The sequence below is a fragment of the Nilaparvata lugens genome, chromosome 7 (genome assembly GCF_014356525.2).
Source record: "Nilaparvata lugens isolate BPH chromosome 7, ASM1435652v1, whole genome shotgun sequence".
In the NCBI taxonomy this organism is placed as follows: Eukaryota; Metazoa; Arthropoda; class Insecta; order Hemiptera; family Delphacidae; genus Nilaparvata; species Nilaparvata lugens.
The window spans coordinates 26,462,430-26,750,787 of record NC_052510.1 but is presented as its reverse complement, the minus strand read 5'-3'; the positions used below and the strand labels follow the sequence as shown (position 1 = coordinate 26,750,787).

General features: G+C 34.3%; 7 protein-coding genes and 1 long non-coding RNA gene across 19 annotated transcripts in view; 5 read left to right on the top strand and 3 right to left on the bottom strand.

The window, feature by feature from the left end:
- Positions 1-53,920: 53,920 nt before the first annotated feature.
- LOC111054089 lies at positions 53,921-55,013 on the bottom strand. The gene is made up of 2 exons (XR_002606277.2): positions 54,803-55,013; positions 53,921-54,241 (listed from the first exon to the last, which is right to left on the bottom strand). It is a non-coding gene; the product is annotated as an uncharacterized LOC111054089 (long non-coding RNA).
- A 30,341-nt stretch (positions 55,014-85,354) lies between these two features.
- LOC111046652 (basic proline-rich protein) lies at positions 85,355-119,185 on the top strand. Of its 2 annotated transcripts, XM_039432408.1 has the most exons (8): positions 85,355-85,585; positions 110,665-110,894; positions 111,571-111,660; positions 111,697-112,186; positions 113,034-113,344; positions 115,975-116,227; positions 116,937-117,117; positions 118,456-119,185. In XM_039432408.1, exons 1-8 carry the CDS (start codon positions 85,414-85,416, stop codon positions 118,457-118,459), a joined length of 1,731 nt encoding a protein of 576 aa, XP_039288342.1. In that variant the 5' UTR covers positions 85,355-85,413; the 3' UTR covers positions 118,460-119,185. The 2 variants fall into 2 exon arrangements, with proteins under 2 accessions (XP_039288342.1, XP_039288341.1); XM_039432407.1 differs by having other exon boundaries at positions 85,357-85,585; positions 111,571-112,186.
- Positions 119,186-119,543: 358 nt separating this feature from the next.
- Positions 119,544-137,052, bottom strand: LOC111046651. 6 transcript variants are annotated; one of them, XR_005571778.1, is made up of 7 exons: positions 136,889-137,052; positions 130,596-130,679; positions 126,749-127,180; positions 124,870-125,055; positions 122,871-123,009; positions 121,236-121,398; positions 119,544-120,240 (listed from the first exon to the last, which is right to left on the bottom strand). XR_005571778.1 is itself a non-coding variant. In XM_039432410.1 (6 exons), exons 3-6 carry the CDS (start codon positions 127,145-127,147, stop codon positions 120,224-120,226), a joined length of 741 nt encoding a protein of 246 aa, XP_039288344.1. In that variant the 5' UTR covers positions 127,148-127,180; positions 130,596-130,679; positions 136,889-137,048; the 3' UTR covers positions 119,544-120,223. The 6 variants fall into 6 exon arrangements, 2 of the variants coding, with proteins under 2 accessions (XP_039288344.1, XP_039288345.1); XR_005571781.1 differs by lacking the exon at positions 121,236-121,398 and having other exon boundaries at positions 122,710-123,009; positions 136,889-137,048; XR_005571779.1 differs by lacking the exon at positions 136,889-137,052 and having other exon boundaries at positions 130,596-130,697.
- A 264-nt stretch (positions 137,053-137,316) lies between these two features.
- Positions 137,317-178,399, top strand: LOC111046650 (dual specificity mitogen-activated protein kinase kinase 7). Of its 2 annotated transcripts, XM_039432405.1 has the most exons (12): positions 137,317-137,559; positions 141,302-141,453; positions 143,040-143,153; positions 143,506-143,733; positions 145,187-145,366; positions 148,561-148,784; positions 149,719-149,877; positions 153,421-153,684; positions 159,364-159,708; positions 166,301-166,582; positions 172,591-172,854; positions 175,105-178,399. In XM_039432405.1, the coding sequence occupies exons 1-11, from the start codon at positions 137,406-137,408 to the stop codon at positions 172,781-172,783; spliced, it is 2,295 nt and encodes a 764-aa protein (XP_039288339.1). In that variant the 5' UTR covers positions 137,317-137,405; the 3' UTR covers positions 172,784-172,854; positions 175,105-178,399. The 2 variants fall into 2 exon arrangements, with proteins under 2 accessions (XP_039288339.1, XP_039288340.1); XM_039432406.1 differs by lacking the exon at positions 159,364-159,708.
- Positions 178,400-192,711: 14,312 nt separating this feature from the next.
- On the top strand, positions 192,712-197,641 carry LOC111046646 (V-type proton ATPase subunit E). Its single transcript, XM_022332235.2, has 4 exons — positions 192,712-193,106; positions 194,005-194,174; positions 194,558-194,735; positions 197,250-197,641. Exons 1-4 carry the CDS (start codon positions 193,068-193,070, stop codon positions 197,553-197,555), a joined length of 693 nt encoding a protein of 230 aa, XP_022187927.1. The 5' UTR covers positions 192,712-193,067; the 3' UTR covers positions 197,556-197,641.
- A 6,273-nt stretch (positions 197,642-203,914) lies between these two features.
- On the bottom strand, positions 203,915-240,418 carry LOC111046648. The gene is made up of 4 exons (XM_039432404.1): positions 240,229-240,418; positions 219,811-220,645; positions 205,575-205,823; positions 203,915-204,122 (listed from the first exon to the last, which is right to left on the bottom strand). The coding sequence occupies exons 2-3, from the start codon at positions 219,983-219,985 to the stop codon at positions 205,579-205,581; spliced, it is 420 nt and encodes a 139-aa protein (XP_039288338.1). The 5' UTR covers positions 219,986-220,645; positions 240,229-240,418; the 3' UTR covers positions 203,915-204,122; positions 205,575-205,578.
- Positions 240,419-242,306: 1,888 nt separating this feature from the next.
- LOC111052740 (coiled-coil domain-containing protein 28B) lies at positions 242,307-256,957 on the top strand. 4 transcript variants are annotated; one of them, XM_022339492.2, is made up of 7 exons: positions 242,307-242,545; positions 243,053-243,152; positions 244,968-245,150; positions 249,701-249,845; positions 251,181-251,270; positions 253,241-253,372; positions 255,014-256,957. In XM_022339492.2, the coding sequence occupies exons 2-7, from the start codon at positions 243,093-243,095 to the stop codon at positions 255,223-255,225; spliced, it is 822 nt and encodes a 273-aa protein (XP_022195184.1). In that variant the 5' UTR covers positions 242,307-242,545; positions 243,053-243,092; the 3' UTR covers positions 255,226-256,957. The 4 variants fall into 4 exon arrangements, with proteins under 4 accessions (XP_022195184.1, XP_022195186.1, XP_039288337.1 ...); XM_022339494.2 differs by having other exon boundaries at positions 242,319-242,545; positions 253,292-253,372; XM_039432403.1 differs by lacking the exon at positions 243,053-243,152 and having other exon boundaries at positions 242,319-242,545; positions 253,292-253,372.
- Positions 256,958-267,199: 10,242 nt separating this feature from the next.
- The window catches only part of LOC120352338, a 382,353-nt gene continuing 361,194 nt past the window's right edge, over positions 267,200-288,358 (top strand). For both annotated transcript variants that reach the window (XM_039432402.1, XM_039432401.1), the window contains exon 1: positions 267,200-268,008. The gene's annotated coding sequence lies outside the window, so the exon portion shown is untranslated. The remainder of the gene's footprint in view (positions 268,009-288,358) is intronic.

Below are 288,358 nucleotides of genomic sequence, written 5' to 3'. Positions count from 1 at the left end.
GTATATCAAAATAAATGTCTGTATGTCTGTTTAATATTGCATGAATTATACAGTTTTGATGTATTAATAGTATTTAAAAGTTTATAAAGTGATAGAATTGGAATTGATATTATTGAAAGTCGCCGTTACCAAAGGTTGGTTTTGAAACAGCTATATCTAATATTTAAATTAAATTCAATTGTATCAAAATAGGCTAGCGCGCTTTATTTTTTTCCTCCTCTTTCAAAAGAAAAGTAGGTCAATAAATTCAATAATTACCGGACTGATATAACAGGGGTAGCTCAATTACTAGAAGTTTGCCTTAATTTATGCCTTAAGATCACTTAATAAGTGATTTGTATGTGAATATATGAATAAGTGAATTTGAATGCACATATACAAGTACCGTATAAGAGCAAGAAATATAAATAAAAATAAAAAACTGTATTCATTCTGACAATTATGCCAGGTTCGTTAGACTCCGGTTAGTGTGACATGAGATACATTGACTTTTTGGCAATACAAAGTTCGCCGGGCAAGTTAGTAGTGCATAAAAATGACATTCAATGTGGAATGCAATTGCAATGCTATAGTCTGATTTCTACTCTAATATTGGTCTATGAAGGAGTCTCCTTTTTCCTTTTATATTATCCTTGAAATGCAAAATTTCCAAAAACCTTGTATATACATCGACGCGCAATTTAAAAAGGAACATACCTGTCAAATTTCATGGAAATCTATTACCGCGTTTCTTCGTAAATGCGCAACATACAAGGTGCGGCAGAAAGGATGAACGGTTTTCAAAGATGTAATATGTCGTTACCTATGCATAAAAAAAACATTTATTCGCATAACAATATTCACATTATCTTACAATTTTATAAAGTTAATGTTTGAAAACAATATCTGACAGGTGACAGCCGTTTTCAGCGATGCACTTTACAAGCCGCTCTCGGAAGTTGGTTTGTACTCTTCCTAATATTGCCCTGCCAATTTTGTTCGACTTCCTCACAAATTGCTCCCTTTAGTTCTTGAAGTGTACGTGGTTTATGTTGGTAAACACGTGACTTCAGGAAACCCCACAAGAAGTAGTCGCACATGGACAGGTCTGGAGAACGAGGAGGCCAATCAATGTCACCAAACCGAGAAATGATGCGACCACGGAAAACAGCCCGAATTGCTTTCATTGAATTTCTTGCTGAGTGAGCTGTCGCCCCGTCCTGCTGAAGTCATACTTGCCGGATAGGAATACGTTTCCTTCTTAATTCAGGTAAGGAGAATTCAGTGAACATCTGTCTATAACGTTCTGAGGTTACAGTTACAGTGGTCCCGTTGTCGTCTTCAAAAAAGTATGGACCAATAACAACTGTACTGCTCACAGCACACCAAACTGTCCAACTTGGGACTGTGTAATGGTCTCTCATGCATTAATTTTGGATTTTCATCTGAATAATAACGATAGTTCTGCTGATTAACGGTACCATTCAAATGAAAATGTGCTTCATCTGATGAAAAATGATGTTTCCATTTTGGTCAAGTAAGGCCCCCATTTCTCGAGCAAAATTCAGCCGCTTTACATAATCACCAGGATTCAATTGTTGTGCCATGGCCATCTTGTAGGGATAAAATCCTAGATATTTATGTAAAATACGCCTTACTGACCGATCACTGATGTTCAGTTCAGGAGCATGTCTCCTAGCAGATCGATTAGGACTACGGAGTATGGCTTGCCGAACTCTTACCACATTTTGTGGAGTGCATACAGTGCGATGAGCCCCTGGTGTTCGTTTATTCATTACTGTTCCTACTGAACGAAATGATTTTACCCAACGTAAAATGGTGTTACGAGTGGGTACATTGTCATTTCTCGCAAGATTGAAATGACGACGAAACTCACGCTGAACTGTAATGATACTCTCATTATTACGCACAAAACTGTCGTAAGTAAACACACGATGTTGCACATTCCACGAATCCATGATGCCGACTAAACAATGGCTGGAAAAAATGGTATGATCTACCGAACACATGTTCACTTCAGCTGGCCCAATCAAACTACCCAGATCAGAATACTATCTGTTCTAAAAACATCCATCCTTCCTGCCGCACCCAGTATAAACATTAAGAGAAATGCCAAACCGTCGACTTGAATCTTAGACCTCACTTCGCTCAACTTCAATAAATAATAATTATAAATTAATAATTATAAATCTTAGTAGCCTACCCTTTTAAAAGTAGCCCTAAAGAAGAAAGACAGTATTATTCTAGTAAGTTACAGCTAGAAATAATGGCTCTTCGACAGTTCATATTCAGTGTTGTCTTCTTCTTCTTTCTATCATGGTTTAAGGCATCATTGTCTGTTCTGAACCTCTTCGCCTCTATTATAATCGGACCTTGGACGTCCTCTATCTCTTATTCCAATTTCTTACAATAAGGCCATCTTAAGGATCAGGTCTTCACTTATTCTATTCACATGTTGAAGCCAATCATTCCTACTCTCATTTGTTGTGCTTTCAATGTTGTGCTTCAGAATATTTTCGTCAGACTTATTGGCTGTCAATTGATAAAAAAACTACTGTATTTGAATTTTATGTAATCCATTGAGAATTCATCATAATTCTACAATAGGATTAGTCCAGTCAAATGGTCGTTTTTCAGGAAACAGCACCGAAAGAATAAATTTTTCTCGACGGTTCTATATGTATTTTGGGGCACTGAATTCGATTCTGAAATTTGCTGACACGCCAGAGGGCAGCTTCACCCTCTAAACCCCCAAAAACCATCAAAATTTCGGACTTTTTTCGATTTTCCCATTTTATCTCGTGAACCTTGAGTTTCTCAAGAAAAATCATTCCTGACAAAATTGAAGAGGATAAAATTTCCAATAAATTGAGTGGTCGCACAGGATTCGAATTTTCAAAAAAGGGGTATTTTTTAAAGGGTTTCCAAAATGATTCAAACCTACCCTATACAACATGGATATTTTTCTAGTATAGATAAAAAACCACACATCACGTGAAATAACAATTCATTATGAACAGGATTTCTTAGGAATTTTTGAATTTAGTGGTGGGGGGAGGGGGAATATACCCAAAAAATAGAAAATCATGTCCTACAGCCAAAATACAAATTTTTCATTATAATACCTTTTCAAGGCCTTTCTAACAAAAATATACATATTTCGGCTGAAATCATCTCACGCGGGTTATTTTCTATGAGAATCACCTGTTAGAAACATTCAATTTCAGTATTTCCTAGAGGGGGTACGTCATAAGGATACGTCAAGGATCAAAACTTCAAACACTTATAACTTTTGACAGATTGATCAGATCTCCTCGTACTACAGCTCATTCTTCTCAGCTCGTCGAGGCGGTTCAAAATCATGTATCATAATTGAAAATTGATGAGGAAATATAAAAATTCACTTTAGTGTATTTTAGACACTTTTTAAATACACAGAAAAATGACTAATTTCTATATTCAAAACTGTGTATCTCGGTAACCTGGGATGATAAAAAATGATACCTGGTCTTGATTTGAAGAACAGAATCTCCTCTTCTATGTGAGGTGAATTAATTTTGTAAAAATATGATCGTGAGGTAAGATACGTTCAGGAAAAAGATCAGGAAAACAATCCATAGGAGCGGAAAGAGGAGAAAATTATCTACTACCTTGACTACTTTTGATTTTTTATCTGAAGAGTTTCTCAAGAAAAATCATTCCTGACAAAATTGAAGAGGATAAAATTTCCAATAAATTGAGTGGTCGCACAGGATTCGAATTTTCAAAAAAGGGGTATTTTTTAAAGGGTTTTCAAAATGATTCAAACCTACCCTATACAACATGGATATTTTTCTAGTATAGATAAAAAACCACACATCACGTGAAAGAACAATTCATTATGAACAGGATTTCTTAGGAATTTTTGAATTTAGTGGTGGGGGGAGGGGGAATATACCCAAAAAATAGAAAATCATGTCCTACAGCCAAAATACAAATTTTTCATTATAATACCTTTTCAAGGCCTTTCTAACAAAAATATACATATTTCGGCTGAAATCATCTCACGCGGGTTATTTTCTATGAGAATCACCTGTTAGAAACATTCAATTTCAGTATTTCCTAGAGGGGGTACGTCATAAGGATACGTCAAGGATCAAAACTTCAAACACTTATAACTTTTGACAGATTGATCAGATCTCCTCGTACTACAGCTCATTCTTCTCAGCTCGTCGAGGCGGTTCAAAATCATGTATCATAATTGAAAATTGATGAGGAAATATAAAAATTCACTTTAGTGTATTTTAGACACTTTTTAAATACACAGAAAAATGACTAATTTCTATATTCAAAACTGTGTATCTCGGTAACCTGGGATGATAAAAAATGATACCTGGTCTTGATTTGAAGAACAGAATCTCCTCTTCTATGTGAGGTGAATTAATTTTGTAAAAATATGATCGTGAGGTAAGATACGTTCAGGAAAAAGATCAGGAAAACAATCCATAGGAGCGGAAAGAGGAGAAAATTATCTACTACCTTGACTACTTTTTGATTTTTTATCTGAAGTGTTTCACAAGATACGCAACTTTGAATATGCGAAAAAGTTTTGATACGTTAATCATTTCCACAGACTTGTATATTCAAAGTTTCGTATCTTGTAAACTCGTAAATTCGTAGCTCCGAAACCAAAAATGGTAGAATCCTGCGCGATCACTCAATTTATTGGAAATTTCCAATAAATTGAGTGTTCGCGACAAAATTATTTTGAATTGAGAATGATTTTTCTTGAGAAACTCTAGGTTCACGAGATAAAATGGGAAAATTGAAAAAAGTCCGAAATGTTGGGGGTTTTTGGGGGTTTTGGGGGTGAAGCCGCCCTCTGGCGTGTCAGCAAATTTCAGATTCGAATTCAGCGCCCCAAAATACATATAGAACCACCGAGAAAAATTCTTTCGGGGCTGTTTCCTGAAAAACGACCATTTGACTGGACTATATTATGGGAAAAAGATCATTCTTTGTCATTGAAACAGAATATATTAGAATATCATGACAAAATTCAAAAAGTTACTGGTTATTTTTTGGATATTCAGCTCTCAGGTTGAATTAATCACCTTTCACTCGCAATTATCTATATTCTAATAATATACTGTTTCGAGTTCAAAAACTATATTGGAATATATAAAATACTCAAAAGAGATTATATCGAAGTTAGTAATCACGGAAATATGCCTTAATAAGTACGGGCGAGTGATTTTACTTATAATCATTTTTTAGCTCCATTATAGAATTCAAATAATTGAAATCTGTACAATTATAATTCAACAGGATCCATTTTTCTCGACAATGTGGCGCAGCTGCTGTAATTTTTGCAGAAATGACACTTAGGACCGTTTGCACAGTATAGATTGCTAAACTCGATTGAGTTAATCGAGTTTAAGTTAATCTGAAAGTTTAAACTTGAATCGGTTTTCTCAGTGCATTTACTAATCCATTTTAAGTTAAACTAGTTTAGCGTTAAGTTGGTAATAGAATGTCATCGTTTATCATATCTGGAAGGCTAATTTTCATAGGAAATTTATTATTTGTTTACAAACCATCATTAAATTGAGGTTATGTAGCTACTTTTTTAGTATTTTCTTGTTCTTGTTCAAAATCCACAGAGCTGTTAGTAAGCTGTACGGTTATAAAAGTGAAAAGCGATCAAGTAATTTTTTAAAAACTTATGTTTAGTTGGCACCAGAAAATATATTTTAGAATGTAGGATAAAAAAGTTATTTTGTTACGCTTGAATCTACTACGGTCTTTCTCGTTTATTAGAAATCTCTCGAAAGCAATATACGAGCCGTATCTCAGTTATGTGTTATTAAAAATATGTTTTCTAATGGAAGACCACTGTTGAAAATTCTCTCAATTTCTATCAAGTGGTTTATTCAATCGAAATACTAAATTGGCAGTTGCTGTACTCAAGCAAAACCGTTGAAAAAATTCTCTATTCAAGAAATTTAAATTATTTGTTTTCAAGTTGATCCAAATTATTTGGTTTAAACCTCCTGCTTTGGAGGATTTAACTTTCCCAGAGTTTAAACTCAATACAGAGTTTAAACTGATACTGTGCAAACGAAATTTTAGTTTAAACCAAAAAATCCAGATTTGGTTTAAGCTTCAGCTTAAACTTACACTGTGCAAACGGCCCTTAGGCCTATGTCAGTTAAAAGGGCTTATAAATGGCAATCCAGGATATGAAAATCGTTTGAGGTGTTTTTGAGAAAACCGTGAATAACATGGTTTTTTCATTGATTTTCAGTCATTTCTTCCGCCATTTTGTATTGAATTTATTATTTCCGGACCACCTTAACTTCAAAATTTCAAGTCAATCTGTTGAATAGAAATGAAGTTATCGTGCTCACAGACATACATACACACTCACACACAGGCCAACACCCAAAACTCATGTTTTTGGACTCAGAGGACTTGAAACGTACAAAGAAAATAAAATTGGGGTACCTTAGTTTTTTTAAGCAGTACTGTCCTCAATTCTGGATAATCTCATTTTATTCAGAATTGTTTGATCTAAAAAAGGCTGAAGCTTATTTTGCTGTCTGATTACTGGATTTGGCGGAAATAGCTGAAAACTGGAAAATGAATAGAAAATACGAGGTATTTGGGCCACTCTGTATCTAGCACAAGGAAATTTTGCATGAAGAAATTGGCTCTGGACCTCTCTAATGAATCCAAATAGTATATAAAGGAATCATAACTACAATATACAGTAAATTGCAAGCACTAATGTATATAGTGACTGGAGTAAAAACGTCATTCACTTATTTTGGAGGATCTCGTCTTTGCAGATATTTGTTCAGTGTCAGATAATTGGGCATTGTCAACTGGGTAATAGGGCATTGTTATTCCTTCTTCTTCTTCTTCTTCTTCAGCTGTAGGTTGATGACAATTGAGTTCATTGTATTTTCGACAAAATCAGATACAGGTGTACGACAGTAGTTTCTCATTGACTTTGGTTTCATTTTAAAGATGAGTCATGAGTAGAGTCACTAAAAATTAGAAAAGTAGTAAGTTACTTTCAGCGAAGGAAACTCAAGTCCCTCCAGGGTATTTTTGTTCATCACTCTGCATTGAATAAATTTTCTTTGAATACTTTGCATATTCTTCTTGAAACTCAACGCTATCGCTGGAATCCAAAGTCAGTGCAAAGTAATACACATGTGTATCCAATCAAGAATGTTCACACAAAGTAGGCCTACAATGCAGTACTGATTTTTGATTAGCAACAGTTGGTAGACTAGCGACCCCCTGGGTTGAAGAACTCGCTCATGAACTGTTGTATTGATCAAAATCCGCAACTTTTAATTATATAGAGTTGGTGAGAATCATTATGGAAACAGCTGAATATCTCTTTTTCAAGTATGATGACAGTACTTTCCATGGGGATCCTAATCCAATTGAAAAAACTTTCTGTCACTTCAAAATTTTTGTCCGCCATCCTGAATCCGTCATATGGATCAAACTTCAATTTCGAATCCAGCTTGATTTTTAATTCAACTTCATTTTTTCAAATGGGAAAGTGGTCATGCAATACATGATTTCGATACAGAATTAAAAAAAAAATAATGGTGAAACCCGTACATTGATATCTCAAACCGTTCCAATGATTTAAATATACAAAATGAAATGAATGAGTACCTATATAATCAAGTCTTATTGAACACTAAGGCCCGGTTGCAAAGAAGCCGGTTAAGTCTTAGCCGTGATTAATTTCACGAAAACCAACGGCTTTTGTCAACCGGCACTAATAGTAGATTCTACTCACAATTTAACATTTTGAACAAAAAATTTTTCATAGCAAACCTGTTTCGGCTATGTGATGCCATTATCAAGTCTAGTCTTCATAATGGGGGGAAAGATTACTTATATTCAAGATTATCCTAAAGAAAAAAGACGATAAATATGTAGTGTAATATTCAGCTCAATTCATGTGTCGGCGCATAAAGTCTGTCAGTCTGTGTGATAACTCCCAAGTAGCATCAGCATTTATTAAATGCACGGAAAATCATAGAAATAGCTTGTAACTAATTCCAGCTGACTGAATGTTAAATCAAAACAATTTTTCTTCTTATTCACTTTCAATGTTACTTTTAAATCCTGAAAAAGGACGAAGTAGAGGAAGAATTTTGTTGTTCAACGAACTTGACCTGTAAAAAGGTTCGAAGAATACGTGTTAAAAATTTGAAGCTAATTGATCAATTCTTTCTGAAGTATTTGTAGAACAGACAGAATACGATTTTGGGCTCCAGAAAGTCAAAAGTGAGAACTCGCTTACGCTCGTTCAACAATCAACAGGGTTTATCTTTCAAATTGGATCACATCTTCCTTCATCTGTGATCTAAGAGGCCCGCAAGGGGCCATTGGGGCAGTTACCCCCTTAAGAATGATCAAAAGTATTTCCAAGGGTATGTACCCATTCTCATCAAGCATCATTGAATGAATACTATTTATGAAATTATGGAGCATTAATTTATGTGCAATGTGATGCATCTTCCTTTCAATATTCTATGCATTTTCAATGAATTATCAATCAATCAATCAATTTTCTCATGACTGTCAAAGAAGTTTTGGTGTTGAGTCTGAAATCTTTACAATCAAATCAGTTTCATATACTTAATAGGATTCAAATGTTTTGGCTGCTTTGTGACAACAGATAAGATTGATCACAAATGATTTTTCTTATTCTTTTTCTCATCTTTTTCATCCAGTTTGAAAAATAAGGATGGTAAATGGTAGGCTACTATATTAATTCTTAACTCTTAATTCTTGGGTTGTTCATTCAAAGAGTTTCTGTGCAGTGTATAGAGCTGCATTTGGTTGAGAAAGGAGAAAAAATGTTTCAATACGGTATTTTAATTTTTTCCTTTTTGTGTCATTGAGTGATGTGAAATTTCATTTTGTTTTGTTATTCGATTCATTTTTCTCATTCATTTATTTTATTTCTTATTAATTGAATATTGTCATTAAAAGATTTAATTATAATGTATTAAAAGGGATAGTTCAGTTGTTTCTTGATAAGTTAGTTGATTGTTCGGTTTTTTTGAATCTATTACTTCTTATTTCAATTTAAATATAATCAGTGTAATATCATTAGTACTGTGCTCCCATATGCGGACAAGCTCCTTGAGCTTTGCATATGTGTATTATTTTTCAGTTGAAAACTTGTTTCTATTTGTATGAAGATGTTTTATGTTATGTATTTTCTTTGACTGAGAATAAACATTTTATTTATTTATTTATTTATTTATTTATTATTATTTATATTTGGAGAAGATGCTCGTGTTGTCAACATGGAACGTTGGAAAGAAGATGATTTGGAAATTGTAAATTATAACACTTTTGGAGCTTACAAAAAGGTCTATGATCAAGTTCAATTCATTTTTATATACTAAATGAGATTTTAATGTTTGGGTGGTGGGACTTTTGCTCCTTAATCTCCATATGAAATCACCGTGATAGAATAATATCAGTATTGGAAGATTTAGTATAATGTTCGATAATGAACATATTTTTTCCAATACAAAAGATGAAAATGTTCAAATATAATCAGTCTAGAGAAATTCATCCCCTTCAGAAACAGAATTTACAATTAAAGCCATGATATTATTGTTTATTGTTTTGAAGGTACGGATTCAAGGATCCAAAGGTTCGAAGAACCCCACACGTCAACCGAAGCTTATTGTGTTCCCAAGTATTATGTTAGTTCAGCAAACCAATACCCTGTGTTCCTTACAAGAACCAGGAGTTTTTCCCTATTCTTACATCCCATTCTCACCCGGTTTGCATGTTGAAATCCAGTATGATATGCTTGGCAGTCTCTTCAGACTGATTAGTCCTCGTGACCTACGTGAGTTCCACTCCTGGCCTCCTTTGAAGGTCCTTCCACTGAGGAAGGGGTAGCCAAGTTGCTTCTAGGGCGCCCGGCCACCCTCGACTCAGCCTCTTGACCCACATTTGTGCCTAGAGTTTCACCCATCTCTGCTCTCTTGAGTTTTTCTTTTTGCCCCTCCGAAACTGCCCTGATGAGGCAGATCTCGTGGGTTTGAAGGCAAGGCAACTCCTGGAGATTCCTTGAGGTCCATTTTAGTCGCCTCCTACGACAAGCATGGATACTGTGGGTGAATTTTGGTTTTCAACAGATTCTTGAGTGTGATGATCGACTCAAAGCTCCCCAACCCACAGGGGGCGAAACCATGATAAAGTAACAACTGATTGAAAAATAGGAATTCCAATTGAAAATTAAGAAAAACTTTTTTTTCCAAAAAAAAAAACAGTTTGCACTGTGGTGAGAAGATAATTTTATGGAAATATTCAAAATCTCCAAGAGACAAGTTGAAATATTTTGTTCACCATTATTTTATTATTCTTCTTGTAATTTCAGCAGAGAAGAAGACGCTTGGACTATCTTGATTTAGCGCCGACTGCTTAAGATCAATCTGAATTTGATTGCAATCAGGTGTTGGAAATCGGTAAGATTTGAACAAGGAATGAGTCACTCCAAACAATACGGTACTTGTTGATTGGTGATTGTTGAACAGCAGCTTCCACTAACAAGTACAGTACATGCAGTGCCTTATTTTTTCAACGCGTTTCTGTAGATTATGGTTGGTTAAAGATTTTTATTTTCTATACAGCATAATATTCCTTGAGATTATTGAGAAAGTAACGAATAGAGGAAGGGTGAGAAGGAAGAATGTAGTGGATTATGATGAGGAGATATTCAAATATACCGGTGTAATCTTTGATGTATATAGATATCTGCCTCTCTGTAAATTGTTTGACAGTTGCAAAATTCTATGAGACACACAGTTGTTTTTTCAACTGATATAGTCCAGTCAATATAAGCTAAATTATGCGTTCTTTTTAAAAAAGAAATCTTTATTTTACATACACAAAATTTGGAATTTAATAATTTAGACAAGTGAACTTTGAGTACCTCTCGCTTCGATGTTGTAAGCAGGACTGACGCTCGATGCGTGAGAAAGCTGCCTCCAACAGTTCCAGGAGAGTTCCAAGAAGTTGTATAGAAACTGCTGACTGCTGTAGGTTCTCACGATGTAACTCCTCCCTCCCTAAAGAGAACTTCGGGGGTTGGTAGCGAAGTTCTTGAAGAAGGTTGCTGTCCTCTTTTGGAGATTCTTTTGTACACGGTGAAAATCACGCAAAGAACAATCACAATGTACAAAATGGTTGTGAAAACATTGATGTCGGTGGTTAAATATGATTTTCGGATAACTGGAGACACTTGAATGTTTTTAAATTGGTTAAAGTTGTCTAAATTTTTCAAATGAATTTGGAAGTCTAGAATTTGATGATCTTGAAGTTCTAATTGGATGTTTTCTAGAAATTTTGGATGTCCTCTCGTTTGGGGAGAGTGGAACAGAGGTTTTCCTCGATAGTAAATTTTTCCTTCGGCTGTATTGATGAAATAAATTCCTTGAAGTGTTGTCACAGTAGTTTCGGTTTTCGTTTCTATGTGGAAGGTCTCCAATTTTGGTAAGACTGCCAAATATTGTTGTATTTCGGGAATCCATTTGATGAGGTTCTTTTCAATTTGGACGGAGGTGAATTTACAGTTGTCAGTGGAACCAGTAGATATGATAGCCGCTTCACATTGCAGTTGTTGATGGGAGATGGCTTCGGATGAGCACAGATAGCATTCGTTATCTCCTATCAATCTACATTCTTTATACAATCCTTCAATTTTTAAAGTATTAGAATTATCAGAAGATTTCAATAGGTATTTGTTTTGTGGAAGTATTGTTACAAAATTTGATTCTACTTTACTTGGAATTTGTAATAATTCAAAAAGATCAAAAGTTACTTCTTCTACAATCGGAAATTCGAGAAAATAAATGATTTCGTTCTTAATTAGCTTACAATCTACATTAATCAATTTTTCTATTTCTAGCATCTTATTATACTTAATTTCTAATGGGAATTTCTTGTCATAGAATTTTGAAATTTTCACAAGTTCATTGAACAATTCTTTAGTAGACATTATACTAGGGTGCAGAACGCCTACTTTACAAGATGCAATAGAATTTTCAATGTCATAAACTACGTCTAATAAAATATTATAAGCTATGAGTAATTGATTAAAAATATCTTTAATTTTTTCTAATTCTATGAAATCGTTTAAATCATCATTAATTATCAAAACTTTCTCTTTCAATTCATTGAAGTTTTGGTTCACAAGTTTAATTGTTTCATTGAATTCTACAATAATGTTTTGACTAATGAATAGTGATTTGAATAATGGTTTGAAATTTGATTGGCTAAATTATCTTGATTATTATACAGTTCGAGAATCAACTTATCGTATTTTTGTTCGTCATATGCGTCCAAATTACCAGTGATAAATTTTAAAACAGATCCCAGACTATTTATTAAACCTCTTTTATTGTGTTTGACGTTTTCATTGTAAAACAACATCATTTCCAATTTTTCTTCAATAACAGACTTTGTATGGTTGATGAATTTCAAATAGTTGATTGCATCTCTTAATTTACTACTGTTTTCTGTAACGAAATCGGTTTTTGAACTTATACTAATATTTTTCCAAAAATAGTGAGATACCTTATCATAGTAATTATTCAAATTTTCAATTTCTGAATACATTGATTTCAGATCATAATTATGTACAAAAACGTGCGAGTTAGGCCTATACAAGTTTGGCTTTGCCAAGGTTAATTGGTACAATTCCAGAATTAATAGTAACATTCTTAATGTCTATTGCTGTTCCTGATCTTGCTGCGTACAGGATGAAGAGGGACCTGGAAAAGGATTGTCATTGTCAATAGTCAGTTGAGTCACTGTCTTAGGTTTTTCAATGTCATTAGTTTTGATGATTTTTCTAGGTCTTTTAATTTTGGAAAGGTGTATTTTAGATTTTGTGTTATGGTGTCTCGGTACGATTTTAGCTGTTTTAAGGTATTTGTTCACATATTCGATTTTCTCTTTGTTATATTTGTTTTTTGTCTTTCTCTGTTTCTGGGTATTTTTAACGTAGATATCGGATGGAATTTCAGGCAATGGTTCTCTATTCTCGTTTACTTTCTCGATAACCTTTTCTTTAATTGCTTGATTTGTTTCTCTAATGTGTTCATAGAGCTTTTTGGTTTTTTCTCTGTGTTGATTGACATAGTCGTTCATCATCTGTTTGCCAATGTCATATGTCAATGTCAAATAAAGCATTTGCGTTCATGTGTCCGTTCAGAATTTCAAATGGAGTTAATTTTGTTACAGAGTGAATACTATTATTGTACGCTAAAATAGCATGTTTCACTTTTCTCTCGATAGAATCGTCTTTGAATTGAGCTTGATTATTAAGGAGTCTAATATGCTCGACAAGGGTTGAATGCAATCTTTCGCACATGCCGTTTGACTGGGGATGCTGTGTGCTGATAAAGTGAATCTTTATCTTATGAAGTGCCATCAATTCTTTCACCACATTATTAGTGAACTCTGTGCCATTATCTGAAACTATAATTTCTGGAACACCGTGATGACTGAAGAAATCCAGTAGTTTATCAACTATTTCAATTCCTTGTGCACTAGCAAGTGGATAGGCTTGTGCATAACGTAAAAAACTATCTATTATCGTCAAAAATTTTCTTTTGTCAAAAGTAATGCTATCGATATGAATAGTTTGAAGTGGTTTTGAAGCAGTGGGGGTAAGATTCATTTCCAAGTTCAAGGGTACTCTTTCGTATTTTGTTTTTAAGCAAATGTCGCATCTATTGATGAAATTTTGAATTCTGTTTCGAGTATTTGGCCAGTAGTACTTTCTTTTAATTTGCTCATAAGTTTCTTGAATGCCACGATGATTATTCTTTCCGACATGATAGTTATCGATCATCTCTTTTATCTCTTCCTCGTTTGTGACATCAATCAGTTTTTTCGTACAACGTACTAGTTTGAGTTGTGTATTTTTGAAATAAGTTGCAATTACTACAGTGAATCTTTCGTAGAAATCATTTTCAAAGTATAGACAATATTTTACATTCGGAACTGAATATTCTTTTACAAATTCTACTACATCTTTCTCAAAATTATTCTCGGAAATTTCTACAATAATTCGGCACTTGTTTTCAAATATTTTTTGTATTTTCACTTTTCGTGGATTGTATTTCACTAAATTTAGTAATATTTGATTTTTAGCAAAGTTTACTGGTTCGTCAAGAGTTTGAATTCCAATCATTTCATTACCGTGATAGTCTGAATGCACTGTTTGATCGTCAGAGTCATGTTGTTCTTCTCGAATGTCAAGGTTGTTGTCACGTACATCATTGTCGTCTACATTTCCTATCATAGATTGATCGTCAAGTTCAGAAAAATGCATTTCAATAGCTTCGTTTATTATCTTATCTACTTCTTCACCTGTGTTTTGTCTTGAAGGACGTGGAATAACATTATTATTATTCAATTGGATCCTAGATAGAGCATCAGCGTTCTGATTCAAAATTCCTATTTTATAACAAATCTCGTAATCGTATTCTTCTAGTTTCAATCTCCAGCGGAGAAGTTTGGAATTTGGTTCTTTTATTGAGAATAGCCACTGCAATGGTTTGTGATCAGTATAAATTTTGAATTTTTGGCCGTACAAGTAGGGACGAAAGTATTTAGTTGCCCAAACTATCGCTAATAATTCTTTTTCTATTGCCGAATATCTGGTTTCGCTTCCGTTCAGGGTTCTACTAGCATAAGCTATAGGTAAATCAGCACCATTTTTCTTCTGACTCAGGATAGTTCCTACTGATACGTTACTAGCGTCTGTTGTTAATAAAAATTCGGATGAAAAATCAGGATATTGTAAAATTGGGTCATTACACAAAAGGGTTTTGCAATATTCAAAGCATTTCACATAATCTTCATCTTCAACATTAATTTTAGTTCCTTTCTTTAGGCGTTTTGTTAGTGGTTGGTTACATCTTCGAAATTTTTATGAATCTTCTGTAATAGCCTAACAGTCCTAGAAATCCTTTGATTTCTTTAGTAGTTTTTGGGATAGGAAATTGTTGTATTGCTCTTATCTTTTCTGGGTTTGGTTTTACTCCTTCTGGTGTGACTATGTGTCCTAGATAAGCTACTTCTTTTCTTAAAAACTCTGTTTTGTCTGGCTGAATTTTAAAGTTAGCATTTCGTAATCTATCAAATACTTCTCTCAATCTTTGGATGTGTTCTTGGAGGCTGGTAGAATAGATTATTATATCATCTAAATAGACAAGACATTTTTCGTTCTGAATACCTCTCAATATATTGTTAAGTACTGTTTGAAATGTAGGTGGGCTGTTTTTTAATCCAAAAGGCATTCTTAGAAATTCATAGTGACCTGTACCTGTGGAAAAAGCTGTTTTCTCAATACTATCGGGATGCATTTGAATCTGGTGGAAACCACTTGCCAAATCAAGAGTTGTAAAATATTGACATCTTCCTAATTTATCCAGGATTTCAGCTATATTTGGCAATGGGAATCTATCATCAATAGTTTTTGCATTTACTCCTCTAAAATCTATCACAATTCTGTATTTTTGTTTTCCGGATTCATCACGTTTTTTGGGTATAATCCAAATTGGTGAGTTCCAAGCTGAATGACTGGGTCTGATAATTTTTTGATCTAGCATTTCTTGGATTTGTCTATCAACTTCTGCTTTGTAAACAACAGGATATCGATAATTTCTTGAACAAACTGGAATTTCATCGGTTGTTCTGATAACATGTTTGACCTGATTTGTGAATGTCAATTTATTTCCGTCTACATGAAAAATGTCTGCATACTCTTTTATCAGTTCTAATATTGCTTCTTTTTCTTCGGAATTCATGTGTTCGGTTCTAATTGTTGAAAGATCTAATCTAGTTTGGTTAACTTCAAAATTATTCAAGTTATTACTGTTTGGAGATGAGGTGGATTTTAAATGAGGGACTAGTTCATAGTTTTCCAAATTTTCAACTTCAAAAGGTCGTGTGATTGTCAATTTTTTATCTTCCGTAAATGAATTTGTAATTAGACAGATTGCTTTATTGTTTTCAACTTTTAGGATAGATTGTGGAATTTCTAGTCCAGAGAGATTTTGGTATTTGAGAAAGCATTCTCCGTTTGACACGTTTTTTATCGGAATTGATATTGTTTTCTGACTACGTGCTTCAATCAAGTAAGTCCACAGTTGTCGAGGTTTATTGACTTTAGAAGGTTCATTGTGTTGCAAAGTTGTATTGTAATACAGTATTGGTACTTGTTTGTTGTTTCCATAGTAAAGTTTGTTACTAATGTAATCTAATCTTACTCTCAATCTCTCAATTGCTTTATAGCATCCATTCCTAACAAGAGATCGAAATCTTTATAAAAATCAAATACGAAAAAATCGAATTTTCTTCCTAGGAATGGTATTTTAGCACTGAATTTTTCTTTTGATTTACCATGGGCTGTAGTAACTTCAAATGGTGTTGGTTTCAAGGAATCTTTAAAACCTTCATGTGCAATTACCTTTTTTATAAAGGATTGCATACTTCCGGGATCAATCAGTACTCGAAAGTTCGTTTGTGGGTCTAGAAAGTAAGAGAGTTCGTTATCTTTTGTTTGCAAGTTCATAATTGAAAATTTGTTCCGAGGCTTGTTTCTCCTAAAAAATGATTTTGTTCTGTTTGGTCGGAAGTCATTTGATTCTTGTAATCATCATTCAAATCCAAGTTTTCAAAATTGTTCATGAGATTTCCAGTCATTTCGGGGTAATTGAATGGTTCATTTGAGAAATTGTCAGTCAAGAGTTCGTTTTCGTTAGTATTGAGTAATTCGTCATTGTTTGTAGCGAATTCGGTTGTCAGTTGATTGAATCTGGGGTTCTTTTTCGGGGGTTCTGGTGGGGGTTCTGTGTTTCTGGTTGAAATACTCATTGGAGTTGGTTGCGATTGCATTTGTGGTCTGTGTTGTTGACCGAAAAATTGCCTTTGAAACATTGGTCTCTGTTGGTTCATTGAACTGATGTTGCGAAATTGTTGATTGCTATTTTGATGTGTAATCATTGGTCTTTGTTGTGATTGGTTTTGGAAGTTCGGATAAGTCTTGTTTTGGGGAAAGTTTTGCATTGGTCTAGTCTGAGGAAAGTGTTGGATTTGTTTAGTCAGAGGAAGTTGTTGGAATGGTTGTGAGATTGGTCTCTTTTTGAGATTGAAATTATAATTACTAGTTCTGTTTTTGTACTGCATTTCGTTTGTGATCATACTCAAAGCTTCACTTAGACTTGAAGGGTTTTTTGTTCTCATCAGTGATCCTATAGGTTCATTCAGACCTCTCAAAAATACCCTAAGGGCAAGCTGCTTTGCGTATTCGCATAGAATAGTTGAGTTTGCTGCCATTTTCGTAAGGAAATATGCAAGTTGCAAGTTGAGAATCTTTTGAATTCTCTCGTGAAAATGAAAAGGGCTTTCGCTACTTTCTTGTTTCAATTCTGTCATTTCAGTATTCAAGGTGAAACAATCACGTTTGTCAAGATAGCCGTCGAGAAGTACTCTTCTCACTTCAGGCCAAGCATAAGTGTTTCCACTGGTTACAAGTTCTAAAGCTCTACCTTTGAGTCTAGAAATAATAGTGGAAAATAGATATTCATTTTGAAAATCATCGGGATTCGATTGTACAAAAAACTTAGCAACTACTTTATCACAAATCAATACAAATCTGTTTAATAATAATGGCTCTCCAGAGAATTCTGGTATCATATCCAGGAATTCTTTTCTTAAAACAGGGGTAGCAGCAGAGGGTGCTGTATCTACTGATTGATTATGCATTCTGAAATATTTAAATGTTTCGAGAATAACCAAACTAAAATATTACAATATTAAAACTTAAAATTAAGACTTACACTAAAACGAATGCTATGCTCATCTCTTCTGATGTCCTTTCAGCATTGAAGATGCACGTTCGATGAAGAAGATTTGGTGATGATGATATCGAAGTTTGATATCCACTGCACTTCACAATGTTGGTGTTTCGCAGCTTGATAATTCACCACACTTTTCGGATGTCGCGAACGCGAGGTCCTTATATTACGAACGATCGGTAACAGTTTAAAAACTGAAGATTATGTTCATTATTAATCCCGATCGTCCTACCGACTGCGCCAGCTAAATAATGCGTTCAGTAAGATTTCTTTTTAAAAAAGAAATCTTTATTTTCAAAATTTGGAATTTAATAATTTAGACAAGAGAATTTTGAGTACCTCTCGCTTCGATGTTGTAAGCAGGACTGACGCTCGATGCGTGAGAAAGCTGGCTCCAACAGTTCCAGGAGAGTTCCAAGAAGTTGTATAGAAACTGCTGACTGCTGTAGGTTCTCACGATGTAACTTATATACATAAAAAAGGGGGTGTGCTTGCAATTTATATTGTAGTTCTAATTTTTTAATATATCATTTGGGTGCATAAGAGAAGTCCAGAACCAATTTCTTCATGCAAAATTTCCTTGTGCTAGATACAGAATGGCCCAAAAACCTCGTATTTTCGGCTCATTTTCCAGTTTTCAGCCATTTCTGCCAAATCTCGTAATCGGACAGAAAAATTTGCTTCTGCCTTTCTTCTAGAATATGAAATTCTGTATAAAATGAGATCATTTGGAACTCTCTATCTCCAATGAGTACTGAGTTATGATTTTTCAAAAATGAGTGAAATTTGAAGAGAGAATCAATTTTTGATGAATTTCAGATTTTGATCAACAATATCTTCCGACTGTTACCATTTAGATGTATAATTCAAAATCCCTCTGAACGTATTTTTGTGCTCTACAATCTGAGATCGGGTAGAGCGCTCTATCTCATATAGAATTACAGGTACACCTGACAACAATGCTCCTTGTATTGTGAAAAACACCTAATTTTCAGCTCAACCATCATAACCAACTACATAGTCTTCACATTGATAATTCGCACAATGCTCTATGAGAATCACCCGTTAGATGCACTTCATTTCAGTATTTCCTAGTGGAGAGGTGCGCTTAAGGACACCTCAAGGATCAAAATTTCAATCACTTACAGCTTCTGACACAATTCTCAGATTTCATCGTACGACACTTCATTCTTCTCAGCTCGTCAAGATGGTCCAAAATGATGCATCATAAGTCAAATTCGGGCGAAAAATGGAAAATTTATTGCTGAGTGTACTTGAGCCCATATTCCAACACACAAGAAATGGTCAATTTCTATATTCAAATCTGCATGTCTTTTGAAATACTCCTGATAAAATTTCCAAATCTGGTGAGGATGTGAAAATTGTCCCCCTCTACACATTCCAATAAATAATACTTTCAATTCCAATACCATTCGAAAGTTACAGAAGATTTCAAAAATGGTGATTTCAGTTTTTAAAATTTTTCCGTGATTTTACTGTTGATCAAGAGTTTCTAAAACGACTCCGATGACGCTCTAGCCGTGGAATATGGACTCTCAGCCTTCAACCAGACGTCATTTTGAAGCTTTGAGAATATTATACAAGACTGTGCCAATAATACTAGTGTATGTCTACTACAAATACATTCACAGTATACAGTGGATAGTGAAATATTGTCCCCGAGTATGCTCGGTTTTTAATGTAAATAATGTATGCTTCAAGTTTTTGAAGTGAAATTATCAATTAACAAAGGAGTCGGAATGAGACGATTCTCTCGAATATTATAGTTTGATTGATTCTTGACACTTAGGTGATATAATCAATTCGATATCCCTGACAATAACTGAATAGCAAGCGATATGAAAATTTCTGTCAATAATAACCGCAATCTTGAATTTCTTAATGATGTCGAATATTTTCGTTGTTGCCATCATCAATATTCTTATTCGGCTTATTGTAACGAATAGATAGAGACTTGCAGATAGTCTTGCAAGTACTCATGATGATGAAAAACTCTGCCAGTCAATTAATCATAAATTGAAATAGAACATTCTAAGGATGAACGCTTCACTTTGGAAATTTGGAAATATAAGTGCGTAGATGGATCACTTTTAAATTTGAGCTACCCTAAAATTATAAATAAAAGGTGTGCCAGTCAATCCTCATTTCACAGTACAATTTCCACTAGAATTCCAAGAGCTCATAAGCATTCTAGTTCCTAGAGCTTTTTTAAGATTGAAAAGGAGTCAGTGCCCCAGTAAATCGATTATAAGGCTACGTAATCGATTATGGTCAAGAAAATAATTTACATAATTGATTCAGCTCCGTCCGAGTTTTCAACCTCCAAGGCATTTATAAGATCATTACTTATTCGATTGTACCGTACTTCTTGGATTTCAAAATTTGCATGGAATGATTTAATAAACTACACTCTTTTTGATCATATTTGTGATTTTCCCTGGACCAGAATCTATTCTCAATTCTATTCTTTGAGTCCATATGAGTATCATGTCCTTATGATTAGTAGAGTAGCATGAATGTTATGATTCATATTATTACGCATCCACTAATAGGTCTATATTCTATTATTGTAGATATCAAAGAGCTAAACTTGTCTTTGGTTTGCTTGCGCAGCCAAAACTCAAAGTCTTTTGAAATATTTACATCCCACCGTTCTTGAGCAATACACTCCGTTTTCCTTTTCATCTATTTTTCTTGGGACATATTGATTTATTTTCTTTTCCATCTCATCGCCTTTCCTCCACACATTAAATAGCGACAGGATTTGAATACATTATCTTAGAGCGGCGAATTTTCCGGTACACCGACCAAACACCTCTCGATCGACTTTTTGCAAACCTGATAAGATGCTACTAATGGTCCTGAAGTTTGAATAATATGTGGAAACAAGAAAAAATTCCGATTGAAGCTATCAACATGATTATTTCAAACCCGTCTACTAGCCACTTACTTATCCTTACTGAATAAACAAACATTAATAACAAATTCTTCTTTCTTGATATTATTAATAACTAGCAGGTAACACGTGCTCCACATGGGTCTATTTTAAAACTTGACAAACTGAAAACTTGACGTAATGGAATCTTGAAGAACTGAGAAAGGGCCTATAACAATCCTTCGTTAATTAAGAATTTAAATGGAAATTTTCAAGTTAATCAGTTCAAGTCATTAGTTCAGACGTGAAGATGCGTCAAACATAATTTTCCCATCCCGTACGTGTATAAGCCAGTTCTTGACGCAATGGAATCTTGAAGAACTGAGAAAGGGCCTATAACAATCCTTCGTTAATTAAGAATTTAAATGGAAATTTTCAAGTTAATCAGTTCAAGTCATTAGTTCAGACGTGAAGATGCGTCAAACATAATTTTCCCATCCCGTACGTGTATAAGCCAGTTCTTTCCTTTATTATAGTAATATCGGGGCACCGAGCTATATCATTTTTATTTATTGATAAACAGAACACAATTTTTTTGAATGATCGTGTTTATATTTTACAGCTTGCTATACGTCAGCTTATGAATTTAGGGGATGAGATATTTTGATTTTTCACAGACGCTCTCACCCACTCACTTTTTTATCATCCACAGACGACGAAGTCTCAGCTGTTTTTCCAAGGATGAATTATCCTTTTAATGTCGTTCAACGAGTTTTCCCAGGGATGAGACCTAGTGCAATCGAATTTTTATATCATAAACCAACATTTTGTTTCAAATTTCGTGAAAATCGTTAGAGCGGTTTTCGAGATCCGTTGGACATAAATAACCATAAATAAATATAAATAACCAAATAAAAAAATATATACAGGAATTGCCAGCTTGATATAATAGGATTATACAATTTTCAAATGTTGGCTATATTTCTCTTTGTATCAGTTCTGAATTACTTTCACACATACAAGAGAATGTCCTTATATACTCAGAGACTTCTTCAAAACTAATAACACAGCTTCTTCTTCTTCTCTAAGCGCTACAGTCCTGGGTGGGCCTTGGCTTTCTCAACTATTTGCCTCCATTCACCTCGCACAACTGCTTTTCGTCTCCAGCCTCTCACTGACATTGACATCAGGTCGTTCTCAACATCTTCCAGCCATCGTTTCCTCGGTCTACCTCTCTTCCTTGTGCCCAGCATCCTGCCTTCAAGCATCTGTTTCTGTATTCTAATAAAACAGCATAAATATAATAACACATCTACTGAGATCAATATAAGGCTCTAAAACAAAGCTCGGCATCCATTCTATTTTATTTCAAAGGTAGAATACTTCTTTTGAATTTTGTAAAAACTCAGTAAGTAATGTTAATTGGGTAATAAATTCAGAAATTCTGAAATTCTAGTCTTAGAAGGAATGATAATGTTACCTTGCAACTTCAGTACAGAACTGCAAGGACGTCAGTGATTAATATAATAATATATGTATATCAATAATAATAATAAATTACAGAACTGAATAAAGCGTTTAAAAAGTTTATGAAGTAAGTGGTACTTTACGTTATGGTTTAACATATGAGTAGTTCCAATTTTAATTCATTTGAAATGTCTGAAATTTAGTACAAAGGGTATTTCTCAGAATTTAACAAAGTACATTTTTTTTGTAATTTGAGATGGGAATAATTGTTTATTGGAACGATGGAATTATTCAATCAACTTTGAATGTGGAGTTTGATGTTAGAAGAATATATAGGGTGAATCAATCATAGTTTTAAATTGAAATGTTCTCTATATTTTGATGAAAATTTGTTCACGCTAAGCTTAAGCTACGAATGTAGAAATTCTAATCATATCCCAGGAATTTTCGTATTTAAATGAATTTTCACTATATATGAATTATTTTAATAATCATAATACTTAGAAAAAACAACATGCTAAATCGATAATTCACACTGTTCCTCATATCACGTCTCCAGAGCATAGTCAAATTATTATTTATACCATCCAGCTATAGACTGCATAGTTCAATGTGGAATCTGATACCGTATCATCTTTCGGGCAAGATGTTCTAAAAATAACATTATTCCAATAATTCATTATCATCAATGATTAATGATCATTTACAAACCAGTGGTTTTTATGATTATGGTGTATAATCTTCCACTCAATACCTGTTACCATTGATTCTTCATGATGTGGAAATTAGGAACCAAAATTATAACATTTCATAACAAATAATTATACAGCTTGAACTATTCCACTATTATTGTATGAAATGGAATACCAAGGAATATTTCTTGAGGTTTTTTGCATTGCTGTACAAAAATGCCCTTGAGAAGTTGAGAAGGTCGTTAGCTGTCTTTCCAGTGGAGAATCTCATCGATCTCATTCTAATAGCAGGCGTAGAACAGTTTTTAACCCGCTTAAACGGATGATTTATCTCCTCTTCTCACATTTCCCATCCGCCAAAATAAGGTGCAGAAGCTATGTGTAATGTTTATATACTTACGTTGATATATACCTGATCTTCATATTATATATTTTTTGAAGGATATAATGTTTAACTCTAATGTTTCTGTGACCGATATCAACTTCATGAATTCTAAGGCTAAAAGCGAATTTATGCGTCTCATTTCCTCCCGAAATGAATATTCTCATGTGAGGATTGAGTGCGTGGATGTTAAATCATCATGGACTAACTTATTGGACAAATCTTGCTACTGCCTTACATGGCTGTTAACGCTAAATGCCTATTCGAATTCGAGTATGCAAGTCAGGTTGAGATATGTTTTCAAGTGAGCAATTACAGCACCTGATGAATTAGATGGAAATTAAAAACAAATGCATCTTTTGAATATGTCATCATTCAAAAAAGGTCTTGGAGCTCTGACAAGGCAGCTATGAGACTAGACATCGTTTTCTCTTCTATTTCATGTATTATTTCATTATTTAAATCATCTCTCTACGATTGTTATAGTGTTGAGTGTAAATAATCTTCAGTTCAGCAACAAAAGATCAATTGAAAGGGAAATTTGAAGGGAATGCTTGGAATACAATTTTTGACTTCGCAGTTTTGTTTGGACCAATATGATTATGATTATCATTTTTGAAGGGACGGATTCAAGGATGCAAAGGTTCAAAGAACCCCACACGTCAAACGAAGCTTATTGTGTTCCCAAGTAGTATGTTAGTTAGGCAAAACAATACCTGTGTCCCTTACAAGAACCAGGAGTTTTCTCTTTGCTAACATCCCATTCATCACCTGGTTGCTTGTTGCAATTCAGTGTGATATGCTTGGCAGTCTCTTCAGAGTGATTAGTCCTCGTGACCTACGTGAGTTCTACTCCTGGCTTTCTTTGAAGGTCCTTCCGCTGTGGAAGGGGTGGCCAAGTTACCTCTAGGGCACCTGGCCACCCTTGACTCAATCTCTTGACCCACATTTGCGCCTGGAGTTTCACCCATCTCTGTTCTCTTGGGTTTTTTCTTTTCGCCCCTCCGAAACTTCGCAGGGTCGAAAGCCTCACTTCTCCCAAGAAGTTTTGCCTGAATGGCCGCCCTTCTTTGAGCAGTGGTGAGTTTTGGCCTCTCCACCCACAAACAAACTCGTGACCTACGTGAGTGCCACTCCTGGCTTTTTTGTAGGTCCTTCCGCTGAAGGAGGGGTCGCCAAATTGCCTCTAGGGCACCTGGTCACCCTCGACTCAGCCGCTTGACCTATATTTGTGCCTGGAGTTTCATCCATCTCTGGTCTCTTGGGTTTTTCTTTTTGCCACTCCGAAACTGCCCTGATGGGGCAGATCCCGTGGGTTTGAGGGCAAGGCAGCTTCTGCAGTTGCCTTTGGGTCTCTTTTAGTCGCCTCCTACGACAAGCAGGGATACTGTGGGTGAATTCTGGTTTTCAACACATTCTTGAGTAAAATGATTGACTCAAAGCTCCCCCAACCCACAGGGTGCAAAAGGAGGACCAGTAAGAAGGTGAACATATCAAAAGTTCTCATTCCTAGCCCTTGTGCTTAAGGGACGAGGGTGGTTTCAAAAATTCTGAGACTTTACTAACTGAGCAAAAATAGAGCCAGATGAATTTCATGCTATTTTTGTTTACAAGAGTTTTGATATATTTCCATTGGATTTCAAGCTATTCATTTTCAAATTTATGAAATATTTGAAAATACAGTTTTTCTTCCAACTTCTTGCACTTTAAGGGCTCATTAATAAACAACAATCAATCGAAATGATAAGTACTGAAAAGTACTTGATAAGTAAATGATAAGTAAGAAAAAATTGATATTGATTTCTATTATGAATAGTATTATATTTGAATCACACTTTGATCACAACCAAATCTTTTTAGCTTATTGAATTCCTAATGTTTTTAATGGTATCCAATATTCTGACACTCAATTACGCAAAATCCTTTACATACAAGTACATGAATCGATCACATGTTTGACATATATATTTTATATAATCCTGATGCATTTTACAACATTTTACAACGTCATTTTCAATCATTAACGTTCAAACAGTGAAACATTGGAGTAACTTTTTGATACATAAAAACGCCTCATTCTATCTCATAAACTACAGTCCCCAATCTATCGAAAAAATGTACAATAATATCGTGTCTAAGACAGCCATAGTGTTGAACGAAATAAAGAGTTCAGGTGGAGAATGGCACTGTTTAAGCAAGAGGTTATTTATTTCTTGTACTGATAACTTTGAACTTTGAGATTTCATCCCTGGGGCGATTGGTGATACCTTCTATTCATTCTGAACTGTTAAAAACTTACAAATTACCGCCGGGTGAAATATGGAAAAACTCTTTCACCTTGAGGATTCACACATCTCATTGAGAATACTGTACCCTTTATTAATTCGGCTTTTACCTTCATCGTCATAAATGACATTGATCATTGTATTTTCAAATCAAAGTAAATTTAGAAGCTCGAATGTGGAATTAATCACATAACTTAATTGTTAAAACGTGTAATTCAGCACGTACTTTACATAGAAGATGTTTTTTTATTCCATTTTCCCTCCATTCAAACTATCGGACATGTGCTGGAATGGAGGTTTCTGGACGTTTTCACAAAACTTCTTTTTGAGGCCCATTTTTGGTTCCATCTTGAGGTTTCTCATTCGAGGTTCATTGATCGTTCGCCGTAATAGATGAATGTTGAACCTATTACAATTGCTGAGAATTCGGTATTGAGGTCAATTACATGCTGTCACAGTAGGGCAGATTATAACCACTCATATTGACTTACATGAATCATGACTCAAGAGAGGTAGCCTAATACTTAAACATTCCACAAAAAGTTTTATAATATTTTTTTATAATGTCGGGACTCGGGAGTGGAATAATCCAGAGATTTCTTTCTCCGGATCGTGGCCAAGGAACCTAGGTAGGATAATCTTCAGATCTTAATCCCCCCTCCACACAACAAGACAAGAATTTAGTTGCTACCACAAATTTTAAAGCTAAGCGAATACTTCTCTTTGTAATTGATAAATTTATACTGTATACGTTTCTCCAATAGTTGAATAATAATTATGGTCTAATTAATTTTTAAAATTAATTATAATTCAAAACATAAATATTGCTGCTGTAACAGAAACGAAAATCAAACTGACTGGCTCAAGTACATTGAAGATTATGATTTGTTTTATAGTGGTGTGAATCTGGTGAGTAGGGCAGCAAAGGTTGTAGCCATATTTGTTGAGTTGATAGTATATGGGAAGAGGGAATAGTGATCTATGATTTAGAAGTGGTAAGAATTACCACTATCAAGTTTAAATATGGTCGTGGACATCTGGTGATAATTAGGAATATATGCGCCCGAAGAAGTGAAAGACAAAGAAACGTCCAAATTCTATAACGGAAAGAATTGGAGAAGTAGAACAAAACATATAAAGTGATCATAATCTTAATGCAAGAGTTGGAGTAGAATCAATCAGCAATTTTGTGGGAAATTTTTATGAGAATGTAAAGAAATGATGACAGCCTTAGAGAATTCAGCATTTCCAATGAGTTGAAGATTAAAAACACTTTCTTCCAACAAAAAAATACACAAATTCACATGGGCAGCACGTCGAACAAGATCATTGATATACTATTAATCCAGGCAACGGATGCTTAAAAATAGGTATAGAGGGAAAAGTTTGGAACACAATTTTTGACCCCGCCGAGCTTTTTTAAGGATAGGGAGTGAACATATCAAAAGTCCTTACTCCTACTCCCTGTGCCAAGGGGGTGGGGGTGGTATGAAAGTACGGTTTTTTTTCTGCATTAATCTCGAACAATATGCGTCTTTTAGGAATTTCAATATAAAATACGAATTAAAGCTCACAAATTAGCCTATCAGTTTCATCTGACACATTTCTCCATATCTCTCACAGTTATCTAGATAAAAGCTTTTATTTCAAAGGTGTCACATTGGAGGAAAAAACCATTCCAGGCTCAGATTTTTTCATCTTTTTGTTTTATAACTTTTCAACGATGATAGAAAGTCCGTGCTTATCATAAGCTTCTAGAGCATCGTTTTCTCTTCTATTTCATGTATTATTTCATCATTTAAATCATCTCTCTACGATTGTTGTAGTGTTGAGTGTAAATAATCTTCAGTTCAGCAACAATAGATCAATTGAAAGGGAAATTTGAAGGGAATGTTTGAAATACAATTTTTGACTTCGCAGTTTTGTTTGGACCAGTATGATTATGATTATCATTTTCGAAGGGACGGATTCAAGGAAGAAAAGGTTCAAAGAACCCCACACGTCAACCGAAGCTTATTGTGTTCCCAAGTAGTATGTTAGTTAGGCAAAACAATACCTGTGTCCCTTACAAGAACCAGGAGTTTTCTCTTTGCTAACATCCCATTCATCACCTGGTTGCTTGTTGCAATCCAGTGTGATATGCTTGGCAGTCTCTTCAGAGTGATTAGTCCTCGTGACCTACGTGAGTTCTACTCCTGGCTTTCTTTGAAGGTCCTTTCGCTGTGGAAGGGGTGGCCAAGTTACCTCTAGGGCGCCTGGCCACCCTTGACTCAACCTCTTGACCCACATTTGTGCTGGAGTTTCACCAATCTCTGTTGTCTTGGGTTTTTTCTTTTCGCCCCTCCGAAACTTCGCAGGGTCGAAAGCCTCACCTCTCCCAAGCAGTTTTGCCTGAATGGCCGCCCTTCTTTGAGCAGTGGTGAGTTTTGGCCTCTCCACCCACAAACAAACTCGTGACCTACGTGAGTGCCACTCCTGGCTTTTTTGTAGGTCCTTCCGCTGAAGGAGGGGTCGCCAAATTGCCTCTAGGGCACCTGGTCACCCTCGACTCAGCCTCTTGACCTATATTTGTGCCTGGAGTTTCATCCATCTCTGGTCTCTTGGGTTTTTTCTTTTCGCCCCTCCGAAACTTCGCAGGGTCTGAAGCCTCACCTCTTCCAAGAATTTTTGCCTGAATGGTCGCCCTTCTTTGAGCAGTGGTGAGTTTTGGCCTCTCCACCCACAAACAAACTCGTGACCTACGTGAGTGCCACTCCTGGCTTTTTTGTAGGTCCTTCCGCTGAAGGAGGGGTCGCCAAATTGCCTCTAGGGCACCTGGTCACCCTCGACTCAGCCTCTTGACCTATATTTGTGCCTGGAGTTTCATCCATCTCTGGTCTCTTGGGTTTTTCTTTTTGCCACTCCGAAACTGCCCTGATGGGGCAGATCCCGTGGGTTTGAGGGCAAGGCAGCTTCTGCAGTTGCCTTTGGGTCTCTTTTAGTCGCCTCCTACGACAAGCAGGGATACTGTGGGTGAATTCTGGTTTTCAACACATTCTTGAGTAAAATGATTGACTCAAAGCTCCCCCAACCCACAGGGTGCAAAAGGAGGACCAGTAAGAAGGTGAACATATCAAAAGTTCTCATTCCTAGCCCTTGTGCTTAAGGGACGAGGGTGGTTTCAAAAATTCTGAGACTTTACTAACTGAGCAAAAATAGAGCCAGATGAATTTCATGCTATTTTTGTTTACAAGAGTTTTGTTATATTTCCATTGGATTTCAAGCTATTCATTTTCAAATGTATGAAATATTTGAAAATACAGTTTTTCTTCCAACTTCTTGCACTTTAAGGGCTCATTAATCAACAACAATCAATCGAAATAATAAGTACTGAACGTTGTGTTGTGTAGCAATCAGTTCTCTTCAATTTGATGTATTATGTCACCATTTTATGCGTTCCATCAATTTTTTTAGCAGCTTCAGTGTTGAGTGTGGAATCATTAGTTTAAAATCAATATCAATTATTGACAAAATTATGATTTGAACACAATATTTAGAACATCATTATTGGCTCTGCAGCTTCATTAAGACTAGTTAGGAGCTGAACATATTGAAATTACTCATCCCTAACCCTTGTGCGAGAGGTAGAGTACCGTCAAGAAGAAGAAGAAGAAGAAGAAGAAGAAGAAGAAGAAGAAGAGAAGAAGAAGAAGAAGAAGAAGAAGAAGAAGAAGAAGAAGAAGAAGAAGAAGAAAAAATCGATATTGATTTCTATTATGAATAGTATTTTATTTGAATCACACTTTGATCACAACCATATCTTTTTAGCTTATTGAATTCCTAACGTTTTTAATGGTATCCAATATTCTGACACTCAATTACGCAAAATCCTTTACATACAAGTACATGAATCGATCACATGTTTGACATATATATATTTTATAATCCTGATGCATTTTACAACATTTTACAACGTCATTTTCAATCATTAACGTTCAAGCAGTGAAACATTGGAGTAACTTTTTGATACATAAAAACGCCTCATTCTATCTCGTAAACTACAGTCCCCAATCTATCGAAAAAATGTACAATAATATCGTGTCTAAGACAGCCATAGTGTTGAACGAAATAAGAGTTCAGGTGGAGAATGGCACTGTTTAAGCAAGAGGTTATTTATTTCTTGTACTGATAACTTTGAACTTTGAGATTTGAGTCGGCTTTGGTCAACTTCAACATTTCCTGCGCTAATTGTAGTGCCAGTTGATGTACTTTCTCGCTGGTAGAACCTGCAGCCTTCCCTAGAAATGTTGCCAATTTCCACCATATGCGAGGATCCACAGCTTGGATCAAGTCCATCGGGTAGACACGTGAATCCACCAGGATGTCTTCAATTCTGCTGACTTGAATAGTGTATCTGCCCTCAGAGAGATAGTTCAACAGGCGTTCGAAGTCTCCATGTCACAAGGTCCCCACGTCATAGACCATTGGTTTCACAAGGTCAGCGAAACACATTATATCTGTCGTAGATGCAGAATGCGGAACACTTCCAGCATCGACGTGTCCAATTGCAGTCGTGGACGATGTGGATGCCGGATTCGTTGTTGTCTTGATCAGTGTGTGATGAAATACAAACGAACCGCAACCTTGGTCTTGAATATACTCTGGCGTTTCGACAATGCTGGATAATGACTCTAAGAAGCGTCTCACGTTCATCATTTTCCACATATCGTACCGCATCATGAACCAGTCTTGATCGGAAAGCGTACTTCTCAATTCGGGCAGGGATGTCCTGCCATTGTAATTTCTCACAATCTGTGCTTGTACTTTGTCGACTATCTCCTGAAGTATGTGAATTGATTGATGATACTTGCTCTGTGATTGTTGGGAGAGAGAGTGTATAACTCTCGATAGAGAGGATCCAGGTAATCGAAGTCCAGTGAGTATTGCCCAGAGTGAGTGGTACGGTATTCCCATTATCGGACGTGACGAAGCCGTTGATGATGTCTCTGATGTTGTCGGGCTCGGATTGTGGGTCGCCTTCACTGCTGCTTTCTTCAGAATTTTCCTCTTCTTCAAAATTCGAAGTTTCGTCCCAGCTGTTACCGTCGATGGACGTTTCAGTTGTTTTGGAGCCTTCTTGTCGCCTGTTGTTTGCCTTTCATTATCTTCCCGGCACAATTTGGTGAAATACAAACTGGTGGTACACTGGTTTCCATTTATGTTTCCGATTCCCATTCCGAGGATTTTTTTTGAGAATTTCGCTGCATTCCAGTTCTGGTTGTATCTCGTATAATATCACTTCACTCCAAATTGAGGTAGCTATCGACCCTCTCAACTCATTTTTAGCAAACATTTTTCTCCTTATATGAATTAGAAATGATTAATGTTGATGGAATAAAACTCTCAAGATACTTGTAACAAAAAAAAAAACATACGAGCATCCATCATGTTTTAGAATAAGATTAGAGTTCGTTGTGAATTTTTAAAACAGAAAATGGTTTCATATGTTATCTTGAAAATTTTCCTCTGTTCAAACCAGAAATGCCATAACTACTTCTATCTGAAACCACTTTTGGTAGGTCAAGATTGAGTAGTTCTAAATCAGTGATTCACTGTATCTTTCAGCAGTCTATCCATGATGATTTCATGTTGGCTTGGCTGTTGACTGGTGATTTTTTTCTTATCTTAGTTGGGTGAATATTGTACACCAGTGGTCGCCAAACAGTCCATCGCGAGCTACCGGTAGCTCGTGGGGTAGTTTTTGGTAGCTCACAGATATGCTTGGGTTGTCATCCATGCATTGAGAAACATTGCTAAAAAATTTTGCATTTCTCACAGATATAACTGAGAAGTTGAATGATTAAAATTTGCAGCTTCAAGGGAAAGATAAGGACATCGGTGGAATGATTTGAACTGTAAAATCGTTTTCCAAGGAGCTTGAGATGTGGGAATAGAATGTCGTTCAGTTTGAATATAAACACTTTTCCAGTCTAAAGAAAATCAATGAGATGCTCCACAGCACCTCAGCAATAACCAAGAATACTTTACAATTCAGACTTGAGACAACAGTTTGATCAACGATTCTAAAAGCATATCGAATATGGTACAATTCGTCAACTCTTCTTTTGTAGAGATCGATGCAGAAGATTTTGCAGCTAGTTATAAAACATTTTGGTGGAGATCAGGCTTCAGTTAAAATGGAATTTGTGGATTTTTAAAATGATCTTGTCTTTTAGATCACTTTCCACAACTGGGAATATTTGGCCTCAAGTCCCCAAAGAAAAATATTCAATTATTATTCAAGTTGCATTGAGGTTGAAAGCTATGCTCAGCTCTACCTACTTGTGTGAATCATCTTTTTCAAGTATGAAATTCATAAAAAATCGATATAGGAACATTTTTGGAGAACTGCATCAGAATGGCGGCTCCAAACGTTCACTCCAAACATCAAGAAAATACTTGATGGCCAAAAAGAGTTCCGCTGCTCTCATTAAAATGTACATTTCAGCTTTTGTTATGAGATAAGTAGATTTCAACACAAGAAATGTATCTTCATAGGCAATAAAATAAACTTTCTTCATTCTAATATTCCTTGGTAGCTCACTAGAAGATTTATAAATGCTATTCTAGCTCACAGGCTCAGTTTGGCGACCATTGGTGTACACAAACAATAATATTTTCACAAGATCAAGTCAATGACTATTTACTCTGGATTGATATAGGCCTAAATGAACTTTTCATCACAGATCTTCTTCATACCATCTCTCAATCTCACTATACGTAATTCTGATATTGGCCTCTGATAATTCACATAGTATTCATATTCACAATATAATGTTCAAAAACTATTCAATATCGATACAAGTGGAAGAATCCTTATTTACAGAATTAGTAAAATTAGTAATTAGATTGAAACTGCTATTCTTCTGAGGGGGAGAGGTTGAATGGACGTTATTCAACGGTTATTCAAAGGATACAACAAAATATGGAATTATAACTTGCCATCACGATGAATAATGAAGATACAGACTTTTATACTCTCTTATAACAGGCATAGGTAGTTTAAAAAGCAATCCCACCGGTTCTGGTTGTATCTCGTATAATATCACTTGACTCCAAATTGAGGTAGCTATCGACCCTCTCAACTCATTTTTAGCAAACATTTTTCTCCTTATATGAATTAGAAATGATTAATGTTAATGGAATAAAACTCTCAAGATACTTGTAACAAAAAAAAACATACGAGCTATTAGTCATCCATCATGTTTTAGAATAAGATTAGAGTTCGTTGTGAATTTTTAAAACAGAAAATGGTTTCATATGTTATCTTGAACATTTTCCTCTGTTCAAACCAGAAATGCCATAATTACTTCTATCTGAAACCACTTTTGGTAGGTCAAGATTGAGTAGTTCTAAATCAGTGATTCACTGTATCTTTCAGCAGTCTATCCATGATGATTTCATGTTGGCTTGGCTGTTGACTGGTGATTTTTTTCTTATCTTAGTTGGGTGAATATTGTACACCAGTGGTCGCCAAACAGTCCATCGCGAGCTACCGGTAGCTCGTGGGGTAGTTTTTGGTAGCTCACAGATATGCTTGGGTTGTCAACCATGCATTGAGAAACATTGCTAAAAAATTTGCATTTCTCACAGATATAACTGAGAAGTTGAATGATTAAAATTTGCAGCTTCAAGGGAAAGATAAGGACATCGGTGGAATGATTTGAACTGTAAAATCGTTTTCCAAGGAGCTTGAGATGTGGGAATAGAATGTCGTTCAGTTTGAATATAAACACTTTTCCAGTCTAAAGAAAATCAATGAGATGCTCCACAGCACCTCAGCAATAACCAAGAATACTTTACAATTCAGACTTGAGACAACAGTTTGATCAACGATTCTAAGAGGATATCGAATATGGTACAATTCGTCAACTCTTCTTTTGTAGAGATCGATGCAGAAGATTTTGCAGCTAGTTATAAAACATTTTGGTGGAGATCAGGCTTCAGTTAAAATGGAATTTGTGGATTTTTAAAATGATCTTGTCTTTTAGATCACTTTCCACAACTGGGAATATTTGGCCTCAAGTCCCCAAAGAAAAATATCCAATTATTATTCAAGTTGCATTTAGGTTGAAAGCTATGCTCAGCTCTACCTACTTGTGTGAATCATCTTTTTCAAGTATGAAATTCATAAAAAATCGATATAGGAACATTTTTTGGAGAACTGCATCAGAATGGCGGCTACAACGTCCACTCCAAACATCAAGAAAATACTTGATGGCCAAAAAGAGTTCCGCTGCTCTCATTAAAATGTACATTTCAGCTTTTGTTATACTTTTTGCTATGAGATAAGTAGATTATTTCAACACTAGAAATGTATCTTTATATGCAATAAAAGATACTTTCTTTATTCTAATATTCGTTGGTAGCTCACTAGAAGATTTATAAATGCTATTCTAGCTCACAGGCTCAGTTTGGCGACCATTGGTGTACACAAACAATAATATTTTCACAAGATCAAGTCAATGACTATTTACTCTGGATTGATATAGGCCTAAATGAACTTTTCATCACAGATCTTCTTCATACCATCTCTCAATCTCACTATACGTAATTCTGATATTGGCCTCTGATAATTCACATAGTATTCATATTCACAATATAATGTTCAAAAACTATTCAATATCGATACAAGTGGAAGAATCCTTATTTACAGAATTAGTAAAATTAGTAATTAGATTGAAACTGCTATTCTTCTGAGGGGGAGAGGTTGAATGGACGTTATTCAACTGGTTACAACGGTTCCAATTAATATATTATTGTACTTGCAATTATGTGCACTGTATTGAAATTTACGATTTTGCAATTATATAGACAGTTGACTTAACACAAACAATCGCAATTCTCAGTAAATGCTCCAATTCACCACTCTTTCCTCAGCTCTGGCACAAGGTATGTTTTCTCTCTCGTATACACTTTACTCAATTCAGTTACAAGTAGTAATTTGGTTTCACACACGAACATCAGACACAAATCACACAAATCTCGATCGAGAAACATAACGAGTCAATGACAAAACCAACTACAGTGGTGCGAAACTAGTTGAAGTAGGCTATGTTTCTATGGAATGAACAAGTGGATTAGTTGATTTGGTATTTTTGACCCCACTAATCTGTCCCCTATTGGATAGATGGTTTGTTTGTTCCGGAGCATAAAAAAGCCAGTATATACCTGTTTATTCACGTAAAAACATACGTGAACTATATTTTTACACTAATGATGTATAACACACAATTGTCAAATACCAAACTCAAAAAAGTAAATTCGTATGGCTTTTGTTGGTGGGGATTCCCTTGCGGGAAGGTCCCACCTCACCTGAATATAATATAATTTAAGCCGTCAATGGGCCTTACAACTGTCATACTTCAGCCGGGACCGACAGTTTAACGAACCAAACCTGTCGTATCGGCGATAAATCTGTGTGATCTCTTTTCAATAATATTCATTGCAATTATTGTGTGAAAAAAATCCGAAAATAGCGCAATCCTTAAAATTATGGAGCTCCCATATTAGCTAGTGAAAACACTAATTGAGTCAACTATGTTCCATTTATTTTTCTTCGAATTGGTTTTTAATGACTGGATTCGCACACAATAGTACCAGTGAACAGTGAAAATATAATTCCCATAGGATGGGATATTTTGATTTTCGCAGTTATAAACCACACCCTCCTCAAATACACTCAACTGATCAGCCCTTTTCAATAGTGTAAAAAACAGCATTTAGCATGTCGATAAGCAAGAAGGACGGGGCCTGTTGAGATAATTATTGATAATGACAATCTAAATATGATTGATGATTCTGTGATCTCACATCCTTTTGAGGTGCCAGAATGATTAGAGCACCTATTTCGAGATGTATTAAGGAGTCAATCAGCAGCAATTGGCATTATGCCAATGGGAACGAACACCCCATAATTGATCTTGCTTGTTAAAAACTGCAGTGAAGAACACTGCTTTGATTTTGTTCATTTCAGATATGCATAATCTGAAACATCAGTGTGAATGCAGATTGGCGTGGGCAATCTGCATTATAATAAGCAATGTTTCAAATCGACACCACTAAAAACCAATCAACTCCATTATTGTTCACCGCGGTCTTCAAAGTGAGCTCTCAATGTCAAGTAAACCTGCTCATGAGTCTCAATATCCCATTCATTTGCACGAAATCTACGCTATCAATACTCCATAGACTCGTTATCATTCTGAACTTACAAAGCACAGAGGTTATGGATGGAGAAGGGAAGACGACCAAACTTTATAGGCTATCGAAAAATACGCACATTTTCATTCATGCCGCATCTACATGTTGGCCCAATGAAGGCGGTCAATGTCGACCAGCGCCAGTGTGTAATGTGTGGTTTGCCAGCGCTGGCCTTCGTAAGGATCGAACACCAACATTAAGTTGGCTCTCCACTAAAATATTTTTGAAATCTCTCAACGCCATCGTTTTGAGCTAGTTTTGAGCTGATTTGAGCAACTTTTATTTCGTTTTGAGCACCCACCGTTTTTGAGATATGACGTCTCAAAAATTGGAGAGCCAACTTAATGCCAGCTCTCCACTTTTCGAAATCGAAAAACTAAACACGCCATCGTTTTGAGCTCGTTTTGAGCTGATTTGAGCAACTTTTATTTCGTTTTGAGCACCCACCGTTTTCGAGATATGACGTTTCAAAAATTGGAGAGCAGCTCTCCACTTTTCGAAATCGAAAAACTAAACACGCCATCGTTTTGAGCTCGTTTTGAGCTGATTTGAGCAACTTTTATTTCGTTTTGAGCACCCACCGTTTTTGAGATATGACGTCTCAAAAATTGGAGAGCCAACTTAATGCCAGCTCTCCACTTTTCGGAATCAAAGAAGTGAACACGCCATCGTTTTGAGCTCGTTTTGAGCTGATTTGAGCAACTTTTATTTCGTTTTGAGCACCCACCGTTTTTGAGATATGACGTCTCAAAAATTGGAGAGCCAACTTAATGCCAGCTCTCCACTTTTCGAAATCGAAAAACTAAACACGCCATCGTTTTGAGCTCGTTTTGAGCTGATTTGAGCAACTTTTATTTCGTTTTGAGCACCCACCGTTTTTGAGATATGACGTCTCAAAAATTGGAGAGCCAACTTAATGCCAGCTCTCCACTTTTCGAAATCGAAAAACTAAACACGCCATCGTTTTGAGCTCGTTTTGAGCTGATTTGAGCAACTTTTATTTCGTTTTGAGCACCCAGAGTTTTTGAGATATGACGTCTCAAAAATTGGAGAGCTAACTTAATGCTAACTATATGGTAAATCAAAAAAACAATTATAACTCCTGAACTAGAGTTGCTCAAAACGTGGAAACCTGCACAAGAGTAGAGGTCTATGAGAAGCTACTCTCAGCAGAAATTGACGTTTTGAGCCATCACAGTTCTCAAGTAATTCCCACTCATAGTATGTACCATGTACTATATGGAAAATCAAAAAATCAATTATAACTCCTAACCAGAGGTGCTCAAAACGTGTAAACCTGCACAAGAGTAGAGGTCTATGAGAAGCTACTCTCAGCAGAAATTGACGTTTTGAGCCATCACAGTTCTCAAGTAATTCCCACTCATAGTATGTACCATGTACTATATGGTAAATCAAAAAATCAATCATAACTCCTAAACCAGAGGTGCTCAAAACGTGGAACCTGCACAAGAGTAGAGGTCTATGAGAAGTAACATTCAGCAGAAATTGACGTTTTGAGCCATCACAGTTCTCAAGTAATTCCCACTCATAGTATGTCTCCTGTACTATATGGTAAATCAAAAAATCAATCATAACTCCTAAACCAGAGGTGCTCAAAACGTGGAAACCTGCACAAGAGTAGAGGTCTATGAGAAGCTACTCTCAGCAGAAATTGACGTTTTGAGCCATCACAGTTCTCAAGTAATTCCACTCATAGTATGTCTCCTGTACTATATGGTAAATCAAAAAATCAATCATAACTCCTGAACTAGAGGTGCTCAAAACGTGGAACCTGCACAAGAGTAGAGGTCCATGAGAAGCTACTCTCAGCAGAAATTGACGTTTTGAGCCATCACAGTTCTCAAATAATTCCCACTCATAGTATGTACCATGCACTATATGGTAAATCAAAAAATCAATCATAACTCCTAAACCAGAGGTGCTCAAAACGTGGAACCATGTACTATATGGTAAATCAAAAAACAATTATAACTCCTGAACTAGAGGTGCTCAAAACGTGGAAACCTGCACAAGAGTAGAGGTCTATGAGAAGCTACTCTCAGCAGAAATTGACGTTTTGAGCCATCACAGTTCTCAAATAATTCCCACTCATAGTATGTACCATGCACTATATGGTAAATCAAAAAATCAATTATAACTCCTAAACCAGAGGTGCTCAAAACGTGTAAACCTGCACAAGAGTAGAGGTCTATGAGAAGCTACTCTCAGCAGAAATTGACGTTTTGAGCCATCACAGTTCTCAAGTATCTCCCACTCATAGTATGTACCATGTACTATATGGTAAATCAAAAAATCAATTATAACTCCTAAACCAGAGGTGCTCAAAACGTGAAACCTGCACAAGAGTAGAGGTCTATGAGAAGCTACTCTCAGCAGAATTGACGTTTTGAGCCATCACAGTTCTCAAGTAATTCCCACTCATAGTATGTCTCCTGTACTATATGGAAAATCAAAAAATCAATCATAACTCCTAAACCAGAGGTGCTCAAAACGTGTAAACCTGCACAAGAGTAGAGGTCTATGAGAAGCTACTCTCAGCAGAAATTGACGTTTTGAGCCATCACAGTTCTCAAGTAATTCCCACTCATAGTATGTATCATGTACTATATGGTAAATCAAAAAATCAATTATAACTCCTAAACCAGAGGTGCTCAAAACGTGGAAACCTGCACAAGAGTAGAGGTCTATGAGAAGTAACATTCAGCAGAAATTGACGTTTTGAGCCATCACAGTTCTCAAGTAATTCCCACTCATAGTATGTACCATGTACTATATGGTAAATCAAAAAACCAATTATAACTCCTGAACTAGATATTTTATTCAACAATCTGTTCTTTATTATTGAAGCGAATAGCTTATAAATTACTGAGGGGAGAGTGATTGGTCTATAGTTTTTTATATCCAGTCTTGATCCTTTTTTGAACAATATAATTACTTTATTTTTTCTCCATGCTGAAGGTATTGATTTTTCGCGCAGGATTTTGTTGAATAACAATTTAAGGGGTTGCAGGAGTTTTTCTATTCCTATTATCAATGATTCGCTTGTTATTCCGTCCTCGCCAGGTGCTTTTCCTTTCTTTTGGCTTTTTATAGCATTTATTATTTCTGCCTCTATTATCTCCAAATCTTCAGAATCACTGCCGTTTGTTTGTTGATTTTCAATCACTTGTTGGATTTCATGTGTGGTGTCCCTCTTATATAATTCTTTATAGAACTCCGAGACGTGATCTATGATTTGATTTCTTGCCGTTGTGATGCCATCATCAGTATTTAATTTAGCGATCCATTTCGTTTTTGTAGTACTCAGTTCTTGATTTATCTTTTTAGTTGACCCAGTCGTCAACATGACTGAATTTATTACATCCTCTTCAAAATCCTTTATCTCTCTCCTGATTCTTCTTCTTATTTGTTTTCTAAGATTTCTGTGCTCTTCCTTTTCCTCTTCTGTCTTTGATACAATCCTGTTCAACCTCTCACGTTCCTCAATCAATTCCATTGTTTCAGATGAGATTCTTTTGCTTCTTCTTTCTCTATACTGCGCTCTTTTAGATTTGTTGGAAGCTATTCTAATAGATTGTACGATACAGTTATATAATTCCTCAATACTTCTATTTTGGGATATGTTTTGTTTTCTAATCTCTTCAGTTAAATTTTCAACATATCTCTCATAACATGCCTGATCCAATCTTGTGATTTTCTGTTTAATAAAGAACCTTCTCCTATGTAATTTTAGTTCACTCATCAGCAATCTGTGGTCGGAGTCGTATTTGAATGTTTCAATCACTCTTAGGTTTCGGACAGGGCTATTATTCTGCTCCACCATGAAATAGTCGAGCTCGTACAGACCTCCAGATGGGGATTTCCACGTCCATTTCTCTTCTATGTTCCCGCTAAAGAGCGTGTTCACTACTATAAGATTCTTACTCTGAGCAAAGTCCAACATCATCTCCCCTCTCTCGTTTCCGATGCTAGCTTCCCCATTACTATTTCTTGCTACCTGTGCATTAAAATCTCCCATGAGGATAAGTCTTTCTCCTGTTTGCTTCTGGATTATTGCCTCTTCTATTGACTCATAAAAATTGTTTATTTCTTCTTCGGTACTGTCAGATGTGGGTGCGTGAACTTGTATAATCATGAGCTTGTTGTTTCCAATTGATATTTTGATGTATGCAATTCTATCCGAAACAGGTTTAAACTCAGTAATGCCTTTAATAATATTTTTGTTGACAAAGAAGCCAACTCCTCTATTTCCTCTTGTGGCTGCTGAGTGACAGAATACATGCCCACTATTTCGCTCCCCTATTTCTTCATAGCTTCTTCTGATCTCCGCTAAGCCTAACACATCCCATTCAATTTCATTCATTGCTTGTTCAAGCTCCATAATTTTCTCTTCCCCTAGAACTGACCTCGCGTTGTATGTGCCAATGTGTATAACTTTATATTTTTTTATTTGAGCTGTTCCTTTCGTATTTCTGAATAGATTCGGTCCTATTTTCCTCTGTATCTGCTATGTGGTATCTTTTTCGGTCTTTCGACTTTCCTCCTTGTTTTCCACCGGTTTCTCAACAAAGTTTTTTCCTTGAGTTGAGGGTCTCTGTTCACTCACTTTTCTCCCTTCATCATGCGCCTCGCTGGGTTTGGTGAGGTAACTCTCTATGCTTCTATTCCCTTCCGCTTTTCTCCCTTTCTTTCCAGTTTGCTTTCCATGGAATTGCTTGTTTTCCTCTTCTAGTATCCTTGGAGACGACTCCTCACTTCTAGCCCGCTTAGCTGTCTTGACCTCTTGTTTATCCAGGTCTTCAAGTGAATACAATTTTCCGTCGATTTTCAGCTTATCTTTGGTCATGGAAACTCTTTTTCCCTCGCTTTTCAACTTTATCAGGTGCGCGAATAGTTCTTTCCTTACAGCTCTAGTTTCTTGAGAGTAATCCTCCTTGATTTGAACATTTTTGAATTGACTTGTCCCTTGAAGTTTTACCTTTTCTCTTAGTACAAGAATTCTCATCGGCATCGAATTGAATTTTACTAACACTGGAGCATTTCCTCTACTCTTGTTTTTTTTCCATAGATCTTTGATACAGCAATAATTCATTTCAGGGACCAAGAACTTTAGTATATTCATGATTTCTTTACTCATTTCGAAAAAGTTTTTGCTTTGTACACCATAAACAAGTAGATTAAACTTCCGTTCTCTCTCCTCAGCAATCTTAACATTTTCTATAACGTTCTTTTTTATGGTGAGAATCTCTGACTTGATTCCATTAATTTCTTCTTCAAAACGACTGTTCATTGTTTCCACTTTGCTGTCTAAAGAGTCAAGCTTCTGTAATTTATCGAGAATTTTGTCCAACTTTTCCTCAATTTGTGACATGATGTAGAGTGAATAAGTATTAGTGTGAAATTTGGAATACTGCGACCGGAATTTGAAATAATATACTAACTCTTTCAATATTAATTGGGTGAGTTTGATAATATATTTGTTTGAAGGCTAATCGTATTAAACAGCCTGACTGATATAATCAGTTTATTCTGAAAACGTTTCGTAGGTCATGAACTATATCAGTGTTTACAGGTGGATGTAGATAAGTGCGGGTTTGTGATGTAGTTCGTCTCTCTCTCTCTCTACGCCTTTATCTTCCTCTCTTTGTTGTTACTCCGTTATATCTCTAGTATTTCCCTGTCATAGAGTATCAGGTAATTTTTTGTATCAATGGTTGCTGCCTGAAGTTCAAAGTCCACTTTGCGAGTCCGCCTGTGTTGGAGTCCTCTACTTTGGTTTCTACTTTCTAACCTAAAACTAAACTTCAATGTTCGAATAACCACAGTTTATTTGCGCTGGAAATTTACACAAAGTGATTTGGTAGCTTGACACCATATGTTCTCAAAATGTTGAATTTGTTCACTAGAAGTCACTATTATGTTTATAAACCCATCCAATTTGTAATTTCACTTGAGCACAATCACGCTAATGTTTTACCACAGCAGTCACGGCTGCCAACCATGTTTCATGTACTACACAGTAAATCAAAAAATCAATTATAACTCCTGAACTAGAGGTGCTCAAAACGTGGAAACCTGCACAACATTCGTTCTTCCAAGGATGAATCATCCTTTTAATGTCGTTCAGCGTGATTTCCAAAGGTTGAGACGTAGTGCAATTGAATTTTTATATCATAAACCTATTTTTTTCCAAATTTCGTAGAAATCGTTAGAGCCGCTTTCGAGATCTGTCGAACATAAATTACCAGATATAAAAATTAATAACTAGAGCTCTTTTAAAATAATAGGATATGGGAACAGGAAAATCATTCACACTTCGAAACCAGTGGGACTCAGAACGTGAATACATGCATATGGGTATATTCCAGGAGAAGTTACTATTAATAGTTGGATTCAGCAAATTATTATGCCTCCTGCTTCCTCTTTTTCTTAGTTTGTCTAACTTTTCCCTTCATTTTGAAAGAGGAAAATAGAAAAATATCATTTCTATAAACCATGATCTTCCAAAAATGTAACATATGTTCTTTTATATGGATTACCATTAAAATCTGTCCAGTGGGGAAAATGAAGTTTTGAATCAGATACTTCACAAGTTTTTCCCAACTGCTATTCATACATTGTATGTATCTTGTAGAAAATTCAAATGTTTTCTCTTCCTCTACATTGAAATTCTGGAAATGTATTTACTGGTATACCATATTGACTCGGCTTGTGAAGGTTTTGCCAATGCCAACTTCCTCTTTTTGGCATTGTTTCCAGGGACACCGTACATTATATTCTAATAATGTCACTCGAGGAGGTACCTTCACACTGTCCCCATATTTACAAAATTTACATTATTTACAATATTTACAATATTTACAATCCAAATTCATTTACAAAGTATGTATATTGTTATATTTCTTACTGTTACGATATTTGAAAATTTCTAGTAGATATCAATAGTGGTTCATTGTCAGTCGAATATTGTCAATGATACGATAGTCAATCATATCATTGTCAATGATAGATTAGGATAATGATTATAATAATAATAATCCCTAATCATCATAATTATAATTGCTGTAATAATAATATTATAATGATAATAATAGTAATTCAAGTATTCCACTACTATTTACAAAGAGTACAAACATGATAATACAGATTATTTTTCAAAGATTTTTATGATATAAGTTTTATATACATTTCCACAGTGCGTCCCTCTTCAGTTTGAAGCTGTGTGGAGGATGACTAGCACTCTTAACAAGAAAAATACATCAAGGCTTTATATTCCACAAAGCTGATATTGAGTTCAATAAGTGAAATAACTATGAAATGAGTAATAGGTAGTTATTAAAATGAAATAAGTAAATAAAGAAGAAGTTTTTCAGGAACTACAATGCTTAGAGTAAATAGAATAAAATGAATATCTATAAAAAAAACTTATTTCATAATACTGTAGATAATTGAAGATTGATAATCAATAAGAGGTAGAGTTTATATATACATTTAAAATTTGAACACTTCCAATTTCAAATTATTATAATATCTGTTGAATAGAAACAGATACAACCTATCAGGAGAGAATCTGTAAATAGTATCGATAGGGTTCACCTTATCGTGAAAATTATAACAAATAATTACCTTTAAATGTAGGTGGTTATTTATGATAAATAATAATAATAGTAATGATAATACACATAATAATAATAATAATAATAATGATCGACAGAATTTATATCGTGTATATCAATGCAGAACAAGTGACTTTTCTGTTGGCACCGCATGGCTGACACTTATCTTTCAAGTCATCAAAGACTTGCCACTGATTGTTGTGGCGCCTGCAAAATGAAACAAAGTGTCCTACGGATTTCACACTTGTTCCACCTTGGTAGCCAATAACGCCACGTAAATGATAAATTTTATTTTTGATGTTCAATGTTTTTGGTACATCAAACAGATTCACATCTAGGTCACCCTTCTGAATATGACCTATCAGGTCGATAAGTAGGTTTGGACCTAGTGTGATGTTTGTTTGACATTGACAGTTCTCTCTTTTGTTATGATTTGAGCAGATCACACTTTGAGTATCTTCTAAAATTATTTCAATATCGTTCTGCATGTCAATGAAATTACCATGCTCAATAAAAAGGTCAAAATGATTTTTCACCTCTATTGTGCTGTAATCACAATTTTCACATGAGGAAGCGAAAACTGCTGAAGGGAGCTCAGTCATGACAGCATCCAGCATTTTGCTGACAGTGGAGACTGAATCTATTTGATAAAGACCTTGCACCAAAGGGGTTAATTCAAAATATTTTGCCAACAAAATAGCCCTTTTTTATAAATTTGGGCACATATTCCCATTTTTATAATGGATTTTACAATTTCAGACATGTCAGTCTGTTTGGACATGAGATATTCATTATAATTTCTACTGTCACAAGCTGCGCTGCATAGTACTTGGCACAAAGAATCGAACATGCAGGTATTTGATGCGACTACTTTCTTGCCATCCAACATCCAAGGTTTTAGCTTGGGATCATCTCCATTACGTAAAATGCCAATTGGAATAATTTTCCTTTGATCTGAAAGATCTATTATTCCCCATTCAGAAGACGGCTCTAGGTAGGAAGAACGAGGGCGTTTTCTCACAAGAGGAATATCATTTACCCCTCTCCAATTCTCCTCGCAGTTTAGCTCTTTCTTAAATTCATTGACTACATCCCGTGACTGTGTAAACAAACCTTGACTCACCTTAGCTTTATCAGGTGAATAATCTTCAATTTTTTCAAGATTATGATATGTTGTCATTTCTTCACTCACTGTTTGAGGATTCATAATCTCACCTTCTTCATCACATTCATTCAAATAATTTTCTTCTTCATTCATTTCAATTGATTGGTGACATTCGTTTCTTTGGCGCAACTCTGTGGTCTCTCTCTTCAATTTCAATGAGCCATCAATGAATTTTATATGGCGAAACACAAATGTGTCAGCTCTTGTAGGAATCTCGTTAGCTTGAAAAACTTTGTTTTTTATTATGGAGAATTGGGTTTCTACTACTGAGCTTGATGCAGTTGAACCTCCATAACCAAAATGAGGTTGCATCAATGCAGTCCAAAGTGGGATGAGGTTTGATATTTTCAACAAATCCTCCACCACATTTGGGAGAAACTGTTGATTATTCCTGTCTCCCACATCATTTTTCTTATCCATAACTTTGTTCTTAGTTTCCATTACAAAATCCCGGAATGTTTTTGATGATTCTTGAGAAGGCAGTTTGAAATCAACTTCTTCGTTGTCATCAGACATCCCGAAATCTGTTTCTGCTTCCTCATACGGAATATCTGATGAAGAAATTTTCTTCTGCAAATATATTTTTGCTTTCTCTGATTCTGTTGGTTGCCCATTAGGCAAGCTTCCTTCAGTCTCATAAAAAGCAACTGTCATGATTTTTCTTAAGACTTTTTTAAAATGACCAAGGTCACTTTCCTTAACAAGAAGGCAAATACATCTTATATAAAATACTTTTGTTCTTTTTATGGCTGTCTTGAGGCTTTTCCATCGTGATATGAGTTGTACGACATGTGCTACATCATTTCTAATGTAACAGCGTGGCTTGATGAATCGGTCCTGATCGGTTAAGATGAAAGCACAATTCTTCAAGTAGTCACTTAATGAATTGAATTGAGTGAACGCTTTTATACTTGAAGCAATTATAGCCAAAGACATGTCACAGACCACACAAGGGGGAATTACAGCACCATACTTCAACCAAGATGAGAGCCAGTAGGTTATTGATACTGTGTCATGTTTCTCACTAATCATATTTGACACAGAATATATTTTATTCTCTTTATTACTGTGGATTGTGATGTCGTAAAGTAGAATGCTCCTTGATTTCTCGCCATTGACCCTTTCAAATCTTCTCACTACACCTCCTGTAGCATCTATGCTAATCTGAGCATTATCTTTTGTTGCTGTTACATAATCATTATATATACGAATTTGTTGCGCACTGAAGTAATGACAGTGGAATCTATCATAGGATACGTCTTGAATAACTCCTCTGTAAGGAGATTCATATTTCCCTCTACATAAGGCAACAATTGGATCGTCGTCCAAGTATTTTGAACGCTTGTACTGGGATTTTGCCACTCTTAGAGTATTCAGTGAGGGAATGTGAGGTGCTTCTGGATCATTCAATTCCATATCTTTATGCGCCATGTCCTTTTGAAGTTTTGTTGCACTGAATTGTGATTTTGCAACCTTCTTTCTATCGAATCCAGTCAGTTTTCTTTTTAGAATAGGATGTTTCTTTTTGTAGAAGCCTGTGTATTTCATCATTATTTCCAAATGATCAAATTCTCGTTTTGGCTCATCATATAATTTACCTTCCAAAATAGAATGACAGTAGGTACACTTTGCTTTGAAGTAGACAAATACATTTCCACTTGAATTTACACGATTACAAATGAATTTGAAGCAGCAAGGAAGGCGCAAACTGTTGAATATTTTTTTATTTATCATGTTTGTCCATGTGTTGCGTTTCAGCACTAATCTTCTTCGACAGGGTTTTGATTTGCCTTCTCTGTGATAAACCCACTCTGGATAGAGTTGTAGCCATTCGTCTTTGCTTAGTAGTATGGAAAATTCCTTTGTATCTTTCATTTCAACACTGTCATTATCAGAGAGACTGTCATCGTAATAATTTGTTGAGACACCGATCTCAGATGAATCAGTGTCATAGTTGTAGTCCTGTGGCCAGAACCTATCTCGCAGTCCATATCGGTTAGTCGTGAACCACAGATGAACTGTTTTTGGTGAAACGTTGTATACATTTGTTATTAAGGAACTCAATTCAGTCCAAAGAGAATCGTTTCTGGGTGGGATATTGGGATACTTTTCTATTGAAAAAATAGTTTCATTGTCATTCAGTAATTGGTGAATTTCATCGACCGGAACTGTACCCTGTATTGGCATTTTGAATCAATGTAATATAATCGTCGTAGCCTATAGGCTATAGCCCAATCACACTCACCGTTGAGCTTTCAATGTTGAGCCTCTCAAGTGTGCGTTAGAGAACAAGGTAGGCTGAGAAATTGCTTTATCAGAACAGGAAAGACGTATGTATGCTCTGCTTCACTGCTCAACTCAGACTGAGACCTGAGACTGAAACTTATTGAATGCAATAGTTGCATAATAGTGGCATAGTTGCTGCAATCATCACAGAAGGGAGTGGGAGGGGAGCAATGAACATCTGCTTCTACAGCAGTGCTACCAACAGTAAAACTGGATGAAAAAAAATTTACCATGTAAGGCTCTATGCACAGTCGCGTTTTGAACGAGTGGAGCGACTCTCTGCTGGTTAGCCAATTTCAGTTCAGTCAATTTGTACTCAGCAATTTTCGCGGCTTGTAAAACTTGGCCATTGATGGGAAAGTTCTGATTTCGAATTCTCAATGTTTTTTGTAATACCGGACATCAGCAATTTTTTATGAGAATTACAATTATTGAAGGAATCAATTATTATTCATCGGCATTTATTTCTTGAATTAATCGGTTGATAACTGATAACTATATTTTGTTCATACAAAATTAAAAGAAAATAATACAACTTTTTCAAAAATACCTTCTACTTCTTTTTTAAATACAATAAACCTCTAATATTATGAAACCAATCAAATAAATTGAAAGAAATATAAATTCAAGGGCTTACTCCTATCTCCTGGTGGAAATTCAAAAAAAATAAACATCAGTGACCTCTACTCTTGTGCAGGTTTCCACGTTTTGAGCACCTCTAGTTCAGAAATTATAATTGATTTTTTGATTTTCCATATAGTACAGGAGACATACTATGAGTGGGAATTACTTGAGAACTGTGATGGCTCAAAACGTCAATTTCTGCTGAGAGTAGCTTCTCATGGACCTCCACTCTTGTGCAGGTTTCCACGTTTTGAGCACCTCTGGTTTAGGAGTTATGATTGATTTTTTGATTTACCATATAGTACATGGTACATACTATGAGTGGGAATTACTTGAGAACTGTGATGGCTCAAAACGTCAATTTCTGCTGAATGTTACTTCTCATAGACCTCTACTCTTGTGCAGGTTTACACGTTTTGAGCACCTCTGGTTTAGGAGTTATAATTGATTTTTTGATTTACCATATAGTGCATGGTACATACTATGAGTGGGAATTATTGAGAACTGTGATGGCTCAAAACGTCAATTTCTGCTGAGAGTAGCTTCTCATGGACCTCTACTCTTGTGCAGGTTTCCACGTTTTGAGCACCTCTAGTTCAGGAGTTATGATTGATTTTTTGATTTTCCATATAGTACAGGAGACATACTATGAGTGGGAATTACTTGAGAACTGTGATGGCTCAAAACGTCAATTTCTGCTGAGAGTAGCTTCTCGTAGACCTCTACTTTTGTGCAGGTTTACACGTTTTGAGCACCTCTGGTTTAGGAGTTATGATTGATTTTTTGATTTTCCATATAGTACAGGAGACATACTATGAGTGGGAATTACTTGAGAACTGTGATGGCTCAAAACGTCAATTTCTGCTGAGAGTAGCTTTCCATAGACCTCTACTCTTGTGCAGGTTTCCACGTTTACAGCACCTCTGGTTCAGGAGTTTCAATTGATTTTTTGATTTACCATATAGTACAGGACATACTATGAGTGGGAATTACTTGAGAACTGTGATGGCTCAAAACGTCAATTTCTGCTGAATGTTACTTCTCATAGACCTCTACTCTTGTGCAGGTTTCCACGTTTTGAGCACCTCTGGTTTAGGAGTTATAATTGATTTTTTGATTTACCATATAGTACATGATACATACTATGAGTGGGAATTACTTGAGAACTGTGATGGCTCAAAACGTCAATTTCTGCTGAAAGTAGCTTCTCATAGACCTCTACTCTTGTGCAGGTTTACACGTTTTGAGCACCTCTGGTTTAGGAGTTATAATTGATTTTTTGATTTACCATATAGTGCATGGTACATACTATGAGTGGGAATTATTTGAGAACTGTGATGGCTCAAAACGTCAATTTCTGCTGAGAGTAGCTTCTCATGGACCTCTACTCTTGTGCAGGTTTCCACGTTTTGAGCACTCTAGTTCAGGAGTTATGATTGATTTTTTGATTTTCCATATAGTACAGGAGACATACTATGAGGGGAATTACTTGAGAACTGTGATGGCTCAAAACGTCAATTTCTGCTGAGAGTAGCTTCTCGTAGACCTCTACTTTTGTGCAGGTTTACACGTTTTGAGCACCTCTGGTTTAGGAGTTATGATTGATTTTTTGATTTTCCATATAGTACAGGAGACATACTATGAGTGGGAATTACTTGAGAACTGTGATGGCTCAAAACGTCAATTTCTGCTGAGAGTAGCTTTCCATAGACCCCTACTCTTGTGCAGGTTTCCACGTTTACAGCACCTCTGGTTCAGGAGTTTCAATTGATTTTTTGATTTACCATATAGTACATGGTACATACTATGAGTGGGAATTACTTGAGAACTGTGATGGCTCAAAACGTCAATTTCTGCTGAATGTTACTTCTCATAGACCTCTACTCTTGTGCAGGTTTCCACGTTTTGAGCACCTCTGGTTTAGGAGTTATGATTGATTTTTTGATTTACCATATAGTACATGGTACATACTATGAGTGGGAATTACTTGAGAACTGTGATGGCTCAAAACGTCAATTTCTGCTGAAGTAGCTTCTCATAGACCTCTACTCTTGTGCAGGTTTCCACGTTTTGAGCACCTCTGGTTTAGGAGTTATAATTGATTTTTTGATTTACCATATAGTGCATGGTACATAATATGAGTGGGAATTACTTGAGAACTGTGATGGCTCAAAACGTCAATTTCTGCTGAGAGTAGCTTCTCATAGACCTCTACTCTTGTGCAGGTTTCCACGTTTTGAGCACCTCTAGTTCAGGAGTTATAATTGATTTTTTGATTACCATATAGTACATGATACATACTATGAGTGGGAATTACTTGAGAACTGTGATGGCTCAAAACGTCAATTTCTGCTGAATGTTACTTCTCATAGACCTCTACTCTTGTGCAGGTTTCCACGTTTTGAGCACCTCTGGTTTGGGAGTTATTATTGATTTTTTGATTAACCATATAGTACATGGTACATACTATGAGTGGGAATTACTTGAGAACTGTGATGGCTCAAAACGTCAATTTCTGCTGAGAGTAGCTTCTCATAGACCTCTACTCTTGTGCAGGTTTACACGTTTTGAGCACCTCTGGTTAGGAGTTATAATTGATTTTTTGATTTACCATATAGTGAATGGTACATACTATGAGTGGGAATTATTTGAGAACTGTGATGGCTCAAAACGTCATTTCTGCTGAGAGTAGCTTCTCATGGACCTCTACTCTTGTGCAGGTTTCCACGTTTTGAGCACCTCTAGTTCAGGAGTTATAATGGTTTTTTGATTGACCATATAGTACATGGTACATACTATGAGTGGGAATTACTTGAGAACTGTGATGGCTCAAAACGTCAATTCCTGCTCAGAGTAGCTTCTCATGGACCTCTACTCTTGTGCAGGTTTCCACGTTTTGAGCACCTCTGGTTTATGAGTTTTAATTGATTTTTTGATTTACCATAGTACATGGTACATACTATGAGTGGGAATACTTGAGAACTGTGATGGCTCAAAACGTCAATTTCTGCTGAGAGTAGCTCTCATAGACCTTTACACTTGTGCAGGTTTCCACGTTTTGAGCAACTCTAGTTCAGGAGTTATAATTGATTTTTTGATTTACTATATAGTTAGCATTAAGTTAGCTCTCCAATTTTCGAGACGTCATATCTCAAAAACTCTGGGTGCTCAAAACGAAATAAAAGTTGCTCAAATCAGCTCAAAACCAACTACAGTGGCGCGGAACTAGTTGAAGTAGGCTATGCTTCTATGGAATGAACAAGTAGATTAGTTGATTTGGTATTTTTGACTCCACTAATCTGTCCCCTATTGGATAGATGGTTTGTTTGTTCCGGAGCATAAAAAAGCCAGATTATCGAATATACCTGTTTATTCACGTAAAAACATACGTGAACTATATTTTTACACTAATGATGTAGACCTATAACACACAATCGTCAAATACCAAACTGAAAAAAGTAAATTCGTATGGCTTTTGTTGGTGAGTAGTCCCTTGCGGGAAGGTCCCACCTCTCCTGAATATAATATAATTTAAGCCGTCAATGGGCCTTACGACTGTCATACTTCAGCCGGGACCGACAATTTAACGAACCAAACTGGATGTAATGATCTACCGGGAAATGTTATAAATACATCCAAATTCGATTGCAAGGTTAAAGTATAGTAAATTAATATAATTGACCGAGCGAAGTGATGTTGACTGTTTTGCATTTCTCTTTAATCTTTATGTTTGTATGTTTTTATGTATGAGTGTTTAAAAACATACAAACTGAATGTTTGTTGAATTATACGTCGATTTATATGTAAGGTTTTTTACAATTTTGCCTTCCAAGGATAATATGATAGGAAAATGAATTCACTTCATACTCTATCATTACTATTAGAATAAGACTATAGAGTTATTTATAGCTAGTAGTAATGTTAACAGTTATATAGTAGTTATGTTAACATCGTGCAGTTTATATAAACCACAGTCTCCTCTTATACTGTCCATCAGAGAAAATGCTGTCCTGTCCTGTCGTATCGGCGATAAATCGGTGTGATCTCTTTTCAATTATATTCATTGCAATAAATTATGGTGTGAAAAAAAAATCCGAAAATAGCGCAATCCTTAAAATTATGGAGCTCCCATATTAGCTATTGAAAACACTAATTGAGTCAACTATGTTCCATCTATTTCTCTTCGAATTGGTTTTTAATGACTGGATTCGCACACAATAGTGCCAGTGAACAGTGAAAATATAATTCCCATAAGTTCTAATGGTACTGTATTATCCATACTTACTTCGGGGATGGGATTTTTTGATTTTCGCAGTTATAAACCACACCCTCCTCAAATACACTCAACTGATCAGCCCTTTTCAATAGTGTAAAAAACAGCATTTAGCATGTCGATAAGCAAGAAGAACGGGGCCTGTTGAGATAATGATTGATAATGACAATCTAAATATGATTGATGATTCTGTGAGCTCACATCCTTTTGGGGTGCCAGAATGATTAGAGCACCTATTTCGAGATGTATTAAGGAGTCAATCAGCAGCAATTGGCATTATGCCAATGGGAACGAACTCCCCATAATTGATCTTGCTTGTTAAAAACTGCAGTGAAGAACACTGCTTGAACACTGCTTTGATTTTGTTCATTTCAGATATGCATAATCTGAAACATCAGTGTGAATGCAGATTGGCGTGGGCAATCTACATTATAATAAGCAATGTTTCAAATCGAAACCACTAAAAACCAATCAACTCCATTATTGTTCACCGCGGTCTTCAAAGTGAGCTCTCAATGTCTAACAAGTATAAACCGCTCATGAGTCTCAATATCCCATTCATTTGCACGAAATCTACGCTATCAATACTCCATAGACTCGTTATCATTCTGAACTTACAAAGCACAGAGTTTATGGATGGAGAAGGGAAGACGACCAAACTTTATAGGCTATCGAAAAATACGCACATTTTCATTCATGCCGCATCTACATGTTGGCCCAATGAAGGCGGTCAATGTCGACCAGCGCCAGTGTGTAATGTGTGGTTTGCCAGCGCTGGCCTTCGTAAGGATCGAACTGAGTCTACACCAGGCTGGGCCAGCTTACTCGTTAGGACAGCGACTGGGCCAACATGTGGCAGCGGCATTACACTTTTTTTTAATAGTAGATGATGCCCAAATGACCTTTTTGCTTGAGCGTGGGTAATGAAAAGTTGGAGGGTGGTGATTTAATGTGATGATCAAACGTCCATGCCTACGACTACGAGCCTACCGGCGGGATTCCAACCCGTGGCTCGGTAGCGCTAGGTTTAAAAATTGTTATATTCATCAAGAACTTGATACGGTTATTTGTTATCTGTTATAAAAAATAAGTGCACTTGCATTTGTTCAAAATTGGATGATTTAATGAGGGGAATTCATTTTTTTCAACAAAACATTAAAATGGAATTGGTTTTTGATTAATCGCCTTATTTCAATAGTGGAATCAGAGCCTGTGAAAGTGGAGTGGGCGGAGCCTCATCAATAGCTTTATGAAATAGGAAAAACTTTTTGTGTAGTTGAGAAGTTGATATTGTGGTAATTATTTATTTTGAAGATTATTTTAATTTGAAATAGGAAAAACATTTGCCAGATGGAATAAGAGATCAGTGGGGATTGCTAGGAAAATAGCAAATGGATTTGTAATGTACTACATTAGCAGTAAATTCATAAATATACTAGAAAGTGAATTTCCACTTAATAATTTCAGAAATAATAAACACAGAAAAAGAGCCATAGAGGCATGGCTGAACTTGAATTATTTCCAATCGTTGACTTTTATACAATAATCAATTTCATATTACAAATTACATTTTCGAACACTTCATACGATGAATTCAAGTTTATAGACCTATATTACATCCCTGATTAAGCTGATTTACGACTCATACTGGCGCACAAGGACTCTTCCTTTTGCCGGTGTTTTTGCCTCACCAACTGTACTTATGCAATAAGTACAGTAAATATGCATATGAACATAAATTGAATCTTCATTTTATAACTATTATTTATAATATGAATCTATGTATCTTGGTTTATGTGCAGTAGCATATACTTATATTCATTTTTTGTAAAGCTTTTCTGTATTTTGTTTTTGGCAAATAAAATTCATTCAATTCAATTCAAATGGAAAAATATCAATAATCATAATATTATAATATATGATTATTATAGTCTTTCACTCCAATTGGCTCCTACAACTTTCATACTGAATAGTTATAACTCGTTACACTCGAAAGACAACAGAGATTTGAGTGAATCAAACTCTGCCAGGTACATTTTGAATGAGTAAAACATTTTCGGGTATCAGAGATTTTAATCACATCAAAAAATCATTTATTTCAATAATACAATATTTCAAAACAAATTAGTTTTAAAAGGTTGAATTCCAGTGTGAAATGTTTAAAGTTTTTTATTTAAATTAACATGAAATTATTTCTTTCAAATACAGTTTTTCAAAACAAATGCGTTCCCAAAAGAAGAATTTCCCAGTGTTAAGTGTTTCAGGGAAGTTTCGGCGTGGGTCTACCTGATGAAGCTATTATGGGAACACATTTGACGACGGTTATTAGACTCATCACAACTAGAGCTGTCGCCAGGGCAACAATATACTGCAACTGTCAAAAACAAGAAACAAAATACAGATAATTTTGATTATTATTGGCATATAACGTCATGCTTCATATTACAAATTATTCAATGATTGTGAAAGCTACCACATGTGAAATCGTTTGTACGGTATTTAGAAAAATCAAAGCGAGGTATTGAAATGCTCTTGAATCAACTTAAACATAAATTTTGACAAAGAAAATTGCATATTGAGTACCGTATCTGTCGATTAGTGAAAAATATGAAGAACATACAGATAATAATACCAAAAAAGTGCAATTCTCTTATATTTTTATTTAACCAATTTACTGGCATATTAGAACAAAATTACAGCATCAATTAGATTTACAATGGAAATGCAAGGACAAAAATAAATATCTTAGATCTAACAATGAATGAGTATGAGTATGAATGAATTGTGTGACTCAATTATCTATAGACAAGCGACACAAACTGACATAATCATCCCAAATGAATACAATCACCCTTGAACACATGAAATAGCAACATTCCAGTAAAATGTATTGGATAAATTTGATGATGAATACTGCACTGAAGTATACCATTACCTTCATCTTGTCCACTTGTAGCTGAGAGATCAAGATAAAATAGTAACAAGATCTTAGTAATAAGATCTTATCACTGCGGAGAAATTCAGATGCTATAAACTCTGTCAAAAATGTAACAGTATTTATACTGAATCAAACTTTTGTAATTTGAATTATTCAAATATTGAGAGGACTAAGAACAATGGCTCTTTTGATGAATTAATTAAATTTGTCTTGTTTCTCATGGCTTATGCAATCTTGGCTGATGTTTTCTCATCAACTGATACATTGTAGGCTATATATCGTACAATAAATACAATGTGAACGATAAATTGAGAAACAATACAAATTTAATCAACTGATCAGAAGAGCTATTGTTCTCAGCTCTCTCTCAACCTCTGAATAAAACAAATAACAGAAGATGGATTCAGTATAAAATTCTGATGAAGTGTAACATTTATATAATAATTTAAATTTCACGAATTTTCGATGAAGTTTGTCACGTTATTTTTTATAATTAATAACGATTAGCCTCCTGCTTGGCATCAATCGGTAGAGCATGAGAATTATTTCAATAATTATAAAATCTGATCGTGGTTTTACTAGGATATAATCTCACTAAAATCTTCATAGGCCCAGACATGAGCTTTCACAATAATACTGATAGTTCACAAAATTCTAATTCTAATAATAATGCCGCGGTACGAATGACGACAAAACTTGGGTCGTACAACTAGAAATACTGTAAATTTAGAATATGCACGAGAACATCAGCAGCAAGGAGATATACCATTCAATTTCCCAGCAAGCTGCAGTCAACTATAATCATCTAAAAATACAAACTGCTGAACAACTAACTAAGCACATAGGAAGTCCATATTGAGATATAAATGTAAATACTGTTTGTTGGATAATTTTCATAAAAATATAGTGCATCAGATTAAGCTAAGGCTAAGCACACCTCAGGAGGCGCGGCTTGGTGATAGTGTTGATCTTGCCCGAATGCCCGATTCAGTGTGTGTGAGTTCATCCATCCAAACCAATAAGCAAGAAGCACCTGAATGCAAAATGCCGCATCGCGCCTCCTCAGGTGTGTATCAAGCTAAAGTTTGTCATGAAATGCATCAACTATTTGGCGGTACAAAGTTCGCCGGGCCAGCTAGTTAAATATAAAGCTCGAACTAAATTGAATGTATCAAAGTGAGTTCAGTCAAGCAATCAGAATATATGCAATCTGAAAACTGGAATGGGTGCAAATATTACTTATAAATAACTATTACATATTGTGAAATCATTAGTTCATGGTCGATACTATAGAGAGGGGTTTGGAAATTTGATACATCAACCTTCGGCCGCAAAACTGTAGTACACTGCAATCATCTTACCCTTCAAATCAAATCAAATTTATTGTCAAATCCATATAGATAATTCACTAATCTAATATATAATTTTGGCATTGCCAGAAAAACAAAGTTTGTGCGCTAGCAACGAGCATTGAGTAAGCACTTCAATTAGAGAAAAATAGAAAAAAGTAGCTGTATGAAAATTTAGCAAACACTCTTAACAAAAATTTAACATACACTTTCAAAAAAATACAAAAACATGACAATGGAGTAGTTCATAGCATAAACGTGAACAGAATATGATTCGTTAAACAAATATTCCTTGGTGCATCAGAAAAAAAAATCCAGAAAAAACGGATTATAGAGAGCTATCGCATGCAATACCATGAACTTTAGAGGTTGACGATAAGCCAGCGCTTGATTCAAGTACAAATTATCAAGGGGGCCGTAATACATTGCTCTACTACGAAATGTAGTGTTTTTTTAAAATGAACTACGAATTATAGAGGATTACGCATCATAGAGGTCCGAACTATCGAGACTCTACTATTACTCTATTTATTCATAATATGGAGATAAACTGTATACTGTACATCCCGATATCAAGGGAGCGATATTGTGAAAATCTTTTTCGCTCTAATTTCTCGATATTCCAGTAGATATAGATGAAATGAGTTATAGGTTCAATTCCTCAATATCAATGACAACTTTGTTGGATCTATTTAAAGAAAAATATCTGGATATGAAGAGAGCTCTTGATAATGTGCGAATTTGGTGACTTTTGTCAAGAACTGTCGTCAGTTTATAAAAACAGTTGAGCGAGAGAGCAGTTGCAGGAGTAGGAGGTCGGCGACCTCTAACTCCGAATAAGGCCAAGTCCAGGTAGTAACGTCGCTAAAGTCCCCGCACTCAGCCAAGTCCCCCAGGCTACCGGTTGAGATAAGCACTTTGTCAAAATTATGGTGACTATGCTCAACGGGGATGATACCTCAGACTTACGGACCACTCCCTGGTGTGAAGTCCTATAGTTGATAAGCTGATTCATCCAGCTACTGATCTAGCACCTAGTCATTAAATCCTTGAGAAGAGTCGAGAAGTAGTCAATATATTTAACTACAACTAACTTAACCATAGCTACCGAATAATTGAGTCAAGTTCATAAGTCCTCGAGTCAGCTTTTGAGTTTAAATTGACTCCTTGAGTCTTCCAGACTCTGGTCAATATGTTACGTTCAGTCCACTATTATTTTAGGCTTGCATCCCCACTCTGACTCCTAACTGTTTTCACAACCACGCGACATTTTCCTCAAACTATTAAGTACGGTCAAGATTGTGACTCATTAAGCTGGCTGGACCAAAACTGAATCGATTCATTCAGTCTGTTTCATGGCACTATTCCGCTTATCTAGAGACATGTCTGCAAATAAGCATAATATGAATAATTCAGCGAGATGGACGGATTTGGAGTGTCGCGGTGAAATTCAAGTTTTATGTTGGGTGGATGATCGTTTTGAAGATAGTCAGGAAAGCAACATGCTAGAGGGAAGTTTTATTACTTTTATTCCCAACGCAACACATAATTTGAATTTATTAAAGAAGTCACATGCTCGTATGTAATTATCAAGTTTTATTTGAAGATTTGTGCCACATAACTGAAAAATGACTGTATTCTCAACAACAAAAGTGCCTAATGTATAAAACAAATTTAATTTGTAAATCCCCATCCACATATAGATTTGAATGCATTTTCTATCTAAAACAAATTTGAATTTCACGTTAGTTCACTTATAAAATGAGTAGTTGCACCATATTATAATGAATTCTATTCATGGAGAAATATGACAACATTAATGGAATCCATCACTGGAAAATTTTGTTTTGAAATAGTCTAAAATGTGGGACTTCATGTGGGATTTTAAATTTTCACTGCACTACCAGTTGCAAAGAATATAATATCATATTGAACTCACTTATAAACTAAATTTCTTAAATTTAGAATCCAATGGAATGAAAGTATTACAGTCAATATTAACTTGAATATGATCTATGATGTTATATCTGTATGAATATAAATAATGAATGTAATTTTTTCTTATATGAATATGAAAAGTATCAGATATCGAACTAGTTGCTACCCTGTTTAAAAACTCACTTTTTTATCTAGTCTTTTCCAAGCCGTAGGCTAAGAATGAGCGGCTACTATCAACTACTAGATTCAACCTATTATGACCGATACCAGGTCAGGATACTCTGGTTGGTTTCAAGGTCAGCGAACATTTTTCTATCGTGATTTTTCTAGTCAGAGGACCGTATGGTATGGTAGTCACATAGTGAAGTAGTAGGACTGGTACATCCAATGAGAAAACAAAAGTAACAAAGACTGATTAGTGGGGAAGAAGAACGTCGGACTTGGCAGTTTCATTTTTCGTTGTTTTTCACTAGTTGTGATCGCCTAGACTTGGAGGAATGCGTCCCCTCTTCTACTTGTCGAACGTCTTTGGAAAATCCAAGTGGTGCACACACTCCTCCTACCCCTTCTAATCAAGTGTGTAACTTGACCTGCCATCTGCGAATTGAGTTAAAGTCGTTTTACTCGGTGTAGCGAACGAAAACTGAGCAAAAAGAGGCATCGATAAAGTCCACTTGTATCGTTCTAATGAGTTATCCATTGTGACATTTTGCTCGTTCTATTCTATTGCTGCCAATCCATTGATATTTTTATTTTCAGAATGATACAACAATATAGTATCTGAGTAACAATAATGATAGTGTATACTGTATTTTTAATTAACCAAAACCACTCCCACGAAAATTTCATTACGAATCAGGATTCCTCATTGTTCACCAAGCAGAAAGCTACTCCCATTAATCCGAACGTGTAGAATGTAGTTGCGTGGGTGCTCTCATCGGCAAATATAAAGAAAACCACAACAGCATGAAGAACAGGAGCCCAATCAAATGTTTGTTGACCTCTGATGGTGGAAAAGAAGAGCTGACAAACCGTTGTTCGTTTGGTGCAAGCCTTCAAAACTGTCTGATTTGGGCTTGGTGAACCCGTCTATTTTGTCACAGCAATTATGTTTTCCCAATAATTTCAAAATTGATTTGAGTGGAGTATGCCTATTTTTTTACATAAAGTGTGCCCGCCCGTTCGATTTGCCGGTTGTCTTCTTCAGGAGATCTTAATTACTGCGTCTATAGTCTGTAGCAAGAGAAGAAAGAAATAATTCAATGATAATAGGAGATTAACCTCCATAGTGGTTTTTCATCGCATAAGCCTATTGAATAGTGCGCTATGAAGATTATAAATTAGTTCATGATTGACTTTGAGCATGTTTATAGTAATTGGACATTGCACATTGAAATCATACTATTGTGTATAATGTGATATCATGTTTGAATTGACTGTTCTCTATTGACTGTGCTCAATTGACTGTTGACTGTACTCAGGTGGAGTACAGTTTTTCTAAGTACTGTCCACGAGTCTCATATTTTCATACTTGGCCACCTTAGCCTAATTATCATTGATGTTCTAGTAAGTATAGTTGGAGTGATGCTGATAATTTTGAAACGACAATATGCATTATTTTCCCTTCCTAATGAGAGAAGATTTTGTATAAAAATAATAATTGATGATATTTCCCAGATTAACCAGTTTCAGAATCTTATCGAGTTCCTACTTTAGAAGAGCATGAATATTTAATATAATTTTCCAAGAAGTAGTAAGATCTCCTTTATAAATAATATGATCTCATGTTTTCCAATCTTCGTCATTCCAAACAATATTCAAATTACCGACATGAAAAATTGTTTATGAAACAATTATCTCCATCTGTCCGGGTTGTTGACCAGTAGAGGGTGATAACCTTGCTCCGATTCCATTTTTAGCTGCAAGAAAAAAACGTGTAAAAATTTCAACCGGTTCAATTATTGGAAAAAATAACAACACGAAGACACCACCCGAGATGCCTCACAACGGATGAGCTCAGAATAGTTGAAGACGATGATGCTGAAGAAAGGAGAAATATGCTGGATAGAAGAGGAAGATGGCGAATAAGAGAGACATATCCTGAAGATAATGTTGCTTGGATCGAGTGTGGAATAGGGGCAGGTCCAATTTGCACATGAGATGAGTATGGAGGAATTTATTTATCCCCTTTTGAGGTCAAGCTTTTGAAACATTCGACAACCTCTAGAGAAGAGACGAATTCAACTTATCGATAGGTTTCCATGAAAACAGCATCATGCTGATTCCCGAACAAGAATGGCACCCTGCACTTTGCCTAGCACTGTAATTTACGCTCCAATTCGACGTCTCATTTTCGACTATAAATCTTTTGTAACGACGTGCAAATCGTTCTCCAACTGGTTGGATTGGACACTGGCTGTTTCACTTTCTTAAGAGAGCTGATTAAGTATCAGCTTAATATAATATATCCCATGATCAAATTAGTCTGACTCTCTCAAGAGCCGTTTGCGCAGTATCACTCCAAACTAAATTTGATTTTGAACTGGATAAAATCAATACCTACTATTACTTCTTATTAAGTAGTAATAGTAGGTATTGATAGAATCCATATCGAGTCTCGTTCGTTATAATTTGGTTCATTCCAAGTTCAAGCCACCAGCTGATTTCAATTCTGTTTGACTGTGCAAACGGCCCTAAGTGTATTATTCATTGCGGTTCGGCTGCATGGAACTGCATATGAGTCATCTCCGTTCATTTAAGGTAGTAAGGGTTTCCAACTTCACACTACATGTTTATGAGTGATGGACTCGAAAAAGTCGTGACCCAAGTATAATGTATTAACGCTTCTAAAAAGACATTGAAAAATTGAACTCGTAATACAATATTATGCCAGCAACCATGTTGTGGTAAATTGATCAAAAGCGGGAAAAGCGGTGTTCTAGGAAATGGAGATGAATTGATTGCAATACTTATAATGTTGTGCAGCAGGGCTTGAGAGGGGATTCCCTGAGGTACTGGTCACAAGACGCAGAAAACTGGTTTAACCAATGGACTGTTGACTCTGCGACAGATGACACTTGATTCTGCCTTGATCTTGACCGGAAGAGGTGAAAAACTCAAGAATCCACACACAATTGTGATAGAGAGTAAGAGAGCGAGGGAAAGACAGCGAGAGGAAGAGAGAGAGAATCGGATTGAGAAAAAGAAAAATAGTCTTAGGCAGTCTTAGCTTGTATTCCACTTTATTCTCTCGGAGTGAATAAATTCGATATATTATTAATTTCATTCAATTATTATCACTTTTGGAATCAACATAGCTTATGAGTGACTGGCTATTCAATAAATTACTATCTGCAATTCAACAAAAGCATCTCTGTGACATGATCTCTGCTCTGCTCAAGTTCTCAAAAGTCTCGCAATCATTCAAAGATGCGTAATCCAAACTTTGAAATCAATCAAGATATTTAACTTCCATTTTTCCAAGTAATGTTGTGAGGTATTGAAGAGCTTGTGAGAAATTTCAAGAATTATAATAAGTGGGCAGAAACACAAGTATAGTCCTAATAAACAGGAAATACTTATTCCAATCAGTATAATCACACATACATGTACATCATTCATGAAATAGCATATCACAAATAAGTTAGAATTGGAGTTAAGAATGAAGAATTCTGATAGGAATTCCAAAGGAATAGAATAATTATTATGAACTTGTCAAGATAACAATTGTGTGAAATAAAAATGTTAGAAACGCTTAGACATTTCCGATTTTCAACTTTGATTGGAGATTATTATATGATTAGGCTGATTTGTGTTAGTAAGTACGAGTAGAATGAATTGTAATAATTTCTAGCTGAATCTATTCTCCAGGTTTTTCTAAATGAATTCTAAACTAATATTCAAAATTAGGAGAAAAACGAAAAGGTTGTCTCTCCACATCTCTTAGCTCTCAACGTTTCTTATTTATTGATTCACAACACATCACACCTCTTAACTAGCATACCAATCAAAACTATTGATACAGTTGCATGCAATCAAATCGAAAAAATCTATGTTACGATCGTATGTAGTTGTCAAAACAAATATTACAATTATCACCACGTTCTGTCAAGCATTCGAAACGTTACAGGAGAATATCTGATTTTTTAATCTATGTTTCCACCAGTCAAACCTATCACTATCAGTCCAAATATTCATTATTCATTCAATAAAATCTGTGAATGCTGACATGGATAGAATCACCAGTGGTTCTGAATAACATTTCGCTATCTATTCAAATTCCCATTTTTTATTCAATTGACACTTTGTAAAGACGAACATTGGTAGCTACACTGTGGCTATTCCGAATAAAATATCGTGTTTTAATTGATGACAGGTTGATACAGCAAGGTGGATAGATATACGATACGAGCATAGAAAGCTGGATGTTACGTGTCAGGAGGGAATAATATTTGAGTATTATGAACGAAGCAATCAGAAGGTGTTAAAAATGCAGATAAGCCTTATTTTTTGCGCCTTGCTAATAAGGAGGAAGGTGGGGTGGTCAGTTAGCGACCGGTTGGCTGTGATACGAAGGAAGTCTCCTAGCAGAAGCAGATCAATGATCTCTGGGAATCGGATGGTGCCGGGTTCGAATCCAGACAGTCGACCGGATAAATTCTTCATAGCTGACCGAGCGCAGATGTGATGACGACGCTGACAATCCAAATAGGATTACGAATAATCCCCATTGCTAATTAGAATCAGAGCCAATCTTGCTTCGCTATTTTGCTCTTTGATATTCGTTTCGCAAATCTGTTCGGCTTGCTAGAGGGCGTCTTTATCCCACACACATGCTACGGTTCTTTTTGAGTCACATTATACGCTTTCATGTCATTCTCAATCGTCAGAGAATTATTTGAGAAGGTGGATCTGGTTGAGGGTGCAAAGACTAACAAATTGTTTTATGAGTTGAAATTCATAGAGATGGATCAAAAATCGGTGCTTATCCCGTATTTTCGGAGTTTCCACAATTTTCCAACAACTTATTCACAGGATATAACAAATTTTCTTAACAAGAAAATTTTCTTGTAACATAATATTTACAAAATTTACAAATGTTTTTCGTAACCAAGTGCAGCTCATACGATAAATATTGCGTTATAATAGAATTTTCAAGTGACGTGAAAAATATGCGTTTCTTCTGCTTTCATCTGCTTTTTTGAAACGTTCTACAAAGAACTAAAGAATTCAAACCAGATAAACGGGAAGTTGACTCGAAGAAACATTTCTGAGATATTACCGAATTAAGCCACAGATTATTTGAGTACAGACGTTTTTACAGTTTTTTATACGTTTCTAAAGCACCTCCGATTTTTTAAACTTCTCCAATCATCTTCTTTGATTGATATGAGCTCGAAATGATAATGATTTACTTTGAATAATCCCATTTAAATAATTATAATTTTCAATTTTGGAATAAAATAGAATATTGAATTATACAATCATATTCATTACATCTGAATCAATCATCTTTCCGTGCTCTATTTGGGAGGGAATATAATACTGATTCCACCCGTTAAGGGGAGTCGGAAGGGTCTACACCACCAGTGTTGAATTGGCCAACTTCAATGTATCTTTTTGAGACTTCCACTGGAAAAATAGAATGATATTTTCTCAACTGAGTATGCTACATAGCTTGAAAACTCAAATTAAGCAGGTGAAGTGAGCATGAAGGTCCCTGTTGACAGATATGGCAAGCAAAACAAAGATGGTTAAACAAATACATAGCCACCAGAGCGTATCTACTTGTCAAATTATTGGACAGATTATCAGAGCATCCTCACTCCACAGATAAAGGGTGCAGACGGGGGGGGGGCACCTGCCGGTCATAATTATCATGCGTTACAAGACGCAGTTGATGCATGATTCAATGTCTAAATTTGAAGAATGATTTCAAAGTATTATTCTTCCTGAATTTTAAAACAAAGTATTATCTACCCACAAACGCTACTTGCTTCATATTCTTAATTTACGTGACTCCAGACATCGTCTACAGAAACTTTGCTATAAATTTGGTTTATCACATAGTTTTAATCATAAAATTTTTGGAGCGTGGAATTTAACTTTTTATTCATTTTTCTCATCCAACGTTTTCAAAAATCACACAATGAACAAAATCTACATTTGTGAATAAATCACATTGTTCAACTGTCAAGAAGATTCGCAACTGTGAAGTGTAACAATAATTATTCTGCATCGAATTGTGTCTGCTCGTTAGTATTTATTGTGTTATGCTAATCACTCTTATTCAATTCAGACGTTTCAAACCATATATTTATTATTCTCTCACAAGTTAAAAATATTCTTAGTGAATCTTTGTACTCCATAGAGAATGAGAATGAGAGTAAATTACGATGAATTACTGGATTAATGTTTTGTCCATGAAATTTCGAGCAATGCATTCAAGTGAAGCAGTATTCTTATTGGATATACAGTATATTTTTGAACTCTCTTCAAATCATCTTGACAGCTTATTCAGTAGTTCTATTGTTAAATTATTCAATTATTCAATAACTCAGGTATTTGACTCACATGAAAGAATCATTCAATAACAAGATAATTGGTGAAATTCGAATAAAAATATAGATCTGTATGATTTAAATAAATATAAAGAAAATAAAAATCTCATTACCCTTTTTTTGAAATATTTTATCACTACATGTTTCGGACATTTATGCCATTTTCAAGTGATCCTTGTAGTGATAAAATAGTGATGTAGTGATAAAATATTTCAAAAAAAGGGTACTGAGATTTTTATTTTCTTTATATTTATATTACAAGTAGCCCTATACAGAAATCTGTATGATTATTTTATCGCTATCACGAAAAGCTTCAACTACTATGAAGCATTCCTGAAAATTTTATTAGAGCTCTCCATGAATACTCGTATATTGAGAAAAAGTGTGAAAATACTCGAAAATTGTGAAAAAAGAGTGGATTCTATCATTTTCAATTACTGATAATTCCTTACTTATATTCCTGGAAAATACATTTTTGGCTGTCTCAAATTATATCAAGCACGGTAGGCTACATCTAATATTTTTCTCGTTTGGTTTTATGCAGTTTTAATTCGCACTGTAGAAAAATTTCTTTCTTATTGCCATTGCATGACAGCACCCTGATTCATCCAACTTGCTGTTGAATATATAGAATGGATCTAGAAAACTCTACCTTTTTTCCTCCCAGATTACCGTATATGAAGTATGAATTGGATTAGAACTCCAATTTTCACCCCCAAAGATTTGATTATATTCGATTTAATAATTCTTTAAAAACAATATAGGGTGTTTACTGGGAGACGAATGCTTTTGAAAAGTGTTTTGAATATTGAACGAAATTTAAAAAAATCATTTTTCGTTAGGGCTACTCTTGAATAGAAATAAAAATTAAAAATTCAAGAACCCTTTCTTTAAATTGTTTATTCACAATATGATTCGGCCACGATGCCATTGATAATGGCACGATGATGATAATGGCATCATGGCCGAAACATGTCGTAAATAAACAATTTGAAAAAAAGGGTACTTGGATTTTTATTTTTCAATGTCTTCTATATACATGGAATTGTTATACTTTTTTAAAAATTGAAAAGCAACACTCCGATTGATTTTATGTGTACAGACCTTAGTTCATCCTCAGTTCATCTAATACCCCATACTCCTTTTTAAATTCCTAAACTACCAGTTTCATGAAAAATGTTTTTCCTTAGTTTATTTTTTAAGTTAGCATTCATTCTATTTATGTATTTTATTATTTGTAGGCACCTGCTGTAAAATCTTTTAGGTTTAGCGGGACCAATTTTGTAATGCATTTTACTGAATAAAATGATTGATTGATTGAGACACTCCCTGAGGCTAGGAATTGCGTCTCGTGAAATAATTACTCGTGGAACGGTTTGGATCAATCTTGATTTCTCCCAATGACTTTCCTGAGCTCTTGTCCATAGTCTTAGTCTATGCGTAAAATCCTGATGAAAAAACAATGAAGAAGAAGTCCGGGAAGGTCATATCTAAGGACCGTGGGACTAAGAAAATTCTCCAAAGAAAAAGATTACTCTTCCAGGGGAAGTTTGTCAACCATCTTCCATTTATATCCGAAAAGTGTAAGCCTTGGTCACACACTCCTAATGAATATTGCAAGGCTATACAGATGAATATTAAAATCTTTGAACCAAATTATTTTTTCCATAGAAACGCTGAGGTTTTATTTTTTCGAAAGTTTGGGGCTCTGCAAAGGTAGCGACTCGCACCCGATCAACATTTTATTCTCATGCTCACAGATGTTACGCATGTCCTGGAAATTTATCCTCTCCTGATGAAACATTATCAATCCCACTGAAAATTTGTCGATAATGGAAATCGGAATAAATGGCGTGGCATTGAATTTTTCTGGGTTTGTGACGCGGATCCATTTTAACGTTAAATCTGATTCGTAAAAGGCCCATCTCAAAAAACCCTACAAGCCCTATACCACAATTCTTCACAGAATTTACAAGCATGTTAATTTCTTTTATTTTAAAATGTCTCTAGAAATAATCCTCTTAATCTCAATCAGCCACACCTTCAAGCATGTATATCACATACTGTAGTATTCATGAAATACTCATCTACCATACCTTGCAGCTATAAACTCGAGTACTTTAAACTCTGGTGAAGGGCTATCCAACCAACTTATCACAAACAGTATCTGATGTGAGATTCTGAATCAATTTATCCACTGAAGCACAACGTTATTATCAAGGGAGTCATGAAGGAAAGTGCTCTAGGCCATTGATACTGGACTACAGCCTCCCAAATCTTGTTATTCTCTTCTAACTGTCCGCCTATTCTATTAGCTAAGCATCAAATTCTGCAGAAGCTAATCATTCATCGCCCATATCAATAACAAACATCCTTCTGATAAATTATTTTGCATCTTGCTTCATTATTTGATTAAAGTGAGGAGATTAGTCTGCTATAATAGGACCAGTTATGAAGATCGGTGGTATATTGTTTAATATACTGAACCGGTATTGAATGTATGATATAAGTTATTATCGCAGGCAAAGTACATGAAATGAGAGCAATAGAAAATGTTCCGTGTATCACCTATAGAATGTATCAGTATTAGAATGTATGCTTCAAAGGAATTGCTAATATGCTCCATTTAAATTGACTTCATTGGTTTTTTATCCAATTTTACATTCTGAAATTGAATTCTCAACTCAACTTACATCATCCAGCGAACTGGAAGAGACCGCTTCGGTTGAAACAATAAATATCTCTATGAAATTCATTTGCATGGAATGCATTCTGCTAACATCTCTCAAAAAGTATAGATTTCAATCAACACCATAATTTTTTTGTCTTTTATTAGTTATTTATTATTCATGTGGACTATTTGGATCCAGCTTCTCATCAGAAGTGGAATGGAATAAAATCAATTTCGTTGGATATGAATTCATTATAGAAACAGGAAACTCATCATTTTATTGGATGATGATTGTTATCAGATCTATTAGGCGAATTTATCAAATTGGATTACTCAAAACTGAAAATACAGTGACTCCTATTACCAAGCTCTATTGGATTATCATCATTGAATGAATTGGATTCTCTGTTGAGTTTTAAAAGTATTTAGGTGTGCATGAATTGAAGGTATAGATTTTCGAGTACCGTACACACTGACAAGGATGAATTCTAGTGGGCAAGAATGAGGATTTGAGGAGGAGAACACCCAAATTTGTCCTCAAATTCAATCAGTAATAGTTTCAAGTTCTATCAAAAATACAAGAAATTACCATCAATTGTCAACTACTTTACTTTTTCACCCATGGAACGGTTATTTGCAAAATACAAAAAGTGAACCTTGCATAAAGAGTAAAATTAATTTGCACTAAATCATTATTACTGCCTGAATAACAATATTAGTTCAAGAAAAATCGTTAAATTATAATATTCAAGGATAGATGAGATTTAATATAATTATCTTTAATACAAGGAGCTTCCTTAATCATTAAATTATAATATTCAAGGATAGATGAGATTTAATATAATTATCTTTAATACAAGGAGCTTCCTCAATCAATTGTATCGCTTTTTTACTTTCCTTGCCCTATTACCATAGGTAAGGAAAGTATTGCTTTCCGAAAAAATTAAGGTACCCCGATTTCTAAATTTCTATACGTCTCCGAGTCCAAAAAAGTGGTTTTTGGGTATTGGTCTGTATGTGTGTGTGTGTGTGTGTGTGTGTGTGTGTGTGTGTGTGTGTGTGTGTGTGTGTGTGTGTGTGTGTGTGTGTGTGTGTGTGTGTGTGTGTGTGGTGTGTGTGTGTGTGTGGTGTGTGTGTGTGGTGTGTGTGTGTGTGTGGTGTGTGTGTGTGTGTGTGTGTGTATGTGTTTGAGTGTATGTGCGTCTGTGTACACGATATCTCATCTCCCAATTAACGGAATGACTTGAAATTTGGAACGTGAGGTCCTTACAATATAAGGATCCGACACGAACAATTTCGATTAAGTGCGAAGATGGCGGCTGAAATGGCGAAAATGTTGTCAAAAACAGGGTTTTTCGCGCTTTTCTCGAAAACGGCTCCAACGAATTTGATTAAAGTTATATCTAGAATAGTCCTTGATAAGCTCTATCAACTGCCACAAGTCCCAAATCTGTAAAAATTTCAGGAGCTCCGCCCCATCTATGCAAAGTTTGATTCTAGATTCCCAATTATAAGGCTTCAGATACAGTTCATAGGATTGCATCACATTGAACAGGTGTCATCATTCAGGTACCTTGGGTGTATTATTAAAGAGGATATGCGATGTGATTTAGAAGTAAAAGTGAGAATTGCAAGAGCAAAGGAGGCATTCAGCAATATAAGAAGATTGATGAGTAGCAAAATGCAAATAGAACTGCGGAAGAAGATGGCCAAGTGTTTTGTGTGGAGCGTGGCTCTCTAAGGAGCGGAAACCTGGACTCTCAGAAAGCAGGAAGAGAAGAGATTGGAGGCCTTTGAAATGTGGGTGTGGAGGAGGGATGGAGAGGATCAGCTGGATGGATAAAGTGAGGAATGAGGAGGTACTGCGTAGAGTAGGAGAGGAAAGGAATTTGGCAGTGATAAGAAAAGGCAGTGATAAGGAGACGAAAGCGGAACTGGCTGGGACACTTGCTGAGGCATGGCGGACTACTTGTGGAGACAATGGAAGGGACTGTGCAAGGAGGGAGGGTGCTGGGACCGAAAAGAGTGAAGTTGGTGGATGATATCAGGGAGGAGGGAAAGTACTCCAAGATGAAGAGAATTGCACAGGACAGAGAGGAATGGAGAAGGAGGAATCATGTTTAGACCTGCCCTAGGGCAGAACACCAGTAAGTAAGATACAGTTCAAACAAAAAAATTCTAGTTGAAAAGATTGAGCATAAAAATCTCTACAATCAATGTTCAGTAACATCTTCACCTAAAATTAAAAATAAGCTCGAAATTCGAGTAAATGTGCTTATCTAATTGCAAACTGTTGGCAACTGTTGATTCTATCAAAATGATTCACTTTGAAATGAAAGCAGACCTCGTGTGCCTCCAGCGTTATTACCCTGTCACCAGCTGTCTCAAATCTTTGAATAGTAGACTAGAGATGCGCGGGAACACTAGCGTCACGTGATCAATTTCCATTACGGCAAGGAAAGTTGTGTGAGTGCGCCACACCAGATTTTTTTTAATTTCAGTCATCGTAAAAAGATATATTCATAAGCTACAGCTGTTTCACATTTTTCTTTTCCTCTAAAAACGAATATAAAAGTTTTTAAATCAAACTTCAAAGCTCAAAGCAGCTAGATGAAATTCATTCGAACCTGTAATTATTGCACATATTGAAAATTGCTATGTGCACACTTGTTAGTGATTACTTGTACAAATAACAATCAACATGTATTATTTGATTGAATTCTCTTCTTCATATCTTATTTAGTTTCAATTTTTGATTGCGATCAAATTCCTATTATCAAAGAGAAATAAAACATCCTGAAAGGTAACATCCTCTTACCTAACAATCAAAATAATACACGCGAATTATCGAAAATTATAAAAAACATAAATTCATAAACAGGAAGTATTTCAACTTGATCAAAGTATTAATAATGAATTCATTAAAGTATTTTTCCAACATATTGTAATTTGCAAATGCCAAATGGTGTCAACCACTATTTTTGGAACTTCTTTAGTATTCAAGTTTTGTACTAAAACAAAAAAGTGTTGATAATGTTCTTGTCAATGAAAAGTTCTTGTTATCAGATGAGATACTTCTATTCTATAGGTTACAAATACTAAATGAATTTCAAATGCTCCAATCTTTCTCGAAATAGTTTTTCGAGTATGTCGAGAGAAATGATTATTAAGTGAAGAGTGTTTTCTCACAGCTTCAGATCTCAGATATAAGAGAGTAGGTCTAGTCGATTGAATAATATTTTAATCCGAACATCCAGTGGCTGAAGTGCAACTTTTTATTTTTTATTGTAGCTTATTTCTGCGTAGCGGATGAAGTATGGACTAGATTCGAGATATATCTAGTCCATATTCAATATATATACATGCATATTACGAAAATTAAAACACATGTAAGAGTCAAGTGCATCTCAAACTTACTTGTTTTGAAATTATAACTAATTCCCTCGTCTACATAACATCATAATAGAGCAAACATCTCTCCTCATGATTCAATCACCTCTTCTCCATGAATTTTCAATTTTGAAATATCTACCAAAATATTGGGTTTCCCCGGCCTATAGTGCCGCCCTTATAAATTAATGATCGAAGAAGATAAGATAGCTCAAAAACGTTAAAGAACGCTCAATAATAGTATTCGTCATAGAAAAGCAGAGTAATACAATGTCAATTCTGAGTCAAATGAATAAATGAATTAGTGAAGTGACTCCATGAGTCGAATGACTCATAATAAGTGGAGCATGAACTGATGAGATTCATTCATAATACTTCTCAACAATGTTTGAAAATGATCACATTCAATCCCATTGCAATAGCTTGGAACCAGTCTTTCTCTGAGCTCTTGTTTGAATCACTGACTGGAAAACTTAGTAACCTGTTGATAGAATCAGCACTGCCCGCAGATACACACAAAAGTCACTTCAATAATCCGACTCGATTATTGGGCTTGGATTCTAACTCATAATTATGAAGACATTAATTACTACTCGACCTCCCTATTAAACAAACATAACATTCATCATAGTGCAGTTGAATTCGGAGCCACCAATTGAGCAGATAGAATCGCAACTCAGTGTGTTTTTATTGGGGCTATAATTTATAATCGAGTTCTACAACAGAAGAACACGATCTCTTCATGTTTGAAACGAGCCAGGTGAACCGCCCATTGAGAACTGCTCGCTTTTATTGAATATATTCATAGTTTTCGAGCCAAACTGCTCATCTCAATTATCAAAACTGTCTTTCATTGTAATTTATTGATCAACTCAGGTGCAGAGAAGATACATCGTTCTTTATTATTTACTCCAGCCAATGAAATTCAATCAATCCAATTCATTGCACTCATCAGTACTGATTGCATTGATTACCATATTATATGCAGTTTCCAGATGTAATGAGAAGGTGAAATGCATTAATGTTACAATGCTCCATGAAACTTCAGCTGTTTGGAGAGTGTATTATTGCAGACAATAAATAGCTCAAATAATTATTCTATCTCTACGGTATTAATTATCAATTTTTACAGATATTATGGAGAGAGGAATACATTTAAGAAATAACAAAATTTAAGGTTGAATGCTTGACGCAGTGTACTAGCTATTGGATAATCGTCCGTATTATTCGACAATTTCTGAACCAAAAAGTAGATTGAGAGTGAGTCTCATTGATTCGTGCGTGGTACGAGTTCAATAGTGCAGTATGAAAGCTCTTATCCAAAGCCACTAACAAGGATTACATAAATCCCCTTTTGATCATCAATTCACAGGTCACGAGAACAGAAACTCTCAGTCAAGTGCTTTTACGCGTAACATGATTTTTGCACTTCTGAGTTCTCGATAACAATCCATCAATGGATAATGATCATAATATTATTTTATAATAATATATTTTTTAATCATGGAGAGCCTCATGCTATTCTACAGTAATCGAAGCGTTCCTCAACAGCTTCTTTATCAATTGAATGGAATTTGACAGCGCTTTGTGTTTCAGTTAATGGCTTCTCACAATATTTTGTCAGAAGACGTGAGCTTCTGCTTAGAGACCACACAAACGAACATTGTTCATTCATTAGTAAATGAATATTACGCATGTGAATATTCATAATAAGTCATTCACGGAGCAATATATAAATATTATTTATCAGTGTCAGAGTGTCTGTACATTTGAATTATTTTGACATTTGATTTGGGAATTGTGATTCCAATAAGTCAAATTGAAGAAGTGGGAGTCTCACATAAATTGATTCGTTTGTAGCATTCCATGACAAATGAGACAAGGAGGTTATCCTTATGTTCCCTTTTATAAATAACACTTTGGAAAACAATTTTTAATACACTTCTCTAATTCACAATCGAACTAATTCGATGTAAAAAGTTTTCTGATTGAGTTCTTATCAACTTCATGTATCTTGATTATGTATAATATTGTTTTTTCCAGACTACTGATTTGTTCAACGCTTTGAATCTGATAAACTTTTGTGGAGATGGCCAGATGACCTGTATAATAGTTTTCAAGAAAATTTGGAGTATCAATAAATTTTGTCTGATTATTTCCTGTCCACAAAAACTTGTCAACAGCTAACTTGAACATTTTAGGAACGTTTCCAGTAAACTCAGTATAGTAAATCACAAATTCCCCATCCACATGTTGAATTCCACGTGTTGTTGTTTTTTTTCCTCCAACCATTTTTCTTCCCATTATTTGTCTTCTTCTTTTTCTCCTTCTTCTTCTTTTTCTTCTTCTTCTTCTTCTTTTTCTTCTTCTTCTTCATCACGTCTTTCTCCTCCACCGTTGCCCTGCTCCTATTTCTCCTCATCATTCTCTTTATACTTCTCCTCTCCCTCCTCCCACCCATCAACTTCTCCTCGACCTTCTCCCACTACTCCTCCTACTACTCCTCCTCCTCCTCTTTATCTTTCTTTTCTCCACGTCTTAATACCTCACCACTTCCTTCTCCTTTTCCTCGTAATCCTTCACGTCTTTGTCCTCCTGCTCTTTCTTCTTCTTCTCCGACATTTTCTCGTAGATCATCTTCTTTCTTCCTCCTCTTCCTTCACCCTCTCTGCATTCTCTTTCTCTCCATTCTCTTTTTCTCCCTTCTTCTTCTCCTCCTCCTCCTCCTCCTCCTCCTCCTCTCCTCCTCCTCCTCCTCCTCCTCTTCCTCCTCTTCGTCCACCTCCATCAACATAACACTACTCTTTTTCTACTTCTCTCTCTACTTGAACTTCCCACATACTGCTACTCACCTTCCTATCTGGTTCTCTACAATTTTCTGACAAGTTGCAAAAATAACTTGTGCCGTCCGAGACCCAAGATCGTCACCAATCCTTGTCACCTAGCCGTGCTATCAAACCTGTCCTCTGAATATTCTGTCCCTGCTTCCTGCATAATCTTGGAATAAGCTTAGACTGCTGCCAATATTGCAGGCAACTTTATTGCAACAGTCAACTTGACAGCTCTGTATGTATTCATGTCTATAAATGTGTCTATACCCGTTACTTGCAGTCATCAATTTTCTGGATCCAATTGACTTGAAATTGTCCAAGATTTAACTAACAAACACTCATAATATGGGCTTGTTTGAAAATAACGGATTTTTCAACTATTTTTTTTAATCATCATAACGATGCATTTTTGCACAAATAAAATTTATTCATTGTAATGGATTATTAGGTCTCATTTGAAGAAACCAGAAACCTTTATCATCAGTTGTATTATCAGACGACAATAAAGATAAAATGATAACGACTATACAAGCTAAGATTATTTGCAAAAATTCGAAATGGAAACCATTTTTAAATTATTCAATAAAAATAATAATATTGTATTTGAGATTACGTACTTTGTAAATAGCGCTTGTCGGCAACACCAACAGCGATCAAGCTATACATCTGAAATTAAGTCAGATACTTTCTAGCAAAATAATTGCAAGTAAACAGTACTCAATAAAACGAGGACAAAAAGGGTTTTGTAGATTCTAGCATACAAAATAAAGGACATAAACGTTTAAAAGCATATCTAAGTCATTATTGTGTATATATGAGCAAATAAAAATCATGAAAATATAATAAAAATGAATAGGAAATGGGATCTAGTTTTATTAATACAATAGCACATTTTGTACAAAAAACTGGTGATGTACCAATCGGAATCCAGTATTTGGTAGGCGCTAAAAATAAATATTTCAAAAAGTCACCACGTGGTCTTTTTTTTAAATATAAAAATATATAATTATTGTAAAATGCATGTGTGTTTGATACTAGCATAGGATCAAATTTGAGTGTAAATATATTCATAATTATATAACTTATTACTCTACCTTTGCATTACGAACTATTTGACAGTATCAAATTACATCATTGGGGATTAATTGAAATCCACCAATAGGAGAAGCTATGCAAATGTTATGTAAATTTAGAAATAGGAAGTATCGTCGAGAAAGAATAAGGGAGGATCAACTGCCCACTTGCTTGCCAGAGATCGACCGGGACACCAACCAATATGAGAGCATTAGACTGAACCCCTTAAGATATTTAATTTTAATTTTTGCCAAAGTTTAAATTTTAAATGTTCCTGTTAAGTAATCGACATAACTCAGTGAAGTCGCTCTATGACATAGTAATTATCTCCATTGGAGAAGGCGACAGCAGCCCACCAAAAAAAAGGATAGGAAACACGAGGCGAATCCATGCCACATCTTTAAAATTGTGAAAAATCGGCGCACGTGAGTTGTGAAATATCTTAGAGGGCCATCAGTGCAACGAATTCATAGAAATTTCATAAAGCTAGCTTGTCGAAGGTTATATTTAAAAATGAAGCTTAATTTAAACTTATTTGCACAATTAAGGGCAGTTCTACAAGTCATAGAAAGTATAAGGAATTCTAACTGAAATACCGTCGTTGATCAACACTCGGTATTATCTCACACTGCTGACCCCTTTGTCAGATGGTAGCGAGTTGGATTGGTGTCGGTACTATATTGTCTTGTGCAATATTTAGAATCCTTATATTTATCTACCTCTTCAACACCTATAAATGTGGAGTCATTCAGAGCAGCAGTAAGGATTGCAGATTGATAAAGCGGCAGCAGTTTGCAGCAATTGATGGCAGAATTTTGTATAAGCTCCTTGAAGAGCTGGTAAGAACCATATGGTATCTTTATTTCAGCAGGCGCATAAATATAATAAAAAAACTGGTGTGGCGCACTCACAAAACTTTCCTTGCCGTTATGAAAATTGATCACCTGACGCTCGTGTTAACGCGCATCACAAGTCTACTTATAAACAAAGATCTGAGCCAGCTGGTGACAGGACAATAACGCTGGAGACATACGAGGTCTGCTATCTCTTCATAGTGAATCATTTAATAGAATCAACAGTTGCCAACAGTTTGCAATTGAATAATCACATGTTCTCGAATTTCGAGATTATTTTCAATTTTAGGTGAAAATGTTATTGAACATTAATTGTAGAGATTTTCATGCTCAATCTTTTTCACTCAAATGTTTTTGTTCAAATTGTATCTGAAGCCTGATAATTAGGCTTCAAATTGGCTAGAAATTGGGGTACCTTAATTTTTTTTGGAAAAAAAAACTTTTCTTACCTATGGTAATAGGGCAAGGAAAGTAAAAATATTTCAATCTCATTTGCTCTACCGACGACTGCCAGCTGGGCACATGTAAGTCAAATATGGCTTTACATAAACATGTCACAACCAACGTAGGGCATAATAAATTATATTCTATGTGTACCCAAAAGTGACGTTTTATCTTGGATAACAGTTGCAGCATTTAGGCATAGCCTATATACTCCAACTATTTTTCATAATGTCTCTTCTTCTTCTAGTAGTGCACTATCCGTTTTCGGCGTTGATGGCGATCAGCAGGGTAAGTCTGACTCTGTTGTTAGCGATTCAGAAACGTTCAACATTATGTTCTTCGGTCCATTCCCTAAGGTTGTGTAACCTGGATATCCTTCGTCTTCCTGGTCCTCTCCTTCCATCTATTTTCCCTCGCATGATGAGCTGCAGCAGCTGCAGCAGGTATGTGGACCCATTTCTCATGATGTTTCCTGAGTATTGAAGCTTACGGATCATAATGGTGTTGTTCACAAATTCTTCAAATTTCTTCATCTGTCTTATGTTTACCTTCATTCGTTACATGCTCTGTCCATGCATGATATTTTGAGCATATCATACTTAAATATCCCATATTTTTTATAATGACTCTTATAGCATGCTATCGTAGTCCCAATTCTAGTCTTGGCATTTTCATTGACTCAATTGATTCGTATAACAATCTGAGGAATACGAATAATGACAAGTGTATGAAAATTCTTGCTGGTGATATGAATTGTAATGTTTTAAATGTCAATTCCCAATCAATAGAAGAGAGGTTTGTAGATGTGCTGAACGATATAGGTCTCGTTTGCTGTGTTGACAAAGTAACCAGGTCAGCTAGCAACACCTGCATTGATCACTATTTTATCAAGCTGCCACCCTCATTCGAGGTGACATCTGTAGTAATTCAAACCTCAATCACCGATCACTATACTGTTTGCATGGAATTTTCTACACCGGAACCTATCCCATCTCATAACGAAGCTAAATATTACGTGAAAACTGATTGGGAAGGTGTGAAGATTCTCTGTCTTGCCAAAACTGGAACCATGTCATCAATGAAAACAATATCAATCAGGCTACTAATTCATTTATAGAAACAATTCAGGAGATAATCTGTGAAAAGTCATCAAAAATTAAAATTTCAGCGAAAAACACAAAAATAAAACCATGGATCACTAGCGCCCTCATTAACTCTATCAGATCGCGACAAAATTAAAAGGAGACTTATCAGACAACCTTACAATATCGCACTGAAAGAAGAATTTATCCGTTTCAGAAATATATTACATTCCGCTATTAAAAAAGCCAAATATAATTATTATAGGAGTAAGGTTGATGAAGTATCTAATAACCCTCAAAAGTTCTGGGCTGTAGTTAAGGAAATTGCTGGGAAAGCCGAAGGCGCGAAATCATTTCCAATCAATGCATTTCCTAGAGATAGTGAAACGACCCTACAACAAAATATCAATGTTATTTGTAAAAATTTCAATAAATATTCTTCCTCGTAATCCTTCACGTCTTTGTCCTCCTGCTCTTTCTTCTTCTTCTCCGACATTTTCTCGTAGATCATCTTCTTTCTTCCTCCTCTTCCTTCACCCTCTCTGCATTCTCTTTCTCTCCATTCTCTTTTTCTCCCTTCTTCTTCTCCTCCTCCTCCTCCTCCTCCTCCTCCTCCTCCTCCTCCTCCTCCTCCTACTCTTCGTCCACCTCCATCAACATAACACTACTCTTTTTCTACTTCTCTCTCTACTTGAACTTCCCACATACTGCTACTCACCTTCCTATCTGGTTCTCTACAATTTTCTGACAAGTTGCAAAAATAACTTGTGCCGTCCGAGACCCAAGATCGTCACCAATCCTTGTCACCTAGCCGTGCTATCAAACCTGTCCTCTGAATATTCTGTCCCTGCTTCCTCCATAATCTTGGAATAAGCTTAGATTGCTGCCAATATTACAGGCAACTTTATTGCAACAGTCAACTTGACAGCTCTGTATGTATTCATGTCTATAAATGTGTCTATACCCGTTACTTGCAGTCATCAATTTTCTGGATCCAATTGACTTGAAATTGTCCAAGATTTAACTAACAAACACTCATAATATGGGCTTGTTTGAAAATAACGGATTTTTCAACTATTTTTTTAATCATCATAACGATGCATTTTGCACAAATAAAATTTATTCATTGTAATGGATTATTAGGTCTCATTTGAAGAAACCAGAAACCTTTATCATCAGTTGTATTATCAGACGACAATAAAGATAAAATGATAACGACTATACAAGCTAAGATTATTTGCAAAAATTCGAAATGGAAACCATTTTTAAATTATTCAATAAAAATAATAATATTGTATTTGAGATTACGTACTTTGTAAATAGCGCTTGTCGGCAACACCAACAGCGATCAAGCTATACATCTGAAATTAAGTCAGATACTTTCTAGCAAAATAATTGCAAGTAAACAGTACTCAATAAAACGAGGACAAAAAGGGTTTTGTAGATTCTAGCATACAAAATAAAGGACATAAACGTTTAAAAGCATATCTAAGTCATTATTGTGTATATATGAGCAAATATAAAAATGAATGGGAAATGGGATCTAGTTTTATTAATACAATAGCACATTTTGTACAAAAAACTGGTGATGTACCAATCAGAATCCATTATTTGGTAGGCGCTAAAAATAAATATTTCAAAAAGTCACCACGTGGTCTTTTTTTTAAATATAAAAATATATAATTATTGTAAAATGCATGTGTGTTTGATACTAGCATAGGATCAAATTTGAGTGTAAATATATTCATATATAACTTATTACTCTACCTTTGCATTACGAACTATTTGACAGTATCAAATTACATCATTGGGGATTAATTGAAATCCACCAATAGGAGAAGCTATGCAAATGTTATGTAAATTTAGAAATAGGAAGTATCGTCGAGAAAGAATAAGGGAGGATCAACTGCCCACTTGCTTGCCAGAGATCGACCGGGACACCAACCAATATGAGAGCATTAGACTGAACCCCTTAAGATATTTAATTTTAATTTTTGCCAAAGTTTAAATTTTAAATGTTCCTGTTAAGTAATCGACATAACTCAGTGAAGTCGCTCTATGACATAGTAATTATCTCCATTGGAGAAGGCGACAGCAGCCCACCAAAAAAAAGGATAGGAAACACGAGGCGAATCCATGCCACATCTTTAAAATTGTGAAAAATCGGCGCACGTGAGTTGTGAAATATCTTAGAGGGCCATCAGTGCAACGAATTCATAGAAATTTCATAAAGCTAGCTTGTCGAAGGTTATATTTAAAATGAAGCTTAATTTAAACTTATTTGCACAATTAAGGGCAGTTCTACAAGTCATAGAAAGTATAAGGAATTCTAACTGAAATACCGTCGTTGATCAACACTCGGTATTATCTCACACTGCTGACCCCTTTGTCAGATGGTAGCGAGTTGGATTGGTGTCGGTACTATATTGTCTTGTGCAATATTTAGAATCCTTATATTTATCTACCTCTTCAACACCTATAAATGTGGAGTCATTCAGAGCAGCAGTAAGGATTGCAGATTGATAAAGCGGCAGCAGTTTGCAGCAATTGATGGCAGAATTTTGTATAAGCTCCTTGAAGAGCTGGTAAGAACCATATGGTATCTTTATTTCAGCAGGCGCATAAATATAATAAAAAAACTGGTGTGGCGCACTCACAAAACTTTCCTTGCCGTTATGAAAATTGATCACCTGACGCTAGTGTTAACGCGCATCACAAGTCTACTTATAAACAAAGATCAGAGCCAGCTGGTGACAGGACAATAACGCTGGAGACATACGAGGTCTGCTATCTCTTCATAGTGAATCATTTAATAGAATCAACAGTTGCCAACAGTTTGCAATTGAATAATCACATGTTCTCGAATTTCGAGATTATTTTCAATTTTAGGTGAAAATGTTATTGAACATTAATTGTAGAGATTTTCATGCTCAATCTTTTTCACTCAAATGTTTTTGTTCAAATTGTATCTGAAGCCTGATAATTAGGCTTCAAATTGGCTAGAAATTGGGGTACCTTAATTTTTTTTGGAAAAAAAAACTTTTCTTACCTATGGTAATAGGGCAAGGAAAGTAAAAATATTTCAATCTCATTTGCTCTACCGACGACTGCCAGCTGGGCACATGTAAGTCAAATATGGCTTTACATAAACATGTCACAACCAACGTAGGGCATAATAAATTATATTCTATGTGTACCCAAAAGTGACGTTTTATCTTGGATAACAGTTGCAGCATTTAGGCATAGCCTATATACTCCAACTATTTTTCATAATGTCTCTTCTTCTAGTAGTGCACTATCCGTTTTCGGCGTTGATGGCGATCAGCAGGGTAAGTCTGACTCTGTTGTTAGCGATTCAGAAACGTTCAACATTATGTTCTTCCGGTCCATTCCCTAAGGTTGTGTAACCTGGATATCCTTAGTCTTCCTGGTCCTCTCCTTCCATCTATTTTCCCTCGCATGATGAGCTGCAGCAGCTGCAGCAGGTATGTGGACCCATTTCTCATGATGTTTCCTGAGTCAAATCTCATGATGTTTCCTGAGTATTGAAGCTTACGGATCATAATGGTGTTGTTCACAAATTCTTCAAATTTCTTCATCCGTCTTAGAACTTCTTCATTCGTTACATGCTCTGTCCATGCATGATATTTTGAGCATATCATACTTAAATATCCCATATTTTTTTATAATGACTCTTATTCCAACTACATTCTTGTCTAGCCTACTGGGTCTGTGTCTTTTATTAGTATTATAAAATGTATAATAGTCTCGACAAATAGGAAACCTTTTCACCATATTGGTGCTAAATGATTAAAACTTTTTGGTTCTTTGCAAAGGAATTATATTATCATCATGAAAATAATGAACTTTTTGTTGCATAAATTCATTTTTCTCTCAAAATTCACAGTATATTACTTTTTATACTTGGATATTTCATGAGATAACAAGTTTGTGTAGTAGTAGATTATACAACCATAGTTATTATACCAGCGAGGAATAAGGTTGGTATGGATTTTTATTGAATAGGAATTGGAATTTTATTATTCACTCGGCTTGATTAAAACGCTCTGTAAATCTCAATTTGACACAGGAAAAGCTTCTATAATACACAGCATTGGAGTATATTGAAATTGGGGATTTCAAGGAGAATTACTAACAGGATATTCAGACAGCTATTGTTATTGTCAAGGTCGAATTCAGTTAATCAATTTGACTGCACCTTTATTTAGGTAATGGACAGAAAATCCGCGTATTTCATCAAAATTGGAGGCGGTTATGAGAGGAATTACATCATGGCAGAATGGATTCGGTTAATAGAGAATCGAAAAAATGGGTATTGCAAATTGCATATAACACATTATACATAAATTCAAATTTAAAATTATTCGTCAAAAACATATTTACAAGATAATAGTGAAACAAATAATAAAGAATACTCCCGGCGTGGATGATTTGTCCATGTGGAGAGAGGAGTCGAACTGAATCAGTTTTGAATTTCGGAAATTATGGTACTTGAACATAGCTTGGAAATTAAGGTAAAATATGGAAAAAATAATATTATCATACATTATAAACATACAAATGATAATAATAAATTTCAGCTCAACGGCGCTTAGGGTTTCACTCAGCAATCATAACTTTATTTTAATATTGTGGGGAAAAATCATAATTATAAGGATGAATATGTGAAATAATATGATGGCATTTTGAAAGGAAATATTAATGATAAGTTGAATATTGTGTTAGAAGATCATATTAATTTGGAAGTTATTTTGTACAGGAACATTAATATTATCTGCTTCACAGGTAGACCTAACTCTTTCTAGCCTACTGGTTTGATAATTTTAAAATCAATGTAGTCTATTAACAATAAGAATCGTTTGCATGAGAATCGTGCATAGGGAATGTCTAGACCCTAAAATTCAAGAATATTCTAGTATTAATGATCTTCTAGTGAAATTGACATTACTGTCTATAGCGATAGCTTCTGAATCTAATATTAATATAATCACCACTCTTATTCAGGCCAAGAATAATATAATTTGATACATCAGTTTCTCATGTAATTCATCTGATGTATTACAGTAAGGATCCCTCTGAAGTTAAAGTGCAAATCCATTTATTACTTTCAATTGACATAAATTTTGAACTGTAATGAAACTTTCCAAACCACCACAAGTCCAGAATCAAAGAGTTAACCGAATTATTTGACTTTCAATCCAGCTGGATTAGCGCAATTGAAAGGTAAATTGAATGGTTGAGAGTATTCCAATTACTAACAAATTGAATTTGTCATTTACACTTGCAGATTCGAAACATTTCAATAGAGAAAGAGACAAAATGTCTGGTTAGTAGTCCCTTTCCCAATTATTCAATGAAGTAGTCACTGCAATCAATGTACTGTATTTAGTCTTATTGCACTGTGGGAGGACTTGATTTATTGTTAGAGGTCTTGTTGGTAATGCAAAAGTACTTATGCTTTACTTACTCTCAAACTTATTTCTTGGAACTCCTTAATTGAAGTACATGCAGCTTTAGATTAGAGTCTACATGGGTATACAACACCAGCGTCAACTCCAACTAATGGCTTCATACTCGTACTATAACTATTGGTTCACTGATTTTTTGTCAAGAAAGATGAACTTCAAGTTGATTTTTGAATTGTTTTGCATATCTTTCCTAGAACATACTACTGAGAGGGGTACAACTTTTTTCTACAGTAAGGAGGTAATGCGAATTTCAAGTATTGCACTTGAATTATTGTTTCCTCTGTGAGTCGATTCTGCATCCAGATAATCTAATTAGAGGAAAGAATTGGCTTATACACGAAATACTTGAAATATACTTGAAATTTAGCATATAGATTCTTGATTTACAGACGATGGTTGAAGGTCCATTTAAAATTCTTAGATTAAAATTTAAGATTTCAGTACGTCAAGTTTTCATTTAGAATTAACCCTTGCGGTGCACGGTTTACCTGCTAGTAATGAATAGCATGTTGTAATGTTATTATAAAATTTGATCTTTCCAATATTATTGTTCAAACTTATCTCTCTCATTTTTCTCATTATTATTTTAGAGTGAAATGAATTGAAAAATGTGTCGCTATCTTGCGTTATAGAATTTGAAGTAGTCTATTATTACTTGCTTGGATTGACATTTTTCAGAAGAAAAACCTGTTGAAAATGAATTCTCAACTTATTATGAATCAACTTGTTTGACAGAAAATAAGAGGTTATAATTTTTTGGAGAATGATTGCGTTCTAAAAAGCTTCCTATCAAAATGATACAGTTTTAGTTATTCGATCACAACCTTATGAGACATTGATATGAAAGCCATGACACTTGTATTATGATTGATCAGCCACTTTGACTTCATAGGATCTGATTTGAATAATACGTCTTTGTCAAATTCAAGTTTTCGCTTCAGAGAGTCATCTGATTCTGCTAATGAGCATTAATAATCCAGTTTTTGTATAAAGTTATATAATTTGTATCAAGCTTGATAATTCAATAAATCAATTTGAGTTTAAATTAAGGAATGATATCGGAATCCATACAACTCAATCTAGACATTTAACAGACTTGCAATGATGCTTGATGGATAAGACATGAGAAAATCAATAACTTGTCTGGAGTTGAGTGGAGTGTCTCTTGATAACATTAGTTCCAATTTCATAATTTATTATTTGATGAGATATTGTTTCTCTCTATATGGAATCAAATACAAACAAGAAATCTCCATGCAACAGCAAGCTGTTGTTTTATTGTTGTTCAATAAACATAAGATCACATTATTATGCTATCTATTCTTTGTATATTCAAGAATATTCTATGCTCTTTGCTATTGCTATGCTCTATTCTATGCTCTTTGCTCTAGTAACAAAAATTTCCAACTTTGGCTAATTTTCAATTTTGGTTTAACTTTTACTATTTGGGCAGATATTAATATTGTTCTGCTCTTACTTTCTCATTCCCCAATGGTTTCAATATAACATATAGTTTTGGTCATATAATAAATTAACCAAACATCACGAATGTGCTCTTCAAATATAATTCCTTTTTTGAGACTTTGTAAAAATTTGGAAGAAGACAGTTTTGGGCTATGCCTGTTGTATTCTCCCAATTATATTTCAATTATGATTTGTGATTGTGAATAAAATAAATAAATAAAAAATAAAATAAATAACAATATGAGTGAATGGCTTTTGTACTCATATTGAATTAAAGATCATTATATCACTCTTAAGATAGTCACGAGTTTGGGTAGAATAATTTTTCATCACACTTTTTACCAAATTGAAGAGTGCGCTTTTCTTACATGAATATAGATCAATAATTTCCATATTTTCATTTCAAAGAGTGTCTCATTTTCATAATACTTTCTTTCTTAGACTTTGTCAATCACCAGAATTTTCCTCACAAGTAACTAATTATTCAAGATGATTCACCTCTCATTCCGAGATGATCTTGATACAATAATATATGATTTCCCAATTATCTATATAATCCATATAGTCCAATACTTTGGAAATATCGAATATTTTAATAATAATAATAATTTTATTCATGGAGGCAACAAGTATTTTCCGGTATGGATCTGGATTTCTTAATTTCCCTCTAGCTTCCACTTATAAATGATGGACCGACTTCATTTCTACTCACTTCCATGGTCGTCCTGATTATTTGGATTTTCCCATGTTAATAACTTGTTTTTGCTGATATCCCTCTACCCATGGATTATAATTGTCCTCCAGAACAAGTTCTAGACAAAACATGATTAGAAGCAACCCTGAAAAACTTTTCAAGTCTTTGGAGTTTTTTGGAGCCGAAAGATGCGATTCTCTCATTTTTCAAGTAGATTGACATCCAATGCTCTATTCTCATTTCTACGACCATCCTAGTGGATGCAATACCTGTCTCAATCACAGGTTTCCTCTTTGCGATTGAAAATAATGAAAGTAATGTTATAATGTATAAAAATCTTTTATAATGATGCGTGACCATCAATAATAACACTAAAATTTCAAGGGAAATTCATGTTAGTTGAGAATTTTCACTTCAAACAATCTCTCATTCCTATTTATTTTCAATATCCTCTTATTTTCCATGACAATGGCTAATTATTTCCATCCCTCACTATTCCTGGGTGATTTTCCACCTCAGCAAACTAGATGAAACTTTGCGAGAGACCACCTCCGCATAGACTCGCGGCCCTTTGATCCTGCCACAATTCTTTTCAGTTTGGCATGCCGTTCGGTTTTGAGCAGCAACTCGTCCCAAGCCGGGGGGCCCAGCCCCTGCAGCCCCCTGCCGGCGAGGGACGGGGGACGGAGACTATAAGACAGCAGCGACCCTGACATTGGAACACACTTCACCTCTTTGCGACGGTCACGCGAACTCTTTTCTTACGCAATGGCTGTCATCGCCAGGTGGTGTGTTCTTGTGGTGATCCTAGCCATCCACACCTCCACGTCTCTCGCTCACCTACAGCAGTATCAACCCGCCAGGCTGCAGTATCAGCAGCCTAGGCAACAGTATCAGGCACCTAGACAACAGTTTCGGCCATTCTTCAGACAGACGCAATGTGAGTAATTCATCTATCATCAACAAATAATCGAGAAATCTTAATTTGCAAAAACCAAATGGATCTTAAACTGCTCTCATAGTTTTTGTAGAATTTTTCTATGGAAAAACAATTATACAACACCGTCAGACAAATGTCATTCACCTTTTTCAATTTTTGGTTATATGAAGATGATAAAAGTGTAATAAGTATAAATAGTAAAATTGTGTAAAAAGTGTAAATATAAAGTAAAATTGTAAAATATTACAACATACGATGAATAGTAAATCTAAGACACAAATTTGTGGTAATCTTCAATACTGATTTTCAACACAAGTCTTCAAATTCATGATTTTCAATAATACTGAGTAATTATAAAAAGTTCAAATTGACATTTGAAACTCTACAAAGGACTGTTCATAAACTAATCTCCAAAATTATACCTTATTTTATTACGATAGGAAAGCGGGACAAAAAGTGTAATTCAGAAAATAATGATTTGTGAAGTAACTGGTCCATAATCTTAGAAAATAAATATCATCACAAAATAAATTACAAGTCTAGCCTCTCCCGCATGTAATAATTGAAAACATTATATGCTGTGAAAATGGTCTCTCATAAATTCTTCTCTATTCATAACAATTTAATTCCTTCACGAATTTTCTATAAGAGAGCTGGCTATAATTCAAGAAACTTCCATAGAGTGCATTCAGTCATGTAAGGAACCCCTTTCCTCTCCAATAAAATTGATTGTATCGAGCTTTTTCACGACTGTGGAAGTCACCTTCCAACTGATACAACTCTATCATTGCTTTATCATATTTAATGGAGATTAGATGAGTATCTCAACTAACTATTTCTGAATTAAAGCGTCTTAAAAATCTGATATTCCATAAATGACTGGTTCCTTTTGATCTCTTTTATGAAGACTTCAACTCAACATATTTATTATGCAACACTGTAATCCAGGAAACTATTCTGATATCTCCATTCAATTGAAGTTCACACAAAATAGCATCAGTTGAATTTGAAAGTGACAGTCAAAATTCAAGGCTACTTGATCTGAAAATATCAGTATCCGCTCATCAATACATCATACAATGATTCAATGATTCAATGATTTTATTACAGCCAGAAAATACATACAGTACACTAGGCCATGTCATTACAATAAAATTTCTAACAGAATTACAGATGGTAGCTGTTACATGTAGATGGTAGCTGATGGTAGAATTACATGGTAGCTCGTGCCTGAAATGGCTCATGATTGAAATTCAAGTCACAGATTTTTCTATTATTTTCAGCTCTCTAATGCGGAATTGACTCATCTTTTAACGTATTCTACTTTGAATATAATACTATTATGCCATCAATGCGAGTCTTCCACTGCAAACAAAAATATCCTCTCGAAATAATCGAATAATTGGATATCCCAGTACACTCTTTTATCAGTACATAATATTGGACAATGGATGTGTATCATGGGAGAGCATTATTTCTCTCCAGTAAAATCTTCATTACGGAATGCAGTTCCAGCCTTGTTGGCTTCTTTTCGGTAGAAATGAAATTACAAATAGATTCAGAATTCTTTAATCGTTTGAATCTGTTCAGCTCAGCCATGATTTCAGTTCCCACAAAAATGCATTTAAGAAGATCTACCATACTCCCTATGGTATTAAAATTATCTCTCTGCATGGAATATTGTTAATTCGATAAACTCACATCAAGTTACAGCACCAATAGCTTTTAAAAATTATCATCACTACTCAGTGTTTAGTCTTAAATTTCTCTCGAACCTTTCTTATTCATTTCGAAATTGCTTCATTCCAATCATTCATTAATCTTTTTTTTATCCCCATTCTTTTCATTCAATCAAAAATTCCTTTCTCTTCAAATCACTTCCACCGTTATTATTTTTAACCCTTTATTTCTTTTGATGATTTTCATGTGTTTTATTTCACATCTTCTTTCCTCTTTTTTCCTAGTTCTATTCTACATATTTTATTCTTAAAATATATATTATTCTATCCTTTTTTTCCTGCTTATTCTTTCTTATCTCTCCAACGTTCCTGCCACATTTATTCAGCCCAACTCCCAAAATAATAAAATTAGAATTATAAACTTGGATACATGGAACAAGAGGGCGTCGATGTACCCAATTCAAAACAAGAGCTGTTCTGAAGCCAACTGCCCTGGTTACTGAACCCAAACACTGAATGCTGGCTAGCTGTATTTGGCCATAAATTAAGTGATTTGCATTTTGCTTGGACTCTTTTCAGAGGAAAAAAGCCATGCTATAAATTTCAAATGGATGCTGGGAAATCTTCCAAGCAAGTATTTATGAGATAGCGGAAGGAACTGAACCGGTTTAAAACGAACTTCAAAACTGATAAGATTTTCTTCTCAAAATGCATTCTTCTCATTTCGAACTTTTGTTGAATTGAATCAGAATGGATAGATAGGGAACAGTAACATTCTAGAGTTGATAATGAGATGGAAGACTACCGATCTATTTCAATAAAGCATCCCACTGTGTTATGATCAAAATTTATCTTTGCGAAAAGATGTTGCTTTATAAATAGAATATTTTGCTCAATTCACAACATAGACCTCCTTTTGATAATCGTTGAAAAAAATGTGTTGTGTTTTGCGTAGAAATTCTCTCACAAAGCCATAAAGAGTTGCTCGCTTTGAGTACTTCTTGTTTCTAAAAAAGTCGGAAAATGTGTGAGAAGATGCACAAGTGACAGAAGCATGTAATCTTTGATTTTCCGGAACAATCTTTGAAGCATTACTTTTTCAGTCTTTCTACGTACGTGATCCTTATTTGTAATATGACTGACTATTCCAGCACTAGGGATACGCTTCAGTCCAGTTTTGATAATGTATGCCTCTATATTGAGAAAAAAATCCAAGCAATGATTAATATGGAAAGGTGTGGGGTTAGAGTAGAATACGTTTTCTTCGATGAGATCTTTTTCAGATTTACTTCTTTGAGTAATCTTTTTTGTAGACAAGTCTATTGAATTTTGTTTGGAACTCATCATTCAATGTGGTCTTCCAAATGAGAAAAGATGATACTGTAATTTTTACTGCGAGCATTAACTATGTAGTCAATCATAAATACATAAATGTATATCTATATACTGTATGGTATTCTCAAATAGGACCTTTTAGATACAAAATAGACAGAGAAAATAAAGAGGTGAGATGGAATAGACCTACAAAGTATTTTATATCAGTTTTATGGCTTCTTGATTGTTGACAAATTTATAATAATCATATTTTCCCAAATCACAGCTCAGACTACGACTCTGTTGATGTCTTACGCCAAATATAAACGATTGTGCCTATATCTTAATCCGTGAAATTCAATATTATTGTTTCTATATGATAGTAATAACATGTTTTTATATTGAAAACTTGATAATAGAATGATTTTCCATGCATTGTCCCCTCAAAACAGATTTTCTATGCTAGAGTACATCGTACAGAATGTGTTAAAACATTAAACTTGTAGAATAAATTTTTAATTAAGGATTTTTTTAATTATGTTCTATGAGAGACTTCTTCCTACAATGTTTGTGACTCTCATGCTTTCTCAATGACTTTTTTGTAATAATTTTTCATCATTCTTTTTTTTCGAAATGTAATCGATTGATGCTTGAACTTGTTCAAACTGTCCAATGTAACTCCTATTATTACTATACTTCGTACACTCTCCATTGCAGTATAGGTGTTTTTCCAATTTTCTCGACCAGGTATTGAAGTAACATGTTCTTAATAAGCTCCGCCTCAGCATTAACAGCTTTTGGAAACGACCAGATCGCCAAGTGCAGCGACCTTCACGTAGGCTTCGACAACATTTTGTACGTGTAGGTGTAGGTGTTTTCAAAATAGGTAACAGAGATGCAACACTTTTAAGACCGGTTCCAAGTTTATGGTCGAAGCAGATTTTAGTGAGATTTCGAAATAGTCGCATCTCAGTCTGGGGCGAGTCATTTTATTGTTGAATTATTCTAAGTAAACTATCATTTGGTCATCTTGTAGCTAATGCAACCTCTAGAGAAACCACAAGTAGATTGTCAATTAGAATGCAATGCCTTGGTGTCATCAGCCTCCATCCCACTCGAATTGGTCTTCTTTCTCAATCCAGTTCTATAGTCTTGATTGCGTAATCGAAATGAGAATTCAGGACTATAAATATACTTTTTCTAGAATCCTCAACTCTGATTCTCTTTCCTATTGAGAAGATTATCTTGATCAATTTTGCATTTATCTGGATTGTCATCATGTGTTTTTTATTCCATTTGATCAGAGCCTCCATCGTCTTAGGAGCTCGTATATATATATAATTCACGAACGATTGAAATATTGTAATACTGTAGATTCTAATTATAAGTCGTAGAGAAACAAGAATTTTGAGAAAATAGAAAAAAGTGTTCAAGATACAAACGAGTATTCAGATCTTCTTCATCTTGGTCTCATTCCTGAGTCATTGTTCTATTTTCAATATTTTTTTATGCTATTAGGTTCACGATTACGTCTACAAATAGTTCGACTACAATAGTCCCATATTGTACGCAGAAGATGACTAAATCCCTCTCGATTGTTGCAAAAAAGATCCAACAAACAATAATGATCTCCTTATGGATCGGATTGGATGAATCTTTATGGATCGGATTGTTCTTTGACGATGGTTATTTTTGAATCACGAACCAGTAAATAAAAGGTTCCTGCAGGCGATCTAGTCACTTGCAGTATTTCTTTTCTGCAAGTCTCCAATGAACTCGTTTCATTTTTTATACACAAGCTCTAGTCTAGACCATTTTTAGTCAACGCAACATAATGATTGATATTGCAGTAAATTATAGTTCGAATACATTTTTTCTGAGAGAGTGAAGGCTTCGCTAATTCTAAGACTCTGTTCTGCAGTTATTGATGAATAATTCGAAAACATATTACAATATTATTCAAATTTTGTTCATGTCATAGAAAGGATACAATAACTGAAATATGAATCGATGCAATAGAATATGCTAAGAAATGAAATCAGAGTGCATCACCTCATTACGGTTGTCAATCACAATTTAAAATAACAAATTTAAAGTTTCAAATTACCCAATTACTAATGCCATCTTCCAGCCGAATTCATGAATGCATCGTTGATTAATCGTCCTGATTGAATCAGCCAAACTTCAAGGTATGCCGTCTGGATCTTTCAATCATGATCGATCCGTAGCTACAGATAATGATTAGGATACATTATTCCATTTTATCTTCTTCGTATTCCAAGATATACAGAATTGGTGAAAATCTGGCTATGGAAGCAAAAGGGTATTTTGACCGTATGTTTCATTGAATATCTTATTTGAATTGAAAAAAAAATACTTTTTCTGTCGCTTAAAAGTTTTTTTCGCCATCTTGGATTCAACATATTTAATCAAACATCATTTTTTCAATTAAAAAAGCTGATTATATGGTGCATGATTTCGATACAGAATTTCAAGAAATAATGAATGACGAAACCACACATCGATATCTCTGTCAAAGTTATTGGCATCCAAATATAATGATAAATCAAACAAAAATTCAATGAATAAAAATATAAAAAAAATATGTCAGATCAAACTTTTCTGTTCAAAGTGTTGAATATGTGAGTAGATGTTACTACAAGTGTTTTCTAATACTTGAAAGAGTACCGTAAAGTTTGATAGTTTAGATTTTTTAATATTCAATGTACTAATTCATTTCATTTTTGTATGATTTATTGGTTTCTTTGAATGTGAATAACTTTAAAACAGTTTGAGATATCGATTTGTGGTTTTCGCCATCCATTTTCTTTTGAAACTCTGTATCGAAGTCATGTATCAGATCATGACACCCTCCCCATTTGAAAAATGAAATTAAAAAGTGCCTTATCATAAGGGTATTTGAACTCTATTTTGCCGTCATTCATTCAGTCCTAAATGAAGATTCATGCAGCAAAAAGTTACATTTTATTTTTGGAACATCCTGCTGTCCGTGGAATGACAGAACGCGAAGATCTGCAAACACTCAGTGATATGAAAATCGTTTCTACCAAACGAGTTAATTGCAGGGCTCTGACATTGGTATGAGACTTTAATAGAGGGGCTGCTCTTATTTTTTAACCAATTGAAATTGCTTCACTTTTGATACTAGTTGAAAAAGCTTACTACAATAAAACCAACCTAAGGTAGACATGTATGTTCGAGAGCATTGGTAGGATTAGTAAGTTCTCATAGCACTTGATGGGACATTTGACTCGCTATTTGTGGCTTATATCATATCAAAGACTTAGAATAAAAGAAAAAAGTCTTATCAACTCGATTTACGAATCCAACTTAGCTGTCTTCCGCTACTTTTAATATTTATTATTGTTAATAGATTTGTTTCATAAAAATTGAATCAGTATTGTTATTGTGAAGCCTCTTTTCAAGTTGGTAACATGAAGAAATACTAGTACTGTATTATAAATTGTTAGATCATTATAGATTAGTTATGATTTCTATTTTTCTATTTTAGTGGGCACTTTGAATTTTGATCTGCGTTTTCACATGCATCAGAGAGGTACATTATTTATTTATTTATTATTTAGCGTATGGCAGAAACACAACACATATGAATTTTATGAGCCTCAAATCCCTACAAATACACTGTATATTTCCAATTCCTTTGAAATGTGTTTTTTTTTGGTCAGGAGAACATAAGTTTGTCTGGCCGCCATTACCAGTCCATTTAGCGCTAACCAATGTACACCATTTGGAGGCGAACTAGCGTTACACACATATTTGAGTTCTAAAAACTGATTGCTGGAAAAATTTTGAGGTTAAAGAAGGTTGGAACTTGAACTTTCAATTTTTACAAAATAAAACAAAATTATCTTTACTATTACAAACATTAGGTGCATTATACTAACGTCACAAGACAGCTAGTATAGGAAAAGGGTGAATAACAACACCCTTCTGAACTCCAACTTCAACGTTTTCACAAGTCATCCCATGACACGTGGACAACACATTAATTTCTGCTCCAGAAAATTATAAAGTTAACTCCTTGAATAATATTTGTTCTAGTTTAATGTAGGTAATTTACAAATTTTTCCTTTCCTTACGTTAAACTGCAGCAACTTTAACTTTTTTTTACTTCTATTATCGAAACTGTTACTTGCACTATTCTTTATAATTCCGATCATTGTCGTTGTGTTCAACTCATTCTCCTTCTTTTTGTGTGGACCTCAATGTGGATATCTGGATTCTTCTTTCCTTCTGGATATATTTTGTTCTATTTCTCTCACAATACGACCCATCCTCATGCTTACTCTTTCACTCGCACTATTTCTCCATCTCACTCACATTTTTATCCTCAATTATTTTCCCTATTCAAATTCCTTCTCTTTCTCTACAACCCTCTTTCTCCTTCTCAATCTGGTTCGCGTGCATTCACTCGCTGTTTGCACTTTTTATTTATTTGCAAACTCCTTCGTAACCTGTCAATTAGAAACACCCTGCCAGATAAGCTTGGTAGTCTTCTAATGGATATTCTAATTCAAAGCGCAGGATAATGGAAGCAGGCAAACCCGATTGCATATTTCAGCTCCCTTATCCTACCCTGCATAATAATATATTTCCCTGCAGGGAGCTGGAGGAATCCGATAGCAATTATTCTTTCACTTGCAATCTCATTAATTAGGCATCTCAGGCTATTGAATTCACTCTTTGAGATAACCTCCTAGGATTTCTAGGATTGTCACCTGGCTTGAGGAATCTCCTCCTTCCATATTTATTGTTGAACGAATGAGGAGATAGAAAAGATTCTTGTTTTAACGTCAATTCAATCAATACACCAGTTGCATTTCTGTGAATACTAACTATAAAAAGGAGAAGTCAATCAATATATTCCCACTAGGGATGTTTTATTTTCGAATAAGACGGTCAATATTGTTTTCTTTTTGTTTGATTTTATTTTTATTGTTTTCTTGAATACATCCAGTCAGTAACGGAAATTGAAGAAGGAAGCATGCGATCTGTGGAAGGGAACTAAATTGAACTGAGTGAGAAGAATGGAGAATCAATTGGAAGTGGAGAGGGAATAGCTTGTAAGGGGTGTGAGTCTTAAGGGGTAGTCGGGGTAGTTAGTTGGATGAGGTCAGGGTTGCATACTACCTACTTTCATTTTCATTGAACTGCAAACCCACGCTTTCAACGCTCCAGCTACCAGGGTCTCATAATCAAACAGCTGGTGCCCTTCTTTGGCTTTGAATTCTTGGGTGTCGAGAGAGAGGAAATGAGGGAGAGAAAAAGAGAGAGTATGATAGAGCAAGAGTTGGAGTGAAGAGTGATACTGCAACGAGCCTGTTGCACTTCGATGCAGCTCATAATTGAGTAGACCTATTTGATGTTTCGAAACATGTTTGCTTGTACCATGAACTTCAAGACTTGTTAGAAATGGAATTCAACAAAGGAATGAATAAAAAAATGAATTTTTTAATTGTATAAAAATACTAGATATTGTCTAGAATTGTCTAGATATTGATTTATCGAAAATCTCGATTTTTGAGGTCTTTGGTTGATCAATGAAATAAATCCTGCAATCGAGAGTTCTAATGAATGAAGAAAGTAAGGATGCATAGTCACCACAATATCACCTCCACAAATATTAAGAGAGTGAATAATAATAAAAGATTGGAATACTATACTAACTAAATTAAGTACAGATTCACTTATGTAAAAATGATTGAATGCTCTTTGAGAAAAAAATATTTAGTTTCCTGTTTAATGTTCCAATATTTCAATATTAATAATTTTTTCTCGAGAATTCTAAACTACATGAGAAATCTATGTGGTAACTCATTCAATATTATTTATAGCAAGAGCCCATCAATCCTTGATGTCAACTGAACCATCTCAATAAAATATATTTATATTTATATAAATTAATACATAAACTAAGTCATTTCTTTCACAAAATCACTGTATATTTAAAATCTAGCTTTGATATTCAGTGGACATGTGCTCTTAGTGCATTGAGTCACAGTTCCCACAATCATCATCGACTGTATTAGATTACGCATTTATTAAGATAGCACTAGAAAGATCCAAGAATTGCTTTGAAAACATAGTATGCTATAATTAAATAAACTTATAGGAACTATGGTGAATACAGAACTAATTTATGATATTTTTTTTAATATATAGTTGCTTACGTTCTATTTAGTTGATCCAGTTATCTCATTTTTGTAACAGTTGATTCAAAATGCATGAATCATAAATGTAAACTATACTTAAAGCATCAAACAATATTATCATAGTGAACCCAGTATAGCCATAAACACTGCTAAATACAGCAATATTACTGTATAAAATCTTCAGTTCTTTTCTCGATTCGCCTCGGATTCATGCTGCATTCAGTTGCAGCGGTACTATCCTTCCAGGCTTCCAGAATAAATTTCTGAGTCCAGCAGCTGCATCTATGCTAGAAAATCGATAGTCTAGTCTCGTCTAGCCCCTGGTCTAGGCGAGACTATTTCCAGTTCTCACAACTTCTAGTAGCCTGGTATGAGAAACTATTTTATAGTTTCTAGTTCGTCCACCACCACCGCTGCCGTCTCACTCTCGCTCTCTCTCACTCATCTTACTTGCACTCTCTTAAGACTCTCTAAAGACTCTCTAAAGACTCATATTGCACAGCAATTTCCCTTGTCTTCCTTCAATTTATCTGTGTGGAATTTAATAATAATTATTATCATGAGAAAAATATGGGATGTTTGTTGTTTATCACTCTGTTTTCTCTCACCCTCTTCCCTCCAAATTATTTTTTTTGTATTATACATGTATAAAATCAATCCATCCAACTGAACTAATTTTACTTTACTTTTTCTTTCTTCACTTTTGATTTTATTTAACAAAGGCAGAGAGAGACACTGAGAATTTAAATCAGAACATAAATAAAATTTAGAACGATACCTGGATTTTATTATTATTTTACCATCACCTCTCTTTATCGTTATATGTATGATTTTCCTTTGCCATCCATGTTCATCGATTTTCTTGAACTGATTCACTTTACTTTCTTTCTTCACTTTCGATTATTGAGAAATTATTGAGAAATTATTAGATTATTGATTAAATTATTATAAAAAGCGATACCGGTATTGATAAGAATGTAATGAGAAGACAGTAACTTCAATAATCAATATATGAGAATGAATGTCTGTCTGTTTGTGTGTTTGTTAGTTTGTTTGCTCCCTATAGATTTGAAAACTACTTGACAGAATGGCATGAAACTTAAGGGATATGTTGTGTGAATAACGAGGATGGTTTCTGACCAGAAATTTTAACAGGGGGGGGGGCTAATAATTATTATTAATTATTAATCCATTTTACAGATCTATGTTTTCGAATTGCCGGCCGAGCGGCTACCAAAGAACGGAAAGATGATCATGATTCAAGATCATGTTTTGATCATATGATTTAGCATCTAAAGTTGTTTTAATAAACAGGTCACTCGTGCCTAATATGGCAGTTTGGACTTGAAGTGTAGTTGATGGTACCAGCTGTAGATAATGGTTCTTCAGAAGACCTATACAAAAATTATTATCATTCTTCTATCATTGAGAAACTGGAAAATGTTGGAAAAAATTATTCACCTCTTGAAAGAGAGTTTTTCATATTGCATTCATTAATTACTGAAGAATGGCAGAATAATTTCAATTTTTTTTTATAATTTAGCTTAGCTCATCCTAAATTGGAAGATGGAAAAGAAGAAAGAATATTGAATTCTTTGTGATTCGTATATCGCATATTTCCTGGACCATCTATTGACAATCTACATTATGAACGCATTAAATTCCCCTTTAAAACACTGATTTAACCTATCTATCTATATATATATATATATATATATATATATAATATATATATATATATATATATATATATATATATATATATATTTTTTTTTTTTTTTTTTAAATTCAACAATTTACTGATGGATATTATTACTACCAATTGATTGAGAAAGATATATATTCGGAATAATAAATGCTGCATGACTAAGCACATAGAAAGTCCGTATTGAGATGTAAATGAAAACATTGATTGTCAGATAAATTTCATGATTCACCAAATAAAGTCATGTGTGACATGAGATACATTGTGACTTTTTGGCGGTACGAAGTTCCCCGAGCCACCTAGTATGGTATAAATTATGCTATCTCGGTCGAAAATTAACGTTCTGTATAATTATGATGAATATGGGACTCAACTATTTTGATCAAATCTTTAGTAATACAGTAATAGAGTAATTATTATTGCTCTATCTTCAGTTCCGCGGGTAATACAGTAGTAATAAGTATAATACAGTACAACAAACAATGCAATTTCAATAAATACACTCTATTTTGAATTACAATAATGTGCATAAAACGAACTCCTTGACTTTTTTGAAATACTCAAACACAGTGAACAATTTCAATGATAATATTTGTTCATCTTTGAAACTTTGATCGTCTCAGCTTCTACCAATGGAATAAAGAAAAATGCTCATTTGTGGGTGTGAACAATTGAGAATTAATTGGCTGACAGTATAACTAGCTCAGTGAACTACGAAACATAATCGGTGAATATAGAAGGAGAACCTTACCTTTTTACCTTCTTCATTCACTGTATTCTCATATAACCAATAATAGAGGCATCGCTTGAATGTCTAATCTCATTTCTTTTACTCATAAAATGTTAAGTGGGCCGGCAGCGCCATTATAATTGATGCGATCCACAAACGGAACCATGTAATTATCGAAAAAGACAGGCTCAGAAGAGAAACAGATTGCAAACCTCCAACCGGCGGCAACGATTTAATAACGGAGTCAATATCTAGTCAACAGCTAGCCACCTTCCAACAAATCATTGTCAATAGTTCTTCTGCAAAAGTAATGAGAAGAGCATGCCTCCCTCCCACGCAAATATTACATACAACAGCGGCTCCTTTTACTGCTCATTCTGGAAATGAATAATAATATTATAATCCTTGGTAAGCTCTGCCACTGAGAGGAGAGTTAATCGTCTATTTGAAAGCCTTTGTTAAACTCTCAGTTCTTGTATATACAAATCATTTTGTTTTTGAAGTTATTTCATTTCTTCGTATACTGCTATTGGTCCATTGGTCCATAAGGAGAGAACATTCAAATCGATATGGGTGCTGCTTGAACATTATTGTGACGATGATGATGATGATGATTCCAGCGGAAGAGGTTGAAGACTTGAAAGCTAGTCACAATTCAGATAGCCTAACATATTATTTGAATTCGTGATGTCATCTCAATTACGTGGTTGTAACGTGATTAGTTATGAGTGGTAGGATGACCTATTATTATATGTTATACAAGACTTGACTAGATAAGAGTTGAAAAAGCATTTTGGGATTAGCTTCATCATCACAGATAGGAGGTTCATATAAGAATAACTATGGAAATCAGTTGGATTCTTTGATGGTTATTGTTCAAGATTGAATGAATGATTTTCAAAAATGAATAAATGTACTTGATTTCAAAGTTCTCAACTTTTTTACGTTGAATTTATTTAAAAATTTGAATGAGTATTTTGAGTGAACAAATTTATGAACTAATTCTAATCCAGTTTCTTAGTGCAACAAAATGTATTATTGAATATAACCATAGAGGAAAGAATACTTTATAATTATATTTGGATATATTTTGTCTGATATAACTCATGCTTATCATCAGTTAGACCAAGAATGAATCTATCCAGATCTGGATCTGATTCTAATTATGGATTATCCTCTAGATGAAAAACCCCAACAGAAATAGTAATAGGTCTAAAAATAAAGTAATTGGCTAATATCGCCAAGCAGATAATAAACAAGATTAGATAGCATCAGCTTGTTCTGGCTAAATGGTACAAGAACCTAAAAAGGATTTGAAAGAAGTTTATTACTCATAAATAGATTATTTATAAAATATTTGAAGATTGAGGTTATGTAGAAGTATTCACGGATCGGTGACCTAGAGATCGATCAAACCGAAGAACGTAGAATCTGACCAAAACCCCTTGGCAGAGCTTTATTGCATTCGGATGGTGTGCAATGTGAAAAAACACCCGTCCACGTGGCTAATTATTAGGTAGCATGGAATTAATATTAATGTATAGAATATTAACTAGCATGCAAAGAGCATAAATAAAAAACCAAATAAAAATAATTTAACGTATTCAGGAAATAAGAGTTACCAGGCGCATGAATACCTAATAAAATTTGCATGCACCAATAGTAAAACGGCAGTTAATAGGCGGCAACTGTAGGCCAATTCAAAAATATTTATATATATTTATATAATTGTAGTAGATTTTGTGTAAAAATTTGTGTAATCTATGTTATCAATATGGCTCGAATGCAAAGAAATTATTAATCATATAATCTAAGCAATATTTTGGCATTTTTTGTAAGATCTATTTGAATTTAATGGCGGAGGATTGGGATATTTAAATTTTATGCTAATTTGAAAGTCGGAAAGAGAATCTGTAAAACTTGAGAAGGAAGAACCAGCACTCGCCAGCCAGATGCCACCATAAGAGGACCCAAATATTTTAGAGCGAAGTACCTTATTAATAATTTTGTAAAAGTTAAAGTTAAAGTAAATTATTAAATTTCTTAAAAGACTTCGTGATGCTATTGTGAAGCAGAAGTCATTTTTCATTTTTAATTAAATTTACAACCCCTTGGAGGAGACGATTCCGGCTACCATATTCCCGGACCACATGGAGTTGGATCGACATCGGCGGCTTACAAGAAGATTTTCGACACGTGAGTGATTAAATTTGAATTTAGTGATGGGCGCCCTAGTGCTTCGAAATAATCTGATGATCAAAGCTAGCTCGCCGAAAGGGTTATTATAAATTAAGAAATTAATAAGAGTAATACTTGCGCAAGTAAAAAATTAGTATTAAAGGTATTTAATTGAAAGAAAAATATATAGATCAATATTTTAGAAATTTCTATTTAATCAAAGAAGTACGAAATCTAGGCTATCAAACGTATGCATACAATATTTAATTTTTTGCAATACAATTTGCGATAATTTATCATAGTTCTAATTCACTAGATGAATGGCTCTACCTATTCCGTCAGGTGCCGAATCTTGCACCCTGAGATGAATATATATATTCGATACAAATAAATCTACTAAATACTAGAGATTTTAATATAGATATATTTGGATTATTAGTGGCTAATTTATCAAGCTGATCTTAGAGCACATATTTATGATTGAATTATCCAAGCAGACAAGTATTAGCAAGTACATGTCACAGCTACATGCCAAAGAATGCATATGATTTCAAGATAAAGGCACATGGTAATGATTCGTGCCATAAATCTAGAATATAAAGTTAGCCTGTGATATTTTTATTGATTTCAAATATTGTTCTATTTTTATATTATATTTTTTATCGCTCTATATATATTTTTTGCCTCGACTGATCTTTGCATTATTTATGTAATATATGTGTAAAATTTTCATGGTGTGCAATTTATTTTATATTCCTCATCTCTATAGTATAAGTATCATTTATATATATTATTTATTATTATTGAATTACAAGAGTTATTGGAGAAGCCCATATCTAGGCCTATCAAGATTTTTTAAGACTGAATACTATTAGAAAACCACGCCCTAATTATATTAAATCTCATGCTTTACCGACTGATGCCAAGCAGGAGGCTAATCGTTATTTTAATATAAAGAATAACGTGACAGAAAGACATGTCGCCCAACGTGATAGGCCACGGATACGACAGAAAGACATGTCGTACCAACGTGGGACTGATGATGAGAGCCAAGCTCATCGAATAATTATTTGAAATTAAGTCAATAACCATATTGAAAATTATAGATAACTTATACGAGTTGTGAGGAAAACTGGCGAAGGGAAATTTGTATTACTTTTTGGGGAATCAATAGCTTTAAATAAAGAGAAATTATATGTTTTAAAAAAAATTTTATATTATTATTGTAGAATATATATTTTATAGAGAGAGCTATTATATTTTATGGGCCTAAACTGCTAGGCAGAAATCAATGAATAGTATTATTATATTATAAGAGCTTAAGTAATAAATAGGTTACCTGGCTTGTAATGTCCATAGGCCTATCCTCATTTGTGTCCTTATTAATGCCTTGTTGGCCAAAACTTTCACTTTTTTAACAAACACTTGACACTTAATCCATTTTTAAAATATGAGTCTCTTTTCGTCCACGCAAAGTAAGGTAGCAGACACACTGCAGACGGCGATAGTAGCGGAGATCGACGCTGAGGGGGGCGCGATGGAGTCCAACGCCCAGATATCTTCAATCACCGCCAAGAATCCTGTGAACAGTAATAAACCGTTAAATGTCTCCCAAGAAGCAATAAGAAGGGTTCTAGTAGAGGGGATGATCAAGTCATTTTCTAATAGTTTAGAAAAAACAATGACCATGGTAATGAAGGACTTGAAGGCGGAAATGAAGGAAATGCGGGAATCATTGAAGGATATATCGGTAAGAACGGGTAAGGAAACTGCGGACACAATATCAGCATCTACCGCTGAAAATCAAGAACTAATTACAACCGATTTAACAGCAAAAATAGATACTGTCACTTGTGAGTTAAACGAAAGAATAGATAACCTACCAGCACAAAACACTTCGCAAATTCATGAAATAGCTCACCCAAATTCTGATATAAATCAAAACATAATACAACTTAATTCATTGGAGACAGCCGTTGGAGAACAGCAATTATTTTCATCTGAATTAAATGCCGAAGTAGTAGAGAATGAAACAGAAGCTTCTAGTCATTGGAAACAGGCCCAAGAGAAGTTGGTACAACTTGAAAGTCAAATACATCAATTTCCGCACGAGAATATAGAGCCTATTCCCATAGCAACGTTTGATTCACTACACAGTTTCAATGAATTAGGCCGTTTTGACAATACAGACCGCTATCTCCAACCTAAAGAATTTATAGATCAGATAAAACTAATTCAATCATTAACACCCACCTCTTGGAATTTTTGGCGTCTTCGTTTGACTAGTTTATTGATTGGCGAACCCCTGATGTTCTTTCGGAATAGAGTCCATGAATTTACATCATTGGATGAGTTTGTAGCTGTCTTCCTGGAACAGTATTGGAGCAGAAGTAAACAGTTGGACGTGCTAGCGGACATTATATCATGCGATTTCAACCCTAACTTAGACGGTGCATGTACCACTTTCGTCACTGCCCTACAGTTTAAAAATTCTCAATTGAGCGAGCCCATTAATGAATCGGCATTAGCAAGTATTATTTTAAAGAAGCTACCGTATCAAGTTAGAATGGCACTCGCCACACAACCCATTACTGATTGCAAGCAGCTGATAAATCATTTATATGGCATACAGTCTGTGATGGCAATATCAAACCACCGTTCAGACCAGAGATACGCACAAAATCAACACAACTCAAAAAGTAATCAGTATACCAGCCAAAACTATGAACCAGTATCATATGATCACTCTCGATCTACTCCTCAATTTAAACGCTGCTATGATCATAATCAAAATAATTGGAATAGTAGAAGCTTTCAAAATTGTCAAACAAACCATTATCCACAGCTAACCTACAAAAGAAATTATTATTATGGCCGTGATCGATTTAACACAAATAATGATAACACTCAGAATAATTACGACAAAAATTACAAACCGCCACCTCATCAAATAAGTACAAACTACACATTAGAGCATGCGTCCAGATCAAATCACCAAAAAACACAGAACCCAACACCCAACAACCCGCCACCAGATACACAGAAAGCTACAGCTAATAAACCAGGACTATATGATACCCCCGATATAACAAGCACAAGCTCAAATGAAACAAACCAAGAAAAGCAGGACATTTCAACGTCATACACCACATTCAGAAGTGATTTACCGAAAACATTATTAGAAGAACCGAAAATATTAGAAAAACAGATGTTAATACAAGATAAACCACCACCAAAAACCAGCAGTAAGCATCAATCTCTACTAAGCATCCTGTTCCCTACCGAAGATCTCTCACCGCCGGAGAACACCAACAGCCACCAGGATCATGCACTAATTAAGGAGTTGGTGGATACAGAACAAATTAAAAATGTAACAGATCCGTGCACTGAAACTACAACCGCCTATCATTGTACCCCACCGAAGCGGACCAAGGAACCCAAGATGGAAGAACGGGAGGACGGACTACCGGATAAGAGGAGCGACCATCGTAAGGCCCGGAGACGGAGGCGCCCGAGGACACCCGACCGGCATCAGGACGAGGAGGATGGACTACATGACCGAAAAAAGAACATGCATCGCAAGGCCCCGGAGACGGAGGCGCCCGAAGACACCCGACCGGCATCAGGACGAGGAGGACGGACTACATCACCCGAGGAGCATGCATCGCAAGGCCCGGAGAAAGAAGCGAAAGAAACGGAGGAACCGCGCGCGCGCATACCGGCCGCATGCACGGTTCAAACGCCCGAAGAGGACACCGGACCGACACCGAGGAGGACAGGAGCGGACCGACAACCTGCATCCGCGGCACATACGTTTCAAGAGGGCAAACCAGCTATGTGACCGGCAAAATGGACGTAATAAATGGGATAAAAACGGAGCTACTAAAAGGACTACTACGGATTCATGCATGGGCAACAACGAAATGGACTACTTATTGAGATTTGATGAAGAATGGAAAGTGTCTAAGAAGAGTGAAAGAAACAAGGAATTATATTAATAAAATGGAAGTACCTGACTATTATATGTGGAAAGATTATATTATTAAAGAACTGATTAGTGTTTTGATTTATTGTATTGTGTGGATTACCATGGCTGTGATATGGATAAAATACTGTGTTGTGGATAGGACGAAAAATATTGTATTGTTGTTGTTAAATGGATCTATTATTGATGATTGGAAATTTAATACTATAAGAATGTTTATTGTTACAAACCTAATGAGTTATAATGAGCCGAAATTAAGAATACTAGATGAAAATAATGAAAGGAAGGATGAGTTAAGAGTACAGATTGATTGGAAAAAGAATAGATTAAAAGGAATTATCATAAATGAAGCTTGGAATTATTTAAAGGAATACACCAGATACCGGGGTTTTATATTCATGAAGATAAGTTAGTAATAGGACAGTCTCAACAATCAACAAATCAGCAGCAGATAACCTAGCCAGCCTACAACAGCTATAAGCAGAAAACCAAAAGATACGGGAAAGCCACGAAATTTCTACAAACCACATCACAGAATTTGAAATAAATATGATAAGAAATCAATGAAAACATTATTATCAAACCGATTACTAACCTTCCTTAATAAATTTAATATTGGTATAGGACCTCGTGGCAACAATCCAATGTTTTAATTCCTTCCAGCCGTTAGAAGCCTGCAATAAGGAAAAGAACAATTTTTAAATGTGTAATTAAATTATATACATCAGATAAAAAAGGACACAAGCGGGGATAATAAAATTAAAATTTGTTAATTACCTTTTTAAGAGAAAAAATTGAGCAGTTAGGTTAGTTATGAAAGTCGATAGCAAATTCTGATGTAACATGTACACTATGAATTGTAGAACAGCGAACAGCTGACCAAAGCCACCCAAATCAAATGAATGTAATATCTGTTGAACATATGTTTATAAAAAGAAGTACTGTACCCAAAGAGTTATTTATTATTGTTATTTATTTATATTTATTAATGTCGATATATTTATTTATATGTTTTTATATTTATTACTTTTAATTATGCCACGTTTGTTACCTGAAAAGACTTAAAGTGAATACCAGTTACCAAAACCAAAGAGCCATTAGCAAAGAAAGTATTGTACCTGATGTATAGAAAATTATTTATATTAAGACCTAAGAAATACTATAATATATAAGCCCAGAAGTTTATGAATCGAAATTATTGTCTAAAAGGAATCATTGATGAGAATTATGAAATGTGTGTAGTTAAGTTGGCGGCCCTGCAAGCGGCGAATTTAAAAATTACTGTGTTGTAAATGTTGTCAGGAGGAGTGCATTTAGAAGTTTATATTTATGATATTTTTATGTGTGTTGAGGAGGAGAATTTGTTATTGTTTTTGATAAAGGTATAAAGGAGATGCAGCAAATATGTCTGCGAAATGTGATAGAAGTAGGAGAGTATAATTTATAAATAAAGTATAGTGTATATCAATGTATTGAAGGGTGGGTTTTCATTAAAAACATTGTGATTCTCAAATATTTTGAATTCAAACCCAGGGGCGCGTGTAACATATTTAAATCTGGGTAGATGAAAAACCCCAACAGAAATAGTAATAGGTCTAAAAATAAAGTAATTGGCTAATATCGCCAAGCAGATAATAAACAAGATTAGATAGCATCAGCTTGTTCTGGCTAAATGGTACAAGAACCTAAAAAGGATTTGAAAGAAGTTTATTACTCATAAATAGATTATTTATAAAATATTTGAAGATTGAGGTTATGTAGAAGTATTCACGGATCGGTGACCTAGAGATCGATCAAACCGAAGAACGTAGAATCTGACCAAAAACCCTTGGCAGAGCTTTATTGCATTCGGATGGTGTGCAATGTGAAAAAACACCCGTCCACGTGGCTAATTATTAGGTAGCATGGAATTAATATTAATGTATAGAATATTAACTAGCATGCAAAGAGCATAAATAAAAAACCAAATAAAAATAATTAACGTATTCAGGAAATAAGAGTTACCAGGCGCATGAATACCTAATAAAATTTGCATGCACCAATAGTAAAACGGCAGTTAATAGGCGGCAACTGTAGGCCAATTCAAAAATATTTATATATATTTATATAATGTAGTAGATTTTGTGTAAAAATTTGTGTAATCTATGTTATCAATATGGCTCGAATGCAAAGAAATTATTAATCATATAATCTAAGCAATATTTTGGCATTTTTTGTAAGATCTATTTGAATTTAATGGCGGAGGATTGGGATATTTAAATTTTATGCTAATTTGAAAGTCGGAAAGAGAATCTGTAAAACTTGAGAAGGAAGAACCAGCACTCGCCAGCCAGATGCCACCATAAGAGGACCCAAATATTTTAGAGCGAAGTACCTTATTAATAATTTTGTAAAAGTTAAAGTTAAAGTAAATTATTAAATTTCTTAAAAGACTTCGTGATGCTATTGTGAAGCAGAAGTCATTTTTCATTTTAATTAAATTTATAACCCCTTGGAGGAGACGATTCCGGCTACCATATTCCCGGACCACATGGAGTTGGATCGACATCGGCGGCTTACAAGAAGATTTTCGACACGTGAGTGATTAAATTTGAATTTAGTGATGGGCGCCCTAGTGCTTCGAAATAATCTGATGATCAAAGCTAGCTCGCCGAAAGGGTTATTATAAATTAAGAAATTAATAAGAGTAATACTTGCGCAAGTAAAAATTAGTATTAAAGGTATTTAATTGAAAGAAAAATATATAGATCAATATTTTAGAAATTTCTATTTAATCAAAGAAGTACGAAATCTAGGCTATCAAACGTATGCATACAATATTTAATTTTTTGCAATACAATTTGCGATAATTTATCATAGTTCTAATTCACTAGATGAATGGCTCTACCTATTCCGTCAGGTGCCGAATCTTGCACCCTGAGATGAAAATATATATTCGATACAAATAAATCTACTAAATACTAGAGATTTTAATATAGATATATTTGGATTATTAGTGGCTAATTTATCAAGCTGATCTTAGAGCACATATTTATGATTGAATTATCCAAGCAGACAAGTATTAGCAAGTACATGTCACAGCTACATGCCAAAGAATGCATATGATTTCAAGATAAAGGCACATGGTAATGATTCGTGCCATAAATCTAGAATATAAAGTTAGCCTGTGATATTTTTATTGATTTCAAATATTGTTCTATTTTTATATTATATTTTTTATCGCTCTATATATATTTTTTGCCTCGACTGATCTTTGCATTATTTATGTAATATATGTGTAAAATTTCATGGTGTGCAATTTATTTTATATTCCTCATCTCTATAGTATAAGTATCATTTATATATATATTTATTATTATTGAATTACAAGAGTTATTGGAGAAGCCCATATCTAGGCCTATCAAGATTTTTTAAGACTGAATACTATTAGAAAACCACGCCCTAATTATATTAAATCTCATGCTTTACCGACTGATGCCAAGCAGGAGGCTAATCGTTATTTTAATATAAAGAATAACGTGACAGTCTGCATCACTTCCAATTTCTGATTACCATCGGCTCAAATTGAAAATAAACCATTGAAAATATTCAATTGAATATATACTATTCAATTTTTTATTAACTTCAGTTTGATAATATTATAATAAATTAGCACGATGTATATTATCATGACCCATCTGAAGTCACTATGTCATCTGATGATACTCTCTTCAAGCATAGTGATAATATCGTGAGATTATTGATTTCCGTTTTAATGTTCGCTCAATCGTATGCTTACCACAATGAATATTATAAAAACCGTGCTTCTTGATATGGTACATTAGAGACATCAAGGATACGTACACTCACAGGGAGGGACTTCTTTGTAAAAAAAAAAGGATTTCGTACCGCCGAGCGTTTGAAACAATAAAAACATGTCATCGATTCCGTTACAATCAACCAGGTTTTCTTCAACAGGCACCGTTGTTTAGGAAATTCACAAAAACCAATCCAAACAAACAAAAACAAGGAATTCTTGCAGATTGCGACATTTCAGAGTCATCGACCCTGTAAAGAGGAGCAGGTTTGAAGATGTTTACGAGTTCTCCATGCGAATTCTTTGGCATTTTGATTAGAATCGCTATGTAATGCGAAAACCGCTCAGGTGTTGACTGAGATACTTCTTGTTCAGACCCATTATTATAATCACCAGGCTATCCCTACCTGATCACTTGCAAATTACTGCGAATTTATTAATTTTATTTTATATTAAATCCGACAGAAACCTGTTTTGTTGTGACGGGGAGGAAGGGATGATGTCTTCTTTTTGTTTATCTTGATAACTCACCGAACATGCCTTCCGCGCTTTAGTTTTTAATTAATAATTATTATAATTAAGTATTTAGGAAGCCATGAGATCAATGATCTTGCTGTTGTTTCGGAGATTGGAAACGTGTATCGATATCAGAGGGATCAAACACCCTTCTCACACTTCTGTGTTGTATCTTAATATGAGATCATTGACTCTTGTAAAAGATAACCGGAGATTTTTCCAGTGACTGGTAGTCAAGTTATGCTAATGACCGATTGAACCGCATCAATCACCGATCATCCTCAGGCCTAACTTGTCTTTTGTTATTCTGCTCGAGTCCATGTTGATCGCCTTTTGTGGGTAATTCATTCACCAAATCGCTTCGCTAAAAGAATGCTGGTTCATGTACGGAATTTTGAACGATCTAGAGACGAGCTGGAGAGCAGTGATTTTTTATTTCTTATGATGTACACATGAATAATTTGTAAGTTGTTCAAGAAATACTATAAAGATTTTCAGTGGAATCAAAATGATAATAACATCGGTTGAAGCAGCAAGCAGTAGTAGGCTACAAGCAGAGAGAATAAAATACGAACTACTTCATATATTTCTATTCTCTCTGGCCACAAGATTTTCAATAGTGGAGTACTAGTATCTATTTCTCTAAGATGTAGCCAACAATCTTACGATGAAATAACCAGAAATCAATAGAATTTTCTACAGAATTTTTTTTCAGGAACGGAAACTTGTTAAAATCTCACACTCAAAGCATTTGACTAAAAGTAGTATGCTCCGTAATGAATGTATTAATTTTATTCTCGAACAATAAGGTCGAAGAAATTCGTATTCACATGAATCAATCAATTTTCTCAACTCATTCCCTCTTATCCAACTTATTAAGACTGTAATCAGTGCAAATCTCTCCATCATTCTCATCTTTGATAAGATCATTTCATTTATTCGAATGGTGTGAATAAGTCTTCATGATCATAAAATTCTGTTATTTTGTACAAACATTAGAATGACCTTATTTTTTCTCAGTGATCATCCAGTGATTCTAAGACACCAATAACCATTTTGGGGATGAAAATTGGGATATAAGTTGAGGCAGAACATCTAAAATACTTAAATTAACTCTTAAGTGCTTCTAGATAAATTCTGAGTAGCATTACCTATCGGAATTTTATTTTCGCGTGGAATGAGAACATTTCATTTTGAAATTGTCCACAACACACTGGCTCTCAATAATCTACATTATTATAATGATCTGATTCTACTCTTATTTTCATTAAATGCTGATTAAATCATTCTTCATCAAATTTTGATTTTTTTCTCATTATTGATAAATTACAATAATCTATTTCAATTTAAATTGGTGAGCCAGTGTTGAGTTAGCCAGTAATGTAACCAGACAGCATGCACCAATGTGAATTCTCATAACATACTACCACCACCACCATCATCTTATCATGCTCATTGCAGTTCTAATTGCACATCAATAATTTGATTCTTTTTTGTGCAGATTAGATTATTCTAGGTGAAAATATCAATCCCCATCAAATCAATTCCAATATTCCAATTCACAATAATCACTTCAATAATTTTCTCAATATTGTATATCCATAAGAACCTCAACTTTCTAATGATTGAAAATTGTATAAATGAGTCATTATGATCGCGCTATTCTCACTAGGAATCGAGAACATCATTACCCAGCAAACAGTTTTTCATAGTTCAAAAGTTTATTTCAATAACCGATTCTACACTGTTTTGATCCAAATTCGCGAACGCACTATTAAAATCGTTGTAGTAGTGGTATTGACCTGTGAAGAACAATACATAATATGGGTGTGCCGGGGTGCTTTAGCCTGCTTGCAATGTAACCAACATGTTGGCTCCGCTCAAAATTTACTATAATGATAGTTGCTCGAAGAAACGCTCTCCGATTTATCGGTTGTAAGACAAGTGAAGGCAACCAGTTGCCATTAGCATAATACAAGCGGGAGCAACATTTTAAATTCCGCTCGCAAAATGATGTGAGTACCTTTGGTCGTTCCTAAGGAAATAAATAAGCAACACTGGCTGTCGTACCTCAATGAGAAGCACAATAGGTTAGAATGGATCACTGAGCTTAGGGCTGTCTCTCAGTCATGCAGGATTTATTCTCGTTCACGAAGGTAAATTTTGTTCCTTTTTCAACCATCATACGGCCATTCGCTTCTCTATCGTCATTATTTTGTTTTGTTCGGTGCACTTTATTTCAATCAGTGTGGATTGCTGTGCGATGGTTGCTTGTGCAAAAATGCTACGATATTTTTAAAGCATCAATCTTGTAGTGAATTATCAGGAACGAAATTGGAATAAGGCTTTCCATTTCCAAAGGCACCCTTAGAAATTACCCAAGATTAATAGAGCGTAATATTTGAACAGTAAAATACCGTACATGATTATTCTGCATAATGTTTTTATTCATGTTCAATTGTATTAATGTTTATTGTATTAATGTTTTCATTGGATAGTGATCAAGTCCCATATTTAACCACAATCATGATAATATGGACTATTTAAGTAATTAGTTGATATTGCAGGTGAATAAGCTCAATGAATATGTTAAGGCTCTCAAATATGTGAAGATTATGCTCATTCTCCTAATAAGAAATTATTTTGAAGTATTCCGAATTATAAACTATTATGAAGTAAGGATCCAATTTTTTTTTCAATAATTGAAGTTTCTCCTTCTCTTCTTTCCATTCTGATACAGCACTCTCCCAATCAAGAAAACGTTATTGCTCTTGTACTTCTGAATCTATCTAAGACTATCTTATGAGATTTATTGACTCCCCATTACATAGAACATGGTGTATTTAAATTGCAAGTTATGGATAGATGGAGGTATGGATCGGAAGTATACTATCGTGCTTTCTATTTTTCATTTATCCAATTTCTGTATTTTGTTGTGTCAATAGTATAATAGGTTGAATAGAATTGTTTATTGTTTCTTAGCTCCTGCCGAGTCTGGCCCACAAAACCTGTCTCCAGCCGATCAGAAGAAGTTCAACGACTACCAGCGACAGATCCAACAATGGCAGATAGCCGTTGTTGTTCCCCCGGGTAGTGGAGCCCAAGTGGGGCCCCAACCTCCAGCCCAGGGTGGCTACCCACCGGCCACTGGGGGATACCCGCCCTCGCAGGCTGGTCCGGGACCCGCTCCACCCGGAAATGTTTGGATTCAGGTAAAAAGCGAACAAGTATAGAGGCAAACATGGAGACAAGTTGGAAGGCAGTAGTACTTGAACTGTTGCTGTATGATATCATCTCAGAATAATTTCTAACAACATTTTGAGTTTAAATCTCAAACACAGTTCTGAGTACTCCATGAAAATATAAAATTGGAGAATACTATACAATCTCAGTACTTCACTATAAGAACAGTATTGTACATGTCATGTGCAATCTCATGTTATGTTACGCCCATAATAAGAGCTGCAGTAAAAGGTAAATTGAATTTTGAATGCTGAATTTTTAGTGACAAATATTAATTGCCCAAAGATTTGATTGTAGTATTCCTGATTTATACGAAGGAAAAGTCTACTTTGTATCAGTGGAGTAATATTATGTTTTTGAGTGATTTCACTGGAGATATTAAAATTATAATAATTTCTTTGGATTCTACTTGCTCAGTTTTTATTAAGGTACTGTACAGTTTGACTACCATGAACCGAATCTCTTATTCACTGCATTCACTCGTACTTACTCTATCATAAAAAATATCCTCATATACTTTTTCTATTTGCTCTTCGAGATGTTCTACTAATGTTGGATCATGATTTGTACTTATAGATATTTGTTAAATCATCAAAGTTGAGACTGGGATTTGATGTTGTTGAATTGAATTAATGCTTTTTTCAGGTTCCAGCTGGTAGTGGCACCTACTATCCAAGCTCCGGAAGCCAGTATCCCCCACCATCTCCTCCACCCTCTCCAGTAGACCCTGGAACTCAGTACCCAGCTCCCAGTCCAGTGGACCCTGGAACCCAGTACCCAGCTCCCAGTCCAGTGGACCCTGGAACCCAGTACCCAGCTCCCAGTCCAGTAGACCCAGGAAGCCAATATCCTCCAGCCCCACCCCCGAGCCAGAACGAAGTCTCTCCGCCTTCAGCAATTGCTGCACCACCCCCCGAATATAACCCACCGCCCCCAGAAGTTCTCCCAGCCCCAGTCTCCGAGCAACCCTACCCTGAGCCTCTGCCCCCACCTTCCAACGAACTCCCTCCACCCAGTGGTGGTGTCCCCCCTCCCCCACCAGCCTCATCAGGTGACAATTCTGCACTGAAAGCTTTCTGTAAAGCTCCCAGAGGTCAGTTTCCCAGCTCATCCTGTGATAAGTTCGTCAACTGCTGGGATGATTTTGTAGTGGAACAAGACTGCCCGGCTGGACTTTATTTCAATGAAGGTGGTTTCTGTGATTATCCCTACAATGTGGATTGCAGCTCCAGGCAGCCGGGTGCAAGTCAACCAGGCTCAGGTGGGTTTTATTCCCTTCATAGAAATCAATATATTTTCCATCAAGTCTTCACCCAAAAATAAATGAAATTACAAAATTAACCAGCTTCGTCTAAGAACTAATTGCCTAGTATTATAAACTAAGAAATTGAATGGAAATTATTTTTATACCAGTCAAGCCCGTATCTTATTGGACAGATTAGATAAACACCGTGATAATGGCTCTCGCGTTGATAGTATCACGGACTAAGGATAGACAATATCATCTTCAATAGAAATAAAATCACGATTAAATAACAAACGCATTAGAATAGTCATCCTTATAATAAAACTACTCACTTCCGCTGTTGACTGAGTAGAGGAAGGTTGGAATACAGAATATCATTCATCAAATAATTTTTTTAAAATAATGATATTTATTGAATTTCCATCATACATGCAAGTTAAAGTGATCCATCCAGTAAACGAAATTGCCATAACTTCATCTAATCGAATGAATTGACCTATCTGAACCTGTTCAATCTAATCTAATATTATATCATGCTTAGCATGATGCAGGACATTTTTCTACTACTGTATGTCAAGGTCATGTGAAAAATCACTGAATTCGTATGACATTTCTGAAACTCGAAATGACTGTTTTATCACTTCACTATAAATTATCTCAACATGCAATTCCATGATTGTCAATAGGACAAATCAATGTGAATTGCATTATAATACATGGGCTAGTATAGACCTAGGTACCGTATTATCAATGTTATGCTAATATTATGCAATTTGAGCTCAGGTTCAAATTTCATTTATTGAACAGTTTTGTTACAACAAATTGATTGTATCTTATTATTGTTATATTTCTTCTTGTCCAGTTGGACCGGTTGGAGGTGGATCGCCGCCCCCAAGCGGTGGCTTTGAAGGCAACGCAGTCGGCGGTCCTGTAGTGCTGCCGCCCCCTGAGTCACCGCCTCCTGGCTCAGTGCCCCCACAGTCGCCGCCTCCAGGCGAATATCCGCCTGCCCCCCCTGCGCCGGGTGCAGGAGCTGGTGCCGGTCCCGAGAGTGGTGTTTGTCCCGCTCCTTACGGAACTTACAGGAGCAAGACCAACTGTGGCGCTTTCTACGTTTGCGTAGCTGGCAAACCTTACGAGTTCGTCTGTCCAGCTGGCCTCAATTTCCATGAGGTATTTCATTATTTAACTACATTTGAAATATAAAATGATATCTGATATCTGGTTCACGTATCTGACCTTTTTCCAACCATGAATTTGCCTGCAACCATGGCTGCTTCTCGTTATTTATCAATTCACATTCAATGATAGTATAACAAATTCAAATTCAAATTGTTTTATTCATAAAATATTACATATTCACAAAATATAAAAGTGTTATAAATTACATGAATAAATTCTCCCTGCCTGGATGATTTGTCCGTGTGCAGGGAGGAGTCGCAAATTATCAGACAGAGGGCAAACACTAGCAATAATAAAATAAATTACAAACTATGAATAATAAATAAATTTGAAAGAATAATAAGAGAGTTTATTTTAATCATAAATTTTAAAACTAAAGATAGAAAAAAAAACAATAAATAAATAAAATAAAAGTGTCAGCTCGATGGCGGTTAAAGGGCTGAGTTGGGAGTAATATAGATTTATTAGCGTGGTACTGTGTGTAATATTTGAATGTTATTCTGTGTTCAGAACTAGAAATATTCATCTATATGGAGAATGTAGAAGAGCCTCCGCAGCATCTGAACCGATGCAGAGCAGCCACCCGGTCACTCTCCGCTTGTAGACGGCAACGCTAACCCCCTCAGTAGTTGAAATCTCGGCCGGTACATTACGGTAAAGCCAATGGGCTAAATGAAAACAGTTTCCAAGTTGAATTGAATTACTTGAACGGGGAAATTGAATATTTATATGCAATCTGTTTCTAGTGGGATAATAATGTTGAATTTCATTGAAGACAAAGTTACTTTTTTTTATAAAGACAAGTAAATTTTTTATAAATAATAGTTTTTTATTCAAAACAGGGAATTCTTGGAAAAGTAAATGTGTTGGATATCTATGATTTTTGGCCAATAGTGTTTTAATAAGTGCTCTATGTGAGACCGCAACAGGACGCAGGACACCCAAGGAGGCACCGCCCCACGCCAAGATGCCATACTCAAGCAATGTCTGCACATATGCAAAGTAGACAGAACGACAGTGTCCAGGACTCAGGAACCTTCCCAGCTGTGCAAAAGCATAATTCATTTTACGCAGCCTCTGCCTGAGGTACTGCACATGGGCCACCCAACTCAACTTGTGGTCGAATATTATGCCAAGATATTTGTGAGTTAAGACTTGTTCTATCTCAGGACAGTTACAGTCATTGGAGAATGGGTCACCACATGAATGCATCCTGAGCACCCTGGGCCCGGAGCTATTACGAAGGAATATAGGTAGACACTTGGATTTCGAAATATTAATTGACAACACATTGTTGTCAAACCAATTTTTTAGTTTAACGAGATCAGAGGAAGCATTATTGAATGTTTCAGTCCATGTGCAGCCTGTAGACACAAGTGCCGTGTCATCGGCAAAGAGGAATAATTGACCATGTAGGTGCAACCTGGATATGTTATTGATGTAAATGAGGAAAAGTAGGGGGCCCAAGGTACTCCCCTGCACCACTCCATAATCAACTGCAATAGAATCACTGTCTGTGCCATTTAATGATATTCTCTGTGTTCTATCTTCAAAGTAGCTTCTAAACCATCTTAAGGTGAGATTCTTGAAGCCAATTGTTCAAGTTTTGCAAAAGTATGTTCCTATCTATAGAATCAAAGGCCTTGGCTAAATCCAGAAAAGAAATTAAAACTTGTTTATTACTAGATTGTGTGGTAACATACTTGTTAATTTCAAAAAGAGCATCGGATGTGTTTCTAGAGGTTCTAAAGCCGTACTGGTTGTTAGAAATGATATTGTTGTTGTCTAGGTAGTTATTGACTTGGATTTTCACGCATTTCTCAATTATTTTAGCTAGAGCAATCAGAAGGGAAATTGGCCGGAAGTTACTTATAATTGATTTCGAGCCAGATTTGTATATAGGTATAACTTTAGCCAATTTGCAAGACTCCGGAAAACTAAATATATAAACAATAGTTGAAATAGTTCATATAAGAATTTCAAAATGGTTACCCTCGAAACTGTGTGAACAATAAATTGTCCACTTGTCTACCATTGTGAAAAAAATTGTTCTTTCAAATTCCGGCCCCTTTACACTTCTATGCGACAATCCGTCAATTGAGGCTTTGTAACTCCAAAATGGCTGCTTATCTTTTGAATCTCTATTAAAATGAGGAGGAGCTTATTGAGCTTATTTCCTTCGAGAAAATTTATTGTTAAATCAATAGAAGAGTACGGAATTATTGACAAGTTCCCTAATAGACTACATTCAGAATGACAATCTCTCTTTGAATGTTTTTTTTTTTAAAATAGGAGAGGATGATTACTACTAGTCTACTAGCTATTTATTAATTCACTGAATCATCTTCAATCCAATGAAGTGGTCATTCATATTAATTGTACCATCTTGTTATATCAGTCATAGACTACTTATCTCAGCATCGTCATATCGGTCATATGTGTGTCATTTATTTAGATGTAGGAGGGATTCTCTTCTGTGTAGCCTATATTTGTAAATTAATGAATGTCACTGTTTTTGTAACCTCATCTCGCAATAAATCAAGTATTACAGGATAGAGTCACTTCAATCAAATAATTTGATTACGTATCTTATGTGATCTGTTTGAATTATTTGTGAACAGGATCTGAAGGTGTGCGACTACCCTTACAGAGTGGAGTGCAACGGAGTGCCGACCAACCCGGCTCCACCCGAACCATCTCCTGAGGAGCAGGTCGAGCCGTCCGGGGAGGCTCCACCCCCTCCACCACCCGCCCCTGTGGCCGAGTCACCTGCCCCCCTGCCCCCTTCGTCACCAGCTGTTTCTCCCGCCGTCGATCCCAGCTTAGCAGGATATTTCGGCCAGAGAAAATACTACAGCCAGTATCCCAATTACTGTGAGTAATATATCAATCAAAACCATTGTAGTTGAAAAACATTGTCTTGAAGTGGAAAAATTACTAGTAAAAAAGTACTAGAGCATGTACTCGGATTAAAGTTATTTATGTCAGTAATTATTATCATTAAAAGGGATTGTTGAAGGATGCCCATGTTTTATCTATGAAGTCATTTTTAGACTGTGACTGACGGATGATTTACTAGCACAGCCTCATTGATAACCTAAAGCCATGCCCAACAAGTTGACCACAATTTAAACTTTGGTCTAAAATCAGCTCTCAACTGCAACATTCTGAAGTCGATGCATTTCATGATTAAATGCCTCTAGAGCCAATCTTTTCCGTTCCTGAATGCCTAAAAGCAGTTTAATGTCTCATAAAACAAATTTTCATAGAACTCAACTTACAGTACCTATGTGTGCAATATATAAGTTGTGACTATAATGAATTTATAGTTATTGACAACACTGGAAGTGTTTATAGAACACTCTGAAACTGTAACTTGGAATGTGTATTGAGTATCAGAGTATTGTGTATTGAGTATCAATTGTATTGAGGATCAGACACCAAATGTCAGCCAGCAATTTATTGATGTATAATTTATTAATTGCTTGAATAATGATAACAATGATGACGGTGTTGAACAATGATAATGATGATGACGGTGTTGATGAATGATAATGATGATGATGATCATTTTTATTCCCAGACAAATCAGCAGTTGGTGGCCTGCAGTGCTATGGCCGAAGCAACATAATGTACCGTCTCACTCCGACTTGTTCAACTGTTGCCATTTGCCAAGGTGGTGTTGCAAGGGTGATGAGCTGTCCACAGGGAATGAGGTTTGATTCCCCCACAAGAAGATGTTTACCAGCATACCGTGCTAGATGGTGAGTTCATAGTTATCATAAAATATACCATAGGATTATTATAAACGTAGTACGGTAGTCAATTATAATAGAATAATATATCATAATCATAGCCTAAATAGTTCACTATCATTATCATCATCACAGAAATAAAATAGAAATTAATCAGAGGTTGAAAAAACATTTCACAGCTTTCTTTAATTGAACTGACCTCCTATTTTTCTACAAATACCTTTGGCCCGGTTGCACAAAAGCCTGTTGAATTTCAGCCGTGATTAAATGCCTTGAAAACCAATCAAAAAAGCTTTCTTTTCAAAAATCTTCTCCGATTTATTCTCGTTGATTCAATCAGGATTAAAATTTAATAGGCTTTTGTGCAACCGGGCCTGATAAAAAAGGCTGTTTAGATAAATATCATAATTAAAGTACAGTATCATCGATTCCAACAAAGATTAGACTATTATAATTTGTTATAAATTATTAGTTTTAACTGATAGGCCTACCGTACTGGATGAAAAGGAAATGCGTTGTCATAAACAATTCATTTATTGAAATAACGAGAAACAATAATGAGAGATGATTCAGAAATAATGAAAAAGTTTAGATTGTCATATCATCAACAATTCATAGTGGAACACTGTCATATTCTATATACTATTAATAAAAATTGAATTTTAAAAACAGTATGGACTGGATACTGGATACAGGTGTGACACATCATCAAATCTGACCAACTTTTGCATAAAAAAAATCTGAATTTACCGAGGATGGCTAATTTTCATTTTTATTAATCAATTTTTTCTAACTCCAATATTAACAAAAAATCAATTGAATTCGTGATACAAAGTTACTTGAATATAAAAGTCCAAACAAATAGTGATATGAAAACATAAAGTGGAGTCGTGTTTCCGAGACGACATTATGCTTTGCAAAGGTTCAAAACCGCTCAGAGCCCACGTTTTTTTGCTTCGAATTTTCAACTTTGATGGAGATTATTCATCTTGATTGAAGAATTATCATGATTATCAAGAATAATCTAGATCATGTGATTTTGACAAAATAATAGATAAATATATTCTATTTTTGTACACTTTTACATTAATTTTCTCTTTGTAAATTTGAGGGGATGATACTTTTAATTTTCAAAATGGAACTAGGTTATAAAACTACAATAATTCGATTTGTTTTCTCGCAGACCCTTGCGGAGCGCAAGAAACAATTATCTAGTTTTTGATTAATTTCATAGAATATGAAATAGAGAAGGGTAGCCAAACAAACTGGCTTACATCTGTATTTAGAGTAATATATTTATATAATAAGTTGTGATGCAATATTACAATCGTGTTCGTATTTTTTCAGTTGATCACCAGGAATGATACAGGAACGGAATCTGCCCAAGTGCCATATTGGATTTACGAGAGGAAATTGTCACATATAAAGTTTGAGAAGACAAACGAACTTCAAACAATTACTACTATATTGTTCCTTATCAGAAACATAATAAATCGTTAGCCTTAATAACATAGGAATTCTTGTGTAGGCTTTCACTATAATGATAAGTCAAGTCAAAGTTGAGGTCGTAGTTATAAATCATTCGATGATTTTTTATAATAAATTTATCACTGTATTTGGAAAAATTGACATTCTAGTCATTTTAGGATAAAGCCTGATTCAGGCTGTTGGGTTGTATTGTATTGAAAACTACAACTCACTAGATTTATCGTACTTCAATTTCGCATTCTTTATCCTCATAAATAATGTTTTTCAGCATCCATATAGTATATAAATCAAGGTGTTGGCTATTCAGTTGAATTCTAATTAAAAAAAATTGAAACATGGAAATCTCATGACCAGCCTTATTTCATCATGCTCTACTGAATAGGGAGAACGTTTTAATGGAAATATGATTTATTAATTCACATATTGAATCTTATATTTTCATTGAAATAGATACGGTAGTTATTTTGTGAATAATTTCAGGGTCAAGTTTGTCTTCTCAGCTATCTCTTTTCTTCTACTGCTCTATATTTTTTGTCTTCTCTGTTCAACTACAAGAATTTGTAATAAAATGAATTTTCTTAAACAAAGACACAAGTAGTATATCATTCATTCAGCCCCTATTCAATAATTATTATGAATAATATTATTAGTTCCTCGTCCTGATATATATATTTGGACATCGGAGTCATTGGAATAAATACGGTAAGTAATCAAATTGAAAAATAATAGACATTGTTGTATGTACACATTGTATACATTATATGCATACAATTTTATTGTATACGATATAGTCCACTCGTTGATGAATACGTAGGTGGATGCGGGATTTTGAAATATCGGAAGGTGGATGGGATGTCGGATGATATTTCCTAGTCATAATTTTAAATGTTTACAACTTGAAATTAGCATAAATTAGAAAAGGAATAGAAATTATATGAACGACCCTATAATTTGAGACAATGTTTATTTATAAAAAATATAATTCAAACATTTTTGAATCAAGTATATTTACGCTAAAAGCATTCCAATTGAAATTTCACATTCCAGACTACGAATGGAAAAACATCAAATATATAATATTCAATTCCTCGTTGGATAACATCTATATAACATTAATATATTGATAACATTATTAACACAGGTATAATATCTCCATAGAAGTCGAACCCACAAACCGTTTTTGGGAAAACTGGAGGTTGAATACAAGATAGTGAAATCAGCAAGAGCTTTGAACTCTTCTACGATATGTAACTGAGAGAATGTTAGATGTCAGTTGGGCCTCGAATTTACAGAAAAACAATAGAAAAATCAAAAGCCTAGATAATTATAATAAAGGTGTTAATTGGATAAAATAGAGCAGCCTATGACATTTACAATGACAACATGGCACTTAAAATATAGTCTCTTACATTGATTTCAACAAATTTCACAAAAGTATCAGGAATCACACTCACACTCAATCACGATTACTCCATTATAAAATAATATTGAATTAATATAATTATAACTATACTTTTGAAGCTTCAAGCTACTTCTAGGCGATATAAATACAATCTACAATATTGGGAATTTTGAAGCTAGCTGCTAGCTGCTAGGGAAGTTCCCCACTCAATCAAGTGATCACAGCTCAGGATCGACGTTGCTCTGAAACAGATTTATTCATACTTAAACAAATCATATCTTATCAACAAAAATATTCAACTAATCAATAAATAAAGTGAGAGACTTATAAAGATATTAACCAATAATTTGTTTTTATCTAAAATATTTATAAAGGTTATACTTTTGAATGTATTAGGCCTACACGGTACTCACAATAATTTAGACAATCATTGTCAGCATTTGGACGGACATGATTGTGTGTGTCCTTTAACAAATTTTATTTACTCATGGAATAATTATGAAAATTTACTGTCATACAAAATACAAATACAAAATATATTATAAATAAAAATGTTGTGACAAAAATGTAAAACACGTTGTGACAAAATAATTTAAAAGGGTACCGTACTGAGATTTCTATTTCTATTTATATTAAAAGTAGCCCTGAAGGAAAAATACAACAAAATATATTGAACGAGCAGTTATAAAGGAATGTTAAAAGCACAAGTAGATTGAACTCATTTCTATAGTTTTATGCTGATATTAAAAGTATTAACAATTTAATAATTTGCAACAGAAGAACTGTTCGAGATTTGATCTCACGTAAAATATATGTATCACAAATTGGAAAAATTGTATTTATATTAAAATCATTATAAATTGAAAAATAGAAATGAAAATAGACCTATAACCATCCTCGGTAAATTAAAAATCTTCATGCAAAATTTCAAGTTGATCAGTTCAGTATAGGTACCTAGTTCAAACGAGATGATGCGTCAAACATGTAAGTATTTCGTATACCATACATATGTAGGCCTATAAGCAAATTCCTCATCCCTCTATTCATAGTAGAGAGTAATAATGAATTACACAAAATGAAGGACAGAGCCCATCATCCGTGAAAGCAGCTTTATTGAAATAAGAAGGAATTTATCAATTCATTTCTGCATTCATGTATGAGTATTTTTAGAAAATTTATCATTTATTTAATTATCATTATTAGTAGGAAAAAACGGTAATTAATGATTGTAGCCTACCTATAAGAGGCAGGAGTAGCCAATTCAATTTCAAATTATTCAGCATAGACAGCTTAGCTATTTTGTCTGTAGTCAGGCAATAAAGGTACAATTGGCTGATAGTAGGGAGAGGTTGGATCACTTAAATTATCGACAATTGATCTTACACCGCTCTCAAATGACGCTGTGGAATAAAAATAATTCGCTAAAATATTTGAGTTATCCTTATAAGAAGGCTTTATTGAAATATTTTTCTAATTTCATAGTGATCTCTTAGTCCTGTTGGCCTGTTCTAAGTGTTTGATAATATAATGTATTTTTACTAAAGAAAAATGTCGTTTTGTCACACGACAGTGCGAGTTGATTATATTTGAGCTGAGTAATATTCAGTATGGATTTCAATGGTCTTATGAACAGAATGTCATTCATCATAGAACATGCTTATTTATGGTGGAAAGAGTTGAAGCGTGTATAACTTCAATGGGTGGACATTTCTAGCATAGGTATTCTTCAATAATCTTCAGTTACTAAGAAATGAGTAATATTATATTTCTTTTGCATATAACAACTATACAATTTTATCACAACTAAAAATCTCCATATTATGAATTACTTAAAAACTGGGTAAAAGGACTAAAAAATCACTCTATAGTATACTACTCTAGTTAAATTGATCGTAAATAATGGGAGATATTCAATTTATAATGGAAAATAATTGTACCTAAATTATAATCAACCAACATTTCCAAACAAACTACTAGGTACTAGGGAAGATTTTCTTCTGGCGTAATATCAATTGAATAAAGTTGAATGCACTGATTTTTTATCGCCGGCTATAAACACTGAATGCACAATAAACTCTATAATAAATTGTCCTCAATTTAGCAAAATAAATAGTAGTCCTCAATTGCTCAATATACTAGGGAAACTCTCAATTTTATATTGGACTCGAATTGACGAGATAATACTGTGATAGATATTGGAGCACGCATTATTCGATTCAATTTTAGAATTATAGTTACGGATAGATTTGTATGAAAATTTAAAATTTCAAAAGAATTATCTGTGAAATTGAGAATTTATTGCAAGAATAATTTTAACGGTAACTAAAATTAATTCTAAGTAACTTGGCTTTGATTTTTTGAATCAAAATTTCTATAAATGATTGAAAAACATTTATTAAAAAAATCTCTTGTTATGTAAAATATATTCTTATGATTTTTATGGGTATTAAAAGTCCCATTGATAGCTCTCACATGGTTAGATTAATGAAAGTTGGAAATGGGGGATGCATTGGTTCTAAAACATTAGAGCTCTAATTAGAGTCTCAGAAAAAAAATTTTCGAATAGTAAATTGAGAGAATGATGAAAGAAATGCCGATTCACAATCATAATCCAATACACTATTATTTTCTCTTCTTGGAATCCGACTTTTTCCATTAATATCAATAGTATTGAAATGAAGAGTAACTTCAATTAGAACGATATATCCTACCATTGAATCGTTTCATTGTAGCGCCTGTATCAGCATCTATACACAGGAGAGCACGATTTCATCTCAAGATTTGATTTTCAACTGTGATAAATGTCTATGAATACGACAATGTGCGCAGTTAGCATCCAAGTCGACGACTCTTATTGCATTAGGCTGCCTACCTTCGAGCGGCCTGCATCGCATCACATGCAACAGCCTGTTGGCGGTCTGCAGACTGTACCCTCCTGTTGCACACACGCAATCCAATGCACACCGTCCTGTGCACACATAGTAGATCAACGATTTCGTATTCACTAATATCTGAAATAATAATATTTGAATGAAAATACGATAATTTTAGAAATATATTAAAGAATAGATGAATATGTAGTTAATAATATTATGGTTGAATAATCATGAAACTCCTCATGCTGATCAAATACATATATCAATATGAAATTGAGTAGATTTCAATTTATGTTAATTATTGACAGTATTCAATATAAAAAATGTTACAGATGAATGTAACTGATTGAAGATGTGGTTCAACCACCGAAATATTTCCAACATTGTGAGTTGAACTTTCAAGCTTCTAATTTGTATAGTGCTGTTCTATGTTCATCTATTAAATAAAGTTGATAGAAATGTAAACATGAAATATCAAACCTCATTATATCTCAACAATCATAAATTACAAATGGGGCACTCTCCTGAATTATTTCAACCTGTGTTTGATATTATAATCATTGATCGCTGCAACATCTCAACTGGGATACTGCTATGGAATAGTTTATTCTTAATTCTCTGTTAAAATACAATCACAGTTATTGGTTGAGTTGTAAACAAATTGAAGAAAGCTATATAGAAAATACAATGTGGAATAAATCGATAGGACTATTCTACATAGATTACAAGAACGTACCGTACTGTTTATAGCCTATTCGTGTCGAAAAATGCCATCTGAGAGAAGTAATTTCTAGATAAATTGTAAATTTCATTCTTGTTTCTTGAATTGCAAGCTTTGACGTTTTTATTACCGTATAATGAATAAGATTATTTTTTCCTCCCCACTTTCGTTTTATGAATGTTAAAGAGTCTTAAAATAAAAATTAGATTTGAAACATTTTCCTCTTGTGATTGACAATAGAAGCGGCATACGGGTATCTGACAAAAATTTCAAAATTTTAAAAATGACGATAAACTTGGTAACTTATGTCTCAATATCAAGTTCAATCTTAAGTTGAGATTCAAGTTGAACCGTGAGATATTTTGTAAAAGCGCCATAAAGGCTTGAGAACTCACTGCACATTATTCCATTAAAAATTGTTTTGTAAATTTCCAAAAATAAAATAGAGCTTCTTGTAGTAACTTATTTTTCCAATGAATAATTTTCTAGATCAGAATAGCCAAGGCTATCACTAGAAAAATAAATTAATATAGTTGAAATTGGAAATTCTATAACCAACACTCTGCAACTTGAATGGCATTCATCCAGGTTGAGAATTATTGATCATATTACCAATGTCTAAGTATATAAGTTCATTAATACTCTTATGCTGCTTGAATCGATTATGCTTTCGCAATAACCAGTTTGTTGCTCAAAATTCACTCTGCTCAGAAATTGAGTTTTGCCATAGATAAACGATAGCATAGATATCCCATGGTATAGGGCGTCTATGTCGCAACTTTTACTGTTATCCCAAGCCGATAGTTCACATAGCTCGTTCCTATGCAGCTGTGTGACGCTGGTAGTCCCTCAAATTGTGCCGTTCATACACTATCACCCCAACAAAACAGTAAAAATTGACAATAATCGGCTTGAGATAACAGTAAAAGTTGCGACATAAATTCCATATACCATGGGATATCTACTTACGCTATTGTTTCTCTATGGTTTTGCTTAGCTGTTTGCATTCTTAAAAATCGACAGATATTTTAATATTTGAACTTTTTAAGATGGAAATGTAGCTGGTTATCCATCTTGTTTTCACTATTATTATTACTATAAAATTTTGTAAAACTTTGAAGTGAAAAAAAAACTCAAAACACTTCAGTTTCTGTTTGGCTTGAAAATGTGCAATACCAGCACGAAACGGACGTCGCCACATCAAGGAATGTGAGTGTTTTTTCACTTTAAAGTTTTACAAAATTTAATAGTAAGAAAATGTAGCCTTCACTCACCTCAGATGGTGTCAATTTGATGGCAGGAACTTTTTCTTCCACAAAATCAAGTGTTGAGCAAAGCATGTAATCGATTTTTAGCAGAGGCCCCCTGATAATGCTGACTATTGGATTTGTTGAGTTCATCACACAACCCGCTGTTTTCTCAGCTGCTTTGAGCATGCGATTTGAGATACAGTTCGAACGCTGCCAAAGAGAAAAGTTGAAATTTCACTTTAAAATGGAGGAGCGGGTAATTAAGTATTTGTGGGTAAGTATGAGAAAACAATACACAGAAAATGAACTAGAATAATAAAACAGTCAATACAACCACGGTATTTAGATGAAAATATACCGTGAATTCAACTAGGCCTACTAATAAAAGTATCTGTATAGCCTGCTATAGTAGCATATAGACGAAAGAATAGTAACATAGTGATATTATATTTAATAGAAAACATTTTGTACTAGTCCATGATTATGAACAAAATTTGAAAGAAACCTCATTAGTCAATGATGATGAAAATACACTTTCAAATCAATCACCTATAAACATAGTACTTTAAAATGAAACTCATTCTATCAGAAACTGTTTCTTCTTACATAGAGAAATAACAGGAACCAAAAATATGTAACAAACGCATAATACGTACATTATTTATATAGTTTAGAACTTGATACTCTCAAGTTTCCAAGAAACATGAATATTTCAAATTCTAATACATAGGTAACTATCATCAAAGTACACATTCTTTTATAATTTGATACTTCCAAATTTATTAGGAATACTGTGAATTAATATAATTTTTTGTTATGACGAAAATTATTGCTTGATCAGATACAGAAAATAATATTCACCTTCAATCCTATATCAAATTGCTATAAAATCATCATACTTTTATCATCACATTGATCTGCATTAACTAAACAATCTTATTGCATTCAAACGCACATGAGCACGTAAATAAAATGTCAAATATTATAACTCTAGACGTATTACTTTATTACTTTATAGATAGAGAGTCACGGGCCACCATCAAAACGTTCCAAACTTATAATTAAGACTATATTATATAGTTGAATAATTTACACACATCGATTTTTGGACGTTGTCCTACGACTTTTTGCCATCCTTATAAATTCTATTATTAGATTCAATAGATGATGTTTGTCAAGTTTCGCTTAATAAGGCTGTGTAAAGGCTAAAAATAAACTTTCTACTCGTGATATTTTTCAAAGTTTTTCAATTTGTATATAATCACGCTATCAAAATGAAAAAGTTTTCTTAGGAAAACATTTTTTTCCGATCATTACTTTTTGAGATATGAGCGCCTAAAGTTTAAATTTTTGGGACAGAACATTGCAAATTCGGTAAGAGATAAATCCATGAGATTTAGAGGATAGATTCTTCATGGTATTGTTGATCTAGTAGAACATTTTTTTTTTAAATATCAATTTTTAAGATAGTTATTCAATTTACTAAAAATAACTTTTAGTTGAGTTAATTTTAGTCATTCTTGGTAAATTGAATATCTTTCTCAAAAATTGATATATTCAGAAAATTTTAGTTTTACTAGATCGCTAATACCATGAAGAATCCATCCTCTAAATCTCATGTATGTATATCTTACCGAATTTGAAATGTTCTGTCCCAAAAATTCAAATTTCAGGCGCTCATATCTCAAAAAGTATTGATCGGGAAAAAAATGTTTTCTTGAGATATTTTTTTCATTTTGATAGCTTGATGATACTGTATACGAATCAAAAAACTTTGAAAAATATCACGAGTAGAAATATTATTTTTAGCCTTTGCTCAGCCTTAATCTGGTAGAATTAAAAAGGACGGCAAAAATTCTACGTCTAAAAATCGATGTGTGTTTAACTGGCTTCATGAACTCACCCTGACACTATTGTAGATTTTGCGTGTCAAATCAAGCGGTGACGAAACGATAGGCAGGTCGTGGTAGAGTTTGTGGAAAAAATCCAATCTCATTTGCTCGGTTTCAGCTACCAAAGCTCCATCTGCTGCGGCTGCGGCTTGCGGTTGTGCATCGGCTTGCGGTTGTGCGTCGGCTTGCGGTTGTGCGTCGGCTTGCGGTTGAGCGCCGGCTTGCGGTTGAGCCGCAACTGCGGCTACTGGCTGGTGAGCTGGCACGTGTCTAGGACTGCTACCGGACGACGTCGCGTTGGATTGATAACTCTCAGTTGATGACAGCATCTCCTGTATTTCGGGGTCTTCTTCAATCTGACGAGCCAGGATCGGAGTGGCGTGATGATCAGGATAATCTCCACTGTTCATATTTGCTTGCTTCAATAATCTATTCGAAAAAACCTGAGAATAAAAATAATAACAGAATCAAATGAATCAATCCAAACTACAAAATTAGTAAGATGCGAATTTATCAATGAATTATGAATATAAAATATTTAAAACTTCTTATTCTTCTTACTTCAATGATATTGGGTCTAGTATAAATATAACCTGTTCCGGTTAACTTGATTAAAGTGACTCCACTGATGACAATTTTGAAGAACCTTAACCTGAAAATAAGAAGGAAGCTCAAAGGACTTCAGTGAGCATGGAGAAGATAACTAGAAATATATAAGATAACTATATATATATATATATATCTTTTCCCAGTGAGTTTGTCGGCTAAATGTTCAGCTTCTAGAGGGGATTCTTCCTGGAGACATCCTATTCAAGTGAATGCACCAGTTTCTCCTATTTTAAATAATCTGGTGTTACAAAAACTTCAGAATGGGAATAATGAAAAATGTTGAAAACTTCACTACAAACTGCGAGCACTATTTCACTTGATCTACTACTGTATCAACAGACAGTCATATTCCAAATATTCACTCGTATATTATTTAAATTGATATTCATATTGTAGAATCTGCATTACATAATAGCTGAAAAACATTGATTAAGTTACATACTGTCAATTCCACTTTATTTGCTGATTTACTCAGGCCTATAGCCTACTGCAGATTCGTGTTGATCTTATTCGTGAGTTTCAACCTCAGTCCGGGGAGTGTAATTTCAATTTGATACAAGGACAAAAATCATATATTAGGCTATACAATTATTGGGAGAGGAGAACAGGCCTAACAATTAACAATAAAATCAGTTTTTCTCGATTGTCGATGACGATGTTTCAAGTGAAATAAATAATTGACTCAACACATAATTTATATTGAAATACCGAGAGCATTTTGGTAGGTGAATATCGTCTAGCGGAGAAAATAACAAATCATATGGAAGTTAATACGAAAAAGGACGGTTACCGATATAGTTGATTAAAATGATTTGTAATGAATTATTGCAGAATGATCCTGTAAATAATGATATAATTTAACATCAGTTACATCTACGGATACGGTAATGTTCGGTAACTGTGAATAACTAACTGATTGTGATTAAAAAAAAGTAGGTAGTGTGAGAAATTATTTTCATATTGACAATCAGCCCAAATCCATAATTTTAATAATTTAATAAGATTTTATAATATTATGTTGAACTTTTAATGACCGTTCAAACTGTATGAAAATTGGCTTTGAATTCGACAAGTTTACTTTTTTCAACTTTTTGAGTGCTCATTAAAAGTTCAAAAAATCCAAACAAAGAAACAAATTATATTAATCGTATTGGAAATTTCTTCCTCATCTTTCCAACCATATCCTTAGAATTGGATTTGGCCGATAGTATTCTAGTTATTGGGGGTTTTTTAAAAATGTCAAAAGTCGATAGATCTCAAAAGCTATGCTGGTTGATATGAGAACATTTTAATGAACATTCCTTGTTGCAAATTTCATATAGAATCTATATGGACTTCGACAATTACACCCTTCATGAGGCATTCTGTAAAGTACTCAATGAATTACTGACAAAAATAGAAGAGCTTTGATCGGAAAACAAAATTTTCAAAAAAATCCAAACCTTTGAAACAAAATTGTGTAATCTAGAAAAATGTTCCGATATTTGCTGATTATATATATTTTTTAGATTTTTATTGTATATAGGCTAATGGAATGAATCATTTATAGAAAAATCTTCACCTTCAGTGGTTCTATAGTTATTTTTCAGTGATAAATCAACTTCAATTCATTATTCCTTGAAAAGTTTCACAACATGAAAGATTATTAAACAATCAATTGAAGAAATAATGACTATTTTCAAGATTCAGGTGAGAACTTTCAATTTTCTTATTGTAAACATGATTGGGAAACCATTTTACTAATAAAACTAATTAACTTTTTGGTAAGGGCTACTCTTATTTTATCTGTAGTTCCAGGTACCCTTGTTTTTGAACTCCTATTCACAACATGTTTCAACATAGACCTATTAACGCCATTTTAAAAATAATGCCATTCACTCGCTTGAAAATGGCATTAATATGTTGTAAATAGAAGTTTAAAAAAGAGGGTACGGTACCTATAGTTTATGTTCATGCAACTAGAACTTATGTTTTATTAGTAAAACTAATTAACTTTTTGGTAAGGGCTACTCTTATTTTATCTGTAGTTCTAGGTACCCTTGTTTTTGAACTTCTATTCACATGTTTCAACATAGACCTATTAACGGCATTAAAATGGTATTAATATGTTTAAACATGTTGTACCTAAATGGAAGTTTAGAAAATTGAGTACGGTACCTAGAATTACAGATAATATAAGAGTAGCCCCTACCAAAAAGTTGATTAGTTTTATTAGTAGCCTACAATGGTTCCCCAATCATGTTTACAATAGAAAAATGAAAGTGTTCACCTGAATCTTGAAAATCGTCATTACTTCTTCAATTGATTGTTCAATAATCTTTCATGTTGTGAAACTTTTCAAGGAATAATAAAGCTGTATCAATAAGGAATTGAAGTTGATTATCACTGAAAAATAACTATAGAACCACTGGAGGTGAAAATTTTTTTATAAATGATTCATTCAGATTAGAGCTGGACTAATAATATAAGTTACGGTAATAAGTTTATAAAAAAGGGTAGCACACTTGAATTTTTAATTTACAGATAAATAAAACTCATTTTATATCATTGTATGATTTTGCTCTTCAATCATATTTTTAAATATTGTTTCTACATTAGCGAGTATAATAGCTGAATAGAAAACAGAGAGAAATCAGCAGTAATATTCTTGATGTTTCAGAGAATAAATTCAAGCCAGCAGTTCCATGTTTAGTCTCCTATATGTCTACAGGAACATACTTGCATGGAGATCATGTTCATTCTATTTAATTTTCAATTTTTGTAAATTATGGCTTGCTGAATTTTGGTTGTTCCAACCAAAAATAAGAAAATGAATATTCTGAAATGATCACAATAATATTCTGAACAATATTACATATTCAATTATAATACATATTCAATTATGTATTATATTGAATACGGTAGTTTTCATCCAAAACGAATGAAATTATATTCTACTAGTCTACGAATGAGCTAATAGAAGAACGTATGTTTCTTTAAAAATAATTACTGACTGAATGAATAAATAAGTTAAATCTTCTCAATTTAATTAGCTCCACTTTAGGATATATTGGTTGAACATATGAAGTAACAAACTTCAATTGAGATTTTTTGATAACCAATGAATTTTAGAATCTACTTTAACATATCATCTTTCAATCCTTCAAAATATGGTAGGTGAAATATAGAAATTACAATCGGTTTCGATTAATTTCAGTATAAGTGCATTGAAAATGATATTTTACAAGTATTTTTGAAGAGAAAACTCACCGCTTAGAAATGCACCTGCTCCCAGTAGTTCAGCAGCCAGAATGAACAAATCAGTGGTTCGTTTCTCCTAGCACTATCTGCAAACTTTTCTCGACATGAAAAGTAGATAAAACGACATCAAAGTGTGGATTGAATAGGTCTCATCAACTGAAAACAAATGATACGATAGCTTTATCTATCCTGATTAGCAGTAGCAACCCTTCAAGTTTCATCAGAGTCTAGAACTGCGTTCTAACAATCATTTTTACAAATTTTAATTATTTAAAATTTATTTTCTGAAATAAAAGTCTTATTACAGTCTATTACTGATTAAACAATAAATTATATACATCTGGCTTAGCTTGCGAATTATTCTAAAAAAATCAAATCAAACTAAAACATAAATAAATTGATTTTTTTATACAATGTTTTATGTGATTATTATCACAGTAGGTACCGTATTGCAAGCAAATTTATTCAATTCCTCTGACATTCAATATTGACATAATCATTAAATGTTCATTCTGTAACTCACTAGAATTAGCAATCGATAATCGATTATAAACCTTGAATTGCCTTCACTAGTATTGTACCAGTATCTATCTATGATATAATTATGATCACTATGAATTCTAGAACAGTCATTGAAATCAGTTACTAGTTACACTAAAAATTGTAGGGGTGAATCTCTGATAAGACTTGATATTATTAAAAACAATATATATATATGAATTCAACAAAAACTTGAATCCTATGTTGACTAACTGTAGACCTATAAATGGAAAATTATTTTGTAAACTTGACTAAAACTTCACTAGTTTTCAAACTTCTATCATGCGCTCTGTTTTATTTTTATGACTGCGGAAAATGAAAATAACCGTTTCCAAAACAGTTGTCCAACTGTCGTCTTAGTTCCATAATTAGAATATAATTCATTTTGTAATAGGTTTTGAGTTGCAAAAGTAGATGAATGTTGAATAGTATCGCATTATCGCATAATCCATATATTTAATCTTATTGCTTCACATAGATTTTCCATTGAATTTCATTAATCTGAGCAGTATCGCATTCATTTCCAACTATCAGACTCATTCTCAGAGAATTTTTTATGTGAGCTTGATCAACTACATGATAATGTTGTTATCACAACTTAGCACTACCATGAAGATCAAAATAGGTAAATCGGAAGAAAATAATTAGGGCCATATACTTACGGTAGGTATGTGAAGTCTCATATTTCAATTCTGAAATTCTATTCCATTTTCTTTATTTAAAAAAAAATTGATGCAATTTTGTGTCTAATTATTCGAGAGGATTAGATCAGTTTGAATGCATTTAGTGAACCCATTGAGAAAACAAAATTATCTACCGGTAGTTTGAGGTACGGTACGTGAAGATTGAAATCAGAGTAAAAGTGGAAAAAGAGTTTTATTCTCACTCCGATTTACATAATATTTCATGACATACCGTATTCATTGAAACATCAATCACGGTTTGAAAATTATTTTTCAATGCTATCATTATTCTGTAATTACTGGAGACCCCATAGATCGATTATTTAATACAGGCTTATTAGATACCATAATATCATCACCCTCTTATGTCTTGACATCACAATACTGAAGTACGGTACGATACGGTACTAACTTACCGTATTCATTCAGATTATTACCGTGCATGACAAATGGGATTTTTTTAGCTGAATGGCATTACGGTACTTTACAATATGACACATAAATACTTCTTTTTCCCATCTCAAGGAGATGAAATCTATAGAAGAAGAGGAAATAATATTTTTGTAACAGAGGAATTAATCACACCGGGATTCATTTTGGCTTATTATGATGAATTGGATCTCTAAAACTACCCTACCTATAATTCTCTCACTTAGGCTGGTCACTAAAGGTAGAAAGAACATGCATGTCATGTCAAGTTTTTGTTTTTCAATTCTCTAAATCTATTTTTTCCAGGTTTGATTTATGTTAGTTGTTTATGTTCTAGTCTTCTCCTTTGGTAGAAATTTCTATCAAGAGCTTTGGCAAAATTACTCGAAATTAACAAGATAACACATATTTGATTTAAGCTGATTTTTTTATTTTTAAGCTGAATAAATTCAGTATTGATAGTACTCTAGAATGTGTGGACATGCAGAATATTATCCTGGTTCGATTTTTTCTACCTATTTGATCAGTCACTCCTAATGTTTGAATATTCAATATTACAATTATATTTTACCGAAATTATCATTTTTTTGTTGGATATTATGAGAAACCCTATATAATATATTGCATGTGCACTAAATGAAACGAATTATACTTCTGACTCTCAGGGAATGTAGTCTACATTAATACATTATACAGTAGGTAGGTATAATATAGTTAACCTACCGTGTATCATGGAAAAAAAATCTCTCCGAACCAATACCATACATTTTAGCAGATAAATCTGTAAAGACAAAAACACACATAACTTACGGCAATAAAACCTATTCAAAAATGTGTTATGAATGTTATTAGGATTTTGAAATATATTATATTATACAAAAAGATCTGTAGAAAGAACAATAATAATCGGAATTTACAGGAATTATAATATATAACAAAAAATGTTGCGGTGTTCCAGATCCCATTGTTTTATCAGTGCACGATTTCAAAGTGATGTTATATTATAATAGATAATCTTTCATGGAAAATTAGTTGAGATTACATGATAGGCTACATGACTGATTTTGCTTTTGATTTGCAAGTCAAGGTCTGGATTATTGGTCACATGAATAGATTTCAATTTTTCTTTCGAGGTTCATACTTTTCCAAAAGTTCTGTGAGCTACAGGTGCTTGTATATAAGGATATTGCTTACCTGAAGGCATCTTGTCTTGAGAATTCAATTATAGGCTGTCTCAGTCCGAACAGTTCTAACTTACATCTTTGTATTCTCAAGACAAGATGCCTTCAGGTAAGCAATGCTTTATACAAGCACCTGCAGCTCACAGAACTTTTGGAAAAGTATGGACCTCGAAAGTAAAATTCAATGACCCGGTTGCACAAAAGCCGGTTAAATTTTAACCGCCACTAATTTCATGAGAACCGATCAGAGAAGGCTTTTTTTATAAGACGGCTTCTCTGATTGGTTCTCGTGGATTTTGTGCAACCGGCACAAAATCTATCTATATGTGACCTTGACTTGCAAATCAAAAGCAAAATCAGTCATGTATCCTGCTATCATGTAATCTCAACAAATTTTCCATGAAAGATTATCTATTATAATATAACATCACTTTGAAATCGTGCACTGATAAAACAATGGGATGTGGAACACCGCAACATTTTTTGTATTATTATAATTCCTGTAAATTCCGATATTTGTTCTTTCTACAGATCTTTTTGTATTTATAATATATTTAAAAATCCTAATAACATTCATAAAACACATTTGAATAGGTTTTATTGCCGTAAGTTATGTGTGTTTTTTGTCTTTACATATTATTTATCTACTAAAATGTATGGTATTGGTTTGGAGAGATTATTTTTTTTCATGATACACGGTAGGTTAACTATATTATACCTACCTACTGTGTAATGTATTCATGTAGACTACATTTCCTGAGAGTCAGAAGTATAATTCGTTTAATTTAGTGCACATGCAATATATTATATAGGGTTTCTCATAATATCCAACAAAAAAATGATAATTTCGGTAAAGTATGAACCTCGAAAGAAAAATCAAAATCTATTCATTTGACCAATCCAGACCTTGACTCGCAAATCAAAAGCCAACTCACTCTAAAGTCTGAGATATATTACTTTCAACATGAAGAGGAGAAACTCATTTCTCCCTCCACAGTTTGTAGCATAGACACAGACAGACATCCTGCCCACAATTGGATTGTCATTTTGCTTCATGCTCTTGTGATGAAACAATATTATACCTGCTGACCAGTATATGACTTGGAACATTGCCAGCAATAGCTGGAAGGGGAGTGTTGGTGCGTCGCGTTGGAAAGCTCTCTCACACAGACACAATAGAAGGAGAATGCTGCTAGGTAGTGGGAGTGATTAGTGGAGGATAGAGCATCGGACCTCACCGTCTTCGAGAAAGAGCCGTGTTAAAAGTAATTTCTCTCCCACTATAGTTTGTATACTGTAACATGGAGCCAAAATCATAATATTTGCTTTCATGAAACGTTATAAAACACACGTTCTAATTATACATTGGAGACTCGCATCCCTATATTATATCAATTACATTCAATAATTAAATCTGCGACTTAATTTCCATCTCGCAAAATAATATTACAAAATTAAATGGGTTTTGGTGTCATTATAACACAAGTTTATTGTTCAGTGTGAAATTTTTGCAACAATAACCGAGCCGGCATAGATCACATTTTTATAAAAAAAGTAATTTGGAGGGAATGTTTGGAAAAATATCTTTTCACTTTGCAGCTTTGCTGTGACTATTTAGGTGGTAAATATATTAGCCTACTCATATTAAAAGACCAACCCCTATCCCCCTTATTGTGCTAAAAGGAAACAGTGGTTTGGAATAAGATATTATATGCATGTTTACCAACACGCTTTATATCTTTTGAAACAAGGTTTTCCGGCGACATGACTAACCATACAAAATGAAGTTTGATAAATTTCCTACACGTTTTGTTTAGTTGGTTTATTTGATATCTCTGACGCTCTGACAATATTTTTGAGATATCCACTCTTGAAAGTAATATTTTTGAAATAACAGTTATTTGCTCTTTTAGGCTGTGGGCTCATAATAATTCTCCTACAATATATGGAAAAATACAATTAGTAGGTTTGAAAAGGATCACGGTGAATTAATACTATTGTATAATCAACCTCTAACTTTCTGCTTGAACTCATGCATTGTGGAGGGTGTTTTTCCTGCTCTACTAAAGATTGCTAAGACTGTACCCATTTACAAGAAGGGTTCAACTGATCTACCGGGTAACTTCAGGCCTATTGCAATCTTACCTGTGTTCTCCAAAATCTTTGAGAGCATAATCAAGAAACAGTTATGCTTGTATTTTGAGAGTGCTGGACTGTAAGTTGGTGGATGCTCAGTACGGGTTTAGGGCTGGAAGAACAACAACCCAGGCAGTGGAAAGTCTTTTGAAGGTCGTGCTTGAGAGCAGGTGTTTCACAGGCTTGACATAGTGTGCTTTTGACACAGTGGACCACCAGATTCTGCTGTCCAAGTTGGAGTTTTATGGGGTCACTGATGTCTCATTAGGACTCCTGAAATCTTACCTATCTGGTCGTCGCCAGGTGGTCCAGGTGAATGGTAGGGTTTCTGCAATGAAGACTATTCCACATGGGGTCCCACAAGGGTCCATACTCGGCCCCCTGCTCTTCATAATAATGACAAATGATCTACCTTGTGAACTAGGTAATAGGTTGGCAGCCTATGCAGATGATAACACCATTTTTGATGTAAGCAGCTCTTCAACAGATCTGACGGAGAGGATGAGTGAGTCCTTTGATGCTGCATCGGTGTGGTTCAAGTCAAACTTCCTCAAGCTAAATGAGGAGAAAACCCAAAGAATAATTTTCAGTTTGAGGAATATTGTGGATCAGGAGAGAAGTGTACAACTTCTTGGTTTTCACCTTGATCCAAAATTAACCTGGAACCCCCACATTGAAGTCATCTGCAAGAAACTATCATGGGTGATTTTCTTATCAAGGCAGCTTATGCTCAGTGTGCCAAAGGACTTTGTCAAGACAGCCTATTTCTCATTCTTCCAAGGAATCATGTTGTATGGCCTTGAACATTGGGGTGCAGCTAGTGGATTTAATAGAATTCTCCTGCTTCAAAAGAAGGCATACGAATTATTACTGGCTCGTCAGGAATTATTGACTACTCGTCCTCTCTTCTGTGCCGAATCCATCATGACAGTGATATGCCTCTACATCTTCGTATCACTGAAAGAATTCAAGATTTCTGTGGAGAGTATGCGACTGCGTAGTGACATCCACAACTTTGACACCAGGGGCAGGTACCAGGTCGACATTCCATTCACAAGGCTGAGCAGAGTGAGGAATAGCCCTAGCAACCTAAATGCCAGACTTTTCAACAGGCTTCCGGCAGCAGCTAGGTCTCTACCAACCAAGGAGTTTTTCCGGGGCACTTATAATTTTCTGATACAAACTCCTATGAATGTATAAAATGAATGAGTTTTTCAGTGTTCCTGAAAGGACTATCAATGTGTTTTACAAAAGTACCTGAATCTTACTGTGATATTTCTGTATTTTGATAGACTGAACTCTACTTATATTTATTAAAAACCAATTTTAGTACCTTGTAAACTTTGACGAACCAATTGCTGTATTTGATGGCTTAAAGGCAATAAAATCATTCACCTATCATTAATAATTTAATACCTGAATAGTATTTTACACACATTTTATTGATACTTTTAAACAATGAAATAACCTTTTTTTAGTTATTTGATTTTTTTCAGAGGACTGCAAGTTGTGCCATTTTGTGCAATTTTGAATATTTTCAAGATCAGTACTGGCAACATTGGAATCATAAAACTTAAATACAATAACTACTTTCATCAAACCACATTCTCATTTTTGAATATTTGAAAGCAGAATTATTAGAAATTTTTTTGAAGTAATAATAATTTTCATCTATTTAAATTGAACGGTCATGTCTCTTATTCAAAATACTCAGTGTCACCAACATTCGTTTAATAGTGAAATGCCAAAAATTATTCACTCAGAATCAAGATGGCGTTGTTGTTAATGGCTGCAGAAAAGAGAAGGCAAATGTAGGCTAGTTACTGTACAATTTACAATACTTTTCAGAAATGGCTAGTTCTTCTTTTGAAAATAAAGTTATGGATCTGGAAGCGAGGTTAAAGGCAGAAAACGAATCACATGAAAGAGATAATAAATTGCCTCGTGATTTCAATTGTTTCGTACAGAGCCCAAAACACAGCGAACGAATGAGACCCAACAAACGTAAGTAACCTTTATTGACTAACCAAAATCAATTTTCCACTTAAAAATCGTTTCTATTCTGCTGTTTGTGAAGCTGATAGGTTCTTACAATGTTGAGTAAGTTAAACATAAATGACAGATTTTGTTTTTGGTTAATTTAAATACCTACTAGCTTCAGCTACTCATTTTGTGGCAAGGTTAGACTAGTCTAGCAACAACGCAAACTTATTAATGTTTTTTAATTTATGACATCGTGTTGACTCTGAACCTTTTTTTTTGTTTTTATCACAGTACTTAGTAATTTTATAAAATGATCGTGGAACATATTTTGTGATTTTTTTTGTACGTTTTGGTTCAAGTAGCCTACCGCAACTAACATGATTGTAAGAAGCCTGTTGGTTTCATTATCAGTTTCAATAATGTGAGCTTATCAACTATTTTCCCATTCATTTTATTTAGTTCTCTTAATATTTTGTGATTTCTATAAATCCAACTTCTTTCATAAATGTTTAAGTTTAGGGTTAACTTTATTTTTATTTCACAATAGTAATCATTGTTTGTAGGTTAGGCTTGGTAGGTTGTAAGCCTTAAATTTATACCCTAAATCTACATATACTGTATTTTCTAATTATTATTCAGTAGATAATAATGTGTCTGGATTTTCCTCTGATGGTAACTTAATCTTTATGATTTGAACAATTTCTGTGTTAATCTTTATAGACTACGGTAGCTTGAAATGTTTGTGTTCTAGTTTTTGCTTTATGTTCGCAGGCTAAGTTGATTTATTACTTGAGCCTCATACACGCAATCATAAGGACGATAATATACCTTTCCATAGATTATAGATAGGCCTATTTGATTCATTTCAGTTATCAAATATTTGATTGTCTCAACACGGGACTTATAGGGAATCTTTGATAAAAATAGTAGAATACATACTATGATTATTCATAATTAATTAGGTATATAAATTTTACATGGTTCTTATGTAAAGATAAGTTCTGTGATATCTGTTACTCCGTTGTAAGAAAATCTGCCCGGGCAGCACCGCTAGTATAAGTTGAACTCTGGGCCTTTGCTATCATTCGTGATGGGATGCCTTTTATGGGAGATAACGGGATGCTCATTTTCCCTCAGTTCTAAGTAGTAGGCTACATTTCTGACATTAGCCTAATATTTTTTATCTAGGATCAAAAGTGTTCATTTTGCTCTCTGTTGTCCGATTGTTTAGTCAATGACGACAAAAGCACTTTTGAATTTGAATTTGAAGTATTATTCTTTCCTTCATATTTAGACACTTTGTACGTAATGCAGCCACTAAACCCTCGTGTTAGAAAAGTAATACTTTGGTCAACTTTTACTTTCATGTTGCTACTTTCTGTATTACTTTTATGTTGTTTCTGTTTTTTGTTTGTATTAGCCTAGTTGTAATGTTTAACAATCCATTTTCTCAAGGTCTCAAATCTTGACAAAATCCATCAATAAAGCAAGAAATAATTTTTATGATCAAAAAGCAGTCGAAGTCAAGGTAAAATTTTAAACTATTAACTAACTTCCCGCCCTGGAATCTGCCAACTGGCAGAAAACGCAGCTCTAGCCCAGCCCAGGTTACTGATAGTAAAGTAGATAGTTCAAATAATTTATTGCCCTCTATCCTATCCTCACCATTACTGGCAAACTGGCAAATGTGAGACAGAGCAAGCAACAAACCTGCCAGTGACTGACAAAGACAGTGTAGTTTCGGCAGTTGCTGTAAAAATGGTGTGTCTTTGCAGTACCCGTGAAAAGTCGTAAAAATATATCTATGCGTGCCGTCGGCTGATACAAGATTGCGTATGAGAAATCCAGCCGGTTGTGGATTTCGTCTGTACCGTTGTAATAAGTAAACTTATAGAAATCGCCAGTGTCGGTCAGTACACGTTAAAAACTATGATTAAATGTTACAGTATGAAAGTTAATTTTGATATTGGGATCAATTGTAAAATCGATATTGAGTAACAATTTATTGTGATATTGATATTGGAATATCGATTAGGTAAATATTTAAGAAATAATAAATATTTTAAATATTACCTAAATATTTAGTTAATATTTAAGAAATATTGGGTTGAGGAATATAAATATTTGTTTGGTTAAAAAATTATATCGGGGGACCGAGCTTCACTCCGAAGTAAAAAAGCATTGAGGATTTATAACGAAAGAGGAAATTATAATTGAACCAACCCTAGCGAGTTCTCACTTTTGACTTACTGAAGGCCAAAGTCGTCCAGCTGTTTGTATGTTCTACAATATTTCTAGAGATTATTAATCAATCAGCTTCAAATTTTGAACACGTATTCTTTGAACCTTTCTACAGGTCAAGTTCATTGGACAACAATATTTACTCACTCCTTCGTTTTTTCCGGATATAACTTGAAAATAACAATAAAAGTGCATAAGAAAAAAATTGTTTTGATTTATCATTTAGTCAGCTGGAATTGATTGCATGCTACTTCTGTAATTTTTCCATTCATTAAAAAACGCTGATGCTATTTGGGACTTATCACACAGACTGTCCTTATGCGCCGATACATGTTTTCAGACGAATAATACACAACATATTTAATTAATAAATTCTATATTAACTCGCTTTCGTTAACTTCTGTCTGCCTATCTATTGTCTGTCTGTAACCTACGCGTAATTAATAATAGGTACTACTTGTAATAGCAGTTGCTATGACGTTGACTAATGTTGACAAATGTTTTTTGTTCCAAGTGTTGAATTTGTGAGTAGAAGCTACTATTAGTGTTCACTAACACTTGATTATTCAATGTAGGTAATCATTCATTTTATCTTTGTATCATATATTAGTATCTTTAATTAAATGTTGAGATCATTGAAATGGGTTGAGATATCCATGTGCGGGGTTCGATATCACATGGCCACATTCCCATCAGGAATAATGAAGTTGGATTCAAAATGAAGCTGGATTCGAAATAATGTTGGATCTATATGACGGATCCAAGATGGCTGACAACTAATTCAAAGTTTTGAATCGACAGAAAGTAGTTTTTTCAATTGGAATAGGATCCTGATGGAAGCTACTTTCATATCATTCTTGTAAGAGGAATATTTTGTTCTTTCCATAATAATTATCACAAACTCTGTATAATTACAAGTTGCGGATATCAGAGATCAATACAACAGTTCATGAGCGAGTTCTTCAACCCAGGGTTCACTAGTATAATTATTTATAGTTTATATTTAGAATGAATTACTATGTTTGCTACAATATTTGTTAATATACTATGTACTATTCTAGTTCACTAATAGCATCTAGTTACTATCTTGGACTTTTGAAGTAAACATGTTTTCTAAAAAATAAACAAAAATAAGTTTTTCTAACAAAACATGTACCCTAAGCAACTTACCCTAGGTTAAGAATGATTCCAAGTTAAGGTTTAGAGCAGTTTTGGGCGTATGCCTGTTGTTTTTACCAGGATTGTATTTGTATAATGAAATGAATAAATCGTATTGAAATTGACAGATCAATAACTAACTTACACTTGATTGCAAACGTAGGCTATTTTAATGTCCCTGAATTCTATTAGATTAATATTGATTTTAAAATAAATCCATTTAGAAGAAACTCCTCATATATTTTTTTTAATATAAATCATGAAGGCCTAAGCAACTTACCATTATGTTGAGAATGATTATTCAAGACTCCTAATATTGCACAACTCTTTTCTGCTCCAGATTTAGAAAATATTATTTTTTCAGTTGGTGACTTGGGCACTCCTACCGTTTCTCGGAGGTCAATGGTGCTACCCATCAGTAGCATCAAAGTATCTAAGAATCCTTTGGAAAATGAAATCGACAACAAAATGAAAGAGATAATGGAAATGAGTGGTCTGCTCACAATTGATGGAAAGGTAATTTACAAAGTTATGAAATATCTTTGCAAATCTTTGATGTGATTGAATACCCCCAGGATGTGAATATATAATCAGTTTTCTAGTAATTTACTGGAATATTTTTTTCAAACAATGTATTAAACACCCCGCAGCTCTGAAAATAATAATTTTTCAAATAAATTTTTGTTATCCGATAATCTCATTTTCTATTTAGACTATTTTTCAAAAGCTTGTTTCAATCTTTTAATGCTTTTATGTTCTATGCAAGAAACCCGTTCACCCTAACCCGACATGACTAACTATTCAAAAATGAAGCTTGATAAATTCTCTACACTTTTTGTTCAGTGGAATTTTGTGATATTCCCAAGATATTCGCTTTTCAAGGTGTTTAATTGTTGAAATAACAGGGTTTTATCCAATGTTTTGCTCTTTCAGTGCTTATAACTCTCCAACAATGTATCATAAAAACTGATGCTTATCGTAGGTTTGTAGAGCATTGAATTCTTTTTGAAATGATGTATTATTTCACTTTTCCAAGTTTTCCTTTCATTGTTATAGCAGCTTCAATGTAGGGGGTGTAATTTTCATTACAAGGTGAAAGAGCAAAACTTTGGATAAAAACCTGTTATTTTAACAATTACACACCTTCAAGAGCGAATATTTCGGTAACTGTTGGGAATATCACAAAATTCCACTGAACAAAAAGTGTAGAGAATTTATCAAGCTTCATTTTTGAATAGTTAGCTATGTCGGTTGAACGCATTGTTCTCAAGATATGAGCGTGGAAGCAAAACGCTGAAAAATGCATCTTTTAAAGCACCCTCATCCCCTTAGCACATGAGTTAGGAATGGGGACTTTGACCTTTCCTCCTGACTAGTCTCAACAAAAATTGTGTACAAAACATTCCCTCCAAATTCCTTTGTCAATTGGTCTATTGTAAAAATGGAGATTTCACACTCAACACTAAAGCTGCTGCAAAAGGTGTAGGGGAATTCGTAAAAGCATGAAATTATACATCAAATTGAAGAGAATTTAATGCTGTATAAGCTCATTATCAACATGGATTTCACATCGATTTTTTAAAAGTTATCAGAGCAAAAATAGAAAAAAAAATTGGTGGCAAACTTGTTTTTTCAAAAATGTCACACCTTCAAGAACCGGATATGTCGAAAACTAGAGGAGATATAAAGAGTTGTAGAATGAATATTGTAGGAAATGATGTAAGCTTTAATTTGTTACATGACAGTCAAGTGATTAGGATTCATAGTTTTCGAGTTTTATGCGAGAAACCAAAAAATGGTACCTTTAAACCACCCCACCCCCTTAGCATGGGGTGTAGGGATGGGGACTTTTGATATGTTTACCTCCTTACTTCCCTAAACAGAACTGCGGGGTAAAATTTTCTTCTCAGCTTTTCCCTCTATAACCTTTCCTTGACTGTACTATATACGATTTGATTATTAAGGGTTGTAATAAATCAATGTTTTCCATTTGAAAGAATAAGCTTACGATTACTTCTCAACAATTTGTTTTGCAATATATCCATTTCACTATAACGCGCTCACAACATTGCATTAAATATAATGCTCATGTATTTTTTCAGAAATTTCAAACTGATATCAAGGACATGAAACATCTGGGTGAATTGGGCAATGGGACCTGCGGCCATGTTGTGAAGATGCTACATAAACCCAGCCAAACCATAATAGCTATCAAGGTAGGTTCAATTCACTCTACAGTATTAGTTGAATGGTTTTATTCTCAGGAAAAGCATTATGCTTCATTGTCGAGAACCACCCAGCATTGTATTATCATACTCATTAACACTATTTGCACTGTTAATGGCTGGACTGCCAAAGGACACCGAGTAAAAGTCCTTCTCGTCGACGAGCTTTAAGACATTTTTCTCTCCTTGATTAGATGATCTCAAATTTTTCTGACAAGCAGTAAAAGTTTTTGAAACGTTACTAATTTACATTTGAGTATTCTCATTTTCTCGTTTCTTATTTTTCATTTTGATAGTTTCTTCTAACATATTCATGTATGATTGTGTATTTAATATTTTTCAGCAAATGAGGAGATCAGGAAACAGTGAAGAGAACAAACGAATTATCATGGATTTGGATGTGGTGCTGAAGTCACACGACTGTCCCTACATAGTTAGATGTCTTGGCTGCTTCATAACAGATGCCGATGTTTGGATTTGCATGGAACTGATGGCCACATGCTTTGACAAATTGCTAAAGAGGTTTCGTCAGCCTGTACCTGAAAATATTCTTGGAAAAATCGCATTATCTGTAAGTACTCAAAAACTATCTCTTCTCAATCATTATGCTGTATACATAATAATTATTTTCCTTTCAATCACTGTATTCATAATATTATCATTTAATAATAATTTTATTAATGGAATGTTCAATAAGGCATAGGCCTACACTACAGTAATAAATATATTATCGGTTTATACTTATAAACAAAATGTAACTTCACAATATATTCTAATAGTTTTAAACATAAATTAACTCTTAAGGTGTTTTACTTGACCAATACACTCCTTTTGTGTTTAAATTGTCTGCTCTATAGTCAACACACTGCTGTAACCTCAAAGTGACGCTTCAACATACTTTTCGGCAAAATGATTTATTACGTTGATTGTTTTTTTCATGATGACTCAATAAGTGTAATAATTAAAGTAATAAAATAGAGTCAACTGTTGAAAGGAAATGTATTAATAACTTTTGTATAACTAAGTGAAGGAGCACAAAGCGAAGCCGACTTGATTAAAATTGTCCTGATTATTATTGGGCTTTCCCCACTTACCCCAATTAGGTAATGTTTAAACCTACATTTACACCCCACCGTTTATTTTTCTTGTCTGGCAAAATTAACCAAAGTCTTTTAGTTTTCAAGGAATCGAATTATGGCCTAGCAAAATTCACTAACCATCTTTAGTTTTTGATCCTCACGTTTTGAACACGGCGCTTCATCGAACATAATTCACTAACCATCTTTTGTGAGTTTTGCTCCTCATAAACATAAATTATTAATAGACAGTAATAACATTATTTCGGAAATGGTGAGCTATTGCAAATATCAGGCAAAACTCACCAAGTGTGACATTCTGATTTTGAATTACATTTTTTATTGAAATAGTAATTTTTTGAGTTATTAATTTTAAATGAATATCAAGCAAAAATGTGATTAAGAAATTTTACTATTACATGTAGTAAGTGCTAAAACCTAAACGCAATTGCTCGTTGTAGCATGGTAGTAATATCTGAAAATCCTTTTTATGCTCGTAACTCAAAACTGTAGTTTTTGACTTGGTGAGTTTTGCCAGTACAGGTACGATATAACAGTGATATGCGAGTATGGAGGAATTCCTTTTCTTTTCATATTATACTTGAAATGAAAAATTTAAGAAAACCTTGTGTATACATCGACGCGCAGTTGAAAAAGGAATAGTCCTGCCAAATCTCATAGAATCCTATCGATGAGATTGGATTACGCGTTTGGCCGTAATCGCGTTACATACAGACAGACAAAAGAAAATCCGAGTTGAAACATAGACCTCACTACGTTCGGTCAATCAAAAAAAAAAAAAAAAAAATATATATATATATATATCGAGTTTACTTCCTATTAGGCTGAATTTGATTGTGTTTGAAATGCGTCATCATCATTCCAATTAGATACATGTTTTTTCCATAATTCAACCGTTGATTATATATCAATCAATCAATCTTGCAGACGGTGAAAGCTCTAAACTACTTGAAAGAGAGTCACGGCGTCATTCACAGGGACGTGAAGCCATCGAATATACTTCTGGACGAACGTGGCAATGTGAAGTTATGTGATTTTGGAATATCCGGTCGATTAGTCGATTCAAAAGCCAAGACCAAGAATGCTGGCTGTGCGGCTTATATGGCTGTGAGTATCGATTGTATTTATGTAATATAAGAATTTATTAAATAATCAATCACGTCATTTATTTATCTTGAATTTTTTTACATTACATTTAGTTCAACTGTTGTGAATATCTCTCGGACGGTCGGCATGGAAAGTGACAGAAATTTGTAGCATTCCTTGGATGCGTGTTGTTTCTTTAAGCAACTCAAGTAGCCTATCTGTTGAGGCTATTTTCATAAATTTAATGAAAGCCTTGCTGAGTTACCTCTATTCAAATATACAGGGTGGGTGAAAAGTCCGAAAACGGCTTAATATCTCATACACAAAGGTAATTTGACGGTGGGTGTGATTGGGGATCCTACTCAAATTGAAAATACTACTTTACTATGACTTTGAAAATCTGGTCCGCCATCTTGGATCCGCCATATTGAATGCAACTTTATTTTTTTAAATAGGAAGGTGGTCATATTATACTTGAAATGAAAAATTTAAGAAAACCTTGTGTATACATCGACGCGCAGTTGAAAAAGGAATAGTCCTGCCAAATCTCATAGAATCCTATCGATGAGATTGGATTACGCGTTTGGCCGTAATCGCGTTACATACAGACAGACAAAAGAAAATCCGAGTTGAAACATAGACCTCACTACGTTCGGTCAATCAAAAAAAAAAAAAAAATATATATATATATATATCGAGTTTACTTCCTATTAGGCTGAATTTGATTGTGTTTGAAATGCGTCATCATCATTCCAATTAGATACATGTTTTTTCCATAATTCAACCGTTGATTATATATCAATCAATCTTTGCAGACGGTGAAAGCTCTAAACTACTTGAAAGAGAGTCACGGCGTCATTCACAGGGACGTGAAGCCATCGAATATACTTCTGGACGAACGTGGCAATGTGAAGTTATGTGATTTTGGAATATCCGGTCGATTAGTCGATTCAAAAGCCAAGACCAAGAATGCTGGCTGTGCGGCTTATATGGCTGTGAGTATCGATTGTATTTATGTAATATAAGAATTTATTAAATAATCAATCACGTCATTTATTTATCTTGAATTTTTTTACATTACATTTAGTTCAACTGTTGTGAATATCTCTCGGACGGTCGGCATGGAAAGTGACAGAAATTTGTAGCATTCCTTGGATGCGTGTTGTTTCTTTAAGCAACTCAAGTAGCATTTCTGTTGAGGCTATTTTCATAAATTTAATGAAAGCCTTGCTGAGTTACCTCTATTCAAATATACAGGGTGGGTGAAAAGTCCGAGAACGGCTTAATATCTCATACACAAAGGTAATTTGACGGTGGGTGTGATTGGGGATCCTACTCAAATTGAAAATACTACTTTACTATGACTTTGAAAATCTGGTTCCCCATCTTAGTTCCGCCATGTTGAATGCAAATTTATTTTTTTAAATAGGAAGGTGGTCATGTGATACATGATTTCGATACAGAATTTCAAGAAAAAATGAATGGCGGAAACGGCATGTCGATATCTCAAACCGTTTCGAAGATATTCACATTATTAATCAATACTATTCAAAGCAGAAAAGAGAGAAGAAAGTATGAGAACGGCTTAGTATCTCATAAAAAAAATGTGATTGCAAGGTGGGTGTGGTCGGGGATTCTCCTCAAATTGAAAATACTACTTTACTATGACTTTAAAAATCTGTTCCGCCATCTTGGATCCGCCATATTGAATGCAACTTTATTTTTTTAAATAGGAAGTTTGTCATGTGATACACATGAATTCAATACGGAATTCCAAGAAAAAAATGAATGGCGAAAATCGGACATCGATATCTCAAACCGTTTAGAAGATATCCACATTATTAATCAAATTCAAATATTATTTATTCCAGAGAATGCATATATACAATTACAATAATTGTAATAGAAATGTATGGAATACCCCTACAAAGACTGTAGGGGTGAGATCCTACTCACTGATGTCACTTATGCATTTTTCCATTTCTGATATGAATGGTATAGATAAATAATGTGAATATCTTCTAAACGGTTTGAGATATCGATTTGCGGTTTTCGCCATTCATTTTCTCTTGAAATTCTGTATCGAAATCATGTATCACATGATGAGCACCTTCCTATTAAAAAATTAAAGTTGCATTCTACATGGCGGATCCAAGATGCGTACCAGATTTTCAAAGTCATAGTAACGTAGTATTTTAAATTTGATTAGGATCCCCAATCACACCCACCGTAAATTACCTATGTGTATGATATATTAAGCCGTTCTCGGACTTTTCACCCACCCTGTATATTTTCTATTGATTTATGAATTATGATTAAATAACTTATAATCAATGTTGATCAAGATTTATAAAAAAAAGGAAAAAATCTAAATTACTTGAATTTTATCCTGTCCTTGACCAGTTCCCTTTGCCTTAGAGAGGAAGGGTTTTAAAATTTTCTCTCTGATAAGTTAGCAGTTAGGCTACTGGTTTTATACAACTCTATTGAACTCAAAGTTTAACTGTAGTGTAATCCAAATATTATGTCGGGCTGCATCAACTGGGATCATCATTTCAATTCACATGTAGTTGTGTAGCGTTGCATTAAAGGAATTCTGTTTCATTTTTCCTATAATACAAAATACATTGTACTAGATGAATAATAATAAGTTGACTTTAATGAAATTATGACAAATTTTTAACTGAAATATTGATAACAACTACAAGTTGAATACAAGCTGCTAAACGCATGCTTCACACGTGTGGGAAAACAGCAGATGATTCGCCACAAATAGTCATTCAATAGCTTCTTGACGGACGAAGGATTAGAAGAAGACAACGCATATCAGTTCTAAAATTGAGGCTAATAATGATAATAATAATAATATCGTGTGACCTGGCTGGCTCAGGTGTGGTGTCAGAGTTTTCTGGTCGCAACTGACCAATTTCAGGGCCTCTCACATGACCTAACGATTGCTTTTTAGGCAGCCGGGACCGACGGCTTAACGTGTCCATCCGAAACACGGGAGTGGCCCGAGAAAAATATGTTGCCCGGGCTGGGAATCGAACCCGGGCCTTTGGATTACAAATGATAATGATAACAATTCATAAATAAGATCTTTTTAGTTCGATCATACGATATCATCATCATTTTAATATTGAAATACACTGAAAAAGTATGTCATTCATAACTAAAGCTATCATTGAATGTAATATTTATTTTTATTTATCTAGCCGGAAAGAATTGATCCTCCTGATCCGAAAAAACCAGACTATGATATACGAGCTGACGTGTGGAGTCTTGGAATAACACTCGTTGAATTGGCGACCGGCGTTTTTCCATACAGAGATTGCAAGTCGGACTTTGAAGTGCTAAGCAAAGTCATACAGGAAGATCCACCGACATTACCTACTGACCAAGGCTTCACTCCAGAATTCAGAAGTTTCGTTGAGAGCTGGTAAGTCTTATTCAACCTTATTTATTAATTTATCAGTGTTATAGTTTTGTTCTCTAAATATTTCTCAGTGTTATAGTTTTGATCTCTAAATATTTGTGATCATTGTTGGAATTGGGAACATACTATATTATGGTATCCATTTAAATTTAGATCCGAAACAGTTTTGAGTTGACCGTGTTGCCGTCTCTCCAATCACTTCAATTCATTTTTTTATTCAAAAACATTATACATTACATAGTATGTAAAAACAAAGTAAAGACGATACATTAGTTTGTAACATTAATATGAAAAACAAGTAAAAAGTAAATGAATAACTCCATGCTTGGACGACAAGTCCGTGTGCATGGAGGAGTCTTCTGACATTCGATAAGAAAAATTATAACTATACTTTAATGACACTAGATACAATAAAAAATCTAGTAACTAAAAACTTAATAATAGAATAAGAAATTGAAAATTATAAGCAAAAAATAATAGGGTTCAACTAAGTGACGAACTAAAAAAAATTATTAAATTAATTTGCGGCATTCAAGGCATCATACAATCAAAATATAAATAAAAAGTACAGTACACTGACTCGATTCTTTGCATGAATGAGTTAATACAATTCATAACTTAGTCAATAGTTTCATTAAAGAACTTGAATTTTCCTTTAAATAGTAGAAATTAATCATAATCATTGGTAGAGTAAACTTGATTGTAATCGTCTCAACCACTTTTATTTGAAGATAAAGTTTATACTTTGCTTCTCCATTCAACAAGAATACTAGTCTCCCACTATAACCTTGTATACTGTACTATATATTTTTAATATTATCAGCATCATATACAGCCATCCTACTTTACACCCATTGATAAATCTAAAACATTGAATTTCGTTTCTTCTTGTATTAATATGTGTAAAACATGTTCTTACTATACTATTGTTTTTTAGTTTAACAAAAGACCACAGCCAGCGACCGAAATATAAGAAGCTGTTGGAGCACTCATGGCTGAGGCGGTTCGAAGTGGAAGAGGTGAATGTAGCCGAATGGTTCGCCAAAGCAATAGAGACTCCCTCCCCCGCCACCCCCACCAGTCTACACACCAGGAGGTATGCATCACTGCAAAAGTTCTTATTCAGTGTGACCGATAGGCTTACAAGTTTAATCTAGTAGCATTCTCATCTGTTCCTTTTCAAAATATCGTCTCATTGTTGAACAAAGTTTATTGGTGTAGTGACATTGGAATTGTAGGTACTAGCGTTTTTAATTTTTCCTTTTTTAAATTTTGTATGAATTTGTATATTATGTTTATAAATTATTATTAGAGATCATTTCGAGCACGTTCAATCGTTTCAATTGCTATTTTAATTTAATATCATTGAGTATCCTGAAAGATGTTTCAGTTTCTTTCACATTAGATTCTGCTTGTTTCAAGTTTCAATTCATTCGCAAATCTACAGTGAACTTTTCCTGCTTTTGTTGTTTTTTTTTATAATATTATAAATTTATTTTTGGGAGAAGAAATTCTTTCAACTTATGGTGTGAGTGTATGAATGGGTAGAAAAGTCATCAGTATTCACCTAGTAATTGTAAAGTGACTATTTTTATTAATTCTATTTGTGTTGATTAATGTTATTTGTGTTCATTGATGTTATTTGTATTGATTATTCATATTTGTGTTGCTTGCTAATTTTTAGTCATTTTTAATATTGGTCTGAAAAAATAATTTTTCACTTTACATTTTTTATTTTGCTTTAAAGTATGTGAAGATATTAAGCTGTTATGCCTCAATTCAAAAATGTAATTTAGCTGAAGTTAGTCAATCATTTTCAACGAAAACATAATAATTGTTTACACTTCACATAGAATCATAATCTCTATCATTTTCACTTTTCATTATTTTCATGTCATCTATTTGAGCTGATATTATCATCTTTTCCCTACAATAAGCTTTGTTCATTCCAATATACTTGAGAAAAATAATGGAATAATTTTCCAGTGTAAATATGTATTTATGGTTTAATGTGTTCAAATAAATATTTATTTATCTATTTATTCATTTATTGAGACAACTGGTAAAACCCATTTTGCCTCCTTCACAAAATACAATAATTTTCAACATAATGCAATTATCATTAAAAAGTAGCCTACTGTATTTTTTATTTAAAGTGTTATTCGATTTAACTTGATTCATCAAGTAATTTGAAATTTTAAATTTATTTACCAAAAAAGTTCATACATTACAAATTTGAAATAGTCTAATCTAAGTAATACTTCCAGAAAGGAGAAATTTGCTTTTGTCTGGAACTGTCCCTTTTCAAATTCAAAAAGAAAGCCCAAATATAGATTATGCTATGTCATTGTCAGTAAAAAATATCTTGAGTCCTTACTTGATATGAAGACTCGTGTTTAGTATTCTATAAGTTCTTATTATGAGTTTGAAAGTTAATTGAGCTTAATATGAAATTTGTCATTCAGTTAACCTGCACGTCAAATTAGATGACAACTTGTTGAGTATAAAATTCAAAACTGAATGTTACCTAACCTATTGGTTAATCATGTAACATTCTATTCGGTGAACGTGCAGTAGTACAATTTGGGGGAGTGATCAGCCTACAATGAAATTCACTACAAGCTGTCAGCATTCCTTATAAATAACATCAACAATGCTGAAAGTTCACAGTGAATTCACTCTAGTAGTTGCTAGTCTGCCATCAGAATGTAACAATAACATTCACTGACAAAACACATGTTTCATAATCATATTTACAATAGTACGTGAAAGTTTTCTTGTAAAGTTCAGTACAATGGAGTAAATATTTTCACTTGGAAAAAAATCTGAAATTAAAAAACCTTTTTATTCTATTCTTGATATTACAGTACTTTCATATCGGTGAATTAATTGAATCTAAATTAATTGTGTTTTTGTTACTGTCCTCAAATCTACGGAACTGTTTCTTTGAAACTTACTATACAAATTGAGCATTTTGAATTGCCTAATAATAATAGTCGATATTCAGCAACAGTGCAATTCAATCCAAACTTGCAGCAGTCTTCTGTTAATGAAGAAGGAGATACAACAGGAGATACTCTGATTTTGTTCGTCTCGAGACAGAAGAATTAAGGGCCGGTTTCCGATTCGGGATTTAGCCAAGTTCTAGACTTTACTCAGCTGGAGTCAGAAAATCAACTTTCCGAAACGGGGAGAAGTCACAGTCGTAGTCAAAGTCAGGTTTAAATTAAATTTCGAAAAACTAGAAAATTGAACACAAAATAAAATAAAGAGAAAATAGTGTAAAATTTCAGCTATTTTGAATTATTTAGTAATGTTTAATTTCGTCAAGGAAAAACATTTCCAATAATAGAAATGAGAGAATGAAGATTTATTCTGCTGCAACTATTTACTGCGACTACGCAGTAGTTTTCGTTTTGGAAAGCTAATTTTCTGACTCCAGATGTTTAAAGTCTAGAACTTACCTAAATCCCGAGCTCGGAAACCGGCCCTTAATGAGCACTTATTTTGTTATTTTTAATAAGAAAATAATAAAACCACATTTTGCTGTTACTTCGGTCCTTTTACTCGTGATACTTTTCAGGAACTTGAGGTACATTTCCTAAGCGACTACTCTAGACGCGTGTCCATAGCCGTTCTGTATTAACGGCTGCAGTCTATTAGTATAGCCTATATAATTGTAGTCTATGTCGACTATAGACTACAATAATATACAGTAATAGACTAGAGCCGTTAATACAGCACGGCTAATCATCGCTTAGGAATCGGACCTTTATACAGTGTAGAAGTCATCTTATGCAATCGATAGCTAATTTTCTATAGTGAGATTCACGTTTTAAAGTCAGCTTCTGATTTACATCATTTGCTATCCTTGTCTGTCATCAAAGAACATGACTCTACCTTTTGTCAACTCGGCGCCATTGCCAAGTTGTCAGCAATGGTTGATTTTGGCTTTAATGGAGTGACTGTACAGATACAGATGTCAAGTAGTAATTTTTTGTTCATTTGCATTAATAGATCTGGATCCCGGTTGAAAGATTTTTCAAGGTTATTGAAAATTTGAGACCAATAGAGACTATTTTTTTTATAAATAATTTGATATGCTTATAATAGATAGAAATTTGAATAGATTACCGCAACATTTCTATAATTCCTGTTTTTGCATTGTCATTGATACTTTTGAACTTCGCGCTGGGATTTCACGCGAGTGTAAAAATAGAGGCTTAATGAATACTATCTTATTGTTTTATCTCATATATGGATATTTATTATGATAATGAATATTTTTATGTTGAATATGATATTTTTAAAATAGAATTGATCATTATTAACTAATTTTATAAATTAGTAAAATAGATAAATGATAATGGATCGATCGAGTTGACAGAAGGCTGTTTAATTAGTATCACAAAGTTCTAACAGGAAGCGCTAGCTACTGTTTAATATTCCTTTCTCACTCGTTAACTTGGTGACAAACTTTCTATTCTAGTATGCTTATTCTATGAACCTTTCTGATAACTGGTAATTTATTTAGAGACACTTGTATTTCAATTGAATCAATGAAGATCGTTTCATTCATTCAAACCTACTCTGTATATATAGGCTTCATTCATTTAACGGTGATTTATGATGTTTTCAGGATCACACAGATGCCAGTTGCAACAAGTGTGAGGCGACCACCCCCGCCTCCTGTTGTGAACCACCACAGTCACAGATTGGTGACGTCAGCAGAACAACAGCACCAACCCAATGGCAACGCTCCCTCCCCCTCCTGTATTCCCTGCCACTATCCCCCACTCAGCGGCCGCTTCTCCCCTTGCAGGGCTGCTGAGCCTCCCCCCGTCTCCCCCCGGCTCAGCTCTTCCCCCATCCCATCCGAATGGGACAGGAATCGCAACATTGGGTGAGTGTTCATCTAGATTAAAAATGAACTATTACTATGCTGCATCGGCCCAATGAAGGCCAATGTCGACCAGCGTCAGTGTGTGGATGGGTTGTTTGCCAACGCTGGCTACCGCTGGCCTTCATTGCGCACTAGTCACATTGCAGGCTGGGCCAGCTTACTGGGCCAAAATGTAGATGCGGCATTAGTTATGTAATACACATTATGCATTTTTTCAGGGCTACGTAATAGCTTTTCGAATAAATAACGTTTTCTCACTTTTAAATGGCATCAATACTGTCAATACATGTCGTGCCTTTGAAAATTGAAACATAAAGGTACTAGGTTATCAACTTATTTTACTTATTATCATCATTTTACATACAGGTTGGGTGAAAAGTCCGAGAACGGCTTAATATCTCATACAGAAAGGTAATTTGATTGTGGGTGTGATTGGGGATCCTATTCAAATAGAAAAAAACTACTTTACTATGACTTTACAAATCTGGTCCGCCATCTTGGATCCGCCATATTGAGTGCAGCTTTATTTTTTTCAACTTGGAAGGTGGTCATGCGATACATGATTTCAATACAGAATTTCAAGACAAAATGAATGACGAAACCGCACATTGATATCTCAAACCGTCTGGAAGATATTCACATTAATAATTAATACCACTTATGTATTTCATTGCGGATTTGCATAGTAGGCTATTGATTAATAATATGAATATCTTTTAAACGGTTTGAGATATCGATGTGAGGTTTCCGCCATTCATTTTTTCTTAAAATTCCGTATCGAAATCGTGTATCGTATACCTTCCTATTTGAAAAAAATGAAGTTGCATTCAAAATGGCGGATCCAAGATGGTGGACCAGATTTGTAAAGTAATAATAAAGTAGTATTTTCAATTTGAGTAGGATTCCCAATAACACCCACCTTGGAATCACATTTTTTTAAGAGATACGAAGCCGTTCTCGGACTTTTTTCTCTCATTTCTGCTTTGAATAGTATTGATTAATAATGTGAATATCTTCTAAACGGTTTGAGATATCGATGTGCGGTTTTCGCCATTCATTTTTTCTTGAAATTCCGTATCGAAATCATGTATCGCATGACCACCTTCCTATTTAAAAACTTGAAGTTGCATTCAATATGGCGGATCCAAGATGGCGGACCAGATTTGTAAAGTCATAGTAAAGTAGTATTTTCAATTTAAGTAGGATCGTCAATCACATTCACAATCAAATTACCTTTGTGTATGGGATATTAAGCCGTTCTCGGACTTTTCACCCACCCTGTATACACATATATCTAATGTTGATCTTCAATTCTTTGTTTAATCATTCAATTATCTCTATTTCTACCAGTCTTTCAATTCTCATCCCGTTCAGGAAAGCAATTGACTAGCTCCTACTTCTCTATTCTGTCATAGGCCACTCGTTTTTGTATTATAACTACTTCTCCAAAACTTTCATCCTTCTTGAACGTACCTGTGAATTTCTCAATTATTTATCCCTTCTGCTAAAAATCAACTCTTTAGTTAGAGTCGTATACAGTATACAGGGTGTTTACGAACAGGGCATTGTTCCTGGGTAAGAAACATATCTAAATATCGTTATTCAAATTGTCCGGAAGTCTTCAGTTACTCACACAGCGGCCATTTTGCTTTTTTCACTTATTATTTTTTCTCTAAATAATGGTTAACATACGAAATTGAAACATTGCACATTCATTTATAACAACTAGACAAAGCTACAAAAAATTATGATAATTTTTTCAAATTCATAAAACAAAAAGGGCGGTAATTTAAAATATCGTTTCTTGAATAAGTCAGAACCTTTGGTTTTAAAAAATTACAGGAATAACGTTTTTTAGTAAATTTAATTACCAATACATTGGTACCTGACGTTTTAAGATTGGACCAATATTATAACTGAGATATGGCAGCTTTTCTAAACTTATGCCAAGACCAAGAGGGTTATGTAACATTAATCATTTTTTGAAATAATCTAAAATAGCTTACAAATGACATGCTAAGCAGATGGAGACTGTTGCATTGCTGTGGCAGACTTTAGCCGCATGCCTTGGCATGCACTGCAACTAACGCCCAGCGGTCATTTATCACTAAAACTGCCATATCTCAGTTAATATTGATCCAATCTCAAAACTTCAGGTATTCAATCGATAGGTAATTAAATTTGCTAAAAAAGTATAATCTTGTATTTTTTTGTAAAAACAACGGTTCTGAGTTATTGAAGAAACAAAATTTTGAATGGCCGCTATTTTGTTTTGTGAATTTGAATAATTATCATAATTTTTTTAGCTTTGTCTTTTTGTTATAAATGAATGTGCAATGTTTCAATTTCGTATGTTAACCATTATTTAGAGGAAAAATAATAAGTGAAAAAAGCAAAATGGCCGCTGTGTGAGTAACTGAAGACTTCCGGACAATTTGAATAATGATATTTAGATATGTTTTTTACCCAGGAACAATGCCCTAGAGTATTAGTAGGCAGTTCGTAAACACTATGTATAATGTATTATAAAATTTATATGAACATGATATTGTGAAGGATTATCTAATTATTTTTTTTAAATCAACTATCTCTCAAATTTTCAATTCCCATATTCAGACAAACTAAAATACTCAAGTGAAATTTTAATTTCTCAATAATCGAAATTTTTTGAATAAATTCCATCGAAGAAAGTCATTTTTCATCCCATAATTTTCTTGCTTTCTCTGTTATTTAATATTCAATGTCGTGTTTTACATTACTTGTTTGTGTCAATGTGCTTAAATAATGATAATATTATCGTAGAGAAAATATAAGATGATAAGATATCCCATGTTATAGGGAGTTTATACTCCAAATTACATTGCAATTAAATTTTTCAAGCCGGTAGCCCACGTAGTTCGTCTCCGTGGTAGTCTCTCATAGTGTGCCGTTCACACACTCGTCCAAGACAATAATCAATGAACAACAGTAGTCGCTAGTAATCGACAATAATCTACTTTAAAAAGCAGTCATATTTGAAACACAAAGCCCTATACTATTGGGTTATCTTCTCATCTTATATTTTCTCTATGATATTATTTTGTAAAATATAAAAAAATGTGAACATCCATATAGCTTGAATCTAAGATAATATAATGCTGCATAAAAACTATGTTACACTGTTGAACGAACGCTCGTGCAATGTTCTTGAATATAGCACCACAAGTTTCAATATGTTGCTTGAATCTATGCTAATCTTCTGTTGCATAATATCTAGTCTGGGCGCAAATGTCATGAAAAAGGCACTCCGTGGTCATTTTTGGGTAACAGCAGTGAAAGATGTTTCAGTTTCTTCGTTAGGTCTAGCATAATAAGAATCGTGATGATGATGAGTCGAAATCACAGACAAAACCTTCGAAAACAAGATGGCCGCCAAAATTTTTAGGGTTTTGCTACATCGCTTGTATTGTAATAATCAACCGTTCTTTGAACGAAAATATTTTTAAAATCTTCCTCTACAAATTTTGTTCTATAAAATTTCACTCTAAAACGCATATTTTATTAGACTATAACCTTCAAAAGCCCAAAAAACTTTTTTTCTAATTTCTTTTCATTATAACTTTCTCTGTGCACGGAATACAGAGAAATTCCATGTCTATGAAATTTAGATCGTTTATTCAGCTTTAAAACTATATATCTTCGTGCGCTATACGTCAACAAATGTCTTTCTCCAGCGCCCTCCAAAGGAAACCCTGCATGATTTCTGCTTTTGAAGGTTATCTATATAACAAGAGAGTAGGGTTGTGTTTGTTCGCATCAAAACATGTCAACTAGTGGATTGCATACCGGAAAACAGGAATGATTCAGATCTCCAAATATTGCACATAGATTCTAAAAATAATCAATCTCGTGCACCTCGAATCCCAAATTTCAATTTTCCTTTTAGATTTTTCTGAATTAATGTTTAATTTTTAATCATGCGATATGAAGTTTCATACGGCATATATTGTTGTAAAGTGTGTTTGTTTATAAGTAAGACGGTTATAACGTTGTTACAAGACATCATATTTTGAACGCAGCCGCGGTGTAGAGGTAGAGTAATTGGTTACTGGCCGAATGTCTCTCGGATCGAATCTCGATTCCTCATTTTTTTGTTCTTAATTTTTCCCCTCGAAACGTATTATTATAAATTACTTTTGAAGGAAGTTGTTTTCTTTGCGATTGAACTTGGATTTCATCAAACATTATTTCATGTAAAATTTTGCAACTAATACAAATTAAATGGACATGGGTTTCATGCTGTATCATTGGAATTCATAAGAAAAACATGAAACAAATATTCTAGGTATTTTGTTTGTAATTGTGGAAACAAAGAGCTGTCTGATTCAAATTGAAGAGGATCTTAATCGATATTAAAATTGATGTATTAAAAAAATCAATATGATACTGTGAGATTTCAATTATTATGTCTTCTTTAGTTATCTATAATATAATAATGGAAAGAATTCGCTTATACACGTACGGGATAGGAAATACATCAATGATGCATTATCACGTCTGAACTACTGGACTGATAAACTTAAAAATTTACATATAGATTTACCTTAATTTACCGAGGATGGTTATAGGTCTATTTTAGATTCTTCAATATTTCAGTACGTCAAGTTATCAGTTTGTCAAGTTTTTAATTTGACCCTTGCGAAGCACGGGTTACCTGTTAATAACTAATAAAATATGTTTTCTAGAGCGAAATTTTATAGAACAAAATATGTAGAGGAAGATTTTTAAAATATTTTCGTTCAAAGAACGGTTGAATATCTTGAACGGTTATTAAAATACAAGCGATATAGCAAAACCCTAAATATTTGGCGGCCATCTTGTTTTCGAGGTGTTTTCCTGTGATTTCGTCTTATCATCATCACGATGCTAGACCTAACGAAGAAATTGAGACACATTTCACGGCTGTTACCCAAAAATTACCACGGAATGACATTTGCTCCCGGACCAATCTGCAAACATCATTCTGTGTTATTTTATTCATGTAACATTCATCAGTACAAATCCATCTTGGAAAGACTGCTTAAATCTATCTGTTGCATCATGTTTACAAAACTCTTTGTTGCACACTTGAACGTTCATGATTATGGTGTTCACTTACAGTTTATTGCAAATATATGTGTTGCTATGATAATTCGATGTTTCATAATATTGCAAAAATCGTTGATTTATGCTATAAATATGAGAGGTCCACGATATAATGGCAGTGAAGGAAAGTAGAACAGCTTTGCCGATTCTCTGCCTTATATAGAGGGTTGCTGATACTGGCGTATCTGATGTAATATTGACCGTTCATTTTTGATTAAAATGATCAATATTTACTATGCCAAAAAAATAAATTTTCAATGATACATTTTCACAGTTATGTTTAGATAGTTTGTTGGTTAATTCTATTTTCACTTTGTACAAAAACCATCTGGCAACGTTGCGAAACTAGAATAGGATAGCGCGATCTGCTTTGTAGAATGATATACAGGAATAGCAACACCAATGCTGATTAAATACTGCCGTTATAATGTGGGCCTCACCATAGAACTGGTGGTAACTTGCAGTCCATTGCAAAATATATATGTTGCTATGATGTGTTATGTTGGCAAGAATGTATGTAGTTGTGTGAATGGCATACGTGTGTTTGATTGGCAGACTGGGCTCGCCGTTGCCAATGCGCAAGCGCAACACCTATGAGGGAGTCAATCATTTCAACCATCATCAACCACAACCCCAACCACAACCCCAACCGTATTACCACCACCACAACCAACAACCGTATTACCACCACCACAACCAACAACCGTCTTCCCTGCCCCTCTCCACATCCTCCTCCTCATACAGTCACCACCAACAACAATCTAGTCCGTACACTCACCAGCAAAACCATGTCCAGTACGGCAACACCAGTCCTCTGCCCCAGCACCGCTCCCTCAACCATCACTATCATCAACAACATCAGCATCTGCAACACTATAGCTTCCCGGTCACTCATCATAGGTAAATGACAAGGCGCCATCTTACCTACAACCTACTGCATGCTTGTGAGGGTACAGCCTTCATTAGTCGAGCAAGATTTGGCTAAAGCACCGTTTTAGAATCTCGTTACCGATTTTGTCACTGATGATGCTGTTTTCATGTACCTTGACAATTTATTCAATACTTATTTGTGCATCTAATGACTCGAATGAAACGTTTTTGTGTTGGAACAGTTAACGCCCGGCTGATGACCTCCACATGAAAATAAATTTGTTACCGTCTTCTAATTTATATATCATAGTATAATGAATTATAAAAATCTTCTACTCTATATTATAAGTATAATAAAAATGAATATTAAACCTTTCTAGAAAAGCAAGTTTGATCTCTGGAAAGAACTTGAAATAATTAATGTAATCAAGTAGACTCTGAACTCAAATAATATTTGTCCTTACAATGGGCACGAAAACTGATGATAAAAATAGAACAGAACACAACTGACGCAAGAATACTAATTCATGTGGACAAATGGAAAAAACTATTGTTTATATGTAGGAATGATACAAAGCACAACTAACTTGAACAAGTACTATAGTAATAATGTGACTTGAATTCACAAATTTTAAAATTCAAATAATCTTTTGTTTCAACAATATCACTTCAACATAACTCATTTCCATGCATAAACGCTTTAAAGACATACGCATAGAGAGGTAGACACTAGATCGATAGAGATGACCTCTGAAATTCATATTTTTCTCGGTCCCATCGTGTTGTCGGATTTCTTGTTATCTAGATTGAAAGGGGTTATTTATTGAGGGGTTCAGCCCCTCGATAAAAAGTAGTTCTGTACTTCAGTTATTTTGTTCCAGAGAGTAAAAATATAATAATTGAAAATTTGAACTCACCAGAATACTATGTACTGTACTAATATTAAAATAATTTCTAAAGAGTACAATAAATTTATTATTCTTATTCAATAAAGTATTTGTATGTAGTATGAGAACAGTGACATCAGTAAACGAAATTAGAAACTGGAGCGTAGGCCAAGCTGCGACCACACTTTCATTTATCATATTTTTTTCCAATAAATTATGAAACAACAATGACTGCCTTTTTGACGTTTCCTGAGTATGAAGTGGAAGTTGAAAAAAATTGGGATGTCGATATCTATATCCGTTTAAAACTAACTTATTGTAAATAATAGAATCAAGCACAGCGGGTAAATTTGTTCTTACTCTGATTTTGAAGGTAAATAAAGAAAGCTGGTGATTTCTGCTCACATAATCGTTACCAAGTGAGCAAGTAAACCTGAATTTACCGTGACTGTGTCCTCTTTCATTTACTTCAATGTTTTTGATTTTAGAACTATGTAGATGTCGACCGCCTCTGCGACTTACTTGCTCGACTCTTACCCTATTTGAGCTCAAAAAGCATGACTGATTGACGACTAGTGTTTAGTGTAGGTGCTAGATGTTTGTAGGTTTCATAATTAGGCTCGAATATGGTTTAACCTTGGTGAGGTTCTAGTACATAATTCAAGGTAAACTTATAAATTGAGCATAATAGTTTCATGCTTTATGCTCATACTCAATTTGATTCGAAGCATGTGTAGAATCATTACTACCCTGAAACCTGGTTTGTAGTGAGACTCATTGCATACTGTCAGCAGCATCTATTAATGTTTGTGCTAGAGTACATAACCATCAAAATAGTGTGAAGAAAGAAACATGACATGTACGCTTCCTTATTCAATTCCATTAACAATAAAGCATGGGTCTCACTGTAGATCAGTTGCAAGGCAATCAGCTCTTCACCTGTTTATTCAGAGGCATTTAGTTCTAGTCCGTATGTTTTGATATAACTAGTAATTTGCGACATTACATTCTAACCTAATGTGAGCCAGGTTTACAGTCCATCTTCACATTTTAGATAATTTTCACTGTCACATTTTCATTTTTCCACTGTAGCTTTCCTGCCATCACTTGACATTCCCATATTCACTTTTTAATAGTTTTCCAGTCGGTTGTGCTTGTGATAACAGTGAATTAGTTAGATCTATAGGCTACAGTCAATGTGCGATCAATTACATCTATTCACTCACAACAATACTGCTAATAAATTAGTATTAATTTTCTAAATATGCTCTCTTAGTCCAGGCAATGAATGTTCAAAAAAGGGTATAGAGGGAAAAATTGGGAAGACAATTTTTGACCCAGCAGCTCTGTTTAGGGTAGTAAGGAGGTAAACATATCAAAAGTCCCCACCCCTACCCATTGTGCTAAGGGGGTGGGGGTGGTTTAAAGGTACCATTTTTTGGTTTCTCACATGAAACTCAAAAACTATGTATCCTGGGGACTTGGCTGTCATATAACAAATTAAAGCTCACATAATTTCCTACAATATTCATTCCACAACTTTTTTTGTATATTCTCTAGTTTTCGAGATATCCGCTCTAGAAGGTGTGACATTTTTGAAAAGAATACGTTTGCCATAATTTTTTTCTATTTTTGCTCTTATAACTTTTTAAAAATCGATGCTGATTATAAGCTTATAGAGCATTGAATTCTCTTCAATGTGATGTATAATTTCACACTTACGAATTTCCCTGCACCTTTTGCAGCAGCTTTAGTGTTGAGTATGAAATTTCCATTTTTGCAACAATAGACCAATTGACATATATATTTGAAGGGAATATTTCGAACAAAATTTTTGACTTTGCAGCTCTGTTGAGACTAGTTAAGAGGAGAACACATCATAAGTCCCCATTCCTAACTCATGTGCTAAGGGGATGAGGGTGGTTTAAGTTGCTTTTTTCGGAGTTTTGCTTCCACGCTCATGTCTTGAGAACAATGCATTCAACCGACATAAATAAAAACTCAAAAATGAAGCTTGATAAATTCTCTATACTTTTTGTTCAGTGGAATTTTGTGATATTCCCAACAGTCCCCGAGATATCCTCTCTTGAAGTTGTATTATTGAATAAAATAACAGGTTTTTATCCAATGTTTTGCTCTTTCAGGTCGTATAACTCTCTAAAATAAAAACTTATGCTTATCGTGGGTCTGTAGAGCATTGAGTTACCTTTGAAATGATGTATTATTTCACTATTTCAAGTTTTTCTTTCATTGTTATAGCAACTACAATGTAGGGGGTGAAATTTTCATTGCTGCAACAAGTGTCAACTCAGCAGTTCCACACCTTCAACAAAAGGGATGAAGATGCACTCTTTTGCTATTTTCACCTACTAACTAGACCGAATTAAGCTGCAAAGTCAGAAATTGTGTCACCCCCTTCAATAATGTCGTTGTCAAACGATCAATTGTTGCAGCAATGAAAATTTCACCCCCTACATTGAAGCTGCTATAACAATGGAAGGAAAACTTGAAATACTGAAATAATACATCATTTCAAAGAGAATTCAATGCTCTACAAACCCACGATAAGCATAAGTTTTTATGATGCATTGTTGGAGAGTTATAAATAGCCCTGAAAGCGCAAAACATAGGAAAAAACCTGTTATTTTAACAATTACACAACTTCAAGAGCGAATATCTCGTGATCTGTTGGGAATAGCACAAAATTCCACTGAACAAAAAGTGTAGATAATTTATCAAGCTTCATTTTTGAATTTTTAGTTATGTCGGTTGAATGCATTGTTCTCAATATATGAGCGTTTTGATATGTTCTTCTCCTAACTAGTCTCAACAAAGCTGCAAAGTCAAAATTGTGTTTAAATCATTCCTTCAAATTCCTTTGTCAATTGGTCTATTGTTGCAAAACTGGAGATTTCACACTCAAAATTAAAGCTGCTGCAAAAGGTGCAAGGAAATTCGTAAAAGTGTGAAATTATGCATCAAATTGAAGAGAATTTAATGCTCTATAGTCTCATAATCAGCATGGATTTTTTCCCATCGATTTTTAAAAAGTTATAAGAGCAAAAAATAGAAAAAAAAAATTATGGCAAACGTATTCTTTTCAAAAATGTCACACCTTCAAGAGCGGATATCTCGAAAATTAGAGAATATATACCTAAAAAAAAAGTTGTGGAATGAATATTGTAGGAAATTATGTGAACTTCAATTTTTTAATGACAGTCAAGTCCTTAGGATGCATAGTTTTCGAGTTTCATGCGAGAAACCGAAAAATGGTACCTCTAAACCACCCCCACCTCCTTAGCACAAGGGGTAGTGGTGGGGACTTCTGATATATTTACCTCCTTACTACCCTAAACAGAGCTGAGGGGTCAAAAATTGTCTTCCCAACTTTTCCCTCTATAACCTTTCCTTGACTGGACTATTTGGAAACTTCCCAGCTCATTATTATTAATAACAAAGTAGTTTAGCTATTTCATAATCGATAGCTATCAATACACAAATATCAAGTATGTTCATCCATTCTAAAATCTTTTTTTTTCATAAAGTTGAATATTGTTGTAGTTGATAAAAAAACTGGATGATTCTTGCAATAATATTTTCTGAAAATATAATTCTTAGTCAAAATTCCACAGAATTTATTTGCAAATAGTATTGGATCCAAAAACCAACATAATTGGTTTATTCTACTAAACTTAGCCCATGACTGTACACTTTTGGTAACTGTTGTGAGATTCAACTTTATAAAATTGAATATTGTGAATGAATGTTCAAAATTTAATTGAAAAGCCTTTAGAAGTCGTCATTCTTATTTTTTTAAGAATCAGTATCTATAAAAAATTCAAGTTTTGTCGATAAACATTTGATATTCAATTCAAACGCCTTGAGAAATCGGCATTCTTTGACTTGAAGTTTAGTAAATTATGTAAATGTTGAAGGAGAGGAATTTAGAATAAGGAAAACTTGAGGTTATTCTTACCGTTTTAGTGAAAATATTAACTTACTTGTGGTTGTAATGAAGCATGTTAGTTGCATGATGTAAAGTGCATGACAAAGTAATGAATGTGTTGTGTAATTTTGTTAGAAGACTTTAGATATTTTTATCGCCACATTACTAGACTTTATGTACATACAGTATATAAATATACAGTATACAGTGAAGCATGAAAGTTAATTTTGAAATTTCAATGTGATTATTAAGTTTTGGTTAAATTTGTTATTGTATTATTTATTTATTCATTCATCAATGACTTGAATATATATCATCATAGAATGATTCCAGTATTTTCAGTATTTCATGACAAAATAATAAATTGAATTTTTTATCTAAAAACGTTCTTGTTATCCAATGGCTATTTTTTAACCTGGATTCAACTGTTGGGGGTTTAGAAGAAAAATATTACACTTTTCTCGAATGGGCTCTTGTTAAAATGATTGATAACACTGTGTTTTAAAGTTACTCTTGATATTGAGTTTATTATTATAAATGATGTTACTGTATAATAGGTTCTGTGCTTCCTCAACATAGAAGTATTTGAGTAATTCAGAAGTAATTAAATATCATAACTTTAATGAAGTTGACTGTCATTTATGCGAGCATCATGGACTGTTTGTGAGCCGTTAGTTTAAACAAGTTCAAGTAACATAGACTGAAAACCATCAATTTCTAATCAAATCATTTATTTGCCATACAATAAATACGTAATATTCAAAATATTCAAAACATAATTTATAAGTACCTAACATTCGAAGTTCTCTGTTTAATTCAAAATTTCCCTCACTGATTTTTGTCTGTGAATCATGGGAATATGGAAATGGAGGGTGTGATCATATTGAATGCAGATATGTGCAAGTGCACCGTTGGTGATGCATGACCAAGCGAGCAGATGATAAACAACATCTGGAAAAAGCAATAGGAACACTCACACTGAACGCAACTTGTAAGTGCAAGCGATTCATTGCTTCGCAAGTGCAAGAGATCAGTGTGAGCAGCTACATGCAAGTCACAACTTGTTTCAACGGCACTTTCCAGATTTTGTTTTCGGCTCATGCATGATCTGACGAGCACTTGCACATGATATTTGCATTCTATGTGATCACATAGTTGAGTTTCATTGAGTACAATAACTACCTTTTTATTGAAATTTAATGTTTATTAGATTATTCAAATTCTTCCATCTCATCATTTGTAAAATAGTATCACATGGAAACCATTGATTTATGAATTACAAATAAGAATGAATTCTCATTTTTGATTCTACTATTATTATGCGATAGTTTACCTTGTAAAGTAGGTTGTATAAGATGAAAAAAATGAAAGTGTTCATTGAATTCTTTTGAATTTGATTATGATTGTTCAATATTCCCAATCAATTATCGTAAGAAAGTGATTTGTAACGTAGGTAACTTAACATCTACTCTTGGATCTTGGTTTGCCCATCTAATAACGTACTTGGGAATCACAATAAGCTCCGTTTGACGCGTGATGTTATTTGAACCTTTGGATCCTTGAATCCGTCCTTTCAAACATAACATTACATCTAGTAGTAGATCAAGAGAAATATGTCAATTTATCAACAATTTTAATTTTTATTTTTATTTGTAACTAACATAAGTAACTAATTTATAACGTAGATAGAATGAAGAGAAACCATCAATTAATTAGAGGAATGTATGCAGTTAATGCAGTTTAATAATTGTGACGAACAAGAAAAGTAAAGTAAAGATGTAATTTGCAGATCAACATCAGTGTCGCCGTGTCGCCAGTACACGACATCGACATCGACGTCGGAAGGCGTCAGAGTGGACGAGAGCGGCAAGAAGCGCTACTCGTCAGGAGTCAAGTTCCAGATTGGAGGCATGGTCCGACACCCCTCGCCCTCCCCTGACCCCCCTCCCCGCTACAACCGGGGCACGTCTCCTTTGCTGATGGGCAGGCGCACATTCCTGGATGGGGGTGGCGGCGGATCGCCTCTGCCGTCTGTACGCAGGGATAGTGGATCGCCGTCGCTCTCCAGAAGGTACCACTATATTATAATCCCTATATTATATCCCTCTATCATACAGAGTTGGTGAAAATTATGGAAACAGCTTAATATTTCTTTAACAAGGTTATTTTGACAGTGAGCCTGATTGGGGATCCTATTCAAATTAGAAAACTTCTCATCTGTCTTCAAAATCTCGGTCCGCCATCATGGAACCGCCATTTTGAATCAAACTTTATTTTTTTGAATAAGAAGGTAGTTGTATGATACCTGTTTTCGATTCAGGATTTCAAGAGAAAATGATTGGCGAAACCCGCTCATCGATATATCTAAAGTCTGTGAGAAATTACTTTTAACACGGCTCTTTCTCGAAGACGGAGAGGTCCAATCCTCTATCCTTCACTAATCACACTCCCACAACCTAGCAGCATTCTCCTTCTTTTGTGTCTGTGTGAGAGAGCTCCCCTCCAGCTATTGCTGGCAATGTTCCAAGTCGTTTACTGGTCAGCAGGTATATTGGTTTGTGTACGTTACGGAGATGTGATCATCACAAAAACGTAAAGCGAAATGACACGGCGCATTCAATTGTGCGCAGAATGTCCGTCTGTGTCTATGCTACAAACTGTGGAAGGAGAAATGGGTTTCTCCTCTTCATGTTAAAAGTAATATCTCACAGACTTTAATTTCAAAGTTATTCACATTTGAAAATACCAACTTGATGGCGGATCAAAATTTTGAAGCGACAGAAAAGTAGTTTTTTAATTGGAATAGGATCCCCAAAAATCATACAAAAATTAAATAAATAATCTGATACTGAAAATCTGATATAGGCTATAAAACTTTTCAAAAGAGTAAAATTTGATAGTTTCGATTTTACTACTTCGAAATTACTACTTAGATTTTCTGTGTACTCATTTATTCCATTTATGTATGATTTATTAGTATTCACGAATGTTGATAACTTTTAAACGGTTTGAGATATCAATGTGCGGTTTTCTTCATTAATTTTCTCTTGAAATTCTGCATCGATATAATAATCATATTCTCCAAATGAATTTTATTTCAAAATGGCGATTCCAATATGGCGGACCAAAATTTTTAATAAAAGTAGTTTTTCAACTCCAATAGGATCCCCAATCAGACATAACGTCAAATTTTCGGCGTACTACGGTTACTTCCAGCCTCTCCTTACCTATGGGTTGCTGTTTTGGGGCACGTCACCAGAAATGATCAGAGTGTTCAGAGCGCAAAAAAGAGTACTTAGAATAATGCTGAAGAAACCACCTAGAACATCATGCAGAGCATTATTCCGAGCAACAGGGATACTCACTTTGCCTTCTCTGTATATTCTCGAATCCGCGGCTTTCGGCCTCAAACACGCATCATCGTGGTCAAGAGGTGCCGACCCCCACAACTACAACACCCGATCGAGAAACTCATACAGGATACAACAACACAGGACGGCGTTTTATGAAAAAAATCCTAGTCACATCAGTAAGAAGATACTCAACTCCCTGCCTCAACACCTTAAACATATGGACAATTCAGTGAATTTGAAAAGTAGACTGAAAGAATGGTTGAAAGAAAAATGCTTCTATAATTTAAATGAACTAATAGCTTTAAACAATGTATAAAATTTTATTATGTAATTGACGATTGCCATACAATTTTATTGTACATGCAGTGATGGAATAAATTCAATTCAATTCAACTTCACCCAACTTTGTATCACAGATTGAATAAATTCGTTCCAATCATTAATAAAATTAGAATTAATTGTTCAATCAATAAAAAAGAATATAGGCTTATATGTCCACCGCCGCCTTAGGGTGTGTGGACAGCTGAACGGTCAGCTGTTTCAAGGTCCGCGTTCTTGAGGTGCTAAGGCCCGCCGCAAAGTAGACCCACGCTTATCCACGCCTCTCTAAGAGCCTGTTCACATGACAGTGATTCACGCTCGGTTGTCGCGCGGTTGGCCAACCGAGTGGTTGCCAGGTATAGTGAAATACATGGTGCCGTACACATGCATCGCTCGGTTCTAGTAGTCGCCGGCGAATCGCGGCGGTTGTAGTCTCCAGTCCAACCGCTCGGTTGCCGGGCGGTTCGATATACTAGAGTAGGCATGAGAGCGTACACATGTCTTCAGTCAACCGAGCGGTTTCGAGCAGAGCAGTTCACATAGTGCACATTCTATTACAATTTCATTCTATTATATTCAGTTTAGTTACTTAGTAAGTTCAGTTTAAGTTTGTTTGTAGAGGATCATAAGACAAACAGACAGATATTATATTATTATACAGGTACTAATTTATTATTAGTAGGTACTGTATTCCATAGTAGGGTGGACACAGAAATGTAGACACAGTAGACACACGTTGGGACACAGAAATTCAAACAGCTATAACTTGGACAGAAAAATTCTTCATTTTTCAATTTTATATTGATTGTATTTGCTTACACTTTCATGGCAACTGCATTGATTGTCAATTGCAAAAACAAATTGTTGGTAGTGTCCCAACCTGGTTTTAAGATCGGCCCACGATGGGACATCCTTTGCCCAGGTTGGGACATTGAATTAGGTCATGTCAGAGGCCCTGATCAGTTACGACCTGAAAACTCTGACACCAGACCTGAGCCAGCCAGGTCACACGATATTATTATTTATTTTTATTAGAAACAATATTAGAACATGAAGTACTATATAAAATATGTCTCACTTATTTTATACAAACTACTCTGCTGGCTTCTGGTCGGGTTTTTTCGGCTATACTAGGCTTTTGTCGAGTTTTTCGGCTAAACTCGGCTTTTGTCGAGGTAGCGTGGAACGTGGACCATGGGTTAACTTTGCGGTGACAGACCGAGCCCAGCGTGTGGGTTCGCTTGACCTTGAACGTGGATAAGCGTGGGTCGTGGATTGCGTGGGTGTACTTTGCGGCGGTCCTTACAGATGAACACGCGTATTTCACTTTTCATCAGCTGATCTTCAGCTTATAATATCTGTATTTGTACAGAAATAGTCCAGGCAATGAATGATCAAAAAAGGGTATAGAAGGAAAAGTTTGGAAAACAAGTTTTGACTTCGAAGTTGTGTTTAGGAATGGTAATGAGGTAAACTTATCAAAAGTCCCCACTCCTACGAAATTTGAAATTTTCGAATGTTGCAACAACTAATCATTTGACAATGAAATGTCATAGGCTCATGAAAGACTAATGTTGTGTTCAAAGCCACTGATCGGTGATTGAGCGATGAGATCGGTCAGTGAACGTGGCGCTGAACGAAGCACTGTTTGGTCTAACTCAATGACCTTAAAGATGCATAGACCCACATGAAGCGCTAGTGTATTTGAAATTGAAATCGGTCAATGGGGGGACAACCTGGAAGATTATTACATTCCAAAGACCTTGAAGATCTTTATAATCTATAATATTACAAATATAAATATATATAATATATCTCGCGCTAAAATACCTCAATGGCATCCTTCAATTTCAAGTAGAGCATTGGGAAGGTATAGATATGCATTGTAGGTCTATACCTCTTCAAGGTCTTTGGTCTAACTGTTAAGAAAAATGTCATATCCGCTCATCGTACTTTTCTACCGATTACTTGCTGAACGTAAACAGACATGGCTGAATATGAGGTGGTTTACATTTATAATGGACTACATTATAATGTAATTGGGAGCAGAGAAATGCATGATTTCATAAATTCAATATCATTTAAAATATTATCAACATTACCTTTCAAAGCATTTAAAATAACTCCAATCACTTGACGGTTTTTCATTTTAATTCAATTCAAATATTTTTATTCAACAAATGTACAGATACATTGAATAACGTCATACATAATAAAATAACAAAACACACAAAACAGTCAATAACAAATTCATCATAATCAAATATGTAAAAATTCTTCAAATGAATATAAGGACAATCCTATCAGATATTTCTTCAGCTTGGCTCTAAAGATTGTCAACTCCTCTATGGATTTTAAATTTCGGGGCAGCATGTTAAAATATTTCTCTTCCATGAAAGCTGTCTTCATTTTGAAAAATTCTAAATTTTTATTTAGAATTCCAAATTGATTATACAATGAAATAGGTTAAGTTCTAGTTTTGTTTACAAATATGAGCAGCAGAGTAAACGTCTGTCAGTCATGACTAATGAGCAACCGTTCAGCTACAGAATACATACACGATGGAAAGTATTATACCAAAAACCAATGAATTTTACATTATACCAAGACTTGAGTGCACCAAGACCACCTCTTGAAAAAAATTTCAATCTTTGTGCTAATTAAATGAAATTGATATCAACAAAAAAAAAACACCTACCTTTCAAGATGCCCTTCCGTTTGGAATTCACTGATAGACGCGACTTTACGATTTAAATTTAAAAAATCAAATTATCTAATGAATCGGTTCAAACTTGTCTTCTCTAATAATACAATTTTTTTTAAACTGCCCGAACTGCGACAGAAAAAACTGTATTATAAGAAAAACTCAAACACTGCCATATTTACGTGGACCTCAAACCCCCTGTGGGTCGGGGGAGCTTTGAGTCGAACATTGCACTAAAGAATGTGTTGAAAACCATAATTCACCCACAGTATCCCTGCTTGTCGTAGGAGGCGACTAAAAGGGACCCCAAGGCAACTCCAGAAGTTTCCTTGCCTTCAAACTCACGGGATCTGCCCCATCAGGGTAGTTTCGGAGGGGTAAAAAGAAAACCCAAGATACCAGAGATGGGTGAAACTCCAGGCACAAATGTAGGTCAAGAGGCTGAGTCGAGGGTGACCAGATGCCCTAGAGGCAATTTGGCGACTCCTCCTTCAGCGGAAGGTCCTACAAAAAAACCAGGAGTGGAAGTCACGTAGGTCACGAGTTTGTGGAGAGACCAAAACTCACCACTGATCAAATAAGGGCGGCCATTCAGGCAAAACTTCTTGGGAGAGGTGAGACTTTTGACCCTGAATAGTTTTGGAGGGACAAAAAGAAAAACCTAAGAGACCAGAGATGGGTGAATGTCCAGGCACAAATGTGGGTAAAAGGCTGAGTCAAGGGTGGCCAGCGCCCAAGAGGGAACTTGGCCGCCCCTTCCTCAGCAGAAGGCCAGGAGGTACTCCTGATGACCTACTCACGTAGGTCACGAGGACTAATCAGTCTGAAGAGACTGCCAAGCATATCACACTGGATTGCGACAAGCAACCAGGTAGTGATTGGGATGTTAGAGAACAGCTCGTTGCTCTTGTAAAGGACACAGGTATTGGTTTGCCTAACTAACATACTACTTGAGAACACAATAGTTAAGCTTCGGTTGACGTGTGGGCTTCTTTGAACCTCTGGATCCTTGGAACCGTCCCTTCAAAAATAATAATAATACGTGGACCTCACTTTATTACAATGCTAGGCTTTCTTTCAAAATGGCGGATTTTGGCGTCAGGATACTAGCCGACTTTCTATTCTGTGGCTCAGCGCCACAGATCTGTAATCAGGTTTTTACTGATCATAAAAAAACGCGATGGAATTGATCAGTGGCGTTGAACGCAACGATTGTCATAGGCTAGGCTCATTGCCATGTCATAGGCAATGGAAGATCACTATAGGCTTATAGTTTTATAACTATATAGTTTAACTATAGTTAACTATATAGTATAACTAATATAGTTTTATAAGCCTATTTCAATTTTTCAAGATTTCAGTAGATCAAGTTTTCAGTTTTATGTTTTCAAATTTTCAATTAGATCCTTGCGGAGCACAGGTTATCTGTTAGTCAAAAATAAATGAAAGCGCAGGAAGCAAACTGAATCTCTCTGTACTATGATAGTGTTCGTGTATAGGGGTCTGTTTCATAAGTCACAATTTCAAAAGACTTGTTACTTTTTCTGTATTTTTTATTTAGCGTAAATAATTCTCAAGTTAGTGGAATTAATGTATGAATCTAAAGGATTAATAAATTGATTGCATTAGTGGAAAATCAAGTTATAAAAATAAATAGATGTATAAAAATTGATAAGAGAGATGCGTTTAATTTTGTTGTAGACACGTATCGCCATCACCACCACAACCACCCCCGCGCCGCCTCTCGTCGGAATACAGCGGCGGGGGCGGTTCAGTGCCCGGCTCACCGCAGCACAGCTTCCGCCCCCAGACCTCCCGCCTCCATCACACACCCGAGCCACAGCGTCGCATCTGGACTGCGGGGGCGGCAACTGCCGACTTCCACGACCTATGACAGCCGCCTCCAGCCCCACCGCTCTTGTGATGTCTCGATGCCGCCTCATTGGCTGCCCACTACATGTGCAGGTCTGTACGTTTCATTCAAATTGAATAGATTTATTTCCTTCAAAATACAAACAAACTAACAAAATGCACATAATATGAATTGGTAACATAACCTTATTCAGACGGGCTTATCAACTATCTTTCTCGGGAGAGAAATAGTTTTTGATTGATTCTGTTGCTTCTCTCCTAATCATGCTGCTGATAGACTAAATAAATTAATATAAAAACTAAAATATGAAATTTACTGTAGATGTAAAGAAAATTTAATTCTACTGGAAATTAGCCCTCTCAACTATAAGAACTCATTTATGCTGTAGCAGGTGTTATAGTAAATTTTTTGTGTAGTTGAGATTTTTCATCAAGATCTTTTTCATTTAATGTTATAGTAAACGCAAATTGGAGAGGCGGGTGATGGTGGCACCATCTCTGAGTGAAATTGGTAAATTTCAAGCTCTAAATTGTATTATTTTATTCTAAATATAGGTGATGTATCAATCATGACAATTTTAAAATCAGGTTTCATTTATGTTTTAGAGAAAAACAAACAATACTCGTCACTTGTCCAATTACAACGGTTCAGTGAAGGCTTGAATAGGTGCTACTCGCTTCTTATTTTTGATAATACAGTATTTTTTTCAGTGACAGCTTCACAGATTCGGAAGGACAATATTCTTGACATATCGTACACACACTCGGATTAACTGTTTAATGCTTTTCAATTTTGTGCATATTCCAATTTTGCAAGTGTAAAGTTTACCAGTTTTTAGTTTTGAAAATTCACTATAAAATGTTGATGTCAATTCCAAATTAGTCAGTTAGAATAAATGTATGACTGAATTAAACAAATCTTCAATTAACATAATTATTTTTAATGAGATGTCAGGTTATGATGACATTAAAAAATGTAAAACAAACACAAAGCAGACGAACTGCTTGAAATTTACAAATTTCACTTATAGATGGAGCCATCATCATCTGCCTCTCCAATTTGGGTTTACTATAGTAGCAGTAATAAATTTTAATTAAAAATACTCGATAAACTATAAATAAGCTAGATTTTCACATTGAATTTATTGGAGGGAAAGAACATGCGTACCCTCAAACTCTCCCGAATTCAGATGAATAACTTTGTTGTCAATAAGGTTTTTTGCTATTTCTGCTCTTATACATTTTTGAATATCGATGGAAAAAATCCATGTTAAAAAATCCACGAGCTTATAGAGCATCGAATTCTCTTCAATTTGATGTATAATTTCACAAGTTTACGCACATCCCCACGACTGTTGCAGCAGCTTCAGTTTTGTGTGTGAGATCTTCAGTATTGCAACAATAGACCAATTGACAAAGGAATTTGGAGAGAATGTTTTGAACACAATTTTTGACTTTGCAGCTTTGTTGGGACCAGTTAGGGGGGAACATTATATCTCAAGTCCCCATCCCTACCAATGGTGCTAGGGGTGGGGACTTTTGATATGTTTACCTCCATTCTACCCTGAACAGAACTGCGGGGTCAAAAATTGTCTTCCAAACTTTTTCCTATATCCTTTTTTGAGCATTCATTGCCTGGACAATACGTGACTTAGTACCATTTGCACAGTGGCAGTTTAAAATACATTTCATTTCAAACTGGATTAAATCCATATCAAGCCTAGCTCATTATAATGTGGCTCATTTCGATTTGAAGCCACCAGTTAATTAAATTCCGTTTAATCTTTGCCTGTGCAAACGGCCCTTTATAGCTACGTAGGCCCTAGGGCGGTAAATAAAACATTTCCAGGTCTGCAGCTGATCTCGTCGCTTATTACCTTCTAGGGTGGCAAAAATGATTTTTTTTTATCTACGGCCATGTTATAATGTAAACATTACAACATCACAATCAATCCCATAACAGGGGTGTTTTCAAAATTGATATTTTAAAAACTATACTGTCGTATAATGAGAACATTATGCAACAACTTGAACATCTTTTCACGGCTTCAGATGCTGGTAGCATCAACTTGGAAACACGGCTTCCGATGCTGGCAGCAGATTTCAGTTTGCCAAGTTTTCACTGAATCAATTATTCAGTTCGACAGGTTTTCAGAATGTCAAAATTTTAGTTTGTCGAGTTTTCAATTCGTCAAGTTTTCATTTCAAATTTACTGTCCACTCTAAGTAGCTTTTCACCTATTGTTATTTCAATCATTTTACCATATAGGCTACTGTACTTGATTGACTTGTTGATTACTGATTCTAATCATAGATTACTGATGATCTACTTCGATTTTGCAGGGACAGGTTCGATCATCCGCGTAATAAGTCTCACCATCCGTCATCCAAAGATGAGGTCAGCTCAAAATATAACCTTTCCGCTATTAAGCTGTGCTTGGACAACTTGAAAGGAAAATCAAATCGCAAGGGAAGTGCAATTAGAGTTCACTAGATGTATCTAGACTATCTTCTCATTTCTACAATAATTTTCTAGCATAACTAGTGCATCAAATGTAATATATCATTTTTGAATGAAATTGAATTTATTGGAAAATTTTGCTAAAAATGTTCAGTTTCATTCAGAAATGATTGGTACTTTAGTAGGCTTTTTCATCCAAGAAAATGCATTTGCATCCTTTTTACAGAAATTTTAGTTAAATGCTCTTCTCTCTACCTTATAATCACGAGGTTACTTGTCTTCTATTGATTTTTAATAAAGAGCGCAAGAAACAAGTCTTAATTAGGGGATTCAAATTGAGTTAATTGTAATTTTATTTTGAAATGACGCATACTGAGATTTTTTGCAATAACATAAAATAACTAGACTTATATTGTGAGGTGGAAATAACTCGTGATGGTTTCCCGGACATTGAAAATTTATTTGATCACATAGAAATGATATAATTTTTCAAACTCATGAGGTTTTTATACAAAAACCAGGAGGCGAATTCCTCTATCACCTATAAATAGGATCATAGAATTATTTCTATATCGCATGTTTTTACGGTACACCGTAGAAGGGTAAAAAGTAAACTATCTTGTTCTTAGTCAGTTCATGATACTCTTGTACTCATATTAGCAACTCGCTGCTCAACCACAGGCATCAGCCCAAGTGAGGATCATCATTAAATTGTTTATGTATATTTTTATACACTCTTCTAAAATCGGATTCTCTCAATTCGAGCGTTGATTCACTTTTTCATCCATCGTTTGTCATCTGTTGCTTTGTCTGTCAATCTCTTTACACTTTTCAAGGTTTGTTTCACTCAAATTGGTCGTTATCACAACCAAAGCAGTACTATTAGCCTTATTAAATATAGCCAAATCCTCATAATATGTTTTCTTTGAGGACACTTTTCTTTGAGTGCACCAGTGCTATCGATATTCAAATATCGTTCTAATAAAGTACTGGTTTAGGGCTACTTCAATGTTTAATTATAGAAAATTTCCCATTATATATATATTTACCGTATATAGAACATGATTAGTTTGGGATGAATTTATCCCAGAAATTCATCGATATTCTGAACATAACTTTCTCCTGATTAACAACACGTTAACAAACTTGGAAATTATAATAAATGTGTGAATAGAGTGACCAGTCTCTTGAATACAGTATTGAGTGCCATTATCGATAATGTTGCACTCAAACCAGTGCAGTGTACTGTTACCTTTTTTCTTCAAAGCAATATTGAATATTAATGGCCGTTCAAGTCCATAATGGTCCATTAATGTTCTCTACGGTAGTGAATCATGGGTGACAACAAAGCCACATGAAAATAGAGTGCATGCAGCCGAGATGAGATTTCTTCGAAGAACCAAGGGGTATGACAGAAGAGATCATTTCAAGAATGAAGATATCAGGATAGATATCATGAATGAAAGAGTTGCGGAGAATTCGCATCAATGGAGATAGCATGTGCAAAGAATGTCAACTGAGATATATAGATCATTAAAAATCTATATATCAGCCAGTAGGCAAAAGAGATATTGGCAGACCACGCAAGCTGTAGCAATAATAGAAAAAGTTTCAAAATTGTAAGTTTATATGAATAATTAGCTAGATGTGAGTTGGAACAGGCTATAGCCTAATCCTTGTGTATAAGAAAAAGGCAATATTGAATGTCTCACAACGATATGTTCAACTATTCCAAAAAATATTTATAACTCATGGCACATGAAGAATGAGCTAATAAACAAAAAGAGATTGGATATAATAACAAATTGATTCTATCAATAGAAAGAGTGATTCAAATCAGGATCTTATTCACTCGCCGAAATGAAAAATAAGAAACAACATTAAATATTAAGAATATAGCAATCAAGTAGCAATAAACTCGACTATTGGAAGATTGAGAGTCAGTTCTAACAATTGTTCAACATTATCACAATCCAATCGTAGAGATATTCAATTGCAACTACATCCTGGCTACTTCATTTGAATGTTATGAAAACTTCAATCATAACTGACTTATTTAAATGTCACACTAACATTATTATCATACATCTATTATAAGAGATGAAACGTCAAAATAGAGGTTATTCAAACACACAACGACATGCTTCATTACATTTGGATGTTATGCTGCTATCAAGAAACCATGTCAAACAATTGAAAAACGCAGCAATGATTCAGATAGTGGTAAACTAGTTAACAACAATGTAACTTCAGTTAATATTGATGTAACTCCAGATAACCGAGAGAACTTCAGGTCAAATGCAACTTCAGATGAACTAGTTCAAGACAGTATAAGATCACATTTTCAAAAACAACACAGTTGATTAACATCAACAGAAAACCTCAACAAATGTATGTGAATTGATAGCAAGTGAATTAAGGGGTTGTGATTTGCGAACCAAATACAAGAAAATCAATAGTTTCTACTCACACTGGAGAAGCTATCATTGTTTATTCTAATCCAATTAGTTGGATGTTTGAATATGCTTCTAAGAAAAGACTGAAATATGCCTGTTTCACTAAAGAAGAACTCGATGCAGGCTTCAAAGTCACTTGTTCATTTGTTGGTATAACGGAAGAGACAATGGGCCAATGTTGTACTTGCATTCAGATCCAAGCTTTGAGGAGTTGTTACCAAACTACGAACAGTCTCAACTCAAATTCAAGTTGTACCAAAATGAAGTTGAATTTCAGGAAACACGCAATTCAAAACTTACTGATAAGTGCGAATACCTCATCTGCAAACGGGCAAATCTACAATCCATCTCTAATGCAACTTGTAAAACCCCACATGTGCTTCCCTAATTCAGATGCAACACCAAATACAATGCTTATTTCGAACAAAAATTATTAATGGAAAAGGAAAAATGTCAACCTCATAATTGAATAAGTGAAGATGGTTATTGAAAAGACTGTGGATGACGTTGTAGCATAGTTTTCACACTTTACTGTTTCAATCAGCCTCATGATCAATCATCGACCGAATTATCTAATAAAATAAATTAACGGAATTAACCCATAAAATGAATGAAAATTTTCCTATATATCAGATCAGAATGTGGAGATCAAAAAATTAAGGAATTGATTTCATCTTACTCACCAACTCCATGCTGTAGTAACGTTTCTGATTTCGACTTATCATCACGATCCTTATTATGCTAGACCTAACGAAGAAATTGAGACATCTTCCACGATTGTTACCCAAAAATGACCACGGAATGACATTTGCGCCCATTGAGAGTCAGTTCTAACAATTGTTCAACATTATCACAATCCAATCGTAGAGATATGAAATCCGATGAAGAAAAATATGAAATTACTCCAAACACAAATCAACCATCAATTTATTAATGTAATATCTACTCACAACTTTCAACCCAACCGTCAAAGGGAGAAGTTACCAAAAACTATTCAACAGTTAAACAATGAACTTATCTACTGATACTTTCAACCCAACCGCCAGAGACGTTACCAAGTATCGGACAGATCAAAAAGGAGTTAATTGTAATCTCCTCTGATGAAGAAACAGATGAATGTGCATCAAACACAATTCAACCGTTACTTTGTGCATCGACACACGGAATCTTCCATCGAACAGTGAAAATGTGAATCGCCGGAAAGCAGAATTCGCGGAGGATAATCTAAGAGACGAAAAGTCAGTGAAAATAATTCGTACATTCTGATTTGTCTAGAAATGAGAGTTCATCAAATGTTTGTTCTCTCACTAGAATGGTAATCCTCACCTTCTCACTCACACCTGAAGGTATTGAACAAATCAGACGAGATGTTCGTCCTGCACCTGGAAGCATGAGGATCAAAATTCTATAACCTGAAGAAATATCACAAGTAAGACAAGAAATTCCAGGCATTTCTTATTTTTATACGTTTAGACCTGATATTATGTCAGGTTCCAAACCAAAAACATCGATGCCACATGCTAGAAAATCTACACTTAATTGATTCCTAGTACCAGTTACTCCAGGCTCAAATTCAAAATCACACTCGAAAGATGACAAAAGTAAAACTTTCTCAAGATGAATCTCGGACATCACAATCGAAATCACTGAAAAATAGATCATGTATATATGATTTTTCTGTTGTATCTTGTAGAAATTCTGCACCGGTCACCAATATATGGATTTTACGGTGAAGATCTTGCAGTGTGGTGACAGGAATCTCCATTCTCAATTTCCGAAATCTGAGCCTTAAGAGTTCTAAGTGATGCTTCAGAAAACGACAGCTCAGGCTCCAAGAAGGCTTCTTTATCTCAATATCCAATGAATTCGACGGTACCAGTACCTACCAATGGAAATAGAATCAACATTTTCTCATTCGCTCAACTAATATAGAAACGTCTTCAAGACGTAACCGACACCTTAGGTCAGATTTCGATTTCGAGATTACACCTGACGATTCAGCCGCTGGTCAACAGATAATGACTGTGACTACATTAAAAAAAACCTAAATTCCTGCAAAGTGTGCTAGCCGATCCAAGTTTGAAGCAGAAAATCGGCGCAATTGAGCAGAAAATCGACGAGAACGAAGGCTGGATGGAGGTCGGTATGAGAGATTTTAAACGACCTAGAGCGCTAAAGTGCGTCTCTTTCTACAGGGACACTAATATAATGCCGTATATGGAGGTTGAACCCTGTACTAACTGTGCCATTTGGTAGAAAAACCATGTCAATTATGAGAAACAAGTTAGCAAGTTTATGAAAACGAACACTTGGTTTGTGGCGAAGAGTGTGGAGTAGGTCTCCTGTAGCCGCAGGACCGAATCAACGTCAATGTCTGAGTGGTGCAAAAGCTCGGCATGAGGGTTCTCCAGGCACTGAACCACAGTGGAGCCCCGCAGTAACTGCAAACAGGTTGACCACGAGTACTACCTTCAAAGCAAGTGGACCTTACTACATTTGCTTTCACTTTGACAATCTCAAGGATGATATGAAAATCACTATATTGGTGACCCCCGACCATCGAAAATGAAAAATAAAGCTGTGTGTTCTCACGATTAATCTCATACCATCACAATCGAAATCACGGAAAAAGAGGTTATGTGTTGATGACTTTTTTGTTTTATCCTCTAGAACTTATGAGGCGGTCACCAATATAGCAATTTTTTGCATATTTTCTATAATACGAAATACATTGGACTAGATGAATGAGTTGACTTTAATAAAATGATAACATATTGAAATGAAATATTGATAAACAACTAATTAACAAACCAATACAAGTGTTGCTACTCATATGATTCACATGGGTGCTAATCCATTCGCTACACCTTCCTTTGTTGATCAATCAATTCTGTATTATAGTTTTTTATTTTGTATGTCTAGTTTTTTGTATGCGTAGTTGTATTTTGGATGTCTCCAGGAAGTGAATTGAACGTTTTTAGTATAGGTTCAACAAAACAAATATCTGATTGAATGTCTTCTCAGCAACGTTAGTGATAAATAGGCTTCTGTTTCTGGTAGATTTTGTTGTGATAGATTATAGGAACGTTGAATATTGGGCATATTACTTTCATGGAGTACAGTTGTTTCCGATTCATCATTCGAAACTCGTTGAAAAGATGGTTGAATGGAAAGCGATGGATGTTGGTTCTCAATCAATGAACCCCAAGGCATGAGCTTGTCCCTTCCCGTCCTTTAAACCCATACATCATCAGCGGCTGCCCTAAGTAGTGGATTACCTAATTGTCCTCTAAATTCTGATTTTGTGTCCTCATTTAGTGAGGACACAATTCTCATTTTAGTGTCCTCTAAATTCTGATTTTGTCTTAATGGTTTTTCTCAACCTCTTGCAAAAGTCATTGATATGATAGTTCCAATGCAGTAAAGAATCCATCGTTATTTCGTTATGACCTTCAAGTGACTGTTTTTATGTAGTGTATGATGTTTTATATTACTGGTCTTTAGATGAATAGATGTGGTGTTCCTTCTTGCAGTGTAGCTGAGGATAAGAAATATTCTCTTACGTGTTATGTTTACAACAACGTATAACGTTCTTTTAGGGATGCACCATTATTTATGGATTGATTAACATCTATCGTATTGAACGTTGCCAATCGATTGCATTGCATCAACCTCTCCCCTCCCCTCTCCCCTCCGCTACACCGACAAATGAACAAGTGACTTTGAAGCCTGCATCGAGTTCTTCTTTAGTGAAAATGCATATTTCAGTCTTTTCTTAGAAGCATATTCAAACATCCAACTAATTGGATTAGAATAAACAATGATAGCTTCTCCAGTGTGAGTAGAAACTATTGATTTTCTTGTATTTGGTTCGCAAATCACAACCCCTTAATTCACTTGCTATCAATTCACATACATTTGTTGAGGTTTTCTGTTGATGTTAATCAACTGTGTTGTTTTTGAAAATGTGATCTTATACTGTCTTGAACTAGTTCATCTGAAGTTGCATTTGACCTGAAGTTCTCTCGGTTATCTGGAGTTACATCAATATTAACTGAAGTTACATTGTTGTTAACTAGTTTACCACTATCTGAATCATTGCTGCGTTTTTCAATTGTTTGACATGGTTTCTTGATAGCAGCATAACATCCAAATGTAATGAAGCATGTCGTTGTGTGTTTGAATAACCTCTATTTTGACGTTTCATCTCTTATAATAGATGTACGATAATAATCTTAAACATTTATATAATTATGACATTTATATAGCCTACAAGTTATGATTGAAGATTTCCACGTCGACTTAAAGTCTTCATAGTTTTCATCAGTCATGTTTCCAGCTTCTATTACAAGTGAAGGCTAATTTAAAATCAATTTCGATTTTCGGTAAACTCTCTGCATTTACTTACCATATCTCTAGTATGATGTAATAAATAGAAAATTTTAGAATCTGGTAGACAGATTTAGCTGAGAACAAGAAATATTGTGTTGGGGATTCGCCAAAGAACCAGAGATACGCCCAAAATCTATGTTTTTCTGCGTTCCAACAGCTTTTTGAAAACTAATTGACAGAAAAAGGGTGAACTTGGTACACAGATTCAATTATTATGTTCTATTTGTGTTAAGAAGCCTTCAAAATAATTCTGAAGGCGTGTCTAATCGGCGTTTTTCTGTGAGTTTTCAGGTTGATTAAGACTGGGACCGTTACATATTTGTAAATCTCTTCATTGTTGTCTACTTAATTCCAAATTCAAAAATATAAAGGTGTGTCTTGGTGTGAAACCTACTTTCTTGAATGATCAATGAATGACCAAAGTCTGGTTGTTATTCTGTTTAATTCAACAAGCTGTGGAATGTTAGATTTTCTCATGAAACGTTTGTAAATAGCTTTGGAATCTTGTTGGAGCTGGCAACAATGTTGTTGGTGTGCATGTGATGTTGGCTCCAGCATCAATTGAAACTTTGGAGATACTGTCGATGAATATTTTTAGTTCTGATATTAACTAATGAACAGGACCAAGCCTCCCATTTGGAATTCTCAAATGAAAAAGAATTTTGGGGATAAGCCTGAGCCCTGAAACGAAAATCCTCGTTGAATAGTTAAAAATGTACAAATCCAGCTTCGATCTCGATCAAATATAGATTGAATATTTTGTTAATTATCATAATACTACACTACATTGTTGAAAAACAAAAATCTGGCTACATTTCGGAGCTAGAAAGGATAGACAAGAATTGCTACACTAATTCTGCCATTATAACTTGGACCTCAGTTTAGTGCAGTGATTTCGGGAGAAAAACACAATGATTGCCTTATTATTTTATCCAACAATGTTATTCACATCAGTGTCATTTTTTGAAACGAATAACGAATAGAGGCATCATTCCGTACAGATTTTCCGATAAAATCTGTTATGTCTAGTACTGAAACACTTCTGTTAAACATTTTTGGTTGAAACGTATTATAAAATAGCTTGTTATTATCAATAACAATTATAAGAATTCAAGATTATATGTTTTATAATCATCTGATATGTGGCAAATTCAATCAAAACACTGTTTCGTGTGAACAGCGCTGACAATAACGAAACATTGTGGGAAATATTGTCAATACCATCTTAGTTGACTCGATTTTACGTGTTTAAATTAAGATACCGCCAATCAAATTACAATAAAATGTAAATGAAACAGCCAATAGGAAAAACTCCTGGTTTTAGTACAAGAAACCTTATAAATTAAAATAACCAATTCATAAAAACAAAATTATGTAATATTTCAATCACGACCTTTCTCCGATGTACGATACATCAGATTGATAGAGAATGATCTTCTATGATGTAGTAAGAAACATGTTCAACAATAAATTGTTTAATTAGGAGATAATTTGAATTTGGGTCTTAAGGTGTATTTTCATTTGTGCGTGAAATTCCACAGTCGACGACAAGCATTGTTGACATTCATATTGTCCAAATTTCAAGTGTGCTAAAACAGCTGATCAAATAACTTTTCATTTTTTACTTTCCTTGACCTATTACCATAGGTAAGGAAAGTATTGCTTTCAAAAAAAAATTAAGGTACCCCAGTTTCTAAATTTCTATACGTTTCAAGGTCCCCTGAGTCCGAAAAAGTGGTTTTTGGGTATTGGTCTGTATGTGTGTGTGTGTGTGTGTATGAGTGTATTTGCGTCTGTGTACACGATATCACATCTCCCAGTTAACGGAATGACTTGAAATTTGGAACGTAAGGTCCTTACACTATAAGTATCCGACACGAACAATTTCAATCAAATGCAATTCAAGATGGCGGCTAAAATGACGAAAATGTTGTCAAAAACAGGGTTTTTCGCGATTTTCTCGAAAACGGCTCCAACGATTTTGATTAAATTCATACCTGAAATAGTCATTGATAAGCTCTATCAACTGCAACAAGTCCTATATCTGTAAAAATTTCAGGAGCTCCGCCCCATCTATTCAAAGCTTGATTTTAGATTCTCAATTATCAGCCTTCATATACAATTTAAACAAAAAAATTTAAGTGGAAAAGATTGAGCATGAAAATCTCTGCAATTAATATTTAGTAACATTTTCACCTAAAATTGAAAATAATCTTGAAATTCGAGAAAATGTGATAATTAAATTGCAAACTGTTGGCAACTGTTGATTCTATTAAAATGATTCACTATGAAGAGATAGCAGACCTCGTGTGACTCCAGCGTTATTGCCCTGTCACCAGCTGGCTCAAATCTTTGAATAGTAGACTTGAGATGCGCAGGAACACTAGCTTCAGGTGATCAATTTTCATAACGGCAAGGAAAGTTGTGTGAGTGTGCCACACCAGATTTTTGTGTTTATTATTCAAGAATCAAAACATTTCGAATAATATCAACATATTGCCATTTAAAGGTATAAAAAAGTATATACTCAACCTCCCCCATAGAACATAATTGAAGCTGATCTTCCAGGTTATTTAGACAAATTGAAATCCACCGAATCTGAAATGCTCACCCTGTCGTGGTCGACATCGGCATTTACGCACAAACGAAAACCCAGCTTAACATCATGAGTGATCATCTGAATTTTGCTCTTTGTCCAACTTTAAAAATCAATCACTTTGATTTACTTTGTGAAAAGTCGAAGAGTGAAAAGATCTTTGTGAAAAGACTGGAAAATCTTTCAATCGCCTCAGACTTTATGATCCATCCTAATCCAATAAGATAATACAAATTGAATAAGCTGAAGTTTGTTCTTGGAAAAATATGATCTGAAAGTTTCAACTGCCATTTCCACCTCATTTTCTTCTTGTTTATATATTAAATTATTTGAATTCAAGCTCAATTCAGGTTAAAAAAGAATAAACCACCAATATACGTTCATTTCAAATTCAAAAACAAGAAAAAAATCTCTTGAATACATCGTCCAAGATAATTATTCAACTCTGATTGATATTAATTGAAAACATTTATGTTATAAGTCAAAGTTGACCACATAAATGAGATTTAGTTCCATTTCGTATGAAAACACAAGTTGAATAAATGTATGTATGTACCCGTATATTACGGCTCTATGTATTTAAATAATATGATGTATATTGAAATTGAACATAGTTATCATTATGTAAATATATTATATAATCATTATAAGTCAAATTATGAATTGTGTGTGATTCGTGTATTTAGGATGTAATTAATTAAATAATAATATTGTTGAAATGTCCTGTGCCTTTGACGATACTGGTTCAATTCATCAATCTAAATCAATTCTGCATCTTGCATCTAATCTACCTAGGTTTGATTTATGCTTACATAAGCACGCTGACACTACAGGGAATTAAAATATTGATACTTATAGTCTCAAAAATATTTACATAGAGAAGTCTTTGTTATAACATAACGGAAATATATGTATTTTTCCAATACCAGAATACTCAAATCAAAATAAACTTATCAATTACGTGGTCTGCATCTACTCATAATATTTATTGTTTATATTCAAGACATTTGTTTAGAAATTGAAAATCATGAACATCCTCGAAATCAGAAATAATTATAATCTATTTGATAATCGTCATTAAGTATATAAGTTTATGAAACTGTTGGTGCAATTTGCTTATTGATGTTTTTTAATTGAGAATAGCTGAGCGTTTTTATTTTTTAAATAATCGATAATAAATTGTTTTTAAATATAGTGTGATTAGACTTGTACTAAATAATGGTTTCATACAGATGTATAAATATTAGACTCTACTACTGTATTAGCCAGTACACATTTCAACAATGTTGTTTTTACTCTGAACTTGTGTATAATTTATTAACACTGAACATTTGTGGATAATCGTCTATTGAACAATATTTTCTGTTGTAAATAATTCGTATAAAAGTGAAACTAGAAGTGCTGTCGTCACTCTGGCATGCTGCTGCTGGTCAGTTGCAATGTAAATAGCATGCTTAGTTAATTTTTAATTTGAATTTAGGATGAATAGAATAATTCAATTTTATTTGAATCTTAATTCAAATTATGTAAAAAAACACTGATTGAAGCACAGACTGTTAATTATAAATAAATAATAGTCGATTCAATGTACTGCCTAGTCATGTATGTTAAATTTTATGATTTGTTTAAATGCTGAGTGAATACTCTATTAAAAATAAATATGATTGTACTTTTGTTTTTCAATTATCGACTTTATTATGAAAATAAGTAATTGTTTTTCTATATTAGGATATTGAGATTGTCTAGAATGCTATTTATAAATTATGTATAGACTTGATTAAATACTACTGAATATTAATTTATCGATACTACTAAACCATAGTCTCATATTTAAGAAAAAATATTTGGATGTAAGTATTTGATATTTCTCCCAAAATTATTATTATAATTATAAGAAGATACAATGATTTACATGTTTTTGTGCCATCAATGTTAATTTGTTTATCAAATTGTATGCAATTTATCTGAGAGCTAGAAAAATTATTGATATCTTCAAATTCAATTTATTTATTTGCATTTTCATTCTTTTGTATTTTTTTAAATTAATTAATGTATTTATTCACCTGAGAATTTATTGTCAGCATACACAATTCAATATCAACATATTCAATTATACAAATCTCAAATTCAAAAATACATAGTAAGACACTAAATTTTAGTAAATCTACAAGTTCTTGAATTGAATCAATTTGTATCTTACTTAGTGCCCTGTGTCTAGATAGGTTGGAATTACTGACTGTTGAAAATGTCGACTGTTGAAATAATATGTGAAGAACTCGAATCCAAGCTGAGTCGGTAACAAAATTCAACCAATTACAAAAATATTAATATTGGCAATGTTCTCCATTCTCAGTGGTCGCCACCCGACTAGAACTGTTGCTGGTCTATTCAACTCTTGACATCATTACTGATTTCAAAAAGGTATAACTGAATTTGATTTATTGATTGCTTCAATCCAAAATCTTTACTGATTCATATTTTTGTTACATTCATTTAGAGCGAACAAATAATTACAACTTTAGAAGTTAGTCATTTAAATTACTACATTTCGCATTGCACAAGAATACAAAAATGTCATGTTCCCCTGAACCACTAATTAATTCCCTTAAATATTAATATATCTGCTAATAAATATTCTTTCCGTTATAACAAATAATATTGATGGTCTCAGAAACGTGATTGCGTCTTCCATAAAAATTTAAAAAAATTATCACTACTTATTCGAAAATTTGAATGCTTTCTGTTTCTAGTATCTTGCGGTGTTGTAAAGAGAAGTACTTTTAGAATCTATTCTCGTATATTTGAATTATTGTTCAAATGTTCATTTCCCAACAATTGCAATACTTGCATAATGCTTCTAATGTCTGTTTATCAGATTCTGTATAAAATGAGAGATTATTTTTTCGAATATAGTTTGGTCAAATTTTTGAGAAACTTGTAGCTAATTTCAACAACCTTTGTTCAGCGGTTTTATCCAGCTGTTTATATTATCTTTGTTTCAACCTAGTATACCGTATACTGTCGATTCGTTTTAAATACATAAATGGTATGTATTAGATTACTGAAAGTTTGAACCCTCTAGTATTGTATGAACTTTCCTATTCATATTTTATATGATGTCTAAAGCTTCTCACCATAATTACTGTTGAAGGATGTGCTGATTATTTTGTATTTCTCTCTATTAATTCAACACAAAATACTGTGTACAACACAGTATTATACAACACAAATTACTGTTGAAGGATGAGCTGATTATTTTGTATTTCTCTCTATTAATTCAACACCTTGATTCATATATTCATATGAAATACCATTTCATACCATTTATATTCGAATAAAATGTTACAAGAATGAGATGAAATTTATGAGACTCATAAATTCTGAGAGGTTATATTTAAACTCAAGCTATTATTTAATTGTTTTTGAGGATTGTTATTATTTTCTCAACTTGACACAACTTCTATTAACAACTTGATAAAAAATCTTGTATTGAAAATGTCCATTCGATTCAAAGTGTAGGCCTATTGTTATAAAATATGCACAAGAAAGATGTTCTTGACTTGAAAGATCTTCACTTGTGCCATTTTGAGACTTTTGATCAAAAATAACTTGAATTTTATCAGCCAAGTGTTATGTTATTTGCTCAATAAGTAAGCAGTATGTAAACTGCTCTTCTGGAACCCTGATTAAATAATGACTACGTTTTTTAACAATTCTGCAATCCTATAAATATTTCGCCTTTCTAGTAAATGTTCTAATCAATTATTTACAAAGATTGTCTAATTCATTGAGTAAACTATTAAATCAGATGAAATATTTTATTATTAGAATTCTTCAAAATTTTGCTATGAAAAATATAAGAGAAATGCATTCCCTCTATCTTAAAAGAAGGAATTCGCTTCTGATGTGTATTAATGTCAATGTTTTCTCAAGTTTTAGCAGTCGTAAGAAACGTTCCATTATTTCTTTATAACTTGTCCAAACTATTGCAAAAATGCTTGTGCAATCGTGAACACATAAACATATATTTTCTTTAAGAACCACTTTTATCAATCAACAAAACTAAAAACCTGTTCAAAGTTAAACAGAAATCATTTTTTGCAACGCTCAGATATAGGAGAAATGTTTTTTTTTTCTGAAAATCAATAGATTTTAAATGTTATTTATTATATTACGTAAATTTATTGTCAAGCACTTTCAATTCATTCCTCACTTTCGACCTTTACAAGGTTCCATTATAGAATTAAAAGTGAATATTCTTTTTCACTTAGATTAACAATTTATTCTATACAGTACATTTAGATGTATACAAACTCTTGTTTAATTGAATATGTTTTCTTTCAGAATCTTATCTTGTATCTCTTATTGTGTAAATCTGATGTGCATTGTATCATTATAATGTGAACAATATACTGTCTAGTCCATCCTAAAATAATGTATATTATACTCACACCAATAAATCACTGTCTTCGTACGAAAGTGGTTGAAAGCTATAAGTTCGTGTAGTCATTGTTTTTTGATGATTTAAGTTTGATTACTTTGGAAATAAAAGTACTGCTCACATTTCGATTAATCTAAAAAATGATTTATCTTTAAAACCTCTGTCACTCTCTTTTTCAGATTAGAAAAAAATAAATGATATTATCTCTATTGGCTACCAAGTCTTGGGTAGGGTTCAAGATCCAAAAAAAAAATTTTGCTTTAAAATACCGTTTCAACTCCACATTTTTGTTCATCCTCAGAGATGAAATAAATTCGAAAAATTGCTATTTTTTCTCCATCGATTTTTTTCCAATTCTTATTGGAATTGGAAATTATGATGAATGAGAAGACTGTAATCAATAAATGTGCAATAAAAATAGCTCAAGGAAACAAAATCAAAGAAGAAATGTCTAGAAAATATTATAACTTGATGTTTTGTTACGCTAGTATTAAAAGTTGGCCGAAAGCAGTCAGAGTCAGGGCATCAATTCAATCCCATGAAATCAATTTAAGATCAAACAAATTATGCATTAGGCTAGGCACACACCAGTTATACAATACATGATCAGACACAATACTTTACAGTCATAGTTTCTTATGAAGACATGTCTAATTGCCATGACTAATCAGTGTGTGTTGCGTTATAAGCAACTATATGTAAAGTATTGTGTCTGATCATGTCTTTTCTTGTCTTGACTAACTTGTGTGTGCCTAGCTTTATTTTTTAAAGCACATCATATCTACAGTTTTCAACGGATTTTCTTGAAAAAAAAAAATATTGGATAAAGTACTAATCCAATACTTTGTCGAGAAGTCTATTTCGAGACTTTGAAGTGGCGTAGAGAGAAAGTTATTTTATTTCTCACAAAATGATTATTTATTTGCACAAATGCTAACATGGAAACCTGAAAATTGGTAATTGTGGTGCCCACACGCAATTTGAGGAATTTTCACCAGTTTCATGCCTATACATGGCCACTTCAAAGATGTATTACAATCGGCAACCGATTGGCCTGTGGCCAGTACAAATGATTTCTTTGAAGCTTCCAATTTATTCAGAAAAATAATTAAATCACTGCAGGAAGACAGACTGGCAAACGTTTATTAATTGATACTGATGAAAATTATAAATCCGTAATAATAATTAATTATTACTATTATTGACTGTTGCAATATACAAATGCTTGAGGCTTCCTATTGCACATAAAAATAGCCTAAGCATAGGCTACTCAAGCAGACACTTGGCGCCATGTGGTGGAACGGGTTGGCTGTAAGGGGAGATGTAGAGGCCAACTATCATTATTATTGTTATTCAATGTTGCAGGCAAATGAGCTCTCACATTTAAAATAATACTTCCTAAATATTTTTGAAAATGTGTAAACTTGGTGAAGTTTATCTAATTATTGATTCATTTTTTAAAGTAAAAAGCAATTGTCCTAATTTTTTTAGGATTAGAATTGGATATGAATCTCTGTCCATGAATAAGAACAAGATCAAGCAGACATTAAGGCTTAGTCCAGTCACTATATAAATTATATTGGTGCATGCAATTTATATTGTAGTTCTGATTTTTTAATATATTATTTGGGTTCATAAGAGAAGTCCAGAACCAATTTCTTCATGCAAAATTTCCTTGTGCTAGATACGGAGTGGCCCAAAAACCTCGTATTTTCAGCTCATTTTCCAGTTTTCAGCTATTTCTGCCAAATCTCGTAATCGGACAGAAAACTTTCTCCCGTCTTTTTTTTAGATTACAAAATTATAAATGAAATAAGATCATTCGGAACTCTCTATCTCCAATGTATACTGAGTTATGATTTTTCAAAAATGAGTGAAATTTGAAGAAAAAATCAATTTTGATAAGTTTTAATTTTTGATCAAAAATATCTTCCGATTGTTACCATTTAGATGTATAATTCAAAATCCCTCTGGGCGTATTTTTGTCCTCTACAATGTGAGATCAGGTAGAGCGCTCTATCTCATATAGATTTCCAGGTAAACCTGACAACAATGCTCCTTGTATTGTGAAAAACACCTAATTTTCAGCTTCAACCATCATCACCAACTACATTGTCCTCACATTGATATTTCGCACAATGACATATTAAGTTCATGAGGTAATGTTCTATAAGAATCACCCGTTAGATGCACTTCATTTCAGTATTTCGTAGTGGAGAGGCGCGCTTAAGGACACCTCAAGGATCAATTTTCAAACACTTATAACTTTTGACACAATGCTCAGATTTCATCGTACTACACTTCATTCTTCTCGGCTCGCCAAGGCGGTTCAAAATCATGCATCATAAGTCAAATTCGATCAAAAAATGGCCAGTATTGGAATATGAACTTAAGTACACTTAACAATAAGTTTTTCATTTATCGACCGAATTCGACTTATGATGCATGATTTTGAACCGCCTTGCCAAGCCGAGAAGAAAGAATTGTAGTACGATGAAATCTGAGCATTGTGTCAGAAGTTTGAAATTTTGATCCATGAGGTGTCCTTAAGCGCGCCTCTCCACTAGGAAATACTAAAATGAAGTGCATCTAACGGGTGATTCTTATACGAAAATACGAGGTTTTTGATCCACTCTGTATCCAGCACAAGGAAATTTTGCATGAAGAAATTGGTTCTGGACTTCTCTTATGTACCCAAATAATATATTAAAAAATCAGAACTACAATATAAATTGCAAGCACACCCCCTTTTTTATGTATTTATTCTCTGGACTAGCTGTGCAAAAGCTAGAAATTTAATAAACTTTCTACTGGTGATATTTTTCAAAGTTTTGCGATTTGTATAATAAAGCTATCAAAATGAAAAAGTTTTCTCACGAATACATTATATTTCTTCCGATCATTACTTTTTGAGATATGCGCGTCTAAAGTTTAAATTTCTGGGACAGAACATTTCAAATTCGGTAAGAGATGAATCCATGAGATTTAAAGGATAGATTCTTCATGGTATTGTTGATCTAGTATAACAAAATTTTTCTGAAGATATCAATTTTTGAGAAAGTTATTCAATTTACTAAGAATGATATAAAATAACTTTTTGTGATTTATTTTTGGTAAATTGAATAACTTTCTCAAAAATCTATATTTCTATTTTGTTTTACTATATCAAAAATACCATGAATAATTTATCCTCTAGATCTCATGGATTTATCTCTTACCGAATCAATTTTTGAAATGTTCTGTCCTAAAAATTTTAAACTTTAGGCGCTCATATCTCAAAAAGTTATGATCGGAAAAAAATGTTTTCCTGAGAATTTTTTTCATTTTGATAGCTTTATGTATTATACAAATCAAAAAACTTTGAAAAATATCACCAGTAGAAAGTTTAGCCTTTGCACAGCTTTTAAAGACGTTGAATCTTTGTTGAACACTAGGGCCCGGTTGCACAAAATCCGGTTGAATTTCAATTCCGGTTGATCGTGATTAAGTTAACGAGAACCAATCAGAGAAGGCTTTCTCAAAAAAAGCCGCTCAGATTTTAATCGTAATTAACTTTACGAGAACCAATCAGAAAAGCCTCTCACGGTTCTCGTAAAATTAATCACAATTTAATTTTAACTTGTTCTTGTGCAAACGACACTAGGTGTATTGAATTATTGTAGATTTGGTTTTATTAATCTACATTACTTTTATACTTGTTTGCATCAATCCTTTTTCAAAATTAGTTCAGCTGATTCAAAGTGTGTTTACTCAACTCTTATAACCTTAGTAGTGGTAAAAACAATTCTTGTGTTCTAATGTATTTGTGGGTAATATAAAATGATGCATTTTCCAATATTAGTGTATGTTTCTGTAGGTAGTTGACCTTTAATTGCCAAGGATTTTCTCTCCTAAAAAATATAAGTCCCATATGATTGTAGCGGACAAACTCTACAAAGCACAATCAGTTTGTCACAAGCAATGGCATCAAAGAAAGATCAATCAATACATGATATCAAGGTAACTTAATTAAAGTATTCCTTTCTTGTATCAATAATTGTCTGATATTGTAGTAACATATACTACGGTATATCATTAATAATCATAACGAATTGTTTTTTTTTAATATATCGACATTCTTGATACATATTGCTTTGTTAATACTCTGTCAATGATTAATTTTTTATTCATATTATGGTATTTTAATAGTTAAATTCTAGGGAGATAAGTATTATAATTCTTATATTATAAAACTAACAATTTGACTCATTGTCTAGCTTCATATTCCTCTTCAACTGCCTATCAATTTCATTTTATTACGTTAAAAAATTACCTAAAATTAATAGACAGTCACTAAGTTATAATGCATTGGTACTTGCAATCTATATTGTAGCTCTGATTTTCTAATATATTGTTTGAATACATAAGAGAACTTCAAACCCAATTTTTTTATGAAAAATTTGCTTGTGCTAGATAAAGGGTAGCAATTGGATGATATATTGTTCATCAAAAACTGAAATTCATCAGAATTGATTTTTTCTTTAAATTTTACTCATTTTTGAAAAATTGTAACTTAATACTCATTGAAGATAGAGAGTTCCGAATGATCTTAGTTAATTCATAATTTCATAAACAGTAGAAGAAATTGCAAAAGCAAATTTTTCTGTTCGATTACTGAATTTGGCGGAAATAGCTGGAAAATAAACAAAGAATACGAGGTTTTGTGCTACCCTATACTACATCTAGAACAAGCAAATTTTGCTTGAAAACTTTGGTTCTGGGCGTCTCTTATTGTATCCAAGCAATAGCCTATATTGAGAAATCAAAGGTACAATATAGATTGCAAGCACACCCTCTTTATCATGTTTATATTGACTGGACGATGAACACAAGGTAAGATTGAACAATTGTATTGCAGAGTATGGTTGAATACATAGAGCAGGATGGATGGGAAAAGGTCGAGGAAATTGAGGTGAAGTCACAGGAGGAATTTGAAATAGAAAAAACAAAAATCAGAGATACGGAAATTATCAAACTAGAGCATTTTTATAATCGCCAGGAGGAAAAGTTAACAAGAACTTTAAAAGCGTAAGTTTTACAACGATTGTTGAGATTTTTCATTTTCCATTCAATTGCTGTTCAAGTATTCTAATGCTACTTAATGATAATACTCAAATGAATAAAAATACTTCAAGGACGGTACCAAGTGCTATAAAACATTACCATATTAATAATTAATACCATATTCTACTGAAGTAAAATAACTGTACGGTACCGTATCCAAAATTAATATATCGAATTTATTAAACATGAGGAATCAATACTGTTTAATATTATGCATCATTAGTTGGTGATTTATGTGATGGCAGTTCTCATTTGCAATTATCAGTACAGTCGGTACCGTACTCATGCTTTTGTAAGTCCTCAAAGATTTAAAAATAGTATTATTTTGGTTATTCTCCCTCTTCTAGGGAGAGTTCAAGATCGAAGTTAAGGTCAAAAATTGGATATTTGGAAGCTCAAAAAAATATTATCCTTGAGATTATAAACAAAGCTCGTCACACGATTGAAGATTGTTCCAATAAAGAATCTCAAAGGCATCGGTATAAAAAAATAATGGAAGAATTACTTCTCAGAAGTGCTCTCACGGTAAGACAGTTTTTCATAAACCGGTAGTCATAGCTTATTTTTTGTCAAGGAATAAATAGTCTTCTATTTATTCTTCTAATAGTCTTCACTCTATACACAGAATAATACTCCTATAATAATTATGATGTGCCATAATTTATCCATCCATTTATCAATACAATAATTAATTAGAAATCATATCTACATATGACCGAGGAGAGAGCAATAGGCCTAGCCCAAAACTGCTCTACTCCCAGCTTTTACTACATACTTAATTTATTATAAGTCCAGTCAACGAAAGATTATAGAAGTGAAGTCGTCACTCCTACCCCCCTGTGCTAAGGGGATGATGGTGGTTTTAAATTACTAAATTTCGTTTTTTTTTATATCTCGAACAATATGCGTGTCTCGGGGATTTCTCCAAATACAAAATTAAAGTTAACAAATTAGCCTACAAGTTTTATCTTTAACATTTTTCAATATACACTCAACACCATCACGGCTGAAAAAATTTAGGGAGATGCGTAAAATAATGAAATTATACACGAAATTGAAGAGAATAATATGATACTCTACTAGCTCATGATTGGTACGGATTTTTTCAATCAATATTTAATAAGTTGAAAGGCCGAAAATAAGAAAAAATCTGAGTCAGAATGTTTTTTCTTCAAAATGATAATCCTTTGAGAGCTCATACCTAGAAAACTATGAGAAATATAGAAAAATGTTACAGATGAAACTTATAGGCCAATTTGTAAACATAAATTTCCGATAGACGCATATTGTTCGAGATTTATAAGCAAGAAACTAAAATATTGAACTTTCAAACCCCCCCCCCCAACCCCTTAGCACAGGAGTGAGGACTGTTGATATGTTTACCCCCTTACTATCCTTGAAAGAGCTGCGCGGTCAAAAATTGTGTTCCAACTTCTCCCTCTATACCTTCTCTTGAGCATTCGTTGCCAGGACTGAATGATTATTAGGAAAATTGATGAGAATGATGACTCACCATCAGGCACAAAAACACAAAATTAAATATTTTATGAATCCAAGGCTCAATTCATACATAAGTGACGCGGACGTGGCACAAGCTTTTGTCACTTCCACACCACTCCTAACACAATTATATACGGTCCAATCTAAACAGAAGAGACGTGGTTTGCATTTGACCTTATTTTTATATAGAGAGTGACATAAGTCGGTGCCACCTCCATACCATACACCACTTCTAGACTAGACTATTTAAATCTTATTCTCTGAATTTAATATTGACTTAGCCTACCAACCGCAATTAAATTAATGGAATTTTTATGTTGTAATAGCTGAAGGAGGCGTAGTAATTTGTATATTCTGTTTTTTGTAGAATTGTCGAAACAAAAGTTTCATGCACATCTATCTCACTATCCATGATGAACTGCAAGCTATTAATTCGTTTTCACTTATTTTGATGACACTACAGTCTAATTTTTAAATAATAGTTATTAAAAACAAGTACTCACGTGTGGAGTGCTTTCGGATTTTTAAAATGTGTTCAAAATGATTTTTAGAAATTCCCAAAGCGCTCCACTTTGCACATGAGTACTAGTTTTTTAATAACTATTATTTAAAAATTAGACTGTAGTGTGGTAAAATAGTTCAAAACAAAAGCTGTTTCATCATTCCCAGATTTTTACTCATTGATTATAAATGACACCTCTGATATCAATATTGATGTTTCCAACTCCTGAATGAAATGATATTCTCTTAAATCATTTCTAACATATATGGTAGGCCTACTCATTTATTTCTTCAGACGCATTATTCTCTACTATACACATCATTAGTGTTATGATGTATTGATACTCTCTAAAATAATTTTATAAATTGACTATGTAATGTAGCAGGTTATTTGCCATACATTTTAACAATCTGAGAGACCTTATTGTTTAAAAATAGTTTTGGCGACGGTGGAAATTCGTGACAAATGAAATTGGACTGGAAAAATGTGTGTCTCATGGCAGTTGGTTACGAGGACGGGACCTGCAACTATCTACAACAGATGAACGAGTCCGGTTCTACCCTCTACCGTACCTCCGTAAACAAAGTCATATAGTGCATTCTGGTGACTTCAGCACAGGTAGGACTCCAACACCAATAACAATTTGTTGATTTCAGCTGATCTATATCAGCTAGTGTTTTTATTGGTGTAGGAGCCCTACTTGTGCTGCACTATGGCTTTGTTTACGGAGGTGGTGTTCTACCCAGCTGTATTCGAGACACCATTTTTCAGGACAGTGCATTCGATTAGTATTTTCTTATTTGAATTTAATTCCAATCTCTTCAATTTCTAATTCACTTAATGGATTTATTAGTGCACCAAATCATTTCTGTTTTGTCCATTTCGACCGTCGTCGATACTTCTATTTCTTAAAACAATTTGGTCTCTCGGATTGTGGAAATTTATGGCAAATAATTGGCTACATTACAACTAGGCCTCATTCTAAAAGTATATAATTATTTCAATTTTGATAATGTTATACGTTCTCCATGTCTCAGATGATGGAGTCTGATATAAAAGTGAAAGTTCGCAAGAAGGATCATTCACTGTTGCACAGCATCATCGAGAGTACTTCGAATGAATTCAAGAGAATAACTGGCAACAAAATCTCAATGAAAATCGACGACACGCATTTGCCAGATTCATCTGCTGGTGGTATTATTTTGAGTAACCTCCACGAGCGAGTTTTCATCGATAATACTCTGGCTACGAGGCTGGAAATTGTTATTGGTAATATGAATTCTCCGTTTATGCCAATGTTCAAACACTTGCTGTTTGATGAAGAAGAAGAAAAGAAAAGATAGATTCAATTCTTTAGATTATTACACGTGTTTCTTAAAATTCATTGTTAGATTTTAATTTTATTGAACAAAATTTTCAGAATCTGTCATTTGACTTGATTATTGCTCATAAATGTTTAGAAATGACGATTATGCTTGATGGCATCGCTGATCGGTTCAATTCAGAATAGAGCACAAGCTGGCCACTCACCGCCCGCTTCAAAATATCTCACCGCTGCCAATCAAAGACATGCCTCTTCATCTGGTATTTGACATGAAGACATTCTAGCAATCCATTATGTTTAGAAGAATATTAAACTACCTAGGTACCAATCATTCAAGGACCAAAAAAAAAAAAAAAATGGTATGTGGCTTTAGTGAGGTCCTCGTTATAATGGCACTAATTTATTAACTTTGGTTTTTTGCTATCCTTGTCTATCATTTGACAAAACAGATAAAGCTAGCCTTTTCCAGCTCCGCAACGTTGCCAGATCGTTTCTTAACAATATGGAAATATAAAATTTACACAATACAGGGTGGTTCATAATTATGGTAAAATATTTTAATACGTGATAGTAGAGGTAAAAATAAGAAAAAAAGTTCATATAAAAATATATCCATAAACGCTTCATTAGCGAGCTATACAGGGTGGAAGATTTAGCCCGGAATTCAGTTCCTCTGGTGAAATATACCGATGCTGAATTGTTTGGGGACTAGTTTTTGAAAAACTTATGCTGGATTCATAACCCTTTTTTTGAGAAAAAAGTTGAAATATGCAAAAAATCTAAGTAGAAAAACATAGACTTCTTCGTTTAATGCCCAATAACTTTCTTTAATGACCAGTAAACAAATAATTTTTCGCAATAAAAATTGTAGAGAATTTAATTCTGAAAAGAATTATGTAAGCTGTGTAAACTAAATTCAAATAAAAGTTGAATAAAATGTATTCTTATGTAGTATATTACACCACAAAAATTTGCTGTTTTACGAGGAGAGAACTAATAACTCATAGGTTGTAGCTGATTGCAAATTAAACATGGATTTTAATTACGGCTGTTCCAAGACAGCTGATTTATTATGTTTTAAATAAGAAAATATTTAAAAGAAATTATCAGCTGAATATCAGTGCAGTTTAATGTGAATCAATCCATTATTTGAGGGATACTACAACAGCAACAATTACATCCATACAACATCCAGAAAGTTCATACTCTATTGCCACGAGACTGTTTTCCCTGTGCTGGTATTTGCCGATAGTTTTTAGTAAAACTTGTTTACTCAAACTTTTTAACAACCGTTTTATTTACCGACGAGGCACACTCTACAAGAACATCTATCGTTAACGTCCACAACCAACATATTTGGGCAGCTGAGAATCTTCATGCCATCAATCCTAATCTTCCACAACATCAGTTTTCAGTAAACATTTGGGCAGGAATCATAGGAGATCATCTACTTCTGTTTGAGCTTCCTCCCAGGCTTAATGGCATAATCTACTAGTCTTTTGGTATAAGTTTAACGTCATTTAGATATGCTACTTTCATATAGAAAACTTTTCATAAAAACCCAAATATTTTATTAGCAATCAGCTACAACTTAGGAGTTATTAGTTCTCTCCTCATAAAACAGCAAATTTTTGTGGTGTAATGTACTACATAAGAATACATTTTATTCAACTTTTATTTAAATTTAGTTAACACAGCTTACATAATTCTTTTCAGAATTAAATTCTCTACAATTTTTGCTGCGAAAAATTATTTCTTTACTTGTCATTAAAGGGAGTTATTGGGCATCAAACGTAGAAGTCTGTGTTTTTCCACTTAGATTTTTTGCATATTTCAACTTTTTTCTCAAAAACTACTCACACTACAGCTTCCAGACTAGTTTTATTCAATTTTTCAGATATTTTTCCATATGAATCCAGCATAAGTTTTTCAAAAACTAGTCCCCAAACAATTCAGCATCGGTGTATTTCACCAGAGGAACTGAATTCCGGGTGAAATCCTTTACTCTGTATAGCTCGCTAATGAAGCGTTTATGGATGTATGTTTATATGAACTTTTTTCCTTATTTTTACCCCTACTATCACGTATTAAAATATTTTACCATAATTATGAATCACTCTGTATATTATCTCAATTATGGAAATTTATCACCGTATTTAATCATTGAAAAATATTTTTCCATGACGAATGAAATATAATTGATTATCACAAGAATGATTATTTATAAAATAGAAGTACCATTTAAAATAATGAAACAAGAATACAAATTGTAACTACTAGTTTCAGTGATCACAACATCGTCAGGTTATAACAATAAATTTCCATAATTTAGATAATATATTGTGTTAATTTTAAATTTTTATATTGTGAAAATTTCTATATTTTAAAATAACAAAACTATTAGTAAGCATTTATTGGAAATCTATTTTTATAATCTGAAGATGGTGTGATCACCGAAACTAGTAGTTACAATTTGTATTCTTGTTTTATTAATTTTAAAGGGTACTATAATTTATTCTATTTTATAAATACAAGAAAGTAGCCCTGAATTCAAACATTTTAAAGAATGATTAGTTAATTTTACATAAGATTTTCCGGTCATCAGCCATCCTCCATAGAGGGCAATGGAAAGTCAGATGTTCGGCAACACTGTTCTCCTACCTTCCTCCATACCAAACACTGGTAGAGTAGTAGAGTAGAATAGTAGAGTAGTAGAGTAGAGAAACACTGGTTTCCTTCTTCCGTGCCAATAGTAACATGGACCTAGCTATTCGGAGAAAGGGCAGTATAGGCAACCCGCCCAAAATGTAATTATAGTCCAGTCAACGAAAGATTATTGAGGGAAAAGTTTGGAACACAATTTTCGACCCAGCAGATCTTTCAAGGATAGTTAAGGGGTAAACATATCAAAAGTCCTCACCCCTACCCCCTGTGCTAAGGGAGTGGGGGTGGTTTAAAAGTACTATATTTTGTTTTTTGCATATATTTCGAAAAATATGCGTCTTCCGGAAATATTTGTCGAATAAAAAATTGAAGCTTACATAATAGCGTATAAGTTTCATCTGTAACAATTTGCCTGGACTGGACTATTAGTAGCCTATGTATTATTCTATTCTTGGTATAGGAATAGAATAGAAAAACGTTTATCAATAAGCCATCTTGAACGAACAGCAAACATGTAGATTTCTACATAGTAAAATTTGATTTTCAATTTTAGTTAAAAGAGCAAACTTAATTTCCAGTACTAACTATATTTTCTTTTGTATGCTTGCTCTACGATAACTCGGAATCTTCACACACATTCGGTTACATTCGGTTCGGTTCGTTGCCGAAAACGAATGAGACTTTCATATATATCAGGTTTTAATTCGTACGGTTCTAATTCGGTATTTTCTTCTCAGACACAGCTGTGTTTGAATTTTCTCAATATTCATGCTGGTATTGAAATAAAACAGCTGGTGTTCAAATAGTGAGATGTGATCTCTTTATCTACAAAATTTCCAAGTTAATTCAAAATTGTGAACTCTGAATAGTTTCTTTTGATAGCGTTAATTTTGGACGTCATAGTGATTATTTTTTAAATTGAATTTTTTTTTCTTGTTTTGACATATGTTACATAACCTTCATCTCTTCTCTCCATTAATGGATTGATGTAATTTTCATGGAGAAATAAAATAATAAAAATTTTCCCTGAGTTTTAATTTATCTTCATATTTTTTTAACAAAACTAACTGGAATGAATAATAATTGACAATATGATTTTGACATGAAAGATTTTGAAACAGAAAATCACGATATCAGGTTAGAATAAAAACAAAAACCGAGCATGAGGGAAAGACTTTGTTTTTGTTTCCTGTTTCCTAGCAACGAATTCGAATATGATAGAACCTATTCGTATCGAGGGGGCGTTCGGTGCTATGCGGTTGCTATTTGGAACCGAATTCAAACCGAATCACCGTTTCACACTTATAGGAATTGGCCGAAAACGAACAGAAAGCAAACCGAACCGAACCGAATGTGTGTGAAAGTAGATTCTCGCTAGTAACGAATTTAACCTGATGCAATTTATTAGTGTCAAGTGGGCGTTCGGTTCTATGCGGTTTCTATACGGTACTGAATTACCGTTTCACACTTATCGGAATCTGTCGAAAACAAACCAAAAACTGAACGAATAGAACTAAACCGAATGTGTGTGAAACTATCCCAACGATCGATTTGAGTAATTAATTGACTTGGAAAGAGTTCAGTAATAATATAATTACAAATAACTTTTTTTAACAGACTTCAGTCTAAAATTGCGTAGGTTATCATGAATATGAAAAATATTACAATCCTTATCCATATTGAAATTGATTGAGTATAATTTAGAATGGATAAAATTGGAATTGTATTCAATTGAATTGTGAAAAGTCTAGAAAAATTAGTTTTGTCAGCTTCTATTCTTTTCCACGTTGGCAATAATAACATAGCTCAGTTTTTTAATGAATGTATCAAATTTCAAATATGAATTAATAGGTAACCTGTTTAGGTAATCATTTTAAAGGTAGGTAGCCTGTGAAAACCAACTGGAATGTGCTAAGTGATGGTGTTTAGGATGAATATTCACAGATTTAAAAGCTTCAGAAGCTATTCAAGTATCAATTTTTACTTTCCTTGCCCTATTACCATAGGTAAGGAAAGTATTGCTTTCCAAAGAAAATAAGGTACCCCAATTACTAAATTTCTATACGTTTCAAGGTCCCCTGAGTCCAAAAAAGTGGTTTTTGGGTATTGGTCTGTAGGTGTGTGTGTGTATGAGTGTATGTGCGTCTGTGTACACGATATCTTATCTCCCAATTGATGGAATGACTTGAAATTTGGAACTTAAGGTCCTTACAATATAAGGATCCGACAAGAACAATTTCGATCAAATGCAATTCAAGATGGCGGCGAAAATGGAGAAAATGTTGTCAAAAACAGGGTTTTTCACGATTTTCTCGAAAACGGCTTCAACGATTTTGACTAAATTTATACCTAAAATAGTCATTGATAAGCTCTATCAACTGCCACAAGTGCCATATCTGTGAAAATTTCAGGAGCTCCGCCCCATCTATGCAAAGTTGATTTTAGATCCCCGATTATCAGGCTTCAGATACAATTTAAACAGAAAAAATCGAGTCGGAAAGTGTTCTGAACAAAGCTCAGGCTAGAGGTACCAGAGGACTGTAATTTACTATTTAAATAATCAAATACAAACAAGGGGCAAAATTTAATCTTCAATTTGAGCCAGGTTATTTGTACAGTTAAACTCTGCATTAATGAACAATAAAAAAGAGCAAAAAACTCACCAAATTTATTCCAATCTTGACTACTTGCCCTTCGAAGCCTTTATTAGGTGTTTTGGTCAGGTTCAGGGTGGGATGAAATCTGGGAAGATAGGTTCTTGCTTCCGGGCTGCCTTTTCACGTTCAACTTGCAGGCTATGCACTGTGTTTTGAACAAAGCTCAAACTGGATTCTTTATAAATTCAAATCCGATTCAAATTAATTCAATTCAATACTATCTATGCTGTTATATTCATAATTCACACACACTACACTCAAACAATTTACAAGAAATTTCGGATTGAAATTACATGACAAACACAAATTTGTTCTTGCAACAGAACGGGCTGACGAGACAAGACAGACTAGACAAGGACATCGTCAAGGCCAAAGCAGCAGGACGGTCTGCGCTGGCACAAACACAAGCCTGCTATTGGCAGAACTGCAGTCTGGCATTCTGGCGCTACAATTCGAATTCTCTGGCCAGACCAGAAAGATTGAGCATGAAAATCTCTACAATTAATGTTTAGTAACATTTTCACCTAAAATTGAAAATAAGCTCGAAATTCGAGAAAATGTGATTATCCAATTGCAAACTGTTGGCAACTGTTGATTATATTGAATTTAATGATTCACTATGAAGAGATAGCAGACCTTGTATGTCTCCAGCGTTATTGTCCTGTCACCAGCTGGCTCAAGTCTTTGAATAGTAGACTTGTAATGCGCGCGAACACTAGTGTCAGGTGGTCAATTCTCATAACGGCAAGGAAAGTTGTGTGAGTTCGCCACTCCAGATTTTTGTTTTAGTTGTGAGTGATGTGGTTTTTCCGCCTTGACAAATTAACGCATAGTAAATGCCCACCACGTTTTAAAAGTTCTTCAAAACCAGAAGTGAATGACAACATTTACTTCTTGTCTATTCATTAAAAATTCTCGTTCACAATTTCTATTTATTACTCATTTCCATCCAATATAGACTTCTGAAACACGATTGATTATTGCAATTTTAAGGTTTCTAGCCTTTTTAACCTCTAACATCATTGGAAACACATTGAAAGGAAGAATGCAAATGATCAACAATTGATATAATCTTTTATTGTCTAGAGTGAACAAAATAATGACTATTTACATCATTGTACAATTTAATAATTAGCATAATCTAGGAAACGGTTTGATTTTCTGCTTAATGTTTTTTTTAAGATTGTATTGCATCGTATTTAAGGCCCATCATAGATGAAAGTTGGAACTCTGGTCTGAGTCTGCCTAGCGCTGACTTAAAAAACCTAGAAAAAAGTAAAAAATGAGAACAATTATTCATCAAAACGTAAGAATGTGATGAAACTTATAGTTTCATATTAAAATAACAACAGAACTAGGGTACCTAATGAAACTAATAAAAATGCTTAAAATTCCCGTTTGATAAATGAGATTACCTACAACAGAAGTGAGTGGCTGTGAATAACTCTAAGAACTAAGAACTGAATTTTATGTTTCTTCTACTACAATTCATGAGAAGATAATATTGTTGAAAGTAGCCTATTCCTAGTTGAAATGAATTTGGTAAACGCTTCTCTCACGTGCATAGCCCTTCCACTCTTATTAAATAATTATGCTACCTTCAAATTCTTGAATACAACTAACATTTCTTTATCACTCCATGCAAATCAAAAAGGTACCTATGTAATGAGTTTCTTTGATTCATGAGAGTATTCTTTCATATTGTGTCTGAGAATATGAGTATTTGAAACAGTATGGAACGAATCGCACAAATAACAATAAATTTATGATTTTGCATTCACTGAGGTAACAGAAAAAATATGCTGAATATGAATATCATTGGTGGTAAATGATATTAATGAAGTGTTGATCATTGAGGACATCGAGTTATCCAATACCAAATTTATTTAAACAATGAATGGTATTATCAATATCAGATCTTCTGAACTGTTCATGAATCTCTTCAAAATGTACTGAACTCCACAGAGGTGTTTAGGACGTCCAAAAATCGATGAGTGTATACACTTTAGTCTTGGCTTTAGTCTTTAAACATGTATACATTTTGTAGTATTTTTAAATGAGTGGTCATGCATTTTGGAATAACAATGAATCTGAAAGTTGAGTGACTAACAATGTAACCACTTGATCAGCCACTAAATTTTCCAACTAGAAATCTTAAAAGTTTTTCTAGATTTTACGTTATAATAAACACACTTTGGAGCTAGAGGTTTGCTATGTGAGTGATTTTCAATTCCTGTACTCAATACAAGTTCTTGAATTCTATACTAGTCAGAAAATTCAAACTCAAATAATCCATCTATTGCCTCAAAATAATACACAAAAACAATACATTATATATTAAAATTCACTTGAAAGTACAAACAAAATAATGTTGGATACTTGAATCTCTTAAAATTAATCGGCGGGCGTTACCAGCCACACCTTATTGATTTGTGTGCTCGCAACGACTTACAAAACAGTTCGAAAATTAGAATCCTGTATCGTACGGTACTTACTATCTAGATTTATCGATTCAGTTTGTTATTAAATAAATTATTAACAGTTTGGTATATCGCTTGTAGTTTTACATATTTTCATGATGGTAAGTTGAATGGTAAGCTGCTTTATGTATGACAAAACTAAGATTGTCCTAGGACTTCTGTTTTAAAGGTAATGATTATGAATGAATAAATTGATTAGAATTATAGTAGTAAATTATAATTTTACTGTGGATTGACCTGTTCAAATGTAGAGCGCATGATCGGCACTGACACTTATGCACTGGTTGGTGTAGAGCTGGCCGTTGTTAGTGTCAGTGTAACGTGGCCTTGGTCCGATGTCGGAGCACTGGAACACAGTGTGGCGCCGGCGAGCACCCTTCCAAGGCTCGTCACCTCGCCACCCGTGGATTGCCGGGTTGTACGGCTCCAGAGTGCGGATATACTCTTCCAGTGTGAGCGGACCCATCGGCACTGATTCGCCCTCCTCTGCAACATCATCCATTCCATAAATCAACTCAATAACCACTTGTTCCAATCGAAAACATTTGAAAATGAAAAAGAATAAAAACCATCGAAACTTTGAATCTTCAACAACGTGATCAATTCCACAAGTGAATAAAGTATTCCACAATTATTTGCAAATTTAATTGATAATAATATCGAGTGACCTGGCTGGCTCAGGTCTGGTGTCAGAGTTCTCAGGTCGCACCTGATCAATTTCATGGCCTCTGACATGAACTAGCGACTGTTATTAGGCAGCCGGCACCGTCCATTTAGCGTGTTAATTCGAAAAGTTCATAGAATATGTACTTATTCGTTTTTCAGTTCATTAGTTTTGTAGTGATCAAAGTTATTCTACAAGCGAATAAAATATTCACAAATCTCCGATGAGTTCATTAGACTCAAGTCATTGGCGAGTGGAGATGGAAAGAGTGTGAGTCATGGGATATTATAATTTGCCAAAATCAAATTCATTTTCCCTCAAAATAATAAATTTTCTGTTGTCAATAATAATTATTATTTTGCAGATACTGGTTGGCACTATCAGTTTGAACTTCCAGAAGGTGTCCGGCTCTCATACGAACCAGAGCTGTAGTTTTTATAGTTCTGGATTGTTAATGTTGATATAAATGGCTCCTCTGAATTCGAGTTACAGATTTCAATCTAGTGGAGAAGGAATTATTTATGTGTATATCCACCCAGAATGAGTATGACTTAATGATTAGAATGTTAGAATGTCATTGAATTTCCAGTTATTTCAAGTAGAGCTAAATGAAATATTTGTTTTGCGAGTAGACTACTCAATCTTCTTCAATTCGTGATTTACAATTAGTAAATCACGTCTTCTGAGTAGAATTAGTAAGAAATGAAGATCAAACAGCAAAAACCCAAAAGTCCAACATTGACCTAGACACAGTTTTCATGTCCTGCTATACATGATGGCATCAACCCAAATTGCGTACTGAATAATGAAATAGGTAGTGTGCTTCTGTCAGGGTATCAGACCACAAAAGCTATCATTAGACTTGAAATTAGATTATCCAAGTCACGAAAAACAACAAGGCTCCATAAGTGAAATGACGAACATCATAACCTTTATCTGATTGTCTCGGCACTACCTCAAACCTCCTACTGAGAGTCTAGCATGCTTGCTTCAACATAGGTAGCGATGACTATGCTTATTCAATAAATGGCCGGAACACAAATAGACAGTGACCGACATAGACATAGAGATAGACATATTTACATGGACATGGACAGATAAGCAGAGACCTGCCCGACTGTCAACGGGATTAGTTTTGACACTGGGAAACGCAAAAGCTCTTCGTGATAAGATCTGAGAACACAGACTATGCTTTTAGCTCATGTTACAAAGGGTTGCTAGGTACTCTTATAAATTGCAATAATGATATGTGGGTAGGACACACGCAATTTACACGAGGCCTACGTCATACAAGAGCAAGATTCAATATGATAAGCATTTTTTCGGGACATACTAATAAGAAGTTAGTCGAAAACATGCAATCTCTTTATAATCTATTATTGATTTTGTTGAATTATTTCCTCTTTTTCCATGTATGAGAATCATACAACATACAATAGGCACGTTCAATATTTTGTTATGATAATTTCCAATTTCGTTAATTCTATCATTTGCTACCATGGAATTCTCTGATATTCAAGATACAGTTTTTAGATGGATACAGGAAACTTGGATTTTGTGTAATACAGAAGAGGGAAGCTCCTCTAACACTAGGTGCTGAATTTATCTACAATTTCAAGAGAGATCCTTCCTACAGCAATTTCCGGTCAACTAATCAGAATGATTCTAGTATAGTTTGGTCAAAAATTCTCATTGGTCCCTATTATTGGTTGGTAAGTATTCAAACTGTACCTGACTAAATTAGTTCTCAAGAGTCGTTATGAATATCACACGCATGGTTTACAAATTCATTAGCCTACTCCTAAAATAATAGTTCGCAGTATGAGGCTCATCATTATTCTAGTGTATTGAGAATGAGAGTGTTCAATCTCATGGAAGCACTTCATTTTTTTAAACTGTTTCCTTGTTGTAGGGTAGCAGCTATCACTTGTCATGGGTTATACATAATTATAGGAACTCATGATTTTTCACAGCAGTTTGTTACATCATCTTCATCTTATAAAATTATCCTTACTCTTTAGATGATGATTTTATTGATTAAAATTATCACACAGGCCTATCGAATTATATAACTAATTTAACATTATTATTAGTGTACATGTTGATTCGAGTTTTCACATTGTCTTCATTCAAATAATTGAAATACCAAACCAATTGAAATAACATTCGATGGAACTGAAATAATATAATTTTTATAATTCTTCGTGCACTTACATTTGTCTGGACTCAATCTCGCAGATATGATAAAATTAGTGGCGATTAAAATTCAAGCCATTCAACTATTATAGTTATCTACCATGTGAATGCGTTAGAATTGTATAGGATGGTCAAGTGGAAGAGAGGGCCGGCTGCGCCCTTACTTTGCCAAAATAACAGCAGCAAAAATAATGACAGCCTATCCATCTATCTACCTATTTCAGAAAGGGTCAATTAAAAATAATCAAAGAAGCTTTGCGAATTGGAAATCGTTCTGACAAAATTTCTTATAACGCATTGGTATGCATTTGGAAGAAGGTCGTTCAAGGCTGTTCTCAAGCAGAGGGTTCTCCGAAAACAAAATCACTCGTAGATAACATAAACATGGAATAAATTGAATAACAATAAATAGCTTCCAGTTTGGATCAGTAATGAACCTATATAACCAGTGAACCCATTTCTTGCTGAAAGTAATAGTTTATTGAGTCACCATAACAGTATTTTCGTTGCCAATTGTGATCGATATTCTATTTCAGACGACAATTTCTTGTTTTCATTCCAAGATGGATGTAACCCTTACAAGAATAGCTGACTTATTCCAGGACAAAAAAAAACTCCCAATAATTATTTAGCTCTACTATTCAGCTCATCAATTATCAACAATTGATCGAGTCGCGTGGGCCCTACATTCTACAATATTGCCTCGTTTCTTATTTTTAGGTAGCACACAATGGAAGCTGAGTGGTTCGTTATTATGGATGAGATATTCAGGACAAATTTGAAAAGAAGTTTCATTTCCAATAATTGGGAACAACAGGGAAGTAGGTCTTCCAATTAATTCACTTAACGTGATCAATTTCACTATTATAGAATGTTTTTAAATTTAAACTTATGTAGCCGGGTATTATTTTCTATTCAGAAGTTCATTCACTGAATATGATCAGTTTAACTCCTATAGAATGTTTTAAATTTCTACTCATGTAATAATATTTTCTTAGACAATAATATTGTACCTAAAAGTCTACTTTTGCTTTAATAGTCAATAAATTTATATTTTCATTCTATTTCTGCACTTTATACCGATTGCCAATTTCTTTGTTTTATGGAAAAATGCATCATCGATGCACTCAACTTTTTTTGGCCTCCCGAGAGAAATTTCTCAGTCATTACTTTCCTATTCTCAGAGGAATAATTTGAACAAAATAATGTCATAGGAGGATTTACACTTGTGAACTGATTTCTCTCTATTTCATCTGATACTCTCCTCCACATACTGTATTATAGTATCACCTACCATATCGAATCACCTACCAGAATCATATTATAATCTGCATAAATAGAATACTCAATCAATCAATCAATATTGAACTTCTGGTTGAGTAAATACCACTCCAAAAAAAGCATTCAACTGAATGTGGAGAACGGAGGCCCAGGTAAGATCCAAAATGTTATCTGCTTATTCTTTTCGAATAAATTCTATGATAGAAAAATGATAGGTCTTCTGGCTTCTTCTATAAGACTTAACTATTGCTTGTCACTTTATCGTTACTCTCCATTGCGTTTATTGTTGGAGACGAGTGAATTAAATGGGCTTCCTCAACAATCCATACGGATCTTCTTCAATTCATGATTACAATCAACATTATTTCCTCCTTATTAGAACAGGATCAGTAGTTCGTGTTGTATGCTTCAAGATCTTATGTGATAATGTATTATTCATTTAATTATTATGATATCTAATATAGTATTCCATTTTCTGGAGAAGAAGACCTACTTTCCACGATACGATGTAAATTATTAGTGATTGCTACTCAGTCAGAACAAGTTGAGTTAGGGTGATGGGTAGAAAGGTCTCATCGATTCGACCAATGCATAGTTCGAAGTTCAATAACACTGTGGCTTATCAAAGAAGCCTTAAATTCACTTCCACTCCATTATCGATGCTTACACGCTAATCAAAACGTTATCGATCCCTTTTCCTTTATCAAACGTCATTCAATATTAATTTTCCAATTTGACAGTTTGATCATTATGTTTTGAAACAAGTAGCTTGATATGAGTGGGAATCATGTTACGAAATTATGTATTGAAGCAGATACTGATATGTTTTGACTTCTTTTAGAGTAGTTGAATCAGGGGTGCCTACCCCTAAGCACACTGACGCACCCCCTCTCAAATATCCCCAATTCAAATTTTAGTACCGCGCCCCTCAAAATAGGAAAATTTTTTGATCCCTCCCCCGAAGAATTTAAATATCAGTGACGTGAATTGCGTCTGCTCCCCCCTCCCCTTGGGCACCCCTTGGTTGAATTTAACTGTCCTGCAATTATTTGAATGAACTATTGTACTGTATTTTTCCAATTGAGCTCTACTGTATTCATTGAATAGAATGCTTCAATTCAAATAACATGTGAAAGTTGTTTTAATGACAAAGTACAATATAGACTAATACAAATATCTATTAACATCAAGCTGTATATCACAAAAATGGAGGCTGCAGACTATAATATAATAATTATTGTGAAAAATATTAAATATTCAATTTCAGTTTTAATTTATTGGAAAAAAGATACATTGTAGTGAATATAGTTAATCAGTGTGGATGCGACAGGCACACTGCCCAAAACCACACTCACAAAACTGTATCACAAAATGATACAGAAGAAGAAAAAAAACCAACTTATACAGAAATTAAACAAACTTCAGAATTACATGCTAAATCTTAAAATAGGATACTGATTATTTATATCATTATATTCGTACAATATAAATAAATTTAATTAAAAAAAGAAAAATAATAAGTTCAATATAAATAAAAAAAAGGGTTGACTAATTAAACTGAACAAAATTAGAATTTAAACTGAATAAAATAGAGAAGAAGTAAAGTAAAGATATATATTTAGAGATAGATAGCAGAAGAACAGAGGAGAGAGAGAGAGAGAGAGAGAGAGAGAGAGAGGAGAGAGAGAGAGAGAGAGAGAGAGAGCAGAGAGCGTGCTTAAAGTTAAAAATTGACAAAAGAACTAATATTCAAGTAATATAGAGCATGATTCAATAAAGGCATTCAAAGACGGATTGAAGAGATCGATATCACGAGATACTGTGTTGGAAAGTCTCATGGATCGATTGATGGGTGAGTTATAATCCTGCAACGTTTGAGATCTTAGTATAAAAAACGAAAAATACCTCCCACGAGAAACGGTCGGCACATAGAAGCCCAATCTTTCCAGGTGAAAAGGATGCTGTGTAAGACCATTAACTACTTTATATAAATGTGAGATGGCTTGGAGATTACGTCTGGACTTTAATGTTGGAATTTTGAACATGATTCTGAGTTGTGAAGTGGGATATGCAAAATAGGGATAGTGGCCAAACTTTTTAAAATACAGGTAGCGAAGGACTCACTCAATGACTGGAGCATGCTTTCGAAACATAATGATACATTGTATTTTAATTTATTGGGATTCACTGTTACAGTCTTAATTTAAATGATAAAACTTGATGTATCGTTGCAGAATTGTAATGTATTGATGATATATATCGTAGATGTAGAATAGAATAGAATAGGATCTAAAAGAATAAAGTTTATTCCTTTAAGTATACACAATATCGATTGGAAACGTCAACCATAAATTAAATTGAGATTTAAGCAAATAATCATATTTCTCAAATTCTATGCACTATAAATAATACAAATATTGCTTTCATGTCTAATGTTAATAGCAAATAATATAAATACGGTATATATTTATAAATAATTGTTAAATATTCCCTCATCCCTATAAAAATACTCAGCTAGTGAATAAAGAGGATTTTCCTTTAAAAGCTTTTCCAATCTATTCTTGTAAGCATTTAATGTCATTGCTCTCACATTGAAGGGTAGCTTATTGTATATTTTCAAAGGAATTAATTTACAACTCTGAACTCTCCTAAGCCTGTTATAGGGTACATCAATATGTTGCCTATTTCTTGTATTATAATTGTTAATATTTTCCCTACATATGAACAAATTTATATTTATCTTTACATTTACAGCTAACATGGAAACAAAAAAGCTGTGAACAGTCATTATTTTTCGATTGATGAGCAATGACTTGCAGTGCTCCAAGTAGTCAGCATCGGAAAAAGTTCTTAGTACCTTCTTTTAGGCAGCATAATTTTATGAGTATCAAGAGCACTGCCTCATAGAGAGAGACCATACGAATAAGTACTTTGAAAGAAAGCAAAGCATCTCATCCTAAGGTAATCTTTCGGAACATATCTCTTCAAACTATGTAGGAAATAATATCTTCGACAATTGAGCTAACCGCGTCAATAGTTACCTGCCCGCCCTATAACCAAACTGGGTATCTGAGAGTAGGTCTTTGCTCTCCAAATAATATTCATAAAGTTGAGTTTCAATTATATATTCTAAAATTTTGCTAAAAATTGGTGGGATAGGTAGATATTGGTCTGAAGTTCTCAGGTTAATCCTTGCAACCTGTTTTATAGATGGGCACAGTTCTAGAATGCTTGAGAACTGCAGGAAAGACTAAATCATTTATACAAGCATTAAAACATGATGTTGCGAGGGTTTGCAATTGAATGGATAACTTCATTGATCAATGAGCTGAATATGTTACAGATATCATTTCTAGTTGTGGATTTTATTTTCGAGACAATGGCAAGAACCTGCTCAACTGATACCTCTCTCAACTCAAATCTTGAATCAGATCCAGGGGGAAACTTCAACAAGTCGACTGCTGAGATGTATGATGCAGTAATACTAGTTAATCTGTTCTATTGCTTCTGAAAAATATTTTTAAACACATGCTTTCCTCTGCTGAGATGGATTGAAGCAGCTATCAGAGCTGCCAACCTGAAGTTTCGTTCCGTATTGTAATGCATTATTGAGAAATTCGAGATAATGAGTCCTACTATTTATTTGTAAGAGATAAGAGTAAGAGATAAGATATGACTGGCTAGACGTCAAGTGTTTCGGCTCCGTCTTCCTGTTGCTTATTTGGTGGGTTCTACTGTGTTTTTTGAGGCGTATTTTGGCAAGGTGGTTGTCTAATGTGCTACGAATGTCTGTGTGAAGTTATTTGAAATTTTATTCAGTGGTTCTCTACCAAATTGAAATTGAAGTGAAAATTTATTCGTATCATTGGAAGAACGGTGCCGGGCTGTGTTGTTTTTGCCTGTCTTTTCGCTTTCGCTACAATCAATTCCTTATCTACTATGGCTTCAAAGAATAAACCTAATACTCGCTCAACTAAGGACGATGATGATAACTCCGGTTCTAAGTTAGAGGAAAAATTAGACATTTTGATTCAAGAAATGGCTGAATTTCGCTCAGAATCTAGGGAAATGACCAAATCTATAGATTCTACTCATGAAAAAATAGATGAATTGAAGCAAATCGTACAATCTCAAAATGTAGAAATTAAAAAGTGTAGGGATGAAGTGGACTCACTAAAATCTGAGAACAAAGAACTAAAACAGCTAGTTGTGAATTTGAAATCGGAAGTTAATGGATTACAACAATATTCTAGAATTAACTGTGTTGATATACAGGGTGTACCCTTCTCTAAAGACGAAAATATTTTCAATGTTGTGTTAGCAGTCGCCAAAACTATCCGATTTGATTTAAAACCCAGTATGGTGGATGCTGTTCACAGGCTTAGAACTAAATTTGGTAAGTCAGGACTCAATCCACCTGGAATTGTTATAAAATTTATACGACGATGGGACAAAGATGAGTTCATTCGCCTGGCCAAAGTCAAGCCTGGTTTTCCCGCATCGGACGCTGGTTTTGTTTCCGAGAATAAAATATTCATTCATCCATCTATGAGTTCCGAAAACAGGCAACTGTTCTTCTTAGCTAAAAACTTTGCTCGAGCATCAAACTACAAGTACGTTTGGTTCAAAGATGGAAAAATTTTTATTCGAAAAGCTCAAAACTCTCCGGCGATACTTGTTTCTTCGAAGGAACAAATTCAGGACATGAGTAAAGGATCTACTGCGGGACAGAATCAGGTGACAGCTGATCCAGCAGCTGCTGCTGAGTCTGGAGGTGCGAATTCGGGGTCGAAAGAGTGATCTTAGGAGACGTTCGGATTCTCATGAGATTAGAAATTGTTGTTTTCAATTGTTTATATTTTTTTTCAAAAAGTGTGGATCAAATGGAACTTAGCATTTTACTTCTATATTGATCCACATAGATAAATCAGATGATAGACTTGTTCTTTGATTTTTTATCGACATCAATGAGTATGAATGATAATTTTCTTGTTTTTTTTTTAGTTTTACAAAATGCGAATCCAAGATTATTACTAATTTCTCTTTTTTTTGCCTGTCTTTCAATGAGTATGAATGATAATTCTCGTTTTTTTTGTTAGTTTTACAGGGTGCGAATCTAAGATTATCATTATTTTTTCTCTATTTTTTGCCTGTCTTTCAATGATGATTTTCTTGTTTTTTTTTGTTAGTTTTACAAAATGTGAATCTAAGATTATTATTACTTTCTCTATTTTTTGTCTGTCTTTGGAATGGACTGTTTTTTTTCTTTCATCATATATCTCTATTTCAAAGTAACTATGTACTCATTATTTTAATATTAATTAACTTATGAATTATGAAAGATTATTTTTCATTTTTGCCTTTCTTCAAAATGGACTGTTTTTTTTTCTCCATCATATATTTCTATTTAAAAGTAACTATGTACTCATTATTTTAATATTACTTCACTACTGAATTATGGAAGTAGAGGATCTCTTTGAATTGTATGATAATGATAATCTTTCAACTAATGAGATAGATGACTATCTGAATTATATTCCCTCTTGCTATTCCAAAGATGCAAAGTTTTATAATATCCTTACAATGAACATACGTAGTATAAATAAAAATTTTAATGAATTTCTGTGCTGCCTTGAGAACAGTAAAACCAAGTATGATATTATTGTGCTCACAGAAACATGGATCGCTGATGGTGTTCCATTTCTCTTCAACATACCTGGTTATAAAATTATAAACAAAAGTTCAAAGCTGAATAAATGTGATAGTCTTTGTATATATATATATAAGGGAAAGCTACAAATTAAAACTACTGAGCTGTGATATTGATGAATGTAATGCTATTTGTCTCGATGTCGAAACATTAAGTGGGAAGTTTCTGAGATTGATAGGAATCTATCGTTCACCGAATAGTAAAATTGATGAATTTTTGACGAGTTTAGACAAATACTTGAGTGGCATTCCTGACAATGTTGATATTTGTCTAACAGGTGATTTGAATTTAAACTTGAATCACTTTGATAAATTTGTTGCTGAATACATTTATATTTTGAGTAAAAATGGTTTAAGATCTCTTATGAAAGGTAATACCAGAGTCACAGAATTATCAACGTCTTGTATAGATCATATATTTTTAAGATCTAAGGATAGATTTGTCATACATATAAATAGCAATATCTTGAAGACAAATATAACTGACCATTATTCAATTACGCTTCATATAGGCTATAAATGCAATGTTGTTAGGAGTGTCTTATTGCCTAAGAAAATTAAAAAGATAGATTACGCTAAATTGAAAGAAAGTTTGAGCACTGAAACCTGGTCCCAAATTGTTCACAATAGTTTAGACAGTACAGATGTTTTGGTAGAACATTTCCTAAATATTATTTCCAACCATATCCAACTGGCTACTTATGAAGTATCTATATCCCATAGGAGCAGACCATTGAATCCATGGATTGTTCTTGGACTCATAAAATCGATAAATAATAAAGATAAAATGTATAAACGGCTGAAAAAAGAACCACTCAATTTAAAACTAAAGCATGACTTGAAGAATTATAAGAAAATACTAGATGAATCAATAAAAATGGCTAAGGAAATATATTACAGTCAAGAATCAAATAAACAATTGCAAAGGTAATCCTAAAAAGCTTTGGAAAAAAGTAAATGAAATCATAAACGAAAAGTCTGTAGAGAATGAAGAAATTAATATTGATCCAGAGACTTTAAACAACTTTTTTGCTCATGTCGGGGAGATGCATGCTCGGTCAATTTCAAAGACAAATAGTCATTCTGAACTAAAATATTCTAAACCCAGACATAACTTTGCTAATTCGTTGTTTTTAATTCCAGTTTCTCCTCTTGAAGTGGAGGATACAATAAAAACTTTAAAGAATAATGCTAGTCCTGGAATTGATGAAATTAGCAGTGTTACTTTAAAACAGATAGCTGAGTTTATATCCTTACCAATTGCTCATATTGTAAACACTATTTTCACTAGAGCTTCTTTCCCAAGCCATTTCAAAATTGCCAGAATTAAGCCAATTTTTAAAAAAGGTGATAGGAATGATCCCTCCAATTATAGGCCTATAAGCCTACTTAGTAATTTAGCTAAAATAACTGAAAAATTATTTAAAAAACGTCTATTTGATTATATAATTAAATATGATATTCTTGAAACAAATCAATTCGGTTTTCAGACAAACAAAGGTACAGAAGATGCACTAAGTCATTTTTTGAGGATAGTAATTGACAGTATGAACAGAAATAAAAAGACAATAGCTGTTTTTCTTGATCTCTCGAAGGCTTTCGATACGGTTCCCCATGATAATTTATTTAAAAAACTAGAAAATCTAGGAATAAGAGGCATTGCTCTTGATTTGTTAAAAAGCTATTTGTGTGATAGGTCGCAAACTCTTTCATTAAACAATTTTAATTCATGTGAGAGTGCTGTGCGGTTACCCCCTTTTGGATTGCCTCAAGGAACAGTTTTATCCCCTCTTCTTTTTCTCTTATATGTAAATGATCTCCTTAAACTCAGTCTTGATAATGGTAAAATAGTTTCTTTTGCCGATGATACAGCCATAATTTTTTCGCATGAGAGTTGGACCAATGTTTTTAAAGTTGCTGAGGATGACATGAATATAGTCAAAAAATGGTTGGACTCAAATACTCTTAGTCTTAATATTTCAAAAACCAAATTCATAAATTTTGCTGCAAATGCAGGTGGTCAACCAAATGCAGAATTTAGAATGAAGCTGCATTTGAACTGCACAGACACTCTCACCTGTGACTGCCCATCTATTGAAAAAGTTAATGAAATTAAATATCTGGGTGTAATAATAGACGAATATTTGAGGTGGAGTTCACACATAACTTTCCTTTGCAATAAACTAAAATATGCAAACTATAAATTTTACAAAATTAACAACATTTTCAACTTGGAAAGTCTTAGGATGATATACTATGCTTTTGTACAGTCTTTAATTCAATATGGTTTAGTTGTATGGGGTGGAGCCTATGACACTCACCTTCTTAATTTATTTTTGATTCAAAAGTACATAATTAAGACAATTTTAAAAAAACCTAGGTTATATTCAAGTGAATCCCTCTTTGTTGAATTTAATGTAATGACAATAAGGCAACTATATTTCAAAAGACTTCTTAAACATATTGTGAAAAACAAAGATACATTTATCAGAACTGATAAACTGTTTTATAACTTAAGACCTGACACATCTTTGAAATATATTATCCACGATTCAAAGTTGAGCTTTCTAAGAAGACAGATCATGTATATGAGCACTAGATTTATAAATATTTTACCTTTTGATTTTGAATTAAAAGTCCAAGATAGAATGATTGATACTTGGATGAAGGAGAGGTTCTTTTTTTCACTGGGAGCGGAATGGTGGTTGTGCCAATTTGATTTGTCTTTTTTTCTCATTTAAAATTTTTTTCTCATTTAATTTTGTTTCTCATTTAATTTTGTTTTTCATTAGTTTTTAAGATATCTATGTATTTACTCGTTTATTCTTTTTAGTTGATCTACTTTTACAAGTTTTTGATTTTCTTTTTATTTATATATTTATTCAATACTCCCACCAGCGGGCAAGATGTTTTTTCTTTTGCTGGTGGCGCCTAAAAAATTCTACTTTTATCTTAGGTTTTCATGATTAATCAAGTTCTATTCTATGTTATTTCTTAGTTTAAGATATTATGTTTTTGTTAGACTTGTCTATTTCAATTTTTGTAATGTATGAATTTTTTGGCAAATAAATTTCAAATTTCAAATTTCAAATTTATGATTTTCGGCACAATAGATTCATGATTATTATGTGTGTTAAAGATCATCATAGAATAGTTATCAATAATGAAATTATTCGACTTTACAATAACCAACAGAATGACAAAATTACATTTGAATTGATTTTTTTCTGACTTGAAACGCCTTCTATAACTGTTTCATTACAAGATTACAATTAGGCCTACTATTGTGTTGATTATATTATGCATGATAGCTGTGGTGGAAATGTCGGTGGATGGTGGATGGTGTCTACTATTAGTAAATCAGCAGCAATAATTCATTCATTAATTTATCACGTTGAGAGGCTTTCAAGGCTTTAACAGGAACCTTTGGTGAGAAAAGTTTCATTTATTTTCATAAGCTGTTTATAATAGTTGGCGTAGGCTCTAGGTGGTTGTCAACGCTAGGTGGTTGTCAACGTTAGTAGACAGTCTAATAACTTTGGGTGGTTGGCACTCCATGTCAGTAGGCTAGGCATAAAAGAGCTTGAAGCCAGCTGCACTGACTGATATTCATAATTAAGAAATCTATATTATAAAAGCGATGTATATCATTATCTATATCATATATCTTTTAGCATGTATATTCTTCTTATTCCAATATTTTAAAATTATAATTGAAATGTCCATACCATATGTTAATATAGAACTTTAATCTAGAGAGTGTACCTCTTCGAAACAGTTGTTCTGGTAACTAAATTAGAAATTTTGTCAGGTTGGCATTAAGTTGAGTTGACTTTGTTAGGTTGGCACCAAGTTGAAGATTGAAATGCATTTATCCAGGACCTCCTAAATACCAATTTATCCAATTAGCCAAAATTAGCGTTTTCTCAGCTTTTCTGCGTTTCCTCACATTTTTCAATAATTGATGGAAATATATTTAAAAAAATTCAGTACACAGGTTTAGCTGAGGTGGAAGAACTTTGTTCGCCAAAGATACGCCGATATAGTAACAGGTGTTTTTCGAGATCAAATTGACATGATACGTTTAAATTCGGTACAGAGGTTCCGTTGAGGTCTACATGCAGGCGAGCGAAGCGAGCCCGCTGATCTCATTTTTGGACAATCCAGTCGGGGGTCCAGAATTCAGTACAGAGGTTCAGCTGAGGTCTACATGCAGGCGAGCGAAGCAAGCCCGCTGATCTCATTTTTGGACGATCCAGTCGGGGGTCCAGGGGGCGGAGCCCCCTGGCTAGACGGATATGGCGAGCGAAGCGAGCCTGACGGCTAGTCATTGATAATTGTTTCCGAACCCACCTGAATAATATGTGACTCCACTCATCTCATATCTCTCACTACTTTGGAATCTAATCCAATACTTATCCCTGTAGCTCCACTCATCACTTATCATAAGTAAGGAATCTAATCTAATTATTATTCCTTTCTCCTCATTTATGAGGTAGCTTTATTACAGAAGTAGGCTACTACACATTATCCTTACAAAACCCTGATTTACATGAACTTTGAGTATGAGATACTTTTCTGAGAGCTTTGTAGTCTAATATTGTGAATGAATAATTAACCCACCTGACACATCAGCTTCCTCCTCCTCAGCCGCATTGCGAATGGCCTTGACATCCCTGCTGCAGCAGAACAAGTTGGAGAGCAGATGCTTGACAGGGCGTGCATGTGCGTGTGAGGGTGGTTCCCGGTGATGTGAGCCAATGCCTCTGAAGCAGAGTGGCCTCCTGGCCCAAGGCATCTCATAGCTCTTCCTGGCGGGCACTCCCTAAACTCCCTGAACACCCTACCTCAGTCCGAGTCTTCCTCAGAGTCAGCGGCCATTTTGTAGCAAAACTTGTAGCTAATCACAACTCACAACAGCTTGTTTTCATCTGAAACCAGGTTCATGTCCACATTCGGCCAGAACACTCCCACTCTCACAATTGTTAAGAAAACTATTTCTAATTATCAGTGATTCATTATTCTCAGCTTCCAAACTGATTCTGCATTGATTTGCACCAACTTTGCATTAATCTTCGACCAATTACACAGATTCACACCAAATATCCTATTTGTGATTTATTTATTGCAGATTCCAAATCCCATCACAATCAAACGAGCACAATAAAAACTGGGCATCCAATATCAGTTCCAATCAATGATCAGATATCACTCTAACTATATCAATTACATTAATATGTATACAACGAGCTCATTGTAGACTTTCTCCCATCACATGGATAAGGCACTTTTTTGCGGTCAATTCAGTAAGTTGTATTGTTTTTATGAAAATACTTTGGTTCCAAGTAATCAAATTCTAGTAGCTGCTCGTTGTTTCTCCAGGTTTTTTATAGCTTGTATATGACGTTAATCTGTGCTTTAAGTGTTCGATTGTCGAAAGAGATTGTCACTTGCATTCCTGAAAAAAGAAAATGAATAGTTAGTTACACTTGTGATCTCTAATTGACTAGAAGTATATTGTTGACAATAATATAGAAATAGGGATTTATTAGTGGAATATACAAGTTTTCATATCATATATATTCCAGTTGATTATTTTCTTGAACGGACATCATGACATAACCCTCTGCATAACATATATTGATTGCTTTCTGTTCATTCTCTGCTTCATCAGATTGAACGGATAATATTTCTCACTTATAGAAATTCAGTGCTTCAGATTTTTCAAAATTAAACTTTTAGATTAATGGATTTATTATTATGGATGATAATGCAATCAATGTATTATTGTTGAGCAATACTTTTTTTGATAGTTTTATTCAAATAGCTATAGAAATTGAAGAATTGAGGACACGTTTTATGTAGAGTTTCACATCATTCATTGACACTTTTTATCTGTATTCATTTCCACCAGATAAGTGGAAATGAATCGTAATTATCGATCAATAAACTAGATTTTCTTTCCGTCCAGAATGTTACGTCCTGCCTCGAGCAGTCAAGGCTACTTCAAGTTCCTCTTATCTCTTGATATAATTATTGATTATAGTATATAGGCCTAGTATTATTTAAATTTTGATTATATCATATCATTTAACTGAATAAACTAATTTGGAGAACACCTAGAAAGGAAATGGAATTGATTTATTTTCTATCTGAAACACCCACCATGAATTTCAATCAGAAGAAACAAACTCTAACATTGAATTTCAAGTTTTGGTTTATATACAAATTTATGAGAATGAAACTTCGCGGCACTATAATAGCAAATTGTACTCTGTCAACTGATATATCGCATACTGTGACGTTGATACCCATCAGGTCTTGAAAACAATGGTACAAAGATACATAATAGCAAACTACAAACATATAATTCATAACTTGGTTGCCTTGCATGTGTGTGTATGACACTATTGATCACAGACAGAATGGCACAAATGAACAGTAGGCCTACTAATTATAATTTCTGCTCCGTATTTGCAATGCACAGGTCACAATTATTCAAGATGATTCTCTGCACATTTAGAAGTTGTGCGGTAGGATATACCGTAAATAGAAGTGGAATATGGGGCGAAAGAGACTAAAACAGAAGTCACAACTGTCTCACTGTCACAACCATCCGAGAACACACTGGAATCGTAGATTTCATTTTGATTCTACATGTTTTGTTGTTTTCTAACTTTTGTAGGACATGTAATAAATATTGAATGAATGATCAGGGGTATCGCCTTTTGCGGAACTTTGAATGTCATTCAAGAGAACAAACGCTTTTATCAATTCTATTTTGAGGAATTCTCAAGAGTATCCTTGGAGTCTATCAAAATCATACTCTCTACTCTGAAATTATTGTTTGACAACGTATTCCAAGGAAGACTTTGACAGTTTTGTATATATTTTTTTTATTCGATAGGACCACAAAAAGGATTACAACAATGATAATTTTAGAGTGGAGTTAATCGGTGACACGAACATGCATGCGAAAATGCCACTTCACAATTTGCTGGCGATCGATTTGTCAATCTATTGATTGATATTGAATCGGCCAATTCAGTTCAATAGACAACACTGATAGGGCCATCAGTGAATTTTGCGTGAAGTAGCCTACGGTAGTCTGCACATTATTCTAGATTGTAGTCACGCATGCTTCAAAACCAAGCAGTCTTATCAATATTCAATTTAATTTTACGTTGGAATCTTTTGGATGATACGTAGACTTTATTAGCATTTTAGACTCTAGAAGACTATGATTGAATAATTATGTGCTGAGGTAATTCCGGTATTCTTCTCAATTTATCGGTAGGTATTAATCTATAAAAATGTCTACTATATGATGATCTTCGATATTCCTTAATAATTATTCCTCTGTTTTCATTCTATTCAAATTACATTTTTTCCATGCAGAAGTACAGTATGCATTGCAGGTATTTTCCATGAATTCTATCTACAAATACAAGAGATTTTTATTGAAATTTGATATCAGGAATGTTTCAATTTTCAATTAATTCGACTTCCAACAAAATAATGTAGTTGCTTTAATACTGTAGAATATTATATAATGAATTTGCCATTGGTATCTCAAACTTATTATTGTGATAATTGCTACGTGGTCTGCACTCATGATTGCACAATATGTCTCAGTAGACCCTATTAAATTTATTCCATGACAGAAGATTAAAATTGAGTTCAACAGCTGAGACACTCAAAAATCAACTGATGATTATTGTGATATTATTTTAAGGATATAAAAAGCAAAGAATCGTTAAAATATTTTAGTGAATAGTTGAGGTAATTACAGTAGTCATTTACATGTTTCAGAATTCATCTCTCAGCAATAGATCAAATTTGATATGGGATGGAGAACTTGCATTTTCCGTCATTAATCTGATACCATGAATAATTAAAAAATATTATTCATAGAAAAATGGAATTGTGTTTCCCAATATTAGTAGGTTATCAGGTGAAGGTGAGCATTTTTAAAATTCAGGGCAATCTCTACTCTCAAGCCGTAAATTAATATTATGTAAGTTTGTTGAAGAAATTTAGCCCTCCGAATTTAGACAGCTGAATTCTAGTCGTATGGCTTCTCTTTGAAAGTGTGAGTGAGTCTTATACTTCTTGTATGACAAGAGCTTATAAGAGATTTGCCAAATATTGTGGCAGTTTTCACAGTTGTCAAAACTCAACAATATCTCCGGCATTCAATTTTCCGTTTACTATATTGAAATCGGAGACTGCAAATGGAATTGGTGACTAACTCTCGTAATCAAATGCGTACTTTCTTTTATAATACAGTAAGTAATGAATGTCTTATCGTCTTATGATATCAGTTCATCTGATAGATGAAAATTAATGTAAAACTACATGGATTCTTGGGATAATTGAAATGTACAAAAAATGCCATCCCTGTAAACTAAGTGAACGGCTGGCATATAATACAAGTAAGTATTCTGCCGATTGGAACAAACACAATATTAACATTAACATGTCATTACAACTTGGAAAATATTAAACGAAAGCCAGTGCGTTACTTGTGAATCGGTGAAGTTAGTAGGCCTACGATACCTACAAGGTGAAATTAGTCAAAAAAGCTGATTCAATCCAATTATGTACCTACAAAACTCAACGTAAATGGTGAGAAAATTTCATTTGCTTCTGAAAAAAGTCTTAAAACACCAAATGGTTGGTTAAAATAGAATCACTTGAAAAACAGTGAGAAGCTGATTATCATTCAAGAAGCGGGAATGAGTAGCTAGGATCGATTAGAATGGAATTCGAGTGAGCCTAGGTCCGAGGACACACCCTTCCGTGATTGGAGGACGCGACCTTCACCTCCTCCTCTCCCATTGGCCAATGCAGCACGCGTTCCCGCCCTCCATAAAAGTGCCAAGTCCGGCTTAAGTGATGCGCAAAGTTTGGCCTACTGGTGCTATTGCTGACCATTCATTCAAGTAGACGGCCAAGGGAAAGAGTGAATGAGTGAGTGAGGGAGAAATCCAGAGCAATAGATTGAGAGAGGTAGGGCGATTAAGAAAGAGTAGTATCACTCTATCAATGTGATAATTTTCAATGTATATTACATGAATGAAAAGATTAGAATTATTGAATTTATAGAAATAGAGGGAGATAAGATTTGTTTTTGAAGAGTGTGAGAGAGGGACAGTGAGTGAGAACGTTACATGGATAAATGATTTAAAATTTCAAAGGGAGATATAGATCCCAACAAAAATTAAACAGATAAAAATTAACCAATGAAAACTGAATATAGATAATATTATATTGGATATAATAGATACAATATCTTTATCTTTGCACTTTGGATGAAATTATAAGATTAATGATAATGAGGCATGAGGCAATAGTGGAAGAGAGAGATGGAAAGCAGGCTACATTCGATTTATTCATCCATATGAATCACAATATATGCTGGCTTACGCAATAATCTATATGCTATAGGGTAGAATTGGCTTATTAAACATGTATACGGGATACACATTTGACCCATCATCACGTCTGAATTACTGAACTTATCAACTGAACATTTTGATAAATTTTGTGAACCCACCAAGGATGGTTATAGACCTATTTTGATTTTTATTTATCAATTAATTGTCATTTCAAAAATTGAAATGAATTTATTCAATTTGTGATACAAAGTATACGTGAGATAAAAGCCCAATTCATTGAATACTGTCTTTTCTGCCTGGTCTCGTGGTCTAGAGGCAACGCTCGGGACTTGTGAGTGAAAGATTGTCGGTTCGGATCCAGCCACAATCATCTTTTGCCAAGAATGCTCAACTTCAATGTAATTCAGGTGATTTTTTTAAATAATAAATTATTATACAAATTCTCCAATTAATTTTTCTATTGTTGATATTGAAATTTGTCAAGTAAATTTGATAGGAGATACTTTGAATTTTCAGCATGGAAACTATAATCAGTCAACTATCCAATCTACGGTATTTGTGTTTTCACAGCCCCTTGCGGAGCGCGGGTTAAACTTGCTCGTTCACCATGCATACACTATAAATGATTATTACCCAACGAATTTCACAACGTATAAAGATGAGGGATTTAATGATGAAATATTGATCTGGATGAAGTGGGAATGCAATTTGAATTTTGATGATACTGACGAAGAAAGAGGAAGAGTGAAAAAGAACAGAGGAAGAGGGTGCATGGAAAGAGAGGAAGAAAGTAATAGGGAAGAGAGTGAGAGAGAGAAAGAAAACGTGCTGGAGTTCAAGGGGGAAAAAGAAAGCATATGTTCTTTGAGAGAGAAAGAATGAAATTGATTGAGAGGAAGATTTCAGTAATTGAGGGAAATCACTTTGTTTCACTTTATTTCGTTTTCCTAGCACTAGAAGTAGAATATACTACCAAATATTTATTCTAACACCAAGAATGTCAAGGTGCTTTGTATGTTCCATGTTGGTATTTCTATTCCCATTTCAATTATTGTAATTTTCTTGCAGGCTATCAAGAAATAGCCCACAGACCCAGCGATTGACATTGAATTACTGTTTGTTTTGGTGTGACATTGGGAATATGTTAGGATTTGATAGTTTGGCCTTAGAAGCGATTCTCCAGCAGGAATATAACAGGAAACTTCCAAGTTGTGAAAATTTCAATTTAGAATTCTTCAGAGGTAAAACTAAAACTATTTGAAATGAGGTGTTTTTATTCTCATCCAATACTCATATTATTCCAGTATGTTATCAACATTCATAAATGGGATCAGTAACCTTTATAATATTTAAGAAAAATACCAATTATTGATGGTTTTTTCTTGTGAATTTATTTCAATGAGTTATAATCTCACATGTCACTACTGAATCAAAGAGTATACGGTATGCTTAAATTGAGAAAGGTCAAGAACTCTTTTCATTCTAAAAGTAAATTGAATTTTCTGGTGTTTGATCATTTTTGCTGATTTATGATAATTATAATTTCCAGTTCTCAGTACTCCACGATAATAGTCTCTAGTGTTTTAGAAGAGTTGCTTACTCAACTTTGAAAGGGTCCTCTTAGAAATATTATGAATAGGAAAATATTACAGAATAATTATATCAGAATATTTCACATGTCTGTAGTTTTGCCAGTTTGATAAGAATCGAAACAATTATTTGAAAAACCACTTGTGTTGAATTAACAGGAAAGAGCTCTCTTCAAATTAAATCTTATATTGTTCTACAAATCAAAGCAATACGGTGCTGCTATAATTAGCTATAACTCGATTATTATTGAAGAGTCTGTTGGATTCATGTTTGTTCGATTATGAAACAGTTTACTATGATATTTTTGCTGATTTTTCCAATCCCTAGATTTAATTCCTTTCTTTTTAAGCGTCCTGATTGATCAGAGTTCTCCATTTTCTTCAGAGCACAACCACTTCTACAGATTCGAAAAATTGTGTGTGAAAATTATATGGTTAACAATTGAATTCAAAGTCAGGGTATTACACTCGCTTGAACCGTACTTAAGTGATGGAATCGAATGATGAATCACATCTATAAGGGAAGATTAACCGCTGATTGATGTAAAAATGATTTATGAACCTTTCGTGGAATAGTCTCATCACGAAAGATCAAGGCCGTTCAGAATTCATCAAGGTCATGGCTCTTGAATAAGTCATGAATTTGTTAATTATTGAACATGGCGATGAAACGTGACTCAAAATTAGATCCAATGTCCTAAATAGTCCCAGTATGGATCAGACACCAAAAATTATCGGTCAATTCAATTTTGTCACCCAGTGGTAGGCTATGCTAAATTGCATTTATAAAGTTCTCTTATCTGTCAAGCAAGAGATTCAAAAATAGATAGATCATTAATAAATCATAGTGCGAGTGTCACTATCTTTGTTCCAGTTCTATTGACACTGAATTGATGGTAATATTTCATGTCTCATGCTGCAGATATAAATCATAGAGCACTCTGATTGGCAATTTCAGTATTCACCTGGAAATAGTCAAGTTGATAATAAACTGATAAGCTTATTAACTCATAGATTTGCGTGTTATCAACATCATTCATAAATCATTAGCTTTTGCTTATAATAGCAATTAGTGGTTCGTGATATATTTGAATCAAAATGTAATAATTCGAGTTGATATTGATAGGAACGTTTCCACTATCATTCATTCCCTCATTATAACCTAGGCTTTGTAGAAAGTGCCTTTGTGAATAAATAAAAAGGTATCAAGGATTGAGGTATATAAAGCATAAACAGAGCTTCAAGTAATATACTCAATTGATTTTGTTTGTAGTAATTGTACATAGTTTAAATATTAAAGCTATCGTCTGAGCATTTGGTTATTTAGTTGATAGATTGTAGCCTTTATCAGTACAATGGGTGTTATCAAGTACTAGCCTACATATCTAGCAGAGCAGCTAGGAAAACAAACAAGCACCTAGTTGATAAGCAGTGGTGGCCTCCCCGTGGTGGCTTGCTTGCCAACACACTTAGATGATGCTGCCAATCGCAATAAATCAATTTTCTCCAGTTTGGTCGCCTACTCACTCAATTGAACTTTTCTGGTCAAGTCGCCAATAGGAAGGAGGTTGGCGGTTGACAACAATGATGATGAAAAAGGCCCCAATTCAATGCAAACTCAACATGGGGCCCGAGTCTATTTTCGGCTTGTTATCCATTAGGCTTTATTGATCTTGAATAACAGGAGAAGAATATATTTTGAAAATTCATAGCCGGGAAATGTGAGAAGTGGATTCCTACTGATTCGTTAGAGAATGATTCATCCTGAACAGATAATGCAGTACTAAGTTGACGTGTAGTAACATTTATGTGATCAAAAACGACGGGAAAAAATTCAAAAATCGATAGCCGAGAAATGTGGGGATTGGATTCATCTTATTCGCAGGAGAAATGATTCATCTTTAACATATTTAAGCTCCTGGCCTGTGATAAGAGATGTGAACCTCCAGCTTTATAATATGAGCTCCAAACCATTAGGAAGCTATCTTTAAACTCATAGGTAAAAGTGATATTTTTAAGAGTTTGTTTGACGATCCTTCAGATTGAGGTTCAATGCTAAACTCCTTTAGGTTTTCATACACGTTTTTCGAACATTGATATACATTGTATATTTAGCATGACGAACCCAATACATACTAATCAATTTTGTAATAACACATTTAATTAGTGTTTGCTTTAGAAAAACTTGTGAACTGAGTTAAATTGATGTTTCATACCCAAACAATGACAGCTCTTTCCATATTCCCAATTGTCGAGTGAATCAACAAAAATACCTTACAAGAAACTAAGTAAGATAATTCTCTATTTAAAATGTTGATAACCATCAAGGAGAGCTATAGTCTGCCATTGACGTCATAAATAATCATACTTGATTATTATATTCCTCAAGAGAATATAAGGTTGAAAATAGCGTTTTCATCCATTTAATAAATTATTTTTCTCCTCCGTGTAGAAATTAGATGCAATATCACTGAGCAATGAACACGCAACATAGCTCTTTTTGTCTTCTTGAAATATTGCACTTTGAACAAATTATCCCACAATGGTCTTATCATTTAAAAGCGTTTTTATCAAATTATTATGTATTTACTAAATACAGTATTTGGATTTGCAATATGATGTATGCGGGGACCTAATCAATCTTTTATTGAAAGAGACATCAAAGATTACAGATCAACGCATGTTGATAGATAAAAAAAACACTGTTTAGCAAGCATTATCTGAATACAATAGTTGTACAGATAATCTACAATATTCTAATACTTTCAAATGTATACTATTTGTAATGTTTCATTAAGTTTTATCCCTCTTCATGAGTGTTATTATTTCATATTATTTAAAATCTGTTTTTTTCTTGGGCCACGTCTATTTGAAAATTTCTATCGTATAGAAATAAAATTCTATTTTATGTACATTCTATTTGTCACAGTCCATGTTCAACAAATCATGTCACTTGAAATGTTGACAGAGAATCTCAAAAATAAAGTAATTTCCAAGTATTCAGTTCTTTTTTTTACATTTTGGTGAATTGGTTTTTCATTTGAAATCGAAAGGCATCATAATGCAAAAGTTGCCATCTAAATTAAAGGCGATCGCCTGTTGACTGCCTGGTGACATTTAAGACCATGATATCTGCGAAACTCCTCTTGTCAATCGAATCAATTTCATTGTTGCTACCTACCTTAATTTCCGCTCCTCCAAACAGTTTCTACAGACTTGTCTGCAACCCTCTATTTTCATCATAATAATATAGGTAGCTTTGTTCCCAACATCTTCCCTATTACTGCAAAGCTATTAAAGTAGGTACTAGTTCCTTTCTTGTAGTTTTAACTGCATGATATTTGTCTTCGATGTGGAAAAAATATTGATAGATTGTGTTAATTAAATACGCTAATAGAATTTATTGAATTTGGCTGAATTGAGATCATATTGGAAATTAAAAAAAATATTATGAAGTGAGTAGTTGCACATTTTGAAAACTGAAGTATAATTCCGAAGTATGGTTCTGTACATTAAAAAAAAGATAACAATTATTATTATTATTATTACTGGTCATGATAAAGGAATATACTTATTATCAACGGAAAATATTCAAATTAAAACGTTTGAGTCATGGATAGATCAAATTCAATATCATTATTATTCTATTATTCCAAGTTATAATAATTCCAAGAGAAGGAAACTCTCTTTAAACGAGGACTTGCACAATGCAAACAATAATATGTACCGTATATGAACAAGTATTCCAAGTATCAATAGGGTGTATTATCGTAAATATAAATGGATAAGAGTTAAATTACTTGTAGATTACCGTAAATGATCACTTCAATCATATACATTAGGCGGGACTATACTTATCACTTATGAGAGAAATGTGTTCCAGCCAATTCTCTTGAAATCCATATAACTGATTATGATTGGTGCGACATCAAACATATTAATTTAAGCTTTTCATTTGAGATGTTAAAAAGCATTTCAATCCGAATTTGCCGGAGTAAGTCAGATTCACATTGTTTCGATTTGTGTCCGCAAACTCAATCGATGTATGTTGAGTGTTTGAGGCCGCAACTCAATAAAGATTGATCTCCCAAATGTAGATTTTCCTATCTGCTGATCTTCTGAAATCATTATCTATGAATTGAATGTTTTGAAAGGAAAAATGAGAAAAGAGCAAAAGTTAACAGTTTACAAAGACAAAAATTAGAACAAAAGTTTTCTCTAATTTTGTTAAGTCTCTAAGAATGTTTGAGACGAAGTGTTTGATGTTAGAATGAGCATTCCCAAAGTAATTTTAATTCTCAATGTCAATCAATATCAAGCATTTATGGAGAATGTACGGTAATATTATATCAGAAGATATTGGATGTAGGGCTCTGGAAATCTGAAAACTTGACTAAGATTTTGTGAAACTTTTTCTTTGAATTGTATATTTCTTCTTACCTTTATCAACTTCTTGAAATATTTTATACACAGTAAAATAATGTATATACACTATACATTCATGTATGTGATTCCAGGTTTGAAATAAACGATTTCTAACCAACACCATGATATGCACCACATGCCTGTATGCACCATCTCCATTCATACTTACTTTGAATAAATCCACAAATACATTAAGCTATGGTTGGATTTATTATAGAAGAATATACTTTGAATTGGACTAATAATATTGAGTCTGTATGATTATTTTAGATGGTGATAGTGCATTCAGAACTAAACACTTGTTCAAGTGTTTTCAAAAACATTGAAATTTGATTTATTAAAATGAAAACTATTGATGGTCAACAAGGCATATTGATAAGAAAATTCCAAATATGAATAACATTTTTTATTCAGTTCTCTTCAAAATAAATTATAACAGATTAATCTCCACCTTCTTCATTTTCTGAATCAATAAATATGGAGTTTCTAGCAGAATTGTTTGTTGGAATGTTTTTATAAAATTCTCTAAACGTTTCCGAGATGAAAGGCAACAGATCTAGTAGGTCTTTCTTCTTCTCAGCTGTTATAGCTAGTTGAGAGCTGTACTTTTCCCTTAGAGGAAGTTGATTATGTTGAGTTTTCCCTCTTCTTCTCAAATCAACTTTCTTGAATAGTTCTTCATGTTCAAGAGAATTCTTGAACTGGAATGATCCGATTTCATTACTGCTGAATCTCAACCATTTCATTTGCCGCCAGTTCACTTTATTCTTATTTGTGTCTATTTTTCTATTTTGCAGTTGATTTTTCAGAATATCTGCAAAAGAATAAAAATCTTTTTGTTCCATTTCATTCACAATGAATGGTTTCTTCTTGCCAGCCAAACGTACAAGTTGTATCCAGTCATGAGGATGTTCTATAGGAAGTTTAGATTTCCTCTTCATCTTTTCAATAAGACTGTGATCACTATCACTCTCCATTCTTGTATGACCAGGTATGAGAAATTTATGGTCAATAGTTTCCAGTGATTTGGAGTTCTGGAGTGCAACCATGCACATGATTGCAAAATAAATATTTTTATTTTGCCCACCACAAGTATCACTATACATAGTAACATGTGTCACTGTTGGTGGAAGCTCAATCAAATACTTATAAATGCATGAAGCAATATCATTTCCACCCCGAGCTGCTCTTGTTTCATCCCACATGTAGCAATAGGCCTGGCCATTATCACAATCATGGACTGATAGATTGAAGACCCACAGTTGTCGCTTATAAAAACATAGTGAGCTTTGCAATAATGGTGTGGGTAGGCACTGTTGGAGGTCAAATGTGATAGTTTTTTTGCTTGGATCTTCTTTGGACTGACTTCGATCAAGAGCTTTTGATGCATAGGCATTTTCTGCCAACTCATGATGAGCATCCAACTGCTTTTGAATCATTTCTCTGTCCTGTAAGTTCTTACATAGCTTTATGTCCATGTGAAGCTTGTCACAAGTCTGACAAGTATCCTTGTTTGGGATTTTTATAGACAGTTTCAATTCATGAAATAGCTGTCTATAAATTTTCTCACTCACTAAATTTTCTTTGTATTTATTTTTGTATTCTTCATAGCATTGAGAAATTGTGTAGTATGGTGGTAGATATCTCTTGGAAGAGTCCTTTCGAGTATAATGACTCTCATAAGAGGGAAGAGAAAGCAAATGATCTCTTGCTTCTTTCAACTGTTTCTCTGAAGTTTTATTCCTTGGTATGTTTCTACCTCGCATATCTTCTTGTATAATTCCTGATTCAGTGGCCTTTTTCTTTGCAATAACAGTTTCTAAGAACTTATTGCCTTCTCCAAAACATTGACAAAAACATTTTTTACAAACTCTTACATTTCTACCATCTATGATTAAGTGATAATGTACAGTTATCTGTCGAAAATGTTGTGGGTTGTCTGATCTTGGACGACTTTTCACTGGTTCACTGATTTCAATTAAACTTGCAATAAATCCAGCTCGCTTACTTGATGTTCCAAGGCTCCAATAGTCATCAAATAAACTTTTCTGCAATTTTTGACTCACTTTTTCTTTACATTTCAAACGACACATTCTCAAAGGTACTGAATTTCTTGCCTTTATATTTTTACCACTCTTTGTTGTATATGATTGTCCCTTATTCCTGAGTTCTGTCCTTTTTAACCTTGAAATGCGTGTGTCACCCACAACAACCCTTTTATGTCCTCGCAGATTCCTCTCCCTCCCAGTTCCACTTTCATTGCCTTCAATGCTACTCGAATCATTAGCACGTTTTCTTTTTCTTGGAACTTCAAATGGATAATTTTCTGCATTATTACATTCTTGATGATGTATCAAGTCTTCATTGGGATAAGGAGATTCTTCTCCAAAGCTCTCCTCAATATTAGTATCTTCTGTTGATGGAGCAGTTCCTACCTCAGTCACTTCTACAATTCCATTCACGCAGTTTTTAGGGTCAAATGAAAAATCACCAATAATCATGGTCTCATTAGTAGAGTTGTCCAGGTTTGATTCCCCAAAGCTCTCCTCAATATTAGTATCTTCTGTTGATGAAGCAGTTCCTACCTCAGTCACTTCTACAATTCCATTCACGCAGTTTTTAGGGTCAAATGAAAAATCATCAATAATCATGGTCTCATTAGTAGAGTTGTCCAGGTTTGATTCCCCAAAGCTCTCCTCAATATTAGTATCTTCTGTTGATGGAGCAGTTCCTACCTCAATCACTTCTTCAATTCCATTCACGCAGTTTTCAGGGTCAAATGAAAGATCACCAATAATAATATTCTCATTAGTAGAGTTGTGCAGGTTTGATTGTATTTCAATCACCACTAGTTCATTATTAGTAATGGGTATAGTTGATGTGTTCTCACCTACTGCATCAACTAATTCAATTGTATTGTTGGATAAAACAAAATCACTCCCACCTCCATAGCCAGTCCCAACTGCATCATCAAATGTTTCTAAATCTTCTTGGATAACAATGGTACTAGGTTCCAAATTGATAAGTTCTTGAAAGTTGTCATCAGAGGTCTGCAATTCCTGTGAAATTGGCTCCAAATTGATGTTTTCTGGTGTCTTGTTTCCAGCAGCATCATCTTCATTTCCTGAACAGAAAAACAAACAAATATTAATTCATTGTTCATACTAGGTAGAGAATTTTCTAGTACTTGGATATTCATTCATGAGAGGACATTGATAACTGAAATAATCATTCAATTGCTTTGCCCCAGTGCTCCTTATTTCTAGTACACAAATTTTACTGGTTGAATATGAGCAAATTTTGTTGCTGAGTAGATAAAACAGCTAATTATGTTGCAGTACACTAATCAGAATATAACATGGATTTTTTAGAAATAGATATCACCACAGGTTGATCGAGATTTCATCCAGAAAGCTTCAAGATTTTGACTTGATGAGAATGATTCACAGATTAACATAGCATTTAATTTACTTATTTTCGTTTATATCACACATATAGTATATACGTATGATAGATTATTGGCAAATCCACTAGATATTTCTTTCTGTATGGACTACATGTGATTGATATTATTGAGTCACAGAATAATAATAGATTTTATTCAATTTCAACTCGCACAATCAATATTGCCTTGGAACATTGGTGATGATTGTTTCAGGCATTAAGCTTGTTGTCTTCTATTCCTTCTTAAATATATATATAAAAAAATTGTGTATTGATCATTATAAATGTGTCAGTAGTGAAAATTCTATTCATACCTGCAGTTTTTTCATTTTCCATAATGACATTCCTTGAATGACCAGTGGATGCATTATTGTGGTATAAGGATTTCAAATATTGATTCAATTTTTCTGGAGATGTGGAAGCTCTTTGATGCCTTGCATCTTTTTCCAAATCATCATCATCTGAACCTGAAAAAAGTATATAACCATGATACTCTGCTTTTTCAAACGAAAAGGGAGTTTCTCTTGGATTATCTTGGATAACTTTCCTTAATTCCAGGTAGATTTTTTATTTTTGAACCGCAATATTGATTTCAGTTCAAAAAGCACCTACTTATACTCCTCTCACATTGCCCAAGTGGTGTATAATGTAAAAAAATAGCCTAGCTTATTACTCATGAAAGTATGAATGAAGTGTAGAATGGAAAGCAAGTCAAAGGCATAGGCTACTGCTGGTAATTAGGTAATATGGGACTTGACTCAGTGAGCTAGCAATAAAGAAACGTTTTATAAGATATAGGCCTACGTTCATTAAACTATAAAATATTTGAAAGCTTTAATGACAATAAAATGTTATTATGATAGATAGCAACCTTCAAATCAAAGACTTGCAAAGAAATCACTGTCGAAAAACAACATTAGTATGTAGCCTAGCCTACCCCATACTAGAGGTAAACCTTGAATAATAGTTTCCAAGAAATCAAATTCGAATAAAGCTGAGCAATTATTTGAGCTTGACAATTATTTGGATTTGGAGCCCAATTATTGATAAATTAGAATTATTTTGAGACATTATAATAATATTATGCTTTAAGTAGTATGAAAAAGTGATGATGCTTCAAACAGTAAAACCTAACCTTGAACTAGAAATAAGCATACAATATTTTCATAAATAAAAATGTTTTACTTACTGTTTTTATTGTTGAAGCACAATCCAAACAACTTAGCAGCACGACTCATATTTCAAATGATATTGCTTGAAGAACAATATTAGAAAAATATAGATTTTTTTCTCAAAACATTCCACTTTTGTAGCTGAAGATATCACAGATACTGATACAATGAGTTGTGAGTTGTGAATAAGGGGATAAGTGTTGTAGTAACGGCTGTTAGCTCCTTTTTCACCAGCTGTTGGAATCAATCTGCTGGCGTGTAAAAGGGGTTAAATTCGTTCTAAGTGACTTGACTCCTTTTACACATCAGTATTTTTTCTTCTCGAGATAACTCAAAATACACAAATTCAGTTATTGATGAATATAGAGAGAAAATGTGACTTATCTCCTTTTCCACAGCTGTAGAATAGCTTATTTTATAGTATGCAACCTATAACAGAAATTCGGAAAAAAGTGACTTATCCCTTTTTACACGCCGACCCGTGAATTAATATGCTTACTCTAATGAAGCCCCGAGATGAGAAATTATAAAAAATGAATCCAGAATATTATGACGTCTGATATTATCTATGATAAGGAGATTCAAGTTTCAATAAACGGATTATTATTACCAAGATAGTCGAGAGTCTGGAATATCTACTTACTTTACTTTATCCGGCTCCACAGTTCTGAGTGGACTTTGGCCTCCTCAACATAGTGCCTCCATTCGTCTTTATCCTGTGCACTCCGTCGCCAGTTTGCCACGCCCAGCACATGGAGGTTTCCAATCGCGTCGTTCAGCCATCTTGTCCGTGGTCGACATCTCTTTCTCGTCCCAAGCATTCTTTCTTCCAGGAGTCTTGATGACTCCCGTCACTCATTCTGGCTGAGTGTCCAAGCCATTCAATCCTTTTGGCTTTAATGAAACGCACCATATTTCCTGCTCCAATGGCCTAGCTGGTCTATCTAAACATTAAATCTGGGTCTCCACACTCCTCCGTCACATGTTGGTACCCAGATTCTTCTGTACATTTTTCTTCCAAATGACCTTAATGCTTTTTCATCTTTGTTCAAGATAGTCCATGTTTCGGCCCCAATGGTTACAAGTGGTCTCACTAGCGTCATGAACATTTTCACCTTTGTTTTTTCTGGATATTAGCATAGAGAAACAATAGCGTAAGTAGATCGATATCCCATGGTATAGGGAATTTATGTCGCAACTTTTTCTGTTATCTCAAGCCGATTACTGTCGTTTATTGTCAATTTTTACTGTTTTGTTGAGGTGAGAGTGTATGAACGGCACAATTTGAGAGACTGCCAGCGTCACACAGCTGCATGGGAAAGAACTACGTGAACTATCGGCTTGGGATAACAGTAAAAGTTGCGACATAAATTCCCTATACCTTGGGATATCTAATGACGCTATTGTTTCTCTATGATATTAGCCTGCTTTTAAATATTTTTCGATTAGCAAAGTATGCTCTGTTGCCCATCATTATCCAATTGTGTATTTCTTGACTGGTCTTATTGTCTGCTGTCAGGGTTACTCCAAGGTATTTGAACTCTCTGACGCCTTCTATAACACAGTCATCAGCTATTTGCAGATTACATACTTGCCTTCTTGCTTGATTTGCAGACATTCTCATATATTTAGTTTTATTGATGTTAACTTCAAGACCCACCTCTCTTGCCTCTTCCCTCATTTTGCTGAAAATTTCTTTGTGGCTATCTTGATTTCTTGAGACTAGGACAACATCATCTGCATAAGCTAATACTTGGTTTGCTCTGTTGATTATAGTTCCGCTTGTGCCCAGTTTCTGGAGCACCATCTCTAGAACCAAATTAAATAGTGTTGCAGAGAGAGCATCGCCTTGTCTAACACCAGCAGTAGTCACACTGAACATTCGGCTAGTTCTGTTACCTATCTTAACTTGAGCGGTTGTGCTGGACATTGTTAGCTTTATGATACCAATCAATTTTCTCGGTATTCCATTTACCGGAATATCGGAAGATATGGAATATCTATCCATTCAAAACAATAACAGACTACTTGTTAGTGAACAAGTAGGTTTACCTATAGTTAAATATATAGATTATATATAATCAAGGTGTTTGTGAAATATATATGGGATAAAATAAAATATATATGGGATAAAATAAGAAGAGTTTCAGCGTGGGTGCCCGCAAGGGGGGGCTCTGAACTTTAGGGTGGGGAGGGGCTCAAAATCACCAAAACAGGCCCAAAATCAAATCTTGGTGGGGTTTCCAAAAAAGGTCTGTCAGCAGAGTTTAAAATGGCTACTGACAAAATTTTCCTCTATATGGCTGGGTGGGGGGGGTTGTTGTACAGACTGTGCATTTTTCCTAAATTCAGGGAAGGGGTGCGTCCATGGTCTTAGGGGGTTGGGCACCCCTGGTTTTACCGTAATAAATATAGTTGATAATGCTAGTCTTATCTATTTTTCATAGGCCTATTGATTTCTGTTTGTGTGATCATGATATAATACGGTATCAGATACCGGTATTTGACATTGATAGAAGTAATGTGAGAGTTGTATGAATTATTTAATAAACAATAATAAACAAATCATCCATAAGATTCATCTAAATAATGGACCTGATATTGCTAATATATTAAATTGGAACACGAGAGGACCAACATAACCAACTGCTATGCATTTATAACAAGTTTTTCATCAGAATACTCTATAATTCCAAAAACGACAGCACAAAAGCTTTAGAGGAAATTGACCGAAGGAACTTCTTTGATTCAATTTGAGGACAAAATAAATTTGCTACAAAATCAAAAAGCGCATTGGTTTGCGAATTCAATTATTATCAGCAGATCCTGTTTGCTAGTTTGTGGTTTGTTTGACAGTAAAAGAACGACGTTAATGAAAAAGGGACGACCACTCAAGGTTAGCTGCGACAATGAATAAACGGATCAGATAACTGGATTTGAGAATCGATACTCTCACTATCTTTGTCTGGTCGTATATCCAAGAGTGTTGTTATCGTTTGTAAACACATTGTTGTTTCAAATCTGGCAACGTTCATTCACAAAAAATTGAGGTGCCATCGTAACAAGCTGATAATATTAACCTACCGTATCAAAGGTTTAAATTTCCTCTATATATCCAAAGAACCAATCATGAAACTATTTCACATTCTAGAAATAACTTAATGATGGTTGTAAAACTATCAACCTTTTAGAAGCCAATGAATTTTACAAAATAGAATAAAAAATTTAAGGATTCATTTGAACGTGTAAGAGTTTTTTTCTTCAATTCCTATTAGGTTGGATGGAATCAGATGTGAGTCACAAATTGTAGATATAAATTAATATAGAATTTGAAACTTACGGGTTTCTAATTTTTTCATATTAAACATATTCGAGATGATAAATGTAGCTACACAAAAATGAACTGGTTATCTTCTAACAATTAACGAATAATTATGTGAAGCAGGAATTGAAGGTGGAATATATATATAGCTCAAGTATCTTAATGTCATTAGAATTTCTGTCAAAAAGCAAAAATTCTCTGCTACCTCTCACTCAGTAATGCTCAATTCATATAGTTACAGCAACTGGTGTGATTCTGATTTAAATCTTACAAACAATAATTTCTCTTCCAAAAAGAATGAGTCAGTCGTCTCGATAAGGAAATGATTTTGGTGAGTAATGAAATTGTTACATAATATGAAATAGAATTATAGTACCCTTCGAAACAAATAAAATAATGGAATAAAAATACAAATTATAACTACTATTTTAAAATTATAGTACCCTTTGAAATTAAAATACAAATTTGTTTTTGTTTCTATTATTTTAATTATTTCGAAGGACTATAATTTCATTATAGTAGCTAGTTAAAATTTGTATTTATATTCTATTATTTAATTAATTTCAATGGGTATTGAAATTCTATTTTATATAAAAGAAAGTAGCCCTGAATTCATAAATTTTAAATTGTTACATAATATATTATATCAAAACTGGACTATAAGATTGATGAAATTGATATAGCCTAGACCCAACAGCTCAAGCAGTGAAAGTGCTCTTGACGAACCAACGTTATCGTTAGCTTCAGTCTTATATTAATTAATAGGATATGATTTGTGTACTTGTTGAGTTTGAGTGGAAACATGGGTTGAATGAAGAATGGAACAGGCGTGAGCATCATAATTGAGAGGGTGTGGTATGGCTATATTCTACAGTAGTACCTCATTGGTGAATTTGTACATCAGCCTCATACAATATTCAGATAATAATAACTAGCAGATTGTGAAAATTGTAAAATCATAAAATAATTATTCATGGGAATGATGTACCTATTGAGTTCTAATTGAACCATCATCATTGAATTGGTAGAAAGATTGATGATATTTCATATTTTATATGCAGCTATTTGGTATTGCAAAAATATAGAAATTAATAAATATTTGTCAACTTGCTGGGCTCAACCTGGAAGAAAAAAATCTGCGTGATTTTTGAAAAAAGAGGTCACCTTGAAACACTTTATAGTCTACAAAATGCTTACTCTGATATTTTAGGGGAATGAGTCCTCCTCTAAAGATTATATAATTATTCTCTGCAGACTAGCTCATGATTCTTTAGAGTTTTGAGAAGATGAAACCGATTTTTACAATAAGTGAAGCAAGCTACCGGTATTTGAGTATCCTGCACTGTTAAGATAAAAATATTAATGTTTTTCAGAATATAAGCTGTCGAAGGTGATTTATTGTTCATATAAAGTACTCACATTAAATGTGAATACAGTACAAATTTTATACTTTGAGAAGAAATATGAAAGTAAGAATTTATGTAGGCTGTAAAGTGATTATAAGGTGATCTATTTTTTTAAAGTTGAATACAAATTTTGTATTCCATCTTGTGCATGTTCTTCGGTGCACTCTATCCAAAAGACTATTCATTTGAGAGACGTAGAAATATATGAATAGAATCAAACTATATTTTGCAGTGGATGGATAGCAAAGAAGTTGAGAGACTATATTTATAATGAAAACCTACCTTTCTATTTAGCGTGTTGTTGCCTACTTGTTGAGCGATGGTAATGTTCTGTCAATCGATGTGAGTGGAGAGGTCGTTCGGTGCGTTGGCGAGGCGACGTCCAGCTGGGGATGGCGTCGCGGTGCTGGTCTATGGCAGACTGAAGCGGTTTTCCCGACGCGGCCTTCGATCGCTGCAGTGGCGTGCGCAATATACAACACGTAAAGCGACGCCAATCAATTCTCGAATCCATTGTTCTCATCAGTCGAGTCGAGTCTTCCATCTAAATAACACTCTTTTACAGTGATCTGTCAAGTCAGAATGGACTCTACTGGACTCTACTCTAATGGTCTTTAATGAACAGTCTACTGCTTTTCTGCCACTCGAGTCCAGTATTCATTTTAAGTAGTTCCACAAAACTTGGAATAAGGTGACACAAGTGTAGGAGGGGAATTCGTCTGTCAATTCTTCTTCTCGATTCAAATCACTCAAATAATGTCACACGAAACATGACTCAAAACAATTTATGAGATTAGCAGTGCTTCAACACTCGATAGGAAATAGGTAGCCTAGCCACTGCGTATGGTGTGTACAGAGGAGGATATTCAACTTGCTTCATGATCAACTAGTGTTGATCATGGCTCTGTTTCACATCCCTGGAAAGTGTTCATATGCTTCTAAGTGTATCTAGGCTTTGTTTCATATCCATGGAGAGTTCACATTTATGGGTATTTTAAAAAATATCAGCATAATAATAATAATATAATAATAATAATATAATAATAATAATAATATAATAATAATAATAAATTCTATTAGGCTATAATAAAATTATATTTGAATTTATAATTTATAAATTATAATATTTATAATTTTAATTTTATTATATTTATTGCAGTTGCAATCATGGTTGCCAGAGGAATTTACCAGGGAGAGAGTCTGAACCCTCTCTGGTTCTGCCTGGTCTTGAATCCTCTTAGTTTGTTGCTAAGAAATTCCCCATAATTATGGATTTATAAGTTTGATGTTTCAAGAGCTTACAGTATCACATAGTTCCTATATGGATGACCTGAAACTGCTATATGCCAAGTCACCAGAGCAGCTTAAGAATTTGCTTCAGGTAGTCATTCAGCCACAGTATCAAAATGAAATTAGGATTGGAGAAGTGTGAAGTACTGCATGTGAAGAAAGGGAAAGTAGTTATGACAAGAGAAGGACAAGATGTTGACACTAGAAAATGGAATAGGGTAGTTGCAAATAGGACAGACTCCACCAGCTTTTGAAAATCTCCCGTGTTGAAGTGTTCAGACGCTTGGAAACTGAATTTGCACTTGAAACAGCAGTTTCAACTGCTTTGAAACTGAACTTGGAAACTGAGAAGACTAATAGTCCAGTTAAATGGTCGTTTTTCAGGAAACAGCCCCGAAAGAATTTTTCTCGACGGTTCTCTAATGTATTTTGGGGCGCTAAACTCAAATCTGAAATTTCCTGACACGCCAGAGGGTGGCTTAACCCAAAAACCCCCAAAATTTCAGACTTTTTTTTTAAATTCCTTCATCCAATCTCGAAAAATTCAAGTTTTTGGAAAAAATAGTTTCCTACAAAACGGAAGATGATAAATTCTCCAATAAAACGAATGGTCACGCAGAACTCTACCATTTTTGGTTCCGGTGCTACGAATTTGGTTGGGGGGAGGGGGATTAAACATAAGGATACATCAAGGATGATAACTTTAAACACTTATAACTTTTGACAGAATGATCAGATCAGAAAGTGACCCAATTTTGAGATTGTGACTGTCCGATGGCTAATTTGGGCGGAAATCACTAAAATGGTTTTCAGGAACTCCTGCATTAAATTTTAGCACAAAGAATTTTTGTATGAAAAATTAGTTCTGCACTTCCTTCATGTATCCACTATTCAATCAACATATTGAAAAAACAGAGTTACAATAATATTATAGTTTATTATATTATTTTTGCAAGCAGGAGTGCTTGGTTAAATTTTGAATTTACCGCCATTTTTCTTTGGCTGGCAAGATGCTTTTCAATAGTATTGTAGCGTTGGCATTCCTGACATACTATACAGCTCGTCAGCTGATTGAAAAATATAATAACTGTGAGGTGTGGGTGATTGCCAATCACACTAACCTAAAACCTGTTATTATTAACCTATTTAGTTATTATTAAAAAAATAATTATGAATGTTTTCAAGCTTTGGATACATTGGATGAATTGAAGTTTACTCCTACTCTAAATGTAATTCTCAAGAAATTATTCGATTGTCAAGCTGAAGTTATTTGATTGTCAAACTGAATTCATCAACTATCTTGACTGAGGTAGGTAAACCTAAATCATCATTAAATTAATTTTGCTAACGTTTTTTTAATAATAAATCTAAATCTTCAATAAAACAAATATCTGATGATCCTTAATAATATCCCTCTGACAAACTTCAACAAAAACGTTTTAGCTTAAAGGCCTACCTAATACAAGCTTTAGATTTAGCCTTGATTTATAATTATTCTTCATTTTGCAATTATTTCAAGTATAAACTGACTTTAAAATTTCAATTCCATCCCTAAACTCTTAAATAATGAACTTTTTATTTACAACCTTTTCATACAACCTTGAATAAGTTTGTGAAGGCTACCCTAACCTGTCTTGACTACGGTAATTGATTTATTTGTTTTGAATGTACTGAACTATGTTTATCAATGTTTGATTAGTGTTATCTTACCCTTTTATTACATAGACCTCCTGCTTGTTTGAAAACTGATATCGATTTGTAATATATTGCATGTTTTTTAGCTGTAACAACACCACACAATTTTATTCTGCTGTAGTTATAGGTTCTAAACTGGACAAGGAAGTCAATATTTTACGATGGCTTTTATGGATGGTCATCATAACAAACTAGGTTTTGTTCCACACACGGTTTTGGAGGTAGCGTAAATTTTAGTTTTCTTTTTTAATTTACTACTTATTATTACAACTCAAGTTTTCAAACTGTATAGTGGCTCAATTCTTCCTTTTAATTCAAATTAATATTTACTATTAAAAATGTTGTTTTCTTTCAATTAATGTATCATACCTACTGTAGAATGTAAAATTTAATTTTTAACCTTGAATAAGTTTGTAAAGGCTACCCCACAACTAACTTAACCTAATCTATACTTCACTTTTCTCGACTATTTCAATATTATTTTTTTGCCACAATCCAATGTACTATGTTTATCAATGTTTGATTAGCGTTATCTTTTAATTTTCTTACATGGGCTATTGCTTGTTTGAAAACTGATATCATTTCGTAATAGGCCTATCTTGCATGAATTAGGCTACTTAAAGGCTGAAATATTGGTAAAATTGGCTGAAATTGATAAATCATCGATAATGTTATGTAATATGTGTCACTTCATAAGCGACTGTCAGTCTCAGTAACTACTTTTTAGCGCTAGTTTTGTAATCAATTTTTATATCACGATCTCAAATAGGTCTAGTACCTTGAGATGCAAATATTCAACTGGCATTTCATTTTATTTTGTTATAGTATTTACCCATGTTGTAAAATTTGTATTGCTTTTATTATGTATTTCTAAGATGTTGTAATTTTTTTCTGCCAATAAAACATTTTAATTTTCATTTAAGCTGTACAACACCACAGATTTCAAATGTTCTAAACTGGACAAATGTAATTTATTAATACAACATTTCAGCCTTTGATCTAGGCCTGGTGTATAAAAATTAGGCATATATACAAATATATGATTTTAATATTTTATAATGTATGAGTTTTGAGTGCTAGGCCTATTAGATTTTCCAAAATGAAATTGATCCAAAAAGGTGACGTAGACTCAATGCAGTATAATAACTTACAATCAATTCTGTTCACAAGATCTTATAGAAGATGTATAATGAATGTACCGGGAGGTTCAAAAATGACTTTACAACTGTGAAAATTTATATAAGTTGAATCTTATTAAACAAGGTACAGAGCTGGTTTTGGTGTTGTTTTAAAGGAAAACATTTCAAGTTTTGACTCACATAGTCCGCTAGTGCCTGGTCGCGCCGCACAAGCGCTAGCGGCAGTTACGTCAAAGATGGCTGCCTTCACTGGACCTGAGCGAGCTGTGTATTTTGGTTTGAAAAACGGCATAGTGTACCTTGGATATGTTGCAAAAATTGTTGATACGACAGATCGATCAGATGGCGCACCACCACATTATCTGACTGACTTCCGGGATTTTCTTAATGACCGCTTTCCAAATCAGTGGATTGGCCGTAATGCGCCAATTGCATGGCCCCCTCGGTCGCCAGACTAACACCGCTGGATTTTTTCTTGTGGGGTTTCATAAAAGATATGGTGTATGTAGCTCCTTTGCCAGCCACTCTACCTGAACTTAGAGCAAGGATTTGCGCTGCTGTTGAGCAAGTTACACCTGAAATGCTAGTGCGAGTCTGGGAAGAAATCGACTATCGATGGGATGTCTGCAGGATAACCAACGGAAGTCAAATAGAACATCTTTAGTTTAAGGTAAAAAAACTTGAAGTGTTTTTCTTTAAAACAACACCAAAACCAGCTCTGTACCTTGCTCAATAAGATTAATTATATGAATTTTCAAAGTTGTAAAGTCCTTTTTGAATCAGCCGGTATTTTGATTTTATAAACTATTTTTATTGTAACTTGAATACTTTTCATCTACATTAGATGAATGTTAATGTTTCATTTCGAATTCATTCAATTAAATAAATATTGTTTAGATGGCTGAGCCAGAAGAGGAGTGTGAATTGCAACAGCTGGTGCCCTGTGAGGAGGACCGCCGCTCAGGAGACAGGTATGGGGAGGGGGAGGTGACTCCTCCCGTCAGTCCAGCAGTCAGCAAACTGTCGCAGACGTCCGTAACCAATGTCAACGTCAGCTCTACTGGCAGTCACAAGGACAGGGTAAATTCTATATACAGTATTACATCATATAGCTTACCTGATGAAAAATGTCCTATTTCGAATTGTTAGTGTTCGTAATTTGAGGGGGGTTTGGCTGTTCTTCCTCTACTGGTTTTTGCTTTTCTTTATTTACTGATCGCCATAGGTCTTATCAGACCTGGCAATGTAGAATGTATCAAATAATATACCTTTATTGTCATCCAAAAATCTCGCTTTAGGCTGGCCACTAACGGTAGAACATGCATGATACACATGAAGCTGCTCTATTTGAGTTTTAATTATTTTTCTATCATTATAATATGTAATTTTCCAGTGGTTTAGTTACTGTTATTGGTTGATTTTTCATGTTAGAAGCCTCTCGCTGATAACAAACATGTATGTGAATGCATTTTTCACCGTTAGTACAAATGAATACATAAATTGGTTTATATTTGGTTTTCTATTGGTTTCGTTCGTGATTTTGTAGAAAAGAAGGCAATGCAACATTTAAGATGAATAAAATTATGTATTTAATGGATATGCTTGAAAGAGTGCTGTTATGCAATACAATTTTTCAATAAAATGAACAAGTAGTTAATATACCGGGTGATTACAAATGAAATAGACAACTTCAATAGCCTGTACAAAATTAAACTGGTGTATTTCAACATAGTAAGTGATATAGGTTTGTGGGGAATTTCTTAAAGTTTATGTTGGTAGAACTGTTGCTGGCTATTGTTGGCTGCTCCGTGTTACAACAGCCAGTTTAGTTTAGCAATATGGCCGCTACTCAAGTGGAGAAAGCTTATTGTGTTCTTGAATTAGCCAAAACAAACTCTGTTACTGTTGTGCAGCGTCATTTCAGAACAAAATACGGTAAACCACCACCAACAAGGCAATCAATTTATGACTGGTATGAACGTTTTGAAAGCAGTGGATGTGTGTGTGTAAGAAGAAGAGTACTGGAAGACCTTCTGTTACAGAAGAAAAAAATGATAGTGTTCGTGATGTTTTTGTACGAAGTCCAGGAAAATCGACTGAATCAGCAAGTTTAGAATTGCAAATTCCTCAACCTACTGTGTGGAAAATTCTGCGGAAACGTTTGAAAATGACACCTTATAAATTGCAGTTAGTACAAAGTTTAAATGACAATGATAAAGTTGTAAGTAAAAATTTTTGTCAAGAGATGCAACATTGTCTTGAAAATGACGACACATTGTTTAATCGCCTAATTTTCAGTGATGAATGCACTTTTCACATTAGTGGAAAAGTTAACAGACATAATGTACGAGTATGGGGAACAGAAAACCCAAGAGAGACTGTACAGCATATACGCGATTCTCCTAAAGTGAACGTGTTTTGCGCGCTTTATCTTGTGAAAAGGTTTACGGGCCTTTCTTCTTCCAAGAACCATCAGTAACCGGAAGAATTTATCTGGACATGTTAACCGAATAGTTAATGCCTCAACTCCATGAAGATAGTTGTAACTTCATTTTTGTACAAAATGGAGTTCCGCCTCACTGGTACTCAGACGTCAGAGGGTTTCTGGATGAACATCTTCCTAGACGATGGATCGGCCGTGCAAGTGAGGAAAACGTTGTGTTTCAGCCGTGGCCACCTCGTAGTCCGGACCTAACGCCCTGCGACTTTTTCTTGTGGGGCTATGTAAAAGACAGAGTTTTCGTACCACCGCTTCCTGTTGATATCGATGATCTTAAACAACGAATCACAAATGCTCTTGCTACAGTTAACCGTGAGATGTTTAGTCGTGTGTGGTCAGAATTCGACTAACGTGTTGATATCTGTCGTGTTGCAAATGGTGCACACATTGAACATCTGTAAATTTTCAATAAAAACTTCAAGAATTCTTCTAAGTAATCATGTAAGTAATCATCTAAACTTTCAAATAATAAATTCTCTACAAGCTATTCAAACTGTCTATTTCATTTGTAATCACCCTGTATATATATATATATATATATATATATATATTATATATATATATATATATTATATATATATATATGAGATATCAGGAATCGCAAAAAGTCTCTGGGATTTTGTAGATAAGAAGGCCATGCAACAGGCTTCAACACTTGAAATGATTCTAGATACTGTGAAACTTTATAGTTGGAATGTGTATTTTTTTTATGATAGCTCTTGAATTATTAATGTTTCATTTCTGAAATGAATGATTTCATAAAAATTAATGTTCTCTCTTATGATAATCCTTTCATTTTTAAAACTAATTTTTGTAAATCGAATCTTCATCGCTTCATTTGTGACAATTTTTATAAGATAATGTTAACTCCAGTCTCGATTACAACAATTGGGCAGTATCATAGCCACCTCTAAAACAAGGCCCCGGCCTACGATATTGCAACGTCGCAGTTTAGGCCTAGTATCTAATATATGATTGGTGAAAAAGATTAAAAAAAATACCAGCTGATCTTTTTCACCAATCATGTATTAGATTCAAGGCCTACACTACGACGTTGCAATATCGTAGGCCTTGTATTAGAGGTGGCTATGGCAGTATTCATGTCAGAACAGAAATGATATAATTTATTATTCATTTATCAAATATGTTTTAGAAATATTACTTTTTCAATTAATTGCCTGCTTGCATTTTTTCATGCATCAACCTTATTCCTAATTTAAACCAATTCCTGAAATAAAATTTTGTAAGACAACAATCTCATTTAAAAATAAGTTTACATGAAAAGTAGCTCTTTCTTCAAAAGTAAGAGTAAGGCTAGTCGCATATTGAGACGCAACGTGACCCGAGTCTGCTACATGAGTTATCAATATCATATTATAATGTTCATATTTAGACGAAGCTAGCACGTGTACTTCATACTTCTCTCCTTAGTCATGACCAGAGATCTGGATTGACTGTGTCTGGAAGTGGACCTGACTTGGTCCTTGTCATAGGATTGACTTATAAGCTGTGTCAGAAATAACACTTATTCACGTTTCTTGAGTTAGTCAAACAATTAAAAATAGATCGTTTTCAACTTTTTCCAAGATGGCATGCCAGTTAAAGCATCGCACTTGTCAAAGCATCTCAAGCTCAGATATTGTTTTTGTTGGCCTCAAAATAAACTAGCACAATGTAGAATTCTGACTCCACTAAGTACTTCTTAATTCGTCTCCTGAAGCACCTGATAACCAGGAACCTCAGGTAGAGCGTTGTACATTCCCAGGGCTAGCACCGGTAAACAATCCTTCTTGCTCAGCCTACAGAATAAAATGTCTGATTTCACTGTTCTTCTTGTCTTAGAGGAGTTTTTATCTGCTCTTCTTGTTAGCAAGTGATGGTTATCTCTTGCATTCAACAAAAGGAGACCAAGATGTATTGATTAAACACAGTGAATATTTCTAGCCTGACGAAGATGGGTCGACAGTGGTCGAGGTAACCTGTTGAGTCCAATATCCTGAGTGCTTTTTCCTGAAGGAGTAACACCTCTTTACATCCAGGAGCATGTGCCTACTATTGAAGACCATAATCGGCATTGCTATGGAACATGGCAAAGTATACGTCCATCCGATGCTTCCGGGTATCAAAGGCCTCAGAGTTCTGAGAAGAAATATCACCCTGTAGAGTTTTAAGCAAACAAGGTTCTGGCCGTGACGCCACAGGTTAACGTCACACCTCCAAGTGGGCACCTGATGTTTGCATATCCCGTTAGGTATAACACGCGAGCCACTATCCATTGGTACTGTCAAGTGTAGCCTGCATTACAGTGGAACCACCCAAATTGACCATGCACCTCGGTCGGGGGCACTGTGCAGTTCCGGCGGTATGTGGGCCTGGTCGGGGCCAGGACGAATCCTCTAACTCGTCTACAGGCCAGGAAAACTACAGGTAGCTCCCAATTGCTTACGTCTCCAAGGCTGGCACTTGCACGTCCACCCCACATGCACCCAAAACGGGACGCGAGCGTTTCAGAAAGAAGCACCAGTGAGAGGGGTTTTTCGACATGCTATGATGCTACTTCCAGAGACAAAGGCGCTATTCAAGTCCCACAGTCTGGCGCTTGAGAATTTCTCATCAAGCAGACAGTGTTGATTTGACTACTCCAGGGTCTAGAGTGGAAACCAAAAGCTTCACTTCTGTAAGGCCGCTGAGCTGACCCGCCCAAGACTGCATATGATTTCCTGCGTTTTATTCTCATTCAGAATCAGTTCGTTGTTGGTGAACCACTTCTGGAGAAGTTGGATTGTTTTCTGGAGATCCTAGATTGTTAATCATCACCAGGACCAGAAGGGGGCCTATCACTGAACCCTCCTATCACAGGCACTCAATGGTAAACTTGCAGCGAATGTGTGAACATTATACATATTATATTAACTCATCTAGCAGACTCGGGTCACGTTGCGTCGCGTCTCAATATGCGACTAGCCTAAAAGTGAATTCGTATGGTTTTTGTTGGTGGGGAGTCCCACTTCCCCTGAATTACCTGAATATATAGTTTAATAGTATTTGCAGTTTTTCACGTTGAATTACTTTCGATACAAATTATTCTACTTGTCTCTATTTAAATGAATCTTGTTGAATATTGCAACAGTCGTCTCCTGGTGGGGCGCATGGAAATTCACCAGCAGCTGGCATGACAAGCCTGAGGGCTCCGGCCAGCCACGCCTCTTCCAGCTCAAGGTCATTGAGCAGAATTGCAACTGTTCCTAGCATTAATAGCAATACCGGAGGATCAGGTAATTGCTTTCAAAACTTCCATCAATCCACTTTAATCCAATTCAGCTCATTATTATTATTATTATTATTATTATTATATTATTATTATTATTATTATTATTATTATTATTATATTATTATTATTATTATTATTAAAACAACACCCCAATATAAGCTAAAATTAGCTTCATGGGGTAGCCACACAATCTTAATAATAATAGGAGATCTAGATTAAATCTTTCAGTTCGTACAGTTATCATTATTATTGTTATTATATTATGGAGATCTAAATAGATTCTCACGACGTATGTGATAAAATATAAGATGTTATTATTTTATGATCACTCTAATATGTAAACTATCATATTTTGTAATGTGAGAAAAATTTGAATAAAAAAAAAATATTATTATTATACTACTCAATTCATTATTGACCGAGCGAAGTGAGGTCTAAGATTCAAGTCGACAGTTTGGCATTTCTCTTAATGTTTAAATGTTTATATGTAGCGCATTTACGGCGAAACGCGATAATAGATTTCATGAAATTTGTCAGGTATGTTCCTTTTTTAATTGCGCGTCGACGTATATACAAGGTTTTTGGAAATTTTGCATTTCAAGGATAATATAGAAGGAAAAAAGAGCTTCCTTCATACGCCAATATTAGAGTAAAAATCAGACTATAGAATTATTCATCATAAATCAGCTGACAAGTGATTACACAGATGTGTGGAGAAGCCAGTCTATTGCTGTATTTCCATAAGGTCTATAGTTTCAGTCAGGTACTAACTTGTGGATGAGAATACTGCGTGAGGTCTACTGTTCACAGAACTACTAGTACACTCCTCAGAACATTTCTATCAATCAGATGTGGCCTATCAGGTTGAGGTAGATGAACTTAATCAGTCTTAAGTAAAATCTTTGCAGTTGAAAATGTAGCTTCAATGTAAAGTGACCTATTATCAAACAGCGATGGCTTTTCACATACAACTATTGATTCAGATGATTATAACAATAAATCTACTCATCTATGGAACGAACAATGCGATATGAATGGAAAAACAAAATAGCATTCGTTTACAAAAGAAGCTATGTGATTCAACTTCAAGTCTTTTCAGCTGATAATTCTACCAATCAAGAAACATCACTCCGTTGTTTTGCTGAGCAGTCTGATACTCATCCAGATTTACAAGAAGATTTTGTTTAATTTGTTACATTTAGAGCTGAAACCTAAATAGCTGATCAATCTCCTTTTTAACTGAGACTGAGGCACTCTCCTTTGAATATTTCCTTTTCCAATATGTTTCAAAATTATTATTGAAAATATCTACATAATTATTAATATTTACATTTTTCAGGTACCCGCTTATCTTACGTTAATGAAAAAATGAACACCAGACCACAAAAGTCTTCACAAGGATCACTGTCACGTCCCCATATGAAACGAGGTTGGTTCTACAGTATTCATTCAGTCAACGTTAATAAGAAAATTCGTTTCTATATAGGTACCTTGTTTTTCCTAATATTTCAGAAGAAATTAATCTCAATTCCAGTGAAAAACAATTCCTGTATAGTTTGTTATATTGATGATAGATCATGCGATCGGATGATACTACATACTACTATGTACTGTAAAATGAAAGTAGCTCCTCATTATTTGTTTACATAAATTCATTATTATTATTATTATTGATTCAATGATTCACAATTATTTATCAAAATGTCCAACAGACATAGCCTAAAACTGTTCCACCTCCAAATTTTGATTGAACCAATGACTGTATCATTTGAAAATAATAATCGATTATGAGCTTGTTGCTTTGTGGTCGATAGATCTTTTCTCTCAAAATCCAACTTCAATTTTACAGCGGAGAAGAATACCTGTAATCGTGATAATGTGATTTCTTTATTAATGTCTCATTTAAAAATTCTTATATTCTGACTGTACAGAATGTTCTTTGTTGCATGTGTGAAATCTGGTTGTCTGGCAAGTGTGCATCTGTGATTAGATTTGATACTCCAAGCATGCTGTAAAGACGATTAGACTAATCATTAAGACATTCAGCCCATTCTTAATGGAGCTTTTATGCAAAGATCTTTCATTTTTTATGATTGTCTTATCATTGGTCAATTCTTGTTTACAACATGCTTGGTGTATCTATATAATAGGCTATATATAAAAGCGAAATGGCACTCACTCACTGATTGACTCACTGACTCACTCACTCGCATAACTAAAAATCTACCGGACCAAAAACGTTCAAATTTGGTAGGTATGTTCAGTTGGCCCTTTAGAGGCGCACTAAGAACTGATTTAAAAAAAATTCCAAAGATACGCCCAAAATTTGCGTTTTTTGGCGTTTTTTTCAGCTTTATCGAGAACAAATGAACAGAAAATGTTCAAATTTAGTACAGAAGATCAGCTAGGGTGTAATAATGTTGTATTAGAAGGAATTTGCAATAACGTCAAAGATACGCCCATGATTAGCATTTTTCCAGCGTTTTTTTGCCTTTTCTCAGCTTTATCGAGAACAAATGAACAGAAAATGTTCAAATTTACTACAGAATCTCAGCTTGGGTGTAATAATGTTGTGTTAGAAGGAATTTGAATTAACGCCAAAAATACACTCAAAATTAGCGTTTTTTGCGTTTTCTCAGTTATTTCATCAAGAAAGTAATAGACAGAAAAATTTTCAAATTTGGTACAGAGGTTTAGCTAGGGTCTAAAAATGTTGTGATGAGGTGACTTTAATATTTCATTAAAGATACGCCCAAAATCAGCGTTTTTCCAACGTTTTTCTCAGTTTTTCTGCTTTTTCTCAATACTTTGACTTTCTGATGGAATGAAGCATTCTCAAATGAAATTACAACAAATAGATTCTTAAGATCATAAGTGATTATCTAGTCTAGAAATAGCTTCACAACATTCGTCTTCATTGGAATAAACGGTTCGTTGTGATTTTTTTCAAAATTCATTATCAACATTTTAATCATCACTTTTCAATTTTGTTGTTTCTGCTCAATATCCAAATATTCTATCTGATCACCCCATTTCACTTTTTTATTACACTGCAGTCATTCGAACACTGCTTTTAACTTTCCAATTACTGCCAACTTTTTTATAAATATTTACGGTGACTTCATTTGTCTTTCCCATGTTTGTATGATTTCATTATTCTATTGCAATTATGTTAATTCTTGAATTCATTTCTCAAATACAGTTCCTAGTTTTGTAAATAGTTTTATTGGTTCTTTTTGTTATGCCTGTTTTTGTTCTCATAATTTTATATGTTTGTGTATTCATTTTTTTTCTTGTTTTCTGTTCTTTTCACCGGTTGTTTCTGTCTGCACTTGTGTCGATACTGTATGCTATGCCTGTGCCTGTGCGTATGTGTGATTGGTGATTATCGCACACTAGTGAATACGGCTCCGTTAGATAGGTCCATTCACCATCACTGTTTTCTGTCAGATGTCACCGATGTGCGGCGCATGGAGACAGCTCTACTGCATCTGCTAGAAGATTTCCACTCCGGCAAGCTCCGAGCTTTTGGTGAGTTCTATTTCCTCGTATTTAAATAAAACTCATCTATAAAACTTCCTTTTTAAAAAAAATCAGGGTGTGAGGCTCTAGGGCAAGATAATTGCTTCTTTCTAACTACAGAAATATATTTCGTTTTGTTTAGGCAATGTTTTGTTTCATAATATAATGTTTATGTAATAATCAGTGTCATTAGCCAAGTAATCCTTGTTTACTAGTGATAGGATAGAAAATGAAGATTTAAAAAATAAAATAAGGTTAAATTAATGTAAGGGAGATTCAATTTATCCTATGCATAATAGTTATTTTCCTACAGTTACCTTGAAAAGTGGCCATCCCTGCACTGATTACAGAACGCAAAGAATCACTTTTCCGCTCTAGTGTGCAAAGTATTACTTTGCGTACTCCAGATTTGCAACATGGCAACACAAAATAGTTGGGTTATATGGAGGATTAGTGCACGAAAACAAAAATTAAGTTGGTAACAATGACTGTGGTTAGATTTAGATGAAAATCATTTCAATGGCTACCCTACATTTATGATAAAATCCCAATCTAGAAATCCAAAACAAGAATAATGTTTATCTAAATCACAATTAAATAATCATCATTTACGAATTATTATCATTTAATAATAAATAATAGTTCTTTTCTATTGATAATTATTATTTCAACTGCAAACAATGAGAAAAGTAGCAAATATACATGATAAAATTCGAATTTTGAGGTTAAATGATTACTGTTCGATATCCATATAAATAAAAATAATGAAAAACATAAGAATACTACAATAAATATTCTCTGTTGTCTATATGTTATTTTTATAAATACTTTTCAGTTTACTTTGAGCATGTTTCTCGGTAGTTTGAGCAAAAGTCTAAATTTCTGAATCCTGTTTCAGTACTTTTTTTTTAGCTGGATGAAACAAACTTAGGTACGATTCTTCCCGCTAGGTCGCGCGCTTGTCGGTTTAGCCATCTTGCAGCCATCCCAATCAGCTGTTGGCGTGTATTTTAAATGCGAATTTTTTGTTCTATTTGTATTTTTTCTGATTCTTGAATGAATAAAAATGAGGACTTTGGCTGACAATTTTCAACATCAATTGAATTATTAATTTTTAAATGAATTAAGTTTGTTATTAATAACAGCATCAGACACACAAACATTTGATGGATTTCAGCCAGCATTCTACCCCATAATCAACCACTTATCATATTCAATAGTAACTGTAGGAAAAGTTTAATGTGAAATACGTGAGCAAAGTTCCTCTGCTGCTCTCAAGAAGCCATTCCGCCCTCGCCTACGGCTCGGGCGTAAACGTTTCTTTCGGTGCAGCAAACTTTGCGCACTAGTTGCACAAATAATATTTATACATTATCCTTTATAATATAATTGTATCCTTATTATCCATATCTGTAGCTTCACTGTAGTTTGAAATAAATTATGTGTGACGGTTAAGAAGTTACGTTCAATCAATTGAAGGTTTGTACGGCCTTATAGTGAGATGCTGTCACTATGTTATAGTGACTGTTAAAACTGTCAGCCGTCCTCATGAATAGCATCAATGTTCCACATTCAACCAATGCTGAAATTTTGGAATGCATCACAGTGTGGTCGCATGCAAATTGATGTGAATTTGTTGTTGTTTTGAAGGCAAAGACTGCAGCATGGAGCAGATGACCGGCATCCGGGAGCAGCAGGAGAGTCTGGCCAAGTTGCATTTCGAGCTGGGCGCTCAGCAGGAGTTGTTCGCGCCGCTCAGTGCCGAGGGCCTCAGCCAGGGAGCCGACAACATGACTCGTCTCATGGCCAGCCTGGAGCGGCTCAGTGAGAGCATTGAGAAGCTGCACTCCTTCAACAGCTAGTCCAACATGACCACATTTGCTCGTTATCGTTTGCTGCATTTTGAATACTCCTGCATGGAATTTTTATTGTGGCAATGTAAAGTTTATACATTCAATTGAGTCTCATAGTGTAATACATGAATCATTCGACTGAGTCACTGTTAATGTTGTAGAACCGTTCCATAATGAAATAAAAACACTCATATATTGTCAAATTCTACACAGTTTGATTTGTTACAGGACCATGGTTTCCTGACCACACAGGTCACATTTTCAAGCTGTACCAAATAAAACTGTGTAGAATTTGACAATATATGTGTGTTTTTATTTCAACATGAATCATTGTTCTCTAAGCTCGTTTCTGCCAAGAAGTGTGGAATATTGACAGAATGATGTTGATGGATTAAAGTGAGATAACAGTGCTATAATATTTTAACTAGAATTACAAGTGCCGGTTGCACAAAAGAATTAATCTCACGAGAACCAATCAGAGAAGCCTTTTTTCGAAAAAGCCTTCTCTGATTGGTTTTTGTGAAATTGATCAAGATTAAAATGTTATCGGCTTTTGTAAAACCAGGCCCTAGTGTAATATTTGAACCATTGTCCTGAAAGCTCTTACTGTCGATGGTAAGAAGCATAGTTGGAAATTGTATTAATAATTTGAGTACCCTCACATTTTTATACATGTTCTGAATATTACTGATTTTAAGTAACGTAGATTATTTTGACAATTTGTTCATAAATATTTGTATAGAGGAGAGCATTGATGAGAAGTCCTCTTGGTGAACAGCTAGTCCAACATCACATTGTGAACCATTGTTCTGAAAATTCCTACTGTTATTGCTAATTATATGTTGTTACACTAAAACGATTCAAGTGAGTCTACAGTGAAATGCATGAACAAGTGCTCTGTAAGGTTTTACTGTTTCAGCTAAGAAAAATAGAACATTTTCACATAATGTTTATCCATAAATAATCAATCTAGAAGACAAAATTGAAAATTCTCACTTCTTTTAGCTAGTCTACATGATTTAGTGAAAAATTATTTTCAAAGTTCCTTTTTCTACGGCTGAGAATTTTACGAATGGCAAGTTATTAATGATGGTGAGTCTCACTGGGCAAAATTTATAAACGGTTCTTATTATAATTTATTTATACTGCAACAATAAAGATGTATTCTAATTGTAGGAAAGTACTTGAATATGATAGACTAGACTGTCTATAATACCTTTGTTATAGTAGCTTCAATGAAAAATTTATTCAATATTGTTTATTGATTTAATCTTTATGAGTCTATCCACTTTTGTTGATTCTGTTTAGTACCTATAATATTTCGAGTGACTAAAAATCTTGCCAATTATTATACAATTTCATTTCAATTTTTAGAGAATAATTATTCATTTCAGAGAAAATGTTTCAATAATATTATAGAGATTGCAAGTGATAACTTAGAATATTGAATCGATACATTTTTTTATGATAATGTTGGTTGACCCACCCAACAAGAATATTATTCATAGGTGCATTGTGAATATCAGATATATATCTGTAAATATGAATAAATTGAATAGCTATTATAATTAGGATTTTTATATTGATTAATGTGATATTCTGTGAAGCTTCTTATGCCATCTAAGCTGATCTTGCATGCTTCAAGATTTTTTTAAAGTTTGTTGTTAATCCAATGAACTACTGTCAAAAAGTTGAATGCAATCAACATAAATGAGAGAATAAAATTTATTATAAAGTTGAACTAGTTTATTTCTAAAAAGATGTAATCCTAGTTTTGCTATTAATAGTATACAAAAGAGGATGAATTGTACAGGTAGGCCTATCCTATTCAGTATTCCTCCAGTGACAACGCCAAAAGACTCGATTCATGTGATCTGTGAGTGTTCAAAGAATATTTTTGTTGAAAATTCAAAACTGATTGATGAAACCTATATTGCTTGTGTGATGAAAGAACGTCATATGTACTACACACTCTTCAAAACTGAGAAAACGTCCATGAAAGCCAACAGCTATAAGTACCTAGTTTGATTAACTTTTTGAATCTTCTCAATGTTTTTTATAATCATATAAGCTCACGAGGGTCATTTTTTTACAACCTCCGGTCACATATCATAAGACATAGACAATCCGTAGGGGGGGACTTTCACAGAGAAGAATAGATTTTCAAGCTCACCGCACGCCCTCTGATCAGTGCGGCCAGATCGTCAATTGTTTACTAGTTATGGACCCAGAGACATGGCCGCGTCTCTTGTGTCTCCCGCCAAGTACTAGTCTCGTAGCTTTTTTCGTTTTTGCAAGCAAATGGAAATAGTTTAGCACAAATTTAATGATTCAAGTAAATCAGGAAACGTTATGAGCGATGGGGCTTTGTCTAAATGGTCTCAGAAAATTAAAGACGTCAGTTGAAATTAGTTCCGGAATCTTTGTTGTGCATGACAAACATAGTGCTGGTGCAACCAAATGACTTCTCAAACAATACTTTCTTTTTCGCTGAGATTGATGCCCACATGAGCTCTAGGACTTGTGCATTGGTAATGAGACGGATGACGATGAGATATGAATGTACCTGCAGTTTAAGGTGGGTTCCGAACCTTCGGGAAGCGATTTTACAACTCATGAATCATATTCAGATGAGTTGGCTCACCCTTCCAAAGGGAGTACCAGGCGCATGATTCTTAAATTATCTAATCGATAGCTTATTAGCGCGACCACTGAGTAAAACCTTTTATAATTATACATTCGTCTTTTATTTATGGCCAATCGGAGGTTGAAAAAATGACCCTCGAAAATAAAATAATAATAGCATACAAGTTAAGTAGATAGGAATAAAACGTCTTATTCAAACTCAGACAAAGAATGATTGTTTATTTAATCAACATCATAATCTTAGCTGTCTCCATAGAGATAGTGAAAGACGTCAGCTGAGGCTTCCGTAACTACACCCCTCCAGTCTTTACTATCTCTATTATAGAGATGTAAATAGAACTCATAAAAACAAAACATGGAAAACAACATAATAAAAACATTTTGGAAATCTTTCCTTACTCATCTTCATTATAGTTCCTTTTCGATCTTCTAATCTCACTCAAATGCACAATTTCATGTCTACCTCGTCCATTGTTGTGTTGCTTTTTTACCTCCACTAGGTTCCTATGTAGTAGATCAATCACTTCATATGGTCCAACAAATCTATGATCCGATTTCGTTCTCTTGTGATGATTTTTCTTGAAGATTATGTCACCACTTTTATTTTATTCATGTCTTCAGCCACCTCCAAATTATACTTTTTTGTCCTCCGAACTTTCTCGTTCATGATTTTTCTCTCCACTTCTCTATGCTCCTCTGGATGCTCAACTAACTCAAATGGTGAAAAATTTGTTGAAGAATGTATGCTACTATTATATGCCAGAATAGCTCTTGCCATTGCTTCTTCCCCACAGATGTTTCTATCAACTTCTAATAAGTGCAAATGTTCAGTTAGCGTGCTATGTAAACGTTCCATCATTCCATGAGATTGCGGATGTCCTACTGTAGTGAAGTGGCTGTCGATACCAAGTTCCTCTAAAAGTTTTTTGATCCGATTGTTGTCGAATTCTTTTCCTTTATCCATTAACAACATGTTGGGGGCATTGAAGAGCCCAAAAAATGCTAGTAAATTTTGTTCCATGCACTTGGCTGTTTTATTCTTTAAAATCCATGCAGAAGCAAGCCTTGTAAAACAATCGATTGTAGTAAGATACTTCAGTTTATTGTAACAGAAAATGTCAACTTGAATTATTTCTGCTGGTCTTGCGGGAGTAGGTGTGACCATCTGAGGCGTCTTGTAAGGCTTTCTGTCATATTTTACTATATTGCATGCTGCACACTTTCCCAGCACATTTCTTATTGTTTTGGCCATATTCAGCCAATAATACTGCCGTTTCAGGTGTTGCAACGTTTCCTTTTCCCCTCTATGGTTGGTCCTTCCAATGTGATATTGTTCTACAACTTCTTGTTGTTCTCTTCTATCTTCAACTGTTTTAACTTGTCTATCACAAATTATCAAGTGTATTTTTGAGTCCCAGCATTCATCTTTATGAAAGCTCTTAATTTTATCAATAAAATCTTTTTCCTTGGAAAATATAAAATAAACTTTCCCCCTCACCATCAACTGCTTTATTGTATGTTTCAGTTCATCATCTGTCGCCTGAGGGCCAATTGTAATTGTATAAGTATGAATTGGGCCATAACGATGGGTAGTTTTTGTTATACCTCCAAAGTTTTGTCTTTCAAGAATTATTTGATTACGTTTATCATTTATAATGCAATTTTCCATCACTTCCAAATTAATTTGCTTCACTTGTAGAGGATTTATATTCCGAGATAAACAATCAGCAACTACATTATCTACTCCTTTAATGTGTTGAATTTTGAATGAGTTAACAGCCAATTTTTCTTTCCACTTGGTTATCCTGGCGGATGTTTCTTTCAGCTTATTCATCCATAAAAGTGGCATGTGATCTGTTCTTAGCACAAATTCATTTCCGTAAAGGTATGGTCTAAAATTCTCAACACACCATACAATAGCAAGAAATTCCTTTCAATTGTACTATAACGCCTCTCGGCCGGAGTAAGTTTCCTGCTTGCAAAAGCAACCGGTTTCTCATTTTGGGATAGTACACCTCCTATTGCTTCCCCACTAGCATCTGTTGTTAATGTAAAGGGTTGTTGAAGATCTGGAAACTGAAGTATAGGCGTTGAACAAATTGCTTCTTTACACTTTCAACTGCTTGGATAACATCTGATGATATGTGGAACTTCACACCTCTTTTTATTAAGTTTGTTAATGGTTCAGTCATCTGTGCAAATTTGTGAATGAATTTTCTATAATAGCCGACCATGCCTAAAAATGTTTTTATCTCTTTCAAATTATTTGGAATTGGAATGTCTTTTATTGCACTAATTTTCTGGCTGTCAGGACGAACTCCACTTTCCGAAATCACATGACCCATGAATTTCACTTCAGATTGACACAAGTTAGTTTTTTCCTTTGACAGCTTAGGCCAAACTTCCTTATTCTTTCAAATAACTGTGTGAGATGTGCTTTATGATCTTCGAGATTCTTGCTGAACACAATGATATCATCCATGTAGATTTGTATTGCTTCTTCATTTATGTCTTCTAAAAACTCATCCATCAGCCTTTGAAACGTTGGTACTGCGTTTTTCAACCCAAAAGGCATCCTTGTAAATTCATAATGTCCTCTCTCAAAGCTAAATGCTGTCTTATCCATGTCCCTTGGATTCATTCTTATTTGATGGTATCCCGACTTTAGATCCAGAGTGCTGAAAACTTTAGCTCCGTGCATTCTGTCAATCATATCCTCTAGCCTTGGAAGGGGATATCTCTCCAACTCTGTTTGATCATTTAAAACTCTGAAATCTACAACCACCCTATGTTTTGGCGGTTCTCCAGGGGAAGACTTTTTTGGTACAACCATAATGGATTACAAAATGGAGAGATAGACTTTTTTATAATGCCCTGTTCTAGCATATCCTTAATGTGTTCTCTAATGATTTTTTTCATTGCATGTGGATACCTTCTGGCTTTTATAAATATTGGTTTTGATGACTTTAATTGAATTGAGTGCTGAACTCTCCCTGTTGTTGTCAGACTCTCTCCTTCATTATATAAAGTGTCCTTATACTTTTCCAGCATATAGAATGCTAATTTTTCTTGTTCCTTGTCTATAAATTGTTCATTACAATTTCCTCTCACAATGGAACCCATTGTAAATGTTTTTCTTTAGCAATTGAATTTTTCGATTTATAATTTCTATCCCCCAACTTGATTATCCATTGACCATTTATATTGATAGGAGCAGCTCCAAGATCTCTCATCATATCACAACCAATTATCACATCATACTTGTTGTTCATTATTTCTGTTGATACATGAACTCTCATAATTTTTTTAAAACCAATCAATCCAAACAGATTTAAATCTACTTCCCCTTTTAAAGCTTTTCTTCCTGTCAAAGTTAACATTTCACAAGAACACCCTTCTATTTTCAAACTATGATCAATTTTTATTAATGCTTCTTCCGAAATTATTGTACTGTCCGATCCTGTATCATACAAGCAAAAACATCCCAACTCTTCACATAAAATATAGGTAGCTCTCCTTTTTTGCAATCCACTTTTTGTTCCTTGCTACCTGTATTCCTCATCCGAAATCCTCAATCTTCATTCCTACCTTTCTTTGTCGATAATTTGGTTGATTTATTTTCCTTCAATTCAGGCCAGTCTTTTTCATTTTTCTCTCGATATTGACTTTCATAACGGTAACAGCTATTTTCACTATCTGAGGAGTGAGTTAAACTCTCTCCATCAGAACTACCTTCCAAATTTTTTTTTGCGATTTTCCTTCCTCCTCAAAGCATTGACTTCTCTTCTTCCAAAATTCTTTTTTGGGGTAACTTCTTTTCTATAAATGTAAGGACATTCTCTGGCAAAATGCCCTTCTTCCCTACACTCCCAACACTCGTTTCGTGCTAATTTCCCTTCTCTTTCCTTTCTATTTCCTTTCCCATTAGTAACCAATCCCTTTACATCAGTTCTCCATTTCTGGTTTGATCTGTTACCATAAACAGGAGAGGTTCTACTATTAAGTGAATATCTTCTCTTATTCTCAACCACTCTCCAATTTGTGTGTCTATGACTAGCTTCTTTCCAATAAGACTCCTCATCTTTGACAATTTGAATAGTCTCTTCTAAAGACTGAGGTTTTGCAATTTTCACACTCGTACATACTCGCTCCGAAGCTGCTCTTAAAAAAAACTTCCATTGATAACTCTTCATAGATTTTATTTCTCCATACCCCTTCCTCTTTAGTATTACACGAATCTAAAACTTTCGATTTCAATTCTTTAACCAATTGCGATAACCGATTGGCAAAACTACCAATTGACTCTCCCAAACCACGATTCAATTCCAACACTCTCATTGCCATTGCAGAGACTAATTTCCTTGCACCTGCATAACGTTCTTTAAGGGCTTTTTTAACATCCTCCCAAGATGAACTGAACGATACTCACAAATCAACCATAATTGATGTACTTATTCTAGACAAGAAGAACGAATGCAGGTTTGTAGTTGTTAATTCATCAAAATTGCTGTCAATAATTTGAGAATGGATGGCATCCATTCTCTCCAAGAATAGACTAAGTTCTTTTACCTCTCCTTGGAACTCCTGAATTGATCCGATCAAATTCATGAGACATTTCACGTCCATAAGTGGTGGTTCTTTCCCGGTAATTTCAACATTTGATGCAATTTCCTTTTTCCTCCTTGGCATTTTCAAAATCTATCCAAAAATTCCGGTGTGTACAGCTGCTGCAACAGTTGTAGGGAAATGCGTAAAAGTGTGATTAATTAACTTCAACTAAAAATACTAGATAATATTTTGGTTTCGGCACCAGTTAAGTAGATAGGAATAAAACGTCTTATTCAAACTCAGACAAAGAATGATTGTTTATTTAATCAACATCATAATCTTAGCTGTCTCCATAGAGATAGTGAAAGACGTCAGCTGAGGCTTCCGTAACTTACATACCAGTATGGCATTTTTAAGTTGTAAAAGATGCTTGTTTCTGAGAACATACGGCATTATTTTCCATATTCCAATAACGTCGAATTCAAGCGTACAACGATTTAAGGCTCTAGTATAGCCTACTATAGATAGAGTAAGGCTTCTATTATTTAAATTAAGCCATGGCTCTAGTCATTAGAAAGCACTCACTTCGATCAATCAATGGATAATTGTATTAATGTTTTCCTATACAGTAGTTGGAAACTATTACAAAATAAATTATATTACGCTGTAACAAATTAAAGTACTTTTTAACTATTACTCACGGTAACAATTTTTTTTTTATAATTAAGAATACTGTCATGCAACCTGTTATAGCAACTTTAATGTAGGGGGTGAAATTTTCAATGCTGCAACAATTTATTGATCATTCGTCAATGACATTTGAAGCGGGTGTCCGTGACACAATTTTCGACTTTGCAGCTTAATTTGGACTAGTTAGTAGGTAAACATGGCGAAAGTGCGCATCTTTATCCCCTCTGTTAAAGGTGTGTAACCGCTTCATTTTTGAATAGTTAGTTAAATTGGTTGAACGCATTGTTCTCATGATATGAGCGCGAAAGCAAAAAGCTGAAAAATGCAACTTGTAAACAAATCTCATCCCCTTATAGCACATGAGTTGGGAATAGGGACTCTTGATATGTTTTCCTCCTAACTAGTCTCAACAAAGCTGCAAAGTCAAAAATTGTGTTCAAAACATTCCCTCCAAATTCCTTTGTCAATTGGTCCATTGTTGCAAAAATGGAGATTTCACACTCAACACTAAAGCTGCTGCAACAGTTGTAGGGAAATGCGTAAAAGTGTGAAATTATACATTAAATTGAAGAGAATTTAATGCTCTTTAAGCTCATAATCAGCATGATTTTTTCCATCCATTTTGAAAAAGTTATAAGAGCAAAAAAATAAAACAAATGGAGGCAAACGTGCTTTTTTCAAAAATGTCACACCTTAAAGTGCGGATACCTCAAAAACTAGAAAATATATAGAAAAATTTGTGAGATGAATATCGTAGGAAATTAAGTAAGCTTTCATTTTTTATATAACAGTTATGTCCGTAAGAAACATAGTTTACAAGTTATATGCGAGAAACCAAAAAATGATACCTTTGAACCACCCCCACCCCCTTAGAAAAAGGTGTAGAGGTGGGGACTTCTAATATGTTTACCTTCTTACTACCCTAAACAGAACTGCGGGGTCAAAAATTGTCTTCCGAACTTTTCCCTCCATAACCTTTCCTTGACTGGACTATACCTGCGATCCAAAAATTAGGAAATGGTAATCATCAAGTCACAACTTTTCTAAAACTAAATGTAGAAGCATCCTGACAATGATAATTTCAAATACTTCTCGAAGTAGCTCATCAGTTCATGTCTATTCCGATCAACAAATACTTTTCTTGTCCAATCTTGATTCTTCCCGCGGTTTTTAGGAGGAAAACTACCCTCGGGAAATCATCTGTTGCTGCTTCGCTCAACATCTCAAGTGAGCGAAGAAGATCGCGTTTTTCCTCTTATAATATTTTTAGAATATATGGTATGGTTTCCGTGTTCAAACTATAAATCACCCAAAACGTATCTTGTCAGCACAGTCGTCGTTGGGAATAATCATATATTTATAACCTAAACTATGAAATTCATTCTCAATTTCGTATTTTAATCATATCATTCTAACATATTATAGTAAATGCCAAGGCAGATAGCATTAATATGTAGATGTATAGATAAATAAACAAGGTAGATAGATAAACTGTAAGTGCAATTCGGTCTAGCCTATTTGACTAGTCCTGATGATCTATTCAAGTCTCTTCCACTCTGAGATAATAAATGTTTGATTAGCGTTTCGGAACACACCGTACATTTTCAAAAGTTTCAACAAGCAACATTTTTGAATAAACTTAGATAAGTTAGAGTAAATTTGAGAAAGAGGGATAAGATAGGAATACAAGTCAATTTACAGTATTTCCCTTGAAAATTATTTTACAAAAAGCATCATTGGATAATAATATCATGTAATATTATGTTACCACGTTACTAGAGAAGAAAGTATTCACACATAGGTACCTAAACAATAGTATTCTACAACCAGAACATAAATTGTATATTGTAATAAAGGAGTGAAATTATAATATTATTTATCAAGGTTTTTATTCTTTCTTATACTTTTGTGCTTCTAGAATATTAATCATGGTGATCACTAGGATTTTTCTATTGAAAGACTATAGGAAGTACCGGTAGTTATTCATCTGTTCATAAATGAAAAATTCAAGGATTGTGATGATAAGAAAAAAATCAATACGGTAGTCCAAAAATGCTTTTATCAAGAGTGATACATAGCTTACCAGACTACTTTCGGTAATGATCACAAAAAAACTGAGGTACAATATTATAGAGTAATAAAATCTCACTCTTTCATCATTTAGAAAATGTGTGAATAATCATTCAGTTAGAATGGAAAAAGGAGAAGGAGGAGAATAGAACAAATTACTAAGGAAAAAAACATTAGTGAGGTAATGCTGGAAGAAATTAAACAATTCAATAAAGATGTGAACACTATTGAATTAAAAAAAAAAATACATACAGGCTGTCCCACCAAGGTTGTAACAGCCGTTGACCATAGATTATAGTCGACATTTCTGACAAAATATGTGCATAATGAGGGAGGCAGCCATCCAACAGGAGCCACATATTCTGCCTCAAATTGAGAGGCACGTCTTCCATCAATTCGTGAAGCTCATTGACCAGAAAGTCCATAAAAACTTCATCATTTATTCTTGCAGGGAAAATGAAAGGTGAAAGTTCCAACAATATGTTTATCAATCATGCCAGCCCAAACATCAAATGAAAACTGATGCTGATATCGATATGGTTTATTATTATTTGGTTTTTCCAAGGACCATGTATTTGAAAAATACAGTGAAATTTTGTGAAAATTTACAGCACCAGCTCTTGTGAACGTACTTTTATCTGTGATCTGTCAATAAAATGTTTGAAACACAATCTTGTGCTAAGATCCAACGGCAAAACTGCATCCTTGAAACAGTATCAGGTTCATTTAACTCTTGAACTGGGGTATCATGAAATGGTCGAAAGTTATTCTTCTTCAATATTCTTTGAACTATCATTCTTGAAACATCCAACATCCCAGCTGCCCGCCGGATACTGGATCGAGGATTCTGCTCGAAATACTCTAGAATAAGATTCTTAAAAGCTTCAGAAATTAAGACGGGCCTCTCGTACCTTGAAACTGATCCTAGACCCTTAAAACTTTGACATCTGTCAATCTTAAAAACGTGTTATGAAATGGGTGTTTTTGGTCAGCAAAACGTCTCCTGTATACTCTCTATCTCTGTCTCTCTGGAATTGCATCCACATTCTCCATACACCAATACTCAATCTAGGTAAATTTCATGATAATGAACGCGAACACTACTATACTAGCCAAAGTTGATACATATCATGCCAATTAACTGGAAAGCATACTGAAAACTATACTGAAAATAGGCTGAAACATACACTTCTTGTTATTTTATTCAGGAAGTTATTGAAAAAGACATATCATTGTAGAATGTTAAAATGTTGATAAAAACTTGTGAATATTGTCAGAGAGAAATGAGGTGATTTCACCCTTAGGATCACCACTTGATGCATGCTGTTTGTGAATTTCCTCATTTTGAAGGTGTTCATTCCAGATATTAGCAGTTTTGAACACTCTATCATGAAACTTTCCTTTTCGAATTTATACTCATTCGAAAGCGTATGAAATGGAGAAGTTTTTGAAATATTGAAACCACTATAATTACCCGGAGAAATATCGAGAAAAAACGGTTTGAAATTTGACTTTGAATTTGAAGAATAGCATTTTCTCAAGTTTAAGCCCTAATGAAAAACTACAAATAAAATTTTGTTCTAACATCAATCTTGTTTGAAATGTTTTTCTCTTTCCAACAATACTTTTGAAATCGAAATTCGATCAGTAGTTTTCGAGTTATTGAGTATATTATGACCGGAAGTGGGCATATTCTGAAAATATCGAAAAATCGATATATCTCGAAAACTAAGGTCGATAGGGAAGAAGATTACTAAACATATTTTGTCAGAAATGCCGAGAAGAAACTATGGTCAACGGCTGTTACAACCTTGGTGGGACACTCTATATAGCTTATTTGAAAATTCATAAGTTCGAACACACATTGCTCAAACATAATTTGAAACATCCTCTCTGGATGGATTACAGTAAGAACCTGATTAGAACTAATTCACAAACTTATTTTGCGGGTTTCTGAACAAAAATATTGTTTGCAATTTTCATTAGCCATCTAATACAAATCATTAAGATCTCTATAAGTTACACCATAAATATTTAATGATTTTCAACTACTTGCAGACATTATGAAGAAATCCAAGAGTTCATTTACTGTTTGAACTACACCAGACACTCAAACTGGCCTACTTTACTCTACATGGAAAGCGAAATTCCCGTTTTCACCTCACAGAATACAATCATGAAATAGAGTAACAGTGGGTCGCTCTTTGTTCAGAAGCAACGGAGGAACGCCGCAGCTATCAATGACGGAAATGCACAGTCGCTTCCATCTCTGTCTGAAATTTCCTCAGCTGTGTCATGATGAGGGATGGGAGTTACAGGTGAAAGAGTGAGGGATGCAGAAGAGCGATGAGAGAAGTGCAGATGGGGATGATGTGGGTCTGTGCTGTGGATGGGAAATTGCAGAAAGGGTTGATGGTGAGGGGTCAGTAGCGGTAGTAACTGCAGCTACCTGTAGATCTACTCAGCAGCGTGGTCCTCTTCTGCGCATGCTCAGAATCAATTCGCTCAGACTTCAGTCGCTCCGTCGGTCTCAACCAAGACGTGTCGTTGGCACACTTCAAAACTAGAACTGGTTTTTCGTGAAAAGTCGTCGGGAAATTTCCATTTTGAGCAACTTGTAGCCAACAACTGATAATTACCTATGTGTATTCGGTTCTATTGAATAAGTGGAATTTGTTTCGCCGTGTGTCCAGTTTAGCAGAACGTAGTGAATTGTTCTGAAACAAATAATATTATATTTTTGGGAATAGTGTGGAATTTTCGGAAAACTGAATGTTTTGTGACAATGTGAATATTGTTGAGTGTTAATCTCTGCTGCAAATTATCGAGCTCTCCAAGGTAAGCTATCAGGCAATCACAAAATTATTCATTTCTACTCTGTTCTACTTTTGTTACGTGTTTTTTTTCTATTTCAAGATGATTCTGTTAGGATCCCGTTATTTGACACGAAAAAAAATGATCAAGGAAAAAAATAATTTTGGTGACGATGGGAGTAAGTTATTTTTGAGTTTTCATTTTTGTTACTCAATAGTAATATTATGTATCGTTCTCAGCTCTCATGGGAAGTAAAAATAACTTCTTGATAGCTATACAAATCGGAAATTCATTAAAAGATGCTGGGAAATCCCCTATCAATCAACAAGAAATTGATAGACGAAAAAAGATTCTGATGACAATGAGAGTATCTTTTAGTTTTCATTATTGTTGTATGAAATCTCTGAAGTGATTATGTATCGCTCTCAGCTTTCATGAGAACTGAAAACATTTTTTTTTAGCTCTGAGAATTTGAAATTGATTCAGGATTCGTAACTAACTGCAGAACAACATGATAATCATGTGTGTTCTCAGTTAACAAGTGTAGCCTACAGGAGTGTTCAATATATGTGATTGGAAGGTAAAATATTTCACTCCATTATTGATAATTTTAAACTGTAGGGAAATGTGAGAGATTGAAATCCAAGTGAAATATCACCAGTTCGTTCAAGAATGGTAATTTTCCAAGTGGAATAATTTTCACATAAATATAACTCAGTACGATAACCAGAAATTGTCAAAAAAACTAGATACAACATACGATTTCACCTTGAGATGCCAGCATGAGATGATAATTCATATTATTTATGAATTTAGAAGAATGTGAGACATCAAATTTGCTCATAGCTTTTAAAAAATTCTGTTGAAAATATTTCATTTTTACAAGTGGTATAATTTTTACATCAATAACTCTATTGTAGGTATGAGCAAATGAAACAGAGAGCTTGAATTAGAGAATAGCCTATTGCAACTCCAGCTGACAATAATAAATGTTAAATTTGACAATTGACAATGTTGTTCAAGCTTCGACGATAGAAAAATTACCTGAAAATTGAACGTTTGGTAATGCTTTGAATACGTTAAACTCTATAGGATTAGAATAGAATGCAACTCCATCCACTGTTTGTGAATATAATTTCCAAAGTAGTAACCATTTTAGAATTGCTTTTCTCACATCTCTTCATGTTCTTCACTATGAAATATCATTACATATCTAAAACGGTCAATATATCCTTGCTTTTTCCACAATAAAATGGATCTATTTGATTTAACACTTATGGCCGTAAAAGTGTATGTTAGGAAACACATGAAAGGAGCAGGAACTATTGTACAGCGTGACAATCCATTAAGAAGAAATGAATTGGGATACTTAATTTTCTTCCGAGTGAAACTAGATTTGACCCAGTGAGTGGAGATTTTGATAGAGGGAAGAAAAAGGAACGAAGGGATAAGGAGGAGTAGGAGTAGGCGAAGAAAGAGAAGTATTGAGCGGAGGAGTAGGTGGAAGAGAAGAAGTAGAGGGGTGAAGGAGATGAAAGGTTCGGATTGAGTTCTCGTGCAGTGATCCATTCTGCTTTGTGTTTCCTGTTCATCGGATTGCAACCAATTCGACTTTTTTCCTTTTTTATCAACTTTTTCATCGACTAACTGGGTGCTGAGTTTATCCACTGTGAGCAGCTTTTGCTAGCAAATCGATATATACTGGGGCTTTTTCGATGATCATCACTCTTGAATAAGTAACAATCGCAGGGCTGAAATTGAAGGTGTATATTTGACAGATGCCGGTATTCATTACTGTAGTGGCAATCATGCTCCAACATTCGGGGCTCTATCGATTTCCACTTTATGATTGAGCAGTCACCAATTCATGATTATGATTATCGGTGATATTACCTCAATTTGAATCAGGGTGCCTTGGCCAAATATAACTAGAGACCCCCTGGGTTGAATAGCTCGCTCATGAACTGTTGTATTGATCTCTAGATCCGTATTTTGTATTTTTATACAGAGTTGATTGATTGATTGAGTTCTTTATTTATGTAGATTACAATATATACTGCCTTATTCACTTATATACAATAGCTTACAATACAGCAAAATAATTATAGATGAATTACATAATATAGACCAAGAAAATGATTATTGAACTGTATATGATATGAAAAAAGCAATTTGGATAACTATAGATAATATTGTTATGCATCTACATAAATTGGCGGAGCTTTGGACATAACAATGTTCATTCTTCGGAAAGAATATGTATTCAAAATATCCTTCCCACTAACTCTCTACCAAAGAACTCAGAGTTGGTGAGAATTATTATGGATTCAGCTAAATATAATATATTTTACAAGTATGATATTACAGTAGGATATTACAATGGGAATACTATTCCAATTGAAAAAAAAACTTTCTGTCGCTTCAAAACTTTTGTCCGCCATATTGGATCCGTCATATGGATCCAACTCCATTTCGAATCTAGCTTCATTTTTTTCAAATGGGAAGGTGGTCATGTGATACATGATTTCGATACAGAATTTCAAAGGAAAAGTAATAGCGGAACCCGCACATCGATAACTCAAACCGTTTTAATGATCTCAGCATCAATTGAAGGTAGTCTACTAATAAATTATACAAAAATGAAATGAATGAGTACGGTACCTATTCATTGAATAATCAAGTGTTAGTGAACATCAATAGTAACTCTTACTCACATTCTAACACTAAAAAAAAATGTCTGCTATCACAAGTAGTATTCATTACGTGTATGTTACAGACAGGCAGACGGACGCTAGTTAATATAGAACTCATACTAGTAGTTCTGTGAACAGTAGACCTCGCGTAGTTATAAACCGCAGCCTCCTCTTATACTGTCCATCAGAGTAAATCCTGTCTGTATGTCGTGTCGGCGAAATATCGGTGTGGAAACGGCTAATGGCTGTTGGGGTTGGTGTATCAAAAGCTAATCTCCTTCAAGACATACTGGCAACAGAACAGCCCGAGTTCAAAGCAGAGAAAGTTCGAGAGACAATACTATGTTATTTTAGTTACTAATTGCATGCGTTATTGCACGGAATCAATAGTTCATTTAATAGTGCATAAAAATTGCATCCAATGAGGCATGCAATTAATAGTTTACACAGCAGCTGATTATTTTTACCAAGTTACATTGAGATATTGAGTTGCATGCGTCATGGCATGCAATTTATAATCCACTCGACAGCTGATTTATGATGAATAATTCTATAGTCTGATTTTTACTCTAATATTGGCGTATGAAGGAGGCTCCTTTTTCCTTTTATATTATCCCTTAAATGCAAAATTTCCAAAAACCTTGTATATAGGTCGACGCGCAATTCAAAAAGGAACATACCTGTCAAATTTCATGAAAATCTATTACCGCGTTTCGCCGTAAATGCGCAACATATAAACATATAAACATTTGAAAATTTGAACATATAAACATTTAAACATAAAGAGAAATGCCAAACCGTCGACTTGAATCTTAGACCTCACTTCGCTCGGTCAGAAATTAATGTTGTATACTATTCAGCTGATATCATGTGTCGGCGCATAAAGACTGTTTGACAGTCTGTGAGACAACTTCCAAATAATAACATCAGCTACTCTAAATGAATGGAAACATTACAGAAATAGCATGGAAATAATTCCAGCTCACTGATAAATGTGAATCAAAACAAATTTTTCTTTTGCACTTTCAATGTTATTTTCATATCCTGAAAAAGGACGAAGGAGTGAGTCAATTTTGTTGTCCAACGAACTTGACCTGTAAAAAGCTTCGAAGAATTCGTGTTCAAAATTTGAAGCTGATTGATCAATTCTCTCTAAACTTCTTGTCGAACATACAAACAGACAGAAAAGACTTTGGACAAATGTGAGAACTTCGCTAACGCTCGTTCAATCATAATTTGTGTCTGGTAACGGGGGTGAACAAGCTGATTATCGTATGTTTCGAATCATCTGTGTCTGTCTGTGTTGACATGGAGAGCTTGAGTTTAATAATTCATATGAAACTCGCCCTTGAGCAGTCGAGCTCTTCTATAGGTGAAGTTTACTCGTTCTTATTAATATTAATTCTCTGATTTTTATAAAGCTTCTATAAAATTATTTTTTTCAAGCTCTAGTTGTCTTTCTATCAACTGTGGGAAAAATCTTGATCTTGATTAATAGCTCAAAATTTAATTAAAACTTCAGAAAAAAATGAAATAGATTTTTCGTAACTATTCAAAAAGTAAGCTTACAATTTTGGAAGGTTGGAACAGACCTTTCATAGCAACACCATATTGTTGACCATAATCTTCAGACCTTTTCCCAACACCATAATGTTGACCATAATCTTCAAGAAGATAAGTGTTAAAGTATTCTACTAACGAGTTTTCTAACTTTTCAAAACCATGTTTTCAATTTTGTCTCTAATCTGTTCTTATCTAGATAGGCATACTCTACATACTCTCATCCTGCGACCAAGTTCACTTAAACAATGAACAATAAACCTGAAAACCGAAACTTTTTCAAGAAAGCTTCGTATGTTTTCGAATTCTCAAACTTTAAACCTATAAAGTTCGTACATTGTTGTTTGGCTCAAGGCTCCACGGAGAAGAGACTTTAATCCCAAGATTCCTGAATTCACTTCAGAACTTTGGTTACTGTGAAATTGCTAGCAAAGTGCATGTGCAGCATTCATGATGATCTAAAACTCATAGAAAGTTCAACTAGCCTATACTTGCTGGTAAGAAAGTAGGTCATGCTCAAATAAACGACCCAAAATCTCATAATTTAGTTTCAAGCTTTTGTATTTTCACAACTAAATCTTACGAAAGTTACTAATTATGTGGGAGTCATACGACAAAGTTCATTGTCGACTGAACCAATATTTTATGCTTGTGCTGTGCATGATACAAATCATAATAAAAGTTTCGATCGTAAAAAGCTTTGATTCAATCCGTCTTGATGTCAAATTTTCCAATATCTTTCAATATAGACTCTATTCTATTCTTTACAGATAATATGAATTGTTGTTGTTTTCATTGGTTTTTATCATCAAGCATTTATGTGGGTGGTGGGCGCTTTAAGAAAACTATTAAAACAACTCTTATGTACTGAAAAAACAATAGTTAATTTTTAACTCCTCTAGCAATTCAATTTCAATTTCATTTCATGGTAGGCTAAACATTCGCTTATATAGCCTACTATATTGAGGAGGTGCTGATAACAAATATGAATCATCGTATCATTTTTTGTTTATTCAATAGAATCAATTGTAGGTCGGTCATCAATAACGTGATGTAGCTTGAGCCGTAACAATCTCTTACTATCGTCGGATTCTAATTAGGTTTTGAAAAGGATATCTATTCTGTTTTTCGGAAGTTTTTATCAAACTATATACATAGCTGGTGAAAATTATGGAAACAGTTTAAATTTAATCTACAACGAAATTTTGGAATAACGACCACCAAAAACCAAAATCTATGGTGATTTACGTACAGCTATGATTATTTATAGACTAGCCAACGTATGAGCTGACGAGCTAGGAGCCACTAGCCACCATTAGATTGATTACCATCCAGACTTAACCCCATTCGGCGTTTATAGTTCGTGGAAGGAGATTGATCCGAATATATCATTCGAATTCATCATAAATATATATTATAATATATTTTCAATCTCTGTATGTTACACAACATTTATCATTTCCTCTTGAAAGCTTCTTCATTTTAATCAAGATCCTTCTTCTTAAATATAGTAGCATAGTAATGATATTATACTTCCTGACATTGGAACGTCTCTTTCAAGAAAATGTGGTTTTATGAGTTTTCATCTTTATCTCTATAAAAGCGAAATGGCACTCACTCACTGACTGACTGACTGACTCATTCACTCGCAGAACTGAAAATCTACCGGAACAAAAATGTTCAAATTTGGTAGGTATGTTCAGTTGGCCCTCTAGAGGCGCACTAAGAACGGATTTGGAAAAATTTCCAAAGATACGCCCAAAATCTTTCTAGCGTTTTTCAGCGTTTTCTCAGCATTATCGAGAACAAATGAACAGAAAATGTTCAAATTTAGTACAGGAGCTCAGGTAGGGTGTAATAATGTTGTGTTTGGAGGAATTTGCAATAACGTCAAAGATACGCCCAAAATTAGCGTTTTCCAGCGTTTTTTTTTTGTTTTTTTTTTAGATTTATCGAGAACAAATGAACAAAAATTGTTCAAATTCAGTACAGAAGCTAAGCTACGGTGTAATAATGTTGTGTTAAGAGAAATTTGAAATAACGCCAAAGATACGCCCAGAATTAGTGTTTTTTTGCGTTTTCTCAGTTCTTTCATCAAGTAATAGACAGAAAATGTTCAAATCTGGTACAGAGGTTTAGCTAAGGTCTAAAATCTTTGTGATGAGGTGACTTTAATATTTCATCAAGGATACGCCCAAAATCAACGTTTTTCTCAGCTTTTCTGAGTTTTCTGAGTGTGATGAGGTGACTTTACGCCCAAAATCAACGTTTTTCTCAGCTTTTCTGAGTTTTCTCAGTACTTTGACTTTCTGATGGAATGAAGCATGCTCAAATGAAAAATTCAGGCGAGCGAAGCAAGCCCGCTGATCTCATTTTTGGACGATCCAGTCGGTGGTCCAGGGGGTGGAGCCCCCTTGGCTAGACGGTTATGGTGAGCGAAGCGAGCCTGACTGCTAGTATAAGATATAATTATCCTCATCCAATACAGTATTTCAATTGATTAAACAAGTCGACGTGGGTATTCAAAAACTTTCAAAAGAATTTAACGAATTTCCTTTTATCCATATAAAATAATGAAATTAGTAGCGATTTGTTGTACATCAATATCAGAATAATATTATGATCCTCTCCGATTCAAACTTGAATATATTTTCCGAAATTTTTACTGAAATAGACTATAAAAATATTTTTCTCACTCTACATTGTTACTTGTGATCGATATAATATATTATATTGTATTCCATTCAGGTAATGATTGCTCCATCATTGAAGCTGTCACTCAGTTTTCTCAATAGAACAAACAAAAGTGATTTATATTGGGTGAGGTTGAATGGGTTTTGTTGAGTAAGGTGAGTGCCAGTTGAGAGTGAATCGAATTTGAAGGGTAACACTGATTTTCAATACGGTGGAGTAAGTGTTGCCATGGAGTATAATGCATACGGACAGTCGAGAATGGATAGGAAAGGTTTCCATCATGAAAAAGTGAGCACAATAGGAAAGAGGGAAAATGGGGTCTATTTGCCTGCTCCTTTCTTCGCAGCTGCGAGAACTTCTATTGTTACCATGCTCTAAGCGGCTGGGTTTTAGAGGTCGAGGAAAAGTTTTATTAAAAATTAACGAGAATTTATTTTCTTTCTTTGCAGAACAGAGGCCGTTGTAACGAGCTCCTTAAGCCCTTGTTTTACAGCGCCCTGAGCAATGTAGACGTCTTGAGATTATCTCTCGCTCTAATCCTTCTCACTTGTTTCTTGTTACACACCTTCGCTCCCCATCGACACCATTATATCCTACAGCTTTTATGAGCTATTGTACTCGACTGAAAAGATGGGCCTATGATACAATGGGAATTTGTTTCAATTATGTTTCTCTTGAAATCTGTCGAACTTTATGCGTTATTGGTCATTGTAATTTTATTGGATAAAGTAATTGTGTTCAAATAATACTAATATTGATCATTCATAATATGAATGACTAGCAGGTAACCCATGCTTTGAAATTTTTTTTGGAAAATGCAATCTTCTTTTGTCCAGGAAAATAAAAAATAGAATAATATTATTTATTATTTTGTGAAAATTACATAGATAATCTTAATCAGAGTTGAAAATTTCCAGTGGAAAAAAGAGTTTGATCTCAAAGCCGCAACTTTCCATTCTTAAGTCATGCGTGTTACCAATATAAGGCTTGTGATAATTCTGTGTGAATTATTGAGTAGTTATCAGTTCATAGTTGTCTCAAGTTCGCCATCATACGTTATAATGTTATAAGAAATAAAGCTAATAAGTATAAGTTTAGTATTTCATTAATGTACAAGTGTTTTATTAGTGTACATACCCGAAACACTGGTGTCAGAGGTGGGATATTATTGTTTGAGGCCATCTTATGAAATGTTGAATTGCTAACTGCAGAAGGGACACTTGTCCAAAATTTTCATTTTTCTTTTCATTAGCTGAATGAAGTTTACATGGATAGATTTATCGTTTACTGTAGAAATGGAACTTCTACACAGTCAATAAAGCCTTAATAGCAACATGTGATATTGACCACTTACTGCAGATAGGGAACATGTCCTGGACATGTTACCTTTCTGCTGTAAATAGAAAAATTCTCCTGTAGTTAGTGCTAGCGGCGCTAGCATAAATAATGTTTAAATATTGGACAGATGATCTGTTTTATCCGAACCACTTGATGCACATTTGGGGGTCACAACTGAGCCGCGTAATGGCTGATTCAAAATGGCGGATCTAGCGCTCATTAAAACGGTCATAGAATGGTTACCATTCATGACAGAGACCTCTAGTAAACGCGAATCACAATAAACTTTCCTACAAAGCTTGTTATTACATATTTCCACCTAAAACTTGATTTCAACCGCCAAAAATGCACTTTTTCAAAAACATTTCATTTCTCAAGAGTATGTTTTCTGAATAACTACTTTCACTGACGATTTTTAGATATAAAGTGCCAAACAAAAGTTCTTTGGAATGAAATTAATCATCATTCTATTCCCGTTTGTTTCAAGTCTTAATCATCTCTTCTTCTGGAGTTATGATTTTTTCATGGTGTCATTCCAGCCGCTGAACCAAGTAACTATCATTAAAACTGAACTATAAGTCTGCGTGCTGATAAATTTCGTTTAAGAAATACTCAGTTGAATCTACAACTTCCGAAGAAGCACAAGGACAAGCTACCCATCAATTTTATGAAAATGAAAAACATAAAAAAATGTCTAACGTACGTTCCGGATGATAAGATGAAATTTTGGAATGAAATTTTTAAGTTTCCAACAGAAAATGGGAATGAAACTGAAGAGCATGTTTAAGTACCATACAAATAAATCCAATTCTTATCTATTCACGAATATATGTATCCACTCACATATATTTTTGCAAAATAAGCTTGTTTTTTTCTAAGAAAAAAAATTATTTTGACTTATGACTGTTTACTGCAAAAAGGTAACATGTCCAATTACAAAAATATTTTTAAAACTTCTAATGAATGAAAATTAGGTCAGTAATTACATAATATCATGTACAATATAACTATACATATTCACATAAAATATTTAAAAATTCTACTTATTATTTTTCCTATGAAGTAGTTCTTTGCTTCTCCTGTAAAATTAGGAAAACTGGACATGTTCCCCTCTGCAGCTAGTGATTCTGTTATCTTCGTGTGTGAACTTTTATTTTTGGGTGGGTGTTAACTTTTATCTTCTATCAAGTGTGAATTTCAATTTTAATCTTAAAGTGAGTCAACTTTTATCTTAGTTATTAAAATCGTTATTGATCTGTGAATAGACTGTGAGACAATAATATTAAAAACCGAACTCAATGCGTGATTTGGATAGGGTCGAAAACTTGTTTTACAAGATCGTCTCCACAAAGCATTACTGACTCAGGGTGTGGATTCAGAAACCTTCTTATTCGAAATAGATTTGGGAGCCCTGATGGTGAATAAATTTGAATCATTGGAGAGTAAATTGAAAAGTGAATGAGAAGAAAATATATCATCATTAGAAAGTAAATTAGAAGAAAATAAATTATCATTGCCATTACTGGAAAGTAGATTAGAAGAGAATAAATCAACATTGGCATCATTGGAAAGTAAATTGGAAGAAAATAGATTACCTTTGAAATGTAAATTTGGATCACTGGGAAGTAAATTTGCTGAAAAATTACAATAAAATTTTGAAAGATAAATTTAAAATTAAACTCAAGAACATGGAAGATAAATTTGATAAGGGGATTAAAGAAATGCAAATCAATGACAATGGTGGGGCAAGAGCAACCTTGAAGGTGAATGATACTTCTACTACCCTCATTGAGAAGGAAACTCAATGACTACGATCAATAACTACAATGGGTGTATTGTTATGCCAACTCAGCACAGTGGGTGGCAGCAACTTCAGATGGGAAATGCCATGGGAGGATTTTTTGATGCGCCGTTGTTTCACTGCGCCTTGTTTGATGCAGCTGTGGATATACATGGATGGACGCCGATAGTGAAGGCTGCAATGTTGAGCCTGTCTCTTCGTGAAGATATGCTCTGCTCTGGTAGTACTGCTCTCGTACTGCTCTGGCAGTACTTTAGACGATTTCAATGGCTGACAGACAAGACATTAATTAGCTGTTGAGGCACATGGAAATGAGATTCGGCCACCGGCACATGGATCAACTGTACTGTTCCCAATTAAAGAACAGAGTTCAAAAGCCAAATGAAGCAAGTGTGCAAAGAAGCAAGTGTCAATGTTGTACAAGAAGCAGGAGATTGTAGATTGTGATAAGGACTGGAAACACTGCTCATGCCAGAAGGAAAAGGAAGAAACTGTGAACAGGATAACTGTAGCTACAAACTACTGGTGAGGAGATGGAATGCTGGGGGAACAGGAGGAAGATACTGATCTGAAGCACCTGTGGTCTTGGAAACGTGGTCAAGGAAGACCCAGCTGGCAAGAAGTAGCTCCATTGTCGTCACCACATGTCAAGACCCTCTGGGCACAATGGGATTGCTACAGTTTTTGAAAAGAAGTTTGGAAGATTGAAGTGACTGAATTTCCAGAATCCGGCAGTGGGGAAAGCACTTCATCTCCAGGATCAGAACCAACATGTTCTATTTGGTGACAAAGGATCAACCCGAGCAGGGATCCACATATCAGGCTTTGTGGCAAAGTCTAATACATCTGCGGATTCATCTTCAATTCCTGGAAGTGGAGCAGCTTGGAATCCCCAGACTTGGCTGTGGCTATGATGGATTGCACTGGAAGATTGTGAGACCAATGTTTGGAAGAATCTTCAAGGACACTGGAATCAGCATTACCTTGATTCAGTTTATAGTTGTGTTTACAATTCTTTGGAAGCCACCCAAGCAGATCCATTGAAACCAGCTTCTACTTGCCACACCTTCAGGATGAATCTTGACTGTTCTGGGACAGAATAGTTTTGAGGAGGGGCCAGTGTTATGGATGATGCCTTCAGTGGGGCGGCAATGGCGAAGGGTGGAGAGGTGCAGGGAGCATCGACCAATGGCAAGCGCGTTCCGGAACCTTCTGGCGATTTCCATGCACTGCGATTGGTCGAACGTTTCTTCACACCTCTAGATTATTTTTGAGACTTCTGTGGCCTTTATTAAGAAAAGGCGCGTGTTCCACTCGGAGTTCAGTTGAGAAGCCTGAGTGGGAATCGTTGGCTACTCCTAATCGTGACAGAAATGATAAAGTGATAATAGACTTTTGTAGTTAGTTGAACAGTTATTATTCTCAGTAACAGTTATTCATATACCGTTATTTGTACTAGTTAGTGACTGAACGAACGCTTGTGATAATTCTTTGTAATTTCTTAGGTAGTTATCAGTTTATAGTTGTTTCTAGTTAACCTTCATGAGTTATAATAAAGCTACTGTAATCAGTATAAATATTGCCTCAATATTGTTTTCAGTGTTTTATTAGTGAAGAAATCCACAACAATAGTTTTGTAAGACTTCAATCACAAATTAAATAACTTGTTTCAATTAATAAATGATTATCAATTAAGTAATAGCAATGAGAATTAGCCTTTATCCATACTCATTAAACTCAGAATATTCATGTAAAATTTTATGTGAATCAAGGTACCTAGAATACATGTATTGATGTGAATCAGTTAATTATATCAATTGATAATGCATCATTCGTGTATCTCCTAACACGTACTAGTATAAGCCAATATTCCTTCCTTGAAAATATAATAGATGTTACAGACTCATCATTATCTGAATACTCGTAGTAAGCATAAGCAATATGCGTTTCATATTAGTTGTCATAGCTTAAGAAAACACACTATACTTTTGCAAAGTATATTGTAGGAATAAAGTGTGATATTTGTAAACGAGATTGTTTAAATCTATTTTAAACATTGCATTTCATCAAAGTAACTTACAAAAATGTTTCATTTCAAGAACCTTTTTCATAATAGGTTATGCATCTCTTTGTCTTGGGGTTGGTTTTCTGAACACTTTTCTGAAGAATTCGATTCAATTCACTGTTAAGTGTTAAGCTCACCATATGTTGAATGATGAGTTTCAACATAGAGAAATAATAGCATAAGTGTTATTGTGCTATTGTTACTCTATGGTTGTTGTAACTAACAAGATATAAGTTGGAAAACTTACTCCCCCTTATTTGAAATTTGAAATTCATTCGTGAAAAAATTCATACCTTACAAATTGGAAATAGACAAGTCTAAGTTTAACAAAAACACAATATCTTAAACTAAGAGTAATAACATAAAATAAAAACTTGATTAATCATGAAAACATAAGATAAAAAGTGGAATTTTCTAGGCACCACCAGCAAAAGAATAAATCCTGCCCGCTGGTGGGAGTATTAACAAGAACAATTATCTAAAAAAAGTATTGACTAAAAATAATAAACGAGTGAATATATACATAGATAGATGAAAGCGACGAAAAACAAAATTTAATGAGAAGAAATCAATAATCAAATTGGCATTACCACACCATTTCGCTCCCAGCGAAAAAAAGAATCTCTTTTTAATCCAGGTATCAATCATTCTATCACGAACTTCCAATTCACAATCAAATGGTGATTTTTTTATGAATCTAGTGCTCATATACATAATCCGTCTTCTTACATGTCTTCTTACTTTATTACATGCCAAATCTTTCGACGTCTAAACGACTTGCTACAGCCGCGGTACGATCACACACATTATCAGGCAAGATGAATCCTGTGAATCTCAAGGTCCATATCATAAAATAATTGATACAATTTACTTGATGAAAGGATAAGCTAACATAAACTTCCACAAACATGACATCCACTAAGAGTTACTGTACATAGCTTGCTTTACTATTCACTGAACCACTTTGCATGACCAATGTACATGAATCAATTCTCACTTCTTTTGAAGCAATAATGGATGATGATAACACAACAGAAATTTGAATACATACCAACATACACTGAAACTCTGTTGATAACAATGGGCTGCGGAGAAAAGCAGTGGGTATCAGTACTCGTACCTGTCAAAAAAGTGGAAGTTTATTCAAACATGGGAGTCGAATTAGAAAGGCTCTAATGAGGTTTATGTCGAACTGTTGAGGAAATTTTGGAATTGTTTCCTGTCAAGCAGAAATATATCTCTTCCAACTCATTAAGCTCCAGTTCCATCGGCTAATTATAGAAGCATGTACTGGTGATGGCTGAAATGTTTGTAAGTGACACATGTCCACAAAAACGTGAAATTCATTATAAAATGAAATATTATATGTAATTGGGGAAACATTTTGTTCAGTGAAGTGTCTGCTGATATGATACGGAGTTTATTAGCTCCATCATTTATCCAATTCTATTATTCCTTTAATTTCTTCAATGTTTTTTTCCTTTATCCAATTCTTCAATTTCTTCAATGTTGTTTTCCATCACGAACTGCTTATTATTAAATAACTTTTTGCTATTGGAAAAAACGACTGGCAGTCAGATTTTTCACAATACATGAATTAATTTGTCGGTGAGATAAATGGTAGATGAAGAGCCTCTAAAGTTTGGTGATGGACCTTGAGTTTCCAAGGCAATTTCGAAGCTAACTACAATTAAACTCATGATCATTAAACTTATGAAAACTAGTATTTGTACTTGTTTGAGTACTTGTTTTGATTAACTTATCAATTAAACTTATGATCATTTATTGATAAAATAACTGATAATACAATAAATATTGAATAATTATTGTTTAAATTCAATCAAGGATTCTAACCATCTGAAAGTAATCACCTAGCTCCGCAAATGGTCATACCATGTTTATGCACCTGATTCATGTTTATGGATCATTGGAACCTCTCCAAGATAGATTTGTTTGAAGCCCCCTCCAAGTATTCAATGACGCGGTCAGCATCATAGCCGCCGCCCCTTCACACCCCGACATCCTTTATTCAATTACTGATGATTTTGATAAATATCATAACTACTAGTTCAGTTTGTAAATATCATAACTACTATAAGTTCCGAATGAAATACTTGTTATTATCTAATATAATGTTTTCAACGTAGAACCATTTTACATCTCAGTGTTTCAGTCACGTTTAAGATTTTCAATTGGAGCAATCCCACCTCCCATTCAAGCTATACATAACAATATTCTCAATATGGATCCTCCCTGAAGCAAATATGAATAATTCTAGAATCCTAAATCATAAACCGATACAAAATACTTCAAATTTTCAGTTTATAATTACCTTCCTGGCATTGCCAGCATGAACAAAATTTCTGATCGCTGTTCATGAGTTGAGATTCAGAAGATTCGATAAAAATTTACACATCAAATAAACAGAATTATTTCTCAAGAAACTTGATGATTTATCTTTCTCTTCACTCCATAATTGATTCCTTCACTTCTTTTCAGAGCATTCATGAATATAATTGGAACGTTTTTGCAATTCCAGAGTTGTTAGGGAGACATAACCTCTAAAGTAATTAATCCGCAAATATGTCCGCCAACTCTTCCAGTCGTGAGGGATTGTTGGATGGGTGATGGGTTGTAGCCTACAAAGCCAGGCTAGCCAAGCACCGTGTAGTCCTCACTCTGAAGCTCTATATACTGTTCCGATATAGCAAAGCAGACTCCCTCAAACAGGGTAAGCCACAGGAATGTTTTATTCAAAGCATGCCTGTGCATAGAGCTTCAGAATCCCTGTAATTCATTCTACATACACACAGGTTTTTCTAAATATTTCGTACATTTACCATATTTTGTCCATTTGAAGACAAATCGCCATTAGAAGGAAATTTTTGGGAGGCGATTGTGAGAGAGTAGTTCTTTTTTGTTAGAGGAGAAAGGTTTTTTTGAATGCGAGTTGCCTTTTTATGATGATTAGTAGCTTAAAATCACAGTATCAGTTGAATATTCTCTTCATTCGAATCAAGATATTGAATAGGACTAGTAGGTACGAAAAATACTGATGAAGCACTCTCCGAATATTCAAAATTCTAGTCAATTGACTGCCTTTCATTTCTTATTCATTCAAACACTCTTGCTGTTGCGATCTCCAAACTATCATTCATTCATTTCAGAGAAAATTTTAATCAACCATTAGATAGAATTTGTAGCATTCATCCAATCTTCTTCAAATATATCAATAATATGTTACATATTAATATGATTATTCTCTTTCAAGTTCTCACTCCGCATACAATACCTTATCACTTGTTTCCAAGGATAGCCATATTTATTGATTTCATGCTAAATTTTTAAAACATTCTTCCAAGCCTCAGTACTTTTGAAAGGGAATATGGCTGTAAACTATTTTTAATTGATCGATTGATTGAATCCATGAATATTTTCAAGTAATGGATAATTATGTTAGATAATATTTGGAAGAAACACCCAAGTTACAATGAATTTATTTCATTCTAAAATAGTGGGTTATAGCATATTATATGTAAAATTGTTCAATGTCGTTACGGGTTTCTACACTGATAAAACACTTGAGGCGATTTATAATGATTAGATTTATTACATATAACACTATGACACACGCAGGGAAACTAGAAACAACTATAAACTGATAACTACTGTACCTACTAAATTACACAGAATTATCAGAAGCGTACGTTAACTGGTATGAATAACAGTCACAAAGAATAATAACTGTGTAAACAACTACAAAAGTCCATTATCACTAGTCTGTCACGATTAGAAGAAGCGAACAATACGTCTGTAGTCTATCAACTCACTCCGACTGCAACACGCGCCATTTATATAGCCTAGGGTCAGCAGAACAATCTAGAAAGATGGAGAACACATCCGGCCTATCACAGCAGAACTCTCGAGAAGCGTCTAGAGGTGTGGTGGAATGTCCGACCAATCGCAGTGCATGGAAATCGCCAGAAGGTTCCAGAACGCGCTTGCTATTGGTCGATGGTTCCCTGCACTAAAACCGGAACACACTGGAATGATCTAGAAGCCCTCTGCCTACTCCGTGTTGATTACCATGAGATTCCAGAAACCCCTCGCCACTGTCATCCCTCTAAAGGCCTCATCCATAATAATATAATCGAAATAGTATATTCATCAGCAGTTCGACCACTTCGAGAGTAGGCCTACATCAATTCACTTAACTTCAGTTTCTCCAGCCATCTTCATAATTATGAATGTGAAAATTTGTTATGTAAATAACCCAGTAACCACTCAAATCTACCAGACTGATACAGAAATACATTTCGAAATAGCTAATCAAGAGTGAATGGATGGAATGGAACTTTATGATTTCGTTTGTGATCAATCCCTCAATCTCATTCCAACATTGCATCATTCTCTGCTCTCTACCAGAGAAAACTATTATACGAATAATATATAGGAGATTGTAATTATGAAATATTGTTTTATTCTATGCCACTACTTTCAACGCCTCCTCTGTTATACTTTCCCATCACTCATCCATCTTGCACTGTTTTGTATTCTATTTGTATCCTATAAATTCCACTATCATCCAGACACCATATTTCCGTGTCTTTTGATCTTCTACTTCTTTTTCTTTTTCTTTTCCACGTTGTTCTACTCCTTCTTCTTCTCTTCTTTTTCCTTTCTCACCTGCTCCCTATGATCATCTCAATGATTCTATCACAGAATCAAAAGACACAGTTCATATTTACTTCGTGCCTTTTGTAATTATTTGGTACAAATTCACAGCCCAAGTCCATGCACATTACATATTTACGAGTGTATGCATGCGTGGCAGCTGCACGTTGCTGCCTTAATGAGATTTCCACGTCAGCCCGGAGCTCAGCGGCTCACTTCTACATCATGTTCTCAGTTCAGACAAGAGTTGTAGCTTCAGAGAACTTTGAAGGAGCAGCAAGTGGCTTGTCGTTACTAAAATGCTCGCAAGTTTTTTACAGCCTTAAATTTATGTGCATGAAGAATGAAGTCTTTATATTCATAGTTTGTGGATGCACTTCGGAAAAATATCAGTATTTTTTATAAAACGGCAATTATCATATGATAGCAATTATTAAAATATTTTTTTATAAATTTGAATTTGATTTTGTACTATCATCAGAACAAAATTTGTCAAGCTAGTAAGAGAAATTAAAAATCAAGTATTGGTCGAGTTGACTCTGAATTAGGTGAGTGACAGAAGAGGTGCTCGTGCGTGGAACACATTAAACTTGAAATTTTCGATTTCTTTTAAAAAAATACAGTAGTCTGTAAACATTGTCTGAAAGAAAGGTAGGTTTGCCTTCTCGTGGAAATGTGAGAAAAGATGAAATTGGAATAAAAGATGCTCTAAAGCTATTTAATTGTTGATGTGGTATAATTTACTGATCTATTCGATCAATAACAATATAGTAAATATTGCTATCTCAAGATTGATGGCCGAAATTGAAGAGAAAGTTGAGAAGGTGATTTATACATGATTTTGAACTTAATTTAAATTGATGAGAGATTTCAATTTTCCATTAAAGTTAATGGATGAAGATAGTGATGTGGAAGAAGATTAAGTGCGCTTTTCTATTGAAATATGTTGTTCACAGAAATATGTTCTCTTAAAAGCAAACTGGTTTTGTTCATCGCGATATATTTATTATTAATGTGGAACGTGTTCCTTGTTATGTGATCATTATCACGTGGCTCAAGAAATCTGTATGTTGTCCTGTTGAGGAAAGTTTATTCTAATCATCAGCTTCTTTCTTTCAGATAATCCATAGTTTTTTAAGAGCTTCTACCTCCATTCAAATAACAGCTCTACTCAATTTATGAGTGCCTCATGTCTTATTCTAATTCAAACGGAGTTGTATGAGTTGATGATGGTTTGAACTTAGAATGAAAATATATCGTGGGTGCGAGTATCTTTCTGTAATCTTAATTAGCTTTGAATCTATCTAGGAATATAGATTGTGCATTAAGACCCCATATAGTGAAATATGAGAGCTCTATATACCTAGTTATTTAGATTTACTCTAAAAATAATATAAAAATCTATTTCCCCAAGCATAGTCCAAGGAAGTTGAATGGAAGAGTTTCTATTCACTTACTTTATTGCCAGTCGATAAATTTTCAGATGCATCACCAACTTTTCAAAATTATAACTGTGACCACGTTGCTTCTCTCAATTTCGTCAATTCTATACTCTGAGCTCTCTCCTTCGGAAACCTCAATCCTTCCCACATTCCTGCTTGGACAAGTCTTTTGAAAATGACCTACCTTCTTATATAAATTCTATATAGAATATGATAGAGAATATGCCATATTCTACATCTATATTCGTTGTATTTACAAGTAATCGAATTTTGTGAATTGTTCCCTCATACCTAACAGTAATTCCTACGGTCATTCCAAACTAGTTTATTCTCCATGTGTTTATTATATTTCTTTAACCTCGACGTTGGAAATTGACGTTTTACTAGTACTCTTCTGTATTATTCAAATTCTACTCAATCTGAAAACGGATGAGATATCCACAGTGTACCAGCTTAATTAGTCAAATGATCAGTTTTGCTACCACCCACCATCGGCCGTGACTATGAATAAAGTGTTGCTTCAAAAGGGCGTTTAGAATATTCAATGACATTGTACGTGTACTTGGGCCGTGACCGAGCTTTAATAGAGCTCTTCCTGATTTATGTGCGTACAATCAGAATGTGAGGTTATTTATCGATGCGCTTTCCCATGCACTAATTATCTATATTAATAATTCAATCAGATTATAGTACATAGAAGAGCAAGAAGATAGATGTCACACAATTATTCGGGAATACTTGGAATAAATTTTAGGTGTTTCTGATGTATTCCAACATTAAATAATAATATGTTTAATATTATCAACATGTTGAAACCTGGGTTGTGGTAGGACTTGCTTTATACTACCTATATAATAGTAGCTGTATAGGAGGTATAGGTCCTGGTTGTGGACTGTGGGTGTGACATCATTCATCTATTAAGCTCATCCATTTTAACAACCCTATCGTCTACTCTTAGGCCTTCTTCTTCTTCTAGTGCGTCTCCTATCGGAGGTTCGCTATCAGCACAGCAATCCGGATCATCTTATTCACTGCCGCTCGAAACAAGTCCTTGCTGCTGCAGTCAAACCAATCCCTCAAATTTTTAAGCCAGGAAACACGTCGCCTTCCAACACTCCTTTTTCCGCTGATTTTTCCTTGAACTATAGTCTGCAGAGTTATATATTTGTGGCTACTCATTAGATGTCCAAGATACAGGAGTTTTCTCTTTTTTATGGTGTAAACAATTTCACATTGTTTATTCATTTTCCCTAGGACTTCCATGTTGGTGACTCTATCCATCCACGGTATCCGCCACATCCTGCGGTATCACCACATCTCAAAGGCTTCCAACTCATCCATATGGCTCTTTTTGAAGGTCCATGATTTCATCCCATACAAGAGAGTGGAAAACACGTAACAGCGTAACATCCTCACTCTCAATTCTATATTTATGTCCCGGTTCGCGAACAATTTTTTCATTTTTACATGTCGATCTGGCCATCTCAATCCTTTTTCTTATCTCTCCCGTCGAATCCCCACTTTCCTCTACCCACGTCCCCAGATATCTATACTTATGGACCCTCTGTATGACTGTACCGTCCACCATTAGGTTTGTCTGAATTTGTCTATTCAAGGCTTTCCTGACTACCATTAATTTGGTTTTCTTCAGATTCAATTTCAAACCAAATTCACCACATCTGTCATGCAATTTTTGGATCAATCTTTTCATACTCTTAGGCCTACTTACCGTGAATTCAATGGAAGCATCCAACTACACATACAGAGTACTACTGATAATAAAAATCTGTTGTGAGATACTCACACTATTTTATTGCTGTTAAATTACTATTCACTTGGAGAGACTTTAATTAAATCCACCCTACAAGGTTGTTTCGAAAAGTCTGAATTGCTCAAATAGAGAGCAGCCATTTTTCCAGTTATTTGATAAGTGCACTTCGAGTGTGAATTATTTTTGTTAGAAAAAACCTAACCAAAACCCACAACCATACAAAACCAAACTATAACCCTAAACTTTCTAGCCTAATAAAAAACTCAAACCTTCCAAATCTACCATTGAGCTATAAGAAGTTCTATTATAGCTATAAAAATATTGAACATTTATTGA

What these genes read in the sequence shown, in the direction of transcription:
- LOC111046652 (XM_039432407.1), top strand. Translation starts at nt 85,414, where the DNA reads ATGGCTGTCATCGCCAGGTGGTGTGTTCTTGTGGTGATCCTAGCCATC. An exon ending in ATTCTTCAGACAGACGCAAT is followed by an intron (nt 85,586 to 110,664) that starts GTGAGTAATTCA and finishes ATTGTTTCTTAG; the next exon opens with CTCCTGCCGAGTCTGGCCCA. An exon ending in CCGGAAATGTTTGGATTCAG is followed by an intron (nt 110,895 to 111,570) that starts GTAAAAAGCGAA and finishes TGCTTTTTTCAG; the next exon opens with GTTCCAGCTGGTAGTGGCAC.
- LOC111052740 (XM_022339492.2), top strand. Translation starts at nt 243,093, where the DNA reads ATGGCTTTTATGGATGGTCATCATAACAAACTAGGTTTTGTTCCACAC. An exon ending in TAGCAATACCGGAGGATCAG is followed by an intron (nt 249,846 to 251,180) that starts GTAATTGCTTTC and finishes TACATTTTTCAG; the next exon opens with GTACCCGCTTATCTTACGTT. An exon ending in CGGCAAGCTCCGAGCTTTTG is followed by an intron (nt 253,373 to 255,013) that starts GTGAGTTCTATT and finishes GTTGTTTTGAAG; the next exon opens with GCAAAGACTGCAGCATGGAG.
- LOC111046650 (XM_039432405.1), top strand. Translation starts at nt 137,406, where the DNA reads ATGGCTAGTTCTTCTTTTGAAAATAAAGTTATGGATCTGGAAGCGAGG. An exon ending in AAACCATAATAGCTATCAAG is followed by an intron (nt 143,154 to 143,505) that starts GTAGGTTCAATT and finishes AATATTTTTCAG; the next exon opens with CAAATGAGGAGATCAGGAAA. An exon ending in TTCCCGGTCACTCATCATAG is followed by an intron (nt 159,709 to 166,300) that starts GTAAATGACAAG and finishes TGTAATTTGCAG; the next exon opens with ATCAACATCAGTGTCGCCGT.
- LOC111046646 (XM_022332235.2), top strand. Translation starts at nt 193,068, where the DNA reads ATGGCATCAAAGAAAGATCAATCAATACATGATATCAAG. An exon ending in AATCAATACATGATATCAAG is followed by an intron (nt 193,107 to 194,004) that starts GTAACTTAATTA and finishes ATTGTATTGCAG; the next exon opens with AGTATGGTTGAATACATAGA. An exon ending in TTAACAAGAACTTTAAAAGC is followed by an intron (nt 194,175 to 194,557) that starts GTAAGTTTTACA and finishes TCCCTCTTCTAG; the next exon opens with GGAGAGTTCAAGATCGAAGT.
- LOC111046648 (XM_039432404.1), bottom strand. Translation starts at nt 219,985, where the DNA reads ATGCCTTGGGCCAGGAGGCCACTCTGCTTCAGAGGCATTGGCTCACAT. An exon ending in GGAGGAAGCTGATGTGTCAG is followed by an intron (nt 205,824 to 219,810) that starts GTGGGTTAATTA and finishes ATGATGTTGCAG; the next exon opens with AGGAGGGCGAATCAGTGCCG.
- LOC111046651 (XM_039432410.1), bottom strand. Translation starts at nt 127,147, where the DNA reads ATGAACAGTGGAGATTATCCTGATCATCACGCCACTCCGATCCTGGCT. An exon ending in AAATCTACAATAGTGTCAGG is followed by an intron (nt 125,056 to 126,748) that starts GTGAGTTCATGA and finishes TCTCTTTGGCAG; the next exon opens with CGTTCGAACTGTATCTCAAA. An exon ending in TCAAATTGACACCATCTGAG is followed by an intron (nt 123,010 to 124,869) that starts GTGAGTGAAGGC and finishes TTATTATTTCAG; the next exon opens with ATATTAGTGAATACGAAATC.